Source organism: Corvus moneduloides, chromosome 19 (assembly GCF_009650955.1).
Source record: "Corvus moneduloides isolate bCorMon1 chromosome 19, bCorMon1.pri, whole genome shotgun sequence".
Classification (NCBI taxonomy): Eukaryota; Metazoa; Chordata; class Aves; order Passeriformes; family Corvidae; genus Corvus; species Corvus moneduloides.
The window spans coordinates 1,351,817-1,623,723 of NC_045494.1; the positions used below are offsets into that span (position 1 = coordinate 1,351,817).

At 59.3% G+C, this 271,907-nt stretch overlaps 9 protein-coding genes and 2 long non-coding RNA genes across 23 annotated transcripts; 6 read left to right on the forward strand and 5 right to left on the reverse strand.

The window, feature by feature from the left end:
- Window positions 1–3,833: 3,833 nt before the first annotated feature.
- Window positions 3,834–48,415, forward strand: SDK2 (sidekick cell adhesion molecule 2). Of its 2 annotated transcripts, XM_032129019.1 has the most exons (45): window positions 3,834–4,457; window positions 22,661–22,820; window positions 30,439–30,545; window positions 31,528–31,675; window positions 32,362–32,495; window positions 33,432–33,543; window positions 33,766–33,956; window positions 34,377–34,460; window positions 34,530–34,724; window positions 34,887–35,003; window positions 35,106–35,273; window positions 35,466–35,568; window positions 35,799–35,975; window positions 36,056–36,192; window positions 36,362–36,509; window positions 36,578–36,718; window positions 36,801–36,982; window positions 37,220–37,335; window positions 37,991–38,186; window positions 38,366–38,464; window positions 38,754–38,945; window positions 39,035–39,156; window positions 39,227–39,336; window positions 39,460–39,610; window positions 39,708–39,945; window positions 40,023–40,138; window positions 40,281–40,470; window positions 40,646–40,744; window positions 41,012–41,206; window positions 41,284–41,485; window positions 41,669–41,772; window positions 41,894–41,964; window positions 42,086–42,221; window positions 42,400–42,456; window positions 42,683–42,784; window positions 42,898–43,013; window positions 43,636–43,822; window positions 44,208–44,345; window positions 44,412–44,573; window positions 44,685–44,810; window positions 45,061–45,225; window positions 45,502–45,642; window positions 46,178–46,316; window positions 46,614–46,740; window positions 47,995–48,415. In XM_032129019.1, the coding sequence occupies exons 1-45, from the start codon at window positions 4,379–4,381 to the stop codon at window positions 48,349–48,351; spliced, it is 6,537 nt and encodes a 2,178-aa protein (XP_031984910.1). In that variant the 5' UTR covers window positions 3,834–4,378; the 3' UTR covers window positions 48,352–48,415. The 2 variants fall into 2 exon arrangements, with proteins under 2 accessions (XP_031984910.1, XP_031984913.1); XM_032129022.1 differs by lacking the exons at window positions 3,834–4,457; window positions 22,661–22,820; window positions 30,439–30,545; ... (2 more) ...; window positions 33,432–33,543; window positions 33,766–33,956 and adding an exon at window positions 33,979–33,997.
- A 5,723-nt stretch (window positions 48,416–54,138) lies between these two features.
- Window positions 54,139–61,097, forward strand: CDC42EP4 (CDC42 effector protein 4). Of its 2 annotated transcripts, none has more exons than XM_032129023.1 (2): window positions 54,139–54,194; window positions 59,233–61,097. In XM_032129023.1, the coding sequence occupies exon 2, from the start codon at window positions 59,335–59,337 to the stop codon at window positions 60,271–60,273; it is 939 nt and encodes a 312-aa protein (XP_031984914.1). In that variant the 5' UTR covers window positions 54,139–54,194; window positions 59,233–59,334; the 3' UTR covers window positions 60,274–61,097. The 2 variants fall into 2 exon arrangements, with proteins under 2 accessions (XP_031984914.1, XP_031984915.1); XM_032129024.1 differs by lacking the exon at window positions 54,139–54,194 and adding an exon at window positions 55,419–55,856.
- A 2,525-nt stretch (window positions 61,098–63,622) lies between these two features.
- Window positions 63,623–66,258, forward strand: CPSF4L (cleavage and polyadenylation specific factor 4 like; the record flags this gene model as incomplete). The annotated part of the gene is made up of 6 exons (XM_032128712.1): window positions 63,623–64,118; window positions 64,420–64,515; window positions 64,647–64,740; window positions 65,021–65,063; window positions 65,166–65,351; window positions 65,762–66,258. Coding segments are annotated over 6 exons (942 nt in total), but the record flags the coding sequence as incomplete, so codon positions are not given.
- C19H17orf80 (chromosome 19 C17orf80 homolog) lies at window positions 66,157–69,676 on the reverse strand. 2 transcript variants are annotated; one of them, XM_032128707.1, is made up of 4 exons: window positions 68,457–69,673; window positions 68,002–68,109; window positions 67,450–67,566; window positions 66,157–66,990 (listed from the first exon to the last, which is right to left on the reverse strand). In XM_032128707.1, the coding sequence occupies exons 1-4, from the start codon at window positions 69,646–69,648 to the stop codon at window positions 66,962–66,964; spliced, it is 1,446 nt and encodes a 481-aa protein (XP_031984598.1). In that variant the 5' UTR covers window positions 69,649–69,673; the 3' UTR covers window positions 66,157–66,961. The 2 variants fall into 2 exon arrangements, with proteins under 2 accessions (XP_031984598.1, XP_031984599.1); XM_032128708.1 differs by lacking the exon at window positions 67,450–67,566 and having other exon boundaries at window positions 68,457–69,676.
- A 141-nt stretch (window positions 69,677–69,817) lies between these two features.
- On the forward strand, window positions 69,818–77,814 carry FAM104A (family with sequence similarity 104 member A). 3 transcript variants are annotated; one of them, XM_032128710.1, is made up of 4 exons: window positions 69,867–69,981; window positions 71,747–71,843; window positions 75,291–75,332; window positions 77,168–77,814. In XM_032128710.1, the coding sequence occupies exons 1-4, from the start codon at window positions 69,935–69,937 to the stop codon at window positions 77,402–77,404; spliced, it is 423 nt and encodes a 140-aa protein (XP_031984601.1). In that variant the 5' UTR covers window positions 69,867–69,934; the 3' UTR covers window positions 77,405–77,814. The 3 variants fall into 3 exon arrangements, with proteins under 3 accessions (XP_031984602.1, XP_031984601.1, XP_031984600.1); XM_032128709.1 differs by lacking the exon at window positions 75,291–75,332 and adding an exon at window positions 75,605–75,667; XM_032128711.1 differs by lacking the exon at window positions 75,291–75,332 and having other exon boundaries at window positions 69,818–69,981.
- Window positions 77,815–78,319: 505 nt separating this feature from the next.
- On the reverse strand, window positions 78,320–86,630 carry COG1 (component of oligomeric golgi complex 1). Of its 4 annotated transcripts, XM_032128706.1 has the most exons (15): window positions 86,217–86,630; window positions 85,690–85,934; window positions 84,836–85,017; window positions 84,397–84,567; window positions 84,168–84,321; window positions 83,790–84,000; window positions 82,892–83,662; window positions 82,519–82,665; window positions 81,499–81,660; window positions 81,111–81,238; window positions 80,563–80,671; window positions 80,025–80,134; window positions 79,857–79,932; window positions 79,449–79,487; window positions 78,414–78,502 (listed from the first exon to the last, which is right to left on the reverse strand). In XM_032128706.1, the coding sequence occupies exons 1-14, from the start codon at window positions 86,613–86,615 to the stop codon at window positions 79,470–79,472; spliced, it is 2,883 nt and encodes a 960-aa protein (XP_031984597.1). In that variant the 5' UTR covers window positions 86,616–86,630; the 3' UTR covers window positions 78,414–78,502; window positions 79,449–79,469. The 4 variants fall into 4 exon arrangements, with proteins under 4 accessions (XP_031984594.1, XP_031984593.1, XP_031984596.1 ...); XM_032128703.1 differs by lacking the exon at window positions 79,449–79,487 and having other exon boundaries at window positions 78,320–78,502; window positions 84,397–84,561; XM_032128702.1 differs by lacking the exon at window positions 79,449–79,487 and having other exon boundaries at window positions 78,320–78,502.
- A 1,066-nt stretch (window positions 86,631–87,696) lies between these two features.
- On the reverse strand, window positions 87,697–91,222 carry LOC116453616. The gene is made up of 2 exons (XR_004243862.1): window positions 89,324–91,222; window positions 87,697–88,768 (listed from the first exon to the last, which is right to left on the reverse strand). It is a non-coding gene; the product is annotated as an uncharacterized LOC116453616 (long non-coding RNA).
- Window positions 91,223–91,259: 37 nt separating this feature from the next.
- SSTR2 (somatostatin receptor 2) lies at window positions 91,260–94,119 on the reverse strand. The gene is made up of 2 exons (XM_032129268.1): window positions 94,084–94,119; window positions 91,260–93,626 (listed from the first exon to the last, which is right to left on the reverse strand). Exon 2 carries the CDS (start codon window positions 93,563–93,565, stop codon window positions 92,450–92,452), a length of 1,116 nt encoding a protein of 371 aa, XP_031985159.1. The 5' UTR covers window positions 93,566–93,626; window positions 94,084–94,119; the 3' UTR covers window positions 91,260–92,449.
- A 5,282-nt stretch (window positions 94,120–99,401) lies between these two features.
- On the forward strand, window positions 99,402–172,505 carry SLC39A11 (solute carrier family 39 member 11). 5 transcript variants are annotated; one of them, XM_032128811.1, is made up of 10 exons: window positions 99,402–99,472; window positions 100,686–100,799; window positions 101,931–101,969; window positions 106,226–106,384; window positions 121,639–121,777; window positions 141,552–141,722; window positions 154,491–154,560; window positions 169,360–169,458; window positions 170,666–170,858; window positions 170,953–172,505. In XM_032128811.1, exons 2-10 carry the CDS (start codon window positions 100,692–100,694, stop codon window positions 171,166–171,168), a joined length of 1,194 nt encoding a protein of 397 aa, XP_031984702.1. In that variant the 5' UTR covers window positions 99,402–99,472; window positions 100,686–100,691; the 3' UTR covers window positions 171,169–172,505. The 5 variants fall into 5 exon arrangements, with proteins under 5 accessions (XP_031984702.1, XP_031984705.1, XP_031984706.1 ...); XM_032128814.1 differs by having other exon boundaries at window positions 99,421–99,556; XM_032128815.1 differs by having other exon boundaries at window positions 99,421–99,556; window positions 170,700–170,858.
- Window positions 172,506–180,395: 7,890 nt separating this feature from the next.
- Window positions 180,396–225,929, forward strand: LOC116453423. The gene is made up of 4 exons (XR_004243801.1): window positions 180,396–181,528; window positions 183,049–185,767; window positions 191,691–192,164; window positions 225,155–225,929. It is a non-coding gene; the product is annotated as an uncharacterized LOC116453423 (long non-coding RNA).
- A 17,580-nt stretch (window positions 225,930–243,509) lies between these two features.
- Window positions 243,510–244,203, reverse strand: LOC116453718 (E3 ubiquitin-protein ligase RNF113A-like; the record flags this gene model as incomplete). The annotated part of the gene is given in 3 exon segments (XM_032129442.1): window positions 243,510–243,967; window positions 243,970–244,071; window positions 244,074–244,203. Coding segments are annotated over 3 exon segments (690 nt in total), but the record flags the coding sequence as incomplete, so codon positions are not given.
- Between the last annotated feature and the right edge of the window lie 27,704 nt (window positions 244,204–271,907).

Consider the following 271,907-nt stretch of genomic DNA (forward strand, 5'->3'; position numbering starts at 1 on the left):
GGCGCTGCGGGGAGGAGGATAAAAGCTTTGGACGGAGCAAAGGCTCCTGCTCTGCCTGCCTCCCCGGCTGCTGGGATCAGTGCCTTCCACCTGCGCTCTGCACAGGCAGAGGGGAAGGTGAGGAGCTGTCCCGGGGTGCTCAATTAGAGGGGCTTCAGAGCAGGAGAAGGAGCTTTAATGCCAACACCAGCGGGGGTTTGGGAGTCCGTGGGGGTGCTCCGTGTGCCAAACCCTCGTGTTTGGATGGGAACCAGGGGTGGTTTGGCTTGGTGGGGGTCCCATGGTCCCCACATCCACCCTTAACCCCCTGCTCCAGCGGTTTGTGGATTACTTGTGCCCATCTGATGGGTGCAGAGGTGGAGTAGAGCAAAGGCAGCCACGGGTGGGTCTCCCTGCAAAATCTCTGGCCCTTCGTGGCTTGTTCCCAAAGCTCTCCAAGGAGAGAGCCAGATTCCAGCTCGGACATGGGAGTCCTGTCCCCAGTGCTGGGGAGGTGACGCTGCGCTGCTCTCCGCCAGCTCAGAGTCCCCGGTATCGAGCACGGGCTTGCTGGGGGCTTGAAGGAAGATCTTAATTGGGCTGAGATGCCCCGAACAGCTGATGCTGGGAGAGAGCTGCAGGGCCGGGAAGAGGAGCAGCCCCGGCAGGAAGGAGAGGGCGCGCTCCTGGTGCTGTTCTTTTCCTTGGTATTTTTTTAACTTACAAAAGATTTAAGATGTTTCTGTTCTGAGCCTCTTTAGAGGCTCCTTGCACAGCTCCCGAGGGCGGTGTGGAGCCCTGTTTGATGCCCTTCAAGGAGAGGCAGCTTCAGCCCTGCCAAAAATGGGGCCTTTGCCTGTGTGTGGCCTTCCAGGGCTGGGGAGGGCCCTCAGGGCCCAGGGAATGAGGTGGCTGTGACTCATCCCAAGCTGCAGCCCTGGGGAGAGGGGACCTGTGCTAAGCCCAGGTTTGAAGGGAGCAGTTAAATGATTGCAGAGGTTGCTCTGGCCTGCAGCGCTACTCCACATTGACTCTTCCAGCAGAGCTGATGCTTCTGGAGAAAAATGCCTCTTTCAATCTTAATTACAAAAAAATAGGTGTTAGGGAGCCTTGCTGCAGCCAGAGTTATCCTCCCTGTTAGAAATGTGCACGTTGTTGCTGGTCTGGATTGTTCTGGCTTCTCTTGCTGCCTGTGGGAGCTTGTTACCCTGCTGTCCGTGAGGCTGCCGAGCCTCCCGGATCCAATTTCTCTTCCCTGCGTCGGTGCTGACAGCCTGTGCTTACATCCATCTCCTCTCCCCTTTGATAGCGCAGAAGGACTGAGCTCCTGGAGTCTCTCACTCAAGGGCAGCGCTTCCGACCTCTCCTTGCGCTTCCCAGCCCTTTCCCAGAGCAGGGATTGTGGATGCTGCTCTCCTGCTCAAGGAACAGGGATGCTGCTGGGAGTCGGTGCCTCCTCTGAGGAAGGTGAGGGATGCTGAGGACGGCTGAAGCTCTTGGCTGTTTGTCCTGCAGCCTTTGGATAATGCTGGTCCCCAAAGCTCCTGACAAGCCAGCAAAGACTTTTACATTTCAAACAAAGCCTTGATCTTTTTTTGGAACTTGCCTTGGTTTCAGACAAGAGTTTTTAATTCAAGCCCAGCGCCGTATTTTGGGTTTGACTTTGATGCGCCCTCTTCAAGCAGGAGGCAAAATAACAGCGTTCACATCCGCAAATAGCCCCGGGGCGGGTTCCTGCTGCCCGCGGCCGGCGGCTTCGCGGGGCCGGCCCCTCCTTGGCCGGGGCTCCGGCCGCAGCTCGGAGATGTGCAGCTGCCGGTGGGGACTGGAGACCCCCGTGCCGGCGTCAGCGATTGAGAGAGGAGCTCAAAAACCCCTTTTAGAGGAGTCTTGGAGAGGCAGGAGCCGTGTGATGTGGCTCACGGCGGTCTGTAGGGATGTGCTGTCACGATTCCTGCTGTAATTGTAAGTGGTGCTGCCCCAAATTGTAGGCCAAGTTGGGATTCCCAGTAATGTTGCTGGAGGAGGGGGCCAAAACTCATGGGAGATGGAGAAATGCTCTGTGTGGGGCCGGGGTGACCCAGCAGCACGGGGAGGACACAGCCTCCTACCCGGGCGTCACCTGGAATGTCCTCAGGGACACGGGGTGGGTGGCAATGTGGGGCCACCGGAGCCCGCCGCCCTCTCTGATCCCTGGCATGTGCCAGCGCTGTACAGAGCAGCTCCGGGCTCTTCCACACGTGTCTGAAGACAGGTGTGGTGTTACCTGCTGGAACTTGCTCCTGCTTGGAGGGATTTGGGCAGAGGAGAGCTGGCACAGAGCTGGCAGCACTGGGAAGGGGGATGTGCTCTGGTCGGAACATCGATGTGAGATCCAGACTCAATCAGTCTGGGTGACCGTGGAGAACCAGGTACCTGTGCAAGTGGGTAATAAACTACTCACAGCTCTGCAAGATTAATGGTAATAACCATAAATCAGTGCTGGCACCAGGGTCAGACCTGGATTTATGGCCCTGGAGACAGGAATTCCTGTTCTTCATGGAACAAAGCCCTGATCCTGCATGGGCCTGGGAGCGTGCTGAGTGTTATTGTGGCTGCAGCTCGTGTAGAGGTGCCTGGGGAATGGATCTGAACCCCCGACGGGGGCTGAGCTCACCCCGGCAGGGCAGCCTCTCCCTCTGCTTGTTCCAGCCGGCAGCGGGAAACACCTCCCTGAGGGGTGAGCCAGGATTGCTGCTTCCCACAGCACATTGATCCCATCATCTCGGTTGAGAATGCCAGCCACGGAGCTGATTAATGCCGGGGTGGGCAAGTGCTGGGTTATTGTTCAGTCTCTCTTCAAGAGGTCGATGGGAAATTTGGCAGTAGCTCTCCAAATATGCAACGTGCACACAGGCATTGTCCCTGCAAGGACTGTGCAGGATTTACACGTGAGTGTTACATTGTAGTGGAAATGCACACCGGTGCCCGGGCACTGTCACACGCAGCTCTATCAATGCCTGTGGGAGAGTGTTCCCTCCGTCCCTGCCCTGGTGTGACCTGGCAGTGCCGGGGCTGGCTCCAGGCTAATCTGCTCATGCTTTCATTTCACCCTGATCCTTGCAGGTCCCTTGGCTCAGAGGTGCCGTGTGTGCTCAGGAGGCTGATCCAGAATTCCGGATGGGTATTTCCTCCTGTGCAGATGGTGCAGGTCCTTGGGTGTTAATGCTCGGTAGCAGCCGTGACTGAGCTGCTTTCCCCTACCTAATGCAAGGCACTGTGCTATGTGCTAGCAGAAAGCACAGACATCTTTTAAGGATGTGTGATCCTGTTGGGAGCTCTGGGCTTGAGGAATTGCAGGATCAGGCCTAATGTGGTGGTGTGTTGTCAGGGAGGTGCCACTGGGTCATCTCTGGGGTTAAAAGTTTTGTTGGGTTTTTTTCTGAGAAGCCTAAAATGTTTGCTTTGGTAATCCTGTGTCATTGAGTTCTGCCTTAGAGCTACCTGGGGGATGTGCTGTGTCCTCTTCGCTGGGGTCGAGCGCTGATGCTCTGAGCGCTGTTGGGGGGACTGGAGCACCGAGGGTTTAGGGTGGGAGCTGCAGACAGGAGCCGCTGCTTCTACAGCGGGGGCACCGGGGGCGGGGGGGACCCGCCCGCTCCGCACGAACCGGGGGCGGCCGGTGGGGACGCGCCCGCTCCCTCCGCGGCCGCTGGGTAGCGCTCGGGGCCGCGCCGTCTCCCCGCCTCCCCTGTTCGGGCTGCCTCCGGCTCCGCCGAGCCCCGCCGCCGCCGCTCACTCCGCCGCCGCACCGCGCAGGAGGAGCAGCAGCGGCCGGAGCGCCGAGAGGGGTCGGCGCGGCGCCGCCAGTCCGCCCGCGGCGCACCGCCGGCGGCTCCGAGCGGGACCCCGCGCCGCCGCCCGCCGCTGCCGCACTTTCCCCCATTCCTGCCGGGGACGAACCCTCCCCCTGTCGCCCGGAGCCGCCGAGGAGGAGATGTCCCTAGGCAAAAGCTGAGCGCTGGGGAGGGGCCGCCCCCCGCCCCCAAACTTTTCGTTCGGCCCCGGAGCGACGGGGACCCGGCCCCCATGGAGCCCGGGCGGGCAGGAGGGGCCGGGGGCGCGGCGCCCTGCGCTTCCCGTCCCCTTCCCTGACGCGGGGCGCAGCGCTCGGGGAGGGGCTCGGCTGCCGGCTCCGCTCCGGATTTGGTGGTCCCGGCTCCGCACGTCCCTGGGGAAGCTGCCGATGGTGGGGAGCTGCCTGCGGACCGCCCCCAGCCCCACGAGGAGCCCTTCACCCCGGCGCCTTCGCCTCCCCCTGAGCAGCGCTGCTGCGGGGGTCCCTGCGCCAGAGCCGCCCGGATTATAAAGTCGGGGAAGTTCTCCCCCCGCAACCCCCCCAGCTTGTCTCGGCGGAGCCATGGCCCGGCTCCGGAGCTGGGGGCTGCTCTGCTTCGCCGTGCTCGCCCTGCCCGGCCCCCCGGGAGCCGGCGCCCAAGGTAAGGAGATGAGAGGGGCGGCGGGAGATGGACTACGGAGAGATGGAGGGTCCCCGCGCTGCACCCCTCGACCGAGCCTTCTGCTACCCCGGGCTGGGAGATCGGTGTGCCAGCCGGGGGCTGGGAAGGAGGCGGCTCCGGAGCTCCTGCCGGGGGAAGAGCAGCATCCGTGATATTCGCAAAGCCTCCCCGGAGCCAGGACTCGGGGCCCGCCGGTGCCGGGTGCAGCGCGGTGTCCGGAGGGGTTCAGGGGGACGAGCAGCATGGCTCTGCTCTGCCTCCTCTTCCCCATAACTGCCCTCAAGCAGGAGATGGGGGGAACGTGTTGCACTGAGCATGAAGTAGAGTCTGTGCTGGACCACACTGGGAGGGTGAGCAACCGCGGGGGTAGCGTCGCCCATTCTCCCCCACCCCCTCCCCGGGGACCCCATTGTACCCCAAAATCCGGGGTGCAAGTTTGGGGGATTCCCAGGGAGCAGCTCCTACCCTGATGTTGGTCCATCGACTTCCAGCTGCTGGTACGAGCTAGCAGGGGGCTGGGGGAGTCTGCACCCCCGAGCCCCTGTGGGTGCCTGGGGCTCCCACTGCACCTCAACAACCCTTGGGGGCTGCAGGGCTGCTGGGCAGGGTGAGCCCTTCTCTGCTCCTTGCCCTTGGGGCTCGGGCACAGCACAGGCTGGTTTTAGCTGCTCCGCTACCCCACAGGGATATAAAAATAGTTTGTGGCCCTTTGGGGTGCAGCTGGGGTTCAGAGGGGCCGGGGGGACCCTGTGGTCCCCTTCCTGGCTGTGAGGGTACCTGCGGGCCTGGAGAGGAGGCTCCCGGCTGGCAGGGCTGCAGCGTGGCTGCCTCTGTCCCTGCGCTTGGACTGAGCAGATCCAGACTGGAAACGGGGGGGGCACAGCTGAGCGCAGCGCCGGGGGTCCTCACCCACGACATTTCTTGCCCTTGTTTGTGGCAGCAAGTGGAGCCAGAAGTCCCTGTGCGCTCCCGTGCTCCCGCTCCCCCTGAGCCTCCCCCAGCACTGCTATAATTTCTCAGTAATTAAGTTCAGAACATAACATCTAAAGCGGCAGTATATTATCCGGGCAGGCCCTGTGTGGGGAGCTCTGAAGGTCTCTTTGATTGATTCACTCCCTTGCCGAGTTTCTCTTCTCCTGGCTGGCGTCTCCGGCTGGCGGGTCCCCTGTGATCCGTTTGTTCCCTGCCTGCGGGACGGGCTCCCGGGGTGACCCAATCTCCTTCCATTCATGCGTGGGGCTCCGGGGTCTCGCTGTGGGGTGGAAGATGTGGGGCTGCCTGTGCCCCAGCCCTCTGGAGGGGTGGGGAAGGGGCTTTGCTCTGCTCTCCTGGCGCAGGAGCCGAGCTTTGCGGCTCTGGCTCTCTGCGGCGCGTGTCACGTCCTCGCGGGCGCTGTGACATTGCTCGGTGCCCGGCCCCGGCGTGGCAGCGGCCACGAGCGAGCTGGATCTGCTGGAGGGATCATTCCCAAAGCCTGGCACGTGCCCGCCTCCCCTGCCGCGGGTGGCACTGGGGACGCGCCAGCAGGGTCACCTCCCGGCTGCGGTGCCCGTGGGGTGCCGGCGCTCTCCGCTGCATCCCGCTGGGATGGACAGGGAGTGGGGTGATGGGGCTGGGAACAGCCCGGCACAGGGCTCCAGGCTCCGGTTTGTCCCCACTGCGGTGGGGCAGGCAGGGCTGGCAGCGAGGGGCAGCAGCGCTTTGTGCCGGGGCTATTGATTCTGGCAGCCAAAGAGAACGGGATCAATCGGGAAGGGAAGGAGGAGGCGACGGCGCGAGACCTCCCCGGCCGGGGCGCAGGGGCTGCCCGGGCACGGGGTGAGGCACCTCCATACCTGTGGTTGGTAGAAAAAAGGCCCCTCGCTGCCCGTGAGAGAGGGGATGGAAGTTTAATTACAGCCCGTCTGTGCTGTGTGATTATTAATTACCCGTGGCAAAAAATAACTTATTGATTAGGGGCCTCGTGCTAATTACCCGGAGCCCAATGCGGAGCCGGGGGAAGGCTCAGCCGGCAGCGCTGCCCGGGTGGGAGCTGTCGCAGTGCGACCTGTGCCGGGCCCGGGGGCTGTGCCAGGGCTGGGGGCACGGGCAGCCCACCCTGCCAGCAAAGGCTCCTCTGGCTGAACAAGGCAATAAAGGGCTCCCCAAGAGCTGGGGGGAGCCTGGGGGTCCCTAGCCCCCTCCTGCTCACTGTTTGTAGATTTTCTGACACCCAGAGATGTGGTTTCCCCACATCCGGTGCTGGGGGCACAGCCCGGGACCCCCCGTGCTGGCACAGCACCTCTAATGGGATTGAGAAGGCTGCGGCCAGTCCCAGGAGGGATTTGGGAGGCTTAAGGTTCCAGACGGGATTTGGGGCAGAGGCCTGCCATGGGCAGCTTCCACCAAAGAGGCTTATTAGAGGTGGCAGCAGGGGAGTTCCAGCATCTTCTCTCCCCGTGTGTGGGGCCTGGGCACGTCTGCACACACGGTTCCCTGTGGGGCTGGGCAGGAGGGGGACAAGGACAAGTCCCTGCCCTTCCTGGGAACGTGATGCTGGTGCCGGGCTCACGCCGGGACTTCGGTGACAAGAGCTGCTGGTTCCTCTGTGCTGATGGCATCAGGGCAGGAGGGGATGGCTGAGCCCAGGGTTTCCTTCCCTGGCTCGCTCGTCCCTGCCAGCGCTGCCACATTTGCTGGTGGCCTCGTGCAAGGCTCCGGCTCGGGAAGGAGAGTGGCTTTTAGGGGAGAGGAAGGGAAGATTAAAATTTGATGCTGCTTGGGAAGCCATTAGTGCTTGGGCACAGCGATGATGAAATTTTGATGACCTGATAACGATAAGGGAGGGGAATACAGTCCTGTCCCAGGCAGGCGGTGTCACTGTGCCCTGTCACTGCGCTGGTCCCCAAAGGTTTGGGGTGCCAGCTGAGGAGAACAGGCAGGATGAGAGCTGCCAGTGGGATGGTGATGGGAGCTCGTACTCACCTCCAGCTGGCAGCGCCGGTGGGAAGGGAGAGCTGGCGGCGGCTGAACAGCTCCTGCCCCGATGCCATCCGGGGACCAGGGTGAGTGACAACGTCGAGTGCTGCTCGTCCCTTAGTGACGGGGACTGGGCTGCGGTGGCATTTCCGCTCAGCAGGAGCACACGCAGGAGCTGGAGGAGAGCGGGAAGGAGGGAGCAGGCGGATGCTCGGCTGCTTGAGAACCTGGGAAAATGGTGATAATTAAACCGGGAGGAGGGAGGCTGGCGGGTGCTGTGACGAGGGGTGACCCTGCCCCCGCCACTCCGTGAGCCGTGTCCTTGTCCCCAGCCCGTGCCTGTGTCTGGTTCCTGCCTGGGGATGAGCTCCAGCCACACACGCGTTACCGTAGGCCCTACACAAACTGGTTTGGGGCTGTGTTGGTGTTTGCAGCAGCGGCACAGGCAGTGCCTGGGGAGAAATGGCCCCGTGGGGCAGCGCCGTGTGGGAGCAGAACCCGCTGGGTGCTGGGAGGGTGGGTGAGCGGAGGGTGCCCTCCTCTCTGAGCCCTCGTTACTGCCCCGAGCTCATTAGCGAGTGGCTGGCGTGTGGCTGGGTGAGAAACGGCCGGGGAGAAATATGCTGCTGTCAGAGGTGATGTGATTGTGCTAACGAAGGGCGAGCTGAGCCCCCGCCGTGCCCGCGGTTGTGCCAGGGCTGGTGGCTCTGGTGCTCCACTGGTGCCCCATGGCACTGCGCCTTGGGCTTCCAAAGCACCCGAGGGGATCCAGGAGCCCTGGGGGGATCCAGCAGCCCTGTGGAGCTGGGATGGCCCAGGGTGGGGGGCACTGGGGTGTCCTGGGAGCTTCTCTGCCAGTGTAGCGGAGCGTGGCATGGAGCTGATGGATAGGACATGGGGTCAGGATCACTTAGATGTGGTGGTGATGCCAGGGACCACCCTCATCCCCACGGTTTCCCCATCCAGGGAGGTGGATCCAGCCTCAGGACCTGTTTCTGTCACTCCACCCCGCTGGCAAGCAGGAACGTGCTGGCAGCAGCTCCCTGCTCTGCTGGCCACGCTTGGCATCCCTCACATCCTGGGCATGCTGGCGACGCCACTGGCATGGGCACTGCCCTCAGCACCCTCCATGGGTTTGGAGACTGGCTCTTGGGGTGCATGTCCCACTCCCAGCTTTGGGGATACATCCTGCACCCCCCTCCCAGTGCTGCCTCACCTTCCGGTGCCTCTCCCCAGCCTGACTCCCAGCACCTGCCAGTGCCCGGGGCAGGCAGTGGCCCCCTTGGCGGCCCCCCTCCCCACCCTCCCCTCGCCCCCAGCCCCGGGGGTGCAGGAATGCCTGCCTGGAAAGCCATGCCGGGCTCGGGTTGCCTGGGAACTGGGAAACCTGATCCCTGGGAACGGGGGCCGAGGACAGGGGACATTCCCGGGCTGCAGCTGGTCCCCGGCCCCCTTTGTCTCTCTGCTCTGATGGGGCCCCCAGGAATGGAGACTTGGGGCGTGGGGGCTCTCGGCCTGGAGCAGGGCCATCCCTGGGGACGCTGTGACTGGATGTTCTGGGCTGTCACCTTCCCGTGTGGATCAGTGTCACCACCATGGGCTGGGGAAGGGGACCAAGGCCAGGTTGGACGGGGCTTGGAAGAACCTGGTCTATGCAAGCTGTCCCTGCCCATGGCAGGGGTGGGACAAGATGAGCTCTAAGCCTCTTCCAACCCGAACCATTCCATGACTCCCTGAACGCCCTGGGATCAGCTGCTGCTGCGTGCCAGCAGCTGGGCATCCCGGCTGGCCCTGGGATGGCATGGTGGCGATTCCAGGAATGCTGGGGTCCCCTGTGCTGAAGCCACTCTCCCTCCCTGCCAGCCATCATTGTCTCCACCACCCACCCTGACACGTGGCAGCTCCTGAGCATGCCAGGAGCTTCCCTCCAGCCTGGGCAGTGAGGGGAAACCGAGGCACAGGGCAGGGGTGGTGGTGGGGACGGTGGCAAGGGGACTGTGGGGCTGGCTGGTGTCCTGATGCCTGATGGCGCTGGGTACAGTGGGAAGGGGACCCAGGAATGCGTGAGCTGCTCCCATGCCTCCCTCCCTGTCTGTGCCGAGGCCCCGGGTGCAGGGAAGCCTTGATGAGTTTGACCATTAGCAGGAGAAGCCGCTGAACTAATTTTAGCCCTGGTAGCTAATTGCTTTCTGCACTGCTGGGTGAGCCCACAACCTGCGAGTCCTCAGCTGTAACCTTGAGCCCTCCTGGCTCCGTGCACGGCAGCACCGGGGTCCTGCCAGGGCAGAGAGTGGGATGGGGATTTGTCTGTGGGATCGCTGGACCCTGGAGGGACTTCGGGGTGTACAAAGCTGGGAGGGGTTGGGGTGCCTGGCAGAGTCCTGCTACCCCTGGCTTGGATCGGCGTCCCTTGTGCCTTGCATGGAATGGGCACAGGTGGTGTGGGAGGACTCTGGCCATCCCCTGGGCCAGCAGAGGTGGCCATGGGATGTGGACCCCCCAGTGGTGGGTCTCCTTCATCAGCTTGGTGAAAGGAAGTGCTGGATTTGGACCCCCTTAACCGGGAATTGCTGGATCCAGGGGGCATTTCCCCAGGGCAAGAGGGAAGCTGGGGACACACGCGCTCCCTGTTCCTGCCTGCGGGGATGGAGTTCTTCCTGGGATCCCCAGCTCCTGGCAGTCCATGAAAGGCTGGTTGGGGATGGAGCGGGATGCGGACACGCTGCCGGCCCCCGGCCCAGCGTGAGGCCGGGATGGATGGGTGGATGGATGGGTGGATGGATGGATGGATGGGTGGATGGATGGATGGATGGATGGCCGGCCGGAGGGGGCTGGGACCGGCGGACACAATAGCTCCGGTTTCAGCACCCCGCCTCCTGCATGCCTGAAAAACAGCTGATGGCCGTGAAGGGGGATGAAATGGGATTAGCTGCTGCTTCCAAAGGGAGCGCGTCCTGTGCAGCCGGACAATGCGCCCGCTGCGCCCCCGCGTCTCACCACAGCCCTGCCCAGAGGGGCTCGGCGCTGCCTCCTGCCCTGGCTGTCCCCAGGGGGACCTGCCGACCCTCCGGTGCTCCAGCACTGGGTGCCGCACGGGCTCCCGGGGGTGCTGGAGACTCCGGGCTGGCCTGGGGGCTTCTCGGTGCTGCTTCCAGCGCCGAGCAGCTCCCAGGGGACCTGTTGGGGTGGCAAGGGCTCGGAGCTGTCCCACCCCAGCGAGCTCTGGGTGCCCAGCCTGGAACCCCGCAGTGAAAGGGAGAAGGGAACCTCGTGGCACAAGGGGCTTGGCAGGGTGGGCACCTCTGCCCTGGCCCCCCTGGTCGGTGCCGGGGCACGAGGGGGACCCGCGGGGTGTCCCGGGGCGGGAGCCACGCGCGGCCGCAGCTGCGGCGCTGCCGGGGCGTGCGGTGCCGTGCTCGGTGGAGTGAACTGATGTTTATTTTGATAACGAGTTCCCAGTGCATTCGCAAACTAATAAAATCAACTCATTAGGGTGGGATGTTTCATTCCGAGCTCTGCCGCCGCCAGAAGAGCCCTCCCCGCCGGCTGAGCACCGGGAAGCGCTCGGCATCCGGCCCCGGCGCGGAGGGAGGTGATGGGTGCCTTCATCGCCTCCTTGTCTCCGTTCTCCTCGCTGGCAGGGTGGGCAGAGGGGCTGTGCAGGGCGGTGGAAGCAAAGACGCGTGCGGCGAGCGGGGCACGGAGCTGCCGGAGCCCTTCCCCCGGGGCGCCGGGGGAGTCTCGCTCGCTTGGCTTCTCCCCATAAGCTTCACGTCAGGCTGGAATCGCTGGCGCGGCGTTGGCTGGAAAAGCCCCTCTGGCTGCGAGAGCCACAAGTGTGTGAATAAATGCGATGACCAGAGTTTGCTGCGCTGCCATGGAAATTCAGGGCTGGCTGGGGGGGGGGATGCCAGGCTGCCAGTTCTTCCCCCACCCGAGATCAGGGTTGTCTGGGAAGGAAAAGCTTTGGAAAAAAAGCTTTTCCAAGCAAAACTCATGTTCGCTGTCATGCTACAGCTATTTCTGTTTCAAGTGAGCAATGCAATGACTAATTAATACTTAGGAAAAAGGATGTCTGGGCAACACCCCAGTAAATGGGCGAGTGCCCGGTGCCCGCTGGCTCGGGGCCGTGCCGTGGGGAGGGGGACTGTGGCCGCCAGCGCCTTCATCCCGCCTGGCACGGGCAGGGTGGGAGCTGGCAGAGCATTTTCCATCCCGCGGGGCTGGTGACTCGATTGCGTCAGTGCCCTGGGAAGGGCTGAGTGGGGTTTTTCTTGCGGTTTGTCTCTCCTGTTTTTCTTTCCCCGCCGGTTTTTCGGTTGGGAACGCCGCCTCGTTCGGATTCTCTGGGAAGCGGCTGTTGTGTGTTTGTCTGTCCGTCTGCTGAGCATCCTGCGGGGCCGGGGGTGGCGGGACACGGGTGCCCCTGGCAGGAGGGACATCTCAGGTGCTGCTGTGGCTCCCGCAGGGCAGGTCTGTGGTGGCTTTGCTTTCCCACCCCCTTACGGCCGCTGTGACCCCAGGAGCTGCCACAACGCAGGGCTGTGGTGTCCTTCCAGGAATTCCTCGAGGATACACTCAGCGTGTTCCGTGGGGCCAAACCCAGCCCTGAGCTGTGCTGGCTGCCCCGGGCTTGTGCGTCACTCGGTGGGGTGGGTGGCAGGGGATGACCCCCTGGGGACGGGGTCCGGGCTCTTGGGACCCTCACCTCGCTTGGCAGCTGGGTGCGGAGCCTGCTCCTGCCAAATCCTCGTGGGGAAGCGCCGGGCTCGGCTGGGAAGGGCTGGGAAGGGCTGAAGTGCAGGAAGGGGGATGCACTTTGACCCCCTCTCGTGCCCGGGGAGCGTCCGGCTGGTGGCCGGTGGGGGGGCGGTGTGGAGGTGATGTCCGTCGATCCTTCCCTTCCTCAGTGTTTTGGAGCCTCTCCCGGGAAAATCAGCCGCAGGATCCGGCCCCTCTAATAGCGTTGAGTCACTCTCCGGGTGTCCGTGACTCACAGCAGTGACCCAGATACGGCGGAGCTGCGTAATCGCGGGCTTCGGAGGATTTCTGCCGTCGGAAGGAGTTTGCTGGGGAATGAGTTTTTGTCCAGAGCCTGGAGCTTGTTAAACGGCCCCAGCTGGGGACGGGGCTGTGCCTTTTGTGGGGACAGGCTCAGCAGGACAATGTCTGTCTGTGCCACCCGCAGCAGGGCAGCCCTGGGGATGTCCCTGGGCTGGGGGGACTCCTGTCCCCTGTCTCCTTTGCTGCAGGTCCCTTCCAGCTCCTGGCAGCGTTTGAGTTTGGAGCTGCGTGCCCTGGGGCCGGGGCTGGGATCAGACTCCGGGGTCCGTGTGCTCGGAGCCGGGTGTGGGGGTCCGTGGGGGCTGCCCGGTGCCTCGGAGCACAAAGCTCTGCTTGTCGGCCCCCCGGGCTCGGGGCTGGGCACGCACAACGGGGCCGTGTGTGTGTGACTGTTTGGGGTTTCCCGGGAGGGAAATGTTGGTTTTTCCAGCGGCAGGGATGGGCAGGCACACAGCCCCGCTCTGTTCCCAGCCACGGTGCTGAATAAATCCCTGTTTCCCGGCCAGGGCTGATGCTTCTCCGTTGGCTCTGGGAGCGTTTCAAGCCTTACCTTACCCACGTTGTCACCGGGGTGCACCTCGCTGGGTCCCCAGTGCCACCGGGCTGGCTACTGAGGGCTGTCCCGGGCTGTGCTCCGGGGGAGTCCTGAGAGGATAACGCTGGCACAGCCCTGGCTCTGCTGTGGTGGGCAGAGGAGGGTCTGTCACCAGGTTTGAGATCCCTGATGGCCGGGGACATGGGCTGGGAGCTGCTGAGGCGTTGGGGAAGGGATTGCCGGGGTGAGAGTGCAGGGGAAGGTGGCATCAGCTCCAGCACCGCTGCTGGGAGAAGGGAGATTCTGAGCCTTTTCCAACACCCCTCGTCCTGGGGGAGCCGAGCTCCCCCCTCCCCACATGCCCCATCCCTGGAGGGGTTCACCCGGGCATGGTGAGGCTGCCCACAGCCCGCTGAGCCTGCCAAGAGCCCCGGCTGTGGAAGAGGAGCTTGTTATGGAGCCATCCTGCTTTTAATTAACAAATTAAAATCCTAGTTAACAATCCAGCCCCAGGGCTGTTGGAGGCTGGGAGAAGCTGGAGCGTTTGTTATGAAAACAGCAGTTAATTAACAAATAAATAAATAAGTATGGGCCTGGAGACAGATGTGGGAGGAGGAAGGGGAGATGGCAGCGTGGTCGGCGTGTCCCACCGGCCTGGCCTGGCGGGATGCAGTGAGGGAGGAGGACATTCATCCATCCATCCATCCATCCATCCATCCATCCATCCATCCATCCATTTGTCCTGGGGGATGCCATGGCCCTGCTGGGCATTGCCAGCTCCACTCAGAGCCACTGGGTGCAGGGGGCTCGTGCTGGCAGTGCCAGGGCAGATCTGGCCACGTTCTCTGCCAGGGCCACCTTGGCTGGGCTTGGAGCTCCTGGTCTCTGCCTGGGCTTTTCCTGAGCGCCGCTGGCTCCGGGAATCACCCCCCTGCGGCTTCTCCCCCACCTGGGCCCGGGAAGCACCGCGGCAGATCTCCAGCAGAGATGGATGAGGTGTGACACCGGCAAAAGTGCTGTGCAGCCTGCAGGTGACACCAGTGCCGTGCTGGGGACCGCAGGAGGAGGGGGACAGCTCTTGGGGGGCATCGCTGGGGGCCTGCTCCTATATCCCTGTGCAGGGACTGCCATGGTCCCCATCAGTATCACCTTTGCCCCGAGATGGGGCTGTGGGGGGGATCTGGGGAGTGCTGGGCACTTCCAGGAAGGGGGTGCTGCGGCCGTGCCCCCCCTGGCCGTGCCCTACAGTGGTCAGCTTGGATTAGCCACAGGGATGTCACTGAGCGCCCCGAGTGGTGCCTGCTGCCAGCGGGGATTATCGCCACGGCTGGCTGGTGGGTGCTGACGGGGCCCTGCGGGGGTTTGGGGTCACTGTGCTGCTCCCCGAGGCGCTGTGGGGTCACCTGGAGTTCTCAGTGCCAGTGCCGCGGGCAGGGGTGGCTGTGGGATGTGACCCAGTGCCGCGGGCAGGGGTGGCTGTGGGATGTGACCCAGTGCCATGGGCAGGGGTGGCTGTGGGATGTGACCCAGTGCCATGGGCAGGGGTGGCCGTGGGATGTGATCCAGTGCCACGGGCAGGGGTGTCTGTGGGATGTGACCCAGTGCCATGGGCAGGGGTGGCTGTGGGATGTGACCCAGTGCCGCGGGCAGAGGTGGCTGTGGGATGTGACCCAGTGCCATGGGCAGGGGTGGCCGTGGGATGTGATCCAGTGCCACGGGCAGGGGTGTCTGTGGGATGTGACCCAGTGCCATGGGCAGGGGTGGCTGTGGGATGTGACCCAGTGCCGCGGGCAGGGGTGGCTGTGGGATGTGACCCAGTGCCGCGGGCAGAGGTGGCTGTGGGATGTGACCCAGTGCCATGGGCAGGGGTGGCTGTGGGATGTGACCCAGTGCCATGGGCAGGGGTGGCTGTGGGATGTGACCCAGTGCCGCGGGCAGGGGTGGCTGTGGGATGTGACCCAGTGCCGCGGGCAGGGGTGGCTGTGGGCACCAGCGTGGGGATGTGACCCAGGGCCTGTGTGAGGACGTGGGTGGCTGAGGGGATCACCGTGGGGACGTGACCCCTCTGCCAGCCCACACTGGGGCCCTGCAGGGTTTCCTGTGGGGTGAGGAGGGGGCAGAGCCCACGTCCCTCCTGCAGCTTCACCTTTCCAGAGACTTAAGGGAAGGAAATCAGTTTAAGGTCTGGCTCTGCAAGGCCTGCGGTGTCACACGGGCAGGAGCCGTGCTCTGCTGAGCAGCTCCTCCAGGTCTGCATCTCCCTCAGCCTCCCCCTTAATCCCATTACCGCACCTCTGCAATCATCTTATGGCATGTAGGGAACCCCAAATCCCCTCTGAGGGAGGCTCAGGGAGCAGGGCAGCAGTGCCAGAGCTCTGGGCTTTGCCAGGTCCAGCCCGGCTCCTCATCAGCTCCGGCTCCCCTCCTCTGCCAGCCCTCCTGGGGTCACGGGCACATGTCCTTGCACCCTTAATGGGAGGCGTCCCCACATCCCCAGAGCTACCCATGACCCCAAAAGCCTTTTTCCCGTGTGAGGGAACTGCTGAAGCAGCTGCACAGGGAAGCAGGGGGTTGGATGGAGATGAGGTGCCCATCTCCAGCCGTGTCTCTCCAGCAGGGCAGGAGCCGTGACGTGAGCCCAGGGAACAGCGCGCCCATGGCCAGCAGCCCCCTCCTGCCACCCGTGCCCCTTCCCCAGGGCAGAGCAGCAGCCCCCAGTGCTGTGAGCAGCCCGGCAGCTCAGTGAGGCATCGCAGCAAGGACGGACGCGTTCCAGCAGAAAGGTCATCGCAGGGCACGTGCTGGGGGCAGACGGCTGGAGGGCACTCGGTGCCAGCCCTTGGAGCCTCCCAGCTCTTCCCTCGTCATGGGAAGGACGGGCTCAGCACCTGGCACGGCTCCGGGCTCCGCTACTGGAGGGATGTGGCCGCTGTGAGATGCTCCCGCATCCCCGAGCGCCGGCAGCGCTTCCGTGCTCCACGAGGGTGGTTCATCCCTGTGATCCCGGTGTGCTTGGAGCCGAGGGACGGGCGCTGTCCAGGCTGCTCTGCCTCGGCTGAAAACCCCCTCAGCTCCTTTTTGGTGGGGCTCCCACCGCAGCCCCCGCTGTGTCCCGGACCGTGGTGCTGTGGGGGGGACCCAGCCCGAGCCCACCAGGGAGGCAGGGCCGCCTCTGCCAAGAAGGAAAATCACGCCCAGCACTGTTTTTTCTGCATGGCAAAGGAGAGGGCTGGAATTCGCAGCCCCAGAAGCTGCAGGACACCATGTCCAGGTGCCCCTCTGTCCCTGCTGTCTGGGAGTTCTGTGGGATTGGGGAACTGGCAGCTCAGAGGGAAGGGCTGGGGCGTGGGTGGGGACAAGGAAAACCTGGTGAGACAGGGATGGGGAGCCAGGCTGGGGGACTGGAGGGACGCTGTTCTCCAGTAGAAACTGGAGCACCGTGAGCTCACAGGTCCAGGAATTGACCCCCCAAAAGCTGCGCCGTGGCCCTGCTGCCTTCCCACACCCCCAGCTCCGGCTGCAGGACTTCCCGCCGTGGCTCTCACTGCCTCGGAGCACCGAACCCCTCCTAAATAATTCAGGAAGGCGAGTGCCGTCCGCAGGGGCTGCGGATAAACGCGGCAAATGGCTGAGAAATGGAGCGTGTCCTTCGGGAGCCACCTCTGCGCGGGGTGGCCGGGCCCCTCTCCTCCCTCCCGGCCCAGGTGGCGACTCCGGGCCCGCACAGGTACAGACGCCGGGGAGGAGGGGACGTAGCGGAGCTGTCGAGGCCACTGGAGCATCGGGAATTGCATTTCACGGCTGGGCAGGCTGGGATACCAACCCGGCCCCGTGCGCCGGGCGCTTGGAGAGGAGATAAGATTTGATTAAGAAGGCTGCTATTAATTTATGGCAAGTACACTCACGGCAGTGGAGAGGTTGCTTTTAATTAATAGCCAGAAGGAGAGTTTTAAAGCTCTTGGTCTCAGTGGGGGGAGAAGGGAGGGAGGGGAAAGCAGGGAAGGAAGGGAACAAAGTAAGTTGGGAGGATTAATGGTCACATCTGCAATTATAAGTCTTTTTCTTAGTAAAAAGGGCAAAAAAACCCACATCAAAAGACCCGCCGTGAGGGGTGGGGGGCGGTGTGCGGGGCAGCCGGGCTGATCCCTGGGGATGGGATGGGTGGGACTGTGCCGGGTGCCTTTGGCACTGCTCCGTGTGGGTAGCGGGGCTGCCCTGTGGCACCAACCCAGCCTGGGGGACAGCAGGGCACAGCTGGGTGTCCCTGCGGCTGCTCCAGGGCCGGCTCTGCCGGGATCGGGACCGAGGGCCAGTGCTGGGCTGGATCTCATGGAAGAATTCTTTATTGTGAGGGTTGGAGGCCCTGGCACAGGGTGCCCAGAGCAGCTGTGGCTGCTCCTGGATCCCTGGCAGTGCCCAAGGCCAGGCTGGACATTGGGGCTTGGAGCACCCTGGGATAGTGGAAGGTGTCCCTGCCCATGGCAGGGAATGGGACTGGATGGGTTCTGAGGTCTTTCCCAACCCAAACCACTCTGGGATCCCGTGACTCTGTGATTTTGGCTTTGGTGGTGATGGGATGAGGAGGATGGAGCCGTCCTGTCCGGCTGCCAACCCTGTGGGATCCCCTCGGAGGCTGCAGGGAGTGGCTCAGGTTGCTCTGCACCTGCCCCGCTGCTGGGAGGAGGGCGAGCAGGGCTCGGCCAAGGTTCCCAAACCACACTGACCCGTTCTTGGCTTCATTCTTGGCACCCCCAGGCGGTTCCTGGACCCCTCGGTCCCCGCCCGGCAGCACCGTCGCGCTCCGTGGCTCCCCAGGTGCCGGCAGCGCTCGGCATTTCAATTCCATGTTTGCTTTTTATTAAGGGGATGGAGCCGTGTCTCAGGAATACTAATGGCTCCGGCAGCGGCGGAGAGAGCCGCTAATCCCCCTGCACCTGCCACCCGCCCGCCGGGGACCCCGGGAGGGCCCTGCCTGGGGACACCGGGAGCACCGGGGGCCGTGCCGGGGTGTGGCGGTGGCTCGGTGCCCTTGGGGACCTGTGCCATTGAATCGACCCGGTGGCTTTGCCAGCACCCACTGAAAAACTGGTGCTTCCCAAGGGCACCTGGCATCCGACAAGCTGGGAGTGGGACTCAGCCGAGGGGTGGCTGCTCGGGCAGGGATTCGTTTGTCCCCAGGGCCACCGCGTCCCCACCACCCCTTGGATGGCCAGCATGGATCCCCTGGGGCCACCTGTCCTTGCACCCAGCTGAGGCTGTGACCCCACCGCGGTGCTCAGGGATGCTCTGGCCCCCCATGGGTGCTGTTTTTGGGAGCCATGGGTGACGTTCCCCCCCTCCCCAGCCCCCCAGATGTGGTGCGGCTGCGGTGGCGCCGGGAAACCGTGCTGCGAATATGTTCCACAAATGAATAATAAAAACAAAGGAAAATTACCCTCTTATTGAAACTCATTTTATGAATAAAACAATTATTCTGCTAATTGAAAAAATGTGTCGTTAAATTAAATGCAGTGGTTCCTATTAAAATTTTAGTGGATTTCTTCTTCTCCTCTGTTTCTTTTCCCCCCTTTTTCCTTGCCTCCCTCCCTCCTGCCTCCGCTGGCGGCTAAAGGCTGGTAATTATAGCGGAGGGTTTCGCTTTCTCTTTATTGTTTTTTAATCTCTTCATGCTGCGGAGCCAGTGAGAGCCTGATGCCGAAGAGATTTAGCTCCATCTCCCCGTGCTGGGGGGGACGGGGGGGGACTGGGGCGGGAGCTGCTCGGTGGCAGTGCCAGGTGGCCGTGACACTGCTCCTGGAGGGCTGGCATCTTCCTTACTGGGCTGGCATCTTCCTTTCCAGGCTGCCGTCCTCCTTTTTGGGTGGTGATAGCCTGGGAAGGATGGGGGAGCCCTGGGAAGCTGTGGGGGCAGCAGGGACATGGCTCTGTCCCCTCTCTGTGGTCCAGATGGGGTGTGGGCAGTGGAGTGGGCACTTCCCAGAGCTGCACCGACCAGAGAAGGGCTGTTGGGAAGGAGGAAGAGGATGGAGCTGTTTCCCTGAGGCAGTTGCTGGTCCCTGGTGTTGGCTGGGCTCTCTTGGGTACCTGGAGCCCGGAGTGAGGGTGGGCTGGGCTCAGGACATCCCTCTGGTGCTGATGGGCATCGGCTCCATTGGGATTCCCGGTGCATCCTGCTGGATTGTGGTAATTAGCAGGAATGGGCGCTGGGCTGGTCACCTCCCGGTGGGTGAGCTGGGGAGCGGATGGGTGTCACCGCTGTCCCTAAGGGGGGTGGCCCTGTGCTGAACACGAGCAGAGGTGGGGACTGTGTTGTCCCCTGGATGGTGGTGCCAGGCAGGAGGGGACCCGGGTGTCCCATGAGCCGCTGGTGCTCCGGGGGTGCCCGGGGGGACCTGTGGAATTGGATCTCCTGCCCCCATCCCCATCTCGCCCCTGAAGGGGAAGGGGAAAGGAGGGGGCTGCACCGTCCGTCCCTACCACCCCCCCGCCAGCAGCTGCCAGGCAGAGCCGTGCCCTTGGCAGGCATTCCGGGATTCCTCCAGGCTTAAAACTCCCCGTCCCTTCCCATCAAGAGGGATTTGAAGCCGGGAAGAGGGGAGCTTAGTTCCCAGCTCGCCCATTACGGCCGGGAATTAGGATCCATTACGGCTCTTTCGGGAGCCCTGCCCTACATCCGCGCCCGCTCCGGCTCTAATGCCCCGCCGGCCCTGATGTAACTAAAGTGCAGAGGCCAAGATTGTGATCCCATTAGGCGGGATTAGTGCCGTGCCAGGGCCTGGCATTAGATTGTCATCGGCAGGGGAGGGAGAGAGCTGGGACCGTCCCTGTCCCTGTCCCCCTTCCCTGTTGCCAGCCCTTGGAATCCCATCCGCCACCGCCGGCAGCTCGGCCCAGCCCCGGGGTCAGCGGTGAGGGCAGGATGGCGACAGAGGGGCTTGGTGGCACTTTTCTTCGTGGAGGGGGCACTGCTGGCATGGGATGGTGTGGCAGGGGGTGGCACGGGAGCTCCACACCGTCCCGTGCCGCCGGCAGATGTGCAGATGTTCCCGGAGACGCCCCTCGCGGCCGCCTGTGCTTGGAAAGTGATGAATTTCTGCACCAACTAATTAGCCTCTAATTAGCAAGCGGAGTGTAAACAGTCACAACAGATGGGGGAGAGGCGGAATGAGCAGTAATGACCCTTCGTTTGGGAGGGACGTGGCTGTCACCCACCGGGAACCCTCCCCCTGGGCCCAGGGCGGGGGGAATGGCAGCTCCCATCCGTGCCAGCTCCGTGGTGACGTGGTGGGAGCTCCATGAGCCTGGATTTGGTGATGCCATGGCCTGTCGGGGATGGTGGGAGAGAGGAGCTGTCCCCAGGGAGCAGAGCTGGGATGGCTGGTGCAGCTGGAGAGGGAAACTGAGGCCAGGAGGCTGCAGAAGGGGCTGGGGATGAGGGGTCAGCGCTGCTCAGCACTGCGGCCCCCACTCTTCTCCCCTCCAAGAGCTGCTGTGGGCATCCCCTGGGAAGACCAGGAACACCCGGTCTTGTCCCTGGAGGCCTCTCTGGAGACCTCGGAATTAACGAATCATGTTCCCCTCCCTGGATCCCTCCTCTCCTCCAGCCGCCCCTGCTGCTGGGTTGGGCTCCTTGGAGGGGCACGGGGCTCCCAGGAGGACGAGGAGGATTCCCCCTGAGCTCGGTGCCACCTTCACCCCCCACAGGGGACCCCCAGGATCCCCATCCCCGCTGTGCCCTGCCGTGGTCAGGGTGGGTTTGCCTTTCTGGGGGCACGGGAGGTGCTGGGCGCGAGGCGGCCGCCGTGACCTTCGCGGGCGGATCACCACGGAACGATCCATGTGGAATCAGGAGCCACCTCTCCTCCTCCTCCGCGCCGTTTTTCACCCCTTAATGCAGAACAGATGGCTCGGGCGCTTCAAAGCGTGATGAGCCTTAGCTGCTTAAAATCAAATTAGGATGGATGCGAACGGCGGGCGGGCTCAGGGGAAGGTGCGCCAGCAGCACCCTGCTTCCCAAACGCTTCCCAAACGCCTCCCAAACGCCTCCAGGACACCTCCCAGGTGCCTCCCAGACACGGGGTGCTGGCTGGGCACGGGGGGTGCACTGGGCAGTCCGATCTCAGTCCCTGCAGCGCTTGGCTGGAACCCGGCAGCACAGCCCATGGGATCAGCATTCCCTGGGGATCAGCCCGTTGTGCCGTGCTTGGATCCTCCCTGCGGCTGCATGGTGCCCAGTGGACCCCAGTCTGGTGCATGGCTCATTTACTGGTTTCATGCAGGAGGTGTTTGGATCCAGAGCTGCCATCTGGCTGTGCCACGTCCCCATCTGGGCACTGCTGTAATTCCAAAGTCTCCAGGGTGGCGTGGGTGAAGCCCCGGCCTTGCAGGTCAAGCTCTGCCATGCTGTGGTGGGGACACGTGTGGCCACCGCCGTGCACAGGTGACACAGGTGCTGCACTGGGATGTTCCTGTGAGCCCTGTGGCAGCTGTGTCCCTGCTCCTGGGGCACCCTGAGGGCTGCAGGGCTGCCGTGAGCTCTCCAGCCAGGGAGCAGCGCGGCCGTGGGTCGGGCTCACAGCAGTGGTGCCAAACCTCACAGCCAGGGCACCGAGCTGCCACTGGGCACCGCTCTGCCCCTGTGCCACCCGGCACACGCTGGGCCGCTGTGCCCTGATGCCCCAATGCCCGGATCCATCCCGGATCTGAGGCAGGGACACCAGGATGAGTGAGGGCTGCACTGTCCAGCCGGCACTGCTGAAGGTCAGAGAGGAAGATTAAATTAACAAGCCACAAGCTGCTCCTTCCCTTCCTAACGACTCCCCTGGCATCCAGCACCGCCGTGCCCTCCCCTTCGCCAGGCAGGGTGGTGTAAATCCACTGGGCATTCCCATGTGGGTGTGCAGGAGCTAGGGCCGAGGAAGGGGACCCTCAGTGCAGCTCTGGGGGTGCCTCTGAGCTCCCACAAACTCCTGTCACACCCCCAGGGTGGTGGGCACTGCCTCGGTGCTGCTCACAGCGTGGGGATCCACGGCAGGAATTCAGCTTGAGCAGACAAGAAAGCAAAGCCCTACCCCAAAGAAAAAACCCAGAGCTGTGATTGAACGTGCACTTGAAAGCTGCTGGGGAATATGAATGTGCCTTTGAAGTAAAAGGGCTTCCATTTGTTAAGCAGAAAATGGAGCTGTGTGGTTCGATTTATAGTTTTACTTAGCAAATAAAACAGGAGAGGAGTAAGTGGCTCTGCCTCGCTCCGCTTGCAGCCCCTCCGCCCCTTCACCCCCTGAGTTAAAAGCTCGGAGATGCTACAAAGGGAGCCGGGAATAAAGCAAAGAAGCAGCTTAGATAAACCTGCAGCGGGCTGAGCCCTTGCGGATGGGCTGCTGGAATGGCTCAGGGAGGGACAAGGGACAGGGAAGGGGGCTGGGAGGCCTGGCTGGAGCAGAGCGTGGGGAGGTGGCTGCGGGGTGATGGTGGTGCCAATGGAATCATGGAATGGTTTGGGTTGGAAGGGACCTTAAAGATCATTTTGTTCCATATTCTGCCGAGGCCAGGGACAGCAGTGCTGAGTGTCCATGGGGCTGGCAGGGATGTGGGTCCCTGATCCCTCTCCCTCCTCTCTCCACAGACGATGTCTCCCCGTACTTCAAGACGGAGCCGGTGCGGAGCCAGGTGCACCTGGAGGGGAACCGGCTGGTGCTGACCTGCATGGCCGAGGGCAGCTGGCCCCTCGAGTTCAAGTGGCTGCACAACAGCCGGGAGCTCACCAAGTTCTCCCTGGAATACCGGTGAGTCTGGAAAGGATGGTCAGTGTCACGGTGGGCTGCCCAGGGAGGTTTGGAGTCCCCATGCCTGGAGGTGTCCAAGGAAGACCCGGACGTGGCACTCGGTGCTTGGGCTGGGGACGAGGCGGGGATTGGGCACAGCTTGGGTGCAATGACCTTGGAGGTCTCTTCCAGCCTCAGTGATTCTGGGATTCTGAGTCTTCCTGAGCATCCAGGACAAATCCTGCCTGGCACACTGGTCCCTGGCAGGTGCCAGTGCCAGGGCTGCCATCCTGGAAGGCGACACAGAGGCAGCGCTTGGCAGCCCAGGAGCTGCTGGCTCTGTTTGCAGAGCAAACGGGGAGTTTAAGCAGGTCAACACCGGGGAGAAGGTGTTTGCACAAGCGGATTAACACCTTAACACTGGGCTGCGGATCACAGCCTGCCCGTGGCTGCCTGGGAACAGCCAGACCGGGAAGGGGCAAGGCGGGGAGGCATGAGAGAGTGCCCAGATCCAGCCCCATGTGCCAACTGATCCTGGCACAGAGCGACTCCAGCCCCTTGGAGATGGCCTGTAAATCAAGGCGGGCACCTCTTGCCGTCTCCTGTGAGTGTGTGTGTCATCCTCTCTGTTTCAATCAATAATTCAGGTCGAGACAAGCCGTTCCCCCTTTCCAGGCATCGAATCTAAAGGCGCCGTGTTGCTGTAGCAACGCGGAGCTGCTCCGGGATGCCGGGAACGCGGAGAGAGTGGCTGGGTGACGTCGTGTGCCGTGCTGGGATCCTGCAGCCCGGGCCGTCCTTGGGGACCCTGGGGACTGTCCCCCACTCAGGCGTGGTGGCTGCAGCTCTGCAAGGCCCTCCGAAGGGGCTGGGGGCCCTGTGGGACGCCCTTGTTCCTTGCCATGGTGTGGAAGTTCAGAGACTTGTTGAGCCCCACAATTCCCAGAGCTCCCTCGTGTCAGGAATGCGGCTCTTTCCCAGGCAGGAGGAACGAGTCAGGACCCTGACCCCAGGCTCTGCTCTGTCCTGGGAGTGGGTTGGGGTGCCTGGGCGTCACCTACAAACCCAGAATGGGGATTCTGACTTTTTGTCCTGAATTTCTCCTGGGTTTGGCCCGTGCCTCAGTTTACCCTTCAGTAGCAAAGGGGCCAAGCACTGGTGTCTGTGCTCCGGGATGCCCGGCAGCTCCGCATCCCTGCATCCCTGCATCCCTGCTCCAAGGTCACTCCCCTCCCGTGGATCTCTCAGCCCCCAGTTCCAGCATCCATCCAGAAAGGATGAAGAAGGAAGCGAGAAACCAAACAAACAAACACGTGGGGAAAACCCAAACAAACCCAGCGCAGCCAATGGAGCCGAGAAGGCCCCGTGCAAATCCCTGCCGGGCTCCCACGGAACCTGCCAGCATCCCTTGGCTCTGCCCGGGGCTCTGTGGGGATTTAGAGTGTGGAGATGAGGGTTTGGCTGTCTTGCCTGGCACTGGAGGCTGCTGGTGAGAAGGCGAAGGACCAAAATTAGTTATGATGGGCAGAAATTGAATTTTAATAGAGCTGTCGGTGGCGTGGAGCCAGCCCGCTCAGGCAGTGGGAAGGTTGTAATTAAAAGTTAACGAGTTTAGAAACAGAGTAATCCTTGGAGAGGGGAGGGCCGGTGCCGATGGCCGGGGAGGCTCAGGGATGCTCTTGGCCGAGCGGGATCGGGAACGGCTCTGGGGGCGTCGGTGCCCTGGGTGAGGGGTTTGGGGTGCACCAGTCCCTCCCAGCTCGGTGCTGCCGTGTGTCCCCCACTCCAGGGACAGGAGGACATTCCCCAGAGCCCGGCTGTGCCCATGAGGGCGGCCTTGGAGGGGTGGATGTGCTGCGGGGGGCTGTGCCCAGGGCCTGGCTGGACTTGGCGGCTTCAGCTCGTGGTTCCCAGCCAGGGCACTGTGTCTCCAAGCATTTCATCCTCATCATCCTCACCGCTGCTCCCCAGATCCCCTCCTGAGCCGGGCATCCCTCTGGCACTGCTGGGCTGCAGTGGCCTTTGTGCATTTTTCCCGTTTTGGGGGGCTGCGGGCAGGGGGTCGCAGTCCCCTCGCCCCCCTCGAGCCGCCCCACTTCGTGCTCGCCGGTGGTCGGAGGAGCTCACGCCATGTTTCCGGGGAAGGAGCCGCTCTCCCAGTTCGGCAGCGTTTCCATGGCGACCGCCCTTTCCTTCCCGCAGCGGTTCCGCCGCCACCGGAGCGGCTCTGGGCGTTCGCCCGGTGGGCGACGGGCTCGGGCAGCTCCTCCTCTGCGTGGAGCTGATCCCCCGGGAGCATCCCTGGGGAGCACGGCGGGATCGCTTGGCTCTGTGAGCTTGCGGAGCCAACCTCCCTGAGGAGCATCCCGGGGGATTAGGTGTGATGAGGGACTCCAGAAGGACTGGGGACCAGCCTGGGGCTGTGTGTTCGTGGAGTCTTCCCCCCGCCGGGAGCCATCCCTGGGGACTGTGGGAGATTGGGCACCAGCCTGGCTCTGTGCCTGAGCATGGACCCATCCCCCCGGAGCATCCCTGGGGATGGGAGCATCGCAGCTTCGTTCCACACGCACGCAGAGCTGTCTTCCCTCAGGAGCATCCCAGGGGATCGAGCAGGATGAGGGACCCTCGAGGGATTGAGCAGCAGCCTGGCTCTGTGTGTGTGTGGGGGGGGGACATCCTCCCTTGGGAGCATCCCTGGGGACCGTGGCGGGATCAGGGATCAGCCTGTGGCTCTGGGTGTGCCCACGGACCTGTGACCCCAGGAGCACCCCTGGGGATGGAATGGGATCAGGGACCACCTGCCTTCCCCTCTCCTTGCTCTCTCCATTGCCTGCCGCTGGCATGGGGCGCAGGAGGACATTTTCCCATGGGATCCCTGCTGTCTCCCGCTCCGGGGACCCCACAGTGACAGCCCTCCGATGCCCACCGAGGTGACAGTCGTGCCCACACGCTCGGGTGCCCTGGCCCTGCTGTCCAGGGCCAGCTCTATTTCCCCTCTCCAGGGTCTCTCCAGTGCCGGGCTCTCCGCGAACTCTCCGGAGCGGCTCGTACGAGGAATCATAACATGCAAATCAGGCAGCTTGATGTCTTTAATGAAATCCTCGGAAGGGAAGCTCTTCTCTGGTGAATTGAGGATATTTATTCCTCATACAAGAAATTTAACATGCAGATTAGTTGGGTCTGGTAATTTATCACATGAGATTGTCCTATTAAGGGCTGCATCGAGTCCTGCTGCCTTCGAAAATTACCTTACACATAGATTACCTCTGGACAGACTCCCATCCATAGGGATGCATCTTCCAGCTCCTAAATCAGCCCTTGTGCCTCTCCTCATGGCCTCCACAGCTGGTGCAGGAGTCCAGCAGCTACTGAAGGATTCCCCGCCTCCTCTCAAGAGCCCAGATCCCCTTTGCTGGAGCTTGGAAAAGTGTAATTCCATCTCTGACTCCGGCTGGCTGTGCCCCAGCTCCTGCTAGCCAAGCAGGGCTGGCACAGCTGAGCCTCCCAGTGCCACTCCCTGCCAACCCTGGGGTGGGTTTTCCAGCACAGGGTGCCTCTGATCCATCTCCATCTCCTTCCAGGAGCCTTTCTGTGTGGGCTCACCAAGATTTGGGGCAGATCTGGGGCTCTTTCAACCCCCACTCCTTGCTGGGCTGTTTTGGGGTGTCCCCTGGGGGTGCAGGGACAAAACTGGCTGCACATGCAGGACCCCAATGAGACTCTGTGGCCTGGTGAGGATCCCAAATGTTTGATGCCCAGAGTTTATCCCCACATTATGTAAAATACGGAGCCAGGAGCCCCTAAAATTCCCAGACCTGGGGCAAACAGGATGGATCATCCCCGGATTCCTGCTGGAATCTCAATCTGTGCTGCTGCTCACCGGGAGCTCATCCCTGCTCTGGGGGGCCCAGCTCTTTGCCAGCTCAGGTGCAAAGCCCAGCCCTCTGCCTCGGGGAGCTAATTACCATGCAGTGAGTTAATTAATGGGAGCTGAAGAACATTGGAGGGGTTGTATCCAGGCTGGGTGGGAGCCCAGCAGGGCGTTTCTGCTTCTGGTGGCTCCAGCCTGGCCTGTGTCATCTTTGGCATCACCATGCAAGTGGCAAAGCCCCAGGAGTGCCGGTGAGGAGCTCGGGCAGCATGGGGCGGGTTTTCCTGGGAATGCTTGTGCTGGGAAGGCTCCTGCTTGTCTCTGTGCCTTGTTTGGAATTGGGGGGACACTTGAATGTTGGCGTGAGGAGCCGTGGGCACAGGGCAGTGGTGCCAGTGAACCGCAGCAGTGTCGGGGCTGGCAGGAGGCACCTGGTGGGATGGCAGTGGAGGGAAACTCCCTGCTGGGATCTCACAGGGGCTCAGGAGCCACGGCAGAGAGGACAGGGAACTGTCAGGTGAGAGATGCCACCAGAGCTGGGAGGTGGCCAAGCTCGTGGTTAGCAATGCACCAGAGCCCTCCGGATGCCACAACAGGGATCGAGGCTCGCTCCGTCCCTGCTCTGCAGGAAGGAGGCTGGTTAATACACGGGCATTAATTATTAAATGGCTCATTGTTCTGGCAGGGCCAATTGAGGCAGCGATTTACGGGGCTGCCGGCGCCCGCCCAATTCCCACGGCCGAGGGAGGGAAAACACTCCGGGCAGGCGGAGAGGCGGCGGCCACGTGGAGCCAAACGGAGCCTGTTGCAATCGGGAGCTAATTGAGATCCAATAGCCCAGTTAAGCGGGGCTGATGGAGCACCGGGGGGGTGCTCCCAGCCACATCGAGCGCTGGCCCGGCGCGGCGGCCAGGACACGCGCTCGGATGCTTCGAGTCGTTAGAGCTCTGCTAAGTGTGTTTTAATGCTCACTTGACATTTCATTATCCCACAGTAACTATTCAAACACACGTCCCCTCCAGAATTAATTAGTCGTTATACAGGATATTAATCAAAGCGGACTGTGCCAGTGTGCTTCCATCCCAAATCCGATCCAGCTGTTGCTGTTACTGGGTGGCACTGGAACAACCTCACAGATTTCTGTGCTCTTCTGGCTTTCAATTTGATGGATCAAATCCTTTGGCTGATGCTTTTCCCGGCCCTTCTCCACCCCCTCAATCTAAGAATAATTCGGCAGCGTCAGCCCCACGCTCCTCAGCAACCCTACAATAACAGAGCCACAGCAGCAGCCAGAGCTGGGGCATGGCTGTGCCAGAGCGATGGGAGCAATCCTGCGGAACACGGCGGTGCCGTGCCAGGATCGCACGGTGAGGAGCTGGGCATGCTGCTGTGCCCTGCCCTGCCTCGCTGGCGGCATCAGGGATGGATGGATGGATGGATGGATGGATGGATAGGTTGTCATTCCTGGCATGCAGCCATCCATCTGTCAGACTGATCTGGTGCCAAAGCTGCTGCTGCAAACCCGCCGGTCTCCCGGCACGGGGCTCCTGCCTCCGGATCCCCCTCCTGACCCCGGGGCCGAGCGGGACACAGCCGCTTCCTGACGGAGCAGCGTGGGTCAGTGCTCGCTCTGGAAGGGCTTTTCCCCACGGACGATGCCCTGTCAACCTCCGTCTTCACAGAGAAGCCAAACAAACCCCTGGAACAGCAGAGTCAGCAGCGAGGGCTGCGCTGGGAGCTGGGCCAGGCTGCAGCTCCGTCCCGGCTGGAGAGGGGGCGGATGGACAGAGCCACCCGGCCGGGGCACCGGGATCGGTCCCAGCTGGAGGAGCGGCTTCCTTGCATGGAACAATGGATCTGGGAGCTCTGGCCGTGGAGCTGTGGCTGTGGCACAAACTGCAGGGCCTCTGTGGGGTGACATTCACCCCTCCTGCCTGCAGCACGTCCCCTGTGAGGGGGTGACAGGAGGGTGACATTGGGGGTGAAATCGATTCCCGTCCCCTTCCAGCCAGGCGTGATGGGGGAAGGAAATCGAATCCGAGTGGTCTTGGATAAAAGCCTCGGTGGAAGGCGAGCGGGAGAGAGCAAAGTCTGTGCTGGTTTGGTTGATGACTGCGGGCTGGGCTGCGCCGGGAATTGATTTCCTTTCTCCGGGCTATTTTCAGCTGCTGAGGTGTGTGTGGAAGTGCTGCTGCTTTAATAACTCCACCAGCTCCCGTGTGTGGGGACCAGGTCCCCTTAATTGGATCTGCCGGAGTGTCCTGGGCTGGGGACAAGGCTCCCGGTGCCCATGGAGCTGTCCTGCCTGTGGGGGACAAGGTGCTGCCAGCGCTGTGCATTAAAGGTGCTCCCTGTGACCCCAGGGGTGGGGCTGGTTTGGGTCTCTTGGGCTGTGCTGGTGGCTTTGCATCGTCCCTGTCCTGGAATGAGGGTCTGGAAGGGACATGGCAGCGAGGACACGGATCTGTCTGGGGACACACGTGTCCCTCTGCTGCTGCGTGTCCGTCCACCCATCCGTCCATCGGTGTGCGTGTGTTCGGGAGCCACGGTGTGATTTATTAACCAGGACACCACAAGGAGAGCGGGGCCATTATTCCTGGCGTCTGCAGCCGTTCCTGACAGCTCCGTGGAATTGAAATATCTTATTTAAAGCCTCTGGGGAGCATTTTTAAATATCAGCCGTGACACTCAAGGACTCGTTCCCAAAGGGCACCCTCCCTCCTCCCGCGGGGACGGGTGACCCCGGCACGCCGCGTGGGTGGGCGGCCGGGTGGGTGTCACAGCGGGTTTGGTGCCAGTCCCGCCGTGCCCGCCCCATCTCCGCGGTGTCGCCGGGCCAGGGGCGAGCCCCGTGTCCCCTGTCACCTTCTCCCGCACGGGGAGGTGGGCGCGGGGCCCCGCTGCGCTCCCGGCACGGGGAACGCGCTCCTCAGGTCTTATGAAAGTTTAATTTACCCTCAGTTCTCAGAAGAGCAAACAAAGCTCTGCCGAAAGAGCCCGCGGCGGGTTTTAACGCAAGATTAGATTTTGGGCAAGGAGGGCTCAGCTTGCTTTGTTTATTCCCTCTCTGTTTTATCTCGCAGCGCTCCCCGTCGGGGACGGCGACGCTGCAGCGCCTGCCCGGCCCCCGGAGCCTCCCCCGTGTTGTGAGGGGGATGAAACAGGAGCTCCAGGGGTGGGGACTGCCCGGCGAGGTCTGGTGGCAGCAGGGTCCGGCTTGGGGATCGGGGCGATGCTCGGGGGATGGGCGAGTGGAGATGTGGTGATTTCCTTTATCTCCTCACCGGCTGCTGGTGCTGGCGACTGATAAGAGCAGGCGTGGGGGTGATAAGGGGGTTCAGCCGGGATTCATCGGAGCAGTGCCGGACTTGGCTGCTCTCGGGTCCGGGCTGAGTGACACCAGCAGGCCGCGGTGTCACGGCTGGGATGGCGAGTCCCAGGTCCCAGCTCATGGCGATGGGTCACGTCCAGCCTCTGGGCTGGGAGGGCGACGGTCACCAGCTCGTGCGCAGTGAAAGCGCCTCCAGTGTGGGTGGCCACGAGTCCCTGTGTGACAGTGAGGGACACGGGGGTGTTCCCCCAGCCTGAGCACACATCCATGCCTGCGTGGCCATGCACATCCATGTAGTGCATGCGCCTCCTTCCTCGGGGAAAAGGAGCTCCTGGCATAGGTGCAGGAAATCGGGGGGGTGGGCAGGACCTGCAGCCTCTCCGGGGGGCTGTGACAGTGACACGAATGTCCCCTCACTGCTGATACCCCTCCCACAGGTACATGATCACCTCGCTGGACCGCACCCACGCCGGCTTCTACCGCTGCATCGTCCGCAACCGCATGGGAGCCCTGCTGCAGCGCCAGACTGAGGTGCAGGTGGCCTGTAAGTGACCGTCCTGCTCTGTGGCGAGCGCGTGGGGACACCCAGCTCCCGGCACTGGGGGGCTGCTCTGGTGTTGGAGCCACTTGTGGCCAGCACGTGTGAGCTTGGAGCATCCCTGGGGTGATTCTGGCAGGGACATCGGAGCATCCCTGCGGCGATGCCGGGAGGGACGTCTGAAGCATCCCTGGGGTGGCGCTGGCGGGAATGTCCAGAGATTTAAGGAGGAGATGGGAGTGCTGAGGCTTGGGATGGTGGTTCTGTCCCCCTAAGGGACCTGCCGCTCCCTGTCACCCCTTGCCTCCGGGATACCCCCAATCCCACGCCCTTAAACACCTCCTGAGGAGCAGTGACAAATCAGGAGGATAATGAGAAATTAATAAGACAGCTGTGCTAACAACTAATGATAATGGCAAAGTCGTTAAAAAAGGATTCTTTACATGTTTTTAATTACAGCAATTAAGGAACTCAATAAAATCCCCTGTCCCACCCCCCTCCTCCGTGCCCCCCGCTTCCCTCAGTCTCCCACAACTGCTGTGTGCTTCCAGCCTGGGAATGCAGGCTGGGATGGAGGCAACTGTGCCCCACCTTGTCCCTGGAGTCAGGGTCTCCTGCTGGGATGCTCCCAGCACTGGGACATGGGATGGGACACGGAGAGGGGCCGGGGAGCCCCGGGACTGAGCCCTTCCTACAGTGGCTGCAGCCTGTCCATGGTGGGGGACATTCGGACAGGGATCCCTGACCCAGGACACGGGTGATGGGGCTCCAGGAGCTGGAGGGATGGATCACCAGGAGCAGCTGGTGGGATCTGAGCCACCCCACATCCCTGAGCCAGCCAAGCCGAGGAGGGTACCAGGAGCAGCCCCTCTGCATCATCCCCTGGAGAGCCCATCCCACAGAGCCCATCCAGAGCCGGGGCTGGCTCCCTGGGTGCACTCCCAGCCTCTCCCCAGCCCCTGTGACGGTTCTCTCCTCTGCTCTGCAGACATGGGGAGCTTCGAGGACAGCGAGACGCAGCAGAGCGTGTCCCACGGAGAGGCCGCCGTCATCCGCGCGCCCCGCATCTCCAGCTTCCCGCAGCCGCAGGTCACCTGGTTCCGCGATGGACGGAAGATCTCCCCCAGCAGCCGCATGTGAGCAGCCCCAGGATGCCCCTGGGATCCCCCTGGAACCCCCCCAGCATGCCCGGGGCTGCATCTCCCGTTGTCCCTGCACTGAGGATGTTTAACCAACGTCTCGAGCGCGTTGTGCTAAAACCCGGGGACACACTCGGTGACTAACGGCTCTGTTTGCCACCAGAGGAAGGGATTTCTTAACAAAAAATGAAAACAAGGGGGAGGAAGGCGGGGGAGAGGGTGGGAGAGAACCAAACACGGCACGCACGTGTGTGCCAGGTGTCCCCACGGAGCTGTGGCAGATCCCGGTGCTGCCGGAGCCCCGGCAGCCTCAGCCTGCAGGAATTGAATTTGTAACCCCCATTATGCAGGAATTGAACTGGTCTCCTTTCGATTTGCAGAGCGGGATTGAGGAGATAAAACTCCTTTATCTCATATTTAATGGTAAAAAAATATATTCCCCACAGCATTTTATGTTTCCAGCAGATTAGATTGTTCCATTAAATAAAAAATGAAAAAAAAAAAAAAAAAGAAATCCTAGGAATCTGCACGGTCCCATGGGCTCTGCTTGGAGAGAGGGGTGCGGGGCTTGGTCCCCCCATCCCGGGGTCTGTGCTTGGGGCAGGGGGGGTGCTGGGTGGGGAATGAGGGTCCCAGCTCGATGTCCCCTTTGGCTTCACTCCCACCCCCCTCTCCTGCCCCAGAGCCATCACGCTGGAGAACACCCTGGTCATCCTGTCCACGGTGGCCCCGGACGCGGGGCGTTACTACGTGCAGGCGGTCAATGACAAGAACGGGGACAACAAGACGAGCCAGCCCATCACCCTGACCGTGGCCAGTGAGTGTGGGGGCACTGCCCCCCTCCCCCCATCCCCAGCCTCGCCCCCCCAATTTAATTTGCAGTAAATCTCTTCGGAGGCTCTGGCTTCTGCTGACTTAACAGTTCAGCTGCCTCAGAATTTATTCAGGCGCTCGGGGATGTGCTGCCGGCGCTGGAGTGTCACAGGCAGACCTCCTGCTCCAGCTGCATCCGGCCGCGCCCCGGGGATGGGCTGCGGAATGGGGGCTGCAGTGTCACCCCATGGACACCCTCCCCCACCCCTGCCCATGTCCCCCTGTCAGCTCCCGGTGCTCTGGAGCTGCCCCTGCCTGGGGGCCAGCCCTGCAACCTCATCCCTCCAGTTCCTCTGGGCCCTCCAGGACTTCCAAGGGTCCCCCAGCCCATTTGGGTGGTGACAGCCCATCCCATGGGACATGCCCTGAAGTGGCATCAGTCCTGTCACACTCTCCCCCATCTCCCCTTCTGCTGCTCCGCAGGGTTAGGATAGGTTATCCCTGTCTGTGGCGGGCTCTGCCTGTCTCCCATCCCCATTAATCTGTTTTCCCATCCCTTGGCGTCCTGGAGCACCATAAACATCCCGGAGCCCCTGTTTATGGATTCAGCTCTATCAGCAGCTTTCGAGCTGATCGCGTTTTTACAGCGCTTACATGAGGGTTTTTTATTGTTGCCATCATTTTGCTTTATGGACTCCCTGTTCCCTCCTCCCTGCTGCCACCAGCCTGGTGGCCTGCCCAGGGGTGCCAGGGCTCCCACGGGAGGACATGGCTTAGGGACACCTGGGAAGGCACCGTGATGCCACCAGGATGGCATCAGGTCCCTGTCACCTTTGTCTCCTCCAAGCCGAGCAGACGGGGGTGTGGGTGCCCTCTCTGGGGACGCCCCAGGGGGGGCAGGGGTTGCTCATGGCTGTCCCTCTGGCCTCCTTCTCCCCAGACGTGGGTGGCCCAGCTGATCCCATCGCACCCACCATCATCGTCCCACCCAGGAACACCAGCGTGGTGGCTGGCACCTCGGAGGTGACCATGGAGTGCGTGGCCAACGCCAGGTGAGCCGTGGGGTGGGGATTGGGATGGGGATGGGGATGGGGGATCCCCCTGTTGGCATCGCCCAGCCTCGGGGGTGGGTGCCCTCAGATCCCTTCCCACCACATTCCTGGATCCTGCGGGATGGAGGGAGGTCCCTTCCCACCTGAGTCCTGCGGGATGGAGGGAGGTGGGATCCTCCAGGGAAGCTGGAGCTGGCTCTTGAGACACCCCTGGCCCCCCAGGCCGCTGATCAAGCTGCACATCATCTGGAAGAAGGACGGGGCGCCCGTGTCCAGCGGGATCAGTGACTACAGCCGCCGGCTGACCATCCTGCACCCCACACTGAGCGACAGCGGCTTCTACGAGTGCGAGGCTGTGCTGCGCAGCAGCAGCGTCCCCGCCGTGACTGCCGGCGCCTTCCTGTCCGTGCTGGGTGAGCTCCTGCCCACGGACACCTCTCCCTGTCCGTGCTGGGTGAGCTCCTGCCCACGGACACCTCTCCCTGTCCGTGCTGGGTGAGCTCCTGCCCACGGGCATCTCTCCCTGTCCGTGCTGGGTGAGCTCCTGCCCACGGACACCTCTCCCTGTCCGTGCTGGGTGAGCTCCTGCCCACGGACACCTCTCCCTGTCCGTGCTGGGTGAGCTCCTGCCCACGGACACCTCTCCCTGTCCGTGCTGGGTGAGCTCCTGCCCACGGACACCTCTCCCTGTCCGTGCTGGGTGAGCTCCTGCCCACCACGTGTGCCATGAGCTGGGCTGGGCTCAGCCCCGGGGCTGGGATGGGAAGTGACAGGCAGGGCACTGGGGGTGTTCCTTGGTCAGTCCAAGGACCACGGCCGGGTTCCCTTGGCAGAGCCCCCGCAGTTCGTCAGGGAGCCGGAGAGACACATCACGGCCGAGATGGAGAAGGTGGTGGCCATCCCCTGCCAAGCCAAAGGTGAGCTGCTCCCCGGCACCCTCCGTGCACTGCTGTGAGCCCGTGCCTGACGTGGCTGTCCCCGTGCAGGTGTCCCCCCTCCCGAGATGGCCTGGTACAAGGACGCTGCCCTGCTCCACCTGGAGAAGCTGTCCCGCTTCCAGCTGCTGGAGGACGGCAGCCTGCAGATCAGCGGGCTCGTCCCCGATGACACCGGAATGTTCCAGTGCTTTGCCCGCAACGCGGCCGGCGAGGTGCAGACCACCACATACCTGGCCGTGACCAGTAGGTGCCAGCCCCCCTCTGCCCTGGGGGTGCCCTGTCTGGGTGGTGGGCGGGATGAGTCCCACAGGAGGCTCGGGGACCCCAGGAAACTCTTCTGGGTCAGGTCCAGGCTGGGCACAGGGAGGGAATTCAGGGCGGGCTGTGCATCTCTGTGCCCCACAGGCATCGCCCCCAACATCACGCGGGGTCCCCAGGACAGCACGGTGATCGATGGCATGTCCGTCATCCTCAACTGCGAGACCTCGGGGGCTCCGCGCCCGGCCATCACCTGGCAGAAAGGTGAAGGGCTGGGAACAATCCTGTCCTCCGAGCCATGGCGTGGAGCTCAGTGACCACCCCACCGGTGGCCGTGGCACTGACGGGGCTCCACCGTGTCCCCAGGGGAACGGGTCCTGGCCAGCGGCTCCGTGCAGCTGCCGCGCTTCACCCTGCTGGAGTCGGGCAGTCTCCTGGTGAGCCCCGCGCACCTGCCCGACGCCGGCACCTACACCTGCCTGGCCACCAACTCCCGCGGCGTGGACGAGGCCTCCGCAGACCTGGTGGTCTGGGGTAAGGGATTCACGGTGCGCCTGTGTCACCCGCAGCCAGGAGGGAGGGACCGTGCTTGGCTCCGGGCACCACCCTGGGTGGCGCGGGATGGAGCTCGCCAGGGATGGGTGCTGGGTTTCGTGGGTGCAAACGGGGGCTGTCCCTGCCGGTGCCACCCCCACAGTGCCGGTGGCTCATTGTGTCCCCCCGCAGCAAGGACACGTATCACGGACCCGCCACAGGACCAGAGCGTCATCAAGGGCACTAAGGCTGTCATGAGCTGCGGGGTCACCCATGACCCCAGCGTGGACGTCAGGTGAGTGGGACAGGGCTGGCAGAGTTGGGGGGTCTAGGCGCCCCCGGGTTGCTGAGCTGGCTGCCGTCACCGCTGTCCTGTGCCTGGGGAGGGAGATGGGGGTTCTCCTCCTCAGCCCTGTGCTGGTGGTCCTGCAGTGCCACCTGGTGCCCTGCCGCCGGGAGCCCCTGCTCCCCTCTCCTCGTTGGGGGGCTGCGGGGCACCAGCACACCCGGGTTCCCCTGGCACAGGTACGTCTGGGAGAAGGACGGGGCCCCGCTGGGCCCCGAGAGCGGCCCCCGGGTGCGCCTGGACGAGGCGGGCACCCTGCACATCTCCCAGACCTGGTCGGGTGACATCGGCACCTACACCTGCAAGGTGATCTCGGCCGGGGGCAACGACTCGCGCAGCGCCCACCTCCGTGTCCGGTGAGACCCCCCCCTCACCCCGCCGGCACCCCCCGCCTGGGGCTGTGCCCCCTCCCTCCCTCCCTAACCCCCCTGTCCAGGCAGCTCCCCCACGCCCCCGAGAGCCCCGTGGCCGCCCTGAGCCCGCAGGAGAAACGGGCCATCAACCTCACCTGGGCCAAGCCCTTCGATGGCAACAGCCCCCTGCTCCGCTACGTCGTGGAGGTCTCCGAGAACAGTAAGGGGCTGCTCCCACCCCCCTGGCAGCGCTGGCACTGGGAGAAGTCCCCAGCGTCACCCCAGCACAGGGGATGCTGCAGGGAGCTTGGGGACCCTGGGACTCGTCAGCCGGGAACCCCAGTGTCCTGCAGGTCACGTCCCCACCCTGCTGTCCACTCTTCCTCCAGATGCGCCCTGGACCGTGCTGCTGGCCAGTGTGGACCCCGAGGTGACATCGGTGACAGTGCGGGGCTTGGTCCCCGCTCGCTCCTACCAGTTCCGCCTGTGCGCCGTGAACGACGTGGGCAGGGGACAGTTCAGCAAGGACACGGAGAGGTGAGTCCCGGCCGGGGGTCCCGGGGGGGCTGGTGGCCCTGGATGCTCACCCTGCCCTGTCCCCACAGGGTGTCCCTGCCCGAGGAGCCGCCCTCTGCACCCCCCCAGAACGTCATCGCCAGCGGCCGCACCAACCAGTCCATCATGATCCAGTGGCAGCCGCCCCCCGAGAGCCACCAGAACGGGGTCCTCAAGGGCTACATCATCCGGTGGGTGCCAGCGGGGGTGCCCAAGGGTCCCAAACCTGGTGCAGGTGGGGACACTGCAGCTCTGACGGCTCCTGGTCCCCAGGTACTGCCTGGCTGGGCTGCCCGTGGGGTACCAGTTCAAGAACATCACCAACGCCGAGGTCAACAACCTGCTCCTGGAGGACCTCATCATCTGGACCAACTATGAGATCGAGGTGGCTGCCTACAACAGCGCCGGCCTGGGGGTCTACAGCATGAAGGTGACAGAGTGGACCCTGCAGGGAGGTAGGCAGGGATGGGCAGGGACAATCAGGGGTGGGCAGAGACTTGGTGGGCACCCCAATTGCAACAGGCGGTGCCATTGGGGCGCTGAGATGGGAGGCAGGAGGATGGGTGAGGAGGTCCCAGGGAGACTGGGATGTGCTGGGCAGGGATGACCCAGGGGGTCCCGAGGGCTGGCACCCAGCTGATGGAGGGGACCTCGTGGAGCTGTCCCTGTGAGCTGTCCCTTCATCCCGGCAGTGCCCACGGTGCCTCCAGGGAATGTGCAGGCTGAGGCCACCAACTCCACCACCATCCGCTTCACCTGGAACCCCCCCAGCCCCCAGTTCATCAACGGCATCAACCAGGGCTACAAGGTGAGGGCAATTCCCAAAAACGGGACAGCTTGAGGGGAGAACTTGGTCAACCTTCACAAACTGTCTTGGCTCCTCCTCGCCAAAATCCCAGATTTTAAGGGGATCTCCGCTGACTGTTAAAATAATATTTACTGTTATTTAACACTTGCATGGGGCTCGGAGTCTCCCATGCTCTGTAATTAATTCCAAATTGCAATTAATTCAAATTTACATTAATGAAATTGAGTTAAAACATTAAACTTGTGTCTTAATCCACTCCGAAGAAGTTCGGGAATTTAATTGCCACTGGATGAGATAACCAGCGTGAGTTGGATATTTAACATTCTTATTAAATGCCACTTAGTATTTTTGATTAGTACTTTTAGGGCCTAATTAGTGCTTAATTAAGTTGCTAGAGGCGATCTTGCACAATACCAATTAAATGCCCAGCCACCCCTCCTGGATGCGGGCGAGGGGGAATCCCACGCCGTTATCGACGGAGTTAATCACAGCTCCGTAAACAGCGCTGGCACAGGCACCGAGTGCTCCCCGCACCGTTAATTGATCGTTAATCAACACCGAACCAATAAGAGGAGGCCGGAGATGGTTTTTTGTGGCGTGGACGCGGCGAGGCCGCGGCCCTGGGAATCCCCATCCCGGCTCCTTTCTCCCGCAGCTCATCGCCTGGGAGCCGGAGCACGAGGACGAGGCCACGGTGGTGACGGTGCGGCCCAACTTCCAGGACAGCGTCCACGTGGGCTACGTGGCGGGGCTGCGCAAGTTCGCCGAGTACTTCACCTCGGTGCTGTGCTTCACCACGCCCGGGGACGGCCCGCGCAGCCCCCCCCAGCTGGTGCGCACCCACGAGGACGGTACGGGGAGGCTCCGACTCCCGCGGGATGGACCCTGCCCACCCCCCGGCTCCGCGCCGCTGCCGAGCCCCGGGGAGCCCCGTCCAAGGGGAGCCCCCTCCCCGCTCGCTCCTCGCGGGGGTTCCGTGGGTGCCGAGGGCTCCTGCACTTGGGTGCTGAGTCTGGGTGTCTTTGGGCAGTGCCTGGCCCCGTGGGACACCTCAGCTTCAGTGATATCCTGGATACGTCCCTGAAGGTCAGCTGGCAGGAGCCGCTGGAGAAGAACGGGATCCTGACAGGTAAGGGACCACCAGCAGGTATCGGCTCCATCATTGCTCCCTTGCCCACACCACAGCATCTCCCCCGTTCCGTGTCCCATTCCCACCCTGCACCATCCCCCCTTTGTCCCATTCCCACGTCACAGCATCACTCACGTGTCCTTTTCCTCCCCCACAGCAACCCCCCCCCCCCCCTTCTCCTGTCCTCTTCCCACCCCGCAGCATCTCCCACCTGTCCTGTCCCACCCCTGTCCCCTCTCAGCCCCCCGGGGTGGGTGACTGGGGGAGGTGACACAGGGGTGCATTCCAGGGTACCGGATCTCGTGGGAGGAGTACAACCGCACCAACACGCGGGTGACCCATTACCTGCCCAACGTCACCCTGGAGTACCGCGTCACCGGCCTCACCGCCCTCACCACCTACACCATCGAGGTGGCCGCCATGACCTCCAAGGGACAGGGACAGGTCTCATCCTCCACCATCTCCTCAGGGGTCCCCCCAGGTGAGCACGATGGTGTTGGGGTGCTGGGGGGCTGTGGGCGGTGCTGGGGACAAGCGGCCGGTGCCACCCGCCCTGCCCTGTCCCCACAGAGCTGCCTGGTGCCCCCACCAACCTGGGCATCTCCAACATCGGCCCCCGCTCCGTCACCATCCAGTTTCGCCCGGGTTACGATGGCAAAACCTCCATCTCCCGCTGGCAGGTGGAGGCACAGGTACGGGGTGGCTCCGGACAGGGGGTCAGGGGGTGCTGGGGGTGCAGCTCACCCCACTGCCATCCCACAGATGGGCCAGAATGGCGAGGCCGAGGAGTGGGGGCTCGTGCATCAGCTGGCCAACGAGCCCAACACCCGCTCCATGGAGGTGCCCAACCTGAAGCCCTACACCTACTACAGGCGAGTGCCAGGACGGTGCCTCGGTGTCATCCCCATCCTGTCCTCACCGTGACCCCCATCATTGTCCTCCCCAGGGGACTGGAGCCCTCTCGCCCCACACCGTGACCCCCTCTCCTCTCTCAGCTTCCGCATGCGGCAGGTGAACATCGTGGGCACCAGCCCCCCCAGCCTGCCCTCCCGGAGGATCCAGACCCTCCAAGCACCCCCGGACATGGCTCCTGCAAATGTCACCCTGAGGACGGCCAGCGAGACCAGCCTGTGGCTGCGCTGGATGGTGAGGGGGGACAGGGGGGCTGTGCCTGCATGGGCTGAAGAGGGATGGAGCTGGGGGGCTGTGGGACACCCCGAGTGACAGCGCCTGTCCCTGCCAGCCCCTCCTGGAGCAGGAGTACAACGGGAACCCCGACTCGGTGGGGTACAGGATCCGGTATGCGAGGGCGGACGGGCGGGGGCAGCCGGCGCTCCACGTGATCCGTGACCGCGTGGAGCGGGAATTCACCATCGAGGACCTGGAGGAGTGGACGGAGTACCGGGTGCAGGTCCAGGCCTTCAACGCCATCGGCTCAGGGCCCTGGAGCCCCTCAGTGCTGGGACGCACCCGGGAGTCAGGTATTGCTGCCCATCTGGGCGCTGGGCACCCACCTCGGCCAGTCTGGCCACTGACCCTCTCTGTCACCCCTCTCCAGTCCCCTCCTCCGGCCCCAGCAATATTTCGGCAGTGGCCACCTCCTCCAGCAGCCTGATGGTCCGATGGAGTGACATTCCTGAGGCCGACTGCAACGGGCTCATCCTGGGCTACAAGGTGAGCCCCTGCCCGTAGGAAGCAGAACTTTCCCTGGGGGAGCCACCCCGCAGGCTGCAGGGTCCCCAGCTGCGCCGCCCCCAGGAGCTGGTGCCCGTCAGTGCCAGCCTGGCCCGGCCGTGTCACACGGGCTGTGTTGCAGGTGCTGTACAAGGAGAAGGGCTCGGAGGCGCGTGCCCAGTTCTGGCTGGCGGAGGGCAATGCCTCCCGCAGTGCCCAGCTCACCGGGCTGGCCAAGTACACCCTGTACGAGATCCGGGTGCTGGCCTTCACCAGGATCGGTGATGGTGTCCCCAGCCGGCCTCCTGTCCTCGAGAGGACGCTGGATGATGGTGGGTGACAGCACCTGGGTGGGCTGGGGGTCCCCTGGGTGCCTATTCCCATCCTATCCCTGTTCTCTGGGGCGATCCCTCTCCCCCTGCCAAGGACACGCAGGGCTCCCATTCCCAGGGGATGGGATCTGGCACTTTTCCCCACTCCCCCTGACCCCAATCTCTCCCCCTGCAGTGCCCGGGCCCCCCGTGGGGCTCCTCTTTCCTGAAGTGAGGACCACCTTGGTGCGGCTCATCTGGCAGCCGCCGGCAGCACCCAACGGCGTCATCCTGGGTAGGTGGGGGATATCCCGGGCGTGCCGCACTGGGATGCTCTGCAGAGGGATGCAGAGGTCCTGTGGGAGCAGGGATTGGCGTGGGGAGGCAGAGACCAGCTCCTTGGGATCCCCTGAGCATCTCGGAGCCCTCAGGGTTGAAGTTCGCTGCTCGATGCCGATCCCGGGCTGGGTGTGAGGTCCCCGGTGCGCAGGCTGGGCTGGAGGGGGTGACACGGGGACTGGTGTCCCCTCCCCATCCCCGCCACTCCGCTCCCTCCCCGCAGCCTACCAGGTCAGCCACCGCCTGAACACCTCGGCGGTGACCGCGGCCGCCGTGGAGGTGCTGGAGGCCAGCGCCCGGCAGTTCACGGCCACCGGCCTCCAGCCCGAGGCCACCTACCTGTTCCGCGTCACCGCGCAGACCCGCAAGGGCTGGGGCGAGGCGGCCGAAGCCCTGGTGGTCACCACCGAGAAGAGAGGTAACCACGGGGGGTCCGGCCGGCGGCGGGGGGCTGGCGGTGCCCCCGCAGTGCTCCCAGCCCCTCGCCTCCCCTAGCCCGGCCGCAGCCCCCCGGGAAGCCGCTGGCGCAGCAGGAGGAGGTGCGGGCCCGGAGCGTGCTGCTGTCCTGGGAGCCGGGCAGCGACGGCCTCTCCCCCGTGCGCTACTACACCGTGCAGAGCCGCGAGCTGCCCGACGGCGACTGGGCTCTGCACTCCGCCCCCGTGAGCCACAACGCCACCGCCTTCGTCGTGGACAGGTGAGGGGCGGGGGACACGGTGGGTGATGATGCTTTGGGTGGTTTCCCTGTGCCTCAGTTTCCCCATCTCGGGAGAAGTGCTGGTACAAGGCTGGGAAGCGATGGGCCGGAGGGAGAGAGGGAGGGTGGCTCGGGGGGTCACCCGCTGGCTGCTCCGTCCCCATCCCGCTCCGCTCCCTGCAGGCTGAAACCCTTCACCTCCTACAAGTTCCGTGTGAAGGCCACGAACGACATCGGGGACAGCGAGTACAGCGAGGAGTCGGAGTCGCTCACCACCCTGCAGGCGGGTCAGCACCTCCTGGGGCATGGACAGGGCCTACCCCCGTGCCCAGGCAATTCCTCCTGTGCCCAGGGCACCCCCACGCCCTGGGCATCTCCGGAGCCTCACCGCCCTCTTCTCCCCCACAGCCCCCGAGGAGGCTCCCACCATCCTCTCCATCACCCCGCACACCACCACGTCGGTGCTCATCCGCTGGCAGGTACCGTCCCCTCCGCCCTGCCCTGGCAGGTGGCACCGAGGCGTACTGGGTGGCACCTCGGGGTGCCAGGGAACCCTGGATCAGAGCAACCCCTGACTGCCTTCCCTCCCTCCCCTTGCAGCCCCCGGCTGAGGACAAGATCAACGGGATCCTGCTGGGATTCCGGCTGCGGTACCGGGAGCTGGTGTATGACAGCCTGCGGGGCTTCTCCCTGCGCGGCATCGGCCACCCCGGCGCCAGCTGGGCCGAGCTCACCCGTGAGTGCCCATGGCTCCCCCTGACCCTGGGGACGGGGGCTGGGGTGACCTGGGGGTGACAGGGCCCTTGCAGGGGAGCCCTGGCCCGCCTTGGGGTGAGGGCTGTGTTGGGGTGGGGGGCTCAGAGGCGGAGAGCCCACCCCTGCCCGCGCTGACCCCTGCCTGCTCTCCTGACCAGCCGTCTACGCCGTGCACAACCTCAGCGAGGTGTCCCTCACCCAGTACGAGCTGGACAGTAAGTCACCACCCCCTGTGTCCCCCTGTGTCCCTCTGTGTGTCCCCCACTGCCCCACCTGCGTGTCCCTGCACTGTGGGGTGAGCTGGAGCCCCTCTGCCCGTCCCCTCCAGCTGCTCCTTGGGGATACCCCCATCTTCCCAACAAGGGGGGCTCTGCCAAGTCTCCCGGGGGTAGCGGGGCTGCCCCATCACGGGGAGGGTCCCACTCACCCTTTGCCCCCCAGACCTGAGCAAGCACCGGCGCTACGAGATCCGGATGAGCGTCTACAACGCTGTGGGCGAGGGGCCCCCCAGCCCCCCCCAGGAGGTGTTCGTGGGGGAAGCAGGTGAGTCCTGGCGGGGGTGCCCCTGTTGGGGGCTGCAGGAAGGGGGCTCGGCTGTCCTGGAACCCCACATCCCCCGGATCGGTGCGGTGACCCGGTCCCCTCCCTCTGCGCAGTGCCCACCGGAGCGCCCCAGAACGTGGCTGTGCAGGCGGCCACGGCCACCCAGCTGGATGTCACCTGGGAACCGCCCCCCGTCCAGAGCCAGAACGGGGACATCCAGGGCTACAAGGTACCTCCTGTCACCGGGAGCGGCACCCGGCCGGGGCTCCGGGACACGGGGGGCTCTGGGGAGGTGCTGAATTGCGGGGCGGTGGCACTGAGGGTGCTGGGCATGCCTTTGGGAGAGGGATTCTGGGAAGATGCTGGTGATCCCGAGGAGATCCCGGGTGTCCCATCCCGGTGCCGAGCGGCGGCGGGGCAGCAGATGGCGCCGTCGGCCCTGGAATGCGGCGGGGATGTGTCGGGATACAGCCGGGATGCCTCGGGATGTTGTTGGGATGCATTAGGATGCAGCCGGGGTACCCAGCCCCATGCTCCAGACACCTCCTGTTCCCCATCCATTGTGATTCGTCGTGCGTGTCCCCATCCCTCGGCAATGAGGCACGGCTCGAAGGTGATCTCAGCACACCGGGGTGACCTGAGCCGTGGCTGATGCCCAGCACAGCCTGCGGCCCTCCTGGAGGAGAGGCTGTTCCGTTCCGTCCGGCACACTCGGAGCCCCAGCCAGGCTGGGACAGGGGCTCAGGAGCCCGGGAAGGGCAGTGTGGGGTGTTTGGGCACAGCGAGGGCTCAGGGAAGGCGAGCTGGGTTGGATCCGTGCCTCACCCAGCTCCCCACGCCCCCTCCCGCAGATCCACTTCTGGGAGGAGCAGCGCCAGAACGAGAGCGCGCGGGTCAAGACCCTTTTCCTGCCCGAGACTGGGGTGAAGCTGAAGAACCTGACGGGCTACACCTCCTACTGGGTCAGCGTGGCCGCCTTCAACGCCGCGGGGGATGGGCCCCGCAGCCCACCCGTGAAGGCACGGACACAGCAGGCAGGTGGGGCCCGTGGCACGGCTCCCCCTGCACCCCCCTGCCCCCGGTCTCCGTGGGGAGGTGTCTCCATGGGTCCGACTCCAGGGATTCCCTCTCATCCTGCGATCCCGAGCAGAACATCCCTGAGCTCACCCCGGAGGGTTTGTGGGGTGGGGGCACGCAGGGATGAAGGTTTAAGCTGAGGTTTGAGGGGGATGAAGGTCTTGGGAGGAGAGACAAGGAGAAGGAGACTCATCATTCCCCCACGGAACCTTTGCTGCAGCAGGGATGGGGCACGGGGGTGTGAGTTGATGACCAGCGTTAGGGTGGAGGCAGGGACAGGGGCCGGCTCGTGCTGGGGGTGTCCCCTGGAGCGCTGAGCTGGCCCTGCCACCCTGTCCCCTCGCAGCCCCCAGTGCCCCCGGCTCCATCCGCTTCAGCGAGCTGACCACCACATCTGTGAATGTGTCCTGGGAGCCACCACCGCTGCCCAACGGTGTCCTCGAGGGCTACAGGCTGGTGTACGAGCCCTGCACGCCCGTGGATGGTGAGGGCATGGCCAGGGGGAGAGGGGACGGCTCGGGGGGAGCCGGCTCAGCCTCTGTCCCCGCAGGCGTCAGCAAGATCGTGACAGTGGACGTGAAGGGGAACAGCCCGCTGTGGATGAAGGTCAAGGACCTGGCTGAGGGCGTCACGTACCGCTTCCGAATCCGGGCCAAAACCTTCGCCTACGGGCCGGATGTTGAGGCCAACATCACCACGGGGCCTGGGGAAGGTACGGGGGACACGCAGGGGACTTGCTGGGCGAGGGAGGAGATGGGCTGGGGGCTGGCACGGCCCTGTGCCAGATTGTGCCCCCTGCCTCCAGCTCTGCCCTGGTCCCCAGGTGCCCCCGGCCCCCCCGGAGAACCCTTCATCTCCCGCTATGGCTCGGCCATCACCATCCACTGGTCCAGTGGGGACCCCGGCCAAGGGCCCATCACCAGATACGTCATCGAGGCCCGGCCCTCAGGTACTGCAGCTGCCTCTGCTCTCCATCCCTGCCTTGGGGGTCAGGAGAGGGGGAAACTGAGGCAGGGAGTGCTGGCCTGGGTTGAAGGTTAGGACCCGGTGTCTGGGGTGTTGTCCGTGCACTGATCCATGAGGAAAATGCTGCTGAGAGGGGCTGATGGAAAGGGCAGCGCCTGGACGAGGGAGGGACATCACCCCTGGGGTGTCCTGCAGAGCCAGCCCTCCCCTCCCAGCCCTGCGGTCTCTTCCAGATGAGGGGCTCTGGGACATCCTCATCAAAGACATCCCCAAGGAGGTGACCTCCTACACCTTCAGCATGGACATCCTCAAGCAGGGGGTCAGCTACGACTTCCGTGTCATCGCTGTCAACGACTACGGCTACGGGACCCCCAGCACCCCTTCCCCCTCCGTGTCAGGTGTGTTCCCAGGGAATTCTCTCCCCATGTGCCAGAGGAAGAGTCCTGGTGTTGCTCTGTTCTTGTGGCCATCACTGAAACCCACTCCTGGCTCCTACAGAGTCCCAAATCCCACTGCCAGCACCCCTTTTCCGAAGCCCTCTGTTGTCCCCCTTTCCCATGGATCCAGGACTCACAAAGGCCCCAAGTGACCCCGTGCTCTGCAGGGGGGTGTCCCCATCCAGACTGGTTGTCTGCCAAGCCTGTACCCCTCTGATCCTCCCTGCTGTGCCCCAGCCCAGAAAGCCAACCCGTTCTACGAGGAGTGGTGGTTCCTGGTGGTCATCGCCCTGGTGGGGCTCATCTTCATCCTCCTCCTCGTCTTCGTGCTCATCATCCGCGGGCAGAGCAAGAAGTACTCCAAGAAGTCAGATTCAGGTGAGTGAGGGAGTGTGGTGGGTGGTGACAGGACCCTCCTGCTCCCATGGGAGCTTCTTGAGGGTCTCCTCCTGCCTTTGGGGTCTGGGTGGGGTGGTGGGAGCCTCCCTTCCTGCCTGCCTTGGGGACAACTGCTGCAGAGCACCCGATAACGATGTTGTGGTGTCCCGGAGAGCACTGGGAGCTCAAGATGAAATAAAGGACTTGTCCCACAGACAGCTGCAGAGGCAGGGCAGCCCCGGGGGCTCGCAGAGGTCACTGGGATTAGCCAAACACGGCTCTGTTTTCTTAGCTCTGTCAAGGGCTCAAATTGTGGGGAAAATCCAGAGCTCCTCGTTAAGCAAACAGCCCGGGGTGGGAGCTGGGGGCACTGGGGCAGGGCAGGCGGGCTGGGCGCGGCTGGCACCTCCTGGCCGTCCCCAGGCCGTGGTCACTGGAACCAGCACAGTCCCCCCCGGGGCCATCCCCAGCCCCCCCTCGCTGTGCTGCGCTGCCTGGGGAGGGGCTGGGGGAGGCTGAGCATCCCATCCCCCAGGGAACAGCTCCAAGACGGCCGCCCTGAGCCACGGGGAGATGGTGAGCCTGGATGAGGGCAGCTTCCCCGCCCTGGAGCTCAACAACCGGCGCCTCTCCGTCAAGAATTCCTTCTGCCGGAAGAACGGCATCTACACCCGGTAGGGACCCCCAGCCACAGCCCCCTCCCCGGGCAGGGGGAGCATTTTTCATCATTCCCCTGATCCGTCATGGGGTGGGGAGGGCGTGGAACCCGAGGGGGTGACCCTGATCTGCCCAGTGTCCCCCCCGAAAGGCTGAGGGTCCCTGACAGCAGGATCAGAGTTCTGGGGAGGGGGTTGGCACAGCTGAGGGGTGGTCCCTGAGCAGTCCCCAGGGGTCTGCTGGGGTTGTCCCCCAGTGGCCCAGCCCCAAAGGAAAGGGGACACGCGCTGACCACCCACCTGCCTGTCCCCGAGGTCCCCACCCCGGCCCAGCCCCGGCAGCCTGCACTACTCGGACGAGGACGTGACCAAGTACAACGACCTGATCCCCGCCGAGAGCAGCAGCCTGACCGAGAAACCCTCCGAGGTCTCCGACTCCCAGGTGACCCCCGGGGCTGCACACGGGGACAGGGACCTGGGGCGGGGCGGAGGGTGCTGGGAGCCCTCCCTGAGCACCAGCCCTTTCCTCCGCCCGCCACGAGGCAGGTCCCGCTGCGCGTTTGGGAGCAGCGCTGCTGCTCCTGCCCCATCCCGCTTTGGAGGCGGCAGCATCCCCGTGGCTTCGTGGCACGGAGCCGGAGCGAAGCTGGCACAGCCCCCGGCCCGTGTGCTGGGGATGTGACACTGTGGGGGGCTGCCAGGGCTGCTGGGGACAGGGCACGGGGGAAGGGAGGTCAGCGGGGCTGGGGGCTGTCCTGCTGCCCGGTCGCTGGTGGCAACGTCCGCGGCTCTGCCAACTCCACAAAATGCCACCTTTGTCTTGTCCCGGGGCCACGGGCAGCTGTGGCCGGGCAGGAGCGTGGAGCCCCAGGGAGGCCATGGGACCATCACCCCCAGGATGGATCCTGGGCGGCATCTGAGAGCCTGACGCCCAGGGAAAGGTCCTGCGGGTCCCTCGGGCTGTCCCCAGCAGGAGGGGACCGTGCTCAGGGGGCCCCCCCCGTCGCTGCCCGCACCGGCTGTTTCCTTGGCAGATGCCGGCTTCTCTCGCTGCGGCCCGAGCGGGGCTCGAGTGGCTTTTGAGGAGCTGTGAAGAGCTGCGGGAGCTGGCGCTGGCGCGGGGCAGTTCCCACCGCCCTCAATGGGCCCTTTGTGCGCCGCCGGAGAAGCTGAATCCAATTACCGGCAGAGCCCAAAAACACCCTCCCCGCCAGCCCGGGGGCAACGCGGGCTCGGCAGCGCTCAGGAACCTTTTGTATGAGGTTTTATTTTGTTTCAGCAAGAGGCAGAAATCCCCCAGTGATGCTGCAGCCGTCTCAGCCTTTAAATACTTTCGCGATGTGCTCGCCAGCATTCCCAGAAGAGCACTGGGAAAGCACCGGGAAAGCACTGGAAATCACAGAGCCATTGAGGCTGGAAAAGACCTCTGAGACCATCGGGTCCAAGCTGTGCCCGATGCCCACCTTGTCCCTAGCCCAGAGCACTGAGTGCCACGTCCAGGCCTTCCCCGGAGACTCCACCACCTCGCTGGGCAGCCCCTTCCAATGCCTGGCCACCCTTTCCATGAGGAAATTCCTGCCGATGTCCCGAACTCCCCCGGCGCGGCTTGGGGCCGCTCCCTCTCATCCCGTTGCTGAGTTTTGGGGCTGGCGGGTGCTGTCCCCACCTCACCACACCCTCCCATGCTGTTTTTCAGGGCAGTGACAGCGAGTACGAGGTGGACCCCGGGCACCAGAAGGCGCATTCCTTTGTCAACCACTACATCAGCGACCCCACCTACTACAACTCGTGGCGGCGGCAGCAGAAGGGCATCTCCCGGGCGCAGGCCTACAGCTACACCGAGAGCGACTCGGGCGAGCCCGACCACACGCCCCTCTCCAACAGCACCTCCACGCAGCAGGGCAGCCTCTTCCGCCCCAAAGCCAGCAGGACTCCCACCCCCCAGACCCCCGGCAACGCCCCCAGCAGCCAGCCCGGGACCCTGTACCGCCCGCCCAGCAGCCTGGCCCCCGGCTCCAGAGCCCCCATCGCTGGGTTTTCCTCTTTCGTTTGATATTTAAACAGAAGAAAAAGAACCAGGAGAGGGGAGGGGAAAATTAGGAAGAAGAAAAAAAAAAGAAACAAAAAAAAAGCCCCAAGAAATTAAGAGAAAAGGAAAAAGCAGCGAGGGGGAGAAGAGGAGGAGGAGGAGGAAGGGGAGCAGCCCCAGGCTCCAGGGGTTTTCCGCTTTCTCTGCAGCACCGGAGCTGGATGCCAAGTGCCGACATCGCCCTTGGCACCAGCTGGGGCTGCCCCGGACCTGCTGCCGGACTCCAGTGGGTGCTGGGGGCCGGGTGAGGGGCTCCTGCCGTGCCAAACCCTGGCCCCTCCACTTGTGGCTCCCCCCGGACCTGGGGACAAGCGGTGACACGGAGACCCCTGACTGCGGAGGGCGAGAGGAGCTCTGCTGATCTTAAAACCTCTGGACTTGAACCCCCGCTCTGGACCCTCACAGCTTTTGGGAGAAGGGGGAAGGATCCCAGGGGACAATTCATTCCTCCTCTCCTTTGTGCCTGGCCCAGCACAGCCCCCCAGGAGAACCCAGGGCTGAAACCCCAGGAGAGCCCCGGCGGGGTGCACGTGGTGCTCAACCCCCCTGATTTTGCACCTCGGGGGCTCTGGTGAGGACTTGGATGAGGCGATTGAAGCCTCCCCTTGGCATTTCTGGTGGTTTGGGGCTTTTTAATGGGGTTTTGTGCAGAGGCCTGAGGGCACTCGGGGGTGTTGATGCCCGGGGGGTCCCTGGCTGTGGCTGTTTTGGGGCTGTCTGGACAGCACAGCCCCTGCAGTGCCTATGGGTGAGCCAGCACCAGCCCGGCAGGGCCGTGGCGCCCGGGCTGAGCCGAGGGAGATGCCAATAAACAGCCTGAGGATAAGCGTGTCCCCTCTCTGTCACCGTGCTCTGCCGCAGAAAGGACCGGTGCGATGTGTCCGTGTGTCCTACTGCCCCACTGGGCTGGTGGCAGCCCTGTGGCACCGGGGAAGGACCTGGACAAAGGGTGCAGAGGTGCTGGATAGAGCCCAGAAGGGTGCAGGGAGCTGTGGTGGCCGTGTCCTGCGTGTTCCCATCGCAGTGGGGTCTGGAGCTGCTGGGGCATGGGGTGGTGGGACAGGAGACCGCATTGCACCAGCACTCTGGGCACTGCCAGCAGCAGCCCTGGCACTGGGGATGGCTCCTGGGCTGTTTCACAGCCGCCCTTTCTTGTTCTGCCCTTCAGGCCTGGCAGGAAAATCCAGGTGACGCGTTCAGGTTTCATCACCCGTCACCCCTGGCAGTGAAAGCGGGGGCTGGGGGTGGGGAGGGCTCAGCTGCCGACAGCGCTGGCAAAGCACCAGCTCCATGCCAGGGGCTGCCAGGGCTGTGAGGTCTGCACAGTCCCTGTCACAGCACCTGGGCGCCACATCCCGGGACCCTTACCCTGGCGTGGGCAAGGGGCTGCCAGGGGAGCGTTGTGCAGGTGCTGCATTTGGGGACCCGGTGCTGCAGCTCCCCCTTGGACTGGGAGAACTGGGCTGCAGTGGTGGCCTTGCTGCTGAGCCACAGTCACCGTCTGTCCCCACGCTGGCTCACGGTGTCCCCAGAGCAGAGGGCATTGCTGGTGGGTAACTCCTCTGACCTACCTGGAGCCGGTGCCCAAGGCAGCGCAGCACCCACGGGTGCCCACCCCCTCCTGGGCAGCGCCCAGAGCCCCAACACCCCGCTCGTGGGGACAGTGACGTGAGACAGAGGGGATTCTGTGTCTGGCTGGACAAATCCTGCTCCTCATGTGCAGCCCCAGGCATCCCAGCTTGTGCAAGAGGGACCTTCCTGCCACCGGGGCTGGGACACGGAGCCGGGGCAGAGCAGGTCTGGGGAGTCGAGCAGCACAGGCGAGTTCCCTGTGCAAGGAAAGCTCCCTGTGCAAGGAACACCACGCGTGGAAGGGACATTCCCTGTGCCAGGGACACTCCTGGTATCGTGGCTGATCCCTGGGTGAGGGATGGGCCCTGCTGTGAGGGAGGTGCCAGCCCTGCGAGCAGCGAGCACTGAGTTCCTTGTGGGAATAGGGGAATGCAGGTCCTGGATCCCTTCTGTGTGGGATCTCTGGGGCAAAGCAGGGCCCAGGCCCCGCTCACCTGCCCTGACCCAGCTCGTCCCTGGCTGCCAGGAGGAGCCGGAGGGTGCAGCCACACCTCTGGCAGGTTTGACGCTGGCACCGTGCCGGGAGGTGACACCGCTGGCGTGGCTGTGGCCGGAGCGCCCAAGCCCCGCGGCAGCGACGGTGGCAAAGGCGGGAGGAGCCCTTGGAGCCCGCCGTTTCCCACGGCTGAGGGATGCAGCGCCTGAGGAAGCGGGAGAGATCCCACATCCCGCCACGGCAGAGGGTTGGGCCTCTGCTCCCAGGGACGCTGTGCAGGGCCCAGGGCCCAGCTGGGGCACAGCAGGGATGGGCTGAGTGCCAGTGGCACCGTGAGAGCTCTTGCTCACCTGTGCTGCCTCAGTTTCCCCATGGAACAGAAGGAGTGGAATCAACCAGGCTCTCAGGGGAAGACTGAGCACGACCACCTCTCTCCCATCTCCACTTTGAACCAGCTCTTTCCCAAAGTCCCTCCCCACCATCCCGGCCCCTCCAGGCAAGTGTGGGCTGCCCGTTCCCATTCCCGGTGCTCTCCAGGCTGCTCTGTGCCGCAGCGGGGCAGGGCGAGCTGTCAGCACCGATCAGTCCCCGAGGACCAAATCGGCCTTGACGTTTCTCCCGAGCGCTGCTCCCTGGCCTGCGGTTTTCCCAAGGGCAGAGCAGCGCTCGCTGTCAGGGCTGGGAGAGCCAAAGTGGGGCACAGGGGAGATGAGGCACCCCCAGACCTTGCTGGGTGGACAGGGCAGCGTTGGAGCAGGAGCTGCTCCCTGCTCCAGGTGCGATGGAGAAATGCTGATGTGCCAAAAATGAGGACTGTGACCAGTAAAGCTGGGCTGAAACCTGTGATTTGTTTTAATTTATTTCTTTTAGAAGTAGCCCCGCAGCCTGGGCTCTCCCTGTCCTCCAGATATCTCTGGTTCCCCGCCAGCTCCTGGGAGAGAGCCAAGTGTGTCATGTCCCCACCTTTCCCTTGCCTTGGGCCTTGGGGACAGGGACAGCCCCTCCTGCCATGCCGGGGGCCAAACGGGACTCGGCGCATCCTCAGAGCCCCAGTGCCCAGGGCACTGCTCCGTGCTGGGGGTGGCAGGAGAGGAGAGAGACGGCGAGGATGGACCCAGGTCTGTGCCCCCTGTCCCACGCCCCTGGAGGGGTCCCTGTGCCAGGGTGGGGGCTTTCCATGGGCGCTGCAGAAGCCACGCTCCAGGTGGGATCATGGAATCAGGGAATGGTTTGGGTTGGAAGGGACATTAAACGCCACCATGTTCCAGGCTGGAGAGCCAGCTGTCCTGGGAGAGGCCGGGATGGCTGCAGCCCATCGGGGTGGCGGTTTCAGCTGGCTGGGGGAGCCCATTCCCTGGCACTGCTGGCCCGGAGAGGGCTCCAGCTGGGAAAGGTGGGAGGCTGCACAGAGAACCTGCCACGGCAGGCTCCCACCTGTGCCCAGCTCGTGCCGGTGCCCACCTGGGCACCCCTGGGTGCTGAGGTGACAGCGGGGAGCGGGCAGAGCATCCTGCCAGGGTTCACTGGGTAACTGCTCAGCCCCGGGTGAACGGTGTGGGGAAGGGGCCGAACCCCCCCGCTGTGGGTGGGGGTTACTGGGGAGGTTTCTGGCAGCAGCCAGCGCTGGGCCTGGAGGGATTTGGGGGGAGGCCGTGGCGGCAGTGCTTTGTTCTGGCACCCTGGGGTGTCCGGACAGTGATCCCCAACACTGGGGCTCAGGGAGAGCTCCCCGCTGGCTCGGCAGCGTCGGCAGACAAAGCTGGCAGGCGCTGGCAGCAGGAGGAGGGGATGGGGCTGCCGGGAGCTCGGGCGCTTCTCCCTGCCCTGCTTTTCAAAGTGCTTTTCAAGCCTTTTCTTTTTTTTCTTCTCTGCTTTCAAAAGCTGCTGAGAAGCAGCGAAAGGAGCCGGCGATGGCTGAGGAAGGGCGGCAGCGATCCGTGCTCCGGAGCCGCCCCGCACCCCGACCTCTCCTGCCCGGGGCCGGCTGCAGCCGCGGGGCTCTGCGCGGCGGAGGGGGCCCGTCTCTCCCAGGCAGTTTTTCAAGCTGAGTGGGTGCCTGCTCTTCCCAGCCGGAGCCAGGCCAGCCCGCGGGAGCCTTCCCGGCGGCTCCCACCAGCCGGGTGATGCTAATCCCTCCCGACTGCGCTGTCTCAGCCATCTCCACGCTCCCATGACGGCGTCAGGTGAGGCGAGCAGCGCTGCACCGGTGTCCCACCAGCCTCCCAATACACACTGTGTCTCCACGTGAGTGGCTCGAGCTGCCTCTGGGGGCTGGGGCAAACTCTCCTCCTCTTCCTCACCCACTGTTGCATCCAGCAGTGGCTCCCAGGGGCCCCCTGCTCAGCTGCGGGCCCAGGGCTTTGCCTCTGGCCTCAGTTTCCCTGTATGGAAAGTAAAAGTTGCCAATAAAATGGGCTATGGAAACGGCCCTGGAGGAAGGAGCACAGCCCAGGATGGAGACAGGCATGAGCGGGAGGGTGCTGGACACCCGGGCTGGGGGCAGAGGCTGTGCCCTGGGTGCCAACCGCGGCATCTCTGCCGTGCCGCGCTGGCCCTCACCGCCCGCCAGAGTGCCAGCTCCGCGGTCACACCTCTTCCCTTCCCGTGGAGGGAAGCGTCAGCCCCAGATGAGCCATCCCAGAGCCCGGTGCTGCCCACCCAGTGGGCCCCGGGGTCGGGGACTGGAGCTCCTTGCACCAGCGACGTGAGAAACCTCCGGACCTCACAGTGTCGTGTCCCAGTACCTCAAGAGCTGCATGACCAGAGCATCCCAGCACCCCACTCACCACACCCCCCTGCCTCCCTCCCCAGAGACGCCAGATGCTCCAGAATAGCCAAGAAACGCTGCATTAGGCAGGTTCGGGATAATCTCGGCTCTCCCGCCCCTTTTCTCCCACAAAGGTCTTGTCTTAATCCCCGCGAGCGAGCGGCTGTGCAGCCCAGCACTCTCCCTTTCAGCCCAGTGTCAGTGGGGCTGGGATGATCATGGAATTCACTGCCAGGGCCGGGGGGCCGAGGTGGCCATGGATCCATCCCTGGGGCCGTGGAGCCCCGCACCAGCACCAGCTCTGGAGCTCTGGGGTGGCCACAGAGCCCCTGCCATCGCGTCCTGGCCACCGCCCACCCAACCCACCCACGGCCTGGAGGGATCCCACGGCCCCCCAAAAGGCACCGAGCAGTGGGACTGGCTGGGGACAGGGAGACGGGGACAGTGGAGGGAGGTGGGTGCAGCCTCGCGGGTGTCACGGTCACGGGTGGAACGGGGACATCGCCGCTGCCCTGGGGCTGAAGCCGCGTCCTTCTGGCATCTCCGTGAGTTCTTAATTCCCCGTAATTAATTAGAGTCGGTCACCCACCGTCACCTCAACCCCGCCGCTCTGCCAGGGGTGCGGCCAGCTCCTCGCTCTGCCTCCGGGGACCCCACTCGTGAGCCCCGGCGGGAAGGGACCTGTGAACCGCCGCTCCCTCCGCTCCCTTCGTCCCCCCGGGACGTGCCGAGCCCCCGCTCATGACCCCGCTCATGTCCCCCCCTCCCTTGGGACCCCCGGGCGGGGCCGTGCCGGGGACAAGGATCCCCCCCCCACTCGGGTTTGAATGGAGGGCGTGGGACCGCCCCGTGACGTGGCGCTGTGCCATTGGCCCGGGCGGGGCGATGATGTCATCGCCGGGGGGGGCGCGGGGCGCTCCGTTCCGGCGCGGCGCGGCCATGGACCGGCGGCGGCGGGGCCCGGGCGAGCAGGTACCGGGGAGGGGGGACACCGGGGCTCCGGGGGTCGCGGGGGTCCGGGGACACTCGGCTCCGCTCGGCCAGGTCCGGCCCGGCTCAGTCCGGCGTGGGGGGAGCCCGCGGCGCTCGGCTCGGCTATTGTCCGGCGGGCGGGCGGGGTCCCCGGCGCTGCCGCGCTCCGGTACCGGGCAGAGGGGCGGCCGGGACCCCTCGCCTCGTTCCCCGCCGGGCCGTGGGGCCGGTGCGCGGCGCGGGTGGGCGAAGGGGTTAACAGGATGCGGAGCGCTGTTTGCCCAGCGCGGGGCACCGGCCCGGCTCACCCCGCCCCACCGGCGATCGGCGCCCGTTCGCCCGCGGCTCCGCCGAGCCCTGCGCGGGGGTGGCGGTGGCCGGAGCTAGCGGTGGTCGCGGCCGGGGCGGTGGCTGCCCGCGGCCCGTCTCGGGAAGGTGGATCCTCGCCGCGCTGGAGCGGGTCCAGCGGCACCCCGGGGCTGGGCTCCGCCGGGTGCTGAGTCAGAGCTGCCCGAAATCCCCGTCCCGTTCATCTCCCCGGTGGCTCCGGACAGGGCTCGGGGTCCCGGCTGACCGCAGCCTGCCCTCCGTCCTGCTGCCCGTCCCCGGGCGGCACACACCGCTGCCACGGGTGCCCCGGAGAGAGGGACCTGCCCGGCTCTGCCAGCGCTGGGCACGGGACTGGCTCCCAGACCCGCTCCGGTGCCCGTAGAACTGGGGCTCGGTGGGCAGCGACCGCTCGTGGGGCGCTGGACTCGTCCCACGCCGCCCCGGTTTGACCCCGGCAGCAGCGGGAAGTATAGATGTTTCCAAGCGCCGAATCTATGGATCAGGAAGGCTGTTCCAAAGCGAGTTGGGATCTATAGAGCAGGAGAGCTGTTTTAAAGGGATCGTTAATGGGCTGTGGGGGGAAACTGAGGCACAGCATGCGATCTCTGCACCCAGGGCAGGGCTCGCCCCCGAGCCGGGCACGCAGTAAACAAATCTGTTTTGGACGCAGCTCCCTCGGAAACCGTGGAGCGACTCCAGCTGAGGTTTAGCACCGAGGAGGCTCCGAGTGTTTGGGTCTGGGGTGCAGAGCGAGCCTCAGCTGAGCCCCGATGCCCGGGGCAGCCTCCCGGCTCCGCGCCACGGGCTGAGCGGCCGCGGGGCTCCCTCCCCGGCCCCCAGCGCCAGCCCCGGCGTTGTGCTGACCGTGCCGGTCGCTCCCTTTGTTCGCTGGGTTTTGTGCTGTGCACAAACAGCCGCCCTGGGCCCCCGAGCCGGCCGGCTGCGGGCTGCGGGCCCTCGGCAGGTAGGGAGCCGTGGCCGCGCTGTGGGAAGTCTGCCTGTTTACTTCCCGTCCACCCCAGCGAAACCGCAGGAATCCGGAGCCCGGCGCAGGTCGGGAGGTCTGTTCAGCCCCGGTATCCTGTCGAACCCCGGCCGGCCCCTGTTGCGAGAGAGACAGAGCCAGGGCCAGCGAGGAGATAACCTTTCCCCCCGGAAAAGTCCCCTCCTGGCCCTGCAGAGCCGCGGGCTGGTTCGTGGCCCCAGAGCTGGAGGATTTATGGTCCTGTGCGTGTTCTGGCGTGTCCTGCCAATAGTTCCTTGCTGAACTCTGGCTACCTCCTGGCTGCTGGCAGTCCCTCGGGGAGCGCTTCTCTGCTTTTGGCACTGACGGTGAGTTCCCAGCCTGGTGCTGCTCCGTGTGCCGAGAGCCCTGGCGAGAGCCAAGCTTCTCCTCCCGCCCCGTATGCCATCATCTCTCCATTCCCCGGCTCTGATGCTCGCTGGCAGTGGCTTTTCCACTTCCAGAGGCTGCTCCGTGCATCCCACGGTTGCGCTGCAGCGGCGTGGCGATGCCAGGGACAGGACCAGACCTGTCACCGCGCCGGGGTGGAGGCGGTCACCGGGGCGCCGGGGCTGCCCGCACTGACAGGACCGTCTGCCCCCAGGCCCTGGGAAGACTCGCTGGGGAGCCCGACGGAGGGTGTGACAGCGGCTGATCCCCTCCTGGGCCGGCGGTGGCAGGGTGTGATCCGTGCCCTGTCTCCAGCTGCTGTCTGCCAGGCTCCGACATCAAAGGATGAAAGGATCCCCGAGGGACAGCGCACCCGAAAGTGGGGCTGAGCAGGCGAGGTGGCCTCCCTGTCCCGTGTGCGGGTTCTCCCTGGCCCTGGGCAGCGTGGGGGACCCGACCAGTCCAGCACAGCCCCTGTCCCAGCGCCCGACAGGGCGGGGAGAGCATCCTCTGATCTCGGGGTGCTGCCTGGGGGGCTCTGCATGGCGAAGCCGGGGAGCTCGTTTGGAGCCGGCTGGGCCGGCCAGGATGCTTTCCCAGTTTGGCTTTCCCAGTTTGGCTTTCCCAGCCTGTGAGCGGGAAGAGCTGGGGGCAGGATGCACGGGAATGTGGCTGGACTCGGCGTTTCTCCTGTGTGCACTCGTTCGCTGGCCTCCTTCTTTGAGCCACTTTCCCTCTGGTCCCCACAGGTGACTGATGCTGAGCGGAATGAGATGAGGAGGATTGGGGCAGGGGGTCTCGTGGGAAGCCTGCACCATCAGGGCACGTGGGCCTGGCCAGGCCTGTCCCAGTTCTGTGCTGGCTGTGCTGTCCTACAAGCAGACATTCACTTACAGGGACAGTCGTGTCCCTGGGCCCCTCAGGTTCTCACTCCTCGGAGCTTGTGATCCCAAGGGGCTCAGAGGGCAGGTGGGAAGCAGCACAGGGTTGTCAGTACAAGTTACCCCTCTTGTCCTCGACCCGTGTGTGCAGGTCCTGTCCCCTCCCCTTGTCCCAAAGCCCTGCTGGGGCTTGGCTCTGCTCTGGGCTCGCTGCCCTGGGATGGTGCCTGCGAAGTCTCTCGGGTTACCAGCAGCTTCCCCTGGTAGGTGGCTGGAAAGGCAGCACTAGCGATGCCTCCCTGGCCTGGTTTCCTTTGTGAGAGCGCCAGCAGTGGGAATGTCACAGGATCTGCTCTCCCCGAGCAAAAGGAGGAGAAAAGGGCTCTGTGTCCAGCTCCCCTGGGCCGGGCTGTGTGGGTAGCAGTGTCCATCTGTGCTGCCGTTGCCTCTCGGGGCGAGCTGGGAGCGAAACATCGAGGAATGGGGGGAGATTTTGGCTGCTGTGCAGAGGCTCGTGGGCTGCAGCGTTCAGGGGAGGGGGACACGGTGCTGGTTTGGAGGCTGTGACGGTGATGGAGCATTGCTGGCCCGGCCGGTCCCGCTCCAACCTCCCGGTGGCCCCTTTGCTGCGGCTTGCAAAGTATCTCACAAATGCTGAACTTGGCCCCGAAATCTAAATACAAGGGAGGGACAGTCCCCAGATGGCCTAAATCAGCAGCACGGTTGCCTGGCCCAGCTGGGGAGCTCGCCGGGAGTGTTTGTTTTATGGAAAACCAAAGGCTGGAGGAATGCTGGCCTGGAAGGAGACGTTGGAAAGGGAAGCGTTCGTGCCATGCACACGCGCCCGGCCGGGCGTGCGGGAGATCCCGGACAGGGAGCAGGGTCCAGCGAGCTGCTCATCTGCGCTGGGACTGGCTGAGGGTGGAAGGAATTCCCCCGGCTCCTGGTTTGAGGTGCGGGGAAGCGGGTGTGGCTCCTTGCTGGCTTCCCCCGGCTGCTGGGAATGGACTGGGGGCTCCTCCAGCCGGCCCCCCCATGTGCCATCATCGCCCTGGGTGGCCGTCCTGCCGAGGGGGCTCAGGCTGTGCCTCGCTGGGGTGGTGGGATCCTGCACGGGGCTGGACAGGGAGCGTGGCCTTGTGCCAGCGGTGCCGTGCCACGGGGCACTCCTGCCCTGGCCGGGCCCATGCGGGACCCATGCACGGCAGGGTTGGGCAACGGGACTTTGCCCCAGCGTGGGGCCAGAGTCCATCCTGCCCGGACACAGCCTGCCTGAGGTCCTGCTGCTCCTGTGGGGACAGCGGGGTGTCTCAGGGTGGGTGTGGGGGGGCAAGGAGGGGTGGACCCCTGGGCTCGCTTTCAGCTGCACCCTGGGGCCGGGTGGGCACCGGGCGGGACGTGGCCCCCGCCCCGAGGCTCGCTCCGAGGACACACGTCCGGCCCTTCCCGTGCGTGTCACGGGGCGCAGTGTCGCCGGCGGTGCCCGGAGGGAGGAAGAGGGCGGCCACGAGCCCTTCCTCCCCGGCAGCCTCTGCCGGGACCACCTGGGGCTGCCTGGCGCCACGGGATGCAGGGACACGGTCGCTGTCCTTGTCCCCTCCTGCGTGGCTACGAGCGCTGGGCTGGACAGGTCGGCTGGTGGCCCCGAGGTGGCCGAGGGAAGGAGTGAAGTGCCCCTTCACATTCTGGTCAGCCGGAGCCCTCGTCATTTCTGTCACCTCTGAGTCACAGTGGTGACGATGCGGTGGCCGGGGAGGGTGGGGATGGCCACGCGTGGGCTCAGTTCCAAGCAGCAGCACGGAGGGTTCTGGGGGGCTCCAGGGCAGCAGCAAAGCTGTGTCCCCACGTCCCCATCCTGCCAAGCATGAAGGGGTCCCCATCGTGGTCCCCCCGTCCCCCTGCTCGGCTGGCGGTGCCTCCCGGGGGCTCTAGGCCCTCCTCACACACTTCCTGCCGTCTGTTTCCAATTCCTCCTGGCGTCTGCTCCTCCCTGCTTTCTTCCAATTAAAAAAAAAAAATCCCAGGCATCTTCTCAGCGTGCAGCTCACAGGGGCTGGAGCTGCTGTGCCCCTCTCCAGCGGACTGGGGCTGCATGAGGAGGGGACAGAGGGTGCCCACGGTGCCCTGCATCTCTTTTGGTGCCCATTCATGTGGGGCACAGGGTCAGGGATCATCCTGAGGGATTTCTGTGCCCAGGTCTTTCTCCTGAGGTTCTCTCTGCTCCAGGGATGGGTCTGGGACCCGCTTGTTCAGGGGGTGTGGGGAGCTCAGGGGGGGTCTGAGGATGTGTCCCATGTGGAGGGATGCCCTGCATGGGGGCAGTTCCCGGGAGAACCAAGCAGCTGGTGGGCACAGTTTGCAGCTTGGTGGGATGAAATCTGGTGCCCTCCCATGTCCTCGAAGCCTGACCATGTCCCTCCCCCCTCTCCCCTAGGAGTGAACCATCCGTGACGCCGGTGAGGTGCTGGCCGTGGAGCCCCAGCTGTGAGCGCCAGGCACGGGACCCAGCGTGGCACAGCCTCCCCTGGCCACCACCATGCCGATCCTCAAGCAACTCGTGTCCAACTCTGCCCACTCCAAGCGCCGCTCGCGGGCCGACCTGACGGCCGAGATGATCAGCGCGCCCCTGGGGGACTTCCGCCACACCATGCACGTGGGCCGCGCCGGGGACGCTTTCGGGGACACCTCCTTCCTCACCAGCAAGGCCGGGGAGCCGGTGCCGGACGTGGGAGAGGAGCCGGGCGCCTCCAAGCCCAGCCTGCTGTCCCGCCGCTTCCGCAGCAGCAAGCGCTCGCAGTCGGTGACGCGCGGGGACCGGCGCGACATGCTGGGCTCGCTGCGGGACTCGGCGCTCTTCGTCAAGAACGCCGTGTCCCTGCCCCAGCTCAACGAGAAGGACGTGGACAGGAGCGCGGGGCAGCTGCCCAAGAGCCTCTCTTCCAGCCCCGTGAAGAAGCTGCCTGAGGAGATGAGCCCCGAAGAGCAGCAGCGCCCGAACGGGGCGGCCGCGGGGCCACTGAGCCCCGGCTTGGACGAGCGCGACTTCGGGGACATCACGGACCTGCCCGTGGTGGTGGCCAAGAGCGGGGCAGGCTTGAAGCACGCCGAGTCCATCATGTCCTTCCACATCGACCTGGGGCCCTCCATGCTCGGAGACGTGCTGAGCATCATGGATAAGGATCAGTGGGAGCAGGACGAAGACCCCGATGTGGAGGAGAGCCGCGAGGAGGAGGAGGGGGAGCCCGCCCCGCCTGGTTCCCCACTGGTGGCCGTGGCGGCCCCGCCGAGCCAGAGCCCGGCCCACGGCGCCGGTGGCCGCAGCCCCAGGGACAGCAGTCCGGCGTCCAGCTGCACCTCGGGGCCCGAGGAGCGCAGCCCCGTCCCCAGGCCACCGAGCCAGCGGGGGGGGCCCCTGAAACGCCCCGACAAGGAGTTCTCGTTTGCTGATGAAGACGATGACGAGATCCGGGTATAAAGGCGGGCGGCCGAGCCGAGGGCCTGGTTCTCACTGCGGTTGCTTGGACACAGGGCTGAACACCCCAACGGGTGGCACTGGGGAACACTCGACTCCTGCCTCGTTCCCTCTCTGTGCTGCAGCAGGACAGCGCTCTGCTCCCGGGGCCAGGGGCGTTCCTGCCGTCTGTCAGACCCCAGAGAGCTCCAGCACTTCCTGGGAGGGGAAGGCAGACTCGATTTCGGTTCTTTCTGTTGGACTTTGGATATTAGCTCCTTTCTCCTGCCCCCTGCCCATGTAAAGCGATTTAGGATCTGACAAGACGAGCCTTTGGAGTTTTAGCCCCTTTAGTAATATATATATATTTTCCGCCGTACAGTTTTTACTGTTTTCTGATTTGTACTCACCTTTCTCTACTCTCTTTTGGTTTTAACTGAGGGAAGATTTCCCGTGAGGAAGAACTTGGCTCTGGAGCTCAGAGGTGGTCTGGGACTATGGGCAGCTCCAGCTTCCTGGGTTTCTTGGGGGCTTTCTGCAGACCAAGAGCCTCCCAGTGGCGTGGTGGCTGCTCGCTCCCCATCCCTCGGATGGATGGATGGATCCATCCCAGATGCTTGACCCTCTAACCAGCCCGGGGGTCGCGGGGATGCTCCCAGCCAGCTCTAGGGATGCTGATGGAAGTGTGGGTCTGTCTCCTGTGGGAGGAGCACCTGGAAGCCACCGGAGCCAGGGAATTCCGGTGTCCCGGTGGGGCCGGGTGGTGCCGGGAGCAGGCGGCTGGGACAGGAGGTTTTATACTGTGTATGTACAAATGCAAGGAATAAAAGGAAATGGTAGTGACTGCAGTGGCCTGGGTTCCTGAGGGGTGACACGAGGGGGGGACCTGCTGCCCAAGCAGGACAGGTGTCCCCATGCTGCCGCCAGTCCCAGCCCCGTCCTGCTGCCTCCACCTTCACTGCCCATCCCTGGCCGTGCTGCTGGCTGCAGTTTGGGCACCTGCCGTGGCCGAGCTTTCTCTGCCCGTGGCCTGAGGAAGTGGGAGAGCTCCTGCTGGCCGGATCTGGCTCCAGGCTGGGACCCTCGGGCCAGGTGGCTCCTGCCAAGGGACGGCTCTGCCAACGCTCCCCTCTCCTCCCCCAGCCCTGCTCCTGGCCAGCCAGGGAGGAGGGGACGGTGCTGGGGGGGCAGGACTGGCTGTCCCTGCTCCCACGGGCTGGGGGCCAAGGGGTGCCCTGGGGGTTCCCGGCCCCGTGGGGCTGCTGTGGCCCTGGATGATCCCGGCATAGCGAACAGGGCAGGTCACTCCCATCCCACAGCCAGCTTCCCACAGCTCGGCCACTGGTGAAATGGGGCTCTGCCAGTGCTGGGAATGACTTCCCTCTCCAGCCCCTTGGATGGAGCTGGGCTGAGATGGGGCAAAGCGCCAGGAACAGCCCCACAGCCCTTCCCTGAGCAGGTGGAGAGCATGGAGCTCTGGCCAGGCTCTCCTCTCTGGAATGATTTATCCCCTTCAACATCTCCCTGCCCTGGGAGGGGCTGGATGCCCCTGTCCTCCCAAATGGATCTCCCTGGTGAAGCCAGGGGAGCAGGCAAATGCTGTGCCACAGTGGGGACACAATGGGGTCCTGTCCTGTCACCCCAGGCAGGGGACATTGGGCCATTGTCTAGGACAGGGAGAACAACAGCAGCTGCAGCTGGAGGCTCTGAGCTCACCAGGCTGCCTCTGCCCCGGTCACCGTGCCCCCCTGCCCTCTGCCAGGGTCCCATGTCCCACCCCCTGAGCCAGTGGCCCTGGTCGCTGTCACCTGGGAGGTCGCCAGGCTGCTGGGGGACACCTGGCTCCTCTTGTCCCTTAGGGGTGCCCTGGCACAAAGCAGCGAGGCTCGGTCCCTGGGGTTTGCCTGCCTCGTTCCCCGGGGCTGTGGGGTGGGGAGAAGCCTGGGGTGACCCTTCACGGGCCGCCTGCCACTGTCACTTGGCCGTCCTGATCTTTGTGACGCCTGTCGGCTCCAGGCTCGGGCTCAGCAGCGCCGCGGTGCCGCGAGGTGATGGGGCAGAAAGCGTGTGGGGCTGCTGAGCACAGCCGGGACACGGCCCCGCCGCACGGGACAGGGGGTGGCCCTGGAACACCGGGAGGGAGCGAGGACAGGGACAGTCCCACGGGTCCTGGGCTAGTGGGCAGTGACACCAGCACCGCCAGTGCCCGGCCAGTGCCGGCTGCAGGGAGCGAGGCTGCACCCCCAGCCTCCCAAACCCCTCGGTGGGCACAGTGACATCGTGTCACATCCCCGGGGTGGCACCTGGGATGTCCTGCACGGCTGCCGGCTGGGCGGTGGGTGCCCAGCACCCTGCAGCACCCACGGGCAGCGCTCTGGCAGCGCTGGTCCAGTGGTTTGATCCCAAGTGACAGAATGGGAGCAGGGCTCCATCGGCCGTGTCAGCCCACGGCGCCCCGGGCGCTGAGCGTGGCCACAGGAGCCGCGTGACGGAGCAGGGATGGAGCACTGGGATAAATCCAGGGGCTCTGGGGCTGCTCCAGGTGGGCTCCGGGAAGCCTGTGGAACCCTGGCCATGCCTGGAATGTGCTACTGGAGCCTGGCACCTGGGAAAGCCCAAAAGCAGGGATGGAAGAGGCTTCTGGGCAGCCCAGTGGAAGTGTCCCTGCCTGCAGATGGAACGAGATGGGCTTTAAGGACCCTTCCAGCAGAAACCATTCCATGCTTCCGTGATTTATTGGGATGCAAGTTGTGACCCCTTCCAGGAGCTCAGGGATGTGGGTCTGTCCTGCCAGGCACTGGAGAGCAGGCCTGGGGTGGTGCTGCTGTGCACTGAGCGATGCTCACAGCACCCAGAGCATGCCAAAACACACCCAGGATCCATCCTGTGCTGTTGGAACGCTCAATCCCATCACTCCAACCATATTTGGCTCCATTTAAGGCCTCGAAGTGAGGGGTTAACCCAGCTCCCAGGCAGCCCCAGCCGCTTTTTCTGGAGGAGAAGCAGATGTGGGAGCGGGGAGGCTGAGGGGGGCTGGCTGGGCCCGGGGCTGAGCTCCCCAGCTGCGGCACCAGGCAATCGTGGCTGCAAATTGGGATCAGATGTGGGCAACCTCCCTCTCTAAATGCAGCACGCCGGGGCTGCCGGGCTGGTTTAGCTCTGCCGGGGGAGGAGGAGGAATAGGAGGGTGTTGGTGGGCTGTTTTGGGTGTTGGTGGGCTCTAGGGTGACTGTGGGGACCTCCAGAGTGTGGTGCTCCCTTGGGAGAGCTGTGTTTTCCTTGGGGAGTGTCCCTGCCAGCCCTGGGAGCTGCTTCCCTGCCTCTTTCTCTGCCTGTGCCAGGCTGGAGCGGGCTCTTCCCGGAGCAGGGATGATGCAGGAGCTGGTGGCTGGTGTGGAGAGGATCAGGTTTGACTCGGAGGCTGACGTGGAGCAGCAGCGAGGAGCTCGGCCCCTGCCCTTCCCGGGGGTGGACAGTAAGCTGGGGACAGCGTTGCGGGGGCTTTTGGGGTTCTTCTCTTGCTGCCCTCGCACAACACCCGGGTGGTTTTTGTCCTGGCTCCGGGCGTTGTCCCCTCAGGGGTGCAGCCGGCGAAGCTGTCGGGGGGGCTGCCAGGGTCCCCCGTGTCCCCGTGGTGCCAGCAGCGGCGGTGGCAGCTCTCTGCCCCCCGGGGCTGTGGGTGCAGTGGGGACAGGCTGGCTGTGACAGGGCTGTCCCAGGCGTGCAGGGCCGCCCCCGGCACGGCGGGGCCAAGCCCGCGGTGTGCAAGCACTGGCTGCGAGGGCTCTGCAAGAGGGGCGACGGCTGCGACTTCCTGCACGACTACGACGCCACCAGGATGCCCGAGTGCTATTTCTACTCCAAGTTCGGTGGGTGCGGGGCTGGGCATCCCACGGAACCTCTTCCCACCCCTCCCCGAGCCTCTCCCGTCCCAGCGCTCGCGTCCCTCGGGCCTGGCCTCGAGCAAGCGGCTGATGCCACCTCCTGACTGCGGGAAGAAGTGCCACTGTCACGCAGCCGGGGTCACCGTCCCCCCCCCCCCCCCCCCCAGCCAAACCTGGGTGTTCCCAGGGCACCCCAATTCCTTCCATGCAGCCCATCCTTGAACCATTCCCGCCGCGTTTGGCTCGAAGGAGCATTGTCCCAAATGTCCCACCCCTTCTCCCGCAGGTGAGTGCAGCAACCAGGACTGTCCCTTCCTGCACGCCGGTGCCACCGCCAGCGCCGTGGGCTGTCCCTGGTACGACCGTGGCTTCTGCAGGCACGGTGAGCTGGGCCAGGGCTGGGTGGGCAGGGGGTGCCCGGTGGCGATTTGGGCTCGGGGCTGCGGGGAAAGCGGAGCTCCCACAGCCCCGCTGCGAGGCCGTGTCCTTGTGAGTGTCCCCTCTGCCTGGCAGGTCCCCTGTGCAAGTACAAGCACACGAGGAGGGTGATGTGTGCCAACTACCTGGTGGGCTTCTGCCCGGAGGGACCCAAGTGCAAATTCGTGCAGTACGTACTGGGCAGGCTGGGAATGGGGCTGGGGGGGAAAATCCCCTCTCTGAGGCGGCTGTGGCCCTTGCAGGGTCAGGGACAAGGACCTGAAGGGTCTGAATTAAGCAACCCCCACACCCAAGCTGTGCTGGTGACCTCAGGGTCAGCGGTGGGTGGGCAGGGGACAGCCCTGGTCCCCATGGAGGTGCCTGTACCAGCTCCAGGATGTCCCTGAGGGGCTCAGGAGGATCTGGGGGCAGCACAGGGAGTAACTGCCCGTCCTCTGTGTCCCCTCCAGCCTCAAGGCCGGGCTGATGGTGAGCAGCACAGACCCGTCCAAGGTGAAGCTGTTTTCCCTGTGCCCGTGGGGGTGATGCCCCAGCTGCTCCCAGCTCCTGTGGGGCAGCAGCTGCCAACTGCCCCTCCTGCCCCGTTTCCCCCAGGAAGCTGGATGTCCATGGGGGCTGGTACAGCGGGATCTGGCTGCTGCAGAGGAGAGGGGAGGTGAGGACATGCCACCCAAGGAGCCACCTCCACATGTCACCCAGCACCTGGCAGCTCATCTGTGGGACACCAGTGGGTGTCCCCCGAGCCCGCAGAGCCTGCTGGAAGGAGGCACCTGCTCCAAGGTGAGAGATTTTTGGGAATGGGAGGGCTGGGAGCAGCGGTCTCACCTTGGAGGGAGGGTGAGGGGCAGCAGGTGCTGTGGGGATTCCTGCAGTGCTCCTAAAACAGCCTCCTGGACTGGAAATGTCCTTTCCCTGTGTTATTTGGCCATGTTCCCCCAGAGCTGGGGTGGGAACCAGCAGGGAAGGAGGGATGTTCTGGGACTGAAACAACCTGACTGCCGGGTTTGAGTGATAATAACCAACGGGAGAACCCTGGGAGCAACAAACCCCTCTGGGTCAGAGGTTTGGTGTGGTTGGAGATCTGGGGGTGCTGTTTCCATGATCCCACTCCACTGGAAATGGGATCAAAACGAACGTGTGGGAACGTGGCAGCGGCTGATGCAGCCCAAACCCATTCCCTGTGTCCCCAGAGAGGATCAGCCAGTCCGTGCCGGTGAGAGCGGGAGGACTCCGCTGGAAATGCTGCTGGGGAAGTGACTGCAGTGCTCCCACACGGACCAGGGAAGGAGGACACCACACAACACGACGGAGACGGCACTGGGGCAGCGGCTGGACTAGAGAAGCCAGCGGGGTTTGCCCAGCACCAGCTCACAGGCTGCACAGAAATCACTCCATACAATGGGAATCGGGACTTCCCACGGCTGGCTGCTGGCTGTGGGCAGGCTGGGACAGCAGCATTCCCAGGGTGTGAACGGGGGCAGGACTGGCTGGTGCCAGCATCCTGGGCACAGGGGTGAGGGTGTGCTCATCCCTTGGGAAGGGGGCACAAAGCACCACGTTTGAGATCACAACCCAAGCAGGAAAGGAAAACCCACACAGGTTTTTATTGCTGGTGAGAGAGTTTTTGGTGCAACACCTCTGTCACGGCACTACTGCACTCCGCAGAATAAAGAGCTCAGACTTTTAATTCTTGGCTTTTCTTCCATGCCTGCAACATGACCAACCCTTTCCCAGACACGTCTGGGAATGGCAGGCTCCAACTAGCACTCCTGACTGTCCTGGTTTGTCTGCTGCAGACCACGGGTTTGCCCCTTGGGCACAACAGCTTATCCCATGGATTTTTCTTCCCTGGAATCAGGGCGCTGTGGTCTGAGCTGCTGCTCCAGTGCCTTCATACAGGTCCTGGCCAGTCCCACCAGCACCAGGGGTGAGTACAAACTGGGCTGGGCCAGGCACAGCTCTGAATTTAAAGGGAATGGGTGTTGGGGTTGGAGTCCACCCTGCCACAACCCTCAGTGCCCACACTCAGCTACAGCAGAATGACCAAATACTCTCTAATGCCAGCTCAGGACAAGGCGCTGTCCCATGTCCCAGTCAAGGGATGTGGGACTCTGCAGCCTCCAGGAGCTCTGCTGCCCACACAGATCTCTCAGGGTGGCTCTAAGGCTTTCTTACCTCACTACTAAAAGCTGCCTGACCCACGGAGGAGTGAGCACAGGCTGGCCCTGTCACCTCTCTGCTACACGAGGGGACCTGCAAAGCGGCCCCTCCTCAGCTCCAGCCCCAACCAGGCCTCTGCTGCTGGGAATTCCTGCTGGGATACCGGTCCTGGGTGCTTCTGCTGCCTCCCAAGGAGCCGTGGCTGTTCCTTGGGTGCTGCTCCAGCTCCTTCAGTGGTATTTTCGCCAGCGGTGCTGCTCTGAAAAAACAGGGAGAAAACCATTCCAGTGAAGCACAGGGATCTGTTTGAGGGCTCCAGCTGGGATGAGGAGCCCAACTGCAGCTTCTCTGTTTATGTGCTGCAAGGGGCAACCACCCAAACACCAGCAAATCCCTTGTCATTTGTCAGGGAATCCAGGGAACAGGAGCTCCTGTTGGAACATCTCCTCCCTCTGCTTTGAGCAGGCTTTTCAAAGGGCTCCTGACAATCCTGGAGCTCTCCAGGGAGGAGCTGTGAGTCAGCAGCTGTTCTCAGCACTTTTATTAACCAAATTCCTCTGCCCACCTAGAGAATCCTGCTCTCTCAGCTCTGGGATTAAGCTTAAATGGGGGGAGTATTTAAATTATTCCAGAGCTTTAATTAACTAAAGCTAAATAGACTTTCCAAGTGCTGCAAAAGGAAGAACTCCTGAAACAGAAGACCCCAAGGAAGTCTTACTGAGGTGCTGATAGTTCCAGCCATAGCTGAGCAGGCAGTACCCAGCCAGGAGCATGGAGATCCCAGCGGGTCCCCCCTGCCTCACGTGGATGTATTTCGCACAGTAACTGCTCCAGGCTGTTGGGAGAGAAAGGAAAGGGAGAAATCATGGGCTGGTCTTGGGAATTCACTGTTTCCATGCAACTTTCCAAAGCTAAAATGTTGGGGATGTTTGTTTATTCCCAGTTCCAGAGGGCAGGGATGGATGGGATGTTGGGAAGGAATTGTTCCCTGTGAGGGTGGGGAGGCCCTGGCACAGGGTGCCCAGAGCAGCTGGGGCTGCCCCTGGATCCCTGGCAGTGTCCAAGGTCAGGCTGGACATTGGGGCTTGGAGCAGCCTGGGACAGGGGGAGGTGTGGGGGTGGCACTGGATCATCGTTATGGTCCCTCCCAACCCAAACCATTCCATCACTCCATGATTTGTTCTTCGTAAAGATCCGGGCTGGACACTTGGACCAATAAAGCACATCAGGGAAGTGGGATGAATCTGCCTCAAAAGCCAGGAATTCTCACCTTTCTGCACTGCTCCCAGCAGCCCCTGGGGAGAGAAGTTGCAGGTGCTGATCCAGGTGTGCAGCTCCCCCAGCCTCACCTCCATCAGGGGCCTCTCCGAGAGGGGACCTGCGGAGTGACAAGTGACAATGCTCACAGCGTGGTGTCCCTGCTCCCTGTGCTGGGTGGGGAGCAGGGAGCTGGGATACGATGTGGAATTTGGGCTTGGAAAAGGAGAGGGAATCAGCTCTCCCACAAAGCCTGGGCTCCACCAGCCCAAACACGCAAGAGCCTGACTCCAGCCTCCATAAAAACATCAACCATTGGCTTTGCAGGCTGGAGGAGGCGCAGTTAAACCTCCTTGGATTCTCCTGGATCCTTTCCTGGGTGAGCCCAGCAGCTCAGCATTCCCTACCCCTCCTCTCCCATTCCCAGCTGCCATTCCAGCAAATCCCAGCACAGAGCCTTTTGTTTACCTTGTTGCCCCTGCGAGAAACCGCCCCTTGGTGTCTCCACTGTGATCCTCACATCCTCTCGGAAACGCTTCCCTGGAAAAATCCTCAGCCCTTCATAATCGGGATACAAGTCTGGAAACCACTCCAAGCCCCTGGCGCCGGCCCTGGTGCTCCTGCCAGAGGCCTGGCATGAACAGGTGGGCTGGATTTTGGGGGCGTGGAGCAGAGCCAGCCCCGGGTCTCTGCCCAGGCTCAGGATGGGCTCGGACACTCCGTCCATCCGCTCCCCGCTGTCCCGCGGCCCCGGCAGGCTGCTGAGCTCATTTTTGGATGTCCCCCGGCCGTGAGCTCCGAACGCCTCCGTCAGTGACAGATGGAGGTTCTTGGGGTGCAAAGCAGACACGGGGGCTTTATGTCCCACCCCAACTTCCAGGTGCACTTGCTCCTCCTCTCCTGCCGTGGGTTTGTCTCTCCCCTCCTGCCGGACGAGGTCACCGGGGCTATTTCTGCTTTCAGGGGGCTCTTGAAGTACCTTTGTTGCCTTTAAACGGCTTTTTTCTCCCTTGGAGCTCCCAGCCCCGTTCCCCACGGCTCCCTGGCTCCGAGTCTCCTTGCGCTTGGATTTTGGAGCAGTTTTGGGGCGCTGCGGGGGGGGAGCAGGACCGGGATCCGTCCCTTGCCCGGGCGCTCCGCGGCCTCCCGCTGCCCCTGCCCCGCTCCCGGGCTCCTTCTCCCGGAGCACCCTGGCACGGTGCTTCCGGATCACCACCTTCAGCCCCTTCTCCAGCTTCCCGGGAACATCCTCCACCTCCTCGGGGTGCAGATCCAGGCTCCTGGCCACGTCCTGCACCGCGGGCTTCGCGCTTCCCTCGCTCCCTCCCGCCGCCGCCGCCTCCCGGGGCTGCCCGGGGCCGGAGCCGCTGCCGGCGGCGGCAGCACCCGGACCTCGGGCGGTACCGGGGGACGGGCCGGGACCTGGCGCTGGTGTGGGCCCCGGCACGCAGCCGGCGGCGGGGGAGGGCTGGGGGCTCGCTGCCGGCGCCGATCCCGGTCCCGGTGCGCTGGCGGGGGCCGGGCGGGGGCTCGTTCCCGGAGGCGGCGGCGATCCCGGTGGCGGCGGCGGGCGCGGCGCGGCCTTGCAGTGCGGGAGGTGGGCGCGGAGCCGCTTGAAGGGCCGGCGGCAGTGCGGGCACAGCTCCGGCCCCGCCGCCATCGCCGCGCGGGCCCCCCCGCCCCTCACGGGGCCGCGCGGTGACGTCACAACGGCGCGGCTCCCCCCGCCGCCGGCGCGCGCGGCGCGCTGTGACGTCACAATGGCGCAGCCCCGCCCGCGCGGGCGCACGCCGTGACGTCACGGGGGCGAGGCGGCCGCGGCGGAAGCGGCGGTCGGGGCCGGGCAGGGCCGCGCTGCCGCCCCTCACCGCGGCCTCCGCCCCTCACCGCGGCCTCCCGCGGCCTCCCCGCGGCCTCCCGCCCGCCCCGCCGCGCTCCGACCCGCCATGAGCTGCCGGCAGCCGCTGCCGAGCGAGCGGGGAGCGAGACAGAGGTGGGCGAGGGCAGCGCGGCCTGAGGGCGGGGGGGAAGGAGGGGCTGGGCTGAGGGGAGGGGGCTCGGCCGCTCGGAGCAGCCCCGGGAGCACCGTGCGGGGAGGGCGGGGGTTGGCTTGAGGGGGGTGCGGGGATGAGGGGTGGGAAAGGGGAGAGCGGCCCCCGAGCGCTGGGAGGGATTAAATGGGGCTGCGGGGTGAAAGGTTTCGGGCGGGGAGGTGCGGTGCGTTCGGGAGGTCGAAGGGACGTCGAGGATGCAGAGGGTTCGGGGGGGATTCTCGGCCTGGTGGGGGAGGAACCAGAGGGATCATGGAGCGGGTGGGAGCTGGGCCGGAGCTGTGAGGCAGTGGGGGATCATGGAGTCAGGGAATGGGGTGGAAGGGACCTTAAAGCCCTTCCCGTTCCACCCCTGCCGTGGGCAGGGACACCTTCCGTAGCCCAGGGTGCTCCCAGCCCTGTCCGAGCTGGACTGGAGGTGTCGAGGTCACTGCAGGTGTTGAGGAAAGGAAGGATCCAGAGGCAAAGGCGGGGTGAGGGGGGAATGTCCCTTCCGCAGAGAGCGTTCCGGGCCCGGGAGCAGCCGGGGGACAGCGTTTGGTGCCTGTGCTCGCAGGGATGGCGAGCGGGGAGGCAGCGCTGGGCTGTAGGCGTGGGCCAAATCCTGGCAGCTGAGGCTGCTGCACAGCCTGGCTGTGAGAAAGGATCCAGTTATAAATACCTCCCTCGGTCTGTTTTGACTCATTCGAGCACGGATTAATTTTAGGCACCAAAACAGCTCCGTCCTGTGTTTTGGAGGCTGCTGAGATCCTGGCTGACTTGTCACATTTGTATGGTGGGGGAAAATCGTTTGATGTTGGTGTGGAAATTCTGTGGACAGGGATTCTGGGATGCTGCTGGGGATCAGCTGCTGTGTCGATGTCAAAGAATCGCTGAATGGCTTGGGTTGGAAGTGACCTTAAATCTCATCCAGTCCCACCCCCTGCCATGGGCAGGGACACTTCCCAGTATTCCAGGTTGCTCCAAGCCCTGTCCAACCTGGTCTTTGAGGTCTTCCCTCTTGTCTCCTCTAATCTGGGAATATTAGCACCGCCCCCATCCCATTATCCTCCTCCAAACTCCGCTTTGCCTTGATGTCTGCAAAGATTTGGATAAAAATTAGGTTAAAACTTGTACCTACCAGGCCAAACAGTACAAGATGTCACGAGAGGGTGGCAAATACATCAGAAACAGGGACGAGTTTGTTTTCCACGGGGTGTTTCCTGACAAAACCTTATTTCCACGTGGGAAATATGATTGTTTTGGAATGTGGCTTGACTCCAAACACTGTCAGAGTTTGGAGAGACTAAAGAAAGCCCTTGTGGGGTGGTGTGAGCAGGTGAATAATTGGGTGTTCGTTGAAAATGTGGTCACTGCCACTTGTCCTGGTGCTGTCCCCGGCCTGTCAGGTGTCGCTCCGAGCGCAGGGATTATTTTTAGATGTGCAAGGCTGACAATTGTTAAACGAGTTTATTTAGAAGGATGATTTTAATGTGAGTCCACGTCCCTTAAACTGACAGGAAACAGCTTGTGAGAAACAGGATCTTTTTCTCTGTGCCCTTAGGCAGCAGCTAAAAGGGGAATATGAGAGTCCACAGCACCTCGGGGGTCTGGATGCGTCCTGCATTAATTTATCAAGTGTTCCTGCTTTTTTGGGTGCCTTCAGAGAACAAACCAGAAGGTAGATCAGCGAGCTGATCATTTATTTTCCCCCTGAATTTCCTGTAGGAAGAGGAGAAGGAATGGCAATGAAGATGATGGTCACGTTCCCCAGACAAAGCGTAGCACCAGGAACACTGTCCTGCAGGACTCGTGGGACACTGAGGTGAGAGCCTTCCCAGGCAAATCCACTTGCCTTCCGTGCTGCATTTCCACAGCAGCTGGAATATCTTGTGCATTTTTAAAAATTTTTATTTCTTAGCTTTGTGTTTGACGTGGTGAGGTTTGACTTGGTGACATCAGAGGCTGAAATCTGTAAAGGGCAGTTTGGAAATCAGCATTTCCAGTGAGCCTGGTTGTCCCTGGTCTGAATATTTCTGGGAAGAAATTCCAAATCCTGCTTTGCAACACCCAGGGAAATAATTCCCTGCCATGTCTGGTTTTGCTGTGTGGGATGAGCTGTGACCAGAGCTGAGGGGATGGTGAGGGTGGATGTGTCCCTGTGCTCGCTTTGCCTGACCATCAGCTCTGCCTGTACTTACAGTGAGGTGGTTATTTGTGGGAGAAAGACAAAACACATTCCAGGCAGGCCTTATCTGATGTGGAAAAAATGCTCTGATAGAGCTGCTCAGCTTAAGCAAGACTTGTTCACAGCCAGAACACTCAGACTCAAACGATTTGGTTTTGTCTCATATTTTCCACAATTTTTTTTTCTGGATGTGGGATAAACTCTGTTGTTTTCTTACCCCTCACCAGACAGGTGTTCTCTTGCTGCAGTTTGAGATTGCTTTTCTTAAAAAAAATTCGCTGATTTCCCAACTGCTGCCAGATTTCCTGAGATGTCACCTGTGTGAATCACCTGAAAATTCACTGTGAGCAACGTCCTTGTGTTGCAAAACATTCGTGGAGAAGAGGGTGCAGAGCAGAGGCCCCCTCCTGGTCTGCATCCCTGGAAGTTAATGAAATTAATTTCTTTGAAGGTTTTGCAAATATCCTTGGTTTTTTAGAGCCTTTTCTCTTTGAAGGTGGACTGTAATGAGCAATTACAGTCTGAATTATTACAGAATTAACTGGGTTATTCAACTGTTAATTATACTCCGCAGAAAATATTTAATTGCTGTGTAACTTTGAGCTCTTTTATAATCTGGAAATGGTTTCAAATGTATATTAATACATTGCTGTTGTGAGGGAGACTCTTTTAACCTATACAGGTAGATTATGTGATAGGACACTGCTGGAAAATGCTTTAGGAGCTGCTGCCCATCATGAAGGAATTCTCCAGGATTAGAACTGCCCTGGTTGCTGTGTTGCTGTTTTTTTCAGGAGGGAGACTTTGCATTTTGGGGTGTGATGGGGAGAAGCAGCCCTGGTTTGTTGCCATCTGACACTGAATCACTTGTCCAACAGGTCAAACCCCTCCGTGTGTGTAGAGTAGTTAAAGGCTAAAGCAGCTTTGTGGCGGGAGGAGGACGGATTTAGTGTGGAACGAGGGATTGAAGTAGGAGTAATGAAATTAAGGATATCAGGAAAACCCCTGATGGTGAGTGGCAGAAGCACCTTTGCTTGTCGTGTAAACACCTGGTGTTTGGGCAGAGCCACTAAAAGCAGGACTGGCAGTGGGTTTGTGGCCACACAGGAGGGGTGACCTTAACCCTGGCCTGGTTTCCTGGGTGCTGCGAGGGAACAGCTCGGGCATGGCTGACCCAGGGCAAGGTCACTGCTCAGCCTAACAGAGACTCTGCTTCTTGCATGCACTTGCCTGGTAAAAGTCTGGTTTTAACACATTAAACCCTGGTGGGAGGCAGGGAGGAGCTCTCACTGCTGAGGAATGTGGACACAGCTTCCCAAACACCACCGGCCCCGTTCTCTGGGGAACAGAATTCCCAGTGTTTTCTCCTGATGAATGGAGCTTTTTCTATCTTTTTTTTTTTTTTTTGGCTTGTTTTCTTGTCAGATCCCTGAACTGAGCATGCCCAAAAATTCAAGCCACGAGATTAAATCTGTATTATTCCAACATTTGGTTAAGGACTTCCTGTGCCAAAGGGAGAAATCCTTGTGCTCATTGTGCATGAGTGCTTCCGATTGGTGTCACTTGGAAAGTCTCAGCCAGTTTGTAACACTTGTATTTAGTTTCCTGATACTTTGCTGCCTGCAAAGACACCTCTTGCTGGTTAAAAATCCCCACGGGTTTTGGGGTATTGACTGGGAAAGGGGGAGCGGGAGCAATTTGTGACTTCCGAGAGCACGTGAGAGTCGCTTTTCATCGCAGGGGGTTACACACCTGCTTTCTGTGGAACATTACCCAAAGTCCTGATTCCTGTGGCCTGTTTGAGTTCAAATTGACTGTTCCCTCTTTGAGAACAACACAACCTCAGGGTGGCAATCAGGCAGCTGCACTTTAAACAGGACTTGGCTTTTGGCAGGATCTCTTCCCTTTTTTTTTTTTTTTTTTCAGGATCTCTTACACATTTTGCTCTGCAGAATGAGGTGAAGGGAGGTTTTTCCTTAGTGGCAGTTCAAACCTGGGCTGTTCTGTGATGTTATCCCTCAGTCCCTCACTTTGAATCCCACTGCTCACCGAACCAGATCCGATTCCAAAGGATTTGGTGTTTTCCCCCACTGCATTATCCTTTCACCCAGGACAGGCAGCACCCCTGACTTCAGCTTTCACAGGATGGAAACAGATTCCCTTCAATCTCCATCAGTGCTGCTTTTTGGCCAGGTGCTGTAAGGATGTGCCATTCCTGCTGCTCCTGGAGAAGCCACTCCCAGGTTACAGCCACCCTGAGGGTGACAGAAACCTCAGCTCTGGGGTTCAGTCCGTGGACAGGCACAGACACGGGGCTGGAGCTGCAGCCAACGTTAAACATTAGCGAGGCAGAGCCTTGGCCACAGCATTTCACTTCCTGTTCAGCCTGTCCTCCCTTTTCCAGGAGCTCAGCTGTGTTGTTTGCCCTGGGATTTGGGTAGAAATCCATTGCTTGCCCCCAAATCAAGCCAGGAGAAGTTGTAGTGGATCCTGCAAGGGGAATCACACTCACAGGAATGCTGAGATTCCCAGTTGTGCTCTGCAGCCTGGGGAATCACCAAGGAAAACCCTTTGCTCTCATTTTCCCAGGGAAGGAAGCGAGTCCCGAGTGTTCTGGCTGACCCTTTCCTTCCTGAATAACTTCTGCAAACCCGAGTTTCTCGTAGTTCCTCTTTGTTCTGGCTGGTGCCAGGATTGAAGCACCGCCGGGTTCTTGGCAGAGAGCAAATCAAAGTTCTTGTCCCCCTCTCTTGCGGGAAGGGCTGGTCTTCAGTTCTAACTAAAACCAGATCGTGGCTCTGTTAAACTCACCTCGGGAGATGCTGAGAGCAGCGGGGGCTGAGTGGCTCTCTCCAGTTCCTGTCAGGAGGGATTGGCACAGATCTGCACATTTAACGGGACATTTGTTTGTTTTAAAACTTAAAGTGTGATGTTAAGGGTTAATGAGCCCAGTAAACCTTGAAGATGCCCTTTTGATTATTCTTAAATGTCACTGGGCTGCTTTGCTTTGCCCCTGTAAAGCTTTGTTGATGCCTGTCTTGCTGACTTGATGACTTCAAGGATTCTTTTCTTGTCTGATTGTAGTCCAAATGCGTTACAGAATGCGCACCACAGCCTGGGGACATGGTAGGTGCTCCATGTGATTTGGGCCATGACAAAGGGGTGCCAGTGCTAGTGAATCTTTGCACAGAGAACTGGAAATAAAGAGGGTCTGACCAACCACATCTGTCACCAGCCTGAGGTGTCAGAAGCACGTCCCAGGACACTCTGCCGGCTTTACAAACCTCCGAGATGCACAAAATAATCGCTACTAACAGCTGGAAAATGTTTGTTGAGATGTGAAACGCGAGCAGCAAGCGAGGCCAGGTTCTCATGTGCGTTTTTACCTTGATTTGCAGAAGGTGGCTGTAACGAAGCTCACTAAGGAGCGCAGACTAAAAGGAAACAAAGTGTCCTGTGCGGTGGGTTTCTCTCCAAGGCTGCCCTGACCCCTCCAGCATCGCGTGTGACTCTTTGTGCTGCTCTGCAACAGCAGCTGGGCTGCCCAGCACCACCCCCAGCTCCTCCCTGTCCTTCCGGGGCTCTCTCCCTCTCTAGATTTAGGAAGAGGAGCTGGTTGCTCCCGTGGTTCCATTGTGCCCCCTCAGGAATGACCCTGCTGTGTGTTTCTCTCTCCTCGCAGCCTGGGGCCCTTGGCTTGGCTTGCTGTGTTCCCTCAGAGCTGAAGCATTTTTGGTGCTCAGCAAAACAAAGGAATTTGTTAGGGTTGGATGGTCGGGATCGATGGCGGATCAGGGCCGGGGGAGGGTTGTGTTCCACCCCAAACAGCCACAGTGCCTCCCTGGACACACTGCTGGGTGCAGTTTGCACCATTCCTGAGTTACTCCGGGCACTGAAAGTGGTGCTGACTGGTAAATCCCTGAGGATTTCTCGAAATTTGTCCTCCTCTGCTGTGGCCACAAAGCTTTGACTTCTGTGGCTTAATGCTTAGAAAAATGTAGATTTTTTTTAGCTGCTGTCACTTACTCTGCTTTTATGAATCATTTATGGGACAGCAGAGTAGCCACTTGCTGATTGACTCACCCAAATATTTGCAGGTCCTGACCAGCAGATCACACAGAACTAAAATATTCCAGCTGGGACTAATGGAACCTTTCCTTAGCAGCCCTTAAAACGGTGTGAGCCAAGCAGTTTTATGTCTTTGAATCCCTTATGATGACGGCAAATGCTCTTCCAGCCATTCCCATGAAACGCGGTTATCCTAAATGCTGGCAGATGAGCCCTGGCCTCTTATTCCAGTCCAATGCTGAGTTCTTTTTGCTGCATGAGGACATCTTTGGTGCCTGTTGCTCTTTCACTGTCACGTCAAGTAAATTGGTATGGAATTGCTATGGAACACTTCCAGTTAGCACTGCCATGGAGTGCTTAACTGGGAGAGGAGTACTCGATGTCAGGGTGTTCAGAGACTTCGAATGGGTGTTGTGTGCGTTGGTTTCTAACAGCCTCTTGCTTTGGGTGCTTCAGGTGTCACTTTAGGATTGCCTCCTAGGAAAATGCTTGCATGGTGCTTCCCTCAAACCTCTGCTAGAGCAGATGTGCCAAACCTGCCCTGCCTGCCTGTACTGACACGTGCAGCTCCCTGGGAATGCTCTTTATTTTCCAATTCTCAGATGAATCCAGCAAACTTCACTAGTGCTAATGTGGGGCTGGGGGCAGAGCTGAGGGGTTTAACTGGGAAGGATTGAAATCCAACATCCCAGAGGTCACTGAACCCCGGGTGAAGGCTTGTCCCTTCAGCTCTGTGACACGGGTGTGGGCAACAACAGCCTCTCCATGCCAAGGTGGATTTATTCAGTCCATCAGGCTGGAAATGTGGAAGGGAGGGATTTCTCCTAAAGGTTTGCTTCCGTGGGGTGAGGAAGAAATGTCTGATGTTGCTGTTCACCCTCTGTGTGTCCCAGTCCTCCAGCAGTGACAGCGGGAGCAGCAGCAGCAGCAGCTGTAGCAGCAGCAGCATCAACAGCCCCGACAGAGCAGAGTCCAGCCTCAACCCCAGGATTGCAGGATCCAGCCCTGTCTCCTCCCAGCCCTTCCACGAGCAGTCTGCACTAAGCCAAGGTCCTTACTTCCACATCAACCAGATCCTGAAGGAAGCCCACTTCCACAGCCTACAGAGCCGGGGACGCCTCCCTACATGATGACCCAGCAGCTCCCTGCCTTCTGTGAAGGGACAGCACTGTGTAGATTTGATATTTCAACTTCAAAGTTTGTTAAAATGGAATTGCACAAATTGCCTGTTGCCTTTTCAGTCTATATTTGAAATAACAGGTTAACAGGAGATTGTTTACTTGTGGTTTGCTGCACTATTGCAATGCAAAAGGGGCTTTGAAGCAATTTTTATAGGATTCTTTTTGGGGTGGTTCTAAAGTACGTGGCAAGAGGAGACTGAGGAGTCCACATGTGTGTTATAGGATTGCAAACTGTCCAATTCCAATCGACTGCCTAATCTGTTTGTTAGCAAGTTGTTGCTTTCTGTAAAGTTCTCTTAAGCGTTCCTCTTCAGTTTTATAAGTCTTTTTTTAATTTCAATAAACTAGTTAAAAAATGATTTGGCACCATAATTTTTTGAGCATTTAGAGCTAGTGAGAATAGGAGCAGTGAGTGCAGGTCCTTAGGCCTGTGAGCTGTGAGCTCCCACCCAGCTCAGGGTGATGAGGCTTCTCTCATGAGCTTCACTGCTGCAGGACTGGAAGGGAAATGTGAATTTAGACCCAGGACAGGTCGGGCAGGTGCTGCAGGGGCCACTCAGAGCAGGGTGGTGGTGCCTGAAGGGCACGGGAGTCCTACCCGGCTCCAGCATCCCTTTCCAGCTCTGAAATGTTTTGTTTTCTGTTAGTGTGTAGGTTGTTTTGGCATTTTTTTCTTTAATTTGACTTTACAATGTAAGGATAGGAGGTGAAAGAGCAGCTCCACCTCCGTTCCAGCAGCCAGGGGACAAGGACAATCCAAGCTGTGCCTGGTTCCCGTGACACGCCCTGCTCTGGCTGAGGATGGGAAGTACTGACAATCCCGGAGGTGTCACCGCTCCTGCCAAGGGGACACAGAGATCTCAGTGAAGACAAACACCCAGAGCAGTTTTATTGGTTGCTGCCTCACTTGGTCATGCCCGAGAGCCAGCCCAGCTTGAAGAGGGACGGTGCCACCGTGTCCTCGTCCTCGGTGACGAGCTGCCGGAACAGGGAGCCCGGGCGCGCCGCCTCATCCTCTCTGGGCAGCACGGGAGCTGCAGCCTGGCCCTTTGGAAAGACAAAAGTGACTCTATCACAGCACCCCCCTGGCTCCCTCCATACCCTCATCAACAGGAGCTGCAAGGTGGAACCACGGCACAGCCGCTGTCCCCAGGCAGCCGGAGCCGCAGCCGGAGCGGCGTCACTGCTGGCGTTAGTGACAGACACACACGGGGCCACGGCACAGCACCTCGCTGCTGTCAGCAACAGGCGCTTGGCAGATGTCACTCACTGCTCATGAAACCCCTGAACGCTCCTCAGAACCCTCTGGGCAGCAGGGCAGGGGCTGTTGCTCTCAGAGCAAGGGATCACAGCGTGGTAGAAGCACAGCTGGTGCCCTTGCAGGAGCTGTTCTTGGAGAACTGCAGATTTTCACCTCTCCAGAAGGGTTTTAGCATTGAAGAAGGAGCAAGCATCTGTCAGGGATCCTGGGAAATGTGGCTAGCACAGGACACAGGTGTGCTGAGCACAGCACAGCAGCTGAGGGGAGTGACAGAACGAGCCAGACATCGCTGCACACTTCTATGCTCTACTCCAACTGAGCTGTGAGAGGTAAGGAATACCTTCATTGGGAGGTTCTGGGCTTTTAAACACCCCTTCTGCTGGGTCTGATCCTTAATGGTTCTGAGTAATGGAGAAGGAGAGTTGCAAATTGAACATCATCTCAAATGACACTGGTAAAACCAGGCCTTTAACTCTTGTCTTGGTTCTTGTCAAGACTCAGCAACTTGTCCCACTTGCCAAGACCACCACAGACGGATTGGGCTGGTAATAACCAAAGGAAACATTAATTGCTGCTTCCCACGGCAGTGAGGTATTCCTTGGCTCTCACCCAGCACACAGAGCTCCATCTAAGCAGATGTTTTAAACTGAGCGAGATGGAGCAACAGAAAGATTGGCTGCTACAGCTCAGCAGCAGGGGAGCAGCAGGACACTCCTCACACAGCTGGGGTACCTGGCCAGGCCTCCTCGGGGGTTACAGGGCAGCATCCCACTGGAAAGAAGTTAAATCATTAGCTATTGTCCTTCGGTCTTTCTTGCAGCCCTATTTAATGAGTTGTCTTTGATGCATTGCCCTCATCCGTGTAAATCCCCACAGCCTCTGCGGGGTGGGTGTTGTCTGCTCTGCCACAGAGCAGTGGCTCCAAAACCACAGGGGCAAAGGGAGGGGGGGGTTTGGAGGATCCTGGAGAAATCCAACCCATCTCCTGCTGTGCTGCCGTAATGATTCATTTTACTGAAAATAAAAATCAGGTGAAATAATGCTTGGCTACTTTCTTCTTTCCCCACAAGCTCGAGTGTTGGGGGGACAATGAATATCGGGAAAATATTCCTATTTTTACAGCTCAGTTCAAACACCAACCTGGACTCTTTCTGTGCTCCTGGCAGTGGACTTGCTCTTCCGGGAGCTTGACATGCTCAGTGGCAGAAGTCCAAACCTTAAGAGATGGAAGAAAGAAATGTAGGAAGCAGCGCTTCCAGAGCAGCTTCCCAGAGGCAGGAGAATGCCTGCAAGAGCTGGGTGCCTCACCTGATCTGGCTGGACGCTAAGGGCAGGATGTTGTGGAGCTCCTGTGAGCTCAGCGCGCTGCCCCTGCTCGTGTACTGGTTCTCTGTCCCAGTCAGCAGGCCAAAGAGAACCTGGAAGGCACAAGGAGCCGCTTGGATTTGGGGAAGAGAAGCTGGAAGGCACCAGGATTTGGGGTTCCTGCAGAGCTGACCCCGCAGTACGTGGTGAGTCCACGGGCACACCATCAGCGCTGAGTTTGAACATGAAGTGTCTCCCTTTCCCCTCTTTTGTGTTTAATTATTCCCACAGCTGAGTCCCAGACCTGTTTCAGCACTACTTAACTCAGTGTTGCACAGGCTCCAGTGAATCCTGTTAGATAAAGCTCAGCCAGCCCCACACACAGCCGGCTCAGCCAGCTCCTCTTATCTTCAGCTGGCACCGAACGCTCTCCCCTTGCCGCGGAAGTGCCAGTATTTATCTCGAGCATGACGCAGTTCCAAGGCACCCCAGCTGCCCTGCTGAGGGCATTCTGCAGCCCTGCTCCCGCCCTGCTCCCTACCGAGGTTCTCTGCACCAGGCGGTTCAGGTTCCCGTTCAGGTGTGGGGTGAAGACATCCAGGTCGAAGGGATCGATGTGTCCCTCCAGGAAGTCAATGACCTTCTCAATCCTGCAAGCAGAGCAGAGGGCTCCTGTCAGGGCTGACAGCCTGGTGATGCCAGCTCTGAAGCAGCCAGGGATTTCCTGTCTGGGGTGACTGGGCAGAACAGGAATTACTCAGCAGAACGGCAGCTGACCCAAGGGTTCCCAGCTCTTACACAACCCCAGCAGCAGGAACCTGCTCCCGGTGGTACCCCCGCAGAGACGCCTCAGTGCGCAAGGCTGGAGCTTACACAAGCTTTAACTCTTGGCTGGAAGCTTAACTGCCCTCTCTGGGGCATCCTCTGAGGGTATCCCCATGGACACGAGGAGGGGGGTGCCCACTGCCTCAGCCCTTGGCCACAGAATCCCAGCCCTCCTCTGTTCTGAGGATGAGCTCAGTGTTTGTGCACTGTTTTAGAGCCCCCCAAAGCACTGCTGAAGGATGTGAGCCCCAGAATGCACCATACCCGGAGTCCTGCTTGATCCTGCTGGGTTTTGTGTCCTCACTCTTGGCTGTCAGGATGATGCTGAGGTACCTGAGGTCGTAGAGTAACTGCAGAGCCCTGCTCTGGGTCAGGGGGAAGCTGTCCGGCCTCTGCACACAGGACAGGCAGGAATGGGGCTCCTCCCTGGCACAGGGGAGGCTGCCCAAGGGAGAATGCTTGAGAACACCAACCCCAAGGCACAACCAGAGTGTGAAATCTGGTGTCTGCTCCCCTTCTGCCTCAGTTTTGGGGGAGGCAGGGTGAGTGTAAGGGTGTCCCCTTTCCAGCTGTCATGGACAGGCATTTTCTGTTCCAGGAGCTGGCTGTGTCCCTGCCTTCCCCGCCCTGCTCCCATCCCACACCGCGGTACCTTCTCCTGCTTCTGCTCCACCAGCTTCTCATAGGCAGCGAGCACCTCTGCCAGGCAGCTCCTCAGCAGCTCCTGCAGGGTGACCTTGGGCAGGGTGTGACCACCGACCCTGTTCACCTCCTGGCACAGGCTGAACAGGAGGCACTGCACGTGCCACGAGGGCTGGGGAGAACAGGGTTTATTTGCACGTGGTCTGTAAGCTCCATTCCCTTCCACGTGCCTTCACATGGGTGCTGGGGGTGTCCCACCTCCTCAGCAGCCACAAAGCTCTGCCCCACAGCTTGGCTCGGGCATCTCACAGGGTCTGATTTACTGACACCCCAGATTTTGGGTTACAGCAGCTTCTTAAGTCCCCAAAAGACTTTACCAGACACTGAGTGCAGTGAGAATTGCTTGTGCCTCTTCTGTCAGCCCAGACCCTGCTCTGCCCACCCACCCCCTGGGGCTGTTACTCCCTCCCTCATCTCCTGGGCCTCCCGGGTTCCCCCCCAGCTGCTTTTTCCCTCAGATCCTCACATTCCAGATGGAATTCTCTGGATAAGGTTCACTGCATTTCCCCATCCAGCCCCTCCCATACTGTGCAAATACAGAACTCACTCCAGGCCTGACCCTCCTCGCCACCGCCACCTGCTCTGTCCCTGTGAGCTCCTTCCTGTGCCACTACCACACCCTTGGGAAGCCACACGCCTCAGTTCCCTGAGGATTCCACAGTCCCACCGCTGCAGCCCTGTCCTTCAGTGCATCCAACTTCCATGAAATCTCTCTCCTGGGACCTCTGTGTTTAAATCAGGCCTAAGTCCTCCTCTGGCTCAGTTGTACAGGATCTGGGCCAACCTTACTCATAAGCAGTGACAATGACCTATTTCCTTCCTCTGACCTTTGTCCTCACGAGGTGAGTGTCTCAAAGAGCACCAGAGAGTGTCTGGTCCTCTGCTCGTGACACCAAACAACCTCCCCAGCAGCTCAGCAAGTGGTTCTGGCACACAGTGCTGGGCTCCTCCCACAGGCTGTTCCTCATACCTGCACAGGCAGCCGGATCTTTGACGTCACGCTGCTCCCAGACTCGGTTTCCTCCTGGATTTCAATCTCATCCCAGTTGGTGGCCGTGGCCAGGACAGACCCAGCTGTGTCGAGCAGCAGCGTGTGGGTGAAGCCCTGAACCAGACCCTGGAGCAGGAAAATGAAAGCCCCGATCACAGGACAGCTCTGACAGGAGCAAGGCCAGCCAGCCCACCCTGCCTGTGACCTGCTGCATCCCTGCACCTCCCAAAGCGAATCCTATGGAGACCATTCCCCTGGAGCCGCCCCCAGGGAGCTCTCGGCAGCCAGCGCTGACCCCAGTGAGGGAACCCCTCCCCAAAAAGCATCTCTGAGGAGGGAAACAGCTCCTTACTTTGGTGACAGCTGAGCTCCAGAGCTGATAAGCCAACAGGCTCTGCTGCAGGAGCTCTGCCTTCACCCCCTGCCACTTGGCCAGCTCGGGGGACACTTCCTGGGCTTTGCCCTTGCCCAGTTTCTTGGCAGAGCGCGGTTCCTTGGGTGCCAACTCTGCGCCGCCTGCCTGGCCCAGGACACAGCGCTGCAGGTGCGGGCACAGCTCGGGCAGGGCCTGGCACAGCCTCGCCATGAAGAGCACGGCGTTGAGCCTGGCATCCCCAGGGGGGCCCAGCTGGCTCTGGGCACTCTGGAGCTGCTCCCGGACGCAGCCCAGGAGGTGCTGGATGCAGGCGACGCAGTGGTCACGGAGCAGCCCCTGCACGGTGCCGGCGTCGGCGAAGCGGTCGAAGGCAGAGCGTGGCGGCCCCGCGGGCTCCTTGGGGACAGAGTCATCCGTGGGGAGGTAGGACAGGACATCCTCCAGCCTGGCCTTCAGCTTGGAGTCCAGCGTGGAGCAGAAGCTCTGCACGCACGGAGTGAGCGCCTGTGCCTTCATGGCCAGCCCGCTCCTGGCGAAGGGCCCGCGCTGCCCCACGCTGACCCACGCCGCGTCCCCGGGCAGGTCCCCGGGGCTCTCCGACCACAGGAACAGCGCCACGTTGTGTTCCAGCTGGATCTGCTTGCTCAGGGCACAGCTGCCGGCTTTCACTTCCAACTCCTGCAAGGCTAAAGCCAGCAGCTGCTTGGAGCTGCTTGAGATGGAGTCAAAGCCTTCTTTGGTCAGAGTCTGCAACACAACGAGGAGGAAAAAACCAATTCCAATGTGCCACTTCAACATACCCTCAGTGCAGCGTGGGCGGGGTGAGACAACAACTGGGGGCACAGCACAGGGCTCCCCACAGCACAGCACCCACCTGCAGCCTGTCCAGGAAGAGCTGCTGCAGCAGCTCCTCCCAGAAGGACACGGGCCTGTCCAGCAGGCGACGGCACACGGCCTCCCAGCTGTGGCTGCCGGACTCGCTGGACAGCAGCTCCCACACAGCGTCACGGATCCCTGCCAGCCCCTTCATGCTCTTCACGTACACCAGCAGGGTCCTGACCCCTGTCCTGATGTCATCGCTGCACCTGGAGGCAAAGTTTCACCTCTGTGAGGGGGGTGAGGCCCTGGCACAGGGTGCCCGGCTGCTGGATGCGCTGTGCTGCCTCTGGCTGCTTAACTGAGGGCGAAGGATGAGGAGGATGAGGGGATGAGGAGGAAGTCAGCCAGGCTGGCATTGCCCTGTCCCACTCACATGGTGATCCACTGCTGCAGGGTCTCCCTGAGGTACTCCTGGCTGATGGGGTGTGCCAGGGTCCGCAGGGTGGGCTGGAATTCCACCACGGACTCAGGCAGGTACTTGAACCAGCTGCTCAGCTTCAAATCCTCCTCCAGCACCCCTCCTCTCCCTGGAATCACAGTCAGGGATCAGCCCAGCACGGTGCACCCTCCTGCCTGCACACCTGGGCAGCTGCAGGGCTCACCTGCGGGGTTCTGGCCCGTGGTGCTCTCCAGGGTGGAGAAGAGCAACCCACAGGGCAGGGCTGGATCCGGGGCCATCCCCTCGGGCACGGTGTAGAAGACAGCGTGGGCCTGGTACAGGGTGGTGGTGAGCAGCTCCATCAGGGAACACACCTGAGCTTTGATACCTGCACCTGCAGAGAGGTGACTCTGAGCCAAGGCAGCCCTTCAGCACAGGTCAGTGGCGCCGTCTTCCAAGGCCTGCGGTCCCTTCCAGGTAAGGGCTGGAGGGCAAAGGACTCATCCTCGTGTCCCCCTGCTTCCCCATTACCGCTGGGCTTGGCCTAAGCCCCTGAGAACTGTTAATTTTTGTGGCAATCACCCATCCCTGCTCCGGGGGCAGGAGGAGAGGAAGGGAAAGCTCACCCCGACCTTCCCAAGGAGCGGCCCCGTGGCACTGACCGTGGTGTGGCTGGTTGAGCAGCTGCTGGATGGCCAGTTTCCTGGCCAGCAGGAAGTCGGCCAGGGCCTGGCGTGGGGAGCTGTCCTCCAGCAGCATGATGGCACACAGGGCTTCGGCCACCGCCTGGTCCGAGCCCGTCGGGCAGCGCAGCAGGGCCTTGCTCTCCTGCAGGATGGTGGATCTGCCATGGGAACCGGGAGTCACCGCCCGAGCCACGCGTTCAGGTGTGGCTGTGTGGGGACTGCCAAGGCAAGGCGGCTGCTTTCCCCACACTGTCCCGCTTGTATCTGGGTGTTACAGGACTGGTGAGATGGTTTCCGTCCCAAGCTCGTGGAACGGTTTGGATTGGAAAGGATCTCCCTAAATCCCTGTTAGTCCTGTCCCGTTACCTGATGGAGCCCCCTGGTCCCTGTCAGCTGCAGCCCCCAGGATATTCCCTCACATCCCTCTTTTCCCGCCTGCCGGCTTTCCAGGGGCATTCCTGGAGCACTGTGCTCCCACCTTTGACACCTGCCACAGCCCGGGCATCCTGCCAGGGGCTTTCCTGTGCCATCCAGGTGCAGCTGCCTCAGGCAGAGCCTCCTAGGACCTTGCTGCAGCTGATTTCTGTCCTGCCTTCCCTGGGCCGTGTCTGAGGTGAATCAGGGAATGGTTTGGGTTGGGAGGGAACTTAAGGATCACCCAGTTCCAAACCCCTTCCCCTAGACCAGGTTGCTCCAAGTCTCATCCAACTTCCAGGATGGGGCACTAGGACACTTCAGGGGATGGGACAGCCACAACTTCTCTGGGTAACCCGTGCCAGGGCCTCACCCCCTCCTCATCCAGCCCTTCCCGTGCCCCGGTCCCGGCACACCTGAGGTGGCTGGCGGCCGCCACTTGTCGCAGCAGGATGGGGAACCGGGCGAGGATGGGGCTGGAGCGGGCTCGGGGGGTGTCCAGCTGGAGCTGCCGGCGCAGGTGGGCCCCGAGCAGGTGGAGCCGGGCCGCGGGCAGGTACCGGCCCCCCTCCACCGCCCCCCAGAGCTGCTCGGGAACCTCCAGCAGCAGCTTCAGCTGCGCCGCCGCCCCGTAGAAACTCTGGTGAGCTGGGGGGCGAGCCTGGAGAGGGGACACGGATCAGAGGAGAAAGAGAGGATGAGGGGAAAAGAGAGGGGCATAAAAGAGGGGGCAAGGGGGGAAGAATAAGGGATGAGTGGAGAGAAGACGGGATGGGGAGGAGAAGAAGAAGGTGGGAAAGGGGGCGAGAGGACGAGAAAGGGGGGAAAGAGGGGCTGAGAGAGGGGAGAAGGGGCCAGGCAGGGAGATGGAGTGGGGGAAAAAGAATGGGTCGAAGGGGGAAAGAGGGCACGGGGGACTCGCTGGCCGCCCCCCGCCCCTCACCGTGCTGGCGGGGCCGGGCCGGGCCGCGCCGCCGCGCTGCAGCCCCCGCACGGCGCCCAGCAGGCGCTCGGCGCTCCGCCGCATCTCGGCGATGGTGTCGGCCGCCTCGATGAGGTCGCGGTAGCGCTCGCCCACCATCTGCCGCAGCTCCTCCCGCTTCTGCTCGATGCCGGCGCGCAGCCGCCGCTCCGCCGCCCGCAGCTCGGCCGTCGTGTGGGCCTCGAACAGCGCCTCGGCCTCGGCGCCGCGGGCCGCCATCACCGCCACGGCCCCGACACCGGCACCGACACCGACACCGACCCCGGCTCCTGCCTGCGCCGCCGGGGCCGCCGCCGCCGCCATCTTGGCCACGGGAAGGGGACGGCACTTCCGGGCGTCTCCGCGGGGCGGCGCCGCCATCTTTGTGCCGGGCACAGCCGCACCCGAGCGGCGTTACCGTGACAACGTCGCCGCCATATTTGTGCCGGGCAGAGCCGCACCCGAGCGCCGTTACCATGACAACGCCGCCGCCATATTTGTGCCGGGCAGAGCCGCGTTGCCATGGCGACGGGGCCTGAGGGAGAAAACGCCGCGTTACTTATTGTATTTAGTTTGTTTATTTATTTAATTGTAGGGTTTTTTTCCTTTGCCGTTTCCCGGGGAAACGGGTCGGGCTCCGCGGCCTGCGGGTGCCGCTGTCACTCCACACACCCCGGGAGGTCTCATCCTCGAGGTCCTTTGGGTTGGGGGGGGCTTGGCTCGGACAGGGCTGGGGGTGTTTCCCGATCCTCCCATTCCAACAGCACCGCTCTGAGCACCGGGATATTCCCCCAAAATCCATCCAGGATGGGGTGGAACAGGATTGAGCTTTAAGGTCCCTTCCAAGCCCGAAGGGAGAGGCAGATCTGCAGCCAGGCAGGATCCAGCTCCACGGGAGATGCTGGCGTAACCAGAGCGTGTGGGCTTGGGTGTGAGGTTGTTGTACTCAAATCCGATAACCGCCCGTTTGTGTTGGAAACTGAGACGGGAAGAAAAAGAATCACAGGTGTTTGGGAGTGATCTGGTTTATTTGCGTGGACAGTGTTGGTGTTGCTGGGCTGTGCAGCTGCTCAGAGCCAAACTCACAGTTCCTAGGAGTTGATAACTCTGCTTCGAGGGAACGAGGGGCAGGACGACACGAAACTGCCTCAGTTAGTGCCAGGGGAGGTTCAGGTTGGACATCAGGAGGAATTTCTTCATGGAAAGGGCTGTCAGGCATTGGAAGTGCCCAGGGCAGTGGCAGAGTCCCCATCCCTGCAGGGATTTAAAGCTGTGTGGATGTGGCACTCGGGGACATGGTCAGTGGTGGCCTTGGCAGTGCCAAGGGGGATGGTTGGACTCGGTGATCTTTGAGGGCTTTTCCAACCTGAACAATTCTGGGATGCTCTCCCAGGGAGGTGTCCAAACCTGGGTCATATCCTGCTGCTTCTCCCAGCTCCAACACACACAAACAGCCAGAAACTGTAGGAAAACTCTTTTATTTCCCTCCCGCACCATCCACAGCCCCCTCCCCGTGGCACAGACCGTGGCAGTCAGGAGCCTTCGCTGCGGGAAGGCCCAGTCCCACACCAGGACACCGAGGAACGATTGCTGGGGAGGAAAACAGGTCTGGGAGCAGGGACACGCTCTCGGCATGTCCTGGTCACAACGGATCCACGGGCACTGACAGAGCACAGCTACGGACACGGGGGGGATGGACGGCGCTGCTGGGGGGCCCTGGAGCTCTGCAGGGAACAGAGACTAAACCTCAGCTCCCTGGTCCTGCAGAAGTCACCTGGCAGAGTGGCCGCAGCCTCCGTGGTCCCTCCCAGCTCCTGCACGGTGCCACCAATCCCCTGAGATTGGTGCCACCAATCCCCTCACACGGGGAGGGTGAGGGGGAGCCAAGGCCCCCCATGGGGCTGTGTCAGTTATCAGAAACCCCCCTGGGCACATCCAGTATATACAATTTACATATATTTACAACCAGCTGTCCCGTCCCTCCTCCCAGACACGGCGTGGGGTGGGATGCATGGATGGATGGATGCATGGATGGATGGACGGATGGAGTGGCCAGGCTTTGCATCCCTCAGTGTCTCCTGGTCAGGAAACAGCTGGAGGCAGGATGGCTCTCCTGTCCTGGCTTTTCACAGTCCAGGTCTTGCAGCAAGCAGGGAGTGGAGCTGAAATCCTTCACAGAGGTGCCAGGCTGGGCATCAGAGGCTGGCAGGGCAGGGCAGAGGTGTCCTGGGGCTGGAAAGCAGCAGGTCCCATTCCAGACTGGCAGCAGGAAGGCAGGTTTGGGATCTGCTGTGTCCTTTGCTTGTGCCTCGCTGGAGATTCCCCCTTGGAGCAGCCGCAGGGAGGGGATGGAGACTCTCCGTGAGCGGTTTGGAAACAGCTCGTTCACAAGGCTGGATCCGAACCTGGGAGCTCTCCTTGCTCGGGATGGAGCTGGATGGGGAGCCTGGGCAGGTCTGGGAGGGAAGCGACCTCTCGGTGGAGTCTCCAACAAAGACGAGGCTCTTCCCATGGTGGCAGGGTCGGGAAGCCCTCTGGAGACACAGCAGCACAGTTCAGGAGATTATTTCAGTCCAAGGCAGCACTGGAGCCAACATGAGGAGCTGCAGAGATGCACCGGGAAGGCTCCAGGTCCAGCCCCAGCCTCTCTGGCCCATCCCAGCAGGATCTGGCTCTGGAGCACCGGGGGTCACTGGCCACCACAGCTCCCGGAGCCAGGCTGGGTGCGAGGGGGATACGGGTGGATGCCCAGCCCAGCCACAGCCCCGGCTCCGCACACGAGGGCTGAGGAAGGGCACAGCAGGGATGTCTCCATGCAGGTCAATCCTGTGGGATCGGGGAGCTGTGGAGCCGCCCCTCAGCCTCACTGGGGGAACCAGTGGTGAGGAGGAAAAGGGGAATTGGTTCCCACAGGCTTTGGGGAGGCCACACTGGGACTGGGAGGCTCGTGCAGAGGTGACCCAGCCCCCAGGGGACAGCCCCAGGTGAGGCAGCAGGGGAGCCTTTGGCACACCCCGACCCGTGCTTCCCATCACCTCAGATGTGGGATAACGCCGTTCCTGCCGCTCCAGGCGGGAGCTGTCACTCACCCCTCCTGCCCAGGGCCAGGCTGTGTGTGAAGCACTCGCAGGTTCAGTCTCTTGGCTCCGCAGTCACCGGCAGAGATTCCTCATCCCACTGCCAGCAGCCCTGCGAGGCTTTGCAGAGCAGATCCAATCTGAGGTCAAGTTCCCACTAAAATCAAGTGGCTGGGAGGGAAAACTTCGTTACTGGCAGCAGCAGCAGCAGCGTTGCTGATGTTTATTAGTCAGCAATGAACAGCAGAAGGTTTTGTTTTGCTGCATTTACAGCCAGCGCTGGGCCGTGGCTGCAGCTCCCTCCCGGCACTCCAAGGCAGCACATTTCACTTTCCTGCCCTTTTTCCTCAGTGAGCTGTGGGAAGGTGGCCACAGAGAGCTCTGGCAGCCCCTGCCCTGTTACATCCTGCCTTGGTGGCCTTTGGGATGTTGGTGGCAGCGCCCCACGCCCCTCATTGCTCACCTGCAGCCCCGTTATCCCCATCCCAGCAGAGCCCCTGGGTGCGAAAGGGGGACACATTTCAGATCCCAGCCCTGAGCAGCCAGAAGTGTCACTGCCTGGGGGGTTGCCAGGACAAAGCTGACCTGGGTGCGGGTCCTTCCCAGGCCTAGGAATTCCCAGGATTTCCATATTTCCATATCAAACCAGCGCAGAGAGGGGGTGATCCCAGCTGCAGGCTCCTGCTGGGGACTCCTGCGGGGGTGCAGCTGGGAACAGGTGTCCCCCCCTCCATCCATCGGGATTTTGGTGGCCGGGCTTGCACAGACACGGCTGGGATGGAGTCAGACACCGGCAAATCCGGGTTTGGCCTGGCTGCAGGTGAGTGCTGGGGGCTCCACACACCCCCATCCCCATTCCACGCCCGCTTTCCACGCAGACACCTCCTCCACGGAGTGCCCACGGCTGCACTGACGCATCACTGCGGCTGTGACACGGAGCCTCATCCCGGCGCTGCTCCCAGCCCTCCCCAGCAGCGCTTCCCCGAGCCGTGACCTGCTGCCGGTGCTTCAATTCCTGCAGAGTCAGCAGGGAACTGCTCTGCCCCGGAGCCCGGGGTCAGCCTCACTCCCCACGCCACAGCCGGGCTGTGCCCGGTGCCCAGCGAGGGGACAGGGAGGTGCCACACGGTGCCCACGAGCACCTGAATGCTGTCGCTGTTCCTCGGAGGAGCAGGAAAGAGTTAAAAGCAAACAATTGCTGACAATGCTTTGCTTTGTCTTGCAGAAAATGCCTGAGCCGTGCCCTGCCCAGCCAGGAGCAGGTACCCAGCCTGGCACTGAGCCCTGTTGGGGGCTGGCAGGGGTGGCACAGCAGGATGGAATGCCCCAGGCTGGGATTTGCTGCAGGAGCTGGGCAGAGCCATGGGAGAACTTCTGCCAGGGCTGGTGCTCTCGGCTGGAGCATCGCCTGGGGGTGCATGGCGGAGCAAGTGGGACCCCAAAGCGGGTGGCACCTCGTGGGCAATGCTCAGCCTCACCTCCCTCACTGTTTGTAGTGCCAGGTGACGGCTCCGTGTCTGCTGGCGACGGGGACACCAGGCTGGGCTGGGAAAGGGGAGGGTGTCCGAGCCCCGGCTGTTTCCCCCACCGAACCCCCCACGTTCCCACGGCTCGGGTCTGCAGCAGGAGCCTGTGAACAGATCCGGCCTCTGGCACGGCAGCTGCTCCGGGTGCTCCGGCAGGAAGCCGGCACTTCTCCCTCTCCCCTGGGCTTTCCCTCGAGCTCCCGCTGCGCCGGCCAAGGAGGGGCTTTGCTGGGGGTTCAGGGCTCCAGAGCCGCGGTCTGTGCTGAGCTGGGAGGGCAGGCAGGGACAGGGACAGGGCCGAGCGCTCCAGGACAGTCTTGAGAAGCCAAATACGGCGGATGTGGGGCCAGCCCCGCCACCCCTCACGCTGTGCAGGACCCAGGGGTTTGGAGTCTTGAGAGCAATTAAATCATCTCCAGGGGGATGGATCCGTGCTGCCCTGCTCTTCATCCCCAGCTGCTGGGAGCCCTGTGGTCTGCTCTGCCCGGTGCCTTCGGCTCGGACGAGGGCGGGGGCCGAGTCCCCAGCACCCCCCTTCCCGTCCCCATCCTCTCCGTCAGCCCTGCCTCCAGCGTGACTTGCCTGGAAGGAGCGGGGAGGTGCCACGCCAGAGATCCTCGGAGCCGCGGCCGGACAATCCCCGATCTCAGCCGGGTGCAGTGGGAGGTGCCCGTGCCAGGCTTCTCCAATGCGTCCCCGCTGCTTAAATACTTCCAAGGATTTCCCAGCAGGGAGCGGAGCCGGGCGCCCGTGCCGCGGGTGCTCGAGCAGCGATCGCGGCTGCCGGCGCAGCGTGGGACCGGCCGCCGGCAGATGCGGGCGGTGGGAGGGGCAGCGGCTACTGGGGAGGGAGAAGGGGGAAATTCTCCATCCGAGGAGAAAATCTGCGGGCAGGTGACGCCACGGCAGGGGCCGGGAAAGGGCTCTCCAGCAGCGGGACATGGCAGGGCTGGAGGAGGCGGGGTGGGATCAGAGGGGCTGCTGCGGGGCTAGAGCTGCTTCCCGTGGGGAGGTCACCTCGGTCGTGGCGTGTCCCCTCCGGGCAGGGCGGCCGCTGCAGTCACACAGCACGGGGAGGCTGCAGGGCGGGCGCTGGAGTAACGAACAGCCCCGGGAAAACGCAATCCCGAACATCCTGATGTCCTGGGAGAGAGACTCGCCGGGAGCTCCCCGCAGCTCGGTGCGTCCCCGTGTTGTCACACACCCGTGCCCTCGGCTCCTCCTGAGGTCCCCCTGTGTGTCCAGGTGCACCCACCCGTCGTGGGGCAGAGCCCCAAAGGCAGCCGGCCCCGAGGGTGGCACGGGGGACCCAGCAGAGCCGCCCCGGCCGTACCTGTGCCCGCGGTGGCACTTTGGTGCCGAAATGCGCCGCGTCGCCGTGAGTTGTCTTTGTTTTCCTGGCGAGGCAGCTCCTCCTGATGCATCTCCTTCCCAGCGCTCGAAAGCCAACCCAGCAGAGAGGAGCCCAGCAGAGAACCCCCGCGCCCATCGGGTGCTCACAGCCGTCCCCTCAGGTGGCATTCCTGCCCCGACACCGTGGTGCCACCCCTCTGCTGCAGCCGGGAGCCAGCGGGGAGAGGAGGGCGCAGGAGGGACGAGCCCCGCTGTCCCCTCAGATGCTCGTCTGCAGGTCACCATTGAGCAGGGTCCTCTGGGTTTCCGTGGTCTCGTTGAGCCGGGATTTGTCCTGCTTGCTGTCGCTGCGGTCGGCCTCGTCCATGCCACTGACCTTCACCAGGCACAGCACGTTCTGAAAGCTCTTCTTGAAGTTGTCAGACAGGAAGGCGTAGAGGATGGGGTTGGCACAGCTGTTGGCATAGCTGAGGACCACCACGAAGTCGAACATGCCCTTGAGGACGGGCGTGGGCACGATCATGACGGACACGGAGGAGACGTTGAAGATGTAGAAGGGAAGCCAGCAGAAGATGAAGACAGCGACCACGATGGACACCATCCTGGTGACTTTCTTCTCGGACTTTTTCCTCTTGGAGGAGCCCACCCTGATGCCCGAGGACTTGACTTTGATGATGATGAACAGGTAGCAAAGGCAGATAATGGTGAGAGGCACCAGGAAGCCCAGGATGAAGGCGTAGATGATGAATCCCGTGTACCAGGCACCCGACTCTCCCGGCCAGATGATGGTGCAGCTACTCCTGCCGTGGTTGTGCTGCACCCCAGCATAAATCATGATAGGCATGATCACCAGCAGGGAGACGCCCCAAACGGCCACGTTGATCATTTTGGCTGTCCTGGGCCGCCTCCACTTGGCAGATTTGATGGGATGGACGACAGCCAGGTACCGGTCAACGCTCATAACCGTCAGGCAGAAGATACTGGTGAACTGGTTGATGCCATCCACCGTCATGACAATCCTGCAGAGGGCTTTGCCAAAGGGCCAGTGCACCAGGGCCACCTGCATGGCCAGGAAGGGCAGCCCGAGCATGAAGAGCTCGTCTGCGATGGCCAGGTTGAGGATGTAGATGTTGGTGATGGTTTTCATCTTGGCATAGCGGAGGATGACGTAGATGACCAGCGTGTTGCCGCACAGCCCGATGATGCAGACCACGAAGTAGATGAAGGTGAGGATGGCGTTGCTGGTCAGGTCGAAGTGCTGGCCCGTGGCGTTCTGGGAGGTGTTGGTGGGCGCCTCCAGGGAGAAGTTGTCGAAGGGGGACGCCGCGGAGAACCAGAAGGCGGTGGCATTGGGCAGCTCGTACTCCAGCTCCATGGCTCTGCCGCTCCCTGGGCACTGCTGCCTCACAGGAGCCGAGATGTCATCTTCCCTGGCTCTGGGGAGAGAGGAGAAGATTCTAGAAATCAGGGAGTAAATAGAAATGAAGGGATTCCTGGGGAGGATCTGTCCATCCTGCTGCCAAGCTCAGCGGGAGAGAGGCTCTCTGGAGGGGGGGTCCCCACCCCACCTCCCCACGTCCCCTCCCGGAGCAGCCTGCCCGGCCACGCCGCAGCTCCTCCTGGCTCTGGCGATCCCGGAGCCTTTACGACTCCGCAAATCCAACCGGTGCATCCCAGTGGGTGCTATTGATGGCCCGGGAGCACCGAGCGCCGGGGGAAAACCTCCTCCTCTCCCGGCCGTTCGGCGGGTGCAGCCCCTTCCCTCCGAGCCGGCACCAGCACCCCGAGCCCGGGCGGCTCCGGTGGGCGACGAACTCGCGGCGGGGAGCGCCCCACCCCCGGCCCCGTCCCTCCGCTGCGGAGGGCACCGGGCGGTGCTGCCCCGCCGCTCACCTGCTCCCGCCGCCGCCCGCCCTGACCCGGCCCGGCCCGGCGGGCACCGGGGAGGCGCCGGCAGCGCCCGTGCCCCGCTCGGCTCCGCTCGGCTCCGCACCGCTCGGCTCCGCACCGCTCCGCGCACCCGCTCCCGGCGCGGCTCCGCCGCTGGACCAGCGCACCGGCTGCGCCCCGCCCCGCGCGGGGCGGCTCTGCGGGGCCGGGGCGGGGACAGCCCGCAGCGCCCTGCGCTGCCCATCCTGCCGTGCCCACCTTCCCCGCACTGCCCGTCCTGCTCTGCCCGTGCTGCCCACCCCGCCTGTGTTCCCTCTCCTGCCGTGCCCACCCTGCCTCCAGCCCTGCCACCCCGCTGCCCAGAAACGTTTTGGTTCCAGCCGTGGGCTCGGCTTCTCCAGGGCCACCAGGAGATGGACAGGGAGGTGACAGCAGCGTGATGGCCACGCTGTGACCCCAATGGAGGGTGACCCAAGAGGTGTCTGAGAGTCCCAAAGTTTCCCTGGAACGCTGGGAATGCCTTGGCCCCAGGAGTTTGCACCTTGCCTCCAAAGGCAAGCCAAGGCAGGTCCTTGCTGGTCCTCCCCTCTGGAAGCGGTCTCAAGGTTATGCCAAAATATTTGGGGTCTCTGGGGACTTGTGCAATACAGGTGGCTCCTGCCACGGCCTCTCCCTGGAGGAGAAAGACCAAAAAGGAGAGGTTTGGGGCAGATAACGTCTGCTCTGGTTTGTTTGGAGTCTTGAGAGCAATTAAATCATCTCCATTCCTGCCGCTCTTTCCATCACTTGTCCAGGAGACAATGGAAAGCAGGAAATTAGGAGTGACTGTGAACAAAGAGCCCCGTGCCGAGGCTGCTGAGTGCGCCGGGAGCCTCTCGTTTGCTCTTCGCGATCCACTTCCCAAGGCGGATCTAAAGACATCAGGTCCTGGAGCGCCGGCAGAGTCGTTATCAGCCTCATTAATCTTCAGGAGGCAGGAAAAAGCTGCTTCTGCTGAGGATGATGTGGAAATTAATGTCCCAGGAATAGTGGGAGAGGAGGGAGGCTGGGACGGAGGTGTTCGGCTGATGTGAGCGGGGGATCGGATCTCTGGGGTGCTGCCGTCGGGGTGTCCCGAGGGATGGCTGTTCCTGGCTGGCTGCACCGGCCCCCCGGTCCTGTCACCGTGCAGGGGAGGAGGGAGCACGGCCCAGGAGAGGGGGCTGGTGCCTTGCGACCTTTTGAGAGCTGTTTTATCCTCTCCTGGCTGGTTCCCGTGGCCAGGAGCAATGTCCTGAGCGTGCCCTTCCCTCGGAGCAGCCTTGCTGTGTGCATTCCCAGCGCTGCACCCTCCAATCTCTCCCCAGAACAGGTGCCGCTGCCACGCCCCTGCCCTGGGTTCCTCGGTCACCAAGCCCTGGCACCGAGACCACCCCCAGCCCGGGCTGGCACGGGCTTCTCGCAGCTGGAGAGAATCCGGGGGCGGGAGCAGCAGGGCAGGGGAGCCCAGGGATCCCGGGGTGCCTCCAGCTGGCTGGGGCTGCCTGAGGAGCGTCAGGGCTCCAGCCTCTCCCCGCCTTTCACTTCCACCTCGCTGGGAATCTGGAACCGGGGAGCTGGGGGAATCCAGCCAGTTCAGCCTGGCTGAACCCAGATCTGATCTTCATTAAAAACCCCATAAAATTAATGAAATGATGGCCCGGTGGGCATTGAGGAGCTGATCGGAGCTGATCTCCATCCAGGAGGAGGGCAGCAGCAGCTGGCTGAGTCAGGAAGCCATCCTTGAGCCTTTTGAAGGGATTTTTTTTTTTTTTCATTCTGCTTAGATTTGGGGTTGAATTAAAGCCTAGTGCAGAGCGTGCTCTGCGTCCCTGGGTGGTCCCTGGTTTGGAGGGACGCTATGCCCAGCAGCTGGTTTGGTGCTGGCAGATAAACTCCTCTTTGTCCTTTTGCCTGGGAAGCATCCACTGCGCTGAAAAGCAATTTACTGGCAGGGCTGGAGAGAGGAGGAACACACAGCCCCTTCCCACACGGCCAAAATAACCCCTGGGAGAGGGGCACGGGGGTTACGTGACCACAGAGAGCCTTTAAAAGCCCTTCCAAGATTTCAGCCATCCATTCCCAGCTGTTCCGCAAGAGTCCCTGTGGAAAACAGCGCGTTCGACCCCTGTCCTGGAAATGAGTGTTGTAAGGAGCTGGGGCTGGGATGCCAACGGGGGGGTAGGGTGAGCTGGCCTTTCTCCTGGATCCATGGAGCAGGGGTGAAGGAGGCTGTGTTGGGCTGGACTGGGCTGTGAGGGGGTGCAGGGGCAGCTGCTGTTCCCCAGGTGTCAGGAGGGGAAGGATTTGCTCCCGTGTGCAGCCAGCCCGGGGATCCCTGAGGATCCCTTGGAGATGATGATCTCTCTTTGGAGAGCCGGCCCTGAGCAGCGCTGTGTCCGTGCTGGAGCAGCCGTGCCCCAGCCCCCTCCTCGCCAGCACTGCCCTCAGAGGGACCCCGCTGTCCCCCGTGGCCGTGGGGACAAGGCCAGCAGGGATGACCGTGGTGTTTCTCCCCCAGGGACACTTCGGCTGGCACTGCCCTTTCCCTGCCTTTCCCCTTCCCGGCTCCAGCCCAGCAGCCCCGGGCGGCTTCGGTGGCTCTGCTGATTGCTGCCCGGAGGCGGCCTGGCCGCGTTTCAGGGATGGTCGGGCTGAGGGGAGGCTTTGCTTTCTGCTAATTAGCCAGACAAACAGTCTGGGTCATGTCCCCGCACCCCGAGGCGCGGCAGGACCCGACTGGTGGCTGCCAGATCTAATCGGGAGCGTCTGCAGCGCTGATGGATGGCGAGGAAGAGGCGCTGGCGCCTTCACCTGCGCCCAGGGCAGCATCCCGACCTGCCGGGATCCAGGGCAGCATCCCGACCTGCCGGGATCCAGGCAGCACCCACACCCCGCGGGATCCAGCGCTCTCCGCACCCCGCGGGGGTCTCCCCTCCACCCCCCGCTCCGGCTCCTGCTGCTTCCAGACCTCCCCACAGCCGGTTCCTTCCTCCCTCTCCCGCCCTCCCCTTCTCGCCCTGCCGTTATTTGCCTCCGTAATTGGTTTATTGATCTCTGGAGGGGCCGGGGCAGGGCTCGGCCAGAGCGGCCGCTCGCGTTCCCGGTGAATCATATCCCGGAGCCCCCGACACTAATGAGCCTTTGGCAGCCACGGCCCGAAATCCCGGCTCCTGCCTGCGCCTCTCCCCGCTGTGCCTGGCTCGTTGGAGGGTCCTGCGCATTAAATCGGGGCTGAACAGCCTGGCTTTGGCAGCCGGGCTTTGTTCCAGCTGGAAATGTCAGGGCTGGTGACAGCGCGCTGCCTCCTGCTCGGAGCAGCTGCTGGAACTCCGCGGTCCCCCAGCCTTGCAGAGGGTCCCTCGTGTCCCCCACGGCGAGCCCAAAGCCAGAGCAGAAGGACAAAACCGGTCCTTTGTGCCCTGTGACAAAGAGGTGACCTCAGCTCGTGGGATGGGACAGTGACCCCGCCTGGCCCTGCCTGCGCTGCCCGGCTGCTCGCCGGCCCCGTCCTTGGGGACGGCCCTGGATGTCCTCATTCCCTTGTCTCACCATCCAGGCTGGCTCCAGCCGCCGCCCCAGCCTGACACAGATGGATTTGGGTTGGGAAAGAGCCCGGCCGTGAGCCCAGCCGGCACGGAGGGGACACAGGGACACGCTCGCCGTTCCCAGGGGCACCTCCAGCCCTGCCTCAGCCGGCGGTGCCTGGTGCCATCCGTGTGCAGGATGCGCCTCTCTGCCCCAGACAGCACTGCGGCAGTTCTATGGCAAAAAATCCCAAGGGATTTGGGTCCTGGCTGCCCCAGGGCTCCCTGGAGCTGCCCCTTGTGACATCTCGTTCACCTTGATGAGAGATGGTGCCAGATTTGTGCCCCTTTTGTTGTTTAAAATGCATTTTTGGGGCTCTGGGTCTCCCCCTTCCCTGTTGGAACAGGCAGGGCCCGGGTGGGAGCTCCCAGCCCTCCTGCCCAGGGCTGTGACATTGAGGGGACAGCCAGGGCCGTGACGCTGGCAGGGACAGGCAGGGCTGTGACATGGAAGTGTCCCTGCACACAGAAATGACACCGGGGAACGGGGCTGTGAGTTGATTTTGCTGATGCTTCTGCACAGAGCCACCACGACTGTCCCCATTGCCACCCACAGGTCCCCATCGCTGCCAGCCGCCCCCAGCCCATGGCAGCGTGTCAGCCGTGTCCCCAGGGCCAGCCCTGCCGGGTCACCAGCTGTCCCCAGCCCCGCCAGCGCTGCCGTCACAGCCGGCCAGGGATCCCGGGGGTGGTGGGGGAGCTCTGTGTGTCTGTCCCCGTGTCCCTCCAGCTGGCACCTCGCCCTGCATCTGCCTGGCCTTGGGCGCTAATGAGGGATGCAGCAATTACAGGGCGAGATTGATTAAATCCTAAATCAGGGAGGTTTTGGGTGGCCCTAAACTTTCCGAGCTGGGGCAGCGGGGGCCGATCTGAGGCTGTTTGAGATAAACTCACGAGGATGTGTCCTTCTGCCACCTCCTGCTCCTCTGGCGTGGCACAGGAGGGGACACCGGGGCTGGCCTGGCTCTGTGGCTGTCACTGCGAGCCCCTGTCCCTTGTGCCAGCACGGGGAGGAAGCGGTGACAGAGCTGCCTCTGCCCCCAGCCCACCTGTGCCCTGTGGCGACACTTTTGGGGACATCCAGGTCGGACATCAGGAAAAGGAAAGGGTTGTGAAACACTGGCAGGGGCTGCCCAGGGAGGTTTGGAGCCGCCATCCCTGGATGCGGCACTCAGTGCTCTGCGCTGGGGACAAGGCGGGCATCGGGCACAGCCTGGGCTCGGTGACCTCGGAAGCCTTTTCCAGCCTCCAAAATCCTGGGATTCTGTGACATCCATGGGTGGGATCGGACGAGTGGCTCTGGCTGCACCTTCCGAGTGACAGGGACGGCTGCCAGCCACGGAGCGGGGTCCGCTGGCCCCCGTGAGCTGCCCCGGGCTGCCACGCGCTGCTCATTAAGGAGCCACCTCTGGCTGTTAATTAGCGGCGCTGATTGCGGGCGGCGGCAGCGCGAGGGTGGCACCGAGGGGGGCTCTCGGGACACTCGGGTGGCAGCAGCAGCAGCAGGAGCTGCCCTTAGGCTGCCAGGGGAAGCGGTGCCCGGGGGTCTCTTTGCAGCGGGGGGCGGCGACAGCGACGCGACAGCATCAAGGACAGCTTGTCGCGCCCGCCCGCGCCGCCCGCCCGCCTCGCTTTGTGGCCGTTGCGCCCGCGCGAACCGCAGAGCCGCGGGCGGCCCGCCCCCGCCGCGCTGCCATTGGCTGGGACGGGCGGGGGGCGGGGCCAGCCCAGACACGTGTGCGGCACCCGGAAGCGGCGCCGGGACCGGCCCGGGCTCGGGGCTGCAGGTGCGGGGCGAGCGCGGGCCCCGACCCGCCCGGGGCTTCCGGCTTTGGGGCGTGAGGTGTTCTGGGACCGACCGGGGGCTCCAGGTTGGAGGGAGGCCTGAGATCGGCCGGGAGCTCCGGGTTTGGGGGGGGTTCGGAGATCCTGGGGCTGGCCGCGGTATCCGGGGGCTCCGCGTTTGGGGGGCTTGGGGGTCCTGGGATGGGCCTGGGGCTCCAGGTTTGGGGGGTTTAGAGGTCCTGGGATGGGTCAGGGGTGTCCAGGTTTGCGGGGTCCGGAGGTCCTGGGTCTGGCCGGGGGGTTCTAGATTTGGAGGGCTCGGGGTTCGGCGGCCTCAGTTTTGGGGGTTTGGGGGCTCTGGGACCGGCCGGGGGATCCAGGTTTGGAGGATTCGGGGGTCCTGGGACCGGCCCCGCGGCTGGCGGGCCCGGGGTGCGGGGTAATAGGGCGGAGTGCCCGGTGTAGGGTTGGGGGATGATTTGGGGGGTGTTTGGGGCCTCCTGGATGGGCTGTAGAAAAGGGGGCGCTTCCTGGGGACCTGGGGGGAGTCTGAGCCGGGAAACCAGCGGGGCCTGAGCTGGGCACGCACCTGCGGGGCTTGGGAAGAGCCTTGGGGCAAGGCTGGGGGCTGGGAGAGCCTTTGAAGCTGGCACTGGTGTGTGTATTTCTTAGATATTTGCATTTAAATCCATCAAGCCCGGTGTATTTGATTATTCACGTGCGAACGTATCCGTGCCTGCGTGTGTTAGGGATTTGTGCAGCCGTGTTTCCACACCTGTGTGCATTCCCATTCCCAGTGCTCCCTCCCCATCCCTGCGCTTGGTTCCCCTTCTCCCCCCTTCCCAAGGTGCGGGAAGCCGGGTGCTGTGAGGGTGTTGGCCCTCCACACCGGGAACACCGGCCTTGGGGCACACAGAGGGGGCACCACGGAGCGGGACGTGGCCTGGGCGAGGTCTGAGCGCCGTTTGTGCCAGGCTGAGCCCCAAATCCCGGCGGTTGTGCTCCAGGTGGGATGTGCTGTATCCCATCCCCGCTGCTCCACCGAGCTCGGCTTAAGTTGCAAAGCCTCACCTAAGGGGAGAGAGGAGCTCAGGGGAGGGTGGTCGAGCTGAGCTGGCTCTGATCCCTTTGGTGGAGGGGTTTGGGTGGGCTTTGGGGGTTGTTCTCTGGCTGTGAACACCTGGCTCTGTTCCTGAGGCTGCTCCTCTCTCCTAGGCCAGCATGATCCCAGGATCTGGGCCGGTGGTGCAGGCGCTGCTGGGGACGTTCCTCACCTGGGGGCTGACGGCAGCGGGCTCGGCGCTGGTGTTTGTGTTCTCCAGTGGGCAGGTGAGTGCTGGGATCAGCTTCTCGTCCCTGGGATCCCAGCAGGATCCGCATCCGAGGCCTGTGCCCTGCTCCTGGCTGGGTTGGGCTGCCTGCTCCCAGCTTTGAGGGGCTCAGCGTCACTCCTGGGGCAAGAGGAGGAAAAATCCAGCTCCTTTCTCAACACACCAGAGGGGAGGGAAATGAAATTGCTGAGCCTGGGCTGTGGAATGTGCTCCTGGGGCTCAGGAGCCGCAAACAGAACTCTGTGTTGGCAACAGCAGCTTCCCTGCCTCTAACCTGGTTTTGCTGCCACGTTTCCAGGGCAGGATTTGGGTCAGTCCGTGCTCAGATGGAGCAAAACGCTGAGCTTCAAGTCACCCTGGATCCAAAATTAGAGCCCCCCTCACCAGGGTGTTCCAAATTGCCCAGATGGATTTATTATTCATGCCTTGGTCTTGTGATGGTTTATTCAGGAGGTGGCTGCAAAGTGAGGCTCCCTTTGGAGGAGCACTTTGGTTTTCTTCCTTGGGGAGGGAGGGACAAAACCTGCCCTGGGAGTGAAAGGGGCAGGATTTGTCCCCCTGGGATAGGGCAGAGCAGTGGATTTGTTTGGAGCTGCCTGGTATTGGAGGGATGAAAGCCTTCAAGGAGGGAGGGAAATGCAGGGCAGCTCATGCAGAGGGGCAGGAGAGCCTCTGGTTTAACTTTGCACAGGCTTTGGCCTGGGCTCTGGATGGGCAGGGAGGGAGCCAGGAGGCTCTGTGGGATCGTGGGGATGCTGCCCCCACAGAATCCCAGCATGGTTTGGGTGGGAAGGGACCTTAAAGCCCATCCAGTGCCGCCCCTGCCATGGGCAGGGACACCTCCCACTGTCCCAGGCTGCTCCAAGCCCCATCCAACCTGGCCTGGGACGCTTCCAGGGATCCAGGGGCAGCCACAGCTTCTCTGGGAATTCCATCCCAGCCCCTCCCCACCCTCACAGGGAACAATTCCTTCCCAAAATCCCCTCTGTCCCTGCCCTCTGGCAGTGGGAAGCCATTCCCTCTTGTCCAAAGCCCCTCTGCAGCCTGGCGAGCCCTTCCCCATCTCCCCAGCACTGTGGGCAGTGCTTTCACCAGGAGTTAAAGGCGTTTTGTGTTTGGCTTTTTCCAGAGGCGGATCCTCGATGGGAGCTTGGGCTTCGCCGCAGGGGTGAGTGCAGCATCCTCCTCCTCCTCCTCCTCCTCCTCCTCCTCCTCCTCCCCTGTGTTCTCTGCAGCCCGGTTTGGTGCCCACTCGAGTTACAATCCCTGGGCTGATCCCCCGAGGGCAGGGCAGGGCTCGGCTCAGTCCCATCCTGGCCCGGTTCCTCCTGGCTGGCTGCCCACGCCGGGCTTGGCTCTCTGGAGCTCAACTCTCCTCGTTTCCCTGGGATTCTGAGTTGCTCCCGGAGCACTGGAGCGATGGAGATGGGCAGGAGAGTTGTGCTGGGGGCTGCTGTGCCTGGCTGGCTTTGTGCTTCTCCATGGGTGCTTTAAACCCTCGGGAGGAGAGGGAAGAGAGAGCTGCAGCTCTCCCTGGAAGCTGCACGTGGAATGTGGGGCTCAGGGTGGCTTTTCCTGAAGGAAAACGTGGCTTGAAATTGTGTGGGGGGCTTGGGAATGTGGAGCTGCCGCTGCCCACGTGCTGGGGGCAGGTGGGGCCTCACTCAGACTCGTTAAATCACCTTTGTTTCCCCGTTAAAGGTCGAGTCCAGCGCTACTCCCCACACTGCAGGTGCTGGAGCGCCCCTGGGATGTGCTCTGCGGGGAGGGGCCCCTTGCCACGTGTGTGCTGGGGCCACCTGGGCTCTGCCAGGTCCCCCTCGCTGTATCCCGGCTGGGCAGGTGGCACCTGGGTGCCGTGGTGGGTGACAGGAGCTGGGTTTGCGCCCTGGAGGGTGAGGATCATTCACCTTGGTGGTTGCAGGCATTCCTCCATGAATCCCATCGGGATCAGGAGTTGCTGTCCCAGTGCTGTCCTTGCCGTGGCCACCACGTCACCCTGCCAGCAGCTCTGAGTCCCCCCTGCCTGGCCCGGGTGTGGCTCAGGAAGCAGAACTCCTGCAAACATTTGCTTTTGCCTCAGCTCTTCCAGCTGGCAGCGCTCAGAGCAGGGAGGGGGAGCTGGTTTTGGGGTGCTGCAGTGCCTGGAGGGGACAGGCTGTGAGGGAGCCCCTGGTGACAGCAGGGTCCCCCTGAATTTCAATTCTCCCAGCGGGGCAGCGTTGCCACTGCTTGACCAACAGCTGGCTCTCCATCTTTTCGTTGCCTCACAGGGTTGAACAACACAAGGAACATTTCCCTCCCCCTTCTCCTGGTTCTTGTGCTTGGGGGCTTTGCAAAGGATCCACGGAGGAGCTGGAGGAGCAATCACCTCCTGTCCCAGCCCTCAGGCAAGCGGGATTGTGGAAACTGCCCTCACCTGTGCCATGCTGGAGCTGGGCAGGTTCTCCACCCTCCTGGTAAACACTTCCCTGCTGGCCTCCTGGGAGCTGCCAAGCCAAATAAATCCAGGATTAACTCCAAATGTCTCTGCCACCGCTGAGGCAGGAGGAGGATGTGGGACAGGGACGTGCAGGTGACCTCAGGGAGGGTGCCTGGGGTGCAGAGGGTTGTTTTGGGATGCAGGAAGCCGTGGCTGGGCACTGCCTTCCCTGCCAATGCTCCAGGTCATCTGAGGGTGCTGGGGTGAGCCTGGGCGTGTGGTTAAATTGAACTGGGGTGTACTGGGAGAGCCCTGGGTGTACTGGGAGCATCCTGCTGGCTCAAGCTGCCCCTGTCTGACGGCACAGGTGTCACCTGGGGTGGAGGGCCCTGTGCAGCTCCGTCCTTGCAGTGGTGTGGGGGGGCTCAGCTCCTTCCAGCCCTGGCTTTGCCTTTTCCCTGCCTCAGTTCCCTGCCTGGAACTCTGGATAATCCAGGGTTTTGCATGCAGGAGCCTGCGAGGTGATGTGTTTCCATAGAGACAAAGCTTTGCTTGCTGGGGCATCTGATGTGGAATTCTGCTGCCTTTTCCCTTAAATCTTGATATCTTTAAATGAGATTTTTTTTTTTTTTTCTTTTTTTTCTCTGCGGTGCTGCAGGGCTGGGCTCAGACACCAGCAACAAACACCTGCAGCCCCCCTTCCCTGCAGCCTGGCACAGCTTTCCCTCTGCTGGGCTGGAGCCGGGTGTCCTCTGTCCCGGGTGGAGCAGGAGATCATCCAGCCACGCTCCTCAACCCTCCCCAGGCACACTGGGATCGAGTATTCCCTTAAAACAGCATCAGGAATTCACACGGCTCTGCTGAGGCTGCTCCTCGTTGTTGGAGCCTTCGTGAAGGAAAAGTTTGGCAGGGGAAGTGTCCTGCCAGAGTCTCCTCTTCCTCCTGACTTTCCCGTCCTGCCACGGAGATCTCCTTTTCCCAGATTTCCTGCTCCTGTGTTTCCCTCGGTGTTCCTGTTCTCACCCTGGGGATCCCACAGGAGCGTGGCCAGGCCTGCCTGCTTTAATGAGGGATTTAATTCTGCCCCAGCAGGGTGGGTGGGCTGAACCCAGCCCCGGGTGTGAAGGTCATGGCTCTGTTTATCCTGGATTTGCAGGAAAAAGCTCCTGTGCGGCTCCACAGCCACAGGGCTGAGCTGGGGCAGCGCTGGACCCGTGGGTTTGGGGGGTGAGGAGAGTTTGGAGAATTTTGGGGAGTGCTGCACTGAATCCCTGTGGAAGGAGATGCCCAGCCCTGGGAGAGGTGTTTGGGCTTAAATCCTGCTGTGTTTTGGGGGATTCCCACCAGTGCGAGGGCACAGATCTGGATTCGTTCCCCGTGGTTGGTTTTGGAGTCTGGATTTGTCTCCTGTTCCGCTGCTGGGCCCCAGGGAAGGGTCTGGGCTCCTCCATCCCGGTGATGCTTCGGATCCCACAGCTGCCTCCTGCCTGCTTCTCCTCCCCCACCGACCCTGCCGTGTTTTCCCGAGAAATGGTGGATTTGTGGCATTGCTGCATCTTGGCTTTGGAGCGCAGAGGAGTGAAAGTGCCCAAATCCAGCTTGGCAGGAGCGGGATGTCCCTGTGCCAGCAGCTGCTCCCCGGCTCAGGGGCTGGAGTGAGGGGAAGGTGTGGAAAATCCGAGTGGCTCTGGGTTCATTGATCCCACGAGGGCCCAGGGGGTTTTTCCTCTTTCATTCCTGCCTTTGCCACCAGCCGGCTCGGTGCCATCGGGGTTCGGGGCCTGGCCCTGGCTGGGCGGTGCAGAGCTTTGAGATCGGGGGGAATTTGTCACTTAAATGGGGCTGTTGGCAGGAATCCTCCCCCTTCGGTCAGCTGGGAAGAGCTGCAGCTGAACCCGAGCTCTGACACTGACCTGGGTGGGCAGGAGCTGGGCTGCTCCAGGCAATCCCATGTCCCTAAATCCCCCCCTGAGCTCCGGGACGGGCTGAGGGGAAGCTGCTGAAGGACTCCCTGTGGGTCCCTTGCAGCTCAGAATGTTCTGGGATTCCGGGACTTCCAGCCCCTGGGGCGAAGGCTTTGATCTGCATAAGGCAGCAGGAAATCACTTTTCCTTCACCTTGGGCTGGCTCAGAGCTCTGTGGTCACCTTCCCCCCGAGCTGGTGGGATCCTCGGAGCTGCCTTGGGTGCTGCCAGGCTCTGGAGGCTGAGCCCTGTCAGGGCTGTGTTTGCCGTGGGGAAATGCTATCTTAACACGAGCTGACAACATAATTCTCCGGAGCCTTTCCCTGCTGCCTGTGTTTCCACGTTGGGGTGTGTGGTTGTTTTTTAAAGGAGGTGGCATTTGAAATATGAGGTTTGACAGCCGTGCTTAAGCCTGACATGACAACCCTCGTTCTTCTTACTCACAGTGAGCTCAGATTTACACAATCCCCCAGGGACTGGTGTCTGCAAGAGGCAGCTCCTTCCTTCCTTGGGAGAGATTGAGGATGGGAGAGTTTGCTCCGAGTCCTCGTGCTGGGAGAGCCGGGCAGCAGCTCCTCTTCAGAGGCTTTCAGCTGGAAGAGAGGAGGTTTGGGTTGGGAATTGGGAAGGAATTCTCCCCTATGAGGGTGGGGAGGCCCTCAGGGTGCCCAGGGAAGCTGTGGCTGTCCCTGGATCCCTGGAAGTGCCCAAGGCCAGCTTGGACAGGGCTTGGAGCAGCCTGGGATAATGGGAGGTGTCCCTGCCCATGGCAGGGGTGGAATGGGATGGGATTTAAAGTCTTTTCCAACCCCAACCATTCTGGGATTCTGAGCATCCTGCAAAGGGGACTTCCTGGGGTGCTGGGGGTTGCTGGACAGAGAGTTGGGGTCACTTTTCCCTCAGCATCTTCCTGCTGCTGTGTCTGTGATCCCTTTGCTCCTTCCCACTGCAGGATCCTGGTCCCGCAGCCATTTCTCCACTGGAATTTCGGCTTCCCTTTTGTCCCATGGGATCTCACCACTCCCCTTCTGTCCCCAGGTCATGCTGGCTGCATCCTACTGGTCCCTGCTGGCCCCAGCCATCGAGATGGCTGAGGAATCCGGCACCTTCGGAGCCTTCTCCTTCTTCCCAGTGGCCGCAGGCTTCGCTCTGGGAGCAGCGTTCGTGTACGGGGCCGACCTGCTCATCCCAGTGCTGGTGAGTGGGAATTCCCTGTCTGGGGGCTCATCCCAGTGCTGGTGAGTGGGAATTCCCTGTCTGGGGGCTCATCCCAGTGCTGGTGAGTGGGAATTCCCTGTCTGGGGGCTCATCCCAGTGCTGGTGAGTGGGAATTCCCTGTCTGGGGGCTCATCCCAGTGCTGGTGAGTGGGAATTCCCTGTCTGGGGGCTCATCCCAGTGCTGGTGAGTGGGAATTCCCTGTCTGGGGGCTCATCCCAGTGCTGGTGAGTGGGAATTCCCTGTCTGGGGGCTCATCCCAGTGCTGGTGAGTGGGAATTCCCTGGCTGGGGGCTCATCCCAGTGCTGGTGAGTGGGAATTCCCTGGCTGGGGGCTCATCCCAGTGCTGGTGAGTGGGAATTCCCTGTCTGGGGGCTCATCCCAGTGCTGGTGAGTGGGAATTCCCTGGCTGGGGGCTCATCCCAGTGCTGGTGAGTGGGAATTCCCTGGCTGGGGGCTCATCCCAGTGCTGGTGAGTGGGAATTCCTTGGCTGGGGGCTCATCCCAGTGCTGGTGAGTGGGAATTCCCTGGCTGGGGGCTCATCCCAGTGCTGGTGAGTGGGAATTCCCTGTCTGGGGGCTCCTCCCAGTGCTGGTGAGTGGGAATTCCGGGGCTGGGGGCTCATCCCAGTGCTGGTGAGTGGGAATTCCGGGGCTGGGGGCTCATCCCAGTGCTGGTGAGTGGGAATTCCCTGGCTGGGGGCTCATCCCAGTGCTGGTGAGTGGGAATTCCGGGGCTGGGGGCTCATCCCAGTGCTGGTGAGTGGGAATTCCGGGGCTGGGGGCTCATCCCAGTGCTGGTGAGTGGGAATTCCTTGGCTGGGGGCTCATCCCAGTGCTGGTGAGTGGGAATTCCGGGGCTGGGGGCTCATCCCAGTGCTGGTGAGTGGGAATTCCCTGGCTGGGGGCTCATCCCAGTGCTGGTGAGTGGGAATTCCCTGGCTGGGGGCTCATCCCAGTGCTGGTGAGTGGGAATTCCCTGGCTGGGGGCTCATCCCAGTGCTGGTGAGTGGGAATTCCTTGGCTGGGGGCTCATCCCAGTGCTGGTGAGTGGGAATTCCCTGTCTGGGGGCTCATCCCAGTGCTGGTGAGTGGGAATTCCCTGGCTGGGGGCTCCTCCCAGTGCTGGTGAGTGGGAATTCCGGGGCTGGGGGCTCCTCCCAGTGCTGGTGAGTGGGAATTCCGGGGCTGGGGGCTCCTCCCAGTGCTGGTGAGTGGGAATTCCGGGGCTGGGGGCTCCTCCCAGTGCTGGTGAGTGGGAATTCCGGGGCTGGGGGCTCCTCCCAGTGCTGGTGAGTGGGAATTCCGGGGCTGGGGGCTCATCCCAGTGCTGGTGAGTGGGAATTCCGGGGCTGGGGGCTCATCCCAGTGCTGGTGAGTGGGAATTCCGGGGCTGGGGGCTCCTCCCAGTGCTGGTGAGTGGGAATTCCGGGGCTGGGGGCTCATCCCAGTGCTGGTGAGTGGGAATTCCCTGGCTGGGGGCTCATCCCAGTGCTGGTGAGTGGGAATTCCCTGGCTGGGGGCTCATCCCAGTGCTGGTGAGTGGGAATTCCTTGGCTGGGGGCTCATCCCAGTGCTGGTGAGTGGGAATTCCCTGGCTGGGGGCTCATCCCAGTGCTGGTGAGTGGGAATTCCGGGGCTGGGGGCTCATCCCAGTGCTGGTGAGTGGGAATTCCCTGGCTGGGGGCTCCTCCCAGTGAGGGTGAGTGGGAATTCCGGGGCTGGGGGCTCATCCCAGTGCTGGTGAGTGGGAATTCCCTGGCTGGGGGCTCATCCCAGTGCTGGTGAGTGGGAATTCCGGGGCTGGGGGCTCATCCCAGTGCTGGTGAGTGGGAATTCCCTGGCTGGGGGCTCATCCCAGTGCTGGTGAGTGGGAATTCCGGGGCTGGGGGCTCATCCCAGTGCTGGTGAGTGGGAATTCCCTGTCTGGGGGCTCATCCCAGTGCTGGTGAGTGGGAATTCCCTGGCTGGGGGCTCATCCCAGTGCTGGTGAGTGGGAATTCCCTGGCTGGGGGCTCATCCCAGTGCTGGTGAGTGGGAATTCCCTGGCTGGGGGCTCTTCCCAGTGCTGGTGAGTGGGAATTCCGGGGCTGGGGGCTCATCCCAGTGCTGGTGAGTGGGAATTCCCTGTCTGGGGGCTCATCCCAGTGCTGGTGAGTGGGAATTCCCTGGCTGGGGGCTCATCCCAGTGCTGGTGAGTGGGAATTCCCTGTCTGGGGGCTCATCCCAGTGCTGGTGAGTGGGAATTCCCTGGCTGGGGGCTCATCCCAGTGCTGGTGAGTGGGAATTCCCTGGCTGGGGGCTCCTCCCAGTGAGGGTGAGTGGGAATTCCCTGTCTGGGGGCTCATCCCAGTGCTGGTGAGTGGGAATTCCCTGGCTGGGGGCTCATCCCAGTGCTGGTGAGTGGGAATTCCCTGGCTGGGGGCTCATCCCAGTGCTGGTGAGTGGGAATTCCGGGGCTGGGGGCTCATCCCAGTGCTGGTGAGTGGGAATTCCGGGGCTGGGGGCTCATCCCAGTGCTGGTGAGTGGGAATTCCTTGGCTGGGGGCTCATCCCAGTGCTGGTGAGTGGGAATTCCCTGGCTGGGGGCTCCTCCCAGTGCTGGTGAGTGGGAATTCCCTGGCTGGGGGCTCATCCCAGTGCTGGTGAGTGGGAATTCCGGGGCTGGGGGCTCATCCCAGTGCTGGTGAGTGGGAATTCCCTGGCTGGGGGCTCATCCCAGTGCTGGTGAGTGGGAATTCCGGGGCTGGGGGCTCATCCCAGTGCTGGTGAGTGGGAATTCCCTGGCTGGGGGCTCATCCCAGTGCTGGTGAGTGGGAATTCCAGGGTTGGGGGGGCTCCTGCCCTTCCTCCAGCTGCAAGGAAGAGCATCTGGAAGCTGGACACAGATGGATTTCTCTCCCAGATTTAAAGAATCCACGATTTCCCCGAGCCCTGGCTGGCTCTGGCAGTGCTGGATGCACCTTTAGGCTGGCTGAGCTCTGGTTTTTTTTTCATCTTTCTGGTTTTTTTTCTCCCTTCACACCTCTGCTTTTGTTCTTTTTGCTGGCAGCGCTCCTCAGGCAGCTCAGGTGTGACCTTGTGTCCCAGCCCAGGGGTTTCGTTTGCAGAGCTGCCAGCCCTGGGAGTGCTGCACAATCCAGGGAAGCAGCCTGAGGCTGCTGTGAAAGGAAGGAAGACAGAAATGGGGAGCTGGTGGGTTTTTGCAGCTGAAAACACGAGAATGTGAAGAGATTTCCAAACATTTCCACAGAGGTTTTTAGATTTTCATCTTTAGTTCAGTGGAGTTTTATTTGTTCTGTGCTTATGAGGAAGGAGGGGGAGGTTCTCAGGAGTCTGCAGGTGCAACCTTCCCCCCTCCCTGGCTTTTGGAGCCTCTCCTGACAGGACCACAGGTGCAGATGCATCCTCAGCTGGGAGGAGAATGGCTCCCAATTGCATCCAATTGGATGTTGTGGGGTCACTCCCAGTGCCGGTGAACACCCAGGGAATGAAGTGCCAGTGATGAGAATCTGCTGCCTCTCCTCGCCCTCTGCCTGCCTTGTCCTGGCTTTTTGGGGCTTTTTGGGGCTCCCAAACCCTCTGCAGGATTCAGTGGGTGGCCAGGAGCTGCTGTTGGATCCCTTGGAAGCCGTTTGGCTCCAAACTCTGCCTTTTCCTGCTGCTGGATGGGGCTGGGATGGGCTGGATCCGTTGCCTCGGGCTGGTGTTTCCCAGCAGGGTGGAGAAACAGCTGGGGCACAAACCCCACTTGTTCCTGGTGGTCGGAGTTTTCCGTGGGGCGTTGAAACAGTGGAGAGGGAAGAGTTTGGGGAAGTGAAATCCTTGTGTTGGGAAGAGCGGGGTGGAGCAGCAGGGACGGGCAGGGAGGGTGGTGGCCTTGCAGGAAGCAGTGCAGTGGAGGTATAAAACCATCCCCTATATCCTTAAATCCAGGTTAAACGCTGCTGGGAGCAGAGCTGCTGTCTCCTGGCTCGGTTGCTCCGTGTGGGACGCACCTGCCCCCACACGCTCATCCCATGGGAATTCTGCTGGCGGTGATTTACACCCCGTGGCTCACGTGGAGCTGGGGGAGGGTTTAGATCCCCAAACAGTGCTGCTGCTGGTGTGTTTCCTCCTGGAAAAGGGGGTGTCCCTGTGCTGGGGCCTCTCCACATGGATAACGGGCACGAGCCACCTTGTCAGGGTCTGCTTGATCCAAAGTGCTGATTTTCCTCCCCCTGGATACCTTGGGAAGGGCCAGGAGAGCTGGCAGAGGGTGGGGGGGCTCTGTGTCCCTGCCCAGAGCAGCGGGATCGGCTCCTGGAGCTGGGCAATGGGTCCAGGATGGCACCTTTGGGATGCTTTGGGAAGGGAACAGAGAGCTGGCGAGGTTGTGGGGATGCTGTGCAGGGAGCAGGGGGAGAGGTTAGAGCCGAGTGTGTCGAAAGGAAAAACAAGTTTGGTGAGGCTTGAGCCATCCCTGGGCCGGGAATGTGGCTCCAGAGCCATCTCCCTTCCTCTGGAGCCCAGACTGCTCCCTGGAGAGCCGCTGCTGCTCCGACAAGGGTTGAGCCACGGCATTCCCGAGGAGGGTTTGGAAATGGGCTCCATCTCAGGCTGTTCCTGCCCTGGCAGGGTGCTGGGGGTGCCGGTGGGGCTGGGGCAGCCTGGCCATGCCAGGGCAGCAGGAGGGAGCTGCTCGGGGAGCATTCCCTGCCTGGCACAGCTCCAGGCTGGGTAACAACAGCCTCTCAAAGCTTTTATCGGCTTCTTTTGAGCCCAGCCCCGCTCTCCTGGCAGCGAGAAGGGTTTTGCTCGTGCTGGAGCTGGGGCATCCCAGTGTTCGCTCATGGCAGAGGGAGGGTTGAGCCTCCCAGCCCCGGTGGTAATGATGATCCCGAGCAGCTGGAGCAGTTCTGTTCCTCACAAAAGGCAGATCTAAGCTGTTACGTCTTTATCTCTGCCTTTTCCCTGGGTGAAGCCTTTAAGGTGTTTGTTCATCCTCCAGCTGAGGAGGAGATGCTGGTGAAGGTTGGTACAAACCACACCAGGAGATCTGGGGCTGCTTGGAGGGCGAGACCACGGCAAAAACAGATCCCTGGGGGTTTCAAAAAATGGGCTCGCCTTCATTTTGCCAAAATTTCCTCACACAGAGCCGCTGGTTTAACCTGTTTTTTTTAAGCAAGGCTGTCAGCTGGTGTTTGAGGAGGTTTTGGATGCAGAGGGGCAGCTGGCGGGGCTGTGTGAGCCATTTCCTAAAAAGGGTCGGGGCTTGGTGTCGTCGATGCCAAGAGCCAAAGCCTCTGAGGGAAAGTTTACTTAAAAATTCAGTGCAGCAGGTCCCTGATGGCTCAGGAGCTATTTTGGGTCTGCTGCAAGGCATAAGAATGCTGGAATTAAGTGTTATTATTCTCATCCTTCAAAGCTGTCGTGCAGCTCTGCTGACTTGGCTGGGTTTTGTTTGGAGTTTGGTGCTTTATTGGGTTTTCGTGATGTGCTTCTTGCTCTGGCCTCCCTCTTCCTGGGGGAATCCCACAGGAGTCCAGGGGATGCCTCCAGCCCTGGCTCTGCTTTTCAGGCAGTCCCCAGCTGCTTTTGCTCCAGGGTTTTCACGTGAAAAGGTGAAATTTGGAAGCACTGGAAGCAGCAGGAAGTGACCCAGCTGGCAGGGGAGGGCTTTGAAGCTGTGTGGATGTGGCACCTGAGGACGTGGTCATGGTGGCCTTGGCAGTGCCGGGGTGGTTGGACTTGGTGCTCTCACAGGGCCTTTCCACCCAGAGTGATTTTGTGACTCTCTGTGAGCGCCTTTGTCTTGGAGCTGCCAAAGCCCCCGGAGGTGTTGGGTGTTCCTGTGGAATTCTGAGGGTGTTCCCAAGCCCACACGGGTGGGCTTTGGGGGGGGCTTTGGGTGCAGTGGAGCACCTGTGGCTTCCAGGAGCTCCCTGGCTCCTGCCTTTTCTGGATCACAGCCCTTCACCTCTGAGGAAGCAGGAATTCCCTGCTGGGACAGGGGCAGGGAGAGGGAGGAATCCAGCTGGTCCTGGTGGGAGCTGAAACCCCCAGGGGCTGCCCCAGCCCCACCTGCAGCTCCTGTTCTTTCCACTCCTCTGCCTGACTCTGCTCCCATCATTACTAATTAGGATAATGAGGCTTAATCAGCTTCATCTCCTCTCCCCCCAGGCTTCATTTTCCTCGGGAACATCTGCACAGGGAGGCAGCTCCATCCCTCCCGCTGCGGGATCCAATGGGCGCTGGGGTCTGGGGGTCTCCCTTGGGAGCTGCTCCTTCCCAGGCCAGGGAAGGGAGGGCAGATGCTGCAGGAGCAGCAGGAGTTAATGAATAATCCAGGGAAGAGCTGCTGGGCCATTACTCAGCTCTAACCAGGGCCCTGCCAATACCTGGGGTGTAAAAGATGGTCAGGGAGGGAGCATGGGGAGCCAGGGCTGTAATTCCAGCCTGGAAATACTATCTCCATTGGATTTTATTTTTTTCCCTTGTCTGCTGGGTAGAGGTTTGGTGGATTTTTTTGATCCTGAGTACAGAGGAAATCAATAAAGCCTCATGTGATGGGCAGAGCATTCCTTGGATTTAAACAAGCAGCGACTGAAGTGCCCTTTAAAAGCCTTTGTGGGGTTGGGGTTTGTTCCATAGGTGCCGCTGCCCTCATCCCACAGAACCAGCACAGCCCAGATCCCTCTCTGGGCTCCAGGGCTTGTGTTTCACACACAAATATTCTTGGGAATATTTGGGGCTCTGCTTTGCAGCAGCTCCAAGGTTTCCCTGAGCAGGGTGAGGATCTGCAGTGGGATGGGCCAGAGGGAATCGGGAGTGAGGATGCTGCTGGTGGGAGCTGAATCCCCTTGACCCCTTCCAAACAGAACTTCTTGGTGCTCCTGCCCTTTTCTGGGTGTGCAAATCATGGCTTGAAAGCTTTTTGGGAATGTAGTTTGGGACTGGATGTTTTGCACAGTGAGTTTTGGGCTATTTTGAGTGAGAACCCCTGGGAAGGCTTTGAGAGCTTGATAAACAGCCCCGAGGATCCTCTCCTGTCCTGCGATGGTGGCTGGCTCAGAATGGGCCTTCAGGATGAATATTTTGCCTTCTGAATCCATGCAAGTCACTTTTTGAGAGGAAAATCTGGGAAGAGTGCATGGATGAGGCTACAGGAGGAGAAGGAGGAGGAAGGACCATGCAGGTGTAGCTGCACGCTGTTTAAAATGGCAGTTTTTTTCTCAGGTCTATACCACAGCTGGGTTAGACCATGGGGAGCATCTTTTTTGGGAGGGAGGGGCTCTAGGAAGTGATTCCTGGCACAAACCTACATTTCAGGAGGAATTTCTTCCTGGGAAAAGTGTCAGGCATTGGAAGGGGTTGGAGTTCCCATCCCTGGAGATGTCCAAGGAAGACCTGGACATGGCACTCAGTGCTCTGGGCTGGGGATGAGGTGGGGGTTGGTCACAGGTTGGACTCTGGGATCTTGGAGGGCTTTTTCAGCCTCAATAATTCTGGGATTTGGGATTCTCTACCTGGTGGGACAAGGCAGGGCAGTCTCTGCTGCCGTGGGTGCAGTTGGAGGATGCCCAGGATCCTCCCGTCTGTGCTCCCACCTGGCAAAGCCGGGAAGCTGCTCCTGCTTCTCCCCCTCCTGCTTTGCAGGGAGCTGGATTTGATGGGTTCATTATTCCAGGAGGCAGGGAAAACATGGAAAACATGGAAAACGTGCCGGGTCCTGTGGCTGGTGTTAATTTATCATCGGAATGAAGATTCCTCTGATGCAATTTGCCGGCTCCTGCGGGACGTGCCCGGCACACGTTCCCATTTTAATGCGCTCTTTCCTGTTCAGCTGTGACTCCTCAGAAGTTAATTAGCTGCACATCCTCATTGCCGGGCTAGGTGGAGGATTTGCAACCCAGAGGTTGTGGATTTTCTGCTTTATTAAGTTTTGGAGTGTGGCACAGGAGTGGTGCTGCAGGAACGGAGCCTTTCCCTCCTGGAGAGGGAGGATGGAGCTGGGGGCTCCTGCCCGAGCCCCAGCCTGGCTCCTGCGTTCCTGCTTCGCTCGGGTTTCCTTTGCCCAGGGCACAACAAACAGCAGCCCTTGTGTTTGTTTGGCTTTGTGGAGCCCTGGACCTTCTCCACAGGCTCTGGGAGGAAGGAGGGATCTGGCTCTGATAATGAAGGAAGGGAAAGTTTGTTTTTTGGGAATGTAGCAAAGCCTTCCATGGGGAAACATCCTTCCCTTGCAGCTCTAAATAAACCAACTTGGGCATGGGTTTCATTAATTTATCAATTAACTCCAACCCAGAGGTTATAGATCCGTGTGGGATTGATCCCTGTCTCCTGTCCTGGATTTCAGCCATGGAAATCCCTGGTGCTGACCACCAAGCCCACCCATGGGATCCTCTGAAAGATTCAGAAACCCCAGAGGTTTCTTTTCAATTTGTTTATCCATAGGATCCATGGAACACCTGGCTGCTTCCCACCCCTGCCCTGCCCCTGTGCAGTGGTTCAGTGCTTGAAATCCAGTGGTGGCTGGATAGGTTGGAATTATTTACCACCTCCCCCCCAAAATCATAATTATCCCAATTTTTACCAAAGCATTTCATTTTATTAATGGAGGCAGAGCCTTATTTACTGCCACAGTGCAATTTGTCAGCTGCTCTTAATTAGAATTCTCTCTCATTATGCATCAAGCATTTCATAAAAACATTACTTGGGAAGCCCCAAAGCTGGAGCTGCAGAGCTCTTTGATTCCAAGTTGGGGTTAAATTCCCTCCTGCCCTGGTCAGGTTTATGGGATGGTTCCTCAGTGCTGACAGCAGATGGGATCTGGGATGGGGTGAAAAAATTCCCTCTGGAAAAAAGCAGGGACTGGGAAAACCTGGCTTAATTCTTCATCCCATGAGCTCCTGCTCTGGATACCCCTCTCTCCATCATTCCCTTCTCCATCCTGCGCCTCTTTCCCCCTGGAGCAGGAATTGCTGGGAAGGCTGCTGATATTCCACAGGCTTTTCCCTCCTCCTCCCTCAGCCTTTGCCAACTGAATTTCAATTTCTGTTTGGGCCTGGCTCAGAATTGTAAGAAAGGAGAAGTTTCCCAAAAGGAAGAGCACAAAAGGATCTCCTCCATCTCCTCCTGCGCCCGTCCCTGTTGATCCGGGGCTGTGGATGCTCCGGATGCTTCCCCAGCTGTTCTTTGATCTCAAGATGTGCCTTTGAATTTGCTCAAAGCATAACCCCAAATTAATTCCTCCACGGTGAAAGGCAAACCTGCCATTAACGTGTCAGGGAAAGCAGCGAGAGAGGTTCTGTCGTTGGCGGGGGGAATGGCAGGGAGAGGGAAGCTGCTGCCGTGGGATCTCGGGAAGCATCCCCGCAGGTCTGGAGCTGCAGGGTAAACTCTGACTCAGCCCCATGCCAGAGCTGTCTGCTCCCGGGGAGCTGCGGGAGCCAGCTCTGTGCCTGCTGTGCCCCAGGGAGGACATTCCCAAGGGAGGACATTCCCGGTGGGTGGATGGTGAGTGGCTGCTGTGGAATGCTCTGCTCGGTGGCCCCTCAGCTCCTGGCTGCTGGTGAGGGATGCAAACCAGGTTTGCTCTTAATCCAGTGGGTTTTTTTTTTTCCTTTGTGCCTTTTCATGGGCCAAGGAGCTGCTGGAGAGTGGAAAACACTGCGGGAAATTGGGAAAAAAGTTTCCTCTCTGCTCAGCCTGGATGAGGCTCCTCTGCCGGTGTCGGGACCCCGGGGGTGCCTCTGCCTTTGTCCCACAGGGGATGTGTGGCTGGGGGTGGCCTCTGTGTCCTCTGGGGGTGGGACAATCTCTGTGCTGCGTGTTCCTGTCGCCCCCATCCTGCTCTGGTTGTCACCAGGGTGGTGGCAGTGGTGGGACATGGATCTGCTAGCCCCAGGCTTTGGAGCTGACGGGGCTGAAACACCGACTGGGTGAGTCTCCTCTTGGCCTCTCAGGGGATCTGCAGGCTCGGAAAGGCTCCCAAAGGAGAAGAATTTATCCCTGGAAGTGTCCAAGGCCAGGCTGGATGGGGCTTGGATGAACCTGGTCCAGTGGAAGGTGTCCCTGGCCATGCAATGGGATGAGCTTTGAGGTCCTTCCACCCCAAACCATTCCATGATCCCATGAGAAGTCGTTTGGCTTCTCCTTGCTGGTGATCAGGAAGTGCCTTGTCCCTCATCACGCCTCTCTGCTGTAATGAATTAAGGCATTAATTGCTCTCACTGAGGAGAAGGAAGGGCCTCTCCTGTGGGGCTGTTGTGGAAGGTGGCTCTGCCAGCCCAGCACAGGAGCCGGCGTCTCTTTGGGATTTTGGTGCTGTTTGGGTAATTATGGGGCTGTGCAGGGCGTGGAGAGGGGCTGAATCCCAGAAAACCCATCCTTGGGCTGGCCCTGCAGGCTGGGATGTGGGAGAAGGGGCTGGTGCCGCTCCCTGCGTGCGCCGGGGCCTCGCGCACGTCCGCAGGGATAACGGAGGGTCCAGAGGAAGCCGTGTGTTAAAATAATGGAATTAGGCACTGCTGGCATGGGCTGGCTCTTCATTTGAGGGCTGATGGATCGCTGGCTGAGCCCTCTGCATCCTGCCAGCCCTCCCTGTTCCCTTCCAGAGCTCCCACACCCCAAAGCTCGCCCTTGCCCATCAATTCCCTCTGCAGCGACAGCAAATCCTTACTGAGGGGAATACTGGGCAGGAACGAGCTGGTAATTGAAGGTTTGTTTGCTTTTTCTCTCACCCTGGCAAAAAGCCTGTGAAAATCCACGTGGGAAGGGAGCAGGGAGTGGGAAAAGGGGTGGAACCGGTCCGGATCAGGGTTTAATCAACGTGTGCAGGAACAGCTCCTGTTAAACCCTTCTGGGTTACTGCAAACAATTCAAATCTCACCTTGTGGGGCTGCCCCCGTGGCACAAACCTCTGCCACGTCCTGCTGGGGATGTGGGGAAAACAGCCCTGAGGAAAACACCCCTCAAGACCTGGCTATGGCTGGAGCAAGCAAATCTCCTCCCAGCAAACAACTGGGAGTGGATCTCCATCCTAACTGGTTTTGCTGGGCTCCAATACTCCACTTGGAGCAATTATTCCCTTGAAAAATGAATTTCCTGGTTGTGGTTGAGGTTTTTCCGGGGTTCCTGGTGGGAAGGAGGTTGGTGACAGGAAACTCCCGACGTTGCAGGGATGGGGGTTGTTTGCTGAAGAAGTTGTTTGGGGTTTTTTTTGGCAAAAGCAGGGAAAACATTCCAGTGCTTTTGCTTTTGTCGTGGCAGAGGTTATGAAAGCCAGCCCTCCCTTGTGCCACGTCAGGCATCTCCTCTGGGAGGAAACATCCCAGGTTTCCTGAGGAGCCTGGGAATCGCTGGGGTGTCCCCTCCTCCTGCCCCCCCAGCATTCCCACTGTGCTCCCCTCCCTGCTGGGAAGGGAGAAGCCCCAGATGTGCCAGTGGGAAAATCCCCGTGCACGTTTTCAGTAGGAATGTTGTGGGACCCAAGGATGGATCGGGCTCCCCTCGTGGGGCTGGTGCCAGTGGGATGGTCCCTGTCCCAGTTTGGGGATCCAGCTGTGCTGGGCTGGCTGGGACAGGCCCCACCATCCCTGGACTGGAAGGGCTGTGGCATTCTTCCCTCCCACTCCGGATTTTTCAGGGTTTGGGGGCCATTTTTGGTAGCTTTGCCTCCCTCCTGCTGTGCCAGGCTGGGGGTTCTGGCACTGCCAGCTCAGGACGCTGCTGCGCATTTTGGCACTGCCGAGGGACCCCCAAAGCTGGGACAGCTCCAGGGGCACCCCAGGGCTGTCCCCACGCTCGGGGTGACACAGAGGGAGGTGAGTTACTCCCCCTGCCTGCCAGGCTGCTGCTGAAAGCTGCTGCCTGCAGTTCCCAGGAATGATGAGCGCTCCGAGGCGCTGAGAATTAGCAGGGAGCCAAACGTCCTCGCCACGATGTGCCATTAGCTGCGGATAAACCGAGACCAGCCTTCCCTGATCCCCAGTTAACTTCCCTGGTGCAGTTATTAGGGAAGACTCTGGCTGCTGCTGGGATGAGGGAGGGCTCAGCCAGGTGGGAGCTGCTCCTGGAGCAGATCTGCTGGAAAACGCCGGGGTTTTTGTCTGTGGGTGCACCTTTCCTTCCCAATCCCCACAGCAGCGCTGCCACAGCTCCAGGGCTCCTTCCTGCTGCTCGTGGGGCTGGAGATGCTCCACGTGGGAAGGGGGAATCGCTGCCCTGGGCTCTGTCCGGGCGTGCAGGAGCAGCCCTGAGCCACCCTCTCCTCTTCCCTTCCTGCTGCTGGTCCCTGCTCTGTTATCTCTGTGCGTTATCAGGTATCCAGTGTGAAACAGGAGCCTCTGGGCCCCATCCCACCGAGGCTTCTTATCATCCCTTATCTCTGTGTCTGCTCCTGGACAAGTTGGGAATATTGTTTTTATATTGATTTTAAAGAAAGCAGTGAAATGGATTCTGTTCTTTCTCCACGATTGGTGTTTCGGGGTTAGAATCTTGCACAGGAGGAGCAGCGTCCCTGACTTTCCTGGAAAAGCAGCTTTGGGACTGAGTGATCTCCCCAGATCTCTCCCAGTCCATCACTATTTCTTTGTGAGTTTGTTCCCCTCCCTTGGCCAGGAGGACAAGAGCAGATTATTTCTCAGAGGTGTCGCTCACTCTTCAATTCTTTTTCAAATTGGCTTCGGATCCATTAAAATCTTGGCCATGAGGCTGCTGGGCAGGGGGGTGGGATCCCAAATCCCTGCTTTGCCTAAAAGGATACATTTTTGTTTTTAATCTAAAAGAATACCCTTTTTTTTATCAAAAAGGATCCCTTTTTTCCCACGTAAAGGGCACCTTTTTCCCCTATATAAAGGATATTTTTTCCCTCATTTTCTCTTCCATGCAGGACCAGGCCAACCCCACAACTTCTCCCCTGTCACTCCAGGAGCAGAGAAGTGCAGTGGGAACTCCCACATCCCAGAATAGTTTTCCTCCAAGTTCTTCCTGTCCAAATCTCTCCCTGCCTCTCGCTTTTTGCAATAATCAACCCCTGTGGTTATTTCAGCTGATGCTAATTACTGCCATGAACTAATTAACGCCAGTTGCCTTTCCTCTTCCCTTTGCAACGTTTTTTAACCCACTGACGCGTTCCAATTAAGGGCCTCCTGCCGGCACCGGGCTGGGATGACTCAGAGCAGCCTCAGCTGGGATCGGTTGTGCTTTCCTGAAGGTCACCAACATTGTCACAAACTGTCCCCGGCAGCAGGGAGGGGACCTGGCCTTCCCAAATCCAGCTGAAGTTGCCTCTGTCTCAGCGCAGGTTTGTGGGGATCGCTTTGGGTTTGGTGTTTCAGGATGCTGCTCCCTTTCCAGAGGTGAAAATCAGTCTGGGTTTAGCAGGAGAAGACCAGACAAGGATGGAGAGGGAGAGAGGCTTTGGACAAGGGATGGAGGGACAGGACACAGGGAATGGCTTCCCACTGCCAGAGGGCAGGGATGGATGGGATACTGGGAGAAAATCCTTCCCTGTGAGGGTAGGGAGGGGCTGGGGTGGAATTCCCAGAGAAGCTGTGGCTGCCCCTGGATCCCTGGAAGTGTCCAAGGCCAGGCTGGGCACTGGGGCTTGGAGCAGCCTGGGCCAGTGGAAGGTGTCGGGGTGGAATGAGATCCTTCCCACCCAAACCATTCCGGGATTCTGTGATACGATTCCATGACTCCCTCCTTGTTTAGGGAGACCACCCTGCAGCAGGAGGAGCCCCTGAGCTCCCATTCCCAGTCCCTTCTAGTCATTCCCTAGCCCTGCCTAGCCTTGCCTGTGTTACAGTGAGCCCAGAGGTCATTGCCATCCGCCCAAAAGTCACTGACATCCGCGTTGTGCTTGCACAGTGGTGGTTGTGGGCAGGGGTCTCTGGGATGCAGTAAGAGTTTTCCTCACGCTGAACTGTTCACCTTGCTTCCCTGTGCATGCTCTTTATGTCCCTGGCCCAAGTCCAAGCTTCAAGGCTGATTTAAGTTAGTTTTAGGTTAAAACCAGGATCTTTGATCGAGATTCCTTCCCTTTATCAATAGTCTCCTATCTTCTCATCCTGCTTTGGTGGGCACAGTAAGTGTTGGGCAAGCTGTAAGCGTTGCTGCTAACAAACGGCTTCTTAGCAAATCATTTCACCTCAGCTTCCCCCTCCTCCCCCTGATTCACCTTCATTCTTATCCAAGTGGGGTTCCCCTCTTCCTTTCCTGTGTCTCCTCATCCAGGTTTTGCTGGGGAACTCCTCCGTGCTCTGCCAGCTGCTGCAGGTGATCCTGGCACGGAGCTGCAGCTGTGGTGGGAGGGGAGGGGAGGGTCTCCCACCTTCTAGAGGGATTCAATCCCAGCTCCTCAGGTTGGAGGTGCTGGGTTAGGAGAGGTGAGAGCTCCCTGGCTGAGCTGCAGATCTGTGATCAGTATTAATAGCCCTGCTCAGGCTCATTATGCAAATGAGGGAGAGGAGACAATTGAGTTATTCATCTTTAACCTTTATTTTGGTTTTTTGACCCGCACCGGGAGGCTCCTGTTACCGGCCTGGCTCAGGGGTGCTGGTTTGTTCTGCTGCCATCAACCCAACAGCTGCACTCCTGTTCCTGGGGGTGATTCCAGGTGATCCCAGCCTGGACATTCCTCCTTGTGAGTGCTCCTGGGGGCGGATTCCCAGCCCTGCAGGGAGAAGGGGACTGGGGGTCCTGCTCCCTGGGCAGAGCTGGGGACACCAGGTCACAAATCACGGCCCTGGGACACCTTCCCTTCTCCCAGCTGTGCTCTTGTGCCTCTAATCCCGTGGTTCCTCCTGGTTTTGTAGCTCCAGGTGGGTTTGAGGAACCTGAGGACATCCAGAAACACCAGCCTGGACTCCTTTTTATCAGGAGCTGCAGTGATGGGACACAGGGGAGGAATTCCTGGCTGGGAGGGTGGGCAGGCCCTGGCACAGGGTGCCCAGAGCAGCTGGGGCTGCCCCTGGATCCCTGGCAGTGCCCAAGGCCAGGCTGGACATTGGGGCTGGGAGCAGCCTGGGACAGTGGGAGGTGTCCTGCCCATGGCAGGGGTGGCACTGGGTGGGCTTTAGGGTCCCTTTCAAGCGCGAATGACACATCTTGGAGCAGTGGTGAGAAGCTGCTGTGGCACATCCCAACCAATCCCAATCAATCCCAAGCCCCCTGATGCCAGAGAATGGGGCTGGGAGGAGGCTGAGGGGCAGCTCTGGGATGTCCTGATGTGTCTGTGTTGCCTTGCAGGGGTTCACTGGCCCTTCCCACGCCGCCCTGGCCCTGAGCTGTGACCAGCGAGCCGTGAAGGAAAAGCAGGAGCAGGCGCCTGGCTGGGACGTCGGGAGCGAGCTGTCCATCCGGATAGGTAGAGCTGGGCTCCACCCAGGCAAGCATCCTGTCATATACCACCCGCAGAGTGCCCCTGTTCCACTGGCACCGGGGCTGCCACGGATGGGATTGAAATTCCAGGGGTTTTTCCCACGCCCATGCCAAGGGCTCCTTCCTGTCCCTCTCCGGGTCTGTCCCTCTGCTGCCTCTTATCCTGAAAATCATTCCTTCGGTTTCTCCTCCAGCTCTCAAAGCCATTTGCACTGTCTGGGCCGTGAATTATTGATCAGGAGCTCTCTGCTGTGCTGGGGGAGTGAAATCCTCGGCTCTACTCACATTGTTCCCACCGTGGGCTCCGCTGACCCTGCCCCCTTCTGCCTCTGCCCCTCGTGGCCTCCCCAGTCCGAGCTGGGCCTGGCTGTCCCTCCTCACTCCGGAGGTGAATCCAATTGTAGCAGCCAGAGGTGGAACACAAGGTCCTGCTGGCAGCTCTTTCCTCCTTTAACATATTTTAAAGAAGGAATTTTGGGCACCTCTTTGGGGTTCCCCAGCCTCAGGGCGCGTCTGGGGTGGGTGGTGGGGACACGTCCCCTGAGACAGCACAATTGGCTCTTCCTCCTCTCAACAGCCTTCCAGGAGACAAAGCAAATGTAATTTAGTAAATTAATTTTATTTCTCCTCTGATTATTTGGTTGCAATAGTGGTTTAGAGCATCACGAGTGCAGTTGGGAGCAGATTGATTTGAAGGAATGCTCCTTCCCTTTGCAAGGAGTAGCAGTGCTCCCCTCTCAAATCAGCCTCTTTTGTTGAACCACATTGCTTAATTACACGTTTCCTAAAGTGCTGCAAATCCTCAGGATCTGAAACACCAGCCTGGGCTTTTCCAGAGGGATGGGAGGATGTTTTGTGCTCAGTGCAATGAGCTTTGCATTCTCCGAGTCCTTCGGAGGCAGCTGCAGGGGGCTCGATGTTTTTGTCAGGTGGAAATGTCCCGTCTCAGGTGCGGTTTCATTTCATCCTTCAAGGGAAAGCAGGAGTGCTCAGCGCTGCAGTTCTCAGCAGCTCGAGCTGCCGAGGTTTTTATGTTTTCGTCTCCTTTTAGCTGCAGACAATAACAGTGCAAATGGTTTTGGGAATAGAAAATTTCCATTAGGCTTTGTTGTTTATTCCTCTCTCTGGGGAAATGGTATTAAGAACCTACAATACATTAATTCTTCTATTTTCTTTTTTTTTTTTCCTCCCCCTTTCTTTCTACTGAAATAAACTCGGGATTTTCACAAGATACCCCCCAGCCTTCCAAGAAAGCTGCTTTCCCCAGAGCTGGGTAGTGCCTGCCTGGGCTCTGGGGAATGCTCTGGGAGCATAATGGGTGTTTTCAAAGTCTAATGGGTACTAAGTGGAATATTTCAGGCTTAATCACTGTTGAATCATTGACCCTTCCTTCATATTTACATCTTTTTAAATCGCTAAAGCTGTGAAAACAAAGGAAAATCCCAAAGCAGCAGCTGCCTTGTTCTGCCGTTGTCTTTAGTGCCTGGGGATGGATGGGGGTGAGGAGCAGGGAGCTGAGATGAGGATGGCTGGAAAATGTGGAATCCTGCATGTCTCCAGGGCCCTTTCTGACTGTCTGAGGTCTCGTGTGGAGCTGGAAATGCATTTTTAGCCTGGCTGTGGGAGGGTTTGGAGTGTGCTCGCACTCAGAGCTGGGATCCTGGGAGCTGTCACCAAGCCGGGAGGTTTCCTTCAGACCTAGGGAGAGGGAGCTGGAGGAAAGGTGCGAGTTAGACCTGTCCCTCTTCTGCCCTGGGGGAAGAAAAAAGCCTCATTCTGCTTTTTTTTCCCTCTCAATCAGCAGCGTTTTGGAGCAGCCTGGGCTAGTGGAAGGCGTTTGGTGGCAGGGGATGGAACGGGATGAGCTTTAAGCTCTCTCCAACCCAAACCGATTGTTCTTCCCCTTCATCTCAAATCCTTCGGTTTTCCACACTTGTGTTTGCTGGGGCTCTGCTCCCTGGTGCTCCAGCCCCTCTCCAGCCTGTGCTGATTGAAATAAGACTTTTTGGGAGTTGCAAAAAGCTGCCTGTGCCTCGTGGGTGCCTGGAGTAAGGTGCACGTATCCCTGGGAAATGGATTCACCCTGAATTGCACTGAGGAGTCTGTCTAGACTCTGTTTGATGAGTGGGATAATCACCAGGCTTTAATTACTCCAAGGGAGAGAGAATCCAACCTTGTCTCTGCCAGCTCGGGGTAGGCAAGGGCTGTAATTTGTGTTTCTGTGCCTTGGAATGGATGAGGCTGAGGGGGGTTTGTGCCTTGCTGGGGGTGCTGGTGGAGCCCTCTGGGGTACCAGGAATGGTACCAGGAATGCCCTGGGCAGGCTGTGCCCTCCCTGCCCCGCTCCTAAGCCCCTCTGTGCAGCGCCAGGGCTCGGGACAGCCCATCCTGCTGGGTCCTCCAGGCTCAATCCAGAGGAAGCGCCCGGGGCAGGGTCAGCGTGGGGCTGAGGCCAGGCCTGACCCCACCAGGGCAGCGCCGTGTTCTGGGGCAGTTCCCAGAAAGGATTTACAGGTGGCAGAGCACCTGGAAACCCGAGCTGTGGCTCAGGGCAGCTGGATATGGAGCAGCTGATGCCTCAGCCCAGCCTCCAGCCGCTGATTCAGCGGTGCCGTTCCGGAGCCGAGTGGGAGATGCTGTTCCCAGCAGCCTCCTCCGCTCCCCGGGAACATCCTCGCTGCTCCACTGCAGCTGGGAGAGCTCTGGGAAGGTGCTGGGGCAGAGCAGGGTGCAGCAGTGTGGGTGTGAAGCTGGATAAAAGCCCAGAGACCCCTTTGGTGCCCAGCCGGGAGCGGCCTCAGCACCCGGAGCCCAGGGAAGAAAGGGCAGTGGGAATTTCTGTGCTGGCTGCTGACCCAAAGTGCAAAGAAATGTTTGGGGAAGCATCAGGAGAAGCAGCAACATCTCTGCTGCTCAGCATCCACCCCAGAGGCAGGGATGTGTGTCTGTCTCCCGGAGAGAGGTTTTACAGGAGCATGGAGTGACAGGACAGGGAGGAACGGCTTCAAACTGACAGGGAGTGGGTTTGCATTGGTATCAGGGAGAAATTCTTCCCTGTGAGGGCAAAATCCTTCTCTGCGAGGGTGGGGAGGGGCTGGGATGGAATTCCCAGAGGAGCTGTGGCTGCCCCTGGATCCCTGGCAGTGTCCAAGGCCAGGTTGGAGCAGTCTGGGATAGTGGAAGGTGTCCCTGCCCATGACTGGATCATCCTGAATTTCCCTTGCCACCCAGCCCATTCCCTTCTCCTGGTGTCTGTTGTGCCTCTGGCTGCAGGAGCGTGGAGTCGCTGATGTTATTGAAGGGAATCAGGGCTGGCTGTCGTGACTCAGTTGGCTTTTGCCAGGGTGTGATTTAGGAAATGGTGCCCTGGCAGCCCTGCCTGGCTGCTCAGGGAGTAAATCCAGACGGATTTATTGGCTGGAAGAAGAACCCCGCGTTTGCAACAGCGTCCATGAGAAATGAAATTTTGTTAAACTTGTTACTGAGATGAGCCGGGAGCTCTGGGGGCACCACACGCAAACCTCATCGTGTAGAAATGGTATTTTTCCCCCTTAAATCAGAGCTGCTGCATCAAATCTGAGGCCCAGGTGGGGATTTGGCTGGGGAAGCCCTGGAGCAGGGGCTGGGGATGCCCCAGTGCCAGCCCTGCTGTGGGTCCCTCCTGTGCTGCCCCAGGACCCGCTGGGCCCCTTTCAGCAGCACCACCACTCTCCCAAGCTCATTTTTGCCAATTTTTGCCGTATTTTTCCCCTCCAAAGGATGATTCTGTGCACCAGGGCTGCCAGAGGGGGCTGCACAGGAGAGGAAGCAGAAGCTGCTCATGTAGCATCTCTTTATCAGAGCACTGAAGTGTGATGGAAGGAGCTGGGGCGATAAGAGGAGGCAGAACCCCTTGGGAACCAGCACCAGGAGAGAGCAGGAGCTGAATTTTGGGCTGGGCGCTGATGTTTGAGGCAGCACATCAGTGTGGTTTGTCCTTAGAGCCAAAAAATTCCCCGTTTTCCCTGTTTCTTCTGGATGGACCACCTGGTTTGAGGATGTCCAGCCTTGTCCCAGCTTTTTTGTCCGGATCTGTGCTGAGAGGAAAACCTGCCCAGCAGTGCCCAGCTCCCCTCTCAGGAGCATGGCCAGATTGCTGCTGCTCAGCCTGGGAATTTTCTCCTCATTCCCTCCCTCCCTGAGGAGAAGCAGCGGCCGTGAGGGAGAAATGATGGATCCAAACCCTCGGGATTGATTGGGGTCATTCAGCCAGAGCCTCCTGTGTGCATCCAAAAGGTTCATTAAGCCTTTGTAACTTATATAACAGGAAACTCCTCCTTAAAAACGGGATGTTCCCCAGTTTTCCACCATCGCAGCTCTGCCTGTGATGACTTTGACACGTTCACACCGTGCTGCTTCCGGAAAACTGCTGCTTTCACAAGCCATCAATTCATTTGGAGGCTTCAGAGGCAGCCTGGGTGATAAATGCCTGTGGCAGTGTCTGTATTGATTAAAAAACATCCTAATGCCCCTTTCTGAAGCGTTTCAAATGGTTATTGACCATCCCTGTCAGCCTGGGTTCTGTGCTTGGCTTTTATAGTCCGGACTAAATGTGGATTTATGGACCCAGAGCTCCAAAGAAATAAATGAAATGGGGGCCCATAATTCCTCCTGAAGTGATGAAATGCCTGCTTCAGTCAGAGATCTGTACCCCCCTCGTTCCAGTCACTGCCTTGCTCCTGGGATCAGGAATTTTGGCTTTACAGGGCTAAAAGCCGCCTGGTGTTTGCTGTCCTTTGCTTCTTGGATTTACCTGTAGAGGACCCAGCTCTGCAGTCCCAGCCTGCAGTGAATGAACCACCCCGAGCAGCTTATTCTGGATATGAGATTTAGGATTTCCAGCTGCAGCAGCCTGATCCCTCAGGAACTGCCAGCCTGTGGCCTTCCAGCAGAGAGCCTGGCCCTGGGTGAGCTCTGCTGTGTCCAGGGGCTCTGGAGGTGGGATCTGTGTGTCGTGTAGCCAGTCTTTAATTCCAGGGGGATTTGTTCAGCCAGGAGCCTGATTAAACTCTGCTGAGTGATGAGCCGGGGAGGCCCCGTGCTCTGGGAGCTGCAGGGAGGTTTTTTGTGGGGTTTGTGGCCATTCAGAGGAGCCTTTTCCCATTATCAAGGAGCTTTAATTTCCTGGCTGCACCTCAGAGACTGTTTAATTCTGGATAAAAGAAATTCCTGAGGAAATCCTCCCCATCCCTGGCAGCTCTGGTGGCTCCTGTGTGGTGCCCAGGGGTGACAGTGGGACAGGCAAGTGTGGCACCTACGTGTGACACTGCTGCTGTCACCAGCTCTCCAGAAACCCCTCCTAAATTAGGGCGTTCAGGGTGAGGAATCTCTCCAGAGATGTGTCTGCATCCAACGTGAACCTTCCCAGGGTGGTTTGGGAGCAGCTGGAGGGCTGAAATCCTGGCTCAGCCCCATTCCAGAGGCTGGGAGAGGGATTAGCACAAGAAAATCTTGAGAGAAACTTCACTCCAGTGCAGCTGCTCTGGGGAAGGCCTGAGATTTCAAGGTTTATTAAACCAAACCAACAATTGGTTTGCTGCAGCCCCTGGAGTGGAGCTTGGTTTGGCTCCATTCAGCCAGCACAAGAATTTATTTGTTTTTCTGGAGATGCTTCCTCAGCTGGATGGGAATGGGAATAATTTGAAGTCACCCTAAGGAAGCTTTGGGGCAGTGGAACGAGAGCCGGGAGCTGCAGCAGCCACTGAGCATTAGGGCAGCAGGAGCTGGGAGCTGTGGGGAGAGCAGCGGCGCTGCTCTGAGGGGAAGGCAGGAAACTGCAGCCACAAAAAAGGGGCTGCAATCCCCCAGGTTCCCACTAAACACACGCTGTAAGGACAGGGAAGTGAAGAAAAAGCCATTGCCCGGCTGTGCCAGCGCAGATGGGCGTGGGTGCAGGGTGTGAGGTGGGAAACGGGATGGGAGCAATCCCAAAATGGAGGCCTGAGGGCGCTGACGTGGCCCTGAGGCTCGGGGGTCTGTGTGGAGCAGTCTGACCCTGGCCTGGAGACAGAAACAGAACTATTTAAAGATACAGGGCTTGTCTGCCTGGTTGTGGCCCCCTTGCAGGTGCTTCCTTCCCTGCAGGATGCACTCAGGCCCGAAAAGCCCCTGTGCTGCTTTGGGATTTTGACTCTTCCCCCTGTGCCTGGTGCTGCTTTGGGTGCTGGGCCCACCCTGGCCCTGCTTCTGCTTCCTCAGCTCTGAGCACCCCCAAACCTCCTCAGCTGCTCTTGGGGGGCACCTTGGGCTGGGGTTTGATTCCCTAAAAGCATCTGGGGTCTTGGCAAGGCTGCACAAAGGGCTCCTGAGCTGCTGGGGGGTGACAGCACCCAGCGGCACCCCTGGGCCCTCTGTGGAGCTGGAAAAATGGATGAATTTCCCTCTGCTCTGGGAAAATGAGTAAATTCCCATCTTGGCTGGGATTTGGGGCGAGGTCTCCCAGCTGGTTTTGCTCTCACACACCAGTTTGAACCAGAGCTGGATGCCAGTGACTGGGGAGCTGCTGGGGCAGAGCTCACCCTCCCTGGGAGCTGGGATCCTTTTTCCTTTCCCTGAGTGCCTGGCCCTGGTGTGATTTTTGCTGTGATTTCCTTCCCGTCTGATTTCGATTTCCACACGTTTCCCTTGCAGCTCCCGGTGTCCTGAGAGCGTTGTTCATGTCCAGGCCTCTCTTTTATCCCCTTGCATGTGGTATATGGCACAGGATGATGGAATATGCCTTTTCCCGAAAAATCAATGGTTTAGTTCCTCCCCCCTCCCACCAGGAAGCTCTCCCAGATACAAGTATTGATTGTTGAGCTGAAAGCCATGTTTAGATCATAATTACCCTTTAAATCAGTGGGGCTGGGGGCTTTGCACCATAATTGTTCTTTAATTTAGTGGGGCCGGTGGGTTTGGAGTCTTAATTGTTCTTTAATTCAGTGGGGCTCACGGACTTGTGCCCTAATTGCTCTTTAAATCAGTGGGGCTGGGGGGTTTTCACTCTAATTATCCTTTAATTCAGTGGGGCTCGTGGATTTCTGCTCTGAAATGTTCCTTAATTCAGTGAGGCTGGGAGGTTTGTCCTGTAATTCCTCCTTAAACCTCTGCAGAGCTGGGGGGTGCCCTGGGATGGAGCTGCTCCTTGGATAAGGATATTTAGGGATGTGCCAAGGGCACATCCAAGCTCGGGGGATATTTTGGAGGAGCCTCGGAGGGAGTCTGGTGCAGAATGGGGATTTTAGGGCCATTCCAAATCATCGTTTTTGCTGGAAAAATCTCAGGCTGCTTTTCCCAGGCTGCTTTTCCCCCAGGTTTCCCCTGGCTCAAGGAAAGGTGATGCCCGCTGGGGTTGGCAGAGTCTGCACCCACCTGAGCTGTGCAGGGCCTCGTGGCCTCTTCCTGATCCAACCCACCCTGAAATTCCCCCCAGTGCCCCCCAGTCCTGGCTCTGGACACCACTGGGAGCCCCTGGAGCAGCGGGATCTGATCCATCTTCCCAGCCCTGGGCTGGCCACGGCTGCCAGCTGCTCCCTGGGGATCAGGGCTGGTGTCCCCAGTGCCCAGGGCTGGAGCAGGAGGTTCCACACGGTTCCAGGGGGATTTTTCCGTCCTGGAAGGCAGAAGCTCTGTGAGGGCAGAGGGAATGAGGGCTCTGCTCGGAGTCCCCGCTGCCAGAGAGCACCAAGGCTGTGACTGAGGCTTTGTTGGCCTCTTCAGTGGATTCAGGTCATTTCTTTTCTTTATGGATTCATCTCCTCTGAAATTCCAGCCTCTCCAGCCGAGAAGGGAGCTCCTGCTGGTGCCGTTCCCGACGAGGGAGCCCTGGCTCAGATCATCCCCCCCTTCATCCTCCTTCCCTTTTGTAGCTCGGGAGCAGCTGCTCTGCCTCCCCTGCCTCCAGCCTGCCCGGTGCTGCATCCCAAATCCGTCCGGGGATCCCGGGGGACATGGATCAAACGGGTTTTGTGCTGGGATATGGGAATGGGGGGGTGGAGGGAGCCCCTCTGCCGGGTTTGTGGCACATCCTGCATCCAATCCCAGGCCGTGCAGCCGCCAGGAGAGCTGTTGGATAAATAACCCCTGAAATGAGTTGTGCTGAGGCTGCGGGGTGGCTGAGCTGCTCAGACATCCTGCCCACCGCAGCTCATCCCTCTGGGGCCCTCAGGGAGGTTTTATTTCAGCCCAACACGGGGCAGGCACCACTCGGCCCAACTGGGTGGGATTTCCTGAGGCTCCTGGTTGTTTTCCCCTCGATTGAACGCTTGGAACGGGAATTTCACAGGGCCAAGCTGGGGCGGGATGAGCGAGGTGGGGCTGTCCCCCTTTGGGGGTGGGATGTGTGGGTTTGGATGAGGAGCAGCTGCAGCGGAGATCCCGAACTGTGCTGTTCCAGCCTCGTTTTTCAGCGGGCTGGGAAGGCAGGAGGGCTGCAGTGGTGGGAGCGTGTGCCCTGAGTGTCCCCATCTCCTGGGCACGGCACCAGTGGCCTCTGGCTGCCTGCAGGGGCGAGGTGACAGCAGCGTCTGTGCTCAGCTCCTTGGGCCCTCCACAGAAAAACCTCTTCTATTTTTATGATTTTTAAGATTTTTATTATTTTATTAAAAATTTTTTTGTATTTTTATTATTTTTATTTTTGGTTTGTTTTTATTTTTATTGTTTTTATTTTTATTGTTTTTATTTTTATTGTTTTTTTATTTTTATTTTTATCATTTTTATTTTAATTTTTTATTTTAATTTTTTATTTTAATTTTTTATTTTAATTTTTTATTTTAATTTTTTATTTTAATTATTTATTTTTAAATTTATTTTTATTTTTAGATTTTCTATTTTTTATTTAAAATTTTTATTTTATTATTTTTATTTTATTTTTATTTTATTATTTGTTAGTATTTGTTATTATTTGTTATTATTTGTTATTATTTGTTATTATTTGTTATTATTTGTTATTATTTGTTATTGTTATTATTGCTATTAGTGTTATTATTTGTTATTATTTCCTATTTTTATTTTTATTATTTTTATTATTTTTATTTTTATTTTCCAAAACCTGCTGGTTCCTCCTGTGTTTTGTCATCAGCTTCAAGCAAACCCCTTTATCTCTGACCCTGTGTTATCTGCAAGGCCCAGAGCCGAGCAGATCCCGGCCCCTCTGGGGCTCCTCCAGCAGCACCGAGCTCAGCCCGGGCCCCAATTTCCCCCTCCCGGCTGATGCTCAGCGATAAAACCCCAGCCCCGGGGGCCTCTAGAGCGGGGAAGCAAAGCTGGGATTGCTTCCCTTCAAAGGCCTGGGATGGAGCTGCGGCAGCAGATGGTGTGAACTGCCTGGAAGTGGGGATGAGGCAGCGCTGAATTCCCAATTAAGTGTAATTAAAACGGGGCTCGTTTATTTATTTGGCTGCCAAGGGGCGTCGCTTCCCTTTGAACGAGGGGCTGGGCCCTGGTGCCTTCCCGGCTCCCAGGAGCTGGGAGGGAATTCAGGGCATCTACAGGAGATGCTGGGATTTAAAATCTATCAGGGAAATGTTTGCTGGGCTCTTCCCACGCCGGGATCCCTCTCCAGGGTGGGAATGGGGGCACTCCCCGGTGTTCCAGCCCGGGAAGAGGGAATTCCATGATTTTTGTTTGAAATGGGGCTCGGAGCAACCTGGGATAGGGAAAAATTCCCTGCCCGTGGCCGTGGGGTGGAACTGGATGAGCTTAAAGGTCTCTTCCAAGCCCAAATATTCCACGATTCCCTCCTTTTCCAGGTGGATCCTGGGGCGCAGTGAGGTGGCTCAGGGGTATTGGCTGCGCCCAGGGAGGTGCCAAATCCCTGCAAAATATCCATCATTTCCTGCTCCCTGTCGGCGTTTTCCTGGTTTGGGTCTGGGATTCTCAGACACGTCCGTATCCCGTGGGCAGGGATCTGGGAGCAGGAGCAGCCTGGGATGCTGAGGGCTTTTCCATGGGAAGGCAGCTCAAGGCTGTTTTAAGGGATCCTTTATGGAAATACACCGGGCAGAGGGAAGGAGGAGGGTTTGTGTTCCATGTGTGCTTCCCAGCTGAATTCCCGGCCGCTCAGCGCCGTTCTGCCGGCTGAGTCATCCCTGCATTCCCACCTCGGCCTCAGGGACATCCATTTGCTTTGGATTCTGAGGAGAAGAATGAGCCCAGCTCCTTCTGCCATAAACACCGGGGTGCTTCCGATCCCAGTTTTTTATGGAATGGATTTTGGAGTGATGTTTGCTGCCCTCTCCCAGCTCCAGAGCTGTGCCTGGAGCAGCCCCTGGGATTTGGGATTGGGGTGAGGATGATGCTGAGCATGGTTTGTGTCCCCTCTGTGGGGACAGATGTTGTCCAGCCCCTGGGATGGTGGCGTGTCCTTCCCGCTGCTCCCTGACCCCCTGGAGCCATCCCGGATTTCTGGGCTGGAGCCACAGCCTGTTTCTCCTTCTGCCAGAGACAGGAGTTCTCCCTTTGGAGCCACTGACAGGAGTTCATCCCAGATCCATAAATCAAAGTTTATGGAAGGAGAAATCCCAGGCCCTGAGCCGGAGCCTCTTCCCGAATCCTCCCAGCCCCGGCCTTGCTTCGCTGCTTTTATCCCAAGGACAGCCTAAAATAGGACCATGAAATGTTGAACAGGGCTGGAGAGAGCTGCACTCGGAATAAAACCGGGATCCTGGCAGGAATGTGGGAAGTGTCTCCTGCTCAGCCAGCAGGGCTCTCTTCAGATCCATTTCCTTCCCTGTCGGTGTTTTCCTGCTGCAGGTTTTTCCTGCTCCTCTGAGGTGGGAGATGGGGAATCTCCTGCTCTCCTCCCCATGGGGTTGGTTGGGATCCAGCCCCGCTGTGGGGGATTCAGGGATGTGGCTGCTCAATATCCCATGGGAGGGATGAGGTGGGGTCCCACCACAGCTCCTCTCCAGGCTGTCCTGGTCTCTTCCCATCCCACAATTCCTTTGAAATCCAGTTTGTGTGCAAAAATCCCATTGTTCTGCTGGAATTCGTTTCTGGGGCTCGAGGGGGGTGTGGAACCACCAGGGTATCCCACTCCCAATCCCACCCGTCTCCGTGGATGACGTGATTGTGCTCCTGGAAGCAGCCTGGTGCTTTGGTTATTCCTGGAGAACGGGCAAAAATCCAATCTGCTTGTCCCTCCAGAGGGAGCTGGGATTGATTTTGCAAGTCCCAGAGCTGAGAACAAAGGAGCACTTCCTTTATTTTGCTCAGAAATCGATTCCTTGTTTTATTTTTCCGGCTCCGAAGGGGCCCCTTTTCCCAGGCGTGTGCCCGGCCCTGCCAGCCCCGGACTGGGGAAGTTGGTGCCGTTTCCCTGTGCTGGGCGGGGGATGAGGATGGGAGCTCCAGATGTGTCTCTCCAGCTGTGGTTTTGTCCCAGAGCACTGGAAGCTGCTGAGCAGCAAATGCCACCTGGGAGTGGAGGAATTCGTTCTAGGAATTGGCTTGCAGGGAGCTGGGGAGAAGGAGTTTTAAACTGCCAGAGGGCAGGGTCGGATGGGATATTGGGAAGGAATTCCTGGCTGGGATGGAATTCCCAGAGCAGCTGTGGCTGCCCCTGGATCCCTGTCCAAGGCCAGGCTGGACACTGGGGCTGGGAGCAGCCTGGGCCAGTGGGAGGTGTCCCTGTGGAACTGGAGGTGCCTTCCCACCCAAACCATTCCATAATTATGGGGACCACTTCCATCTCCACCTAAACCCCCGGCATCTAATGCTTTTATTAATTTATTTTCATTTTTGGATTAATTTAATTAATGTGCAAAGAGAGTTTTTCCAGCTGAATCCACTGTGTCCTTTCAGGATGAAAGGAGCAGCAGGTGCCTCTGGACAGTGGGAATGCCAGGGGGAAGGAATGGGAGGGATTATGGAGAACAAGAACTGAGCTGCTCGTCCTGTCCCTGGTTTGGTGTCTTGGAAGTGCTGTGAGGAAATGTGGGAATAACCACGCTTCTGTTCTGGGATTCCAGCATCTGGGAAGGGGGGCTGTGTTTGTCCTGAGAGCTGCTCCTGGTGCCTGTGCCAGCCCGAATTCCTGCTCCATGGATTTCCATACTTTAGGAACATGGAGTTATTAAAAAAAGGACAGGCAGGAGGGAAGGGCCCGGGGAAGACGAGCCGGGACTAGCGTGGCAATAAATGGATTAATTCAGGGCTGTGGGGGCAGTGCCGGAGCCTCCCAGGGCAGGAGGCACGGCTGGGCTGTGCACGGGTGTTCCTGGGGGTGCTGGCACGGTGGCAGCATCCTGTGGGAATGGCAGGAGAAGGCTCTGCCAAGCTCAGGGGGAGCAGCACCAACCCCGTCCCCCCGGCTCCAGCGTTCCCATCCCAGCCTGCTGCTGCCTGGCTCCTTCGCAGCTCCTGATAAAATCCCACTTTTCATCTCAAGTGGGGAATGAGGCTGGATTTTTCCCGGGTTCCTTCAGAGGATTCTCCGTGTCTGATCCCGCTCCCATCAGAAGCTGTTCCCTGCCAAGGCTGGGAGACGCGAGCGTGGCTCAGCCCTCGGAAATGAAGTGATTAAATTAACTGGGCTGTGTAAAATTCCAGCCTCAAATCGTTCAGCCAAGCACTTCGTCTACTGGGAGCTCTTTGAGGAGCTCTTGGAAGGGAGCAGGAATTAGTTTGCTTAGAAGGACCTGGTGCATGTAATGACACCGAGCGTGGTGCCACCGCTCCTGCCCGAGGAATTAATCCTCAGACACGGAGCTGTGAGGTCAGGGAGGCTTTGGGAATTAGTCCGGTGTGCTGCCAGCCCGGGGCACCGCAGGGACCAGCAGCAGCACGGCTGTGCCGTGCGTTGTCACCACGTGCTGTGCCACCTCTGGCACCTGCCTTTCGGTCCTGCCCTGGGAGCAGCCCTGGTGGCAGCGTCACCACGAGGTCCTGTGCCTTGCTGAGGTGATTTCCCCCACCCACTGTGGAGCTCGGGGCAGTGCTGGAAGCTTCTGGGGCTCTTTTCAGGCTGGATTGTTCCTGGAGTGATGTTTGGGGTGGAATTCAGGTGTCGGGCTCTGGGTGATGTTTGGGCTGGAATTCAGGTGTCGGGCTCTGGGTGATGTTTGGGCTGGAATTCAGGTGTCGGGCTCTGGGTGATGTTTGGGCTGGAATTCAGGTGTTGGGCTCTGGGTGATGTTTGGGCTGGAATTCAGGTGTTGGGCTCTGGGTGATGTTTGGGCTGGGATTTGGGTGTCGGGCTCTGGGTGATGTTTGGGTTGGAATTCAGGTGTCGGGCCCTGGGTGATGTTTGGGGTGGGATTTGGGTGTTGTGCTCCGAGTGATTTTTTGAGCTGGGATTTGGGTGTTGTGCTCCAAGTGCCATTCTGGAGGAATCTGGGTGTTGAGCTCCCTGTGTTCGGTGGTTACGGCCTGGTTTGGTGCAGGAGGGAGCTGCTGGTGCTGGCACAGTCCGGGCTGGTGCTCCAGCACCCTCCTGCCTCCAAGCTCCAGCCAGATCCCAGCACTAACCCAGTCCCTGGGAGCCCGTGGGAGTCGTTCCCGCTGGGTGGAGCAGCCTTTGCTGAGAGCCCCTGTGCACGCTGGGCTGGGTGAAGGCCCCTGGCAGACCCCGAGCCCTGACTCTGTGTCCATCCTCCTCTGAAAGCCTCAGCACAGGCAGGCACCTCTTTGATCCAGCAGAAATGCTGGGAAATGGATTTGTTCCGTGGCTGCAGCCACACACCCTGCACTGGGGTGTCCGGGTGTCCCATTCCCACTGAATCCCCGGGCTCTGGAGCATGGGAAGCCCGTGCTCTCTGCTCAAGCACCCTGAGCCTTCCTAGCAGTAAATAAAAGCTATTTTTAAAAAGAAATCCTTATTTTGACCATAGTTGGGCAGCTCCACGGAGCCTCTTCTCCAGCATTTTTGTTCTCTGAGTGTAAGCTTCCCAAGAACTGGGGAACTTTCCCAGCTTTGGGGGCTCATTCCTTACAGGAGCAGCTTTTCCCTGGCAGTTTCCTTTCCAGGTCTGCTGGGATCTGTGCTGTCAGACCTGACAGAGGTGTGGATCCCAGGATTGCACCTGGCTGGGAGCCCGTGGGATGCAGCTTTCCCTGTACCTGTCTGCAAGGGGCTGGCAGTTATCCCCCAGGACGTGCTGTGCTTAATTACTGGCAGTAATTAAAACCTCTTCTGGAGGTGGGAGATAAGAGCAGCGCTTCCTGTGTGGCAGCAGATGCTCCCTAACACCCATCTGCTCCTCAGCATCCAGGCCCTTCTGTGCTCCCTGGAATTCCTGCTGTAGTGGGAAAAGGATGAGGAAAACAAGGATGTGGGGAAGCTTTTTGGTGGAGATGCCAGCGGGGAATGGCTTTGGTTCCTGAGGGGCACTGGGAGAGCAGTGGCACCGATGCCTTCAGCCCCAGTGCTGCCAGAAATCCTTGGAAAAAGCCTTTAAAACCAGGGAAAGCTGAGGGGAGGCATGGCTGGTGTCCTTGGGAAGCAGGGCGAGTGTGGAGCACTCCTGGGATCCTGTGGGGCTCCAATTCCCAAGGCTCTGGATTTTGATCCAGTTCCTCTTCTGGGGCTTCCTCGTGCTCCAAAAGGCAGGAAAAGGAGAGGCTGGGGAGAGGGGGGTGGTGCACACGGGGCTGTGTGTGGGGTGTGCCAGGGGATGGAGCTCCTGACCCTCCCCGGCCTCCCTCAGCCCTTGGATGTGGGAGAGATGCTCCTTCCCGGGCTGGTTCCCCTCGGATCCCTCATCCAGGCTCTCCATGGATCCATGGAGAAGCTTCCCCTCTCTGGTGCCGATCCCTCTGTGGCACAGCAAGAGCTGCAGCCCAGGTGGGTGAATCCTGAGGGCCCCATTTCCTCCATCTGCCCAAAGCTACCGGAGCATCCAGGGCTTGTGGGGAGGAGAAACGGGGCTGGGATTGTCTGGGGAGCCTCCAGGAACTGGAGAGAGATTTTCCAAGAGATTCTGATTTATCTCAGCCGTTAAGGGTGAGGATTTCACTGCCATTCCTTTGTGTTCCTGGGGAGGGGATGTTGGCATCTTCTTTAGGGAATTGTTCCTTCTCCCCTTCCCCATGCCCCGACCAGGGTCAGTCCAAGCTGTTCAGCTCTCCTGCTTTTCCTGGGACAGCAATAACCCGGATTTCCAGCTGCAGGTGCTGGGAATGAGGAGGGTGGGGGGTGTTGTGGGGGCTTGTGGAGGAATTTGGGAGCAGCTTTTGCGCTGCTCCGCTGCTCCCTCCAGGTGTTACCTGAGCTTGGAGCTCGGGCGCAGTTGGAATTGCACAGCAGGAGAACACTCGAGGCTTTTCTGCCTTTCCCATATTCATCAACACCAAATAATTGTCACCAACAGCCAGCAAGCAGCAGTTAATTATGGATTTTAATCAGTCTGCGGTGCATCCGTGCTTGGCACTGCCTTTCCTCCCCTTCTCCCACACCTCGGAGATGGGAGCCGACAAATCCAAACAGGGAGCCAGCTCAGCCCTTGGAAGTTCAGCTGAAGGAAGAATCCCTGGAGCCCCCGGGCTTGGAGACCCCTCCCCTGACCGTGGGCAGCTTCCTGGTGAGGCAGAGCCTTGCTGGAAGGATTGGATGGGGAAATCGATGGGGGAGAGGTGGAGGAGGGGTTTGGAGGAGCTGGGAATGGTTTTCCTTCCAGCATCTCCAGCCAAGGGAAGCTCCAGATTGTCCTCAGTGAGTTTGTTCCAGCATGGCAAGAGGAGATGCAGGGATGCTGCCTGGAGGACGAGCCTGTGCCACAGGGGACCAGCCCCTCCTGCCCCCCGGGCTGTCTGCAGGGGCTTTGCAGCTAAACCGGGACTAAAACCACTCTTAAACCACCTCAGAGGGGCTGCAGAGCTTTGCCAGGGGGAATTTGAGCAGCCCGGAGCACTCTGAACTCCAGGGCTTAGGAGAGGTTAAAGCCAGACCTAAGTGGGGAGGAGGAGAAGGGCTCTGGAGCAGGTGTGGTGAAAATCTGGAGAGCTCCAGGGGCTGTGGTTTGGATTTGGGAGCTGAGGGAGTGCAGGAGGAGGGGTTTGGAGCGCAGAGTCAACAGCGCCTCGGTCTGTTTGTGCACCAGAGCTGAGCTCACGGCTAATGCAAACAGTTTTCATTAAGAAATAATCAGAAATAAAAAGCCATTTCACATGCTGATAAGGAGCCAGTCGGTTTTTTCACTTCAGCAGCAGTTTAAGCCACGCTCAGAGCCATTTATCTTTTCTCCAGTGCTGGCTGCAGAGGATATGAAAAATGCACACATGTAATTAAACTTTTGGCAGAATCTTTGCCCTGCAGCTTTACAAAGAAATTCAATAATGATAAATGGAGTGGGATATCTAAAGGACTTTTTGTGAACAGGATTTAAAACAACGTCTGTGGCACAGAGAGTTGTTTGCCACCTAATTGTCTTGGCACGGATCTGGGAGCAGCCTGTCTGTGGTGTCAGCTCTTCTTTACAGCCCAGCCCTTGTTCTGCTCTTATCTCCACTCCAATTTGCCATTGAGGCTTTCCTGATTCCCAGCCAAGCCCGTGCTTATCCCTAATGACTGTTTTGTTCCCCCAGCCCGGCGTTTCCAGCTGGGAATGCTCCTGGGTGTGTGCTGGCAGTGGTGGCATCGCTGCACTGTCATTATCCTTTCCTTTTTATCATCTCCTCCAGCAGCAGGTGGGAGTGAAGCCCATCCCCTGACCAGGCTCCGTGTGACGCTCCTGGGAAAACGATGCTGGGGTTGTGTCCCTGCTCCAGCTGTCGCTGCCTTTATCCCCGGTGTTTGCTGGTGGTTCAGGCAGGACCCACAAATCAGTAATAATGTGGCAAAACCAAGCAGCCAAAAGATGGGAATCAGATATTCCAACAGCAGAAGGTTCTCCTCAAGTGGTGGAGCTGTGGTCAGACAGCATTTCAGCTCTTTCCAGAACCTTTTAATCCGATTGCAGGTTCCGCAGACGTAGCAAATACAGTTAGAAGAATTGAGGGGTCAGTTTTAAAGGATGTTAGCAATGACAGTTTGTATCGTTATCTTACGTGCCTCTATTCAATTTTACAAACCAGAAAAAGTCAGTATTTTGTTTCTCATATCAGAGCATGTTCTTCTCTTCCAGGGATCCTTTATAGGAGAGGCGATTTTGTGGTGAGATTGTCCCTCCCAACCCCACCCTCAGCACTTTCCCTGGAAAAGCTGCACCAATTCTTTTTCATTCCCACAGGTTTTCCCTGTTTTCCTCACCCCTGTGGCATCCCCCCGTCCTTTGTCACCACTGGCCTTGGAGGGGCTTCAGATATCCTTGGAAAAGGCAAATTTTCATCATTTTTCCCCCAGTAGGAGCAAGCAGACTAATTATAAATGATACATAAGATATAAAATAATAATTAACAAGGTTAATCTGATAGAAATGAGCTGGGACTGGCACCTGAGGAGGTGGCAGTGAAGGAACGGGGCTGGGCCAGGCTTTTGGTTTTGTTGATTGGCTTCAGACTGAACGAGAGGAGGATTAGATGGGATTTTGGGATGGAATTCCTGGCTGGGAGGGTGGGGAGGGGCTGGGATGGAATTCCCAGAGCAGCTGTGGCTGCCCCTGGATCCCTGGCAGTGTCCAAGGCCAGGCTGGAGCAGCCTGGGGCAGTGGGAGGTGGGCAGGGGTGGCACTGGTTGATCTTCGAGGTCCCTTCCCACCCAAACCATTCCAGGATTCTATGATTCCATGAGAATCTGCCCTGGCTGTTGTGGTGTTCTGTGGATCACTGGGTGCTTCCTCCAAAGGGAGAAGCGCTGGGGTTTGGTCACTTGAAGGTAACTTCTTGTCTCTGACTGTCCCATAAATCCCTTTATCCTCTCCCTGGAAATCCTTTGGTGCCGGAGAGGGATTCCTGCCCCCTCTGCATCCCACACCAGCCTGGTTTCCACGCAGGCTGCGGCTCCACAGGGAGCTGGGGATTTGAGTGACCCCACATCTGTGCTCTGTCCAGTCTGTGGGTCAGCGCTGGGGCCTGGGCAGGGTGAGCTCAGGACAAGGCTGGTTGTGGGGACAGGGACCTGTGCCAAGCAATTAAATTAACGCAGAGGTCTGGTGCGAGAAGGGAATTTCATCCCTACGTGGCCGCAGCCGTGGCCGCCCCTCTGCCAGGGGTCTCGGTGCCAGCATTCCCACAGTGCCGTGGCCAGGCTGCTCCACGGGATCTGTTTGTCCTCGTCTTGCTTCCAACAAAACATTTATCCTTGTCCCCGCGGGCTGGAGCGGAGCTGAGGCTCTGCCACCAAATGTCACTGCTGGGCTGGCGTTTGGGGCCAGCGAGTGGCTGGCTCCGTATGGCCGGTGACAAGGACAATATTTGTCTGGGCAGCCTCTGGCTGTGTTTGCACAGTGACGCTGACAGCGGCTCTCTGCTGGGGCCAGCCCGGGCTGCTGCTGTCCCAGGGGAGGGGACACGAGGGAAGCCACCCGCGCCCGCTGCTGCCCGGGGGAGCTTTTGTCTTTCACCCGCTTCGGGGTACCAAAACTCGAGGGGATGTGGCCTCAGCTGTGCCTGGGGAGGTTCAGGCTGGAATTCCCTCATGGAAAAGCGTTGGAAGGGGCTGCTCAGGGAGGTGTCACCGTCCCTGGAGGTGTCCAAGGAACGACTCAGTGCCCTGGGGACAAGGGGGGGGGATCGGTCACGGGTTGGACTCGATGAGCTTGGAGGTCTTTTCCCACCTGGATGATTGTGTGAAAACACCTGAAATTCCTGGTTTTATTCCCTGTGCTGCCGAGGACTGTTTTGGGAAGCCTTCAGGTGCCTGGTTCTGTGTTTCAGCTGGCACGATGTGGAGTGTTGGTAACACCTCTGCCTTCCCAAGGTGACACCCCTCGATTTGCATGAGCCTCGTGGTGCTCGGGTGCTTAATTGGCTCTGGCAGCACAGCCTGGGTGATGTGTGATGTGCCAGCCAGCACCATCCTGCTTCCAAACGCCACGGCAGCACTGGCATCCCAGCAAAATGATTTCAGTTCCTTGCACTGTCCAGACAAAAAACCTTGGAGCTGGGGGGTCAAGGAGCGGGAGGGGGAATGATCTAAATCCAGAGGGGGAGAATTACGGTGTCTGAGGGTCAAACCTTTGACTGGAAGCCGTGGCTGGGGGAGGCTGAGGAATCTGAGCTCCTCATTTCTCGCCCTGGTCCTGCTGAAGGCAATGGGGGGACTTTGCCTGGATCCTTCCATCCCCTCCCAACCCGGATTTGGGCACAGGTTTTTGGAGTGTGTTTCCAAAGAACTGATTGGAAGAGAGCTGAGAGCACCAGTCCTGCTGGGAGCAGAGGTTTGGGAGAGCCTGGAGCTACCCAGAGATGCAAAGGGCAAATGTTTTGGGTAGTGGAAGAAATAATGGTTAAAAACAGCTCAGTGCCCCTGTTTTGGGAAGGGGTGAAATCCAAAGGAAGTGTTGGGGGGTTTTCCTTCATCAGCAAAGGCAATGGAACTGCAGCCCTGACAGGTTTGGGATGGGGGAAAGGTCTCAGCAGCTCTGTCTCCATCACCCTCCTCACCCTCATCCTCCTCACCAGCCCCAGAGCTTGGCCCAGCCAGGCTGGAGCTTTGCTGGCTGTGAGCTGGGCTGGACCAGGAGCAGGTCCTGGGAGGAGGAGGAGGAGGCAGAGGAGGAACTTGGCTCTGCCTCGGGGTCTCCCTGGGCTCTGCAGCGTGGGGACCCCCTGCTCTGGTCGGTGGTGTTCCTTTTCCTTGCTGTTTCCTTCTGGGAAGGGAGGCAGGAGCTGCCCAGCTGTGTCCAGCTGTGCCCCCCTTGGCTGACCCCGGTGTTTTCTGTCCCCAGACAAGGCTGAGAACGGGGAGCCCTACCAGAGGAGGAGGGGAGCGGGGCCCCCCCTGCCCGAGGGCCCCCCGGCATTCCCGGCGCCCCGGGACGGAGCCTCCGCGGCCGGGAGCAGCAGCTGGAGGAGGATTATGCTGATGATCCTGGCTATAACCATCCACAACATCCCAGGTGAGCCCCGCGGGTCACCCCTGCGGCCCCGGGCCGCGCGCATCGCACGGATCCCCTCCTCTGTCCCCCTGGCAGATGGCACTCGCTGAGTGGGCGCCTTTGGAAGGGATCCTGTTCCAGATCCTGTGGGGCTGAGCCACGTGAGGCCTTGGCAGCAGAGCCCCCGTGGGGAGGGGGCTCGGGGAGCCTGGAACAGCTGCAGCCGGGCTCGTGCCAACCCGGCGTGGGTGGGAATTGTGATTCCCGAGGGGATATTGGGAAAGGTGACGCTGGGAAGGCAACAAATTGTGCTCCCTCTGAGCCTCTCTCGTGTCTGTGAACAGCAAGAGGTGCGTTTCAGAGCGCCGAGTCTCTGCTGGAGAATGGGAAATCGGGGTTTATTTCAAGGCAGGGATTTGGACAAAGGGTGGAAAATTTCAGAGCCCGGGGTTCCTGGAGGGCTGAGTCCTGCCAGGCTGGGCTTTGTGGTGCTGAAAGAGGTGATCAGAAGATGATGAGATCACTTTGGGACAGCTCAGGACGTTTGGCTGCTTTGCAGTTCTTGGGGGTGTTGGAAATAAAATAAGGCAACATTTTCCAGGGTTCCTTTCCTGGTTTCTCCCCCCTCCCTCCTCCTGCCCTTCTCCTTCCCTGGCCTTTGCCTTCTCCCGTCTCTGCCCTGTGCCTGGCTCAGGTTGGAGGCTGGACTGGAATGGGGAGAGGCTTCTCTGCATAACTTGGATCTGTAAATCTGGGAAGAAGCAATGAGTGCTTTGGGAAGAGCCGCGTTTTCCCTGGATACTGGCAGCGAGGAGCTGCTGGGCTCGGGGCTCGCCTGGACCCTCACACGTCACCTTGTGCTTGGTGACTCTGAGAGTGGCTTTTGTCCAGTGCCAGGACACCCATCCCAAATTCCATCAGGGACAGCCTTCCCGGGTGAGAAGGCTCCGGGGTTGGTGTCGAATCCCAGCTCCTGCGTTTCCCTGGGACTGACAAAATCCAAGGGAACACGTGGAGAGCTCCTGGCTGTTCCCTCCTCTGCCCCTTCCAGCCTCCTGCTGCCCCTGGGGTGGGAATTGCCTCCCTCCAGCGGTTGTGGGCACCTCTGGGTGCTCCTGGTGCCACCCTTGGGCGGGCAGCTGGCTGGGTTTGGTTATCCTGGTAGGAAGCTGAGAGTTAATGATTTGCTGCCCCTCCGTGCATCAGCAGCACGAGCTGTTCCTGGGCATTAACCTGCTCCAGTTGGTCAGCAGCAGCAAAACATTTCTCCCTCCTCATCCCTCTTCTTCTAATTAATTACGGGTGGATAATTTGGGTGCTGTAGTTCAGCTCCGGGTGGTGCTGGGGGAGGCAGAGGCCTGGCAGACGAGGCGAGGAAGGAGCTTTAAATGAGCCACACGCTCCAAAAATGAAGGGGAAATATCTGCACTGAGTGAAGTGTGATTGGATTTCATCCCTCAAACGAGGTGGCAGGGAGTGAAGGTGGCACCTCCTGCCTGGCATAGGGACTCCCGTCTGTCACCAGCCGAAGGAGAAAGTTCTGCAGAGGGGTGACCAAAGTGTCACCCGTGGCAGGAGGTCAGAGCTGACACGGCCCTGAGGTGCTGAGCTGCCCTTTCGCTGCTCCTCCAGCAGCACAAAGCCACCTCTGTGTGGTGACAGGGTTGGAAATGCTCTCTTGCATCTTAAAGGTCACCATGTTCAAGCTTCGTCCCCAGGGAGGTGTGAGAGTAAGGGCCCAGCCCCGGCCTGGAGGCTCGGCTCAGTGCTGGCTCTGTCCCTGCTGAGCTTTAACCCCCAAATCCCCCTCCTGCCCTTTCCTGGTGGCTTTTCAGCAGCCTCACAGTGCTGCTGGTGACACTGGGGCCGCTCAGCAATGACAAAGCCCTGACCAACACCCTCCTTTCCGTGGGGATTTGTACAAAGTCACCCCCGAGGTTCCAAATTCCGGAGGCAGAGCCCCGCAGGGCACAGGGTGCCAGCACTGCTTGTGCCCTGATAAATCATTCAGGCTGTGGATAAATAATTCAGGCTGTGATTAAATCAGGTGAGCAGCAATTTGGGGCTCTGAATTCCTTCTGCTTTCCCAGCACAAGCACTGCCGCTGCTGCTTCCTGTTGTAGGCAGGGTTTGGAAACACGGGAATCTCTGCCTCAATTACAGCCCCGTCCATAATTAGCACAGCCTCCTGCAGGGTGAGGACTCCTCGCGCTGGGGAGGGCGGGAGGTGCCGGGCTGGGAGATGCTGGGGATGCTCCGAGCCTGGGAAAATCGCTCCGTGCTCCTCAGGGAGTCATGGGATTGTTTGGGTGGGAAAGGACCTTAAAGCTCATCCCATTCCAGCCCTGCCATGGGCAGGGACACCTTCCACTGTCCCAGGCTGCTCCAAGCTGGCCTTGGACACTTCCAGGGATGGGGCAACCACAGCTTCTCTGGGAATTCTATTCCAGGGCCTCCCCACCCTCACAGGGAGCAATTGATTCCTAACATTTTATCGAAGTCTTCCCTCTTCCCCTTTCAAACCGTTCCCCCTTGTCCTATCATGAGCTGCCTGTGTAAAAAGCCACTCTCCATCTTTTTTCCAAGCTCTTCTAAGGAATATCATCTTCTGGAAGTGCTTAAAAAGCACTGAAAGGGCTCCATGGGCTCTCTCCAGAGCTTTCTGTTCTCCAGCTTCCTCTGGCAGCAGCTCCTGGCTCTGGTGCCGTGTCTGCTGCTCCCTCTACTTCCCTGCGAGCCCTCTGCCCTCCTACAGAGGCATCCAGGTCGTTCCCAAGGGTTTTCCATCCTTCCAGTGCCTTTATAACACTTCACACAGCTCCACATCCCTGGGAGGGGCCGGGATGCAGGAGGGAGCTCCACTCTCACCTTGTTGGGTCTCTGAGCTGCCCGAGTGCTTCTGATGGGCTGGAGCTGCTCTGAATCCTCACTCCAACCCCAAACTCTTCCTAAATTCCCTTTCTCTGGTGGTTAAACTGCTCCCAGGCGCCATCCCTGCTCTCCTCCCGTGCCAGTGGGGGATGAACTCCCCTTTTATCACCAGCAGGGAATTGTTTTATGGACTTTGAGCCCTTTTTAGTGCTCAGCTGGTTTGGTCCTGGCAATGCCTTTGGCTTTGTTTCCAGGCTGGGAGCAGCTTCTTGTGGAGGGGGGAGAACGGAACCCCCAGCCCAACCTCCCACAGCCACTCTGTGGTTGTGGAGGAAAGGTTGGATAATTTGCTCCAAAGCCAGGAATGCCAATGGAAAGGATAAATTGATAATGACAGGAGATGCCAAACTGCAGACTCTTCCTGCTAATTAATATTCATTTATGCCGGGTTTAGTGGAACATTAATTATGGATTTAATCAAGCCCTGTTTATTCTGGTTTAGCTTTGTACCTTGGGTGGCTGTTATGCTGAAGACTTCAGATTAATTAAAATGTTACTGGTGTATCACAAATAACAATTAGCGAGGTGTGAGCTGCGCAGCCTTTCCCTTTGTGCTGCCGTGGCAGGGGGAGGAGAGCCTGGCAGGGCCGTGGGACCAGGGCCGAGTCCTGGGAAGCTCCCGGGATGCTCCCGGAGGGCTGTGCCCTGCGCCGAGCTCAGGGTGGGTGTGCAGGCGGGGATGGCTCTGCTGCCTGATTTCGGGGGCTCCCCCAGAGTAGAGATGCTGCAGGAGCCCCTCGTGCTCGAGGAGAGGACCAAGGCCATGTTCTGCTCATCTTTCTGCCCTGGGGCTCTCCCTGGAGTCTCAGAATTCCAGAGCCATTGAGGTTGGAAAAGCCTCCCAAGATTGAGTCCAAGCCGTGGCCGATGCCCACCTTGTCCCCAGCCCAGAGCCCTGAGCGCCATGTCCAGGCCTTCCCTGGACATCTCCAGGGATGGGGACTCCTCCAGCCCATTCCAACACTTGACCTCCCTTTCCATGAGGAAATTCCTGCTGCTGTCCACCCTGAGCCCCCCCTGGCCCAGCCTGAGGCCGTTCCCTCTCCTCCTGTCCCTGTTCCCTGGGAGCAGAGCCCGACCCCCCTGGCTGCCCCCTCCTGTCAGGGACTTGTGCAGAGCCACAAGGTCCCCCCTGAGCCTCCTTTGCCCCAGCCTGAGCCCTTTCCCAGCTCCCTGAGCCACCCCTCAGAGGGCTCACAGGGATCTTGTGGGGACCTTTGGTGACTCCAGCAGACCTGAGTCCCTTCCCAGTGTGTGGCAGTGAGGCGGGGAGGAGTTGCAGGCATTTGTGGTGACGATTCCCTGCCTTGCTTCCCCCTGGCTGTTGGGAAATGTCTGTCCCCCACCCCCAAAATCTGCTCAGGTGACAGCAGGGACCTGGCTGGAGCTGCCCCATCCCTGGGAGCATCCCTGCCTTGGAGCATCCTCCAGGAAAGGCAGCGGGGCTGCTCCCAGGCAGGCACGAGGTGCTGCTTCCAACCCCCAGAACGTTGCCACGGAAACCTGAAATTCCCTTTCTCCTCAGTGCTGGGCTGGGCAGAGCCGGGTGTGCCCAGACGGGGCACAAGCCTGGGCCCATCCCAGCATCATCCCTTTGCTCCAGCCTTCGCTCCCTGCAGGGAAAGGCCTCACTTCTCTGCATCCAGCCCAACCCCTCCGCGTTCGCTCTCAGGTTCTGCCTCCACTGCTGAGCAGAGGGGTCTGGGAAGGAGCAAGGGGACGTGGCAGAGCGAGGTCACAGAGTGAGGTGACACTGACGTCCCCTGCTCACCCCCAAACCTCACAGGGCTCCACCTGAGGCTTGCTCTCCAGTTCCCAGTGCCAGAAATGCATCAACGAGCTGGGATTGATTTATTTTTAATGAGCAGGAGCGGCGGGAGGAGCAGGGCAGAGCGAGGGAGCCCAACATGGAACAAACCCGGCCGGGGAGGTGGAGCTGCCGCGGGAGGAGGGAGGGTGGGAGGTGGCACCGTGGCCAGCAGGGACAGGAGGGGAGAAGGAGACACTTTGAGGTGGTGACAGCTCTGGGAAGGGTCACTGAGACTCCCAGGAAGCTGTGCTGGGCTGGGGGGAAGATTCCTGCACGCCCAGGTGACAGCATCCGAGTTCTTTCCCCTTGGGATTGCGCTTGGAGGTGGCAGCAAGAGGCTGTGCCCCGGTTTGGCACTGCCTTGGTGGCATTTTGGGGTCTTCCTTCTCTGCTGGCCCAGGAGGGAGAGATTTACCCCAAAAGCTGTAGGGTGGGGTCTGATCAGTGCTTGGAATGAGGGGCAGAAGGGACAACTGGGATAACTGGTGTGGAGGAGAGGGTGCAGGATTTGCAGTGCTGTCCCCTGCTTGTGTTCCTGGCACCGGGCTGGCACCAAGGCACAGCTGAACCCGTAACTGGCAGTGGCAGTTCCTGGTGTGGGTGACACATTTACAGCAGGCACCCCCTGCCCGTCCCCGTGACGCCTCTCCGGTGACACCTCCCTCCTTCTGGAAGGTGCTGCTGCCGCTTTGTGTGATCCCAGGGAAGGGGGATGGAGGGAAGGCTGCCCCAAGGGCCGGGAAGTGTCACCCTGCTTTCAGCCACGCTCGTTGGCAGCTCTGCCCGGGGCCCTGGGGCTGGGTAGCGTGAGAGCCGGTGCCCTCCGTGTGGTGGCATCTGGCTGGGCACAGCCCCAGGAGGGACAGCTGCTGCCTGGGCCTGGGAGCTGCCTGGACGCCGCTGGTTTTTATGGCTTCTCCCAGCTTCAGCCAGTTCGTGTCCTTGCTGTGTCTCCTGCTCTGCAGCTGGCGGGGGAGCAGCACAGGGAGCTGTGCCTGTGCTGGGGGCTTTCCTCAGGCAGCTCAGTCCCTGAGTGGGGTGGGGGCACCTGGTGGGGACCCAGCATTGTCACCCCTTGGCCCAGTGCCCTGTTGTGGCCATGTCCTGGGGTGGACAGTGAATGAATCCCATCCTTGGCTGTGCCAAACGCAGCTCCTGGCATTGAGGGATGCAGGTGAGGGATGCAGGGGTGGGATGCAGGTGAGGGATGCAGGGGTGGGATGCAGGTGACGGATGCAGGTGTCACTGTTGTCAGGGTCCAAAACAGAAGGAATCTTCCCACCAGCGAGGAGGGAGCTCCCCAGGGAGCTGGTACCCGATCCATGGGGTTTGACACCTCCCAGCTGAGCTCCCTCAGCGCTGGTGTCCCTGTGGTTGAGTCCCTGCGGTTCCCAGGTGGGATCCTGGATGCTGCAGCTCTCTACACCTCAGCCCAGCCCCACAGGGACAGGCAGAGCTCATCCCCTGCACCAGGAGCTGCTCCTTCCCGAGCTGGAGCCCATCCTGGGATGATGGTGGATTTGAGGACGGAGTGCCAGGGGGAAGGGAGGGTGCTGTGGATGGCAGAGGTTCCGTGCTGTGCTGGCAGATTGGAGTTCCTGGGATGGGAGGTGATTTCCAGGCTGGCTGCTTTGTCATTAGCAAAAATTGATTGGATTCATCCTCCTGGGACAGGCGCTCCCGAGCACTTGGCCTCCCGAGGGACGGGCAATGAGTGCCAGATCGCATCTCAATTATGAGGAGTGGTGATTATTGATATGAATATTCTCCCAGATCCATTCCAGGCTGGCAACATTCATTTGGAATGATGATGTTTTTTTCATGGGGCTGTTGAAATTGAAGCTGTTTTCCAATCGTTGACTTTAATGAGGATTTGGGAACCCACTGGGGCTCAGCAGAGCATGAGAGCGGGAGCCATCAGCTGCACCCATTCATCTGCGCCTCGTCTGGGCGATGCCTCTTCCTGGAATTCCAACATTCCTCCTGCCCCTGCCGCTCGAGCTGCTGCCCTGGCTATTCCTGGCTACTCCTGGGCACTCGGAGCGCCCTCCACTCCCGCTGGAAGGGGTTATTTGTAGTAAGGAAAAGGAGGAAAAGGCTTCCCTGCAGCTTTGTGTTCCAAGGAAGATGCAGGTAAGGGAAGGTGCTGGTGGGTGCAGGGAGCACATGGGGCAGCAATTCCATGGAATTTCAGGGAAGTGGAGCAGAGTGCTGGCCCTGGAATGGGCTCAGAGGGATGGAAAGATGCACGTTGGAACAGCCATGAATTTTTCACAGCGTTTCTGCTCCGGAGAGAAAATCCAGCTGGGACGTGGCTCCCGAGGCTGCTGCCCATCTCCGGGATAATTCCAGAGGGACACTGTGGATGCGTCAGGGATGAGCAGGGACTGTTGGCCATGGAGCTGTGATGTGATGGCCCCCGAGCAGCCGGGGGAGGAGAGAGGTCGGAGGGGATGCAGCCTACGGAGACAGAGCCGGGAGCTCGGCTCCCTCCGGAACGTTCCGGCGGCAGTGACTCATCAGGATCAGGAGGAGGCGGCCACTCTGGGAAAGGTCCCCCTGACCTTTCGTTAAAGCTCCCGTTAATTGTCACCTCGCCATCACACACTGGGACATTTTCATCCGCCCAGCACCTCGGTGGCGGGAAAGACTCGCTCTGAGTCCTCGGGGTTCCGTGCAGGGAGGTGGGAAATGCAGGAAGAGGCACCGGGTGAGGGACACGGGTGACATCCCCAGGTGTGGGTGATGGTCTGAGGTGAAGGACCCAGGTGACATTCTCAGGGCCCAGGTGACATCCCCAGCCATGGCTGCTGCCCTCAGGCTGCTTTTGGCTCCGTGGCCCCTGGCTCAGCTCCCTCAGGATCCCCTGCCCCTCCCATGTGGATGGAGGCTGAGCCTCTGGAATGGGAGCAGGAGCAGCCCCATGGGAAGGTAACTCCGTGCCTTCCAGGGTGGGAAGTTTTCCTCCCAGCCTCGCACTGTGAAGGGGGGACAGGGGGGTCTCTGGTGTCCCCCTGCCAGCAGCTCATCTGTCAGAAACTCATTTGGAGGCAGCCAGCGACAGGCACCGATAACACAGCGCTGTTTTGTCAGCAGGAAAGCCACCAAGGTGACAAAAGCCAATTAAATCCAGGATTTTCAGCAGCTGGAATGAAATATTCTGCTGAAATATGCATGTGGGAGCTGCTTGCCTGCCTTGTCCCCATCAGATCTCGGGTCTGTCACATTAAACCTCGCTGAGCAGTGGCCTGAGAAAGCATTTACGTGCTGGAAATGAAACTTTAAATATCTCTGATGGATTCAGGTGCTGCGGGGTCAGGAGAGTCCATTTCCAGCAGGCTCAGTCCCTGCCTTCAACTGAGCTCTGCTTTGTTAATTTGGGAAAGAGTTTTCTGCTTCCAGAGAAGCATTTCCAGGATGGAGGAGCTTTGGGATGTTGGACAGTTGCTTTAATTCCTTAAAATCAGGTGGAGGTGGAGTTGTCAGCTCCTGGTCAGCTGCTGCAGCTCCGTGGATTGGAATGAGGATTTTTTCCATGTTGTGGGAGGAGGAGGAAAGAGGAACGGGGGGGGATGAGGATGGGCTGGCTGCTGTGGGGTTAAACCAGGATTAGGAATTAGCAGGATTGCCTCCTGCCTCCCAAATTCCACCTGAATGCCCACAAACCCTCAGGCAACACCATGGGCTTCTCGTGGGCTGGTTTTTCCCTGGATCTGGTTTTTCCCTGGATCTGCTGCCTGGAGTTGCCCAGAGCCACCTGTGTCACATCCCCCTGGATTTGCCCCCCCTGGTCCAAACCCTTGGGCTGGGCTGGGTTTATCAGGCTGAGCACCCAGGTCTGGAAGTTTTTTCCAGGAAAAGCTCCTTGGAATTGCCTGGGAACTTTAAATCCTCTTTTTAATGTCACTTTAACCACACACAGCCACATTTAGGGACAGGGTTTGGTGGGTTAGTGTTGGACTCGATGATCCCAGAAGGATTTTCCCAAGTGAATTCTTTTATTCCCAAATAATTTGGGTTTTCTCCGTGTCCATTCTGCTGCCAAGCTCTGGAGAGCTGGGAATTGCAGGTGGTTGCTTTTCCAGGTGTTGGCTGCCCCTGGCATCACCTCCCTGCTTTTCATCACTTCTTGCACAACCCTGCCAGGACCCAATCCCTGGAAAACTCAGAGGCAAAGCTGCACCATCAGTTCTTATCTTGGACTGAGCCATCTGGGCACATCAGGGACCTTTGAGGTGTTTCAGCTTCATGTTTGCACATCCCAGACCTCAGGCACAGCTGGGTCAGTGCTTCAGTAACACCTTTAATGGATAAATTCCCATTTTTGGATGGGAGAGCCATTCCTGGAGCAGCTCTGTGCTGGATTCCTGCAACTCCCTTCCCGAAAATCCAATTCCTCCCTGTTTTCCCCCTGCCTGGCTGGGCTGTGCTTTCCTCCCGTGCCATCCCCACAATCCTTGATGGGATTTTGTCCCCAAAACCTCTTTTCCTCATGATCTTGGAATTACTGGAGTGCTTCCCATCGTTGCAGTGCCCAGCCATGCTCACACCTTTTATTTGTGTGCTCCCTCAGGGCATTTTGGTGTAAAATAGCCCCAAAGTGGGTTTATGTTCCCTCTTGCCAGTGTTTTGGAGGCTGTGAGAGCTCTGGCTGTGCTTTCCTCCCTCCCTGTCCCACCATGTGCTCCTCCAGCAAATCCTGGAGGAAGAGAAGGGAGGAGTGAGGAATTCCGAGTGCAAGTAATCGTGGGTGGGGCTGGAAAATGCAGATGGATCATTGGGATGTTGTGTTTGTGGCTGGTGGAAGGGCTTTGGGTTCGGGGCATCCTTAGCAGGGGTCTGGCCTCGTTTTTGGGCTGCTGCTGCTGCTGCAGGGAAGGCACAAACCAAGCTGGGATCCAGAATCCTGCCTGGCCAGTGGAGCTTTGTCCTGGCTGGTGTTGGGATGTCCATGGAGAGCTTCAGATCCAGCCTGGAGAAGACTCCAGAGAGAGCTCAGAGCTCCTTCCAGGGCCTAAAGGGGCTCCAGGAGAGCTGGACTTGGGACAAGGGATGGAGGGACAGGACACAGGGAATGGCTTCCCATTGCCAGAGAATGGAATTAGATGGGATACTGGGAAAGAATTCCTCCCTGTGAGGGTGAGGAGGCCCTGGAATGGATTTCCCAGAGAAGCTGTGGCTGCCCCCTCCCTGGAATTGTTCAAAGCCAGGCTGGACAAACCTGGGACAGCAGGAGGTGTCCCTGCCCACAGCAGGGGCTGGAATTTGGGGGATCTTTAAGGTCCCTCCCAACCCAAACCGTTTCCATAGCACGAAGAAAAAGCCTTTTGAAGGTGACTTTCACCTCCTCCTTCTGCTGCTACAGTGGTGGGGACCTAAAAAGTGGAAAATCCCTGGAATCTGCTGATCCCAGAGCAGCAAATGGCAAAAAGATGTTTCCTAGAGGGACCGGGCAAGGTCTGGAGGGAAAAAGCTCTGAGTGGCTGTGCTTAAACTCTCCGAGAAATCCAAACCTCATTACGGCAAGATTAATTTCCCGCTAGGAACTTAACAGCTCTTCCAGGAGCGGGATGAATTATGGATGAGACGTTGGCAGCTGGAGAACCCTCCTGGAGGAAGCCTCTTCCTCTGCTGAGCTCCAGAAATCCCTGTGGGAGGGGACAGTGCCACTGCCAGCCCTGGCCAGGGGTGGGCAGCGCTGTGGGATGTGCGGATGCTGCGGGCTTTGGCATCGCCGAGCGGGATTTGGCAAGTGCTGGTGCTTTGCTTCATGACAGGGATGCATTTTTTGGGATGAACTCCGTGTGTCCATGCTGGTAGCCACAGTCCTGCTCATGCAAAGGGGTTTCTCAGCATCCCAAACTCTCCTTTCCTCACCAAAAAAAGGCGTTTCCTGCTGTTAAATCCCTAATTCCTGCTGCTAAATCCATAATTCCTGCTGCTAAATCCATAATTCCTGCTATTTTCCCCCAAATTCTGCAGGCACTGACCTCTGCTGAGCCGTGCTCCCCTCACCTGCCCTGAAATCCTTTGCAGGCAGAAGCTTTTGACAAATCCTGCGTTTCCTTTCATTTCTGCCTTCCCTCCAAACCTGAGATTTTTGTGGGATTTGTGAGTCGCTTCTCGTTTTCCCATTTCCACGGATCCTCCTTTTCCTCCTCCTCCTCCTTCTTCCCTGCCACGCTGCATCCCCATAGGAGTTTCCTGCAAGGGTATTTTTACGGAAAAATTCCTGCAAATGTGTTTTTTTAGGCAAATTTCCTGCAAGGATGCTTTAAAGGAAAAATTCCCATGAGGTTGTTTCTTAGGAAAAAATCCTACAAAAGGGTGTTTTTTAGGCAAGGTTCCTGTAATTATATTTTTTTTAGGCAAGATTCCTGCAAGAATAGTTTTTTTTAGGAAAAATTCCTGCAAAGATATTTTTTAGGCAAAAAAAAAAAAAAATCGGTGTATTTTGTAGATTATCCTCATCCAGGTCTTTGGTGTCGGGGCTGGTTTGGATCTGGCAGCACAGGGAAGCATCCAGGTGTCCCAGGATCATCCCACATTTCCCCTCTAGCACAGTTATCCCTTCCAGACTGAGGGTTTGAAGCTTTTTTTTTTTTTTTTGAAGGAGCAGGGAGGAAAACGCCTTTGTAAGGATCCCTGAGTGAGCACGGGATTAGGCTGATCCCTGGTAATGCCTCACCGGGATAAAGTGCCTGGGACTGTAAAGCCAAGGAAGCCCAGGAGAGGCAAAATCCCTTTGTTTGGGTTAAATGGAAACGTTTCCCTGGCGGGGGCTGAGATTGGTCATTTCTGACTCTTTGTTCTGCCAAGAGGAGCCGAATGAACTCATCCGGCGCCTTCTCCATGCGAGTTCTCCAGATAAGCGGGATGAGTGGAGCCTGTCCCGCTCGCGCAGCAGCGGCAGGAGGAGCTGACAGCTGCTCCAGAGGCTGAAACCCTTGGGAAAGCCCTCTCTGATGTGGGAAGTGGGATAGGGATGCTTTCCTTTCACTCTCATCCCAGGCTTGAGGGGCTTTTGTCCCGCAGTGCCTGTGGGAAGTTCTTCACTGGCTCAGGATTTAGACGGGATTTTGGGAAGGAATTCTTGGCTGTGAGGGTGGGGAGGGGCTGGGATGGATTTGCCAGAGCAGCTGTGGCTGCCCCTGGATCCCTGGCAGTGCCCAAGGCCAGGCTGGACATTGGGGCTGGGAGCAGCCTGGGACAGTGGGAGGGGTCCCTGCCATGGCAGGGGTGGCACTGGAGGGACTCTGAGGTCCCTTCCCACCCAAACCATTCCATGTCCTGTGTCCTGTCCGTGTCATCTCCGTGTCCTGTCCGGGGACGTGGGGACCTGGCCAAGGCCCGAGGCTGCCGTGTCCCCTCCTCCTCCTCCTCCTCCTCCCCCTGAGCTGATTCCCCCCACGCTGCAGCTTCTCCCTGAGCAGCTCAGCCCTTCCCCACGCACCATCTGCTGGCTTTCATTTCCCAGGATTTGTGATCCGTGCTCCCATCAATTGTGAGTTTCCCGCTCCGCAGCAGGGCCTCGGCGTGGCCTTGCCCCTCTGTCAGAGCTATTTCTGTTCCTCACACGAACCATTTAGAACGGGAATCATTAAAAACGAGCTTTTTCCCTTTGAATTCTGCTCCCTGGGCGAGTCACCCTTCCAAAGGGATCTTTGGGAAGAGCGGTGCCAGGGCTGATTTTGTGGAGCTCCATGGCTGGAAATGCCTTTTCCAGAGCTGTGCCTCAGCTCTGCTGAGCCCTCAGAACATCCCCAGGGCCACCCCAGCCCTGCAGGGCTCGGCCCCTGCCCTGGGTGCTCCCTCATGTCCCAGCCGGGTGATCTGGGGACAGTGGGAGCTGTTCCCAAGGAACAGGTTTGGGTCCATAGTGGGAATTCCCCGGGCAGTGCTGGATTGAATTCACGTGGATCCAAAGGAGCAGGATCCTCCTGGGCTGGGGTCCTGCTGCCTGCCCACCCCAGTGCTGCCTCCCACGGAGCACAGCAGGAGGGATGGGCTCAGGGCTGGACCTTACTGGTTTTTCCTTGCTGTTCCAGAGGGCCTGGCAGTGGGAGTTGGATTCGGGGCCATTGGAAAATCCGCGTCCGCCACATTCCAAAGTGCCAGGTAAGGCCAAGTCCTGCTTTTTGTGTGCGCCTTTGCCCCTGGAGCTTGGCTGTCCCACCGTGTCCCGTGCCAGGGGGGTTGGAGATCCATGGATCCATGATGAAACTTGCCTGGAAGCACGAGGCTGGCAAAGGGAGCGGCAGGAATTCCCGGTGCTGCTGCATTTGCCTCGTGCTGCGCTCCTCGGACGAGAGAAAAGCTTTCTGTTGTTGCTGGTTCTGCAGTGGTTCCGTGGTTTTGCCTCTCTGGGATCACTGGAGCTGGGCAGGAGGCAGCTGAGCGTCCCAGGGTGCTGCTGGAGGCACACACAGGGATTTTGGGGAGTTTCTCTCTCTCCCTTCTCCCCGTTAAACGTCGCTGGGGATGCTCGGCTCAGCACTGGCTGCGCTGGGGGAGCTTTGCCTGTGGGGAGCTGCAGAGGGAGGGCAGGAAAAGGGGATCAGGCTGGAAGTGGAGATGTGTAAATCAGGTGGAGGCAGAGGGAAATCTCAGCCGGGTAAATCCCTTTCCTTGGAATGGTGGAGTCTCCACCCTCCTCTTCCCAGGGCCCCTGCCCGGTGTCTCCGTGGCTCCCTGCAGGATTCCTTCATCTCCTCCTCCTCCTGTCCCACTGAGCTGGGAGCAGCCCTGGTTCTGCTCCTCATGGAGCAGGCAGGATCCCTGGCACAGGGAAATGCTGAGATTTTCCCTAAAAGCAGCATCCCCAATGGGTGGGAGCAGCTGCTGGAGCTGCTGGGAAGCATCTGGTGGCTTTGTTTCCCATTCCTGCCAAGCAGGGCTGCAGGATTCTGGAACTGGTGGCAGTGAAGGCTCTCGGTCCCCTTGGCATCCCAGGATCCCCGATTCCTGGCATTCCTGCTCCAGTCCTGGCAGTGCTCCCAGGAAAACCCTTCTGTGCTGCTCTCCGGGACTGCTGTGAACTCGGGGGGATCATCCAGCTCCTCCAAACTCTGGGATTTGGGACATTCAGGATGTCTCCTGCTCCTCCAAGCAGGAGCACAGCCCAGATGATGACAGCACCCACGGCCCCCGGCAGAGCTGGAACTGGGGTGGAGAAATGGGAGAAAGGGATAAATCTGGAGTGGAGCTGGAGGAGCTGCCGAGGCTTTGGAAGAGCTGCTGGCACCTCTTGGTGGCCGCCTTGCAAACGGCACCTTCCGAGCTTTTCTCCTCCTCCTTGGAATTCACACCTGCTGCCATGGCTCAGTCACCTCGTTCCTAAGGAGAACAGGATTAGATGGGATTTTAGGGAGAAATTCCTGGCTGTGATGGTGGGCGGGCCCTGGCACAGGGTGCCCAGAGCAGCTGTGGCTGCCCCTGGATCCCTGGCAATGTCCCAGGCCAGGCTGGAGCAGCCTGGGGTAGTGGACGGTGTTCCTGCCCATGGCAGGGTTGGACTTTGAGGTCCCTTCCAACCCAAACCATTCCACAATTCCTTCCGAAGGATCTGCGGGGTCCCAGGGCTGGTTTTAGATCCATCCAGGCTGATTCTGCACCTCTCCAGGCTGTCCAGCCCCTTTTGTGGCCAGGCACAAGCTGTGCCCCACAGAGACCCATCCCAACGCTTCCATTCCCAATTCCCTGCCACATCCCTGCCTGAGGGGACCCTGGGCTGGCCCAGGCACTTGGATTGCCACAGATCCCAGTGGGAAAAGCAGGATACGCTCCAGCTTTACCCACCGCGTTTCCCTAACCTTCGGAAATAAAAGGCTCTTCATGAACCCAGGAGATGCCGGAACAAAAGGAGTTTTTTCCCCCTCAGCTGCTCCCTGGAAGCTGAGGAGGCAGAAGCAGCTGGTGCTTTCTCCGGATTTCCAAGGGCATTAATCATGGGAGATGAAAGGTGGCATCTGCACCAGGAAAATACCAATGCAAATGCAGCCAGCTGCAGCAGGGGACAGAGTCACTCCAGTGCCACCAGCGTGTCTGTCACTGCCAGCTCGGGGGGACTGGGAAATCATTCGGGAAGCTCCAGGAGGCTTCGAGGGGGTTCCTTGGTGTTCTGGAGGTTTTAAAAAGAGCCGGAATTGTATTTAATGTGAGAGGTTGTGCTGGCTCTGGACACATCCAAAGGGAAAGCTGCTCCCAGGCCATGGCTCTGAGGGGACACTGGGGACACGGCTCTGAGGGGACAGAGCTCTGAGGGGACACTGGGGACACGGCTCTGAGGGGACGGAGCTCTGAGGGGACACTGGGGACATGGCTCTGAGGGGTCACTGAGTCAGGATCCCCCTCCCATCCATTCCTTTGGAACAGCATTTTAATGGAGTAGCTCCGGGACTCAGTTTCCCTTCTCCATTCCCCTTTTCCCTCCCCCTGAGTGTGACTGAAGCCCGCCAGCACCGGGCTGAGCCTCGGGGGAAGGCTCATTCCTGCAGCCCTGGGCCTCCCCACCCTCACGGGGAAGAATTCCTTCCCAGTACCTTGTTTGGATGAGGGTAACGCCCTGTTCCCGACACTTTGCGGGGATCCCGAAGGGATTTTCCAGGGCTGAGGACTTTTCCCTGTGCTGGTGGGCTCCAAGAGAGGGTTTTGCACAGGGGCGTGAGCAGAGCAGTGCAGCCCCTCAGCTGAGGGTCCCAGTCAGGAGCACATCCCGGGATTTGCTCAAAACCCAGAAAATGACAATTAGGAAAGGGAATGTCACCTTTTAACACAGCTGGAGCTTCGATGTGCTGGATCGGCGCTGCAGGGATTCGCCATCCTGCCCATCTCCCGGCTCATCCCGGCGCTGCTCCCGGCCCTTCCCGTTCTCCTGCGCGTTTCTTTGCTGCCACCGGGTGTGCAGGCTCTGTTCCTGCGGGCTGGCTGCTCCGGGATCCTCTGGGAGCTGCAGCTGGATCCGAGCCCCTGGCCCGGCCAGGAGAGAACCCACCTGGAGCCTGAGAGGCTATGCCAGGGCACAGGGAATGGCTCCCCACTGCCAGAGGGCCGGGCTGGATGGGATATTGGGCAGCAATTGTTCCCTGTAAGGGGCTGGGATGGAATTCCCAGAGAAGCTGTGGCTGTCCCTGGATCCCTGGAAGTGGCCACGGCCAGCTTGGACGGGGCTTGGAGCAGCCTGGGATGGTGGAAGGTGCCCCTTTTGGGGTGTTTTCCACGGGGGCTGAGCTGTTCCTCGTCCCCAGGCAGGAGCATCCCTCACTGCTGTGGGGCTGTGCCGCTCCTGCCCCGCTCCGTGCAGGGATGGGAACATTGGGAAGTTCCACGGGCTGGAAACAGCAGCTCGGGACAAAGGGCTGCGGTAACAGGAGAGGAGCCAGAGCCAGGGCAGGGCCAGGGCAGGGCCAGGGCAGGGCGGGTGTGCCCAGGACGGGAAGGTTCCCTCCAGATGGGAGCGGGGAAGGCAGGAGCTGCTCCTGGCCGCCTTCCAGGCAGGAAGGTAAAGAGAAGGGCAGCCACGGCTTAAAAAAGCTGCGCTCCCTCCCCCTGTTCTCCCTCTGACCCGCGGGGGAGGGATCGCTCCCCTGCCCTCCTCGTGCGGCTGCTTTAACAGGAACCAGATGGGGCTGGAGCTGCTGGGAGCAGCACGGGCGGAGTTTGTGCGTCCCTGGGCTGCTCTGGGGGCACAGTGGGCAGGGGACGGGCAGGGGATGGGCAGGGGACAGGCTGGGGACAGCCGGGGCTGTCTGACCCTGCTCCGCTTTGCCAGCGGCTTTCCCAAGGCTGGATGGAGCACAGGAGAGGCGCCGGGCCAGGTCCCTGCTGCTGCCTCTCTCTCGTGTCTCCCTTTCCCCAAGTCCCTCCCGTGTCTGTTCGAGGGTGGAAGCACCACCAGGGATGCCTGGGGTGATCCTGAGCCCCTCATCCCATGGGCTGGGACGCTGGGAAGCTGTGGGATGATATCCAGGGCTGGCAGGGAGGGGATCCCACCCAGGCACCCAGGAGCCTGCAGCATCTCCCCTCCCGCATCCCATGTGGAGCTCAGGGCTGGAAGGGGGAATGGGGTCCTTGGTCTCTCTTTCCCTCTCCTTTTCCCATCGCAAGCTCTTCCTTCAAGGATCCGCACGAGGGGCTGAATATCCCCCTTCCCATCCCACCCTGCATCGTGGGAGCAGGGTGTGATCCTGAAGGATAACTGGGATGCAGGAACCTCCCAAATCCTAAATCTGCACCTCCCGAATCCCGCAGGAGCTGTTTGCTGTCTGCAGGAGCTCATCCCTGTGCTGGAGGCGAGCACACAAAAGCCAAATCCATTTCCTTATGGAGCGTTGCTGCTTCCTGAGGATTTTTTTCCTGTCGAGGAGAAATCCGCCATAAAATGAATTTCCTTGGGTGGGATTGCAGGAGCTCAGGAGCGTGCCTGCGTTATGCTGCAGAGGCAACAGAAAACTGCTGGAAAAAACCTGTGCCAGGGAATTTGCTTTTAACAGGAGAAAGATTTGGAATGTGTTTGAGACACCCCCTGCCCTGAGGAGGAGGATGAGGGGGATGGGACAGTGCTGGACCTTGGCTGGCTGATTTGGGCAGGAAAAGGGAATGTGGTGCTCAGTTAACTTGGAACCAGCTGGAATTCTCTGCCAATCCCTGTCTGGGTGATCTCCTCATCCATAAGGAATCGCAGCTCCGTGTTTCCAGCAGGTGGGATGGATATTCCCTGCACCCCTGGCCGATTCTCTGGCTGCCAGCCGTGGTTTTGCTCTGGCTGAGCTGTTTTCCAGCTGGGATGTGAAGGCTGCGCTCCAGGGATGCTCTTCCAGTGGGAATATCTCTGTGGGTGCAGCTCCCAGGGCCCCATCCCGCAGCCTGTGTGTGATTTTGGTATCACTTGAGGGTATAATTGGAAATATTTGATCAAAGGTTGTTGTTAAGGCTGGAAAATCCAGCCTGGAGCTGCTGGGGAATGCCCAAACCAGGATTTTCCATGCCTTTTTTGCTTGGATCTTGGGAAGCTCACGTGGCAATGGTGCTCCAAGGTCCTGGGGCACCTTCCCTGTGCTCCTGGCACGGCCAGGGCACAGCTGCTTCTCCACTTCCATCCAAAATAAAGCTGGATCAGCACAGCGTAGGCCTGGCTGTTCCAGGGAATAACTTGGCAAAAAAATTCCCTGCAAGTCTGACTCGGACCGAAAGATCGGGATAAAACAGGGATGGATTTTCTGCACTCTGCCTGCCCAAAAGCACATGGAATTTTTATTTTCCAGGCCATCCCTGTTCCAGGGCAGGAAGCTCCTTTCCCTGAGGGTGGAATGTGTCTGGGATGAGAATTCCCATCCCAGGGTGCTGCTCCTCTCCCAGCTGACACCGGGTGGGAACATCCATGTTCCCATCCCACTCCTCTCCCCAAATTTGGGATTTGTGCCTGGTCTCACAGGGCAAACCCTGGAGCCAACAGCATTCCCAGATGTGCCTTTTTCCCTGGAAAAACCCCTGCCAGGGGGCTGCTCTTCCCGGGGCCAGGGGAGGTTCAAAGAGGTGAGGCCAATATGGAGTTAAATGCCATAAATTCCTCAGAGCAGACGAGATATCAAGAGCTGGAAGTTTGGGAAGCAAAGTGAGGTGTTTGGTTAAGCCACGGGTGAGCTGGGCACCGGCTCCTCCTTGGATTCCTGGATGCAGAGAATTTGGGGAGCTTAAAAGTGCTGGAGGCAAATTTTTGGCAGAGCTCTGCCTTAGGATGGAGCCGAGTGGGGATTTTTTTGGGGTGTGGGGTGTTGGTTGTTGCCTGGTTACAGCGCAGGGGTTTGGGGGGCTTTGTCCATGGGGTTCACATGGGGACCCCCCTCAGCTCCCTCTTGCCCTGCTGGGCTGGGATCTTCCCAGAAAAGGTGGATCTGGTGCGTTTTCCTCCCCTAAAGCCCGAGCTCCTCGGGGCAGGGATGGATCCCTTCTCCCCTCCCAGGACTTTGCTGTGCCCCTCTCTGCCAGCTGCAGCTCGGGTTTGCTCCAGGTCTGGTCCTGGCTCGCTGTGGGTGCGGGGAAGGGGGAAATTGAGTTTCATGGAGCAGAGTTTAACTTGGGTTTGCCCAGCTCAGCCTGCTTTGGGTGCCCGTGAACCGTCCCACCCTCATCCCACCCCCAACCTCAATCTCCTCGGTGAAATCTCCTCTTGGGACAGCGAGGAAGGAGCAGGAATGAGTAGGGAAGTGCTGGAAACAGAAAACTTTTTCCCCCCTGGATGATGCTGGGGATGTTTCCTCCAGCACAGCACAATGGATCCCATTCATCCGCCCTTTTGCTGGGAATGCCGGCCTTGTTTGGATCTGTTGTGCCCACGGATTGTTTCCTGTCCAGCTCTGGTGAAACAGACAGCAGAGAGGCTTCGGGCTGACAGGCAGACTTTGAGGATGGCTTGGAAAATATTATTCCATGGGACAGCCTGTGCCTCCCACGCTGTGGCTCTCAGGCTGGGAAAAGGGGAAAAAAAAAAGGGTTTGATTAATGTAGGGAGATTGAAACCAGGCAAAAATTTTATCCTGTGTTTCCTTGGGATGAATGGAAGTCATTGTGGTCTGGGAGCCGGCACAAGACACTCTGGGATTTTCTGTCTCACACTCGTGGGATGTGGGGAAGGGATCCACAGCGGAGCTCAGAGAGAGGAAGGATCCGAATGGGGGCTGGGATCCCGACGTTTTTATGGGATCACAGGAACACCTCATGGAAAAACCCACCCAGAGCTGAGGGGGATTTCCACCTTCCCCGGGATCCTGGAGAAACGGGAGCAGAACAAAGGCCGGCCCTGCCCCGGTTACAAAACAGAGGGGGCACGGTGCTCATTAAGCACCTTTTAATGAGCCTGGCCTGGAGGGAGGTGTTCACTGGGGAGCTGGGGAGGTTCCTGCAGGGCTTTTCTTTGGGAAGGGTGGGGATGGCCTCGGGGGTGTTGCCAGCAGGGCTCGGGAGGAGGATGTGCTCCGGGAGGTTTGGAGAGCCCCAAGCCAGGACTGAGGCTCCTCAGCTGCTGCATTTCCCTCGACCGAGCCCCAGCAGCGATGGATGAAGGGATGGCCCCAATTCCCGTAGGGTGGAGTTCTCCACGACCTCACCACGAAGGTCTCTCCTTGCTTTGCTCTCCAAAAGTGCTCCTTTTGCTTCCTGAGCACCTTCACACAAGAGGGCGAGGGCAGGGAGAAAAGCAGGGCAAGGCCAAGCCTTTATCCCTGATTTTCTTACCCAGGTGATGCCAAACAAAAGCCACTTGGAACACGGAGTCCGGGGTTTAAAAATAACCCTTTGGAGAAGGGAAACAATTGGAATGGAGACGCTGTGACAGGGCCCGGGGCCATAATGGGCCCTTCTGGAGCTGCAGCTGCCAGGAAATTGTTCAGTTCCAGGTCTGCAGGCAGCACAGAGGAGCTGCTCTCCTTTAACCGGACAGGGGTGAGCAGGAATCATTCCACTTTTGCTCTTGGCTGGTGATTCCCAGCAGGATGCAGATGTGGGCACCTGGGAATGGGGTGGGAGCCCCTGGGTGCCCCCCTGGCACAGCAGCCCTGCCTTGGGGTGCTGGGCTCCAGCACTGCTGGGCACCTGGGAGAAGGTGAGGGAAAACCATCCCTGCTTTTGTCACACATCCCTGCTTTTATCACATACCCATATTTTTGTCATACATCCCAGTTTTTATCACACATCCCTATTTTTATCCCTGCATCCAGCTGCACTTTGATTCCCTGTGGGTTCTTTCCATCCTTTACCAGGAAGGAAAATCAGGTTTATTAACCTCACTCACCCTTCCTCCCTTACTTTTATTTTCTGTAAGGAATGGGGCCGTGTGATCCAGGCAATAAATCCCTACAAACCACCCCTAAAACCATTCCCACACCCCAGCACGTCCTTAACACTGAGATTTCATGGCACCAAATGTGCTCCCAGTTTGAAGATTCAGACAAAAAGGAGAGAATTGGCGTTTTTTGCATGGAGCCATAAACATGAATTGGGAATTTTTACCTGTGGACCAGAATCCCAGCCCTGCTATTAGACCACCCAGCTTCTGTGGGCATCTAATTTTTATTTTTTTAAAATATTTTAATAACCTTTATAAGGTTCTGTATCTCCCTGCAGCCCCAGCCCCACCCTAGATCAATGCAGCCACCTCGTTAAATCCCACTTTATTTAGGGCTGGGGTGCTATGAGTATGTAAAAATTGAAATTATTTGCAGGCTGATGCTGTTTAAAATAGAATTAACGAGGTCTCATGTGAGGGGTGTCTTAAAGTATTTGAAAATAGGGGTGTAAGGGCTTAGCTGAAACCTCCTGCTGCTGGTTGGAGCTGAGAGGTGCTGCCAGGGAAGGATGTCCTTGGTTTCTGCTGGAAAACGGAGGAATTCCTGTCAGGAATCAGCTCTGGCCAGCTGGGAGCTCTCAGCATCCCCACAGACTCTGCTTTCTGGGCTTGTTGCAGTTCTCTTGGAGCAGTTTGGGGGGGTTCCTTGGAGCTGGGGCTCTGCAGGGCTTGGGGTGGCCCCTGCTGAGGCTGAACCTGCTTCTGGAAAAGGGAAGGTCTTGGGGCTGCCCAAGGGGGTGGTGCCAGAGCTGAGAATATTTGGGATAGCTCGTGTTGATCCCTTTCCTTGGGCAGGATTTTAGCCCAGTAGCCAGGATAGGGGAGGGGGGTGACACTGAGAAGGGGCAGTTCTGGTGTTTTATCCATTTGTGATGTGTCCCAGGCTGGGCTGGACAGGATTTGGAGCAGCCTGGGACAGTGGGAGGTGTCCCTGCCCATGGCAGGGTGGCACTGGATGAGCTTTAAGGTCCTTCCCAACCATTCCAGGATTTTACGGTTTACAAGCATCTGTGAACTTTGTATCTCGGTAAACCAGAATTTGTCTGTGCACTGGATCTTCTCCCTGCGTGCTGTGGGAGCAGGACCAGGGCAATTCCACCTCCTGCAAAGCAGATTTTCCCAGAAGCAGCTCCAGGGCTTCATCTCCTGCTCATTTTGCAGCCCTGGAGAGCTGGAGCCTGGCAAGGCTCGGCCGATCCTGGCCCAATCCTGAGCTCCCAGGCCAAGTTCCTGCTCTTGGAGAAGGTGCTGAGGCTCCCTGAGCTCCTCCTGCTGCTCTGCGAGGTCAAAGCACGGCAAAAGGAGCTCCTGAAATGTGGCTTTGTGCTTCCCACACCGGGGGAGAGCTGAACCTTCACCCCGTGCCTGAGGCTGACTCATAAATCAAACAGTTCCCGAAATAACCAGGCCGATAAGGAGCAAGATTGGAAAACTCCAGAGGAATAAACAGTCCCTAAACAATGGGATCCATCCATGGGATCTGGCGGTGGATTCCCTGCCCGAACAGGGAGGGAGCTCCAGTTTCTGTCTCCTCTTGCCCACCCCGGCCAACACTGAGGTTGTGAACTGGAGAAAGGAAGGGAGTGCCTGGGCCGTGTCCTCTCCGGGGCTGGGTTGGGCTCTTCTCCCCAGTGACAAGTGACAGGACAGGAGGAAACGGCCTCAAGTTGCACCAGGGGAGGTTTAGGCTGGATACTGGGAAAATTTCTTCATGGAAAGGGTGGCCAAAGCCTGGCACAGCTGCCCAGGGCAGTGGTGGAGTCCCCACCCCTGAGGGGTTTAACTGATGTGTGGATGTGGCACTTGGGGACATTAGTGCTGAGGGAACGGCTGGATTTGATGACCTGAAGGGTCTTTTCCTTAAAACAATTCCAGGATTCTGTGTCCCTGGGATGGCTTTCTCCCCAAAATCCGTGTCCGGGGAAGGTGAGGAATGAAGGCACACAGGGGATGGATTTTCCATGGGAAGTGATGGTGGAGGAGCAGGTGAAGGACGTGGTGATGGCCAGGGCAGCACCTGAATCCCCCTGGGGCTGGAGGAGGCTTCTGATCTTGGCATCCAGGCTGGGAACAAGGAGCTGAGGTTTGCTGGAGAGGGCCCTGGGCTGGCCCCGCACTGGGGGGATTTGTGTGGGGAAAAGTGGAGAATTCCGTGCTCTGCAGCTGAGTTCAGTGCTGTGCTCGGAGGGGAGAGCGCTTTCATGGCTTTGAACCGAGCTCCCGTGCCTTGGGGATAAATTAAGGGTAAAATTCCCGAAAATCGTCAAGGTTTGCAGCGTGGGGGAGCGGGGCTGGCACGGGGCCAGGCCACAGGTGGGACACAGAGCTCCCAGTGCCTGGGATGGGCTGGGAACTGGGAGGGAAGGGTGGGAAGAGGGATGGAAGTGGCGCCCGAGGAGCAGTGCTGGAAGGGAGAGCGTCAGCAGGGCACGTGGTGTTCTGTGGGGTGTGCCAGCCACACTTGGCTCCAGCAGAGACCCAGTGGAGCTTCTCAGGGCAGAAATTCTTCCCTGTGAGGAAAACGTTCTTCCCTGTGAGGGTGGGGATGCCCTGGGATGGAATTCCCAGAGAAGCTGTGGTTGCCCCTGGATCCCTGGAAGTGCCCAAGGCCAGGCTGGACGGGGCTTGGAGCAACCTGGGATGGTGGAAGCTGTCCCTGCCCGTGGCAGGGGGTGGAATGGGATGGGATTTAATTCCCCTTCCAACCCAAGGCATTCCATTCCCTGCCTGGGATTGGGATTCCTGCTCCATCCCCTGCCCAGCACATGCTGTTCCATGCATTTCTGTGTCCCTGTGGTACTGGGACTGCTGGCTGCACTCCAGACAAGGAGGCACTGCAGGTTTATATCCCATTTTCCCCCGTTTTTTGAACAGTTTGAAATGTTGGAGATGAAAAATCTGCAGGAATAACATCCTCCCTCCTCCTTTGGGGATTTGCCTTTCAAACCTTGAATGCCAGGGGGTCAGCAGGTGCCCACGGAGGGGTCAGTATGCTGCTGGGGGTGGGCTGGGGGACATCTGGGGGACATCGGGGGCCGGTCCCTCCCGCTCTCCCGGCATGGGAGGGTCTGGAGCAGCGGGAAGGAGCAGCTGTGTGGAACAGGGTTTAACAGGTAGGGCAGGTCTGGGGAAAGGGCCCCGTGAGCTCCTTCCCACCTGCGAGCCCTGATCAAACACCTCGGCGGGCGGCCCGGGGGCAGCCGTGATGTAATCGCGGCAACCCCAAACAATCGGGCCTTTCACGGCGGCCCGATAACAATCCCAACAGTATGGAAGGGCTGCCATGCAAGAATACACATGCACATTCTCCACTGCGGGGAACTGAAAGCCCGAGTGAAAAGGGGCTTGTTAAGAATATGTAGCTGCTTTCATAATCACTTCGTCAAAGAATAGGCCCTTGAAAACAAGGCTTTAGGCTTATAGAGGGCTTTCTGTGCCTTGACCTTGCAAATATGCAGAGATGCCAACTTTTTTTTTTTGCAAGTGAACTTGGAGTCTCCCAGCGTGGTGCCGGAGCAGTTGGCAGGCGAGGGGGGCAGGAGGTCCGGCCCCGGGACGTTCCCGGGGGACACGGAGCCTTTCCCTGGGGGAGCTCCGCCAGGAGGGCACGGATTTACCTTTTCGTCCTGGGAACTGCTGCACGAGAGGATCGGCCAAGGGCAGGGCAGAGCCATCCCCTTCTGCAGAGAGCTCACGTGCGGGTGCCATGTGGCCTGGCAGTTCTGTGCCCGCCTGGCGACAGTTCTGGAGGACAGGGCTGTCCCACGGCTGTCACCACCCCCGTTTCACAGCTGGGAAAGGTAACGCATCCAGCGTGTGTTGGCTCCTTGATGCTTCCAAGGACACCGAGTCCGTTGTAGCCACGTGGAGGAGTCACCCGAGTGACGTTCCCGTGCTGGTGACAGAGCCACTAACAGGACACACATCCCCAGGCAGAGCCTGCTGTGGTTTTCCCTGGATGTGCTTCCTGTGAACCAACTCGCGTTTGTAGGTTGGGGATGAGCTCCAGGTTGTCCAGCTGGACACAGGTGTTGCATCCACAGCATCCCAGGATCACCGAGGCTGGGAAAGACCTCCAAGATCACCGAGTCCAACCTGTGCCCGATCCCCACCTTGTTACGTGAGTGCCACATCCTTGGTCACCTCCAGGGGTGGGGACTCCACCAGAAAATCCGACCAGATGGGATCTGATTCCACCACCTCTACCGCTTACCCCACCTTTCTTCTCCTCTCTTTAGAGACCCCAAATCCATCACCCCAGGGATCTTCCCTCTGGCTCATCCCCGTTTCCCTGTCCCCCGTGTCCCTGTGCCACCCGAGGCCGGGCTCCCGTGGGCCAGGCCGTGTCTCCGTGCCTGTGTTTTACAGCGTATTCCCTCGCAGTCGGGGGAAGCCTTCCAAGAATCCCCACCTATTTCCGTCAAAAGGCGCCTTTGTTCCCCTCGGACACAATGCGGCTTTGATTCCCTGCTTCTCACCCGGTTGCTGCGGGGAAGGTGTGAGCTGTGCACGGCCCGGCAGCCAGGAGGGACGGCGGTATCCCCTGGGATGGGTTTATTCGGAGCGCTGGAGGTGAATCCCCTTTCCCAAGGGCCACCTCCTGGCACGCTGGGCGAGCAGGGGTGGCCCCCGAGGTGCCCTTGGGGCGGTGACCCCAGCAGGGCACATGGGAACACCGGGCTGGGGTGCTCCTGGCCTGCACGCTGGCACGGAGCTGTTCCCATCCTGGTGGGATTGGTGTCCCTGGGAAAGGCTCAGCAGGCCCCACCGGCCAGGAGATGTTCATGGTGGGAGGGAGGAATGAGTGCTCCTCGGGGAGGGCAGTCTGTGAGCAGATCTTTGTGGGAACATGGAGGGACTGGAGGCCACGGGGATGTTCTGAGCCTGGTGCTGAGCCCAGAAGGTCCTTTCTGCCCCAAGGAACAAGAAACTCCACGTGCAGGGACAGCGGTGGCCTCACGCTGGTCCCTGGTGGCCTCTGCTCTGGCCCTGTCCCACACTGGCAGCACCATGGGAACACCCACATTTCTTGGGAAAACGGATAAAATCCTGCCTTGGGATGGGGCATTCATTGCAGCCCCAGCTGCAGGGCTGGGGCTGGTCCTGGTTTTGGGGAGCCCGGATGGATTGTCCTGGGGCTGGTCCCTGGTTTTGGGAAGCCTGGATGTGTTGTCCTGGGGCTGGTTCCTGGTTTTGGGAAGCCCAGGTGAATTGTCCTGGGGCTGGTCCCTGGTTTTGGGGAGCCCGGATGGATTGTCCTGGGGCTGGTCCCTGGTTTTGGGGAGCCCGGATGGATTGTCCTGGGGCTGGTTCCTGGTTTTGGGAAACCCAGATGGATTGTCCTGGGGCTGGTTCCTGGTTTTGGGGAGCCCGGATGGATTGTCCTGGGGCTGGTCCCTGGTTTTGGGCAGCCTGGATGTGTTGTCCTGGGGCTGATTCCTGGTTTTGGGAAGCCTGGATGTGTTGTCCTGGGGCTGGTTCCTGGTTTTGGGCAGCCTGGATGTGTTGTCCTGGGGGATGTGTGGGAAGGAGAGGAGGAAGGGAGCAGGGACAAACCCCCCGATGAGCTTCTCCTGGATCTCCCCCTGGTTCCATCCCTTCCTCCTGCCCCTCGGGGGTCAGCGTGGGGGTCCCTATTCCCGGTGGGATCGGGATGGGGGGGCTCCCCACCCTTCCCACACAGACCCCTCCATTCACAGCTGCCACCCTGTTAATTTGTCGTGGCCAGGAGCAGCAATAGCTGCTTTGTGCCGAGCGAGGGAAGGAGGGAAAAAAAAAAACCCGGCCCAGACAGCGGCTCCAGTGTTTTCCAGCAGGGATGGTTTTCCCCCTCCGTCCTCCCTCTCTCTGCCTGGAATAATGTTTGTGATTGTAATGGCCTGTCCTGCTCAGGGAAACCCGGAGCCTCTCCCCCTTCCCCTCCCCTCCTCTGTAAACCCTGGGAGAAGTTTAAACAACCCGGAGAGGTTTTTCTCACCGGGCTTATTTTACTCATAGGAAATGAGGGGGTGAAAAGAGGGAGCTGGGAGCTGTTGGCAGAGGAGGAACTGAGCTTGGGAGAGGCTCTGGGATCCTTCTGGAGATCCCTCAGAGCCCGACCCCTCCGTGCTGGAGCCCCGACCCCAGGATGGTCCCGCTCTTGGTGTCCCTCAGTGCCACCAACACCCCCCAGCAAAGCCACCATGGAGAAACACTCCGAGTGTGGAACAAGGGGTATTTGTGGAGCCCAGGGAGCCCAAACACGAGCCCTGTTTGGTGCCTGAAACATTCCCCAAAACTCCCGAGGCCCTGCGCAGCTGGAAGGGCAGGAGGTGGATGTGCCAGCCCTGCACAGCTCCAGCAGGAACCCAACGGGAATCCTTCCCTGGCAGGACAAAATCCTTCCCTGGGAGGGTGGGCAGGCCCTGGCACAGATTGTCCATGGAAGCTGTGGCTGCCCCTGGATCCCTGGCAGTGCCCAAGGCCAGGCTGGATGGGGCTGGGAGCAGCCTGGGACAGTGGGAGGGGTCCCTGCCCATGGCAGGGGTGAGATGAGCTTTAAGGTCCCTTCCCACCCCAACCATTCCATGATTCCGTGGCCAATGCACGGCCCCCCTCTCCCCTCCGCTGATTCTGACTCCGGAAGTCCAAGTGTTCCCTTTCCATGGGATGCAGGAGGGGGAAAGAGAGAAAGCAAAATCCTGTGGCTGTTGGGGCCCCTCTGGCAAAGCCCCCCAGGAGGGAGGAACCTCAACCCTCCCTCAATGCCAGGCTGCCCCAGCTGCCGAGGGCTGGGAATGCTGCTGCTCCCGGGAATCCTCGGGCTGGAATCACCTCAGGGGCCTCCCAGGACAAGTCTCTTGTCCTCCATCTGGTCCCTGTCGCTCCATGGGCTGGTGCTGGAGCTGCTGGAAGCTGTGGAGCTGCTGGAGGATGGAATTTGCTGGGATCCTGTTCAATCTGAGCATGAGCAGCCCTGGGGCCGGGAATGCTTCTGTTGAATCCTTAATCATGTCCCTCTTCCCCGCTCCCAGCAGCCTGTCCCGGGCTGAGCTTTGCCCCTAACACAAAAATATCTGTATTTGTGCTTTTTTCAGGAACTTAGCCATTGGGATTGGGATCCAGAACTTCCCGGAGGGCCTGGCTGTCAGCCTGCCCCTGCGTGGGGCTGGATTTTCCACATGGAAAGCCTTCTGGTGAGCTCTTCCCTCTTCTCCCAGGGACACGGGCCCTCCGCAGCACCTCCTGTGCTGGTTCCCTCCCATATCCGTGTGTCGCTCCATCACGGAGCTGCCCTGGGGATGGGCTGGCCCTGGATGTGCTGGGTTCCCTCTGGAATCGCAGGGAGCTGCTGCTGGGAGTGCTGCTGCTGCCCAGCACTGTCCTGCTCCTTCCCCACCCTCCAAGCTCAGATCCAAGCCCCTGAATCCCAGGGGATGCATCCCTGATCCCCACAGGTCACCGCATTCCGGTTCAGTGCCTGTGCTGAGCTCCCAGATCCCGCACTGCCATTATTATTATTATTTAATTTTTACGTCACTTCATTTTTCTCTCCCTTCACTCCAAGCTGGAATTTAACCCCACTTCCATTTTTTTGTCCCTTTTCCCTGAGGTGCCAAAGCCAAGGGCACAAACCCTGGGAGCGGGAGCTGGGCTCCTGCCCGTGCTCCAGGTGCTGGGCGGGAGGGCAGGGGGAGGCTCCCAAACTGCTCCAAAGCTTTCCTTTCCTTTCCCCTTTCCCCTTTCCCCTTTCCCCCTTTCCCCTTCCCCCTCTCTCCTCTCCTCTCCTCTCCTCTCCTCTCCTCTCCTCTCCTCTCCTCTCCTCTCCTCTCCTCTCCTCTCCTCTCCTCTCCTCTCCTCTCCTCTCCTCTCCTCTCCTCTCCTCTCCTCTCCTCTCCTCTCCTCTCCTCTCCTCTCCTCTCCTCTCCTCTCCTCTCCTCTCCTTCCCCTTTCCTCTCCTCTCCTTCCCCTTTCCTCCCCTTCCCTCCCTCCCACCTCCATAACTGCTGGCACTTGCACCAGGATTGCTGCTGCTGGGAAGGGACTTCCCATGGCCCAGAGGGTTGGGACAATCCTAGAGGGAAAGAAAAGGAGCGGGAAGAACGTGGCTTTATTTAGTTTGAGGTTGTGGCCAGGTGTCCTCTTTGGGATTGAGCTGGAAGTGTTTCCTCTGGAGGTGTTTCCTCTGCCCGGGAGCTGGATCCCCAAATCCCACAGAGCTGTTGGGGGAAGGAATTAGATCCTGCCTGCAAAACTCAGCTGGGTTAGGTCCAATAATTTTGGGTGTTGAAATGATCCTGGTGCCCTGGCCGGTGCCCGACCTCCTCCCGGGCACCGGGAATGTGGGGACGGTGGGGATGGGGCGGTGCGAGCCCCGTTATCCCTTTGGGATGGCTGCTCCAGGTCTCCAGGGATTTTTGGGCTGGCTGTCCGGCAGGTATGGGCAGCTGAGCGGGATGGTGGAGCCCCTGGCCGGCGTCTTCGGCGCCTTCGCCGTGGTGCTGGCGGAGCCGCTCCTGCCCTACGCGCTGGGATTCGCCGCCGGAGCCATGGTCTACGTGGTGATGGACGACATCATTCCCGAGGCACAGACCAGGTGAGAGCCCGGGAACGTCCCTTCCCGGCCTGGCTGGGACACGAGCGGCGCTTCCCTCTTCCCAAACATTCCCCTCTCCCCTCTCTCCCTGCAGCGGCAACGGGAAGTTGGCATCCTGGACCTCCATCCTGGGATTTGTGGTGATGATGTCCCTGGATGTGGGGCTGGGATAAGGGCACTGCTGCACTCCCAGGAGAAGACTTCAGAGCCCCGTGTGCTCCCGCGGGACTGGGAGCCGGACACGCGTTATCCCGGGACTGGATCTGTACATAGATGTTTTGGGATCTGGTTTGGTGTTGATTCCCTCTAATTTTATATCTCCCCCTCCCCTCCGAGTTCCTGGCGATGGTTTCCAAGCACAAAGATGGGTGGATCCTTCCAGATCCTGCCTTGGTTTTCCTCTTGGAAGGGGCGCTGGATGACGCTGGGCTGGTTTCCCCAAGGAAAGGCCCTCGGGATTTGGATCCTCTCCGTTCTGTCGGAGGTCAGGAATTCCCTGTCCCGTGTGGAGGCTGGTCTGGGGTTAATCCTGAGGCATTGCAATGGAGTACACTCCTTACGGAGTCTAGAATTCCACCCTTTTTTGGGAAGGCAGGTGGAAAGCATTAAGACTGATAAACTGGGGACTCAGAGGTCTCCCAGAGCCTGCTGCTCCTCGGGAATGCTGCAGGGAATTGGTTCGGATGGATGCAGACAGTCCAGGCAAATAAAGATGAATTTTCTTGGGATCTCTGCAAGAAGGAAATGTCATTTTTTTTCCTAAACGTCTCTCAGAGGGGCACTGTTCCCATGTGCTGTGTCCAATGTTCCGGGGTTTTCTATGGGAAAAAGCACCAGGAAAGGAGGATTTGAGTGCTTCCTGTGGCAGGCAAGGTGTGGGCTCCACACTGTCCCTGCCTGGTGCTGTCCAGCGGGACGCGATTCCATGTGCAGCTGCTCGGCCTTCCCAAGGGATTGCTGGATTTCAGCTGCTGCTCCCAGTGATCCGTAACTCCTGGAAGAGCCAAGCCAGGCTCCTCCTGGTCACCCTTCACCTGCAGGAGGAGCAGGAGCCGAGCCAGCACCGGAGCATTCCGGGAGCCCTCGTTGGGATGAATGAATGAATCCCTCAGGATGAGTTCATTATCCCACCTGGAGAGCCACAAACGTGCACGGAGGTTCCTGCCTCTTCTCCTGATGCTTTCCAAGCATTTCCTGTGGAACAGCTCTTCCTGAGCACTGAGGATTGATCCCTTCCAGGCTCAGGAGTGAACCCGGCCCATCCCTGTTCCCGGGGCGCGCTCCAGGGAGGAGGGAATGGCCAAGGCTGGAAGGATGCTGCAAATCCCAGTCCCTCCCACTCCAATCTCCAGCACAAAGGGCTTCCCTAACCCCTCCAGCGGGAATAACTGGATCACCTGGCTGCCTCCTGCCGCTCAGTCCCTCTGGAAGCGGGGCTGGGACGTCCCGGGTCCCCCTCTGGTCCTGCCGGAGCCAAAGGGAACGGGTTGGAATAAACTAAACCGCAGCTGTCCCTTTTGGTTCTATCCTTGTTTTTTGGTTGGGTTTCCTCTGTGTGTCCCTCTGGATGATCCAAAGCTCCTGTTTGCCGATGGATTTGACCTTTTAACTGTGACTGCTTTCAATAAATGGGAAATGGAGTTTGCACGGCGTTGTTTCCATGCCATAAATCCGTGGATTTGCTCCTCCTCCCTCCGCTCTGCCGCGTTTCCTTTCTCCAGCTTCATTCTCCCTGGCCTTCCAAGGTCCTGCCTCTTCTTGCCTGGGAAGGCAGCGTCCTTGGGGATGGGAAAGGAGGGGGAAAAGCCAAGGAAAGGCAGTTTCATGCAGACATTCCTGGCTGTGCATCCCTGGGACCTGCGGGGCTGTGCAGGTGAGCTGGGTCCCTCCAGGCTCGGGGGAAATTTGGGAATTTAGCCTTTAGCAGGATAAGCAGGCGGTGTCAGGCCCTTCTTTTTCAAAGGTGGGAGCTGTCCCTGCATCCCGGGGCAGGAGAGGGGAGGGATCTGTCTCAGCTGGGAATCAGAGCCCCTTTCCACTGTCCCATTCCCAGGGCCAGGCTGGAGCATCTCCCACTGCTCTTCCCATATTTCCACCCACACTGAAGGGGCTGGAAAGCTTTGAGCCTTCTGTTCCCAGCCTTAAACACCTGAAAATCCTCAGGGATATCCATGGCTTGGGATTCTCCAGCCTGTCAGGGATGTTTCCTACTTTAATTCCTGGCGCGTGGTGCCAGCTGGGACAAAAATAAAAACATTAGAGAGTTAAATGCAGCCCTGTAATCTGATTTCTGGGAGATAATTCCACATAAAGCATTTAATCCTGCTTGGATGCAGCCAGTCCAGATGAGGATGGAGCCCTAGGGAAGGAGTGGGGAGGGAGAGATGCAGGAATCATGGAGGAAAATCCCTATTTTCTGTTTATCCCCTGGAGGGGAGTGAAATTCTCTCCCTGCTCCTTTGTATGAGGGAAAAGCTGGCGGGGGCCAGGCCTGGAATCACCCCTGGGAGCAAGAAATGTCCATGGAAAGGGGGAGTTTGGGAGCAGAGGGAATATAAACACCCAGCCAAGGCCTGGAACGTGGGGACGGGCTCTGCTCCGTGGCTGGAGGAGCCGGGAATCCTCCAGGGAGCAAGCAGGAGGGAAAAGGGAAAAGTTATCCCATGGCTGGGAGAAGGGGTTTGGGATCCTGGCGGGTCAGGATGCAGCCAAGGGATTGCTGTGGTCCCTCCCCATCCCAGGGAATGGCCCCGCAGCTGCCCCCATCCTGTGTCCCTGCCTCTGGAAAACGGGGAGGAACCCCTGGCTCACAGCAGCCACGCTCACGGTGAGCGCAGAGGGGAGGGTTTCCCTCTTTTTTCATCATTTTCATGGGAAAGCTCAGCCTTTGGATGGGCACAGGGTGCCTGGAGTGGTTCGAAATGTCCTGGGAGCTGCTTGCCAGCAAAACCCCCACATTTTAGCTGGGCATTTCTCCCCACCCCCACTAATTGTTCAGTAAAACCTTTAGATTCTTGAGCTTGGCCTTGAAATGATGATAAATTTTAGCGCTGCTCGGAGGGAAACTTAAACTGTGACCCCTCTGCAGTTAAAACTTCAACCCCCCCCCAGTAAATGGGCTTCTCCTGTGATGGGGTTTAAAATCATCCCAACCCCCCAGCCTGGATTTGTGGCTGCTTTTGTGGATGTTTTGGGGTTTTCCAAGCCCTGCTGCTGAAGGGGGTGACCCGAGAATGGGAAAATGATGGGAAAATCCCCCAATTCCTCCCAGCCCTGGAGGTGCCTGTCCTTGGCACTGAGGTGCTTTGGTGCTGCCCGTGCACGAGCTGCTGCTCCCAGGGCTTGGCCAAGCACCGTGCCTGTGGAAAAGCCCAGGAATGCAGGGCTGGGTGGATTTTCCTGCTTTTATTGTGGGTGTTTTTTTGGTGTTTCAGAGGCTGAACCGTGGAGGTGCTGCTGGAGGGGACCAGGACCAGCGGTGGCTGGTGAGGAGATCCTGGAGGAGTCCCCAGGGAAACTCCTCTGGAGCCAGGAGGGATGAGCTGGGGTTGTCCTGAAATCCTAAGCAGAGAGCTGGGAGCAGGGCACTGTCCGGGTGTTTATCCAGGGATTAGGGCTCTGGAGAGGGAATTAATGGGGTGTGGAATGCCCAGCTCTGGGATTCTCCTTCCTTGATTCAGCTCACGGCCTTAAGGTGCAGGAGAGCAGGCTTAGATGGGATATTGGGAAGGAGTTCCTGGCTGGGAGGGTGGGGAAGCCCTGGAGTAGAATTCCCAGAGGAGCTGTGGCTGCCCCTGGATCCCTGGCAGTGCCCAAGGCCAGGCTGGACATTGGGGCTGGGAGCAGCCTGGCACAGTGGAAGTGTTCCTGCCCAGGGCCGTGCAACCAGGGCAGGGGAATTTCCTCCGGAAGGGCAAGAACTGCTCCCTGTGACCAGGGACAGGGCCTGGGGAATGCTGGAGCTGTGTCAGGGGGATTGGGATGGATTTTAAGAACAGGTTCTTCCCCCAGAGGGTGCTGGGCACTGCCCAGGCTCCCCAGGGAATGGGCACGGCCCCGAGGCTGCCAGAGCTCCAGGAGCGTTGGGACAGCGCTGCCAGGGATGCCCAGGGTGGGGTTGTTGGGGGGTCTGGGCAGGGAGTGGGACTGAGTGACCCCTGCGGGACTGGGTGACCCCCGTGGGACTGAGTGACCCCTGCGGGACTGAGTGACCCCTGCGGGACTGGGTGACCCCCGTGGGACTGAGTGACCCCTGCGGGACTGAGTGACCCCCGCGGGACTGAGTGACCCCTGCGGGACTGAGTGACCCCTGCGGGACTGAGTGACCCCCGTGGGACTGAGTGACCCCTGCGGGACTGAGTGACCCCTGCGGGACTGGGTGACCCCCGTGGGACTGAGTGACCCCTGCGGGACTGAGTGACCCCCGCGGGACTGAGTGACCCCTGCGGGACTGAGTGACCCCCGCGGGACTGCGTGACCCCTGCGAGTCCCTCCCAGCTGATTCCACGATGCCGATGATCCCTGTCGGTGACTCAGGCGGCAGGAATGGCTCTCGGGGATGCCAGGAACGAACGGGCTCTCTGTCGGCCCGTGCCGGGGGCTGGGAAGGCGCGGGCGGCTGCGGTTTGCAGGGCGGGGCGGGGACACCAACCCCAAGCGAGGCTTTGCACGCAAAGGAACAATAATCCCATTATGGGCCCCGCGGCGAGCGCGGCTGGAGCCGCTCGCGGTGCGAGATGCGCGCCCGGGGCGGATCGCGGCACCTGAGTCACCGCCTGGGAAGGGATGGATTTCAGGATTTCACCTCCCGCCCCTCCCCTCGGGACAGGAACGATCCAGACAGAATGACTTCTATTCTTCGTGCCGGGCTTTGTTGGGCTTGGCAGCCGCGCTGCAATTAAAGCCGGGCCGCTCGTGCTCGCGGGCTCCCGAGGCTCCCCTGCCCCCTCCCAGCCCTCCCAGTCTCACCCTGGATGTGCCGCGGTCCCTGTTCCGGTCCCAGCGTGGACACCCCCCCTCAGGGACCAGCCTGGGGCTGGGGCAGTGCAGGGAACACGAGGAATTTCGCCTCGGGGTCGGCTTTTCCCAGGGCCGATGTTGTGGGGTTCTCGGGTTTGGAGAGGGGATTGCAGAGAATCCCGGAACGGTTTGGGGTGGGAGGGACCTCAAAGCCCATCCAGTGCCACCCTCCCATGGGCAGGGGCACCTCCCACTGTCCGAGGCTGCTCGAAGCCTGGCCTTGGGCACTGCCAGGGATCCAGGGGCAGCCACAGCTTCCCTGGGAATTCCAGCCCAGCCAGGAATTCCTTCCCAATATCCCATCCATCCCCGCCCTCTATCCCTTCTCTGTGTCCTGTCCCTCCATGCCTTGTCCCCAGTCTCTCTCCAGCTCTCCTGGAGCCCCTTTCAGTCCTGGAAGGGGCTCTGAGCTCTCTCTGGAGCCTTCCTTTCTCCAGGCTGAGCAATCCCAACTTTTAATTTAATTCCAGTTATTTTTCAGGTGTTTGTTGGCTCTCTCAGTAGGTTTGTTTAGTCTCGCATGGTCAACCAGCCCTTGAGCAGCTCCGTGCTCGTGTCCGTGCTGGATTCCTGGGATTGCAGCTCATGGATGAGCTCCTGCTTCCCTTTTTCCTGGTTGTTTTGCCTAAAATCCTTCATTTTCACTGCTCAGCAGCTGGAGAAGGTTCCTCTGTGCCGCCTCAGGGGAATGTTCTCCATGTGCTTCCTTAGGAGTTGTGTGAGGTGGGAAAGGTGAAATCCCATCGACCCAAGAAGGGCTCCAATTCCAGTTCTTCAACCCAGAGGGTTGTTCCTAATGGGAAAAGAGGGAAAAGAGGGACAGTCCCCCCCGTGGGATCCTCAGCTTGCCAGGTCCCGTTTTAGTGCCTCGTTTCTTGTTTCAAGGCTTTTCCAGCGTGCAGGGTTCGTGTGAGAACAGGGGGAAAACAAAATCCCAACAGCCTCAGCTGGGATTTCTGGGAAGTGTTTTTTGTGCCTCACAATCCTGCGAGGGGGATCTCAGGAGCAGGAAAGGGAGCCTGAAGGTTTATTTCAATATACTCTTACAAAACACTGATGGTAACTGAAGAGCGTTCGCGTCCAGGGCTGGCTCCTGCGGGGAATCGTTTCAACCTCTGGCTGGGGCCTCTTGTGTTCCTACAGGAACAAGGAAAAGATTCCCAACCAGAGCTCCCAGCTCGTCCCACACGATCCCTGTGCCTGGAGCTGAAACCAACCCGGGTGGAAGCAGAGGGGAAGAGAACCCTGGACCTGCTTTCCTTTGGCTGCACAATCATTTCCCTGCCATAAACTCGGCACGGCGGGAGCCAAGGGAAGATGAGGTCATAGGGAAAAATGCCGGTTGGGAAACAATGGAGGGAGGTGCTGGTAATGGCTGGGGTGGGGGACCCCCAGCTCCTCCAGGGACCCCCAACCTCCATCAGGATCCCCTTCTCCACCAGGATCCCAGCATCACTGGGACCCTCAGCTCCTCCAGGGACCCCCAACCTCCATCAGGACCCCCATCTTCATCTCTCCCAGAATCCCAGCTTCACTGGGACCCCCACTTCCTCCAGGACCTTCACCTCCTCCAGGATCCCACCTCCATGAGGACACCCATCTCCTCCAGGATCCCAGCTCCACTGGGACCTCACCTCCCCTGGGCCCCCCATCTCCTCCAGGACCCCAATTCCACTGGACCCCTCCCCCCATCCTGCCACCCCCAATCCCCAGCGCTGCTCCCCCAGCTCTGTGCAGGACAAACCATCAGCATCAGCATTCCCAACCCTTTTTATTCCCCTTTTTCCCCCAAACTCCAGCGAGGGCTGGAGCATCCCAGTTTCTCCCAGCCCAGGATTCCAGCAGCAGGGCCAGGGGTGAGGTTGGATTTCAAACACAAATCACGTCTCACAAAGTATTTTGCTTTTCCCTTTCCTTTTCCAGGCCGTAATTTATCCCAGCTCCTCTCTGCCGGTGGAGGGACAAACCTCCAGGAGGATCTGCAGGTCCTTTCCCTGAATCCAGCAGTGCTGGTGTGTCCCTGGCAGTCAGAGAGCCCCAGGAATTGGGGGGAGGATTTCACCAAATCCCTCCAGTTCTGGGTGGAGAGAAAACCCCATTGGAGAGCGGGGAAATGAACGCTGACACCAGGGACCCCCGGGGCCTCCAGAGTCATTAAAACAATTAAATCTCAGCAGGAGGAGGCCCCGGTGGTTGGGTGTGAAACCCCCGGGGGCGCGGTAATTGCTCTGCAAAGGCGGCTCTGTGGGTGGAAGAGACAAAGGGATTTGGGGGGATTTGGGGGAATTTCGGGGGATTTTTCCTCCCCTGGCAGCAGCTCCAGCCCCGTTTGGATTCACGGAGCGCTCGGAGATTTGACTGTGTTGGAGCAGAGCCTGAGATGGGATGAGCTGCCTGCGGGGATGCTCTGGCCCAGAGAGCTCCCAGTGCTCCCCAGTGGGCTCCAGTTCCTTAATGGACCCCGGCTCCCCATCCGTGGCCTGGGACACCGCTCCAGGCACAAAGGAATATTTCATCTTTCCTTCTGGAGATGTTTTTCCCTCGGAGAAGCTGAGCAGAGCCACCTCACCCCCCAAACACCTGCGTGGGTATCCCGAGCTCCCGTGGCTCCGGAGTGAATTCCTGCAGCCCCACGGAAAGGCGCGAAATTCCCGAACTCCCATCTCCAGGGTTATCTGTGCTCAGGCAGGATATATCAGACAGCTGATAAGTAGAAGCATCGGGGTCTCCGTGGATCTGCGGGAGCCTCCGCGGGCACGGGAATCCTCAGCTCCAGCTTTCCCAAGCTCCCTGTGCCCGGCAGTTCTGCCTGGGATATTCCTTAGGGATACCGAGCCTTCGGGGTTAAAGCCTTTTAATTATCAGTTGATCAGCGCCTCTCAGATCAGGATATCTGATAATCCCAGAGGGAAACATCCCTGCTGCTGGAATGCTGCCAGCCGGGAGGGGACAGTGCCCGTTCCAGAGTCAAACTGAATGGAAATGAGTTAATTTTATTATTTAATACAGCCAGGACCAGCTCCACGGAGCTGCTTAACGCAGCCAGGCTGCAGCGAGGGATCCCATCGGGAAAGGGATGCAGAGACCCCCGAGGGGGCTCTGCGGGGTGAGCGCAGCGAGGTGGGGAACGCCCGAGGAGCGGCTGAGATTCCTTCTCCAGTGGAGGTGGATTCCCTCTGGTCTTTTTCCCTTTCCCTCCCCCTCTCCCTGAAGCCGTCCCAAACAAGCGCTGGGTTCTGGCGCAGCCTTTCCCAGCCGCACAAAGGCTGCCTTGTGCCGAGCTCCAGATGTTCCACATCCCACAAAAACTGCAGCACAAGGTACCTGTTCCCCTGGAGCACCGGCTGCCCTGGATGGGAGGGAGCTGCCTCCCAGCCTCTTCCAGAGGCAGATCCCGGCCCTCGGGAGAGCAGAGGGCACTCGGGGCAGTGTGGGGGACTTGGGGTCCCTGCTGGTGCTCGCAGGGATGGGGGTCACCCATGGAGCAGGTCCCGGGAGCAGAGTTGGAAAGGGTCACAGCAGGGGCTGTGAATCACGGATTTGGAATGGTTTGGGTTGGGAGCGACCTTAAAGCCCATCCAGTGCCACCCCTGCCATGGCCAGGGACACCTCCCACTGTCCCAGCTGGCTCCAGCCTGGCCTTGGGCACTGCCAGGGATCCAGGGGCAGCCGCAGCTGCTCTGGGCACCCTGTGCCAGGGGCTCGCCACCCTCCCAGGGAACAATTCCTTCCCAATATCCCATCCATCCCTACCCTCGGGCAGTGGGAAGCCATTCCCTGTGTCCTGTCAAGCCTTGGTGGCCCTGGGGACAGGGATCTGCGGGTCCGGGTTGTTCCCGGCTCTGGCACAGCCCTGGGTGAGGGATTCCTCCAGGATCCCGCAGTCAGCCCAGGATGGATTCCCCAAAGCCCTGAGGGTCGTGGTCCTTCGGGAGCAGTGTCCTGGCTCTGCTCCATCCCTACCCCATCCCCCTGACTGCAATCCCGGATTTGTTTCCCACGACAAAAGGCAGGGAGATCATTCCAGCCCCCTGACTCCCCTTAGCTCGGGGCAAACAGAAATCACTGGATTCATCCTGGCAGTGGCCGGGAATCCTCGGGAATGTTCGGAGCAGCTCGGGAGGACAGGCAGGGCTGAGCTACAGCCCCTGGTCCCAGCAAGGTTCAGCTTTTCATCCCAGCTCTCGTGGTGGCTCTCCCTCAGGGTCTCAGGGAGGTGTCAGGAATTCCCTCTCCCGCGGGCCCAGGGCTGGGCAGGGAGGTGACTCCCACCTCGGAGAGGGTCCGCGGTCACAGGCTGAGGACAGGCTGGATCCCACCCTTGCCATGGAGCTGCCTGGCAGGTGAGCCCGGGAGCTCCACAAATCCAGGTGGGGGCCAGGCTCTTGTCCCAGGTAACAAGGGATGGGAGAAGGGGAAACGGCCTCAGGTTGCACCAGTGGAGATTTAGGTTGGATATCGGGAAAAACTTCATGGGAAGGGTTGTCCAGCCCTGGCACAGGTGGTAGAGTCCCCATTCCTGGATGTGGCACTTGGGGACAGGGACTGGCACTGTGGACTGGATGATCTTGGAGGGCTTTTCCAACCTATTCTGTAATTCCTGGGATGGCTTTCTCCCCAAAATCCGTGTCTGGGGAAGGTGAGGAATGAAGGCACACAGGGGATGGATTTTCCATGGAAGGGGGTGGTGGAGGAGCAGGTGATGTTCAGGGAGCAGCTGGATCCCACCTGGGGCAGCACCCGATCCCTTACTGGGCTGGAGGAGGCTTCTGATCTTGGGATCCAGGCTGGGAATCCAGGGAGCAGCTCCATCCTCTCCTGCCGGGACAGGTCACCGCAGGGCTCTCCTGGCCTGGGGAGCGGAGTGACCCCTGGGAAACGCCCCCAGCCGCGGCAGCCCCTCATCCCCATGGAAAACGCGCCGGGGGCAGGGAACAGGGAATGGCTCCGCGCAGGGAAGGGCACAGAAACCCCTCTCTGCCGAGCGCAGGCGCCTCCCTGTCCCCTCTCTTTCTCCCCTTCCCTTCAATAATCGTCCCCTTTTGTCCCCACGCATTTCCCTCGGTTCCTTTGCCCGCCCTACTCCCGCAGCCCATCCCAGCCCCGGAGCTGCTCCCGGGACCACCTGTTTTTCCCCCGTCCTTTTCCAGGACACCTGATGTATTTATTTTCATTGCCGGTTTGTTTTCTTTCTTTCTTTCTTTCTTTTTTTTTTTTTAGGGTCTGTGAAGCCGATTCCTCCTTCCCGTGCCCCGGGAGCCGCGGTTAATGAGTAACCACAGCGAGCTCCGGGGCAGCTGCCTCACACAGAGCGCCGGAGACTTTTTTGGAGCTGCATAAGGGAACGTTTGTTCTGCAGCCTCTCAATGGATCCTTGTGCGGGAGGCGAGGAGTGTGGGGAGAGCAGGAGAGACACTAAATCACTGCCCGAGAGCTCGCCCCGAGTGGGTGTTTGTGCCTTTTCCCCAGGGATGGGGGCTGAGTCACCTCAGCCGCCTCAGAGAATGGATTTATCTCCCCAGCTGAGCACACAGCGGACTTTTGGGGCTTCAAGGCTGCCTTTAAGTGATTTAAGGATCGAGCACTCAGCCCATCCAGACCTTGGTGTGGCAGGAATTGGGATTTTCTGTCCCTGTCCCACTGAGGAGCAGGTTTGGCTCTTGGCATTCATCATTTTACCCGTCCCCTTCCTGTGCTTTGGGTTCATGGCGATTTTGGGGGGTTTATCAGCTATTTAAGGGGTTGGAGGCTGTTTTGCCTCCCCTGGCTGGTGGGGCAGGGCCTGGGAGCTCCGTGCTGTGTCCCAGCTGTCCCGGGTGACCTTGGCCGTGGCATTTAAACCTCTCTGCCCTGCTCTGCCCGCGTCACTGAGCAAACAGGTGACGCTGTGCCGCTGCTCAGCCCTGCCTTTGTCCTCCCCAGGGTGCTCGGAGGCTCCTGGGGGCTGGGTGGCATCTTGGGAGCAGAGAATTCCAGGCCCAGGTACCAAACCACCCTGCTTGGAATGTCTCTCCCCATCTCCGTGGCTCCATAATAAGGCTGGAAAAGAACTCCAGGGCCACCAAGTCCAAGCTCTGACCAAACACTCCCCTGTCAACCAGAGCTGATGGAGAAGAGCCACCTCTGCTCCTTTTTGAGGGGTGGGGACTCCCCCCGTGCCCTGGGCAGCCCCTTCGATGCCCGACCACTCCCGCAGGGGAGGAATTTCCCTTCACACCCGCCCTGACCCTCACTGGCACAACTCGAGGCCGGTTCCCCTTGTCCCATCCCCTGTTCCCGGCAGCAGAGGCTGATCCCTCCTCGCCCCTCTCTGTTCGGGCATTGGAGGGGCTCAGAGCCCAGGACTGGTGATGGCAGCGGATCCTTCCCGTGTTCCTGCTCTGCCCCTGCCTGGGACGATCCCGAGCCGTGAGCGCTCCGTGTCCCTTTGTGCGCAGCGGGGAGGGGACAGGAGTGTCCCCACGGCTTTCCCATCCCTGCTCCAGCTGCCTCCAAGGAGCTCTCGCAGTGCTCCTGCAGCTGGAGCAGCCCTTCCTTCCCAGGCCTGTGGGCCAGGCTGGGATCCAGCACCAGGCAAACACAGAACCACATTTTCTTCCTCTTTTACAAACCTCAGCTTTGGGGCTTGGTTTGAGTTTCATTTTTATTGGTTTATTATTTTTTTTTTAGATTTGGGGATTGGCTGAAGTTTTGGGGAAGGATTGGGGTTGTTTGTGTTTTACCTGCCACAGCTCCCTGGAGCTGCTGCTCTTTATTGGCTCCCGCAGCACTTGGCACTCTCAGCGCTGGAAAGAAAAAGCTTTTTGTTCCCATATTTCCATATATTTATATGGATTTAACCGGGCTGGGGAGGGTATTTGAAGGTCAGAGGACTTCCAGAGGTGACTGTGCTGGCCAGGCCTGGGAACAGGGAGCAGCCATCCTGTAGGAGCTCATTCCCAGCTCACCCTTCCCTGTTTCTTTATTTTCCCAGTGCTGCCCATCACTAAACACTTTATTTCGTTGTTTTTCTGGGAAAAACCACCAGCGTGGATTTTTGGATGTGCCATTCCCAGGCTGGGGTGGGAAAAGCAGCATGGCCTGGGGCTGTGACCCCAAACTGCTGCACCGGGTGTTGGTACCAACGCAGCTTCCACAGGAATAAAGAGTTTTCCCGGCTCCCCCTTCCCAGGGCAGGGCTCCCAGTGCTTCCCAGAGCTTTCCCAGTTTGCATGGAGAAGTCAACAACCCAGTCCTTCCTCCTTGGCAATTCCTGGCCATTGGGAGTTCCGGATCTCAGGAATATTCTTCTGGAGAAGAGCCAGTCCATCCTCCTGCTGGTGCTCTTGGGAGCCCCAAAGCCGTGCCTGGAGTGAGGAACAGGACTTCCCTTCCCAGCAAAACCCTCTTCCCTTCCCATTGCTGTTGCACCAAGGATTTCCTCCCTTAAAAAAGCTCCCACAGAGCTCAGATCCAGTGGCCACATTCCCATGCTGGATTTGATATTTGCAGAGTGGACTCGATGGATCTTGGAGGTCTTTCCCAGCCTGAACGATCCTGGGAATTCTGTGCTCCGCACGCCGCCGGGGAGCTGCGGATCCCTGTGGGATAAAGGACGCTTCCAGCTGCTCCGAGCGCAGCTGTGGGGAAACCATGGATTTTGCACCCTGGGGAGCATCTGGCTGACATCCTCCCACCCCTGGGTGCTGCATTCCCTGCTCCACGTGCGCTTTATCCTGCTCCACGGGCAATCCTGCTCCTTCCTTGCCCAGCCTGCCCACCCCAGCATTCCAGGGCTTTTCCCTGTGGCTCAGGAACGCGGGGTAGGAATGCTGTGCTCTCCAAGGAGCCGGGAAGGGGCACGGCTGGCACTTCCCAACAATGTCCGAGTGTTTGCAGGGCCGGGCTGCTGCCTCTCCTGGAGCTGGATCCCATTCCGGCGTCTCCCAGCGCCTTCCACCGTCACGGCAGCCTCTGGCAGAGCCTGGGCTGGGAGCATCCCACAAATGGGCGTCGGGCTCCTCTGGGAACGAGTGCTGCAGCTTGCCATGGGAATTCCTTCTCTTCTGGGGTCTCTGGGCAGCGCGGAGGGGCCTGAGCAGCGCCCAGGGGCTGTCGTGGTCCTTCACTCCCAGCAGAGGGTGACACAAAAGCTGTGGCAGAGCCTTGGAGAGCCCCAGGTTTGTTTGGGAGCCTGACAGCTCCGTGTCGTGTGGGCTCGCGGCTCTGAAGGAAACGCCGCTGGAAAAGGGAGAAAAACCCCAGAATTAAACCATAAAAGTGGCAATTTGCCTTCGGAAATCCCGGACATCCAATGCCACGGCTCTGTGAGCCCACAGGAGCCTTTGGACGCCCAGCTCAGGTGGTGCTGGATCAGCAGGAGCCTTTCCATGGGCTCCAGGGAGCTCTGCTGCTTTTGGTGCTGATGTTGTTACGGTTTGGGTGGGGAGGGACCTTAAATCTCATCCAGTCCCATCCCTTGCCACGGGCAGGGACACCTTCCACTGTCCCAGGCTGCTCCAAGCCCCAATGTCCAGCCTGGCCTTGGACACTTCCAGGGATCCAGGGGCAGGGCGAGCTCCATCATTTGGAGCCTTTTCCCAGCTCTTTCCTCGCTGTGAGCCCCGTTCTGCCTCTTGCCAAACAGGTTTGAATTTCCAGGCCGTGGCTGTGAAAACGCAGCACAGCCCCCTCCTGCACAGCGCTAAAATATGGCTTTTTCCCCTTTTTAATATCCCCTAAACGATGACCTTTTCCCTCCTTCAGCAGGCAGCCAACACAAGCAGCACGATGTGATTTGTGCCGCGTTTCAGCTGCGGTTTCTTCAAGAAATTCATCTGCTCTCGAAGCAATTAAGGGCAGGGAAGCATTTCCACTCCGGCTTCGGGCCCTGAAAAGCTGCCAGGAGGGATTTTTTCCCTTCCCTCTTGCTCCCTCAGCCCCCCTTGTCCTAAAAAACTTCTGTGGTTTCCCTTCAGCAGCAATTCCGGGGCTGTGGGATGGTAAATCCCAGCCCGGTGCAGGTGGGAAGGGGCTGGGTCCCTGTCCCACGGTGCCACCCCCTCCCCGTGCCCGCGGTGCCCTTCAGGATGTTCCCCAAGGCACGTGGGGTTCAGAGGGCAGAGGGAACGTGTGGGACACGGCTCCATCCCACTGGGTGACTCTGCCAGGACCGAGGGCTCGGGAGAACGGGCCGTACATCAGCCCCTAAGTCAACAGCACGGTTAATTGCCCGTTCATTCCGCGGGTGGGTTAATAATTAAGTTAAATTAATAATTGGGACAATAATTAAACGGAAACAATAACCAATACCCGGCGCGATTGCAGCGCTCGCTGTTCGTGCCGGGGTTTTGGGGTTACTCATTCACTTTAGGGCCGCTGTGGCGTCGGGCTGGCTGTGCCAGGGACGCGACTCCCGGAATGCCGTGGAAAACCGGGCTTTTCCAGGCAAAACCAGCGCCTCTTCCCTCCCCCGCGGACGGCGGAGAGCGGCGGGGTCCCGGGGAAGAGCGGAACCGCCGCGACCCTCGGGTCTTCCCCCACCGCCCGCGCCCTCCCCTCCCCACGGAGGGACGGAGGGAGGGACAGAGGGACGAAGGGAGGCGGCTCCAGGCCGGGGGGAGGAACTACAAGTCCCGTGAAGCCGCGCCGCCCGCCCGCCGCCGCGGGGCTATAAAAGGGGGAATGGCCCGGCAGCCGCAGTCGGAGCATCCCTGGCTGCGGCCGGGCCGCTCCCGAGCCCATCCCGCGCTCCTGCCCCGGCGCTCCCGGGGATATTCCCGCCGGCAGATGGGAGCGCGGCGATACCCGGAGCCCCGGCGGGCTGAGGCTCTGGAGGAGGAGGAGGATGCCGCCGCTCCGCGTACCGGGGGAGCCGCAGCCCCGGGAGGGTTCGGGCGCTGCCGGCGGAGGTGGGTGCCCCGCTCGGCTCGGGGGGTGCGGGGGGTCAGCACGGGGCTCCTCCGCCCCGCACTCGCTCCTGCGGGTCCCCCGGGGGTCCCGGCGCGGGGGGGCTGCGCCGGGCGCTGCGGTCCCCTCGGTGCCCGCACCCGCTGTCGCTTCCCCCCGGTGCCATCTCCTTTGTGTCCCCCCGGCCCTTCCCCTGCCCGGGGCTGCGGCCTGGGATGCTCCTGGTTCGGGGGTCCCGGCGAGCGTGGGGGGAATTTTCCCCTCCTCTCCAAGGAAAGCCGTGTGGCCGCTGTTTTCCTTCGTTGTTTTCGGTATTTCTGGTGGGGTTTGGGGTTTGTTTTTAGGGACCCACACACGGCTTTTCCCTTCCCTGCCGTGGGAATTCCTTCCCCAAAAGTCTCGCCCCGGGGCAGGTGCCCGGGCGGGGCCTCGGGCAGCGTCTGCAGCCCCTCGGAGCCCCGTCCCCTCCCCGCCGGGCTGTCCCCAAGCCCGGGGCGAGCCCGGAGCCGGCTCGGGGCTGGCGATCCGCGGGATCTGGGATGCACAAGAGCACTTTTGTGTGAATCCTGGAAAAACATGAATGACTCCCTTCTTTCGCTGCCTACAACAAAAAGACCACACCAGTCTAGACCTGCAACCAAGAGCACACACAGAAATTAGCGCTGTCTGCTGCCGGGGACCCGGCGTGGCCAGGGGAACTCCAGCCCGGGATCCCTCCGGAGTGCCAGGGATGCGTGTTTGGGGAAAAGATGTTTGAGGTTCCTTTGATAGAAACAAGAGGAGCTTTTATTGCCCGGACATTGTTGGTGCTGCTCGCTGCCGGCTCGGAATGTGTTTCCTCCGAAGGCTTTGAGGCTGCGGGAATTGCTCAGCTCTCGCTAATTGAGACATCTTTTTATAATCACGGGGGGAGGGAAGTGGGGGCAGAGCGTTGGTGACTCAGGCCTCGGGAAGAGGCTGCGTTTTGCTTTGCCCGGGGTTGTGGAGGGGAGATTCCAGCTGGGGAAGCGGAGCAGGGCTCCCAAGGCCACTGTCCCTCCCCGCTGGCAGCCAGGTGATGCTTTCAGGACGTCAAATTTCTCATTTCCCTGTAGAATTACGGGGGGGGGAAAAAAAAAATCTTCCTGGTTCACCTCAATCCTTCCCACAGGTGTGGGGAGTTAGAGCCCTGATGTGGAGACAATCGCTCCGTGCTCTCCTTTTCCAAGGCTTTCCTGCAAAACCAGCTGGATCTGCTCTTTCTATCAAGCTTTTTATTGAAGGTTACCAGGTGCTTTCCGTGCTCAGGTGTCCCCAAACAAAGGTTTGGGAGATGTGGCACCCCTCAAACTCCCTTTGATGTGGCAGTGATCGCCCCATTTGGGGCTGGGGCAGGGCAGCGGGGTCACTCTGGCTGTGGGAGTGTGGATCCTTTGGGAAGAGGCTTCCAGCTGAGGTGTGAAGGAGCTTTGTGAGCACAACGAGTGTGGAAAGAAACCCAAATCCCATTTTTTGTGCAGTCAGGAGGAGGAAAAGTCCCCCTGTGGGCAGGAGCGTCCCTGTGGGGGTGTCTCCTGAGGAAGGAGGGATTTTGGGGAGGGCTGAGGTGTCTCCCAGGGCAGGAAGGATTTTGGGGAGGGCAGGGGGAGCAGGCTCTGGCGGGTACCTGCGGGCCTCAGGTGTTCTTTGCCAGGTTCAGTCCCAGGAGCTGCAGGTGCTCCTCCTGCCCAAGGGATTTGGGAGCGGGAATGTCCCAGCTCATCTGCTGAGCCAGGAATGCAGAGCTGTGGAGTCCAGCAGGATCCAGCAGAGACAGGGGAGATCCCAAATGGGCTCATCCCACGCTCTGGGGTGCCGGCAGGACCCAGTCTGGAGGTGCTGAGCAGGGGCTGCTCCCTGTGGCTGAAGGATCCCCAGATCCCTCTGGAATGGCTGTGCTGGGTCTGGGAGCTGCTGGGGAATGCGGATTCACCCCTAAAGGGCTGGAGAATGAGGAATGCCCCGAGAGCCCGGCACAGTGGTGGCCACATGAGCCGAGCAGTGTCACCTGCGGTGTTTGAGGGGCAGCTCTGAGTTAAACTGGATTTTGGGGGGTTCAGGGGTCTCTAAGCTCAGGTGCCCCTTCACCTGCACCTGGCTGGGCTGGGCTCAGGGTTTCAGGTGCACAGAGGACTTGGGGGACTTTGGGACCCGGACTCTTTTTAGGATCCCTCTGCCTGGGACACCTGGACGTCGCCGGCTCTGACCTGGCTCTTCCGAGGGCTGCGTTTCTCCATTCCCCTTGAGCCTGGTTTTAAATTTACCCAACCCAGCAGCATCCCTTCTCCCTGGCGATTTTCAGCAGCAGCTGCCTCAGATCTGGACGCTTTTGGACTCCAGCTCCTCCATCTGGGAGCTCTCCTGGATTATAAACGATCAGAGCGCCTTAAATTTTCGGCAGATCAAAAGTTTTGGGCCACACCCGCCCCCTCCCTGTGGAGCCCCGGACAGCGGGGGGACAATGCCGGGAGCACAATGCGGCTTCCTGGGGGCTCTGGGGGTTGTTTGAACTTTGAACAGAAAAGCAAAGCAACAAAAGAGAGGGCGAGGGGAGCGCAGGGCTCTGCCAGTGACCGCGGCCGGCCGGGGGCTGGAGCCGCTTTACAAAGGGCGCCCTTGTTCGGCGGGGCCGAGTCCAGCGGCAAAGATAGATTAAGAACAGAAATGAGGGGGCAAAAAAGTCCCCCGGGGTGGTGCAAACACGGCGTGGAAACGCTTTTATTGCCTCCCGTGACTGCCTGAGAAGCGCTGCTCGTTTCGGATGGAAGCTCTCAGCGCGGGATTGGGGTTTGCCGCCTCACGGGTCCCTGGGGACTCGCTGGCGCTCGGTGTCCTGCTCCCAGCCTGAGTTTAGAGCTGCAATTTTCCCATTTTTGGGTTTCCCCCCGCTCTGCGGCAGCACTGGAATTTGCAGGAAGCGCTTTCCTGGCGCGGCACCCAGAGGAAAAGCGGAGCGAGGGCGGTCGCGGCTGCTCCCAGCCCCGGTCCCTCTCTGGGTGTGATTCTTCCCCGGAGCTGATGAGGTGCGAAGCCCTCGGCCCCGGGGTTGCGCCGCTGCCGTGCCCTCAGAAGGGAGCATTTTTTAAATTCAATTGGCTGCTCCCTCTGCCAAGCCACAGATGTTTTTTGAGGGCTAAAACCTAAGCCTTTAAATAAATGTGTTTGATCCCTGGGTGGTTGTGCAGCTTTCCCGAGGAAAAAAATAAAGCTCGGAATGGGTTTTTGTGTTGGGAGCAAACGTCGTCTGCTCAGGCTGTTGGTAAAGCTGATTCCTCCGGGGTTTTATTCCTGCTTTTCCTCCGTGGGAGGGGATCAGAGCTGCGGGAAAACCTTCCCAGGTCTCTTGAAGGAGCAGGGGGGGCTCTGCTGGGTAAAGCTCAGCCTAAGGCAGCCTTGAGCCTCGCCAGGAACAGGATGGGATCAGCAGGGCCAAAGGGGTTTTGTGCCACACAGGAGCTTCAGGCTGGCTCTGCGGGGCTGCTCTGGGCCCCTGGAACGTGTCCTGCTCGGGGTCAGGTGGAGGAAGCTGCTTTGGGGCCTTGGTGTCACATTGTCCCCAATCTGGGGTGTCCCTGCTGTCACTGGAGTTGGTTCAGCTGCTGCTCCTTTAAACTGCGCTCTCAGGCCGAAGTATTTAAGATTTTTGGACGTTTCCCCTAAGTTTGTACGAGAAAAGGCATTTTTGGGGCGGGGGGTCCCGCTGGCAGGCGGGTGGTGCAGCCTGGGGCGCTTTAGGGCTGTAGGGTGGCTGCCCAGGGAGTCCCTGCTGCCCTGCCCTCCTCGTTCCCTGCAGGCAAAGCCCAGGCTGGCACCGGCCCAGGGCAGGGAAGGTGTCCCTGGAGGGACAGGAGCTGCTGCCAGCACTGGCACCTGGGCTGCCAGTGACACCAAGAGGCAGCTGCCTGTCCCTGAGGCCGGGAACTCCAGGAATTCCAGCTGCCAGGAGCTTCCCTGCGATCTCAGGCTCTGGAGAGCAGGTCCCTTCCCTGCTGGGGTGTTGGGATGAGCTCCAGGAGGTTTCCTCACAGCCAGCTCAGCCTTGGGCTTGGCTTAGCACCTGTTCCAGCACCTCCCGAGCAACTGGAGGGGAAGAGGGAATGAGGGATCCTCTGGGGTGCCAGTGGGACCAGCAGGGATTTGGGAATGGGGCAATGTTGGGATCTGAGCTGTGGTTCTGCTGGAGATGCTGCACTGCAGCCCCTGGGGTGGGGCAGGAGGAGGACTTGGCCACCAGTGGCCACTGGGAGGGAGTGGGAGCTGGATCCATCACCCTGGAGGGGGCTGGGATCTGTGGTGAAGCTCACCAGCCAAACTTCCACGGCTTTAAATCCTCTCTCTGGGCTGAGGGTGTGTGGAAAACGCCCCACGAGGCTGGGGAGGAGCAGCTGCTCACCTGGAAGTGCCCGGCAGGGCCCTCTCCAACCGTTTTCCATGGAAATGCCACCCTCGACTGCGTGGCTGTGTCTGTGGGGACAGCAGCTCCTGCATCCCTGCCAGGGTGGTGGCACCCTGGGCTGTCAGTGTGTGTTTCATCCGTGTTCCTGGGATAATCCCTGTTTCCTACGGAGGCAGAGGGAGCTGGAGGCAGGAAAAGGTGGCTCATGGAAGCGGTACCTGGCTGTGGGAGGGAGCACAAGGACCAGGACACCTCCTGCTCACAGTCCCCTCAATAATCTGCCTGTGACCCTCATCCCACCTCTCCATTTATCCCAGTGGGATCTGTCGGATCTGCCCAGCCCAGGGCTGGGAGGGGGAGGGAGAAGCTTCCCAGCCCAGCAGCCTGGACAGGGAATAATGCTCCCCTTTTTATGGCTTCTTCAATTGTTCCTGAAAATCCTTTTTAAAAGGAGGAAAGTTCCTTCCTTCCTTTCAGCTCCCGGTATCTTGAAGAATTCGCTCCATTGTGAGGCCAGGACAGAGACCCTTCTATGAGGGCTCTCCTCGTGCCCCCCTCCCCGCGCCCCCTCCCACCCCATCCCAACAAGCCCCCATTCTCCTCTGAAGAGGGTCCCTCTGTCTAACGCCAAGTAACTCTTAAGGGTAGCATTTATCCCGGGGCACTCAGCTCACAAAGAGTGCTGGAGTGTCAAATAAACTCCCCGCAGCCTGCAAAGAGCAGAGGAAGAAAACACAAAACCCCCTTTCTTTCCACCCCTGCGGGGAAACAAATACGGACTTTGTGCCGGCGGCAGCGGCGCCCTAACGAGGCCTAACGGGGCTGTGGCGAGCGGGGTGGCCACGTGAGGGGCTCTGGGGGGACCTGGCACACGGCGAGGAAGCCAAAACGCCCCCAAAAACCCTCTGGTTGTCCCTGCTCCCGCTGCTGTCCCTGCTCCCGCCGCTGTCCCTGCTCCCGCTGCCTGCGCGTCCCAAACTTCCGCGGGTTGGTTTAGGGAGGAGCTGCTCCCGTGCTGGGCTCTCTGCCGGGGTTGTCACCAAGGTAAGGCCGTGCTCAGCCTTTGAGCCCTGCCCAGACCCTGGAAGGGCTCAGGTCGTGGTTTCCTGGTGGGAATTCAGCTTGGGAATTGTTGCCTCTCTGAGCGCCAGGGCTGCGTTTGCCGGAGTTGTGCTTCCCTGCGAGGGAATCGGTCCCTCTGTTCTCCGGATGGATTCAAGCAGGAATCCTGTGTGCCTGGGACCAGTCGTAAGCGAGGAACCGGCCAGTGCTCCCTGGGGACGTGGCCACCAGCGTGGCCAGCGCCTGTGCTGAGCAGCAGCAGGGAAGATGCAGCTAGGCCCCTTAATTTGGCACAATCCTGGCTCTGGGATGCTGGATTTGGGGATCTCTTGCAGCCCCGTTCCGTGGGATGCGCTCAGGTGCCCCGAGGAGAGCAAGGACTGGGCACGGGGCTGTGCTGCAGTGCCCGAGGTCACTCCTGTCCCTCACCTGACTCTTGTTTCCCACAGGTTTTGGCATTCCTGAGGGGACAGACGCCATCGGCCGCAGGAGCTGCTGGAATCTCCTCGTGCCAGCCGTGAGGACGCCCGAGCCTGACCGGGCCCGGGGCTGGGGCTCGTCCCCTCCTCCAGGGAAAGGCTCCCGAGGCAGGATTTGTTCCTGGATGGTCCCTCTGCACTGGGATCCCGAGCACTGAGCCTCGGGTGGGATTTGGATGCTCCCTTCTGTCCGGAGCTGGGAATGGCACGGCTGGGAGGCTGCAGGCGCCTGCTGCTCCCAAAATCCTGTGGATTTACTGCTGTTGGCATCATCCTGGCGGGACTGGCGCTGATACAGGGAACCTCCCGAGGGACAGAGGTGGAAAAGCAGCACTTACAGCCCAAGGCTACAATTCCCTCTTTTTCTGGGCTGCTCTGAGCATCCTGGCCCTGGAGGAGGGAGGATTCCGTGCACTCCCGTGGGACAAATCCTGCTGCTCTGAGGTGAGTCAGGAATATGTATTTTTCCTTTTTTTTTTTTTGAGCACCTTCCCATTGGACTTGTTGGAAAATGGGATATTTTCCCTGTCTCGAGGAAAACCATTCCCAATGCAATGAGCTGCTCTGAGGGAATGAGGGAGCAGAGAGGTTTGTTCTGCCAGCTGGACTGGCTGCTTTCATCAAAATACGGAACTTTTAGTGCTATTTCAGCTGGAAATCCCCAACAGGAGTTTCCTTCCTGGTGTTTTATTGCTGAGCAATGCATAAAAGGTTAAAGGCTGCAGCTTCCCGGGAGGTTTTCCTTCCTTTCCCTCGGGAATGGAACCCTGATGGTTTTCCACACTCCTAAGCCAGGGGTGGCAGACGGGGGACCCTTGTCGGGGTCACTGGGGACAACGTGTGGCTCATCCTGAGGGGCTCCTGGTGGCTGCAGGGGAGGAGCCGAAAGGCTCCCTTTGGAGGAGAGGCTGCTGTGAGTCTGCTCAGGATGGAAAATCCATTTTCCTGCTGGAAAACGATGCCAGGCTTTGGATTTTGAGGGGACTTGTGCTGGTGTTGCCATCCGGGTGTGATGCTGGGAATAGCCTGGGGGAAGGAGGATGGAGCAGGAGGGTTTTTGGGTGGGGAATGAGCTGCTGTTGACCACAGATCCAGGAGGATCTGGTGTTTGCTCTTCCCAGCGGTGGCAAATGCAAACCTGGAGCTCAGAGTGGCTGAAGCAGCTCTGGGTTTCAGTCTCCGAGCGCTGCAGCATCCAGGTGTTGGAACAGAGCTGGGGTTTCTGTTTCCCTCCCTGTCACTGCTGTTCCAGCTCAGTCCCTCCCCAATCCCTTGGGGTTTTCCCGTGATGATCCCATGAACGTACCAAGCCCTTGGCTTCATCCCTTTCCATCAGGAGTCTCCTGGCTCCCTGTGCTGTCCCTGCCTCTGCAGCGCAGGGAAGAGGAGGAGGAGGGATGAGATTTGTGCCCGTGACCTTGCTGCAGTTCCACATTTTCGGGCTGAGCTCTTTGGGCTGATTTAGGGCAGATTTTTATCCTGAGCTGCTGTAAAGCAGCCCAGCCCTCCCTGGCTCTGGGGCCGGGCTGATACTGGGGTTTGGGTTGGGTTTTTTGTATTTTTCCCTTTTTCTGAGGGATGTCCTGTGGTTTCTGGGTCCGTGGTGCAGATGTTGGTGCTTGTGGTAGCTGAGAGTCCTGTCCTGGTGCTGCACTTCTTCCTGGAATGGTTTGGATTGGGAATCTTCAAGTTTATCTTGTTCCAACTCTGCTGTGATCAGGGACACCTTCCAGAGAACAGGATCCTGTCCAACCTGGCCTTGCAATCTTGCAGGGAGGATGAACTGAATCCGGCTGCAGAGATCCTCACCTGGAGCTGCAGGCCGGATCTTTATCAGGGCCTTCAGCAATCCCTTCTCAAGCCCTGGCTGTGACATTTCCTTGTCACCGTTAATTTCTTGCTGCAGGTCGGTGCCCCGGGCACCCCAGAGCAGGATCTGTCCCAGTAAAACTCAGGGGTGCTCCAGGGAAGCCCAGGGCTGCTGAGGCCCGTGAGGTTCAGGCTCAGGGACACCCCATGTGCAGAAGGTTTTAGGGCCTCCCTGACCCTGCTCAGCCCCTTCCGTGGAATCACGGGATCGTTCCGCTTGGAAAAGCCCTCAAAGGTCCCAGAGTCCGACCGTTCCCGCAGCGCTGCCGAGGCCGCCACTGACCCGTGTCCCCAGTGGCACAGATCCCTTCGGAAGGGCGCCTTGGGATGGGGATCCCTGCTCAGAGGGCAGCTGGCTCCCGGGAATGAGGTGACCCCCTCTGGGCAGGGGGACGCTGGATCCCAGGTCCCACCGGGGCTCGGGAGCGCGCTCCAGGCGGGAAATGCGGGCTTCCAGCGGGCTTCCAGCGGGCTTCCAGCGGGCTTCCAGCGGGCTTCCAGCGGGCTTCCAGCGGGCTTCCAGCGGGCTCGGGGATCTCTCCCGGGCTCGCGCTGACCCCTGGCGGCGGCAGCGGCAGCGCCTGCAGTGCCCCGCGGGGCCCGCAGGGGGCGCGCGGGGAGGGGGCCCGGGGTTCTGTGGGATCGCCGGGAATGGGATGGGATTGAAGGGACCCCAAAGCCCCTCCAGTGCCGCCCCTGCCGTGGGCAGGGACACCTTCCGCTATCCCAGGCTGCTCCGGGCCCCAGTGTCTAGCCTGGCCTTGGACACTTCCAGGGACCCAGGGGCAGCCAAGAATTCCTTCCCAATATCCCATCCGTCGCTGCCCTCTGGCAGTGGGATGCCATTCCCCCTTGTCCTGTCACTCCATCCCTTGTCCATATCCCCTCATCAGCTCCTTTGGAGCTCCTTCAGGCGCTGGAAAGGGTTTTAAATGTTCCCCGGAGCCTTGTCTTGCCCAGGCTGAACATTCCCAGCTTTCCCTGCAGAGCAGAGCTGCTCCAGCCCCCTGCTCTCTGAGCAGAAAAAGCTGGGAAAAAGGTGTAAAAACCCCATGGAGCGGCCAATATCCTTGGGAGCAGCAGCTGAACCCCGCAGGGCTGCTCCAGACGAGGCGGGATATTGGGGAGCACCCATGCAGGCGGTGTTCGCTGTGCCAGCAGCCGCACGGGCCGGGTGCGGGGTGACCGCGGCTTCCAGCGAGCCCACGGCGCTGCCGGAGCCCCGTCCCGCGGCCGCTGGATGGCAGCGGAGCTCCGCGGCATTCCCGGCCCGCGGCATTCCCGGCCCGCGGCATTCCCGGCCCGGCCCTGCCTCCATTCCCCGCTCCCGCTCCGCTGGTGGCTTCCAGCGCCCGCCCGGAACGCTCCCACCCCGATGGGTGCCCGTGGGTGCCGCTCCCGGGCAAGGGCAATTCCCAACCTGCCGGGATGCCTGTGGAAGTCCAGACCCCAAACCAAGCGATTATTCAGGAGCTGGACTTGATCCTTGTGGGTCGCTTCCAGCTCTGGAGATTCCATGGTTCTGGAGAACCCCAGTCTGGTTCTTGACTCCCCGGGACCAGAGTGCCGAGGGAATGAGAGGTGGGGCTGAGGAGAGAGCGGATCCGGGCTGATAAACGGGACACTGATGTTTGTGCCTTTGGCCAAAAGCCTGAGGCACTCGGGAAAACTGAAACCGTGTCTGGAATGCTGCTGATCCACGAGCGTGAGCTGGGAATGTGGGGTTTGGGGAGTGGGCACGGGGACAGGAGGACAGTGCGCGAGGTTTGCCTTGGGATGCCTCCAGCTCCTGATGGGATGGCTCAACGTGCTCCCTTCTCCCAAAGAAAAGCTTGGAAAGCTCCTACTCTGCCTCTCCCTTCCCCATTTGCTGTCCCCTCCCTTTTCCAGCTCCCCGGGGAGAGGAGGGATCGGGAGCCGACTCTGGCTCTGCTTCCACACGGCGGTGTCTGGGAATGGTGAATTATTGCGGGATAATCCCGCGCCTTTGGCTGCCTTGGAAGCACTTCCCGAGCAGTCCCAGACTCCTGGGCTGGCACTTCCCGAGCTGAAAGGTTTCCCTGTCCAGGCTCCTCCCGGGCCGCAGCCAAGGGCGAATTCCAGCGGCTCTACCAGCCCCGGGCTGGGTTTCCATGGTGAAGCCATTTGGCGTTTGCTCCGAAAAGCCGGGTTTTTGGGAAGTTTTTAGCTGGGAATGGCACAGTTTGTCCATCCCCGGGCTGCTGCCTGCAGGGAAAGAGCTGCTTGAGCCCAGCAGAGAGCTCTGAAAGGCCCCTGAGAGCCTCGGGGGCAGCCCGAGCTCTGTTCTCACGCTGCTCCGCGCTCCAGGAGTGCCCCCTGGCCCTGGGATGCCGGGAGTGGTCCTGGGATCTGCTTTTCCTCACCCAGGAACTGTCCCAGCTCCTCTCCCAGCTCCTCCTGCTCGCTGTTACAGCCCACCCTAAACCCGGTTTATTTGGTTTTCCGGGGTGCTGCTTCAGGCCCTGCTGTGTGAAAATCGGAGATGTCAATCCAGGGATTTTCCACCCAAGGAGTTGCAAGTTGTGCCTCCGAGGAAGTGAAGTTGGTGTGAGCTCGTCCCCTCCCAGCCTCGTGTGTGTCCCTGGGTGGGGGGGGGGGCAAAAATTTGGTGAAAAAGTGGATTTAGGCTCCCTGAGTGCCACTCACCTGCCCTTATAACAAAAAGGAGGTTTTTGAGGTGATGTTTTTGCCCTTCCTGGGGTGCATCAGCCCGGCCAGGACATGTCCCGTGCCCTGGGAGCTGCGCTGCGCCCTTGGCCTCTGGAATGCTCTTTTCATTGATATTTTCTGGGAACAAAAAATGCCTCCTTTGTATCCACTGCCCCTTTCTTTGCCCACGCAGAAGGGGAGGGAGGAGAAAAAGCGCCTCAAATATTTCCTTGTAACAAAGGGCTGCGGGTGAATCTGGATCAGCCTCCCTGCTCCGTTTCAGGCCAAATCTCCGGGGTTTTCGGCGGAGAAATTAAAACACTGGAGCTTTCTCTTTTCTCCCGCAGAACAAACAGGAGCGGTTCCCACTTCCTCCCGCTCGTAAACAAAACCAGCCCGACGTCTCCAGGAGAAACCCTGCCAGGAGACTTTTCCTTCCTAATTGTTTGGTGTTTTCTCGGCTCTGATTAGTATTCGGGAGCGCCTGGCACGCGGGTGGGAAGTTTCAGGAACAGGCTGCGGATCTGGCTCCGAGCAAATCCTTCCCCTGCGTCCATCCCCTCCTGCCCGTCCCCTTCACCTTCTTCCTCCCTCCCCGGCCCTTCTCCTTTGTTTCCCGTCCTTCTTCCCGGGCTCACGGCGGCTTTTGGCCACCAAATGCGTGGCAGGGGTTGGAACTGCGTGATCCTGAAGGTCCCTGCCAAGCCAAACCATTCCATGGCCCCCTGAAACTCCTGCTTTTCCCTTGGAAGCTTCGCTGCCCTTGCAGGAGCTGCTCCGAGGCTCTCAAGGCTTTCCATGCCCTGCAGTTCCTTTGCTTCCGGGCTTCTCCCTGCCCTTGGGAAGGAGCCTGGCCCGGCCTGGCTGCAGAGGGATTCCCTTTTCCATGAGGAAAGGGCAGGATCAGGTTTGGAAGTGCTCTGAAGGAATAAAGGATGCAAGGGATGGATTTGGGATGGAATTTGTTGTACCCTGAGATCTCCCCCTTCCCTGTCTCCAGCGAATCTGTGGAATGATGGAATCCTGGGAGTCCTGCTGGCCCCTGGCTCTGTCGTGGGACCATGACTCAGCCGAGTCCCTGGGGAAGCAGCCACTTGTTTTTTCCACCTCCAACATCCTTCCCAGGAGCCTGCGCCTGCTCCTGGCGTTCCTGCTGCCCTCATCCTGCTTTCCCGAGTCCCTCTGTGAGTCAGGGAAGCGTTTCCCACATCCCCGGCTTGTGGCTGCTTCTCCACGTGCAGCTCTGTGCCGGGCTCTGCTCTTGCATCATGTGCTGCAGATTAGGAAATGGGATCAGAAATATCCCGGGATGGGGACGGGGCGTGGGCAGGAGCAGGGACAAGGCAGATTTAAAGGGAATGGTGTGTTCCCAGGGCACCACTCTTCTGGCAGGGATGAGCCCAGCTTTTCCCTCTTCTTTTTGCCGGGATGAGCCCAGCTTTTCTGTCCTCTTTCTGCAGGAGGGCACCTGTGGGATAAAATAACTCCTTTGGGGTGGTTGGGAATGCTCCTCTGGGAAGTTTTGGGTGCATGTGGAGTGTGTATCCCACCTCCCCTGCAAGTGATGGCCCCAAATCCCTTCCAGCTGCTCCAGCCCTGCCGAATTCCCGATGCTGGGACCTCGGGATGCTGTTGTTCTGGGATCAGCACCAGAATCCTGTCTGGAACCAGTTTGTTGGGAGTCTGGGGCTCTCCTGGGAACGCTCGGCTCTGGCTCTGTGACTCAGCCTCAGTTTCTTCATCCCATAAGCAACCACGGGGGCTCTGGCTGTTCTCACGCTTTCCCTGCCTCTTTTCCAAGGATTTTGGAAGCCACTGGGGCTGGAAACGCCTGTGGCCAGGCAGGTGAAGGGGCGTTTGTGTCCTTTTCACTGATCCCGAGGGGAAACTGAGTCTGTGAGGGGTGAAACAACCGATCCAAAGTCACACAGGAATGGTGGGAACTGATGGATTTGGATCCTTGGGGCTGGGAATGGCTGAGCTGAGCTGCAGGGAAAGGGATCCCAAGGAAAAGGTGCTGCAGGAGTTGTTTGGGGAGCAATTCCATGCCCAGCCACTTCCAGGCTGTTCCAGGGCAGGCTCTGAGCAGCTCCAGGCTGAGGTTCCTTTGGGATAAGAGGATATTATCCCGTTTTTACAGCAGGGAAGGGCGGCTCCCACGGCACGCAGGGATTAGGGCTGGGATTTCCTAAAGCCTCCTGCTTAAGGAGAGTGGGACCCGCAGGTCCTTGAGTTCCTTAAGAGCCCCTGTGTAAAATTCCTGGCCGGGATGGAATATTGAGCTCAGGATCTGTGGCATCCAGTGCATCCCAACTCTCCAGGAGAAAACCACTGAGGCACCACAATGGCTGAGAATCCCTTCAAATATGTTTGGAGCACAGCTCCTTCCTCCTGGAGCTTTCCCTTGCGACATTCCAAAGTTTGCTTTCCTGATGGTTTTCTGCCCCCGCCGTGGGTGGGAGAGACCCGGGAGAAGCCATGGGATGGGGGTGATAAACAAATCCTGGAAAACAAAGCTCAGGCAAATCCGTGGGCAGGTGGAGAGCAGCTTCCTCGGGGTGGGGAAGGAGCAGCTCTGGGTTTGGGGGATTTGGGGGGACCTGCACGGGGTGGGCGCTTTTGGGTCTCTTGGAGCTGTTGCTCAGCTCTTCTCTCCAGGTTGGAATTTTGTGGGTGCTGCTTTTATGTTCCATGGGAAAATGCCCCTTTCCATGGGAAAACGCCCCTTTTCCCTGGCAGGACCGTAGTAGGATGTTTTCCGCAGCTGCTTTGTGGATTTAGGCAGATCCAACTGCCCCGAGTTGTTGGATCAAGGCTCTGTGTGCAGCTTTATCACAAAGTAAACCTGGGATCAGGTTTTGGGACAGGGCTGGTTTTCCAGCTGTGTGGCTGTGGCTTCCCAGCTATCGCAGGCAGGGCTGAGGATGGGAATGGCCCAAGTTGTGATGTCTGAGGTGGGAGAGTTTGGTATTTCGGAGCTTTTGGGGCTGGGTGAGACTCCCAGTTTATCCAGTTAAAAACCCAAAGGGGCTGGAGCAGAGGGTGGGAGCTGCCAGGGCTTTTCCTGGTCGGGCACTGGGATAAAGCTGCTCTGGAGCATTTTGTGCTGAGGGTTTTTGGTGTCCTTTGCAGCACTTGGGGAAGGAGCTCCATGCTGAGCCCCCCTGCTTGCCCAGGACTTCCCCGGGTGCTCCTAAACCTGGCTCTCTCCAAATCCCAAAGCTCCTTCCAGGAGGATTGGGCTGGACTGGGGAGCTATTGGCGTTTGCAGGACAGCAGGGAGCACTGCCAGGGGCTTTGGAAGCCCTGGCTGTGTTCCTCACCTCCAGCCCTGCTCCCTCAGCCCCATCCCCATGTGCCAACGGGATCTCGGCTGCATCCAACTTCCCTGGAGCCCGGGATGAGGAGATTTTGGAAAAGCATCTGACAGGCCACTCCTTATTCCTTAAATTGAAGCCCGGGAGCATCCGGGTGGGAATGCTGGTGGGGAGAGGCTGGCTCAGTCTTGCCAGCCCAGGGCCAGGAGCAGCTGCTGGGAAGGAGCTGGGAAACCTCAAATGTTCCATCCTGGTGGCGCTGGGAACGTCCAGGTCGGCAGCACGAAAAAGGGATTGCAGCAGGAATCCCCCTTGGAGCAGCACCCGCTGTGGGTTCCTCCCGTGCTCGTCTCCCGCCCGGAGTGGGAGCACCTTGACACCGCCTGCCCAGGGGCATTGCCTGGCTTAGTTTTATTTTTAACTCATCTCCTCCAGTCTGACCCCAAAACGGCCCCTGGGGGTTGATCCCCTGGGAGTGGTGGCTCGGGGCAGGTGGGGACGGGGGATTTTTGCGCTCCAGGGTTCCCTGTCCAGGTGTTTGTGCGGCTCCGCGGGAGCCCCGGCTCGTAAAGCGGCGCTCACGGAGGATTAAGGGGTAATCAAGGGGAAATCGCCGCTTCCCGCGGGTTATAAACAACTGCCGGGCTCTTTAACACCTTCCCTGAGCGCTCCCGGCCCTTCCCAGCGCATTCCTGGCCGTGGGATGCAGCCTCGGAGCCTGGATTCAGCACCCCTGGGATGGAGCTGCTGTGCCGGGGCTTCCAAAGCCTCCGGACACCTCGGGGGGACCGGGAGGGGCAGAGGGGCTCTGCCGGGGCTGTGCCCTCCCCGTGCCCTGCCCTTCCCTGGGGCTGCAGGGGATACCGGGAGAGGCTTTAGGGGCTCAGCAAAGCCTCCAAGGGGTGAGGGACGTCTCGGGTTGGCCCCGTGCGATGGGGACCCAGCACTGGATGTTCTGCATCCATCGGGTCGGTGCAGAAGCAGCCCCTGCTCCAGCCGGGAATTCCCATGTCCCGGGAGATGGGAGCGGAAACATCCTGGGTTTGGGGCTTGTGGAGTTCGGGACACGGTGTGAGCCCTTCCTGCAGGGAGCTGAGCTGATCCCACCGGGACGTTCCCTGTCTGGGATTTGGGACACGGTGTGAGCCCTTCCTGCAGGGAGCTGAGCTGATCCCACCGGGACATTCCCTGTCTGGAATTTGGGACACGGTGTGAGCCCTTCCTGCAGGGAGCTGAGCTGATCCCACCAGGACATTCCCTGTCTGGGATTTGGGACACGGTGTGAGCCCTTCCTGCTGGCTGAGCTGATCCCACCGGGCCATTCCCTGTTTACCTGCTGCTTCCCCAGCTCCGTTTCATCTCCCGTTGTGGAATTCCCCTGCAGTTCCCGCCTCCCCCGGCTGCCCCTTCCCACGAGGATCGGGGCAATCAAACATTGTCCGGGCCGGTTTGCCCAGCGAGATAAGGGACGGGAGATAAGGGGGTGTTTGCTGCCAGCCCAAGGCCAGGGCCAGCTCCTGCCCAGGCAGGACAGGTCCCCCGGCCCCGGGGTGACCCCTGCGGTGACATCTGGTGGGGCTGGCACAGCTCTTCCCGTGGGCACGGCCGGCACCTGCGGCCGGAGCTTGAAAGGGAGGAGTGAGGAGCGACCTCTGCCCTTGGGATGTGCCCGGCTGGGGTGAAAATCCCATTGGGAAAATCCCACTGGCAGAATCCCACCGTGCCGTGTCCTCGGGGAGTTTGGGAAAAGGAAAAGTCTGGCCACAAAACGAGGTTCCCACTTTGTTTTCCCTGTGTTTTCCTCTCCCCACAGCCACGTCCTTCCTTTGGGAGCTGCACCGGGGCTCTCATTGCTGAGATGCCACCCTTGGAGCCATCCTAAATCCCTCGGCATGGGGCAGTGCCAGCACAGCCCAGCTGCCTCTTGCTCCCAAGGGATGGATGCCAGGGAATAAAACATTCCCAAGGTCTCCATAACCCCCCAAGCCCATCTTGGTGGGGTTTTTTTACCGCCTGTGCCAGGTTTGAGGCGAGATGAAAGGGCCCCGCCCCACCTGGGGCACACCTGGAGCACAGCTGTCACCTCCCGGCCCTTTATGGCCCTTTGTGGTGCCGCGGGCTGATAAGGGCTCACCTCGCGGGGGGGGCGGGGGGGGGGGGGCGGGGTTGATAAGGACTCACCTGAGGGAAGGAGGGGGTTGGTCCCTTCCCTGTCCCCAGGGCTGGTCCAGGCGCCCCTGGCTCCGCTCTGGCCTCGGGAGCATCAGCCCTGCAGAGCTGCTCCTAAGCAAGGATCCACGTGAGGGTTGAAATTCCCGGAGTTCTGCGCTCCAGGAGGGGGAGTTTCCCTGGCCAAAGGGATTTTTGGGATCCTCTGGGATGATGAAGCCGTGTGTCAGTGTGGGATTTAATCCTCCTTTAGGGCCGGGTGGGAAAGCCGACTTTGGCAAGGCAGCACCAAGCTGTCTGTGGGAAGCTCGGGGGGAAGAAAACTCCCAAATTGTGATTTCTGGATTCCCTTTAATTTCAGGGATTAGGAGCCCAATTCCTGCCTTTCTCCAAGCTGCCACGAGTGGGTTATAAATTCAAATTGCCGCAGAGGGAAGGCTGCTGCCAGAGCTCTGGATGCTGCAGCTGCCCTGGCCTCACCTCCCACAATCCAGGGAATGAACTGCTCCCCTTGGCTCAAGACGGGAGCGTGAACAGGAAAATCCCGAGAAATCCATCCCAGCCAGGCCCTGCTCTGCTCCCTCTGGATGGGCTTGGTGAGAGGAGCCAGAGCTGGCGCTTCTCCCAGGCCAGACCTGGATTTAGGGTGGTGGTTTTGCTTAAAATTGGAGATTTTGGTGTCAGCTCAGTGCTCTGCACTCCCATTTTCCTTTTTTATTTGGCAACTTTGCAGCTCTTCAGTTGATAAAGTCAATTTTGATAACACAGCCCTGAAGTCTGGAATGCCAGGAAGGAGAGGAAAAGGAATAGAATCTGGATTTTCTCTGTGGTCAGGTCTCGGGATTTATTTTCCCTTTATGTAATCCTGGTTTTCGAAGCTGGAGGAGTGATCCAATTACCGCGAGCCGGTGCCATCCTCCAGCGCCTGGGGAATCCTGCAGCTGGTGTGGGGTTAGCCGGGAGATCCCTGATTGGGATTAGCTTCGCTCAGAGCTGCTGCCGCTGAAGTTGGCAGCACAGGAGCTTCCCTTTCCCACAGCACGAGCTCCAGAGTCCTTGGGAAGGACTTCTGGGGATGCAGCAGAGCTGCTGCACGTTTTGGGGTCTGGCAGGGTGGCTGTGACCTCTCCCCCATCCCAAAAAGCTGCTGGTGGAGCTGGGTCAGCACTGAAGGATCCAGCTTTGCTCCAGCCTAATCCTGACCTTTCTCCCCAAATCTTAGGGTGTTCTTTCCAGGTTTTTTTGCAGCAGCCGATCCTGTCTGGGGCTGTTTGAGAGGATTAAACCCCAGCCCGGCTCACCTCTCCTGGCTCATTCCTGGGGGCACAGAGCTCCGGGGCTGCCGTGCCCTGGGCCACGTGAGCTGGCACTGCCAGCTTCCATCAGCTCCCGGGGAACAAATCCCGGATTAGCAGAGCCGCTGGCCGTGCTGGAAGCGCAGCCCTGCTAATTAGGTTTATGTAACCGCGCTCCCTAATCGGGGAGGGCTGCGCTGATTAATTGGGAAGCGCGCCGGGGGCTCTGCTGGCCTCTGGAGCTGCTGGAGGCTGGGCTGCTGCAAATTCCCCCCAAAATTATCAAAAGAAGCCGTGCAAAGCGTTGTTCCGGGCGGGATTGGGAATGCTGCTGGTTGCTGCTTGTGGCTGGGACTGGCGGGGCCAGAGGATCCCAGAATATCCCGGCTTGGAAGGGACTCACGGGGTTTGCCTGAGTCTCGGTGCTCTACAGGACATCCCGAAGGATCCCAGCTTTTCCTGAGCCTTTGGAGCAGAGGTTGAGGCTCCCTGGCCGTGCTGCAGCCTCTGCCCAGCTCCCAGGAATTGGGGTCTGCAGCAGGAGGGATTGGGCTGGTCCAGTGCCCACCCAGTGCCAGAGGGGTTTGTGCCCCCAGGAGCGAGGGCTGGGTTTTCCCAGGGCCCAGATGTGGGCGGATCCCATGGGAATTCTGTTTCCCAGCTCCTGTTGAGCAAACCCCAGGAAAAGTGACCGGAGCAGCCAAAGGCTGAAACATCCCAGGGAAATGCTGGCTAAATCCCCGCAGCAACGGGAGTTTCCTCCCAGCTGGGTCCAGCTGGGAATTCTCCCTCCCCAGCTGCCGTTCCCCCTCTGCCAGCGAGGGAGGTGGCACCAAGGGTCATCCTTGGCACTGTGGTGGCAGGGAAGCTGCCGCCCTGGCATGCGAGGGAGAGGCTGAGCACAGGAGGGATGGAGGAGCTTGGGATCATCCCAATCCCGCCTGGCCTGGGACACGTCCAGGGATGGGGCAGCCCCAGCTGTGCCAGGGCCTCGCCTCCCTCACAGGGAGGGATTTCTGTGCCTCCCCCATGGGAATGCCGATGGCTCATCCTCCCTCTCCAGGGCATTCCCACCCTCGGGGCCAGCCCGCAGCGATCAGGCCAGCCCTCAGGACACGATCCCTGTGGCAGTGACATCCCAGGCGGGGCTGTTCCTGCCGGACAGGCTTTTCCTGCCCGTCGTCCCTGCACATCCCGGCTCTCTGATCCCCCTGGGTCCGGCCCACCACCGATGGTGCTGCCGAGCTTTGATCTGCTCCCGGTGATTAAATTCCTATCATCCGGACTGACAGCTTAATATTCCTTAATATTCCTCATCCAGGCTGTGCTAAATTAGTTGTGTCTGTCTCGCCAGAGCTGCAGAAATCTTTCTGACAGCTCCAGGCACTCGATACTTTTTTCCCCCCTTTTTTCCCCCTTTTTCCCTTTTTCTCAGTGTACAGTAGGAGTTGTCTTTGCTCTGTTCAGGGAATCCTTTCCTGAGTTTCCCACAAGCTGCTGGAGTGCTCTGTGTGCCTGTGGAGTGGGAACAGCTGCCCTGGAGTGTGGGATTGGGATCTGCACGGGACCAGGCTGTGGCTTCCATAAAAACTCGTGTCCTCGTGTATTTGGCATTATTTCCTATCTAAATCTTGGTTTAGGTTTGATTTTTCCTGTTTTGAAACGGAATTCCTTGGGCTTTTGGGATTCCTTGGAGCAGCTGATGCTTTTCACATCTCTGTTTGATCCCCCGTTGGATCTTTAGGGTTCCTGCAGCCATTTTGGGGTGAAACGTGGCACTTTGGGGGATCCTGAGGCAGAGGAGGAGGAGCAGGTTTTGGTGAGGATCTGTTGGCAGCAAATCCATTCCAAATCTTCTCCTTTCCTCTCCCCAGAAGTGGGCAGCACCTCTGGCTGCCTAGGTGCCATCAGGGCGGGCTGATGGATGGGACAAGGGACATCCCCTGGTGCGGGAGGCTCCGGGGCTCTCGGCTCAGGGAGGGGAAGTGAGACGAGATCCACTTGGAGCCAGCCCTGCTCAGCCAGCTCGAGGAAAGTTCCCTCCTTGCCAAGAGCTTAAAGAAGGGAATGAAACCCCAGCAGCAGCACCCTGTGCTAATTGCCACATGGAGAGGCAGGAATCCTAAATCAGAAGTTAATCTCCGGCGAGGATTAGCAGAGCATGCGGCGTCTTGTCAGATGTGGGAGCAGCGGCCGAGGCTGTAATTTTTCCAGACAAGAGGGATGTTCCTGCTGGAGCCCGGCTCCCCACGCGCTGCCCCAGTGACCCACACGCTGCCCCAGTGACCCACTGGAGGCTGGGCTGGGCTGGGTGGCTGCAAATTCCCCCCAAAATTATCAAAAGAAGCCGTGCAAAGCGTTGTTCCGGGCGGGATTGGGAATGCCGCTGGTTGCCGCTCGTGGCTGGGACCGGAGGGGCCAGAGGATCCCAGAATATCCCGGCTTGGAAGGGACTCACGGGGTTTGTCTGAGTCTCGGTGCTCTACAGGACATCCCGAAGGATCCCAGCTTTTCCTGAGCCTTTGGAGCAGAGGCCGAGGCTCCCTGGCCGTGCTGCAGCCTCTGCCCAGCTCCCAGGAATTGGGGCCTGCAGCAGGAGGGGACGCGGTGCCCAGCCGGCCCATCCCAGCACTGACCAGCAGCTTTGTGGGAATCCCTTATTTTGGCAGAGAATTCCTCATCCGGGAGATTGGGCTGCTGCTCTTGGTCCTGGAGTCTCCTTGGAGAAGGAGGTGGCTGCAGCATCCTTGGATCCCCAGGAGGAGCTTCCTGCATCCCCTGGATTTGGGATGTGCTGCTGCTTTTGGCAGCCGAGCTCTGAGGAGCCCAGCTTGGCTTTGGCAGGGCCTGAGCACACGGAGTTAATTAGTGGCTGTTAATTGCGCTGGGAGCTTTGGGAATCGGGCAATGTTTGGTGCCGTGGAATTCCAAGTTGCAGTTTCCAAGTGTGGCAGCTCTGGTGGAACTCCTGCTCCAGCTCTGGAAAAGGGGGATGCCACGGGCTGCCCAGGAAAAAAGCAGCATCTTCGTAGGTTTGGTTCCTTTTCTTTCCTCCCTCCCTGGATTCCTTTGGAGTCTGTCCATTATCTGCTCCATCTTTGCTCCCCCACCGGCAATGGAAAACGCAAACCCCGGGCTTGGCTTTGGGAACAGGGATGCAAATCCTGCATAATGTGGAGATGTTGTGGAGTCGTGCCCAGCGTGGCATCCCAGGAACTCCAACCCTCAGGGCACTGCTGGGAGGCTCCCACAGGGAAAGGATGTTTTCCATCACTTGACACCTCTCCGGTGTTGCTGGGACAGGCAGCGCTTTCCTGTTATCACGGAATTGTGGAATGCTTTGGCTTGGAAAGGACCTTAAATCCCATCCGGTCCATGGATCCATCCCGTGCCATGGACACCTCCCACCATCCCAGGCTGCTCCACGCTCCATCCAGCCTGGCCTTGGGCACTGCCAGGGATCCAGGGGCAGCCACAGCTGCTCTGGGAATTCTATTCCAGCGCCTCCCCACCCTCATAGCCAGGAATTCTTCGCCAGCTTCCCAGCTCTCCCTGCTCTCTGGCAGTGGGAAGCCGTTCCCTGTGTCCTGTCAGCCTTGCTGGCCCTGGGGACAGGGATTGGGGTTGTTCCCTGGGCTCTGGCACAGCCCTGGCTCTCCAGCTGCTCCATGGCTCTGCTTTCCCTGTTTTTTATAAGCTCCCTTCAGGCTCTGGAAGGGGCTCTGAAGTCTCCCTGGAGCTCTCCCATCTCCAGGTGAATTCTCCCAGTCTCCAGAGCTGCTCCATCCCCTTGGAGCATCCTCATGGCCCTGTGACTTAATTAACATTTCTTTATAATTATTTACTGCTCCTTCTGATTGCTCCCTGAGCTGACAAGGCTGGGAGAGGCTGGAATGGCCCAGCTGAGCCCTGGGGACACTGGGAGGACACGGGGAGGACACTGGGGGGACGCTTTTGCTGCTGGTCCTTCCCACCTGAGCCCGACCCGGCTGGGGGGAGTTTCTGTGCCTGCAAGAGGTTAAAACTCTGCCCCTGTGTTTACTTTCTTGGCTGCCTCAGTGCATAAAAAGCTGTCAGCACCTCAGGTGGGGATTTATTTGGGCATTAAAAAGGGCCCGGGGCGGGCGGATGCAGACGCTCGGCAGCTCCCTGGAAAATGTGCCTGTAGCACAACCCCAGCTCTGCACACAGCTCACCCTTTAATAAGTGCATTTAATTAAAGTCATACAGCTTTTTTTTTTTTATTATTATTATTATTAAAAAGGAGGGAAAGGGGGGGGGGAAGGAGTGGGGCCTGCTGAGCTGCAAGTAAAGGTTGGGATACAAAGAGCGGGTTTAGAGCGTGGATTTAATGGAAGAGTCATCAACAACGTGTTGTGTTGCTCCTTATTTCCCAGCCTTGCTTGGGGTTGGGTTGGGGGGAGAATTTGAAGGGGTTTCTGAATTTCCAAGCTGCCTTTCCCCCCTCTCCCCATCCACTTCCCCGCTGTTGAAATTTTGCAGAATTATGAATTTTTCCAAACCAAGTTGCCAAACGCTGTTGCTCTTGGATGGAGCCGCCGTTGCTTTCTCTGCTTGTTTAACCTTTTCCTTCTTTTCCTTGGATCCGGGGGAATCCTGGAGCCCCCAGGTTTGTTGTGAGCACCTCGAGGGCCCTGCCCAGCGGCTCCCTGTGGGGGAGCTTTGGGAAGGGGCTGTGAGGTGGGTGAGGTTCTGAGACTCTTTATCCGTGTGCTGATCCCTGCTGGGCCTGGGGGGAGCAGGGACAGCCCTGTGGGATGGGAGCCATGAGGTTGTGGTGGCCCCAGGTGTGTCCGCCTTGAGGTCCTGCTCATTCCTGGGGCCTGGCCTTGCCCTTGACCAGGAGCTTAAGCCGGGTTTAATCCTCCATGCAGGACAGGTTGTGGCTGCCCCATCCCTGGAAGTGTCCAAGGTCAGGTTGGTCAGAGCTTGGAGCAGCCTGGGATAGTGGAAGGTGTCCCTGCCCATGGCAGGGGGTGGCACTGGATTAATTTTAAGGTCCGTTCCATCCCAAACCGTTCTGTGATTCCATAAAATGCAGTTTTGCAAGATTTTGGTGCTGCTGGTTTATGGTGTGCTGCTCCCTCTGGCTCTCTGAAGGCTGGGATTTTTTCCTGAAGGATAAAATCTGGTGGACTTGAAACCTGAGGAGGGGTTGTAGATACTGATGGATGCTGTCCTTGGCGCTGGAGGAGGAGCAGGAGGTTTGTGAGGTCCCAGTGGCCTCTTCTGAAATACCCTGTCCATGGCAAGGATGGATTTTCCCCCATGGGAATGAACCAGCAGAGATTCGATGGATACAGGAGTCAGGGAGTGCCTCCTGCAGCCCCACGGGCAGGTCTGGGACGGCTCAGGGCTCTCAGCTTTCCCACTGGATAATAAAACCGGCTGGGAGATGCTTTTTGCCTTCCCTTCGCAGTGGGATAAGTTTGGGATCGTTTCCCTTTGCTGCTGGGGCTGGCAGGGAGCGCTGCCCCTCCCAGCCGGGCACTGCCCGAGCTCCTGGCGCAGGCACAGAGGACACGGCCCTCTCCTGGGTGGCCAGGAGGTCCCTGCAGGGTGGCTGCTGCTGCAGGAGCAGGGGGAGCGTGGATGGCGTTCCCTGGGGACCGGGAGGAGCGGGGTGCGTGCTTGGGATTGATGCTTTTGGAGGAGGACACCGAGCGGGGCGGGAGCGTGCGAGCGCTCTGCGCTCCTGGGGCAGTCACCAGATCTCATCCCAAGCCTAAAGCCAGGTCATATGAGTCCTGATTTTCCTTCTCCTGTCCCGCCTGGAGTCTGCTCTATTCGTCTGCGTTTCGAGCGGCTGAATCCGCTGTAAAGGAGCCTCGCATTCCTCTGGATAATCTCGGGCGAGCAGGGCCTGGCTGCAGCCTCTCAATTAAGCCGAGTTTCTCTTCCCTTTCATTCCCTGTCTCCTGGCATCCTAATTGGAAGGGCTGTGGGCAGGACACGGTGCCCTTGGCGTGGCGCTCGGGGCAGCGCTGGTTGCAGCAGCACCGGGGGGGATTTGCCCCTGGAATTCCGAGCGGAGCAGAGCCGCTCCTTTCCCTGCCTGCTCCATTTTGTTTTCCTTCTGGCAGAGGGAACCAATTTCCTTCTGCACGGAGCTGGATTAATTCAGCCTCTCCACAAAGCGTCCCTTTTGTCCCCCTCTCTCAGCTCATTCCCGAGGTGCAGGAACAGGAGTTGCCCCCCTGAGCCACAGAGGTGCCTGGGGGGAGCTGGGAACCGGGATGTGCATCCCATCAGCTCCCCCTTATCTCCCCATTCCCACCGATTTCCCTGCAGCAGCCAAATGAGTTCAGCAGTGAGAGGTCAGGTGCCAAACCTTCCTTTCCCCCTTGGGAGCCAAATCCAGCTCTCCATGCCCAGCCCTGGCACTGCTCCGTGTCCATGGGATGGGGGTGGGGATGGGGATGATGCCTGGGGCAGCCCCGATGCTCCTCAGCGCTGCAGCTCATCCCTGCCAATGGTTGTGGGATCATAGAAATTGTGGCTGTGCTGTCCCTGGAATGTCCCAGGCCAGGCTGGACGGGGCTTGGAGCAGCCTGGGATAGTGGAAGGTATCCCTGCCCATGGCAGGGCTGGAATAGGATGGGCTTGTCCCACTCCTGAGGGAGCTTTTCCTGCCTAGGGATAGCACCAGGATAGGACAGCAGGAACTGCCACTTCCCAGATTTCTCCTGGAATGCCGGCAGGGCTTGCAGGGCCCTCCTGCTGTAGCTGCTGAGCACTCAGGGTGGGATCAGCGGTGTTTTACAGGCTCCCTTTCCTAAATCCCTGCTCTGCTCCGAGCCGTATCCCCTGCACTGCATTCCCAGCCGCATCCTCCCTGCCTGCTCCTTGTCGGGATCACGGTGCTGCTCCTGCTTTTCCTAATTCTCCTCCTGGAGAGGACAGGATTTCCCTCAGGAGCTGGGAATGTGCCACACACACGCATCCACCTGTGCTGCTCCTCTCCCGCCTCTCCAGGTGTTTTATGGAACAGCGCTTTTGACATTCCCAATTTATTTGTTTCCCTGCCGGGACTTGCTGGGGACAGAACATTTCGGCTCCTGCGGGAGTCGGAGCGGTGCTGGGGAGGGATCGCTGCCTTCTCCAGCCGCGCTGGGTGTGGGATATGTGGGATGTGGGATATGTGGGATGTGGGAGGGCTCCGCGGGGCGCTGCAGGTACGGACACGCAGCTGCGGAGAGGGAAGCTGCAGATGTTCCTGGAATTCCCAAGCCGGATACGAACAGGATGCGTCTGTCGGGGGGAGGGCGCTTGCCAAGAGCCTGACATGAGGACGGGATCGTTTTGTGCCCTTCCGATGGCTCTGGGAATCTGGGATCGTTCTGTGCCCTTCCGATGGCTCTGGGAATCTGGGATCGTTTTGTGCCCTTCCGATGGCTCTGGGAATCTGGGATCATTCTGTGCCCTTCCGATGGCTCTGTGAATCTCGGCGTGGCCCGGGGCTGGGAGAGCGCTGCTGGAATGGCTGCGGGATGTGGGATGAGCCCTGGGCAGCAGCCGATCCCAGCTCAGCTCCAGAACGGCTCCCGGGCATCCCCTGCGGCTCATTCCCACCCCCAGCCCCAGCGGGTCTCCAAACCTCCGCTCTCCTATCCCTGCACAGCTTCTCCAGTGGCTTTCAGGCTGTTTTCCCAGGAAAATCAGCGGTGCTCGTGCAAACCGAGTCAGCCTCACCCCAGAACCTTTCTCCTCATTCCCATGGTTCCTGAATCCCTGTGAGCCGGGGCTGCCCTGCAGTGAGGGAATGTTGTGTCCATGCCTGCACCCCTTTCTGAGGGTTTTTTTCTTGGATTATCCACCCTGCCGAGGCATGGGATGGATTTCATCCCTGCCAGGTGATGCTCTGGCTCTGGCTCGGCCCTGCCCGTGTGGGGCCAGGACCAAATTCATTGGAAAGCAAAGTGCAGGAATTGGGAATCCCGTGGATGGGAGGATTTGTTCTGCCTCCCCCCGGGGTGTTGCTCCCGTGCTCGACATTCCTTGCGTGGATCCCTGTGGGCACAGGGAAGTGTCCCTGTGCTCCCGAGGGTTTTCCCGAGTTCCTCAGGGAGCACACAGGAGGTTCCTGCCAGGAATCCAACCTCTGCATGATTCCTTGGCAGGAAGTGTTAAAATCCGTGCGAGGTGAGGAGGGAAGGGGCCTGGATCTGCACATCCAGCCCTGCTCTGTCCCTGGAGCAGGACTGAAGCCCCTCAGCCTGAGGGACAGGGGACAGTGACACCTCCAGGTGATTTCTGCCTTGTGACAGGGAGCTTTCCCTGCATTTCAGTGATGAGGTATTCCAGTGCCTGAGGGTGGCAAATCCTGTTGGAATCAGCAGCTGTGGGCACAGGAGGGGCTCCAGCAGGGATGGTGAGGGGGCTTTGCCTTGATGAGGCCCTCTGGACACAGGGATGGGTGTTCCTGCATGGACTGATCCGTGTTTTCCTGCTGCCAGCCAGCTCCAGAGCCCGGAGCTGGGGAATTCCCAGGCAGGAGTGGGGCTCTCCCTGCTGCTTCCCAGCAAACAGGACTTGGGGCTGTCGCCTGCCACGGCTCTGGCTGTAAACAGGCAGGGAAAGCCACCCGGCCCTCAGGTAACGGCGCTGGGACGGCATCCCGGGCTCCGTGTGCCGATTTCCTGAGATTCCCGGGATGCTGTGGGATGCCAGGAGCTCAGCCAGCCTCCTCCCAGCAGCTGCAGCATCCTTCAGACCCCTCGTGCTCCAGCCCCGAGGCTTTTGGCCAGGAGGGGCTCCTGGGTGTTGCAGAGCAGATGTTCCAACACCGCAGAGTTGTCCCCTCTGTCCTCCCAAACTTCCTGCCCGGATCAGCGGCTCCTGAGACTCCAAATGGAAAAAGCAGCTTGGGGCTGTTGTTATCTTGGAATCCAAAATTTCCTGGCTCCCGGTGCAGTTTGGGAGAGGGGGTGTTGTTCCTTGGCTGCTCCCACGGGGAATCCGGGATAACCATCCCGATCCCGCTCCTGCTCCTGGCCAGGGGTTTGTGTCAGGGGCGATATTCCTGCCTGGAACAAAAATAAAGGGGAGAACTGGCTGGAGAGAAAGGGCTGAGGGAGCAGCAGGAGCAGGGAATCACTGCAACAGCCAATTAATTAATAGGTTAATTATTATTGCTGTCGTGCGGGGGATGAGGTGAAGCTTCAGGAGAGCTCTGCCTGTGGGAATCAGGGAAGAACTGATCCAACATTCCAACAGATCCCTCCCTTGGGATGAGGGTGAGGGGTGAGCGATGGCCTCCGTGGCCTTTCTGGATTTAGGGAAATCCTCTGGATTTGCTCCCTTCTCCGTGCCTCGGTTTCCCCGTTTGTGTGACACGGACAGTGATGCAAAGCAGTGAATGGAGGTGGAGTTTTATCCTTGTGCAGATGAAAACCTGGGAATTCCGTGGTGGTGGTGGAGGAAGGTGCAAAGGACAAAAACGCTGGAGTGAATACTTGGGAATGAAACAAACCCGTGGGTGAGAGGGAAGGGTCTGCTGAGGGCTTTTCCATCCCGGATTAACGGGGACAGTAAAACCCTGAGGGGTTTTTCCATCTCTGGGCAGTTCCCAGGTGCTCTCCCTCCTCCTGCCTGGTGGGACCCCCTGGCTGGGCTGATCCCGGGACATCCCAGCACATCAGTGGCAGTTCCTTGTCACTGCTGTGGCTGCAGGAGACACAATTCCTTCATTTCCCCCAGCCCATCCCATCCCTCCCGGAGCCTGGGGGCAGCTCAATCCCAGAGAGGAGGGGAAAACCCACAGGAGGTGTTTGGTCCATGAGCAGGGGTCCCCCCCAGGGCACACCTGGTGGGGTGACAGAGCGGTTTGGGCTGTCCCCCCTTTCCTGGCGAGGTGGCAGTGAAGGGACAGTGTCCCCTTTGTCCCTCTCCTGGCCTGGAGCGGGAATGTGCGCAGGGAATGGCCCCATCCAGGAAAAACCCTCTTCCCTTGGCCGGAGCGCAGGGAGCACGCTGACCTCGTGCCTGGGAGGCCGCACAGGACCTGCGGCTTTCCCTCCTTCCCCCCTCTGCCGCCTGCCCAGCCCCTGCCTGGCCGGGGTTTTGGGCACACTGAGCTCACTTTGAGCAGTGTCCCCTGGGTGGGGTGGCCTGGAGGGGTTCGGTGGCCGGAGGGGCCGCAGGGAACTGGAGCCTCCCTGTTCCCGGGCTCCTTTGAAGGGTTTGTGGCTGCCCACGAGGACCTGGCCGCGGTCGAGCTGAGATCCTCTGGCTGCTCATTTTGGGACCACCAGCGAGCTCAGGGACAGGGCTGTGGCCACCTTTAGATATCAAAAGATATCTCAAAGGCAAATATTGAGAAATATCTGGGTGGAGGGAGCCGGGCTGGGATTTTGGAGTGCTGGGAGCCAGTGGCTGCAGCTGGGGAGAAGTGCTGGATGTATTCCTGTGGGTGGCACATGAAAGATGGGGCCAGGTGATTAATTTGGGGGTCTGGGGGACCACCAAAGCTCTGTGGGGTGTTTGGACAGAGCAGCTCAGATTCATCCTCCTCCTCTTCCCTTCATCCTTAAATCCCACCCTGCAGAGCGCAGGGAAAAAATAGCTCCACTTCAAAAGCCCCGTTTGGTGGTGCCTGCAGCTCTATTTATACTTTTATTGCTCCCCCGGGTTTTAGGGAAGAGGCTTTTTCATGGAAACATCGGTGTGGGGTGGCCAATGCAGCCACCATCCTCAGAGAGCGATTTTAGAGCTGGGGAGCGGGCAGATCCCAGGTGATCCCAGATCCAGCTGATCCGAGCTCCATTCGGAGCTAATTCAGCTCTCAGCTTGCTTGGGAGAGTTCTTCTCTCCTGGAAATCCCACAACATCCCAGGAAAATGCATCTCTCAGGGTGAAACAAGTTCAATGTCCAGACTGGACCCAATTCCCACCCACCAGGGTCCTTCTGCAGGTTTTAAGGATGGAAGGTGGATTTTGGAGTTGCCCACAGCTCCAGGGCTGAGCCCAGCTCCTGCTGGCTGCCTCTGCTCTCCCATTCCCCGTGGAGAATGAACCCAATCTCCCAACTTCCCACCGAAATGTGGAGGTGTTTCATGGGAGCCTCCAAATGGCCTGGAGACCTTTTCCTTCCTCTTCCCAACGGGAGCATCCAGGTGTTCCCGGATCTCTCTGGAATGCTGGGCTCTGACCTGATGTGAGAGTTAAACCTTTGTCCCGACAATGACCTTGAAGGATGCACAGACCCTTGGCTTGTGTCAGGTGTCCTCCAGCAGCTCCCAAACCTCTTCCTCCAGAGTTTTCCTGAGATCTCAGGAGGAAAGGCCATAAAATGGTGACTTTTGGGGACAAACCGCCTGGTTCTTCACTGGATCAGCACCTTGAGCCACGCTCAGGGTCACATTTGGTGTTTCAATATTCATCTTCCACCCTTTCCCGCATCCATCAGCCCCCGTGGAAGCTCCAGCTGCTCCCATTCCATAAAAACCCACCTAGAGGCTCTCAGGGTGGGAATTTCTTCCCTCCCAGCTCCAAGCCAGCCCTGCTGCAAAGCTGGGGCACCTCCCTGGCACGGAGGCGAGGAGGGACCCCAGGAGGGGCGGGCAGAGCCCTGAGCCTGGCCCTGCTCCTCGGTGCCCGTGGGCTGAGCGTGCTCGGAGCCGGCTCCGGCTCCAGGGTGTTTGTCTTGGAGATTAAATCTGGAGAGTCTCCGGTCTCCAAGTCCATGCCGGGAATGGAGGGGCAGGAGGGAGGGAACGGAGCCCAGCCCTGCGGGAGAACACACCTGTTAACCCTCTGGAAGCTGGGACACCGAGGGCTGGAGGGCAAGGGCAGGGAGAGGGAGAAAGGAGGGGGAAAACGGGGCTGGGAAATCCCTTGGAAAAGGTTGGCACAGCCTGGATTGCGGCACCTGCTCGGGAAGTTTGGGCAGGAATCCTTTCTGTGCTCCTTCTGCACCGTGGAGTGTTCCCGTGGGCAGCAGGGATGCTCCAGCCAGGATAGTTCATCCTGGCAGTGCTGATCGTGGAGTCGTGGAATGGTTTGGGTTGGGAGGGACCTTAAAGCCCATCCAGTGCCACCATGGGCAGGGATGCCTCCCCCTGTCCCAGGCTGCTCCAAGCCCCAATGTCCAGCCTGGCCTGGGACATTTCCAGGGATCCAGGGGCAGCCACAGGTGCTCTGGGAATTCTGTTCCACCTTCCCAGGGAAGTTTTTCCTAATATCCCACCTAGCCCTGCTCTGTCAGTTTGAATCCATTCCCAGCCCCTGGTGCAGGGTCAGTGTGTGAGACCCCAATCCTGAACTTCCCCCGCCTCGAGGCTTTTCCTGCAGCTCTTTTTGTGCCCATTCCAAGGGCTGGATCCCCCCCTGCATCCCAGCCTTCGTTTGTGCCTCCCCCAGAGGTCTGAGGGACATGGGGACGTCTCCACCTGCCTGTCCTGGACCCCCAGGAGGCTCAGACCATCCTCCTTCTCCTCCTTCCGAGCCTTGTGCTGAGCTTGGCCCTCAAATCCCCTTTAAATCCCGAGCCCGGGGCAGGCAGGAGGGAGGGAGAGCATCCCCCGGTGCTCCAGTGTTCCCAAACACTTCACCCCACGCATGGAGCGTTCTCCGAGTGTTCCCGCGGCGCTCAGGGCTGCCTTTGCAGCGATGTTTATCCAAAGGGATTGTGCCTCCGAGCCTCTGGCACGTCCCAGGCCAGGTAGGCCGTGTTTATCCAGGGGCTGGGAGCTGGGGCTCAGCCAGGGCCGAGGTTCCTCCGCGATAGAAAGGATTTCAAAACCCCTGACTGTGAGAGGCCAAACCCATGGCAAATGCGGCTCCCGGTGGTTTCAGCCAGGCTGAACTGGTGGAACTGGGCCAGGGGGAGCTGGGAGAGCCCCCCCTCCTCTGCCAGGGCAGGTTTGACATCCCCACCTTCAGCGGGATGGTTTCACTGGAATGCTTTGGGCTGGAATGGCTGGAGCTGGCACATGGCCCATTTTCCCCTTATTTCTGCTGCTTTTAACCTGCAGTGGGGTCGGGATTTCTCTCCCAGATGATCCCAGTTTGGGATTGGGGACAGCCTGGAGGAGCCCACAAAGCTGGGAAACCACAGGGGCTGTTCCCCACACGGCTCCTTCCCTCAGCATCCCCGTGCTGGGGATGCACTGGATCAGCTGGGCTGCACATGGATCTCCACCCTGTGTTTTCACCCATCCTCTCTGTCCATATCCAGAGGTCTCCAGCTCCTCTGAGCACCTCCTGGATGTGGAGCCAGCCTCTCCTCCAGCTCCCGAGTCCAACTGGGGAGGGAAAACCCAGCGGGCTCCGGGCTCGGTGCTGCACTGCCGCAGCCTGGGCTGGGCAGAGCCTCTCGTTTAACCCCAGAGGAATAATTTAATTAAAGGAGATGCAGATCTCATCCGCTGGGAGTTCTCCCTGCAGGCTCTGGGCCTGGATCCTGCCCAAGGCACCGGAGGGAGCTGGGAGAGGAGGAGGAGCTGGGAGGGAGGAAGGCTGGGCACTGCTGGGCTCCAGCGCTGGCCGGGTCTCCCGCTCACCTGCCCTAAGGAAGGAGCTGTTCAGCCCTCGGGATTCCCCTCCCAAATCCCAAATCCCACTTCCCACTGAAGTTTTATGGTTTCAGTCAGAAAACAGCACAGCCAGGAGGAAGGAGGGAGCAGGGAAGTGGGTGTAGCTTGGAAAAATCAGCTTTTGTGCCCACACTCCTTTTGTTATCCCGTGAAAATACCTCCCTTGGAATCTTGCTTTGCTGTAGACTGGCTTTGGTTGTGGGAATGCTGGGAACTGGGAGCAGAGAGCTGGGAGGTGTTGGGAAGGGGGAGAAGCAGGGATGGGGATGGAGGGATGGACGGTGCACCCAACCTTCCTTCTCCTCAAATCCAAGGGAAGCTGTTGGGAATGAAGTCTCTGGACATGGCAGGACCCCTCAAACCCCACAGGAAACCCCCAGGCTCCGGCAGGGAGAGCCCATTAAAAGGGAATGGGCCAATCAATAAATCAAGGCAGCTGAAAAATTAAACCTGGGGCTTGGGAGAGGTGTTTTGCCTCTTTCCAGGTTTTCTTTTTTCTCCCCTCAATTAAAGCAAACAAAACTCCCAGCGCAGGCGGGTGCTGAGCTCCGGATGCCGGGGAAATGAGCTCCGTAAATTACAGCTGGAATATGTGGAAGTGTTGAAAAGGGATCAGCTGTTCCCCAGCCCGGCAGGGGAGAGCGCTGGGAGCGCCCAGTTCTTCAGGAAGGTGGGATTTTCTCCCAAAATCCATCTCCGGGTGGATCTGACATGGATGTCAATGAGGAGAAGCAGCTGCTTGTGAAGGTTGTGCCGAAGGGATTGGGATTTATCCCAAAGATCTGCAGTTTGCTGTCGGGTTTGGGTCACACTGGCTGCATCCCTGTCCTGAGCAAACCTCTTTGGCCCTGGGGCGTTTGGGGGCTCTTTAACGGGACCTGAAACTCGCTGGAATTTTGGGATCAAACCTCGGGATGCTGCTGAAGGGGTGGGAACACTGCCCTGCTTGGGGACAGGGCTTTGTGGTGGCCTCAGCAGTTTTGGGTTCATGGTTGGACTGGAGGAACTCCGAGGTCTTTTCCAACCGGAATCATTCCGGGATTGTGTGGGGAAATCGGGACTGTGTGGGGAAATCGGGATTGTGTGGGGAAATCGGGATTGTGTGGGGGAATCGGGACTATGTGGGGAAATCGGGACTGTGTGGGGAAATCGGGATTGTGTGGGGAAATTGGGATTGTGTGGGGAAATCGGGATTGTGTGGGGAAATCGGGACTGTGTGGGGAAATCGCTGCCTTTCGGTTTTCCCCTCCTTGCTGTGCCCCAGGGCACGTCGGAAACGCCGGGATGGGTGGGAGTGATCCCAGGATGACGGGAGCCAGGATGATGGGAGCAGGCGTTAACGGCTCTGCACAGCCTGTGCCTTAAACTGAAGCGCGGAATCCCTGGAATAACCGGGAAATCCTTGGAAATGCCACAAGGCCAGTGTGTCCCGTGGCTGAGCGTGCCCTCCGGCCGCGGCACTGCAGGAATGGCTGCTCTGGCCCGTAAAAGCCCCGAGGTCTGAGCCCTTTTCCAGGTGCTCATCCCTGTGAGCCCTTCCCAAGCTTTTCCCCCCGGGACGGCAGCGCCCGGGAGGCGGCGCAGGGAGGAACAAGGAGCTTTTCACTCGGGGGCTTTTTTTCCTGACCTACATTTTTATATTCCTGCGTCCAGTTTAGGTTTCAACCCGTTGGCGTTTCTCAGCCAGCAACAGCTCCAAAAAATTCCCGATAAATTCTAGGAAACGCTGGGCTGGGACATTTCCAGGGATCCAGGGGCAGCCACAGCTGCTCTGGGAATTCTGTTCCACCTTCCCAGGGAAGTTTTTCCTAGTATCCCACCTAAGCCCCGTGGGGTCACTGCATGGCTTCCCCTCCCGCTGGGAACGGCCCTGTGGGACTTTTGGGGGTCACCAAACCCACCCTGTGACCCTTCCCCATCCCAGGGATGAATTCTGATCCCGGGAATCCCACGCTGTCTGATCCCAATGGATGTTGGGATGAGCCGTGGGGGATCGCACGCGGTGTCCCCACGCCCTGCCAGCCCAAACACGGCCACGCACGGATGAATTTCACTTCCAGAGGGATCAGTGCGAGTGGGTGTGGAACAAAACCTCCTTTTTTCCCTGCAATCCATGAAAATTATTTTTGGAGAACTTGCTGTAACCCACTTCGGACAAATGTGAACGGAAACAAAGCCCTTTTTCTTGCGCTTTTCCCTCGGCTCCCTGCAGGGTGAGAGGTGGGGAATCCACGCCCGTGGTCACTGGGGGCTTTAGGCTGAGCTCAGGAGGGAGTGAGGAGAGCTTGGAATGGGGATCCAGGTGGGATGAAGGCTTTTCCCCAATTCCTTTCCGATGAGGGTGGGTTTGGGTTGTGTGTTTGAGGGGTGTTTAATTCCTTCGGCCGCGTGTCCTTGGCTTGGACGCTGCAAGACTGGATTGTTTTATCCATGTTTTATCCATGTTTTATCCGTGTTTTATCCATGTTTTATCCATGTTTTATCGGTGTTTTATCCATGTTTTATCCGTGTTTTATCCATGTTTTATGTGTTTTACCTGGGTTTTATCCATATTTTACCCGGGTTTTAGCCATGTTTTATTCATTTTTTACCCGTGCTTTGTCTGTGTTTTATCTGTGTTTTATCCATGTTTTATGTGTTTTATCCGTGTTTTATCCATATTTTATCCGTGTTTTATCTGGGTTTTATCCATGTTTTATCCATATTTTACCTGGGTTTTATCCATGTTTTATTCATTTTTTACCCATGCTTTATCTGTGTTTTATCCATATTTTATCTGTGTTTTATCCGTGTTTTATCCATATTTTACCTGTGTTTTATCCATGTTTTATGTGTTTTATCTGGTTTTATCCATGTTTTATCCATATTTTATCCGTGTTTTATCCATATTTTATCTGTTTTATCCGTGTTTTATCCATATTTTACATGTGTTTTATCCATGTTTTATCCATTTTTTACCCATGCTTTATCTGTGTTTTATCCATATTTTATCTGTGTTTTATCCATATTTTATCCGTGTTTTATCCATGTTTTATCTGTGTTTTATCTGTTTCATGCATGTTTTATCCATATTTTATCTGTTTTATCCGTTTTATCCGTGTTTATCCATTTTATCTGTTTTATCCATGTTTTATCTGTGTTTTATCCATGTTTTATCCATATTTTATCTGTGTTTTATCCCTGTTTTATCTGTGTTTTATCCATAATTTATCCATGTTTTATCCATGTTTTACCCATGTTTTATCCATGTTTTACCCATGTTTTATCCATGTTTTATCCATGTTTTACCCATGTTTTATCTGTGTTTTATCTGTGTTTCATGCATGTTTTATCCATATTTTATCTTTGTTTTAGCCATATTTTATCCGTGTTTTCTCCATGTTTTATCTGTGTTTTATCCTTGTTTTTTGCATATTTTATCCGTGTTTTATCCCGGTTTGCTGCTCCACTCAAAGGGGAGTTATTCAAAAGGAATCATTTTAACTCCCCCACATTTCGGCCTCACAGCGAGGCTGGGCCCCAAACCCTGCCCTGCTCGATGCCCCTGAAGGGTTTTTGGTGTCACTCTCCAGCTTCAGGCACCCAAAAGGGACAAAGAGCCCCAAACCCACTCCCCTCCAAACACCAAATTCCGGGTGAGTCACTGAATTCTCCCACCCTTCCCCATCCCCCAATCCTGACCCCAGCTGAGAGGGAATTTTGCCTCTGGATCAGGCTGAGGTCCGTGGGGGCATTCAGCAGGGTTTTGCTGGGCTGATTTCCCGCTGTATCATTCTCTTTTTATAGAGAAGGGTGTGTTCCCGGCTTTCCTGCCGTGTCGGGGTGGGAGAGGTGCTCTGGCACACCTGGCTTGGCTCTGTGTTTTGGGAATTCTCTGGGGATTGGGATGGAGGTGCCCCGGAGGCTCCCCAAGGGTTGCGGTTCTTGCATCCCCCAATCCTGAGTCTCCGCAATTCCTCCCTTCAGGAGCAAACCCCGGAGCGTCCCGGGCCTCACGGGGAGCGATGGCTCTTGGAAAAGGAGATTCCAGCCCTCGGGAAGCACGGCTGGATCGTGCCAGGGCAGGTTTGGCTGCTCTTGGATGAGTCCCACCAGCGTCTCCGGGACCAACAGTTTCCATTTCTCTGGGAGAGCGATGCTGGTGCTGCTGGGCCTCACCATGACCCGCTGGGATCGGGGACAGGGAATTTCTCCCTTCCCTCAGGGATATCAGATCCTTTGGGATAAGGAGATAAGGATCGTGGTGATTTGAAGCTCCATAGGGTGGCAGGATCCCGTCAGGCTGGGGGAGCATCTCCCTCTGCTCCGCTCGCGCTGCATCCAGCTCTGCCTTGGCACGTTCCACCGGGTTTCATCCCCTCCTTTTCCATGGAAAGAAGGAAGGGAGAGAGCGGAGAAGGGGAGGGCACGGAGAATTAATCAGCTTAGGGTCAGCACAGGAAGAAACACCGCTGAAATTGGTAATCCCTGGGCTGGAAATCTGCTCAGGAGTAAAAGTGCAGCCGGACGGGTTTTCCTGCTTCCCTCCCTCCCATCTCTGAGGGCAGCGGGTGGGGACAGGGCAGGACTCCAGGGTGGCTTTTGCACCCTTGTGTGGTGTCACCCCCTGAGCCAAAGCTTTCCGGAGAACACCTTTTTGACCCAGATGTGAGGATTTGGGACATCCCCAGGCCGTGGGGAGCGGAGCCGATCCCTGGGATGGGATCCTGTGGGATGCACGGCCAAACCCATCCTCTCTTTGGGACAACCATGGAGGCTGTGCAGCACTTTTCCCGTCCTGTGAGCAGTTTATTCTGCACTGGGATGGGAGAGAGTGTGGGAATGAGGAGGGTGCCCCCTGTAATCCCTTTTATCCCGGGGATCCAGTCCCTGCTCACCTCTGTGGATGCAGGAGGCGCCTCAGAGCACCCCTGCTCTGCCTCCAGGCAGCAGATGGAGATCTCCCTGTTGGTGAGGAGGGGGAAGAGCCCTCCAGCTCCTTTGGAAGATCCAGGGATCACACGGATCACATGGATCACCAGGAGCTCCTGCTGCTGGCAGAACCCGAGGGGAGCTGCTCAGCTCCTGCCTGCCCACAGCGAGGGGCTCCGGACTTCCAGCAGGAAAAGCAGAAATGCTGGGAAGCAAGCAGAGCTCCTGCTCAGGGACTGTCTCTGCACGGCTCAGGCCCATCCCTCAGCCTGGCAGGGCTTTGTCACCGTGGGGACACTTCTGATAAATGACCCAGAACTGTCAGCGGGTGCCAGAGGCTTCCCAAAACCTGGGGCATTGTGGGCTGGCCCAGCCTGGTGTCACCCCGTGCTGATCACCCTGCTGCAAAAATGAAGGAGAATGGGACTTTCCTCATTCCTCGCCCAGCCCCAGGTGACACACGGCGTTCAAGAACCAGGGTGGCCTTTTCCTGCGGGGAGGGAGGGGGAAAATTGCTCGAAAGAGTGGGAGGCAGAACAGGTTGGAGTGTGTGAACGAGAAAGTCCTCAGGGTGCGGCTGGGGGGGGTGAGAAGTTCTATTTTTAGGCTTCCACCTGTGCTTGGGTTTGGGGGGTTGGTCAGAGCTGGAATTTGAGGAGGAAGCTGCAGACGGAGGTGGGAGTGATGCTTTGGGAGCAGCGGATGCCGCGCTAGGAGTGCGTCCTTCTGGGAATGAGCCACTGCCAGGACCCACCTGTGGCCCCTGCATCCCTGGATCACCCCTGGACCATCCCTTGGGATGCAGCCAGGGCGTGTTTGCCCTCACAGCCACCCCCTTCCAGATCTCTGGGTGCTGCTGTGGTGTCCGGGGGCCCTTCCTGCAGGTCCTGCTGCACCTCAACCCTCTGAGGTTTTCCTGGTGTCAATCTCAGGGCGAGCTCTCCACCACTGCGGGCTGTGCTGGGGTTACAGAGCCAGGGTTTGGGGGAGTCTCATCCCGTCTGACCCCCAGAGCCCAGCACTGCCATCCCCAGTGCCCCGGGGGGCTCGGGCCGGGTGTTTGGTGGCAGGGCCGGGGTGTCGGGGTGTCGGTGAGTCAGAGCCGGCTGTGCCGGGCCGCTCGGTGACTCACGGAGCTGCCAGCGCCTGTCTGGGCCACGGTTATTCATTAACACCTTCCCAGGAAGGGCGGCCTGGGAACAAACCACTCCTCTGGCCCGGGAGCTGCGGTGACACCCCGCCGAGGCTGGCTGGGGTTTTGGCAGGCTTTGGGATAATCGCTCGGGACTGGGGCTCTGGGAGCTCGGCTGAGCTGGGGCTGAAGGAGAAGGCTCAGGGCAGCTGTGGCTGTGGCAGGGGCTGCCCCGAGCCAGGGTGATCCTTCCTGGCCAGTTTAGATCCTCCTGGAGCGAGGCAGCTGCTCCAAGCCCGGCACAGCACTGAGGTCTCGCAGGAACCCCCGGCCCTGCCCAGAGAAGCTGTGGCTGCCCCATCCCTGGAAGTGTCCAAGGCCAGGGCACGAGGTGCTGCGGCAGCTGTGCTGGGACCGGTTCCTGCATCGGGCTGTGGCTCTCGGGCTGCATTTTTGAAAATCCAGCCCTTTGGATGGGAAGAATTCCGACAGTAAAAGCGGAATTGGGGCATGCCTGAGCAGGGCCAGGGGTCTGAGGGAGGGACACCCGGGAGAGGGAGCAGCAGGGAGGTGGAAGCTGCCAGAATCCCGTCCCTGCCCCTTGGATCCTTTCCTGTTTGGCTTTGCTGCCCACACAGTTCGTGCTCTCACTGTCTGTGGATGCTCCCACCCTCCGCAGCCAGAATTCCCGTTTTATTCCTGTGCTTTGCTCTGCTGCTGGAGAACGCGGGTTTAGGGAGGGCAGGAGGCAGATCCCCACCTCAAAATGTGCAGGTCATCCTCGTTCCTGCTGCAGGCTCAGCTCCTCCTCCTCTGTTGGCTCGGGATGGATCCTCTCCTCTTCCCGGGATGCTGCTGAGCCCTTGTTCCATCCCTGCTCTCCCGGGATGTTGTGGGGGCTCGTGGAGAGGACGAAAACACCGGGGCTGCTATCCAGCAGACGCTGGTGGCTCGCAGTGTGTGGCCCGGCTGTGCTGCTCCGGGCTGGAGTGGGCCGGGGCACAGGGAAGCAGATGATCCCTCATGGGGAGTGTGGGAGGCAACGGGAAAAAAATCAACTGCACCTGAAATCTGGCTGGCTGTGAGGGTTCAGCGCTGGGGGGCTGCAGTGGGGGGGGGGGGGGGGGAGGAGTGGGGTTTTTTAGGATTTTTTGGGGGCTGGGTGGTGTCCGTGGGGATGTCTCTGGGAGAAAGCAAGGGGCTCTGTCCTGCGGGTTAAACTGGGGCACCCCCACGGCACCGAACGGGATTCACCCATTCAGGACGTGCTGCTGGCCCCAGCACGGGCAGGGGACATCCCGCAGCAGTCCCCGGGGCTGCACGCATCGCTCCTGCCCCCGGTGCCTCCATCCCCGCGGAGCTCCGGCCTCATCCCGCGCTGCCCAAAGGCTCCTCGGGGCTGGGGGCAGCAGGAAGCGCCTTTGATCCGCGGGTGTCACCCCGCGTTCAAACCCGCGCCGCGGCACTGCCCGGCCCGAGATAACAGATAGCAGATAGCAGATAACAGATCAGAGCCTGCGCCCGGGGCCGCGCTATCGCCCGCGCGCGCCTCTGATCGCTCCCGGCCGCGGCGCCTTCAAACGCGGCGCGGAGCGGACCCGCCCTGAGCAAACCGGGGCTGGCTGCACCCGGCGCTCCCGCGCAGGGCTGGGGACGCTCGCAGCTTCACCCCGAGCGTTTTGGGGGACCTTCGTGGCCCCCTGAGGGGATGTGAACTGCCAGCGGTGGGGTTGGACCCCCGGGATGTTCTCATCTGGGTGCCTCTGGGATGTCACCACCATCCCTGCCTGTCCCGGATCCCGCTGTGCGCAGGTCCCCAGAGCCTGGGAATTTGGGGTCGGTGCCCTGCAAACCCCAGTGACGCTCATGAGGTGCCTCTGGACCTTCTTAGGGGGCGCTGGGTGCTTCTGGAGTGTCACCACCAATGTTTGAGCTCCCTGCCTGTACCGGATCCCGCTGTGCAGTGATGCCCGGAACCTGGGAATTTGGGATTAGAGCCTTGCAAACCCCAGTGATGCTTGTGAGGTGCTTCTGGACTGCCACCACCGATGTTTGAGCTCCTGCTCATCCCAGATCCTTCTGTGCCGTGGTCCCCAGAGCCTGGGAATTTGGGGTCGGTGTCCTGCAGAGCTCTGTGATGCCCGAGAGGCAGGGGATGCTGCTGCACCCCAGCTGCAAATCCTCTGCCTGCAGCGAGTGCAGCGTCTCCCAGCGTGCAGAGCGCTGTCCCTGCCTCTTGTGAAAGTGTTAAAAAATGAAACCCTTTAAGAGCTTCCAGATGTTCCGCTCGTGTCCTGGTGTTACCCAGCCCCATCCTCCAGAGCTGAAGGGGATCCTCAGCAGTGGGGTGAACTCTGGTGCCAAAGGGGCTTTCAGGGGAGCCCTCGGGGCTGCTGCTCCCTCTCCTCTTTCCCACATCACTCTAAACATTGGGTTTGGTGCCGAGGAAGAATCACTCACCCTCTGCTCCACCCCAGCCCGGCCCTTCCATTCACGCCGTGTTTTTTCTTCGCAGGGTCCGTGCTGAAGGCTCGGGGTGAGGGACAGAGGGGACAGCCAGGACACCCAGGAGCAGCTCCCGAGGACGGACACTGCAGCTGGACACACGGACAGCGGGGACCAGCAGCTCGGCCTGGGCAGCGATGGAACATCAGGGCTGTGAGAGGCTCTCCCCTCAGCGCCCACCACCAAAACCAGCTCCGTGCCCGCTCCTCCGGGACACTGCCGGGGCTCCACAGCCCCCTCCCAGGGGATTCCTCCAGGAGCTGAGCTCCTCCCGCGTGGAACTGGAAGGACTTAATGAGCTGCTCTCAGCTGGGCTTTGGGAATTATCCTTTTGGATCCTGGCGATGGATGGATGCTGAGGAGCTCTTGGCTCAAACAGGAGCTCAGTGCTTTTCTCCGGGAAGGACCAAGCGCTTGTCCCGTTTCCAGTGGATTTTTTTTGGTCTTTTTTTTTACGCCTCCTCTCTTTTTTTGCTGCTTTTGGGGGTTTGGGTGTTTCCTGAGGACGCTGGAGCTGCGGTGGATCCCGTGGTGGGAGCTGGAGCCTTTGGAAGAGCAGGAGCTGAGCTGGTGATGCTGGGGTTTCAAACTGTCTGCCAGCTGTGCTGGGAGGGTCCTTTTGCCACACCTGGAACATCCCACATGGATCCCAGCCCAGGTGGGACTGGGAAGCAGGAGCAGGAATGGGGGGAAGCCAGACCCCAGCGAGGGGAATGTCACAACGGGGGGAGCGTCACCCTCAGAGACAATTAAATTGCATTTAATAAACCCCACTGGCTCCGTGAGTGCTGGATGTTGTTTTCCCTTTGCCTTGGCTCAGCCACACTTCCAGGGGATTTTGGGGATGTCTTGGATTGTCCAGGAAACCTTGAGGAACTTCTGTCCTAACAAAGCCGGCCCAGGAGTTTATCACCTTTATTTTGCAGGAATGTTCCCCCCTGTCCTTTCCCCTTTCCAGCCTTTAACCACCACTGCCATTCCTGCCATCCCTCCCGCTCCAAAAGCTGCTGAGATGCAAATTATTCCCCCTTAAATCCCGTTGTTAATTGTCCCTGGACTCTGTTCCCTCCTCCCCTGTGAGCACCGCGAGGTGCTGTGTGGAAATAGAACATAAAAGGGATATTTATATTGTGGAAATATCCTTCTGGGATCATTATTTTTTTAAGATTTAGAACATTATTTAACCAAAAAAAGGTGTCCTGACACATAAAAAGCACAGCGGCCTCATGAGCGTGGATTCAGTGGAATTATTTGGGAGCAGCCAGGGTGACAGGAAGTTTCTCCCAGAATCATTGAGGTTGGAAAAGATCTCCAAGACTGAGTCCAAGCTGGGATTGATCCCCGCCTTGTCCATTAGAACAGAGCACCGAGCCCCTGCTCCCATTCCCTGCCCGGGAGCTGCAGGGTCAATCCTGGAATCCTGCGTGGATCCATTGATTGGCACCGGGGCTGCTTTCAGCTGCAGGCCCCGCTCCAGGGACAGACCCAGGGATCGACTGGGGGGTGCCAGTGCTCGGATATGGCATTTCTGGGGTTCCTAAGGGATATTTCCCTCAAAGGCCGCTTGCCTTTGGCGTCCCCGTGCTCCGAGCAAACACGGCCGGGGAAGGGTGGGACTGGGCCTGTATTTACCTGGTGAGCAGCAGGAAAAGCAGCCTGTCCTTCCTCCCGGGAAACACGGGCTGGGAGCACGGAGAAATCCGGGGGATTTATGAGTTTGCTTTCCCAAATGCAAACACTATTAACCCTCGCTGCTCAGGCCCGGTGCTGCCTGTGGCCCTTTGTGTGCCTCAGGCTGCTCCGTGCTCGGCCAGGGCTGCTCCGGGAGTTTCTGCGGAACCACTTCTGTGTCCCTTTTGCTCTGGATTGATCCCACCCGGGGCTGAGCAGGCGGATCTGCTGCGCTCCAGCATCTCCCAGCTCCCCTCCGGCGTGTCCTGATCCTCCCGGTGCCCTCGGGACAGTTCCCGGCTGCTGTTTGGGTTTGTGGGGCCAGCCCGGAGCAGCTGAGAGCTCCTGGGGCTCGTTTGCTCAGTGAAGGGTGACACAGGATCCTGCTGGAGAGAATCCTGGAATGGTTGGGTTGGAAGGGACCTTAAATCCCATCCAGTTCCACAGGGACACCTTCCACTATCCCAGGTTATTCCAGCCTGGCTTAGGCACTGCCAGGGATCCCTGTGCCAGGGCCTGCCCCCCCTCACAGGGAGGAATTCCTTCCCAATATCCCATCTAAATCTTCCCTCCTTCACCCTAAAGCCGCTTCCCAGTAATTCCCTGTGGGGCAATCCCTGAGCCAGCTCCTGGGAATGCCATCCATGGCCACCCCAGGCATGGCTGGAAGTGCAGGAGCTGTTGGGAGCAGGGCTGTGAGGGATGGCCTGGAGGAGCCACGGTTACTTTTCCTGGGATTGTTGGTGTGAGGATCCCGTTCCGTAGGAGGCTCAGCGGGCAGAGGGCCCTTCCTTGCTTGGGGAAAAAGGGAGCAGAGTCCAGCTGGGATGGGGACAGGGAGGGATTAATTTTGCTTGTTTCAGGTTGATTAAAGACAAAGTTAAAATCCAGCAGCCATCGCAGGGAGGAGGAAAAGGAGGAAGAGGAGAAAGAGGAGAGAGCAGCTGAGGGGGGAGCACAGACCAACCCCAGCCACCCCCCCACTCCCAATTTTCCATCCCCATCCCATTTCTGCCCTGTTCCATCTGTCCCTCCTCAGCTGGGCTGTATTTCCAGGCAGTCAGGGATGCTCATCTGGATGTTATTTTCCCTCTGGGAATGGTAAAACGCATCTGCTGGAGCTGCTGCCAGCTTGGGGGGGATTTCCAGCCCCTGCTTGGGTCCTGGAGCTGCTGGGGTGTGGATTTGGAGGTGCTGTGCCTCATCCCGTTTGTTGTGACAGCTTAGCGGGGTCGGGATTGCTGTGGGTGTGTGAGGGATGCATCCCCCGGGATGCTGCAGGGCCACACCCACAGGGACACTTGGAAGCTTCCAGAAAACACCCTCAGGGCTGGGGCAGGGCTGGTTGGGCTTCTCTGCATCATGGAATGGTTTAGATTGGAAAAACCCTTTTGGATCACGGGGTTCACCCAGCCCTCCCAAGGCCAGCCCAACCCCCGGGGCTGTGCCTTCAGCTGGAGCCTCCAGAGCTCTTGGAGGGGGTTCTCAGCCCCTTTTCCATCACCCAGCCTCTCCCAAAGCGTCTGGTTTTAATTGTTAAAGCCCCAGAGGTGTCACAGCGAGGTTTGGGATCACGGGGATCTCGAGGCTCTCCCCCTGCCAGCTGCACTCCGGCCTGGCACAGCTTTGGTGCCAGCTTCATTCTGCTTTAATGCTGAGCACCTGGGGGCAATTCCCGATCCCGGATCCCTTGGGAGCGCCCCAAACCCATCCAGGTGTCCCTCATTCTGGTGTCAGCTAAAAGCTCAGCCCCGCAGGGGGGTGGTGCTCTGTGGGGAGGGGGCAGCTGGGTCCTGGGGGGCTGAGGGGTTTTGCCGTGCTGGGGCAGGGAGGGGAGGCTGGACCTCTGCTCCTGGATTTTCCACGTTGGATTTGGCTGTGGGAGGGGGTTCTCGGCCCGTGCGATGTTGCCACGGGATTTCATGTATGGAGAGGGTGGAACCCAGCGATGGAATCGCTGATTGTTGGTTTTTGTGCTTTGGACAACACAGCTGAGCAAAGCCCAGCCCGCTGCCTGTTCATGGAGGGGCCGAGCCTTTGTCTTTGCCTGGAAAAATCTTTTCCAGGCATCCCAGGATTTGCTCAGTAGGGCCGAGCTTAGAAAACAGGGTGGGAAAGGGGTAGATTTCCCTCCATCAGCCATTCCCCAGCTATTCCTACAACTCATTCCACCTCTTGCTTGTCCCTCCTCTCTCCCACCTTGTGCACAGAGACTCCTTTGGGGAATTCTGATGGACTGCAAGGAATTCCCTGGCTCCTCCTCCAGGCTGGGTGTGTTTTGGGCTGCCAAAGCCCCTCTCCAAGGGAAGGCTGGGCAGCCTCGACCCCAATCCCCCAGGAATGGGAATTAATCCCAAAGCTGCTCCGAGCTAAGCTTGGGTGCTCTCAAGGAGAGGAAGTTCTCCTGCTGGGAGAGGGCTCTGCTCCCTTCCAATGGGGATTTCTTGGAGCAGGGAGCCGTGCTCAGGGTGAGTTGCCCCCAGTCCCACCTCTGGGAGGACTGGTCCTGCTCCCCGCTGCTCCTGCTGATGTTTTCCGGGTGCGTGGAATGGCAAAGCCTTCCCAGAGTGTGGCCTGACGTCCTCCCCCTCTTCAAATTAAGTGCCAGCCCTGCCTCAGCCTAATTAAAACCAGCAAAGAGGACTGGGCCAAGCTGTAAAATTCTAGGACAGTTTTATGTGGAGCAATTAAAAGGAAGGTAAAAAAAAAATTGTTAAGAAATTAAACACTAATTACTTTTTTTTTTTTTTTGGCCAGCTGAGCTGTTTTGGCAGGGGGGCTGTGAGGGGGATGCAAAACCTGGGATGGTCGGTTCCCTGCTGCCATAAATCTGCTGGATCAAATGTTCCCGTGCTTTTGAGGCCTGTAACTCATCTGCTGCCAATTAACCTAAATCACATTTTTTTAATTAAAATCCGAGGCCTGGTGCAGAGGGGGAGGCAGAGGCAGGGCCTGGGCATCGCAGCGAGGTGGAAATATCTGTTTTAAAAGGTGTGATCCCATTTTAGTGCTTTCCATATAAAATGGGATGTAAATGCCCTGGCTCTGGGGAGCTGTAGGAGCCCGGCTGAGCAAGGATCCCTGGCCTGAGGGGTTACCAGGGAATCCCACCTGGGAAGCTTCAAGGAGCCATGGGAACTCCCTGACTGCAGGAAAATCCTTTGGGTTGAATTTTTTGCCCCAATTCCCTTCGAGGGTTGGACATTCTGGGCAGGGGCTGCCCGAGGTGTGAGGGCTCCTTTGTGCTCCAGGGAAGGGGGAAGGATCCCGGGGTTTGGCGATGGGAATGGGTGGCTTGCATAATACCTGGAATAATTGGATGGGGAAGGAAGCCGCCGCTTCCTCTCTCTGTGTCTGGTCTTGCTCCCGAGCGTTTTCTCTCGTGCTTGGAAAGGGAAAACAGCGTTGGGAAAGAGGGGAGGAAGGGCAGGGCTGGGAGCGCACGGCTCCTTTCCTACCCGCGGCCACCCTGCCTTAAAAACCACAAAAAGGGGGATAAAACCTTCCCGGATGGGACAGAGAGGGTGAGGAGCTGCTCCTGGCCCCAGGAGGAGGAAATGTTCCCTGTGTGCCTGCACTCCTCCTGGAGCTGGGTCCCTGCAGGATCCAGATTATTTTGGGAATGGGGGGCCCGTAAATTCCGGGGGGTGTAGCACAGGGGCTTCAGAAATCCTCCTGGATAATTCCATGCTGGAAAAGGAGCTTCATCTCCCTGCCCGCAGGCTCTGCAGGAGCTTCCTGCGATGGGGAGAGGACACTCGTGGTCTTCCCACCTCTCCCCACAGCAGGATGTGCTTCCAAGACCTCTGGAGACTCTGTGGTCTCATCCTGTAATTCCAATTATTCCCCTATCCGCCCCCAAAAATCGCTCGGGGCTCCCTGTTCTGCCAACAAGCCCCTGCAGGTTTTCCTGTTAGGAAAGCCAGGCTTTATTAATATCCATAATGTTAATTGCTGTAATTGGGAGCTGGCTGCCCGCTGCCGGGGATGTGGGTGTGGAAGCACTGCAGGAATGTTCTCCCGGCGAGGGGAGGAAGCTCCTGCGCTTATCGCGGCGATGGGGTTGTGGGTTTGGGCTCGGGTGCTGAAAGAACAATGAGGAACCCAAATGGGTCTCCTTGGTTTAGGCTAAAATTCCAACCGGGCGGGGATTTAAATGTTAATTAGTGCCTGCTAATTAAGCAGTGCCCCAGGCAAAGCTGGTGATTTACATGGATTTAACCCTCCTTCAGTGGTCACCCTGCGCCCCAAAGTGGCCCCAGTGACGTCCAGGGGCCCAGTGTGCCCCCCAGCCTGGCAATGCCAGCCTTGGAGGGTGAACGGTGCCACCAGTGCTGGGCCCAGCCGGGGGTTTCTGGCTCCAGGGGAGGATTATTCCAAGGGGAGAATGAAGCATTTCCTGATTTCTTTCCTTTTCGGCCCTTCCCCTCGCGCAGCCAGTGGAATTCCTTTCGGGAGAGGGCGGGGGGCAGTAAATCTGATTTAATCGCGGTGACACAACCGCACGGCCTCGGGGCGCGGGGGGTTAATCTGCTCCGGGGGGAGCCGCTGGCACGAGCGGGGCTGCGCATGACGGGCTTAGGGCAGTGCCACGCACGGGCATTCCCGGCCTCTGGAATGACCTGGGCGTCCCGACATGGGCTAGGGAAAAGGAGGGGGATGGTGGTCCTCAGCTCTGCGCTGCACGGAGTTTTTTGGGAGTTTTCCTGCTGGGATCCAGGCACAGGGAGGGTTTGCTTGGAATGCCCATCCCTCTTGGAGTGAGGCGATGCTGGTGGCCCTCATGGAAGAATGGATTCCTTTCAGCTTCCTAACTTGGAGAAGTTTGTGAGAAATAAGGAAGAGCCCCTTTGGAAAATCCACCTGCCAGGTTCCTGGTGATTGTGTCCAGCACCAGGATCCGAGTGGGAGCTGGAAACACCTCAGCCCTGCTGAGGGGCAGCCAGGCTTTGTCCCTGCTCTCCTTGGGATGATATTGGGGTTTGCCTAATGAAAACCACGGAGCGTTATTGTGGGAATGACAGAGAATCAACGAGATGAAATCTGGGGGAAGGCCTGGCCGGGGCCATCTAATCCAGCCCAGCCCTGCTGCCCTCTGAGCTCTCCTGTACAGTTTGAGGTGCCCTGGGGATGTGTTTGCTCCCTGCTCCCGAAAGGAATCTTCCTGTGGCTTATCAGGGAGCTGTTTGTAGGAACAAGCTGGCTGGATCCATCCCCGTCCTGCTGCTCTCCCCTTCCCACAGCTGTGTTTCATGCAGCGCTGGATTTACTGCCAGCCCTGGCAGCTTCTCCTCGCTCCGACCTCGCTGCTGAGGGGATGTGCCCAGGGAAGGTGCCCTTGGGTGCTGGAAATCGGGAGTTTCCTCCTCCCCGCACTGCCGCTTTCTGAGGATTCATTCCGGCAGTTTTTTGGGATGAACTGGAGCGTTGGCCCTTCTGCGCATGCAGAGGGGCTGCAGGATGCTTCTGGGAAGTTGGGATTTGCATTTTGGGGCATCCCGCATGGCCTCTGTGGTTGTGGATTGTTGCCTACTTCACTCCAGAGGTTCTGGAGCAGGAAACGGGGCTTGGTGGAACCCCTGAAAACTGGGAAGTAGCAGGAGAAAATCCTCCAAAGAGCTTTTTCCTGCTGTTCCTGCTGGAAGCCCCGAGTTGCTCTGTGGTTTTTAAGGCTCTCACTCTGGGCTTCCTTCTCCTCCCACGGTGATCCCTCTGCCAACAGCTCCATCCCAGCTCCAGGAAGCTTGGCCAGCCAGGACCTGGTGCCGTTGTGCTGCCAGGACCCTGCTCCCTGTGCTTTCCCCTCTGTTTGGAGGGAATGTCCTTCTCTTCAATATCCTGGGATGACTGGAATGCTTTTGGGGAAAACCTGCTGCTTCCTCCTCTCTGAATGTGGGAAAGGGAGCTCCCGAGTGCTGAGGGCGGTGGGAACAGGAGATCAGCCCTTGGTGGGAGGGAGAAAAGCATCCATAAATGCAGAGGCCAAACCACTGGGGTATCCCTGCATCCCTGGGGCTGGAGCAGGACAAGGAGCTGCAAACGGCTGGGATGAGGAGGAGGATGGTGGGCGAGGATTTTTGGGGAGTGGGAGAAAGGATTCATCCCCATCCTGGAGCAGAGAGGTGGGACATGGAACGGCCACTGCCACCACAGAGAGGTGGGAAGGGTCTGCACGGAGCCCGCAGGGAATTGCCCATGGATAAGGCTGAGGATGGCACGAGCCGGGAGCTCCCGTGCTGGACAAAGCCCCGTTCCCAGTGCCCCCAGCTCCTGTTTGCCCTGGGGCAAGGTGCTGATGTCTCCCTGGCCGCATCCTGGAGGGTTTTGTGTGGGTTTGGCTCGTGCCAGGATGTCTGGGTGTGGGAAAGGAGCCTCCCTGCGCTCTGCTGCTAATGCCTCGTTAAACAGCGCCTGTTGCTGCACCTTGTCCTGGGGAATGGGGCTGCTCAGAGTGAAAATGAGGATTTTTTTCCCCCCCTCTGGAAGAGCCCTTCTCCCTGCCCGTGTGCCAGGGGTGTCTGGGGGCTGAGGGCTGCCAAGCACCCATCAGTGCCCGGGTTGTGAACCGAGGCTGGCGCTGGGAACCCTCACCTGGGCAGTGACACAGATCCCGGGAGGTTCGCTGTGCGCCGGGAGTGAACATTCCTGTGGTGCAGGAAATCCAATCCTCGGGAGATTCCTGCTGAAGAGGAGCCCTTTGCAAAAGCTGCTGTTGTTGCTGGGGTGGGTGCAGGAGCAAACACAGCTTCCCTAAAAATTCTCCTACTCCACGTGCTCTAAAATGTATGAAATGGGCATAGAAAACCTAAAATATTTCCCTTTTAAAGGTGATTTTGGGGCGTTTTTGATTTGCCATTAAAATCAGCCCTTTGGGGTGTGCTCCATGGAAAAAAATCCTCCTGGCAGATACAGAAATGTCATTTTTAATTTTTAAACCAAAGCCTAAAGTTGGGGTTCAGTTCATTCCCACGGCTCCAGAGGATTTCAGGAGCGCTGCTGCTTTTCAACAGCCTCCTATTAATCCTGGGAACTGGCAGTCCTGGAATGAGCATTTGCAGCCTCCCTGCTCCCTCCTCCATCCAAAGGGAAGCTGCCCCCTCCAGCCCGGCTCCAAGGATGTGCTTGGGAACATGGGGATGAATCCCCCGGGACTGAGCTGGGAGTGACCCCCGGGGCCTGGGTGGGTAAATCCAAGCTGGGCTCTTCCCCACACTTCCCTGCCTTCCAGCTCCCACCTTTCCTCCTGAGGGCTGATAAGGAGGGATTGGATTTATGGAGGAGATGAAGGTGTTTGGATAAGCTGCGGTCCCAAAGCAATCCTGCCGGACGAGTTGGGGCCTGAAGGGAGCCCCTGGAGCTGGAGGGGCTTGGTAGGCTTGGCTTTGGTTTTATTTCTGGGGCTGTGTCTGTGGGGATCCAGCCGGAGATGGGGTAGCTGCTCCGGAGTCCCAAACCCAGGGTACCCCACTAAAGGATGTGCTCCCAGCCCGGGAGCTGAGCTGGGATTTCTGGGGACCCTGGCACACAGAGGGCTCAGGAATGTGCCCTGACTCTTCCTCACCCCATCTCCGAGAGGTGCAGGGCTTTGAGATGCTGTTGGCAGTTTGGGATGATCCTGTTCTTCCCCCAAATCCCCCGAAGGCAGCCCCCGGAGGGTGTCTGGGGCTGTCATTCCATACCCAAGTCCTGAGTCAAAGCTGTGGGATGATGTTATGGAGCACAGCCCCCGGCTCTCTCCCTGTTCTCCTGCCGTGCCAGGGAGCCAACACCTGAGCCTGAGATCATTATCTGGGGCTATTTTTAGCAATTCTTGATCGATGCTGGGAGAAGGTGACTCATGGGTGGGGAAGGAGCTGCTCCTCTTCCCAGTGTGTTTTGGAAAACAGAGCTGAGCTCCAGGGAAAGCAGCAGCGGGGATGACCCATCCCGGGGGTGCTGGGAGGGCAGCCTGTCCCCTTGGAGCGGGTTTTGTTGGGATAGGATGGCTTCTCATGGAGCCTGGTGAGGAGGTGACAGCTCTTTTCCCAAAGTAAAGCTGTGATTCCAGTCCTGGCCCAGGGATCGGTGTCCTGGCAGATCCGGGAGAGGCTGGTGGGGAGTGCTTGGAGGGGCTGGGCAGGGTCAGCTGAGCCCCTCCTGGAGCTCTCTGTGCTCACAGCCCCTTGGGTGTCCCTTGGAGCCACCAGGATTCCCCATTTGGCTGCAAAGCCTTGGAGTGAGGAAGCCGTGGATTGTCCTTGTCCTTGCCCTCCTTCCTCCCAAAGCCCCTGGGTGCTGCCGCTGCGACCCCAGGGCAGCTCTGAGTGGCCACAGAGGCTTTTCCCCTTCAGGACGCCTGCAGGTGAGGTGGGCAAGGCTAAACCTTTGGAATTCCGGGCATTATCCTTGCCCCTTCCTTTGATATCCCCCACCCCGGGCCGGAAAAGAAAAGAATTCCGTGACTGGGGTTGATGTCTCCATTAACGAGCTGCGGCTGCCCGTGCCGGGAGGGGACTGCCCCAGGTGATTTATCGCGGCCTTTATAGGAACACGAGGCTTCCCCCATTCACAGACCCGGGGCAGGGGGGGTCGGGCTGCCCTGGGCGAGCCCCGGGGCTGCTCCGACGCTTTTGCAGCCGATCGCAATCGCTTCCGGCCGTGCCCCGCTGCGCCCGGGGGGTTCACGGCCGCAGGAACGATGCGGGACAGCAGAGCAAACCTGTCGGGCAGGACTGGAGCTGACAAATCCTCCTCCTGGCCCGGCTCTGTGAATGGCAGGCATGGGGAAGCCAAGCGAGGGAGGAGCCGCTGGTTGGCAGCCGGAGCTGTTGGAGCTGGGGGCAGCCCTGGGGCTCCCCGCGCTCTGGGGATGGCGAGCGAGGCTTTGTGTGTGCAGGAGAAACTCTTTGGAGAGGGGTTGGTGTTCATCGGGCACCGGGAGAGGCTGCTCTGGGCACGGTGGAGCAGACGGGGAGGGCCTGGTTCCAGCCTTGGAGCGGAGAGAGCTGCTCTGGGCACCCTGTTTGGCACATCGGGGGCTGGGCAGGGCTCTGGCCCAGCTGTCCTTGCTGAGGTGCTCTCACCTCCTCTCGGCAGAGAACCAGGGCTCTTGGGCTACCCTGAAGTCCACAGTGACACTCTGGCCTTTTATGGCTGACCAGCCATGGTATCACGAGCGTTATCATCCTCAATCCCCCTCTAATCCAATCCCAAATCTCCTCCTAAACCAGAAATTGCAGCAAAACTGTGGTCAGCAGCTGGGACATGCTGGAGAAGGCCTGGAGGTCTCCATCTGATTCCCAGCTCCAATTCCCGGGGCCTGGAGACAGCCCTTGGGTGGCTGTGTCTGGGAGTGGGCTGTGAAGGGAGGGAAAGGTGATCCCTGGAGAGACCTCCTGCGGTTTCCCGAGGCTCTGGGATGCTGAACTGCAGTGCCAGGCACTTGTCTCGTGTGACAGGGAGATCCTGGAGCTGTGCTGGGAGCAGGGCATGGCCTGGCCCCTTTTGCTGCAGCAGAGATGCTGAGGACTCTGCAGCTTGAGCCATTGGCTGCCTGATTCCCAAACTCCCGGTTCTGAAGGGATTTTCCTGTCTGCTGCCAAAAATAAATGCCCGACTTGGGGACGTGTTTGGTATCTGGTGCTCATCCACCCATCTGTGTCTGCCTGGAATTGCAGAGCTTGGGAAAACGGAGCGATGCTCTCCTGGGATGAGGAGCTGAGGGCGCAGCTCTGGCTCTGGCTCAGCCAGGTGGACAAAACCCAGCAGCCAAACCCCCCCTCCCTAAACCGGAGCCGAGCGGGACCCGCCCGTGCTGTGCTGGCCAGGCCGGGTGTTTGATAAACACGAGGAGAAACCTGCCTGGAACTGTCCCCAGGTGATAAAATTCCTGTGCTGCGATGCCCTGATTAGCAGGGCTTTCTGTGGGGTGATGCTGGGCTCGGCTCTGGGGCTCTGCCTCCCCTCAGTGTCTCCTCTGAGCACCCTCCCGGCCGTGCCCACCTGGGATGCCAGCGGGAAACGGCTCCGGGTGCCACCTCTCTGTCCCCCGGGGTGGGTGAAGGGGCTGGGTGGCACCACCCGTGCCCTGTGCCCGGCCAGGTTTTCCTCCTCTCTCTTGGGAGCGGCCGAGCCGCAGTTTTGGCAACAGCTCCAGGCGGGGAGTGACGCGTGGAGTGTTTGAGCAGGTGAGCCGGGCAAGGACAGCCGTGACACTGCTGCTGGCACCGCGGCAGGGCCAGCCGGGGCTGCGGGGGTCCCGAGCCTGGAGCGGGGCACGGGGCCCTCCCTGCAAAGGCTTTTAGGAGCCCGGGTTAATCTAAAGCCCGACTGAAACCAGAGCTTCATGGCTGGCTGGGGCTGAGGGGGCTGAGTCACCCTTTGAGTCACCCCGGTCCCTTGCCAGGGAGGGGAGCAGAGAGGGGACACTGCTGGGACCCAGCTGCGTGGTCCAGAGCCCTCCTGGCACTGCTGAACTCCTTCCCAGTGTGCTCCCAGTGCTGCCTGGAAATGTCTCCGCTCGTTTTCCCTGTTCTCCCCTTTTCCAGCAGTGTCTTTCCCGGTGGTGCCCAGGCTCTGCCAGGCCTCGTGTCCCTCCTGGTGCCATCGGGCCTTTCCCTGTTCCACGTTTGGTTCCAAGTGGCACCTCCTGACCTTGCTGTGCTGTCTGAGAGCATCACCTCGTGTCAGGGCTCAGCCTGGGGACATCCTGGGATGCTCCCAACCTCTGTCCGAGCTCGGGGTAAAATCTCAGGGAACAGGCGAAATAAAACCTTGGCCGTAGCCCCAGAGACCTCGAGGTGCTGCAGCCCTGTGGGTGCAGAGCCGAGCTGGGCTGGGCTGGGTTTGTCCCCCGGCGGTGCCACCCGCGCGGGGCCCGGGGGTCGCTCCCGCCGGGCGGGGCCGGGGGCGCGGCCATGACATCACCTCGGCGGCCTCCCATTGGCTGCCTGGCCGATGACGCCATCCCCGCCCATCCCGCCGGGATGCGGCGTTGCCATGGGAACGGGATGCGCGCTCTGCCCGCGGGGAGCGTGGGATCGGCGGGGACCCCGCGCCCAGCCCGGGCTGGAATCACTCGTGCGCCATCAATTATGGCTCCTAAAGCCTCTTTTGCTGGGATTTGGGATGCGTTGACACCTGGAGCGGGGTGGGAGAGGCTCCCCTGGAGCTGACACCCCCAGCTCGCACCTTGAGCAGCCTCTGCTCGGCTCGGAGGGAGCCTTTCCCATGCTCAGCGTCCCTCAGGAGTCAAACGAGCTGCGTTCGGCTCCTTCAGCACGACTTAATCTCTCCCCAGCCCCCAAATCATTCTTCTTAAAGCCCCGACCGCTGCCTTGCGGGGAGGACAAAGCTGAAAAGAAACTTTCAAACGTTACAAAAGAAACATTTTAGCGAAAACCCCGCAGTTTCAAGGGTGAGGCGTTGGAAATGGCAGTGGGAGGTAAGAGCAGCTGGTTCTCGGAGCGGGGGCTGTGCTCTGCCTCCTCCAGCCCACGGCCCCGAGCTGATCCCGGCTGCCGCTGGTCACACGCAATTCCCAAGGACAAAACAAAGCCCTTTACCCCAGGCTTCAACTCTGACCTTGCTGCGGCAGCATTAAAATCTGCTGGAGATGGACAACGCGGTGGCAAAGAGTTAATTCCGCCTCCCTCCCTCCTTCCCTCCCCCTCCCCTCTGTTTTTTACTCCTTTTCTTTCCAACTGGCCTGGTTTGCTGCGGAGAAATTGGGAAAACAAACAGCCAGTGGAGTTGGGGGGTGCTGGAGGGGGCCTGGAGGGGCTGCAGCCCCACGCAGGAGGCACAGCCGGGGCTTCACCTTCTCCCTCCCACGTTCGGGGCTCCACGCTCGGGCGTTGGGGTTCACTCCCTGTTTTTGGAGCAGGAGAGGGCTGGTTGGAAGCTGTGGAAGCACTATGGACCCTCATTTTCTCAGCAGGGAGAGGCTTTTTCTGCTATCATCTCTGCTGTTTTCCCTATAAAATCTTACCGTGTTTTTATTCAAATCTGGGTTTAGAAGCAGTTTGGGTGAAGAGCTGAGTTTTGCACCAAGTTAGGTTTGCTTTGTCTATTTTTGGTTGTTGTTTTTGATGAGAAACACCTCCACTTCCCAAAATTCCAAGCAACTTTAAAGGTAACTTTGTAATATCCGCCGGTCCTTTCTAGAACTTTGTTCAGTTTCCTTGGCTGATTTCCCTGGACCAGCTCGAGGAGCGGGAATACCGATAAAATGCAAATTTCCTGGTGAGCTCAGAGCTCTGCTCAGGGGTGCCGCTCCTGGTTCTGCTCCCTCTAGCAGAAACCTGGGAAAAACAGACCTGGGGAGGGGGGAAGGTGGGATCAGGAGATGCTCTGAGCCCCTCTGCCCCCGCTGCCTCTGGAGAGGGAGGTGTCACCCCACCGTAGGCAAAGTGGCACAATCAAACATTTAATGGAGCTTTAAGAGGCTGAAATAAGGGAGAGCCTGCTTTGATCTCCCCAGATCTTGTCTGTGCCACGATCAGGGGGTAAATAGGGCTGAAAATGTATTTTTGCTGCTGGGGTGGCCCTGGAGCTGCTCCCCTCCCCAGCCCTGGCCGCTGGCGGTGCCCTCTGTGCCGCTCAGGCACTGGCATTTCTCATCGATTATATAATGGCTGAGTGGGACTGGCAGGGCCAGCCAGGAGCTGGAACAAACCCTCCCCCAAAAGCTCTCCCGAGCTTCCTGAGGCAGCTGAACAACTTTCCAGCCCTTTGCCAGCGGAGGGGCTCGGGAGGGTGAGCACTGGGTGCCCGGGGTGCTGTTTGCAGGGCTGGGGGCACCGGAAGCAGCTGTGGGATCTCCAGGAGCGGCCCCGGAGCCGCTCAGACTCGGGGGACGCTCTGAAGTTGGGGCCAGCTGGACTCGGCGCCGAGCTGCCTTTGAATCAGTGGGATTGAGGCTTTGGGAGCGGAGGCTGTGCCAGCCCGGGACTGAAAGGCTCCTGACCCGTTTCAGGCCAGCTGAGGAGGATTGTTTGCTCCTCACAGGTTGCCAGGAGCCCTTTGGGCCGCGGCGCCGGCGTTTGGCCTCTCCTCGTGGGCGCTGCTGAGAGCCCACGGCGTGCAGGGGCCTCAGCTGTGGGACCAAGAGCATCTCCATGTCCTCCTCAGCTCCCAGAGCTGCTGGAACCATCCTGGGATTTAATTAGGGCAGGCACAGGGAGTGTTTCTCTCGCTGTTTGTACCAGGCTTGTGCCAACCTGTGTTCCTGTGGGTGCAGTGCCCTCGCTGACCCCCTCACCTCCCTTGGGATGACACTGGAGGATGCTCAGGGACACCGGGGTGGCTCCAGCATTCCCACCTCGTGCTCTTCCTTCGTCCCCCACCCTGGCTGGTGCCCCAGCTCGTTCTCCCCGGTGCAATGTGGGAGATGCTGGCAGGAGGAGCTGCTCCATGGCAATGGGAAGGGTTTTGTTCCGTGTGGGAGCACGTGGCTTGCAGGGCAAGGGTGACTGCGGGTGCCAGCGTGGGTGTGCAGGGGGCTGAGATGGTGCAAGTGGCCCCAGGGACAGGGAAATAGAGGCAGGGCGGGCGCAGCCATGAGGGAGGCATCGCTCTACAGCTGGGCAGGGAGGTGGCACTGGGGAGAAGCTGCCCCAGCCCCTGCGTGAGGGGAGCAGAGCCAGGGCAAGGCTGGAGTGGTGCCCTGGGGCAGCCGGGGCATTACGGGAGATGCAAATCCTGGGATTTGGGCACTCAGCATCACAAACTTTTGGGAACATCCTCAGGAGCAAGGGCAGATGGGCAGAGCCAGCTCCGAGGGGAGGGATGGGGAGAGCATCTTCCCATAAATCCAAATTATCAGGAGCAAAACTCGACTCCAGGTTGGAGTAATCGCGGTGCAGATCAGCTCTGCCTGCCCTGAGATTCCAACTCCTTTTGAGTTTCCTCACTGAACCCTGCGCCATCCTCTGCAGCCTGGGGAGCACAAACCTCCTGCTTTGCAGCCTGGCATCACCAAGCAACCATGCCCTAAAATTCACAGCCCAGTGGAGAGAACTTTGTTTACCAGGAAGAAAACCCTTGAAAAGGGGAATCTTTGGCGGAAGCATGACGGGATTAACGCCGGGGTTTCTTTAGGCACCGCTGTTGTTTTTCAGGGCCTGACCTCGGTGCTCTGGTTCGCTTTTGCCAAGCCACTCTTTCCCTGCCTAATTTAGAGCAGGGCTTTGTGCTGGGCTGGGAAGGGGGAGGCGGCAGGGCCAGGTTTGGCAGCACAGGCGGGAGCCTGGGATGATCTGCTTTGGAGCAGAGGAGTCGGTCATTAGATGCTGTGCTGCCGCAAATCCTGCTGTAATTAATTTTCTCCTGAATTAATTAGAGGAATTGTGAAGGCAGGCTGGGCCGGGAAGGTGTGGGGGAAGTTTTCCAGGGTGATCTATGGTTTGTTGGCAGAGCAGGAATTAAATCTCCTTCCTCTGCCTTCCCAGGCTGTTTGCTGGAGCCACTCTCAGCCACGACTGGGGTGGGCAGGGGTGACAGTCCTGGGCACAGTGTGTCCCTGGGGAAACTGTCCCAAATCCCAAATGCTGCTTCAGGCCATTTTCCCTATTTTTGGGGTTTTTTTTGGTGTGTGTGGCACTGGCATTGAAGTGGAGCAGGTGGGACACACCACCCTGAGGCTGAGCAGTGCTGGGCTCTGGCACCTCCGGGAGGGAGGAAATCCAGCCTCAATTCCAGGCTCCAGAAGAGAAGAGAATTTAGGGGATGTCGGTTTGTTCTTGTCCTTTACCTCGCTGGCATCTCCATGAGCTGCTGGGCAGGTGGGACAACACATTCCTGGGAAGGGTGAGGAAAATTCCTGCTGCTTTCGGCAGTGTCCGTGCTGGCTCCTGGCATCCCTCTGGATCTCACCTGCTCGGGGTGAGCCGGGCCGAGGGCTCTGCCTGCCCCTGAGCCCGGCTCCTGCTCCTTCCAGCCGCTCCGGGGGCGGTGGGAAGGGAGGGCAGGCTGGCAGCATGGGAATGTGGAGGCTTTTCAGCCGTAATTATCGGCCTCAATGCCGAGCGGGGGGAGCGGGGGGAGCTGGGAGCCAGGGGAAAACCCACGGGGAAAGCAGATTCCTCCTCCTCCTCCCTCGCCATGGAAAGGGAGCAGGCTGGGGGCGAGGGGAGGGATGGAAGGGATGACAATTCCGGGCGAATCCTCAATTCCCGTGCTGGGGGTGAAGGGGATGCTGTGTTTGCCGTCTCCTGCCGGCCAGCTGATCCCGAGGGATGAGTGCCGAGCCTGTGACTTGGAGTCAGGGTCCCCCAGCTGGCTCCTGACGAGCTCTGGCCGCGGCACTGCAATGCGCTACTGCACCTGCTTAATTAACCCCAATTAGCCCCGTGCTGGTGCCTCCAGGGGCACAGGTTGAGGGGAGCCGGGGCACAGCCCTCCCCAGCAGCTGGTGGCACCAGGAGCTGCTCGAGGCTCCCGTGGTGACACAATCCATGGGTTTGAGCTGAAAATGGGGTTGGAACATCCAAACCCGTGGCTGGAAGTGGGTGTCTGTGTCTGTCACCCTGTGTCAGCTGGGGACAGATCCCAGATGAACTGTGACACAGGAATTAGGTAAAATCAGCCTGGGATCTGCAGATCCTTCTATCCATTTGGGACCTGGATCCATTTGTGGTGCTGGAAATGGAGATGTCACTGCTGTTTGCCCCAGGTTCTCCGTGTTTCTCACCTCTGGTTCTCCCAGCCCGGTCTCACCTTCCCAATCCACTGTCAAATGTCTCTTCCCCTTAAATTTCATCAGAACTTTTATTATCAGGGATTTGGTACATCCTTCCTGCCAGATTCCCAGGGCAGGAATGCTTCCAGCTTTAATCCCACCTTGGATGAGCTGTGGCACATCCTTTGGCTCTGGCTTCATCCTCCACAGCACCCCAACTGTGGGACCACAGCTGCTTTCTCCAGCAGCTCCCTGCTGGTGCAGCCAGGTCTGTGTGCACCCAGGGCTCCTTCATTCCCCTCTTTTTTCCCCAAATCTGGGAGATTTGTAAGGCTGCGTTGGGCAGGGGCTCAGGTTGCACTTCCAGGGGTTGGGCTGCCGTGGATCCTTGGTTTTCCAGCATTCCTGGTCCTTTCTGTGCCATCCTGCTGCAGGTGCAGGACCTGCTTCTCTCCCTGCCGGAGCCTTTGGGGCTCCGGAGCTGAGGGAAATCAAAGCCCCGAGGTCCCTGTGCCCCTGTGAATGGGAGCTTTGTCTCGGCAGAAAAGGCCTTGAAAGCGATCTGGGGGAAGGCGATTGTTATCTGCAGCTCCTGAACTGTTTGGATCCTGACTTTGTCAGAGATCTGGTAATTTAAACTTCAACCTGCTTATTAGAAATTTGAGAGAATAGTTTAATAATAAAAAGCAGATTTTTTTTCTCCCCTTTGTTCCTGTGCTCCTCTTTCTCCAGGCTGCTGGGGATATTTAATCTTAGTTTGATACCCTCCCAGTCTCCACCTCCCTCTTGGCTTTTAGTTTTTTAAAGAATGGGAGAAAATGGCAAGAGGTTTCTTTTTGAGGGCTGCCAAGCCGGGCTGTCCCTGTGGTCCCTGAGCTTTTGGGAACGCGGAGAGCTGAAAGGAGCTGGAGGGAATGTCAGCGTCCCAGTTGTCCTTGCTTTAAGGAGGCCTGGAAATCCATCCAGGTGCAGGGGTGCCCTCCAAGCAGGACCCTCCTGGCTGTGCTTGTTGGAAATGATACAAAGTTTAACTTTTTTAATTTATTTTTTTCCTCTCACAGAAGCTGTGTTCAGTTACATACAAACCAGCGCTCCGCTGCTGCGGATCCTCTCCGTGCTCTGACTGCTGCTCCTCTTCTTCCTCTGACTGCTGCTCCTCTCCTTCCTCCTCTTCGTGTTTTTCCAACTTTGCCATGAGCTCTTTGGCGGGGTTGAAGGAACACAGGTTGGTTTGCTTGTCGCAGATACGGCAGCGCTGGGATTTGCGACGGCGCTGGAGGGCACAGCTCTCACAGAAGCAGCGCCAACACTTGGTGACCATGAGGTTCTTGAAGGAACCCCTGCAGATGAAGCATTTGAAGGGCAGGTCCCCCTCCTGGCTGCTCACCTCGTCGTTTCCATCGTCGTTGGCGCCGTCGCGGCCCTGGTGCGGCTCCCATGGGATCTGCCAGCCGTGTTTGCAGTCCCAGCGCTCGTGCGGGAATTCGCAGCTGCCCCGAAGGCACAGAACCCGCTCTCATTGTGGTCCTTGCAGGTCTGGAGCCGGGTGTCCCAGTGCACCCGTGAGTGCTCCGGAGCACGGATGGGCCCTGTCCTGTTCCTGCAGAGGCGTTTCCCATCCGTGTGTCCTTGGGCTTCACACGCTGCTGGCAGCTGTTACTGCCACGGGAAATTTTATCATCTTCCTTTCCTCTCAGCTCCTCCTTCCTTCTCCTCCTTCCTTCTCCTCCTCCTTCCTTCTCCTCCTTCCTTCTCCTCCTCCTTCCTTCTCCTCCTTCCTTCTCCTCCTTCCTTCTCCTCCTCCTTCCTTCTCCTCCTTCCTTCTCCTCCTCCTTCCTTCTCTTCCTTCCTTCTCCTCCTCCTTCCTTCTCCTCCTTCCTTCTCCTCCTCCTTCCTTCTCCTTCCTTCTCTTCCTTCCTTCTCCTCCTCCTTCCTTCTCCTCCTCCTTCCTTCTCCTCCTTCCTTCTCCTCCTCCTTCCTTCTCCTTCCTTCTCCTTCCTTCTCCTCCTCCTCCTGTTCATACCATACTGTGGCTCCTGTGCCTTCAGGGCCAACAGATTTCGACACCTCTTCATTAGGGTTGGGGTTAGGGTTCCATCTTGCTTTGAACTCACCTGACTCAGGGAATGCGAGGCCTCCCTGGATGATATTTCCTGTGTGCACTTGGAGCCCCTCACAATCTCGGAATGCATAGAGCATTGAAAGCCCCGTCCCATCTGGGTCGCCAAAATTGTCACAGAAACTGCGGGAAAACCAAAAAACTCTCCCAACAACATTTGCAGTGAAAATTATTCTGGCCAGGTTGCTGTTCTGGCTGAGTTGTGACACAGAAACCGTTTCACCCACACGTAGCCCAGGTGTGCAGAGGAAGTCCTTCCATCACACGTGAATTTTATCTGATTTTTCTCATTTTTATACAGCCAAAACCCACAGAGATTCATTGGTTCAATGTTCATTGGTCCCAAGTTGTGCAGTTCTTAGTATTTGGTTTCCTATTGGTTATTGATCCCATCGGTGTTAATCAGGTTCTCATTCTTGGTTCTCTTACCGGTCTTTTCCCAGACCAGGCCTCTCTGACCATGCCAGGGGTGGTGTTTGGAGCTAAGGCTTGTTAATTGTCCTTGATGGTCGTTATCTCTCGTGTCTCTTTTCTGCTACTCCCAGTCAGTTGAGATGTTCGGCTCATCAGGCTGAGCCTGGTGGAACAATGCCCTGAAAAGAAACTTCAAATTCCCTCCCGGGGGGGCAAAGGTGAGCAAAACTCATTAAAACCTAGTTTTTATGACTGAAATGACATAAAATATTTAAACTTTGTATCATTTCCAACAGGTTCAGCCCACTGCCCTGTCCCTGCAGCTCCGTGGGAGGGCTGGGCTGGGGTTTGGGAACTCTCCCCAGCAATGATCCCCATCCAAGCGCCCCAGCTGGGCAGCAGCTCCCTGAGGCAGTGTTCGGACGTGTGTGGGTGGATCAGCATTGCCGCTGCCAGGGCTGGCGTTGACCAGGGAGAATTCAAAGGGGACAGAGCTCAGATTGGTTTGCAGATCTGGCAGAATTCCTGATTAATGACCCTAATTGGGCTCCTTGGAAGGGAAAGGACAGAACTCATGGAATTACCTGTGCACAGTTGGGTTTGTGGGCTTGCTCAGACACTTTTATGGAGGCATTTAATCCCCAGGGATGCTTTCCAGGCTGTTTGGGGTGGGCGAGGGGATAGATTTTCCTTCTGTGATGGAGATGGGCAGTCCATGGGGAAAAGGGGAGCTGATTCCCTGTCCTGGACAGCCCTGGGGAGAAGGGGAGCTCCATTCCCTGTCCTGGACAGCCCTGGGGAGAAGGGGAGCTGATTCCCTGTCCTGGACAGCCCTGGGGAGAAGGGGAGCTCCATTCCCTGCATGTGGAGAGGCTCCTGAGCGATTTCCTGCTGGGCTTGGGTTATGTTGGTTCACTTTGGCTCCTGCTCTGGATGCCACTTCCATGACATCATTTGGCTGTGGCAGAGTGGAGGAGGTGAGACACTTGGGAGTGATTATCTCGTGCAAATAGCCCTGGGTAAACAGACTCGGGGCACTATTGACACTGAGACTGTTTCTCTTCCGAATTTCCTGCTGGGGGGACTTTGCCAAGTAGCCAAAAATGGGGTTTGGGCGGAGGGAACCCACACTCCTCAACCCAAAAGTTTAAATTTCAAGTCAGGGCATGGAGCTGCTGTCATCTAGGTAATTGAATTTGCAGTTCCTGGCGTAACTTCCACGTGGGAGCTTGGCCTAGGACTAATTTTGGGAACTGAGTGTCTTTAGGCTGTTTGGGGTACCTGGGATGGTGCTCTGAGGTGCTCACCTTTACACTGCCAAACTGGGGGTCCCTGCCTGGATGGAGCTGATTTTCCTGGGTTAAATTCTCCTGGAGAGACACTGAAATAGTGCTGTGATGTGCCCTGGGGTTGCTTCTTACCAGCATGGCTGAGGAGGGGTGGACTGGATCCCTGATGATTGCTGCACCTGAGCTGTGGCAAGCAGGAGTTCTCCCACCTGCAGGGCTCCCCGTGCCCCCTGCCAGTGCCAGCAGCAGCTCTGCCCTGTGAGCCCCACGGATCAGGAGCTCTGGCTACATCCCAGGGTGAGCAGATCCTCTGGGCTGGCAAACTTTAACCACCAGAGCCCGTTTTTTATTAACCTGGATTTCCTCCTGCTTCCCCCATTACCTCTGCAGGAAAGAATCTGACCCCGAACTCTCAGCATCACCTTCAGGGAATTTTTTTTTTTTTTTTTTATTTCCCCCCCCTGCTCCCTGCTGTTGCTTTGTGGTTTGGGTGAAACTCTGCAAACCCTTCCCGTGGTAGCCAAGTGTCCCTGCTCCCTCCTGCCTTTGTCAGGCTGCTGGGAGCGCTTTGGAGCTGGCACAGCAGCGGCCTTAAGCCTGTCAGAGGAGCCTCTTAATTAAATTTGAAAAGTGCTGGGCTAAGAGGGTTTGCTGAGCCAGTCAGGTGCTGGGCCATGGGCCCGAACGACTGCCACAGGCTTGCACTACCACCCACAGCCCTGATCCCCCGGACATGTGCACAGATTAGGGAGAAATCCCTCAGCAATGAGGGGGTTTTAACTCCTTCCAGCTCCGGGCGTTTTTCAGGGAGCTCCTGGAGCCAGGTCCTGCCTGGGGGGGACACCCAGGGCTGGATCAGCCAAAGCAGTGGCAGGGACAGCACCTGCATCCCCCAGCGCCAGCTGGAGGTGTCCTGCACGCCTTCCCTGCAAGCACAGCCTGGCCAGGGACAGCGCCATGCCAGCACTCCCTTGGGATGTGGCACGGGACAAAAGGAGGAACATTCCCAGGCTGTGGCTGCACTAAAGGAGGGAGGTCGGGGTCACTGCTTTGCTGAGCAGGGAAGGAGTGGAACAGTCTCCCGTGGGGAAAGCTCTGGGCAAAGGAAATCATCCCTTTCTCCTTGCTTCATCCCAACCCATCCGTGTCCAGCTTCCCAGGGAGCTGGGCCTGCCCAGCCTGCAAAATGTTCCCTGGCAAATGCCAAATAGAGAAATCAATGACCAGGCTGTGCTTTGAGCCCTCCTGGCCAGGCCTGGCTCCAGCTCCGAGCTGTTTTCTGGTGTAGTTTTGGGAACCCCCTCCTTTAATCCTCGTGTTCACCCAGCTCACACAATTGCTGGAGCTTTGCGGATCCTGAAATTAGGAAAATTTGCTCCATATCCACGTGGAGGGGAAAAAAACCCCCAAATCTGAGCAGCCCAGTGCCCGTCCTTGAGGCGCCTGGGCTCTGCCTGGGAGGCTTTACAGGGAGGTGTTCCCAAATGCGGGGGTGAAGCTGGATCCTGGGTGTATTCCCAAGGTTTTCTGTTTGGTTTCTAAACCTTGGGGTTCTTCTGGGCTGGGGGAGAGCTGGAAAAAGCCGGGTAGGGCTGCACACACAGAGATGTGGGACTGCACCAGCAGCACCAGTGGCTTTGTCCCAGCTCCCAGTTCCTGCTTGGAGCTTGGGCTGCTGGCTTGGGGCAGGATTCCAAAGGAAAATGCAGCTCAGCAAAGGCTGTTGGAGCCTCCTTCCAGCCTGGAGTGGGGCTGGAGTCAGGCTGTTTGGGTCTCCTGTTAAATCCCGCGTTCCCAAGGAGCCTCTGGCATGTTCCAGAGCCGGGCCAAAGCCAACAATGCTCTCCAGTTTCAGGAAGTTGGGAGCTGTCACAGGACAGGTGACACGGGTGACAGCCAAGGGCAGCCCTGGCGGGCGGTGTCACCCACCTGGGCAGGCTGTGCTGGGGCTTGCTCAAGGTGGGTTCAGGCTGTCAGCTCAGGCCTTTGGGGCTTTTTGGGCTCCTGGCCTTGCAGCCAGCCCTGCTCGTGGGTGAACTTCCCATGCTGGCTCCAGGGAATTCCATTTCCTTCATGGCTCAGTCATTCCCCCGGGCAGAGGGGAAATCCCTCCATTGCTTCCCGAACAAGGAATGGGGGGAGAAGTTTTTCTGGGCTTTTCCTACTCCTGTACCTTTAGATGAGGGCTGGGGGAACACTTTATGGGCTGGAAATTTTACTTTCATGTTTTTCTGGAAAACTCCAGGCTCTGGATGCCCCTCTGGATGCAGCCCAGTGTCCACCCCGCTTCACTCTGATCCCAGCTCCTCTCTTACTCCAGCTCTGGTGGTTTTGGGCTCCCAAGGAGGACAGGGAATTGTCTGAGCCCTGTTGGCAGCCCCTGGGATGTGCCAGCCCGGGCACAGGGAGAGGTTCAGCAGCTCTGCAGGGCTGGGAATGCCGGTCTCCCTCACTCCAGGGGATCCCGAGCTGCGGGAGCTCCTCCCCAGATGCAGGAGGGAGGAAGGATGTGTTTTATCATCAGGTGAGTCCCTGCTGTTTGAGTTCCTGCTCTGGAGCTTGGTATCGTCTCCAAACCAACACGGGAGGTAAACACTGACTCTGGCTGGGTTTAGTCCTTTCTCCTTCTCCTCTTATTTAACTTTTTGATTCCTCCAACTGTGGCTGAAGCCAGGAGTGCCAGCAGATGCATGGATGTGTTTGGGGGAGGCTCTGCTGCCAGGCCCTTCCTGGAATCCTGCAGAAGCCCAAAAGAGCAGGAAACATTTTTCAAAGGCAGCCGAAACGAGTCCTCCTTTAATAATAATGCAAAGTGTGAAAAACCCCTCTGGTATTTATGAGCAGATGTGATTCAGGACCAATAAAGGCCTGAGGAGCTGTCAGGAGGTCATGGGGATCGATGAATCATCTGCCAGATACCGTGGATTTATCAAGCTGAGCTCATCTCAAGCTGAAACCGATGCTGGTTTTATGGTGGTGTCTGGTGGCAGTGGGACTTGGGGATGCTGGGTGAGTCCAGAGTGTCCCCAAGAGGAGCAGAGACCTGGCTGCCATGGAGAGACTTCACCGGGAAGGAAACCTGAGCTGCCAGGAGCCAGGGCTGCAGCTTTGAGGAGGAAATTGATATTTCTGTTGAGCCGTGCAGAGAAAACAAATCTCACCCCCAGGAGCCGCCTTCAAAGGGAAAAACTTCCTGCCCTGGGAGCTGCCAAGGGCTCAGCGTTAACGTGGCACCCGCGGGCCTGGGGAGAGCCTGCAGGGAATCAGGGAATGATTCGGGTTGGGAGGCACCTTAAAGCTCATCCACTTCCACCTCCCACTGTCCCAGGCTGCTCCCAGCCCCAATGTCCAGCCTGGCCTTGGACACTGCCAGGGATCCAGGGGCAGCCACAGCTCCTCTGGGAATTCTATTCCAGGGCCTCCCCACCCTCACAGGGAAGAATTCCTTCCCAGTATCCCATCTAAATCCAGCCTAAATCCTTATCCCAGATCACCAGAGAGCCCCTGAGCTGATGTTCCCTGGTCTCTCTTCAGTTTGAAAAGTCTCCTGTTGCTTTAACCAAACCCTTTCCTGCTGCTCCTCTTCCTCTCCATGGTTTTCCTCCTCTCTTCCTCCCCTCTCCTCTCCCACTCTCCCTTGCTTGAAATTCAGGGAAAATATGTGCAGCCTCCCCGAGAGAACATCTTGGCAAAGTCATAACTTGTTAAGTGCCGCAATTAAAATATTTCTCTCATTAACTTGGAAATGAGGTTTCTTCCTGAATTATACTGGAGATTTTTTTCCCCCCCTCACTAATTAAATTGCCAGTTTCAACAAAACTGCCTCAGATCCATGGGATCCCAGGCTGGTGGAGAACCAACAGAGCAGGAAAATCCTTCTCCAAAGGGACCCATTCCATGCCCTGTCCTTCCCTGCCACATGGAGCATCCTCCCCTCTGTCAACCTAAAGCAGCAGCAGGACCCCAATGTTCACAGCTCCTGGGAATTGTAGGAAAAGGAGGAATATTGGCCAGTGGCTTTGGTGATTTTCTGGCTGTTTAGAGATTTCCCTGCAGGAAAATCCTGAGAGGGAGGTTATCCATAGGAGCCGAGTCCTGGAAGAGCTGTTTTCTAAGGGAGCTATTGAGGAGTTTTTGGCATCAGGATCGGTGCAGGTCTGGTTCTGTCCTGGTGCTTTTCCCTGCCTGGTCCTGGAGGTTCGTCCTTGCTGGGCGCTGAGCTGTGGGAAGGCTGGTGCGGGATCAGGGAGCTCGGCTGGGTTATATTTGAGCATCTGCTGGACTTGGTCCTCAGGATTCCTTGGAGTGTTGTCCCAAACTCATCCCACCAGAGCTGGGGCGCTCTGAGAGTGACTCCCCCTCAAATTTATCTCCCTGCTGGTCACACGCAGGGAGTTTCTCGCTGGATGTTGTCAACCACCTTTCAGGAAAACCTTTAACCCCCCAAGATTCCCTCCCTGCCCCTTCCCGTGGGCTCCCAGTTCCCAGCTCCTCCCAGACTGGGTGGGTTTGGCCTCTGCAGGTCCGGCTGTCCCCCGAGCTCGTTTTCCCCCGTGTTTTCAGCATTCCCGGTGGGATGAGGGGCAGCAGCGCTCACGGGGTGCTCCCAGCTCCCCGCAGCCCCCGGGACCCCCCAGGGGACCCCCAAACCCTCGCTGTGCTGCCCTGGCAGTTCCCATGCCGGGATCCCAGCCGGGTGTTGCTGCCGGGCCGGGGGTGCGGCTCAGAGCCAGGACAGCCTTGTGTACACATCACCCTGGCAACATTTAGGTAAAAACCTTTGCGAAGCACCGGCTGCATATTATGGGCTGTTCCCTTTCCTCCCTGTGCTCCCCCACGTTAGCCCCAGGTGCGGGGAACACCCCGGCTGGGTTAATCACCTCAAAATCTCCACCTCGCGCAGGTTTCTTTTTAAATAAATGCTTTTTTTTTTTTTTTTTTTTTTTCAAGTTCTCTCGGTTCCAAACCCCGCTGCGGCTCTCTGAGGTCTCCCAGGGGTGTGAGCAGGGTGGACCTGGCTTGGGCTGACTCAAAGCGCCCCGGGGCTGTGGGGCCGGGATGGGTGGCCCTGGGATTTAGCGAGTTATCAACGAGGTTAATCCAGCGGCACCGGGAGCTGCTGCGTGAGGCTGCCTGAATGCGGCCGGGGCCAAACCTGTCACAACTGATTTAGCCAGGGAGCAGTGAGGGAGCTGAGCTGAGTGGATAAGTCAAGCCACCAGCCCGGACCTGTATTTTAGGATGGATGCCGGCTGCCAGCTCTCCTTGGGCTCCCAGGGGAAGCGCAGGGGCTGGGGGAGGTGACGCCCGTGCCTGGGGACATTTTCCTCTCCAAGCAGGTGTGACAGTCCTTGGCACACTGGGACGCAGGGGTGGCATTGATCTCTCTGCTCATATCCGCGTTTTTGATGAGGCTTTCTGGATATTCAGGAGGCTTTGAAAGAGCAAAGCCCCATTAAGGACTGGCTTTAAAAGCCCATTTTAAAGACCCTTTTTAAAAGGGGCTTTCCGAGGCCAGGTTGGATGAGACTTGGAGAGCCGTGGGATGGTGGAAGGTGTCCCTGCCCACGGCAGGGGTGGAATGGGATGGGATTTAGGGTCCTTTCAAACCTAACCCAGTCTGGGATTCTGTGATATCAGACCTGGCAGAGGGCGGGCGTAGCAAGGCTGAGCTCGTGGGTCGCTCGGGCTTTTAAAAAGGGTTGTTTTTACTGACCTGCTCTTATTTGGGGATTCTCAAATGATTTCCTTTAACCTAAGTGTGGTGATGGAACGATGAACTGCAGGGATGTCCTGCTGTGCTGCTTTCTGAGGTGAATCTCGGTTTTGGAACATTCTGGGGCTTCTGCCCTTAAAAATACAACACTGTGTCCTGGAATGCAGAGACTCCTGATTTTTGCTGCTGGGCTCACCCCTTTTCCTCTGTGTATCCCTGTTTTCCCTGTGCAGAACTGCAATTTTGCCTCCCCCCCTGCCAGCACATTGCAAAGTCTGTTTGATGTCGCTTTTCCTGCTAGGAAAGGAGCGGATCTGGAAAGGAGCGGATCTGGAAAGGAGTGGATCTGGAAAGGAGTGGATCTGGGAAAGGAGCAGATAAATCCCCCTGTGCCTTTGCGTTGCTGTTGTCCGGGCCACTTGGAACATGGATTTTTCCAAGGAGCTGCTTGGCGGCATCCAGAGCCACCACAAAGAGGGAACAGCATGTCCAGTCTTGTCCCTGCACGCTGTTTGCTCCCTGCTGCACTCCTGGGAGGGAGCAGCGTGCCCAGGGCCACCGGGCACCCCGGGGCTCCTGGCCTGGGCATGCAGGGCTGGACCAGGGCTTGCTGTGCCTTGCCATTCCTGGCGACATTCCCGGTGACATTCCCACCTCTCCAGGGACAGGCTGTGTTCAGAGCAGTATTCAAATCAGATTTTCCTCGTCACAAAGAGGCAGGATTTTGGAGGATATCCCTTAGATCAGCTCCCCGCCGCAGGTTTGTCCAGCTGCATCCCTGAGCAGTGGCTTGGTGTGGCAGTGCCAGCTCAGCTGCTGGAATTTGTTGGCTCTGCCAGAGCCTTTTTGAGGCAAGATGTTTTTGCACCCAGGATTTCATCACAAGCCCTGCTGTCAGTCACCTGTAGGTGAATGACTCTCCAAAACCCAGCCCTAGATTGGAGGAAATGATAAGCAGCTCTGCTTGTCCTAAACCCCTGCTTTTTTTCACTCTCTTTAATAGAACACTGGGTAAATAATTATTGGCCTCCCATGGCGCGGAGTGGGCGTGGAGGGGCAGAAGGTGGCCAGGGAATGGTTTCAGTTCTGCATTTGGTGCAAAGCCAGAGGTTTCCATGGGCAGCCAGCACTGCCCCTGCCACATTCCTCCGGCTGGGGGGTGCCAGGGGGGGTTCCCAAAGGTGAAAATGCCCCTGAGTTGCTCCAGGAGCTCTGAATTCCAGCCCCCTCCGCACCTCCAGCTGGTGATGGACAGACCCCCGTGGAGGCTCCTCTCCTTCAGGGCCACCTGGAAGCGCAGCTGGGCTCCCCCCCGGCTGCTCACAGGGAATGGCTCTGGTTCCCTGCAGGAATGACTGAACAGGGTGAAGTTCTCTGCAGCAGGCACCGACCCCGAGCCAGCCTGGGAGCGGCTCCTCCCTGGCAGCGCTGTCCTGGCTGGAGACTGAGCCTTTAATTGGGCACAAGGCATCAGGGATTAAACCCCAATTTCCAGCCCTGCCAGATATTTGAAGGGTTGGCTGAGTGCAGAGGCAGCTGCTGAGCAGGGGGAGTCAGGGGGGAGGTGATGCCCCTTTCCGAGAAGGTGTTGGATGTGCGAACACTCCCAGAGACACCCAGGGCTGGCAGCAGCCAAATTCCCACTGGGAAGGGAAGTGTGGGGGTTTAATTCCGAGTTTAATGCTGTGCAAAGAGGGACAGAGTCAATTCTCCATCCCTTGGAGCCTTCAGTGGGAACAGGCAGCTTTCTGAGAGCCCTGCTGTCACTGCTGACAGAGCTGATCCACACACGGCAGCTCCCAACCCTCCTGGCCACAGGAATTCCTGGAAAAGCAGCTCCCAGGGAGGCTGGGGGTCCATCCCGGGGTCAAATCCTCATGTTCTGGGCCGTTCCCTGGGGCTGGCTCTCCAGGAACAGGCTGGGCCCAGCACACAGCTCCTTTCCCCACCCCCGTGCTCCGACCGCTGTCACTTTTCTCCCCCGCTCCTTTCCAAGTGTTTTCTCCGACAGTTGCTTGTTATAATTGGGATTTTTCCCCCCTCCCTTCCCTCCCTGGCTGTCGTTACCTGTTTCAGCCCTCAGGCAGCGAGCTCGGAAATGCATTCGCTGGGGTTTGCCCCGGCCTGTCCCACAGCCCAGCGCAGAGGATGGTGCGTGCATCTCTTTGGGCGTTCAGGGGTCGTTGCAGCTCGACAGAGCTTCCTCCTCCTCTGCTGCTTTCTCTTCCAAAACTACCCGCTGAAAAGAACAGAGGGATGGGTGGGGGAATGATGGTCCTCGTGCCCCGGTGGGGACTCCTTGGGTGCACACCCTAAAAACCTCGTTTGGAATCTCCGCCTGCAGGATCTGCGGGGCCGCAGGTGGGGTTTGTGTGATGCTGGGTTTCTGTCGTTGCTTATCAGCTGAAAATGAGCCTCAAACTGCCCCAGGGCAGGTTCAGGTTGGGCATCAGGAGGAATTTCCTCATGGAAAGGGTTTTTGGAAGGGGCTGCCCAGGGGGGTTTGGAGTCCCCATCCCTGGAGGTGTCCGAGGAAGGGCTGGATTTGTCACCTGGCTCTTGGCTGGGGACAAGGTGGGGATGGCTCAAAGGCTGGAATCGATGATCTTGGAAGCCTTTCACAACACGTTCAGTGGTTAAATGGAGAATTCCCACCTTTTCCCTGGGAATATTCAGCTCTCAGCCAGCTCAGGGCAGACAGATTTGTTCCCAGTGCCTCGGATTTTTCCATCTACACCTAATAACATCTTTAGCTGTGTGTAATTAACTCGGGAGTGATAGGCTGGTAATTACCCTGGGAGAAGGATTGTGCTTATCTTCATCTCCTCGGGAACTTTATTAACCAGGAGGTTCTGGACCATTTTGGGACATGTTGAAATGTCTGGATCGGCCTCGGGGTGTCCCCAGGAGCAGATGGGCCCAGGGACAAATCCACCCTTCTCATCCTTCCTCAAAACTCTTGGATTCTCCTGTTTCTGTGTGGTTCTAGGTGGCATTGGAGGGGTGGGAAGGAGGAAATCTGTGCTTGGCTTGTGGTGGCTGTGCCGTGTAGGAAAGAGGCTCCTAAACCAACCCCACGATGGGAAACGGCTGCTCAGCCCTGGAAATTGATCATTGAGGCTTCTCCTGTCCGGACGAGATGGAAGCATCCCAAACTCGGGGGGTGCGTTGGGCATTCTGTGAGAAAATTAAAGATATGAGGGGTTTGGCTCGTGGGGGAATAAACTTGGGGGCTCTGGGTTTTTTGGTGTTCAACTCTCACCAGATTGTTTTTATTATTCCTCTGACTGGGAAACACAAATTGAACTGGTTAAACGGAGGTGACTCAGAGCCTTTTTCAGGTGTTTTGAGACAAATAAAACCCTGCAAGGTGCCCTTGGGGGTTAGACCCGGGACTGATGCCAGAGGTTGATGTTATTTGAGGGATTCCTGGCCTAATTTTGCTCTCAGCGTTTCCCCTTGGAATTGTAGCTCCTGCCAGAGGCACCTTGAACTGGGAGATGAGGCGCACCTTGGAAAACAGGGTTATTTCACGTGGATCCTGGGCATCATTTGTAATTGTCCTGGTGGTGTGAACTCCGAAATCTTGGGCATTGGGATGTTGAGTCTTGTGCCTGCCTTGGAGTCCAGGACTTTTTGGAGACTTGTGCTGCAGCAGCAGCTGCAAAGGGGCTCCTGGGCAGGCTGGATGCAGGATTCAGCTGTAAACGAGGCGGGAATTCAGGCTGGATGCAGGATTCTGCTGTGAAGGAGGTGGGAATTCAGGGTGGGTGCAGGATTCAGGCGCAGGATGAGGTGGGAATTCAGGCTGGATCAGGATTCAGGTGCAGGATGAGGTGGGAATTCAGGCTGGATCAGGATTCTGCTGTGAACGAGGTGGAAATTCAGGCTGGATGCAGGATTCAGGTGCAGGATGAGGCGGGAATTCAGGCTGGATGCAGGATTCTGCTGTGAACGAGGTGGGAATTCAGGGTGGATGCAGGATTCTGCTGTAAACGAGGTAGGAATTCAGGGTGGATGCAGGATTCTGCTGTGAACGAGGTGGGAATTTCCCTCGAGGTCCATCAGATGTCCCAGGTGCCACCCATGGGTGACTTCAGGTGTCCTGTGAACACCGGAGCACCCTAAACCTCGGAACAATGAGGTGGTGGCCAGGTTAATAAACGTAAAGGGAATTGGTGAGCGAGGAAATAAAAGCCTGGCTGGTTAAATAATTTATCTGGTAATGAATTATTTTTCCTTGTCGTTGGAGGCGTTAAGGGAGGAAGAATGGGGCATTGGTTAGGGCCCTGCTCTGGAAAAGGAGGTTGGGTTTTTCCCTGGCTTGGAGAAATCTGGGAAAGTCATTTCGTCTCTTTGTGCTCCTGCTGTTTTGAGGCTGATTAGAATAAATTATAATTGTGTAATTACAATAAATCCTTCCCCATAAGACACTCATGGGGAAGAAAATACCTTGTTATACTCCAAGTCGAATATTGATCATATTAAGAGTCAATATGGAGCAGGAATAGTGCTGGGGAAATCATGGAATTAGAGAATATCCTGCGTTGCAAGGGACACAAAAGGCTCCATTTAAATGGGTGTTTAAGACAATTCCAACCTGAATTAAGGGATTTGTGATGCTCCTGTGCAGGTGGAGAGGGCCAGGCTGGGAACACAAACCCTCCTGGGCTATCCCAGAAATCCTGATGAGCGTTAACAGCTCGGGTTCATAAACTCTCCCAGGTTCAACGCGTGTTTTTATCAGAATTATCCTCCTGAGGAATGGAATCTTTGTCTTTTCCATTTTTTGATGTCTCCCAGTCCAGCCTGGGACCATCTTTGTGTTGGGCTCTTGAGGGATGCTGACCTTGAAGAAACTAAAGGAGATGCTAAAGGCAGGACAGAAGCATTCCCTGCCTGAGGGAAAACCACGTGGAAATGAGATTTTTACTGCTGAAACCACAGGGCTCCGTAATGACCTGGAGCCCGTGACCACAAAAGTGCCCTGGAAGCTGCCAGAGCTTTCCAAATCCCAGCACTCTGCATCCTCCCAAATCCAGGTGCTCAGGGTACCGAGGGCTTCTGGCTCTGCTGGAATCCTGAATTTCAGGGAGAATCCCTGAATCCCTTTAGGACAAAATTCCAGCAGGACCCTTTTTGTTATTTTTCCTCTTTGTGGGGCAAAATCCTCCCCTCCTGCCCCGTTTAGTTCTACCCCAGCCGGTCCCTCCCGTGAGCCCTGGACCCGTGAGAAGTCCCCGTGAATCCCCGGCTGCCACCTCCGCCCCCGGCTGTCCCCTGCCTGCTCCCTGCGCTGGCAGTTCCCAGCCTACGTGCTGAGCCGGGGAGTTAAAAAGGTAAAATCTGAAACCCGATCCCCCGTGACCTGTCTAATCCTGCTCCCCGGCACAGCCAGAGCTGAAATTCTCGTCCTGCCAAACAATGACTCGAGACACGACAGGAGGAAGATGAGAATCTGCAAGGATTTATTTGTATTTTTTTTTTTCCGCTCCATCTCCTGTCTTTTTTTGGGGCTGAGCGCTGCCAGCTGGAGGGCAGGGGAGGCGAGGAGGAGTTTGGGGTTGGACCCCTCTCGGTGGGAGAGTTGGGAACGGTTTTAGGCAGCCCAGCCTAAATCTGCTGTGCTGGAGGTGAAGGGCTCCGGGGTGAGGAGTGAAACCCTTCACCCAGTCTGCTGGTCGTGGTGGGTTTCCACCTGGGGAGCTCCCAGCAACTCCCAGATATTTCCAGGTTGGGCTGGAAAGGAGTCTTTGGTATTTTGGGCTGTGCTGGGAGAGGCTGAGCTTTGCAGGCTCCTCTGGGACAGCAGCTCTGCCCCTGCCGGGGTCACCCCTGGAGCTCCAGGCCAGGACTGGTCATTCCTTCCCCTCCCCGCACCTCGTGTTGCATCCGGGAGCTGCTTGGGATTGTGTGTGCAGGGCCAGGAGCTGGATGATGGAAAGGTTTGGGTTCGAAGGGGCTTTAATGATCATCCCAAGGAGATGATCCCTGTCCCTTCCACCTCAGGGTATTCCATGAGCAGTCCCAAGCTTCCATGTCCATATGTCCATGGATTTTCCCGCCATTCCTTGCTCTGTGCACGTATCCAAATTTTTGGCGGTTGCATGAGACTTTTCCTCTGGGTTAGTGTTGAGGAAAAACTTCCCTGTCCCGAGCCTCGAGGCCGGTCCCACCAAATGCACCTGCAACGGGATATTTTGGAAAAGCATGAAGGATAGTTTGGAAAAGCAGCCTCTGGAATGGGAACCAGCTTGGATTCCAGGGGTTCTGCTCTGCTGGAATTACTCCACCCTGTGTAAGCTCGAGTAGAGGGAGAGAGGCATCCCTCAAACTGTGGCATCCTCACTCCTGGGCGCTGCTCTCCTGCCGGGGCTCTGCTTTTCCCTGTCCCAGAACCTCCAGCTTTGCTGCTCCATGGAATTGAACCAAACCTGCCGAGCCATTCCCGGCTGCATTCCTCGAACTGAATCCTTCTGCAGCCTTTTGGCTGCATCCCATAATTCCCTTCCTTATTTTTTTAGGCACAGCACCCTCCAATCCATGCGATATTGCCAATCGTGTTGATGCAAGTGGCACAGGGTTGTAGGAAGGGAAGGCTTGGAGAAATGTGGAATTAGTCCAAGGTCGATTCTGCGGTGCTGGCAGAGGTGACTCGGGGTGTTCCCTGGAGGAGCAGCCCCTGTGCTGAGGGCTGTTTGGGGTGTGGAGGGGTGCTCTGGGGTTCGGAGGGTGCTTTGGAGGGGTACTCTGGGGTTTGGAGGGGTACTCTGGGGTTTGGAGGGTGTTTGGGGTCTGGAGGGTGCTCTGGGGTTTGGAGGGTGTTTGGGGTCTGGAGGGTGCTCTGGGGTTTGGAGGGTGTTTGGGGTTTGAAGGGTGCTCTGGGGTCTGGAGGGTGTTTGGGGTCTGGAGGGTGTTTGGGGTTTGGAGGGTGCTCTGGGGTCTGGAGGGTGTTTGGGGTTTGGAGGGTGCTCTGGGGTCTGGAGGGGTGCTCTGGGGTCTGGAGGGGTGCTCTGGGGTTTGGAGGGTGCTCTGGGGTCTGGAGGGGTGCTCTGGGGTTTGGAGGGCGCTTTGGGTTAGGAAGTTCCATCTGGAGCTCTCCCCCGTGCCAGCCTCATCCAGCAGCAAACGCTTCTCATGGAATTCCTGCAGTCCCGGCTCTGTGATGGAAAATGTGCCCCACCTTCAACGCTCCGGGATTACTCACGGGTGCAAGGCTGGTAATTAAGAGAGTTAAACCCGGCTTTATTGCCTGTCACTTATCACCCCGCCACGGGGATATCTGAGGGATGCATCAGAGGCCGGCCGGATGTGCCGGCTTCCCACTGAGGGGAGAGAGGTCACCTGCCTTTCCAGTGGGTTTTGCCCGCTTTAAATAGAATTTTGCTCCTGTCCAGGAATGTTTTGACACCGCAGGTTATGGAGTGAAACCCTGCAGTTGTGATGAGAGCTGAAATCTCCAGTGGTTTCATCACGGTTTTGGTCTCTGTGGAAGCTTCCAGCACCTCCTGATTGCTTCTGCCGCCAGAAGCGTTGCCAGGCTTCACCGTGCTCCAGACAAACGCAGAGGTGGTGCCGGATCTGCCTCCTCGCTGCCAGCCTGCAGGGAAGGCTCTGGGAGCTGCGGGATTTGCTGATTCAGCTGCTTAAAAGGGAATTTTGAGGCACCCTGGGCATCCAGGGAACAGGGTTACAACACCTGCGCTGCAGTTTGCCAATCAGCTTTGAGCTGCAGTTCAAATCTTGCTCTTCAGTTCGGTCTCTGCCCTCAAATCTCCTCTTCAAATGTGTTTATTTCTCCCCCGTTTTGGAGGCTGAGGTGCTGCTGAGGCACCACATCTCGGGTGGGTTCCAATGCCGAGAGAATTCCAAGATGTGGGAACTCAATACAAACTTAATTATTGAAGAAATAAGGAAAAATTAAATAATTTGGAACCTAAAAGGGCACGTGGCTCCGGCTTTCTTGCTGCATCCCAGGAGAACGGTGATTTCCGAAGGTCACGGTTCCTGGGGATGTATTTAACGCTGAAAAGTCCCAGGGAATGGGTTTGGTTTTGCCTTTTTCCATACCTGCAGCAACTCACCTGGGTTTGCTGGGCTGGGGAGAACTGGGACAGGATGGGGTTGGAATGGGCTGAGCTGTAAGGTCCCTTCCAACCCGAAGCATTCTATGGTCCTCTTGCTGCAGTGTGGGAGGGAGATCTCATCTCCCTTTGGATTGGGATGCTGAAGGAAAGGGAGATGCTCTTTCCAGGCAGGAATTTTCCCCAGATTTGTACCCAGGCAGCCCTGGTGTCAGCCGGAGCCTGGGCAGCGCTTTGGTAAAACCACAACCCGTGGATGAGCAGTGCCGGAGGAATTTTGGGAATGGGGTTCCCTGTGGCCTGTGAGAGGGTCTGAAAGGGCGAGCAGTGATTTACAGCAATGCATAACAGAAGGGAAATATGATTGAATTCCTTTTCCAGGCTTCCTGTGTCCATCCCAGCCGAGTCTGGAGCAGCCAGGGAGGTTCCTGGACCTGTGCTGACACCCCATTCCCGGTTCTATCCCATCCCACATCCCGCTCCCTCGGGCAGGCAAGCACGGGCATTCCCAGCCGCCCCTCCTTCCCCTCCATCCCTCGCGGTGCGAGGCAAGGAAGCGAAATTCCTGCCGAGCCCGCGGTGCTCCGGCTGGCCGGGATTCCCAGATTCCCATTCCCATCCCCCTGGCCCCGCTCCCCCCACCCTGGCCTGGCCTTTTGTGGAGATTTATAGAGCCGAGTGGGCTGGGAACAAACGCGCAGACAGCGCGGGGATGTGCTGCGCATACTAATGCCGAGATGCTGCTCCTGCCCCTCGGGGCACTGCTGGGTCAGCCCAGGGCCTGCAAACTTTATTTCTGGGCTCCTCACATCCCTGCTGCATTCGCCAGCCCGGCAGAGGATTTGGGATGTGTCCGGCAGGAAATTTGGGGTGTTTATTGGAAATAAGATGGCACTTCCCCACCCCAACCCGGCTTCTCTTTCTTGAGGAGAAAAGAAATTCCCGTCTTTGCCATCGCTGGTTTGTGAGGGGAGCGAGGAAGGTGGGATGGAGAGGGAGGAAAAAGAGGTGACAAAAGCCTTGTGGGGAGCAGCTGGGTTTATTTAGGCCTTAAGGATTTTTGGCAGGAGGGCAGAGGAGAGGAAAAGTCTTTCCACCAAAGCTTTGGGAGGGCAGGAGCCCATTGCCGGCTCTGCCACTGAGCCATGCGCAGCCAAATCCCTGTGCCTGCAGCCCCGCTGGGTACCAGCACCCAGAGACCCATTTCTGGTGCCATTTGGCCCGGGCTGGGGCCGCGGGGAGGTTTGGTTTGGGCGAGGTGCAGGGGTGGGCGGTGATTTATGCCCACGGCAGAGAGGCTCCAAAACATCCCGTTTTTATGGCATCCCCTCTGGCCCGCAGCCCGTTTCCTCCTCATGTTACATCTTGTCTGCTGCCTTTGGAAGCGCTCTGGGGGCAGGGGTTGTCGTTCTCTCTTGTCCTGGGCTGCTTTCCGCCCTGCCCCAGCACCCAGAGCAGTAAAACACACGAGGAACTCAAAGAGTTTGGAGCAGGAGACAGGAGCAGAGCAGGATTAGTCCCTGTGCATTTTCCAGAACCTCCCTTGGGATCCCCAGCCTGGCTGGTGCTGCTGGGATCCAAATGAGGGATTCCCTTGCTGGGACTCGCATGTGATGAGCTCGTCGTGAGGATAAGGCCTTAATTAACTCATCTCTGATGGCCTCTGATTCCCACGGCTGGGGAAGGCTGGCTGTGGTCACCTGGGGCTGGAGAGGGCTGGATGTGGTCACCTGGGCTGGGAATGGCTGGATGTGGTCACTTGGGGCTGGGAAGGCTGGATGTGGTCACTTGGAGCTGGGAATGGCTGGATGTGGTCACTTTGGGCTGGAGAGGGCTGGCTGTGGTCACCTGGAGCTGGGGAAGGCTGGCTGTGGTCACTTGGGGCTGGGAATGGCTGGATGTGGTCACCTGGAGCTGGGAATGACTGGATGTGGTCACTTGGGGCTGGGAATGGCTGGATGTGGTCACTTGGAGCTGGAGAGGGCTGGCTGTGGTCACCTGGAGCTGGGGAAGGCTGGATGTGGTCACTTGGGGCTGGGAATGACTGGATGTGGTCACTTGGGGCTGGGAATGGCTGGATGTGGTCACTTGGAGCTGGGAATGGCTGGATGTGGTCACCTGGAGCTGGGAATGGCTGGATGTGGTCACTTGGAGCTGAGGAATGGCTGGATGTGGTCACCTGGAGCTGGGAATGACTGGCTGTGGTCACCTGGAGCTGGAAATGGCTGGATGTGGTCACCTGGAGCTGGGAATGGCTGGATGTGGTCACTTGGGGCTGGGAATGGCTGGATGTGGTCACCTGGAGCTGGGAATGGCTGGATGTGGTCACTTTGGGCTGGGAATGACTGGCTGTGGTCACCTGGAGCTGAGGAATGGCTGGCTGTGGTCACTTGGAGCTGGAAGTGAACTGGCTCAAGGCAGGGTTACCTGGTGTGGACGAGGCTTTGTGACTCCATCACCTCCCCGGTGATTCCACCTCTGAAACCCTCTGAGGGTGCCCAGCTCTGGGCTGAGGCTCCGTGCTGGGATCTGCTCCCAGAGCAGCCTGGCTGGGCCAGACCCTTGCCCAGCCAGCAGGGGAAGCTCTCTGTGCCCCTGCACTGGCAGAATCCAGCGAGAGCCACGCTCAGCACCCAGCCCAGTCCGATTCTTTCCCATCCCCGAGGCTCGGAGGCAGTTTAGGTTGGGATGGGGCTGGTAGGGAACCAACAACTGCTGCCTGGGGAGGGGAAAAAGGAAAAATCAAACAGAAACCCCCTCAGCAGCACAAAGAGTCACCAAACCCCCCCCCCCAGCCCTTCTCCTTTGTGTTCCCTGGGCAGAAACCGCCATCCCTTCCTCGGGGGGAATCCAGCCCAGCCCTGCTGCCGCCCTGCAGGGCACTTTGAGCTCTAATTGGGGTGGCCTTGGTTTCCCAGGCCCTGTGGCTTGGCGGGGGCTGCAGATGTCCCCGAGGTGCCGCAGCAGGGCTGGGACAGGCCGAGGTGATGCAGGGGCCCTGGCAGGAGCGCTGCTGGCTGCCAGCCTGCTCCCCGAGCCGGAGGGAACAGCCCAGCCACCAGCGCTGAAGGGAGAGCCACGGAGGGCGGAGGGGATGAAAGGAAACAACCTTCCAAAGGACGTGCCCTGCTTTTTTGGGGGTTTTATTCTTGTTATCGAGGGGAAAGGTACTGGGCTGGTGAGGATTCCTAATGAGCTTTGCTCTAGGAAATCCCTTCTCTGGCACTGAGTGCAGAAAAGCCCTTGCTTGATAAAAATCTGTTTGTGTTTGTATCGTGTTAGACACTGCTCTGGCATTCCTGCCCGTTCCAGCTTGTAGGGATGCTGCTCGTTTTCCTGCTCGATTTTTTGAGGGGTCTGCCCTCTTCATTCCCAAGTTGCTCCTGTCCACCCCTTCTCCACCAGAAAACGATTTTAGACCTGAAATCAAGGTTCCAAACTTAGAAATGAGAGGGAATCTCTGTGCTGAGAGTTTCTGAATGGGGCATTTGAAGAGTTTTCCCATTTGGGGGATCCTTGGGGGGTGTGTGTGATGCTGTTCCTGGGCCTGGGGAGGGGAGCAGCGTCCTGGAGGGAAGCTTGGTGGCACCACAGGTGACTTAAAGATGAATCCTGTGCTGCTTCTGCCGTGAAAGCTGAGACTGGATCCCTTTGGGAAACTTTTGATCCCTTTGGGAAACCTTTGATCCTTTTGGGCTGTCAGGGGATTCCATGAACTTCACCATGGCTGCTCTGCAGTACCCCAGAGCCAGGGGCTGGATGTCCAGGGGCACTGTCCTGTACCTGGTGACCTTCTCCAGCACAAAGAGCTGCCTTTCTCCTCCCCCCTGTCCTCTGAAAGCCTTTCCAACCGACTTCCATAGAAACTGGGGGGATTTGAGTGGATGTGCTCCTTATTTTTATATCCCCACTTGTTTTTACCCCCTGAACTCCAGTCCTGGGCTCCATCCCTGTGCAAGCAAAGGGTTTTCCAGTGAGGTGCCTCATCCCTGCAGTGCTGCTGGGACTGGGGGGCTTCCCAGTTAAACCTGGGGGTGACCCTGCTGCTTGTGGGGAGAGGAATGGAGAGGAGGAGGAGCTCAGAGTCCCCAGGGAGAGCCCTGCTCTCCCCCTGCTCTCTCCGTGCTCTCCCGCTGCTCCTCCTGAGAGCTTCAGAAATCCCTACCTGGGATTTTCAGTTTGCCTCTCCCCGGTTTTGGCTCGGAGCCTCCCGCAGCTCCTGTTTTTGAGCACAAAGCTGTGTTTGCAGGTGAAACCCTACCCTGGGAGCCTCCCCTGCTCCCCTCCTTCCTTGGCCAGCCCAGGGCTGGCGCTTTGGGAGCGGATGTGGGAGTTTCCTCCTCCCGGCCTTCAGGTAACTCACCCACCTGCGGAGTTAAACCCAAACCTGTTTTTGCAGCAGCAAAAAAAAAAAAAAAAAAAAAAAACAAACCAACAACAAACCAAAAAAACAAAAAAAAAACCTTGTGCGGAACTGGGCTGGGTTTGCAGGAGCCACTTTCCAGCAAATCCTTCATGGAAACCTCCCGGTGCCCCCTCCCGCCGAGCCCCGGGGGCTGTGCTGGGATGTGGATGGCTGAGCATGGATTAACCCTTCCACCCTTCCAGGTGTAGGGATCCAGCCGTGTCCAGGGATCTGCACCCCGGCACCCCACAGCTTTTGGGGTGCAAATTGTGACAGGGATGTGCCAGCAGGGTGAACATAATCTTGGAGAGGGAATTTTCCCGCTTTGTTGCCGGGTTGAGCCTCCCAGCCCCACCGAAGGCAGCTTTTAGATGCAAATGCACTTTGCCTCCTGCTTTTTAATGTTTTACTTCTCGTAATTGCCGAGACCGGGTGTAATTTTGGGACGTGGCTGGCTTGCCGAAAACAGCTTCTCCTTGAAAGTGCTTCCCATTGCCGGGGAGATTCGCGATTTCTGATTTCTGCCCTCTCCCTTTTCGGTTCTTTTTTTTGGTGTCTCAAGTTGAAGGAAGCAAAGGAGCCGCCCTGGCTCACGTTAGTGCCGGAAAGTCCTGAGGCGCAGGGGTGAAAAATAACACGTGTTAACCTTTGAGGGTTGTGTTTGATTTTGTTGTTGTGTTTTTAGCCCGACTTTGCTGGGAAACAATCACCGTTTGGGGCCAGAGCACAGCAGCAGCTGCGTCAGCCGCTGGAGCAACTCCAGTGTGCTCCTGCCCCTCCTGGGTGCCTGCAGGACGTGGAGCCTCTCCATGGCTCTCCTCGTAGGGATGAGCTTTCCAAAACTCCAGCTCTTAACCCTGAGCCCGGATTGCAACACCACAGCTCCCCCCAAACCCGGGGAGAGCTCGGTGCAGGCTGTGGAGATGTTATCGTGGCTGTTGCACAACGAGCTGTTCCACGGGGGCTTTCCTGGGGAAGCGGGGTTTGGGACGTGCTGTCCATCCATCCCTCCAGCTGTGTCACCGTCAGGAGCCCTTAAAGTCTCTTTGGGCAGCGCCGAGGAAATGCACCAGTGTGTCAGAGTGCAAAACCCATCCAGTGCCAGCCAGGTGTGTGTGGAGGGACGGAGGGAGAAGAGCAGCTCCTGTTGAGACTCGTGCTGAGCCCCGTTTCAGCTCAGACCCCCTGCACAGCAGAGAATCCCAGTGTGAAGTGCCACGCTCGGCCAGTCCTGTGTTCCCCTTCTCTCCCTTTCTCCCTGCAAGCTCTGGCTCCAGAGCATCGGGAATCTCAGCTTTCATCCCAAGCCCAGCTGTGACTCTGGAGGTTGCAGAGGGAAGCAGAAAACGCTGAGGACTCGACGCTTGCAAAACTCAGCGAGGCTTGCAGGGGATTTGGCTGGGGCCGGGCTCTGGCAGCCAGGCAGGAGTGGTGTGGAGTGGAATCTGTGGGGAATCTGCTCCTGCGTGGTGTGCACAGGGAGAGGTTGGGTGGCCTTGGCCCAGAGGAGCTGGGGACAGGACGGGCACTGTGTGAAATGGGTGGCATCAGGCCCGGGGCTCCGCTGGGGCTGCACAGGGAGAGCGGAATCGTTCTGGTGATGGAAATGTCCTTTCCTGAGGGAGATTTGGGGCTCCTGGCAGAGAGGCTGAGGCTCCTCCAGCCCCTTCCCCAACAAACAAACAAACAGAGAGATGATGGTGCCGGCCGCAAGGAGCCCGGGGAGGGGACAGGGGGACAGGCAGAGCTGAAGGGACACGTTTGCCGTCACGCTGCTGCTCCGGGGCAGAGCTGGGAGGAGGATCCAGGTCTCTGAGGGGTTGGGGCTGTAGGTGCCTGAACTCTGGCTGTGGCACCGATTTCCTCCTCCTTGCAGTTATTGGCTGCTCCGTCTGCGCGCTGACCTTGCTCTTGTTTAACTTGGCTTTGGCCGGGGCTGCTGCCTGTTCCCAGGGATGGATTTTTTACCTTCGTGCCAGTTGCTCTGGGGGAAAGGACAGAACTTCCCTGACTTGTTTGGGTTGTGGGTCTCCTAACACCCTGAGAAGAAATATCCCAGAGTGCTCTCACCTTATAAAACACACCCTGGCAGAGACTTTCTGTCTGCTCTTTCTCAATGGCACCATTCAGCCAAGGCACCCAAATGAGTGATTTTCCTTTTTGCTGGTGGTACTTCCAAGGCATTGAAATCCTGAGTGGTCTGGGATCCCTTTGGAGCTGCTGGTCCCTCAGGGATGATATTCCTTCACTGTTAGGCACCTGAAGCTGTGAGGGATGGTAGGGGTTGGTTTTCCAGCATGGAGAATGTTTAGAAGGCCATGACCCCAGGGATGCTGGTGCTGGCATGGGGATCCCAAGGGGGTGACTCTTGTGCTTTGCTGGGAATGCTGATTGCTCCAGAGACATTCCAGCAGGAGTGATCCCCGGATCCAGGCTCCCTGAGCCCGGTCCTTTGGTGCAACCTGTGCCAGGAGTGAGGGGATGAAGGGAAGGCAGCAGCTGGATCTGCCGAGATGCTGGGGAGAGGCTGAAAGGGCAGCGCTGCCATCCCGGCGGGGGTCACAGCCCGCGTGGGCAGCAGGGTCATCGGGCAGGGACACAGCCCCGCGGGGCTCTGCCCCCTGCTCCGGCCCTTCTGGAACCCGCGGCTTCCAGCCCGGTGGGAGTGGGGGCAGAGCGAGCCCCGGCGAGGCCGAGCCGGCTGCAAACAAAACCAAGTTAAAAGATGAAAATGCCTTTTAGTCTCGTGTTGCCTTGGCCGAGCTCACGGTGAGCGCGGCGGGTGGGTGTCCCTGGAGCGGGGACGTCCCGGCTCCAAACTGAGGGACATTCCTGGCATCCTCCCGGCCCCGGCTCACCGGCTGGGAGTGACCACCCGAGGCAGCAGCCCCTCGCCCTGGGCACCGCTCGGTGTGTCCCCGAGTGTCCCTGCGGAGCCCAGGTGCCTCCCCGCCACCTCCACCCCTCGGCGGGCGTTTTAACTTGTTTCCTCCGCCGCAAGGAAACATGACTTTTCCCATTGATGGAATTCAGCGGCGACAATGGCGAGTGACACAATTTCCCCCTCCGAGCATGCCATCGCCCCGCGGCCGGGCCGGGGAGCCCTTCGGGGACCATCTGCATGACAATGCGGCGGGCTGTGCTACCATTAGCTGCCCTTTTGCTATTAGCACCTAATGAAAATGTAACCATATTTAACCCCCCACAGTCCGAGATTAGCGAGAAAGGGGCCTAAGTGGATTTAATTCTTTTGTATGGTGAGCATCAAACTCTCCATTTTGATTGCCCTGTCCCCTCTTCCCCTCTCCAGCGGGAGAGGGAGGCAGCAAAGCTGGGGAAGGCTAACTCTATCCTCTCAGCTGTCCCCGGCACAATGGGCAAAGTATCTTTTGTGGCATTAACGGCTTTGGCTGGGGGCTGGGGGGAGCCGGGCAGGAGAACAATGTGTGAGAAGCTGAGCCTGTGGGTTTCCCACACGGCCCAATATGTGTCCCCACACCCCCCTCTGGGACAAGCAGACCTGCAGCAGCCCAGCCCACAGCTGATCCCGGCTTGATTGGCTTTTTTTTTTTTTCCTCTCTCTCTCTCTCAATTTTTTTTTTTTCTTTCCTCCTTCCTTCCCCCTCTCATTGTGCTCTTGAGAGATGAAAATCCTTTCCTGGCGTGAAAGGAGAGGCGTGCCTTAAATCCCCTCCCTCGGCCGGGCCGGGCATGTCATATGACGGCCAAATCCCCGGGATTAGTGTGTGTGTGTCTGCTGCGTGTCCCGCGGGGGCTGCGGGCGGGGGGATCCCGATATCTATATTCCTGCCCTTCCCCCCCCTCTCCAGAGGGATTTCTCCCGGGATATTTATTCATTGCACCTGCTGGCTGCCGGCCTCCCGCTGCCGGCTCGAAGATGCAACCTTGGGGCAAGGGCAGAGCAGTAAATTCCCGACTTTTTTCCTCCCCGTCTCGCCTGTGTTTTCCCAAATCCGAAGCGGGGTGGGAGAAAGGCGCCGTCGTTTTGGCTCTGGAGGGATCTCGGCGTGAGGGAGATGGGACTCTCCAAGGACAGTTGTTGGCCGGAGTTTGGGGTGATGGCACAGGTGCGGGTTTTGGGATGCTCCACAGCCCCAGCCCAGCCTCAGCGCAGACCCCCAGGCCCCCCAGTCGCTCGTGGCTCAGGGAGGACAGTCCCAGTCCCGTCACGACTTGTGGGAAGCCTGATGCTGAGGATCTGTGCTGGTGAGAAGTGACCGCTCCGAGACGGTCACCTCCTCCTCCTTTCCGCTCGGGAAGAGCCGAGGATGGGAGCTCTTAATCGGCACAGCCACAGTCGGGAGCAAAGTCCCATTGGGAGCCGGGAATAGCGGCCATCAGCACTTAATTCCTGCCTCTGGGGGTTTTAATGCCCCAAATCCACCACCGGCTGGGTTTCCCTGAAGGGTTTCTGACTCGTGCCGCGTCATTTTGTGCTGGAATTCGCACTTTTTCCAAGAAAAGGGTTTTTACAGAGCCCAGCACCCACACCAACATCTCCCTCCTGCTCAGAGCCTGAGAAGCTGAGGATTCAGGGAGGGAACTGAGATGGGTTTAGCCCCTGGGATCTGGTTCTGGGTGCACAAAGTCTTGCTTGGCAGGAAAAACCCTTCTGTGGGGCAAGGACAGGGATGAGGGTGTGGGAGATGCTCGGGCTCAGTGTGGGGGGTCCAGCACCCCCAAAAAGAAGGGGCAGTTGTGCACCTGCCCAGGCCTGAGGGAAGTGACCCATCCTTGCTGCAGCTGAGGTTTGCTCTCCGTGTGGATGAGTCTGAGGTGTGGAAAGCCCCTCCTTTCCAAAGGAAAATCCATCTCTCTGTGGCAGCCACTCAGCTGGGCCAGGCCCAGGGGCTGCTTGTCCCCGAGGATGTTGGTGGGAACAGTAGCTGCTCATCCCTGGGATGGGCTCAGGACAGGGGTGTGTAGGCAAAAGGCTGCAGTGGCCACCACTGCCATGTTCAGTGGCCGAGGAGAGGTCAGTGGGAGGCTGTTCTGGCCGTCAGCCCATGGGGAAGGTGCCCCAGCCACCTCCAGGGAAGATGCCAGGAAGATGCAGTGCCTGGCATTGCCTCCTCCATCCCCAAACTGGGCACCTGGATAGGGCTGGTGCCTCCTGGGGCAAGAGAGGTCCCCACTGAGGAGATGCCTCATTCTGGTGGCTTAAAAAATGTCCCAAATGAGGGGTGAGCAAGGCTGGGGAGCCAGGCCTGGGCAGCAGGGGCTGTGCCCGGTGGGATGTGGAGGGGATGGGGATAGGGATGGGGATGGGGATGGGGATGGGGATGAGGAGCAGGGCTCTGGAGCAGCAGGGGCTGTGCCCAGTGGGATGTGGAGGGGATGGGGATGGGGATGGGGATGGGGATGGGGATGAGGAGCAGGGCTCTGGAGCAGCAGGGGCTGTGCCCGGTGGGATGTGGAGGGGATGGGGTTGGGGATGGGGATGGGGATGGGGATGAGGAGCAGGGCTCTGGAGCAGCAGGGGCTGTGCCCAGTGGGATGTGGAGGGGATGGGGATGCGGAGCAGGGCTCTGGAGCAGCAGGGGCTGTGCCCAGTGGGATGTGGAGGGGATGGGGATGAGGAGCAGGGCTCTGGAGCAGCAGGGGTTGTGCCCAGTGGGATGTGGAGGGGATGGGGATGAGGAGCAGGGCTCTGGAGCAGCAGGGGTTGTGCCCAGTGGGATGTGGAGGGGATGGGGATGAGGAGCAGGGCTCTGGAGCAGCAGGGGTTGTGCCCAGTGGGATGTGGAGGGGATGGGGATGGGGATGGGGATGGGGATGGGGATGAGGAGCCGGGCTCTGGAGCAGCAGGGGCCGTGCCACCGGCTGTGCTCTCCAGCGGGATGTGGAGCTGAAGTGCTGCAGGCTCGGGCGGGAGGAGAAGCGTGCGAGGGGGTGGGGAGGGCGGCGGGGGGGACGGAGGGGCTGCCGCTTGTGTGAATGTGCCCCCGCTCATTGTTCCGCGGCTTTATTCGGTGGCCTCGATGGGACTGATTTAGAAATCCTAATCAGGGAGCAGTCTCTGCGCCTCCCGAGTGTGACACAACTTGAGCTGCTCCGGGGCGCCTTTGTTCCCTAATGACAGCTGACTTCATGCAGCAGTGGGAACAGTTTGAGCATAACTCCGCACCGCCGGGCTGGCAGCTGCAGCGTTAACTCCTTCTTGCCCACCTGCACGGTACAGTGGGACGGGGACAGCGGGGGCCTGGCAGGAGGCAGAGCCCGAGCGCAGGGAGCCCGTGCAGGGATGCTCGGCTTCACTTCTGGCACCGCTCCTGAGGGCATGGAGGACAGGAAGTTGTAGGGTACAGCTCTGTCTGCTTGCAGCAAAGCTTGCCAGCGGCTCTCGCTGCTCTGTGGCTGTTTTTAGATTCCTTAAGGTTGGAAAAAACCTCCAAGATCATAAAATCCGACTTTTGACCGAGTCCCACCATGCCTAGTGAAGTGAAGGGGTGTGTGCTGCAGGTATCCCTTGGGAAGCAGCTCGGATTATCCCAATCTTTGGCGATGTTTGTGGCTGCTGTGGGGGAGGGAGGCCGAGTTTTGGACGCTGCCCGTGCGGTTTTGCCGTGCTCTGAGTGCTGGAGGACGCCCGCAGCCCCGGCTGAACGCGAAGTGCTCGCACGGCGGCTGCGGGGCATTGACATCACTCGCATTGAAAGTAAAAGGCATTGAGTCATTCCAAGATGTTCCCGGAAGAGCCTCCTGGCTCTGCCAGCACCGAGCTCGGGAGCCAGCGTCATTCTCGCTCTGTTGGCCTCCGTTCCTCCCCTGGCAAAGCCGGGCTTGTGCTCCGTGTCCGGCCCAGAGCCCGGGGCTGCGCTCGGGATGGGGCTCGCAACAGTTAAACCCTTTCTTTCCCCTTTCTGTTTGTTGTCAAACCGCTGCTGTGACCTGGGAAAATACCTCTGGAAAATTACCCCAATTAAAGGGGGACGGCAGGGGCGAGGCAGAGCTGGCTGGGCCTGACGGGCCGCAGTCCTCGGTCCCACCCCGGCGCTGGGGCAGCTCTGTCCTGTCACCCCCGTGCCGCTTTTCCCAGCACCTGTGTCCCCTCTGCCATCCCGGATCGCGGCCGCCCATGCTTGGCCAGGGTCTCCCTGGCGACGGGGCCACGGGATGCTGTGCAGTCCATTTGTCACCAATTGTCACTGTTTTGTTCTGCCTTGTATGCGCACTCGATTGTGTCACGGGGGAGGTGAGGAGGAGCAATCAGGCCTTGTCTAATGGGCTGCGGGCTCCTGCTGGGGGGAAAAACCGAGGCTCTGCCTGCCGAGGGAAGGGGAAAGGGAAAGGGAATGGGAATGGGAATGGAAGGGGAAGGGGAATGGGAATGGGAAGGGGAATGGAAGGGGAATGGGAATGGGAATGGGAATGGAAGGGGAAGGG

Bases quoted from the DNA above. Each gene is read 5' to 3' on its own strand.
- CDC42EP4 (XM_032129023.1), top strand. From the start codon at position 59,335: ATGCCGATCCTCAAGCAACTCGTGTCCAACTCTGCCCACTCCAAGCGC.
- C19H17orf80 (XM_032128707.1), bottom strand. From the start codon at position 69,648: ATGGCGGCGGGGCCGGAGCTGTGCCCGCACTGCCGCCGGCCCTTCAAG. The intron at 68,110-68,456 runs GTAAACAAAAGG...GTCACTCCGCAG, and splicing joins TTTCTCGCAGGGGCAACAAG to GTCCCCTCTCGGAGAGGCCC. The intron at 66,991-67,449 runs GTAAGACTTCCT...CTGTTTTTTCAG, and splicing joins CTGGAACTATCAGCACCTCA to AGCAGCACCGCTGGCGAAAA.
- SDK2 (XM_032129019.1), top strand. From the start codon at position 4,379: ATGGCCCGGCTCCGGAGCTGGGGGCTGCTCTGCTTCGCCGTGCTCGCC. The intron at 31,676-32,361 runs GTGAGCAGCCCC...CTCCTGCCCCAG, and splicing joins ATCTCCCCCAGCAGCCGCAT to AGCCATCACGCTGGAGAACA. The intron at 34,725-34,886 runs GTAGGTGCCAGC...TGTGCCCCACAG, and splicing joins CACATACCTGGCCGTGACCA to GCATCGCCCCCAACATCACG.
- SLC39A11 (XM_032128811.1), top strand. From the start codon at position 100,692: ATGATCCCAGGATCTGGGCCGGTGGTGCAGGCGCTGCTGGGGACGTTC. The intron at 100,800-101,930 runs GTGAGTGCTGGG...GGCTTTTTCCAG, and splicing joins TTGTGTTCTCCAGTGGGCAG to AGGCGGATCCTCGATGGGAG. The intron at 101,970-106,225 runs GTGAGTGCAGCA...TTCTGTCCCCAG, and splicing joins GCTTGGGCTTCGCCGCAGGG to GTCATGCTGGCTGCATCCTA.
- SSTR2 (XM_032129268.1), bottom strand. From the start codon at position 93,565: ATGGAGCTGGAGTACGAGCTGCCCAATGCCACCGCCTTCTGGTTCTCC.
- COG1 (XM_032128702.1), bottom strand. From the start codon at position 86,615: ATGGCGGCGCCGCCCCGCGGAGACGCCCGGAAGTGCCGTCCCCTTCCC. The intron at 85,935-86,216 runs GTGAGGGGCGGG...TCCCCTCTCCAG, and splicing joins GGCCCGGCCCCGCCAGCACG to GCTCGCCCCCCAGCTCACCA. The intron at 80,672-81,110 runs GTATGGTGCATT...CTCTGCTTGCAG, and splicing joins AGGATCAAGCAGGACTCCGG to GATTGAGAAGGTCATTGACT.
- FAM104A (XM_032128709.1), top strand. From the start codon at position 69,935: ATGAGCTGCCGGCAGCCGCTGCCGAGCGAGCGGGGAGCGAGACAGAG. The intron at 69,982-71,746 runs GTGGGCGAGGGC...AATTTCCTGTAG, and splicing joins GAGCGGGGAGCGAGACAGAG to GAAGAGGAGAAGGAATGGCA. The intron at 75,668-77,167 runs GTGGGTTTCTCT...TGTGTGTCCCAG, and splicing joins GAAACAAAGTGTCCTGTGCG to TCCTCCAGCAGTGACAGCGG.